Source organism: Streptopelia decaocto (genome assembly GCF_964273445.1).
Source record: "Streptopelia decaocto genome assembly, chromosome: 4".
NCBI classification, from domain to species: domain Eukaryota; kingdom Metazoa; phylum Chordata; class Aves; order Columbiformes; family Columbidae; genus Streptopelia; species Streptopelia decaocto.
Genome location: NC_138658.1, coordinates 14786637 through 15058349, shown reverse-complemented (window position 1 = coordinate 15058349; position 271713 = coordinate 14786637). Strand labels below are relative to the sequence as shown.

The window sequence follows — 271713 nt, the reverse complement described above, 5'->3', positions numbered from 1 at the left end:
CAGCCCTCTTTCAGGTTTTGCAGAGTTACTAGTTCTATTTAGATGTCTCTCTATGGTACTGGGTCTCTGACCTGCCCTCAGTTTTGTTTCTAAAGGCTGACACCACAGACAGCCATACCAGCTTTTTGACTTTCAGTTGCAAACATCCTTTCTCAGTCCCACACACATACCTCCAAAGCCAGCAGGGCGAGACACACACACTCCCACAGAGCTGCCTAGGAAGCTACAGCGCCACATGGAAAGACAGTTGGATTTACTGGCATTGTTTCTCATTTTCAATATTTTGTCAACTTTCGATTTTGGGTTTAAATTTGCTTATGCAACTAAAGGAAAACTGATAGCTTTGAAAGATACTGCTTGCTCATGTTATCCTAATATGGATCGGTGTTGCAACCGGAGTATCAGCATGTGTGGTGTCACTGGCACCTCCTGAAGAGGCGAGTTTTCAAAGTTCACCTCTGGCCTGCTGGATAAGGCTGGGATCCCCAGACTAATGCTTCTTGCTGATGGTAAATGTCACCATGCTATCGCATTACCCCAACTAGTTTAAAAAAGTCTGACATTTGAAAGATACCAACTTAGAAATCACCTCCAACTATACCACTGATGAACTACTGACTAGCAAGGAAAAATCACTATCTAGCAATTCAGACAACCTTCTGTAAGCACTTTCATTTTTTCCAAGGGAATTTCACATGCAAATAGTTACTCTGCCCAAATTCTGTTGCCTTAGAAGCATTAACAAGATCACAGCCCCAGGGAGCATGGCTGATGGCCAATACTGAATCAGGTGCATCAGGATGGACACAATACACTATAGCAGCACCTGCCACAGCAAACCTGAGAATGGAAGATAAGACTGGTCTCCACCCTTAAATAATGTACGTCAGTATAAATGGTATCCCAACATCTGTGCACTTGCTTCATTAAGAATGGCCATGAAGTGTAACAGAGGTTTTTAATAAAAACTGGCATAGTTTTCACAAGTTGTAACAGATCCCTTTATGAGTATTTGACTACAGAAACAGGGTGATGCACTTTGCAAACAAAATAATTTGAAGATTACGTGGCTAAAAGGACTAAGGGCAAGCACCTTACCTTCTAGGTTATTTCACATCACCAAGGAACTCAGATCAAAGCGATTGCTTCAGTAAGATCTATGAAGCTGGTGCTGAAACTCCTCATATCTCCATCATATTTGGTTTAGGAAGGTTCCTTTGGATCAGAGCCTGGCCTACGGCCAAATCACCTTCACAAAACTATTCAAAACTTTCTGAAGCAAAATACTCCTCCAGGGCTTCAAGCCTAAGCTACAGGTCTCTCCAAGAAGCACTGCACAGTCTTCTCATTTCTTACAAGTATTTCAGCACAACATTAACATCACTTACAAATGCAGTGAGACACAAAGAGCGGATCATCTGCAGCATATGGGTGCCCATTTACACCGTGGGCCATGGTGCAGACCCACTGTGACACTGGACTCTTGCATTGGGTCTGTCTGGGATGGAGTTAACTTTCTTCATAGCAGCACATATGGTGCTGTGTTTCAGATTTGTGACAAAAAGAGTGTTGCTAACACAGCAATGTTTTAGCTGTGGCTGTATAGTGCTTCCAGAGTTTCAGGGCTGCCTTTCTTTCCTTACTCTGCACTCCTGGCCCCATTCTCTAGGAAATCAGGCTGGGGGTGGGCAAGAAATTGGGAGGGGCCACAGCCAGGACAGGTGACCCAAATAGGCTAGAAGCCTAGGAGAGCTGTGCTTTCGCACTGGGGCTGAGCTAGGCACTCACACAGAGTTGGGACTGGATAGGTGATATCTGAGATAGTTGTTCCATTGAGGAATTTTTCCACAGCTGATGGCTCTGGAGGAAGTTTGAAGGGTATAATGGGTGTAGTCAGACCAGGAGCGTGCAGTTTCACTGTGGCTCTGAGCCCGATGCTGTAAGTCTACCAGAAAGCTCAGCACTGACTCCCCCTGCCCCAAAGCGACGCACAGAAAAAGCAGCACACTTGGTGGGGCTGGAATCCAGAGCACTGGCACAAGGGGCTGCTGATGCCAGGGCTGGCTGGACACACAGACAGAGGTATTTCTTGGCCTGCTCCTGATGCCAGGGCTGGCGGGACACACAGACAGAGGTATTTCTTGGCCTTCTCCTGCAGGAACGTTCTGCATGGAACATGGATCCTGGAGCAAATGGTAGAAGAGGTGCTCTCCTCTGGATTCTCCTATGTGGTCTTTCTGTATGGGGGGTACTGGAGTCCAGACATGACACCAGCTTGCTGGCATGCCCCCAAAGAAAGATGTTTTCAAACTCCTCAGAAAGAGTGAACATCTGCTGTGGTAGATGTTCTCAAGCATGGATATTATTCCTAACCTTCAAGGACTCTACCTTCAATTTTTTTATCTGGTAGAATTCCTCATTGCTCAACAGTCTCCTCTATCAGCAGCTGTCATGAGATTAATGACTTCCAGGTAAGCAGCAGGATTATTTGATGGCACTAAAATTCCAGCTCTTGCAGAACATGCTCAAAGACTATCAGTTCCTCGGGGCCCTGAGTTGCAGGACTCTGAATTTTCTGAGTTACAACAGGTAACTATAAACATAGCAGGAGGTGATGAACAAAGTATTATAGAAAAGGCATTATAGCAAATGGAAACAAAAATAAATAGGAACTCAGCAAGGGAAGATGGCACGAGAAAGATGGGCAGTTACAGGAAGAAAATTATTTCAAATCTTAATAGATGTGGATGAATGAGGAAGGAGCACCAGAACTGCAAGAAGGACCAGAGGACTGGCAGTTGGCAGCAAACAGGAAACTGTTCATGCCATTTACCTCCTTTTATAGGGCCAGAACTAATTCAGGGTGCTGTGAGAGCTGTCAGCATTTGCAATCCTTTCCCTGACCCTTGTGTGTTAGGTCCCACATGACCTGATGGTGGCATAACCCAAACTGGAGAACAGAGCCCAACAAACTCCAGCAAACACTGAAGTATACTTGGACTCAAGCTTCCAGTTTTGTTTTCTCCTGGAGGAATCTAGTTGATCCTAGACCACTTTGAGAACTGAATCAATATGCAGTAAATTGCGACAATCAAGGGATTCACTTCAAAAGCATACTCTTATTTAAAATCCAGTTGCCAATATAGACACAGCCTTAGTCTTCCCATTATTGCTCTAAACCTTAGCCAGGTATTTTTTATCTTTTTTTTTTTTAGGTACAAACTGGTAATTATTTTCTTGTACTTATATCTGGAGAACTTGGTATTTGACATTTACAAACATTCTTGTACGCCACTCTAAATGAGATGCACCCATTGCCTAGCTAACAAACATCCCTCTTCCTCATTAACACAGGTCTCCAAGCATCAGTTTAACCTCATAGTTTAAGGATTAAATAGCTACAGGATCTGATGTCAAATTATGGTTTCTGTTGACAAGCACCTAAAAACTAAAAACAGTGATTAAACTACTGGTCACTGGATAAATATGGTACCCAGTCCGTCAAGTTGCCATGCTTTCAGAATTAAAAAAAGCCTGCAAAAATTGCAGGGGTTTGGATCATGGCACTTGAATTGTTTGAGAGAGTTGGGTGGAGTATGTTAGTTTTTCACCTTCTCACTCTTAGGGTCAAGGTTGAAGGATACATATTAGGTGGTGTAAGAAAGCTTGTAGAATCCACATATTTTAGACACAAACTGAGACTAGTCCACCTTTTGGGAAAAAAAAAAAAAGCGTATTCAAGTTTCATTACAAGAAATAAAAATCTGTCACTGTAAATTCCTAAGGACTGTGAAGTCTAACCTACATCCTCAGTTTTGTGGTGTTAAACTAGGAAGGGTCATGTGCAATGTCTGACCACCACAGTCACACCACACATGCATTTACATAAGTGCTCCAAAGCTCTTCAAGGGCACAGGGTTCTAGAAAAAGAGCAAAGAGGGAGTATGCCCAAAGAATTTCCCTCCCAAGTACAAATACTCCCAAAACCACGTTATTGGCCACAGCTCTCGTGCATGGCTGAGCTAAGAAAGCCTCAAGTTGCAAAGCATTACTCATCTTATGGATTTAGGAGCTTCTGGAAAACAAAATCAGGAATCTGCAGTTTAGCAGCTAATAAGACTACACAAGGATCCTTTCTCTGAATAGAGCCGAAAAACCCACATACATTTCAGCCTCCTTGGGATACGGTAACTGCCCTTGAGGTCATTTCCAACTGATGTTGGTCCCACAGGGAATTTCTTTAACTACTCTTCACTAGGCTGTAGTCATTCCTATTTTTTAGCTCAATAAATCATGGTATTCATGCAGTCAACCAGAATTAGCTGTGTCCTGGTAGCCCAGTCTCATCATCATACTGGGATCTAAATACATTTTAGGTAACCAACAGAGATTAGACCAAAACATGCCAAGTGAGTCTTGCCTAAATATTTTGTCCAGGATTTAGGCACATGTTCACTGAAATCCAGTAAGTTCATTTATGATAGAATCTACTTTAGCTACAATTATATTCAAACCAGTATTTTCAAAGTTTTGTTGAAAGACAAGGAGACATTGACCGTAGTTCTAATAACTTTTCTCAATAGCTCTCTCTAAATACATCTTCTCCATTGATCTAAACAAGTTGCAGGAATCTTGAAGGAAGATTAAAGAACTGATGAAATTAACCTCCTGGATCTCCATCTGCTTACCCACTCCTACTTCCAACTTAGGATCTATACACATCTTTGCAAATACGTTGCTTCCAGCACTGCTTGGGACACTGCTATTACTATTGTACTTGCTCATTCATCTGCATCATGCTCCTAATCTGTTTGCCTTTCTTATTGAATAACTCCTGTAACGGGAAAGTTCAGATTTGCTGTTGATACTTATGAAGACTCTATCTAGTCTGCAGAATGCAGTTTGTATCTTAAGATACTGCACTTCTGTTAAGCTCCCTCTGTAAAAATGTTTAGCTCACCACATAGGAAAAGATATGATATTTTAAGAGATACCACATAAATACACACTAAGACAAGCCCGTATCATTTACAAACATCAGAATTGGGAGGTTTTTTTCCTGCAAAGAGTTTATCACAGGAGCACGACTTAAATACAAAGTCCGGCTTATTTTGCTGCCTTCCAGACTTCTCGTGTGAGGTGCCACATGTTTTGCAATTCTTTCTTTTGCTTCAGCAATGGGCTTTGTCAGTTAACCTCGAAATAAAATAAAAATTAAAATTAAAAAAAAGGAGGAAGAAGAAAACCCCTACACAGCACTTCCAGCTTCTGAAACACTCTTATCTATTTAATATTAGAGTGACTTAAATTCTGTGAGCCATCTGGAGCATTATGGCTCTGCCTTGTCTGCCAGAAATGGGTTTCTTTTGTTTATTCACTAGTAGACACAGTTTCTAGTCTACGGGGAGTCTTTAGTCTTATTACAAAACAAACCAGATAGTTAGCCATGAGCAAATGAGTACAGTGACCCCTGTCCTTAAACACCCCCCAGAAACAGCCCACTTTTCTTGGGATTGCACAGCAGGTAGTTCATCTACCACAGGTAGGCAAAGCCAGAAATCACATTATTGCTGGTGTTGCAATTGGGTTTTCCTTTATTATATTTTTCTACAAAGGCAAAGCCCAGCACTTGAGAACTTGTAATTTCTAATGAATTTTCTGGAAAAAAATATAGATCCTATATAGAAGGAAAAGGATAATCTAATGCATACATGCTTCAGCATAAAAACATGTGATGCAACCAAGGGCTTTTGTCTTAGCTCTCAAGAAGCAGGCATCTAAAACTATATGCTAATATAAAACATGATGCAAATATCTTTTTGTATGTGGTATGGGTGCACCATCTTCAATACTCAACTTTAAAGCAAACAGAAGAGCCTCAAACCCCAGAACTTGTAATTTTGTCACTCCTTTTATTATTAGAAAGCAAGCATAGAAGAAAACGCTCTCTAAAAAGAAAGAAAAAAACCCAACCAGCAAAATAAAACCAAACCAAACCCAAAAAAACCACCATACACACAACAAGAAATACACCAACCAAAACCAACCACCACAAAAACCAAATCAACAAATCTCCTGCTCTCAGTGTAACCCAGGCCAGCAACATCCTCAAGGCCAGACCTGAGAACTGCCGGAGCCCAAAGCAACTCTTGCTCAGTACTGGAAATCAGGCCATTTGAAAATAGATATATGTTCTTATCATTGTTTGCTTGTAAAGCAATAAAGTATCTTACTCTTGCCTAATCAATCTCAACTGTTAAAAGGAAATACATTTGCTTTAGACATGGGCTTTACTGTCAAACTACTTTAGTGACTCTCTCTCTCCTTTCCTTTTTAACGATATAACAACAATGCTTTATTTTCACACTGTGGGAAAGCTTCTGCTGGGAAAGGTGGGAGAAAGACTAAACAAAGCCAAAAATCAAAACAACTCCTTTTTCCCTTTTCCTTCACTCCTGTCCAGTAACAGCCATACAGTAGGCTTTGGAAATTTATCTCCTTTTCTCTTTAATCTTTGAAAATTTATACATATAAATTTAATAAATTACTACATCTAAAAAAACTTGTGCTCCCACCTTCAACAAACGAGTTCTAGTTTATTGACTTTGAAGGCATACTAAAAGGCCCATTTGTTTTCCCTAGCTGCAGGAAGGCTAGGAGGACCCTGGTGAGAGGTCATAAAATTGGCTCCATTCTTACAACAGTAGTGATTTGTATGTTAATAATGGGAAAACTGAAGGAGAGGAGTCTCTGGAGAACTCTGTGTGTAAAATTATTCCTGTGTCAGAAACAAAGCCAGACAATTTCTAAACATTTAGTTATGAAGAAAGATATCCATGTTGGTGCCTAAATAAAAAAGTTCTTTTCAGAGGTGCATAGCACATAGAGAATCATGTTAGCCCTGCAATCATTAGTATGGAACACACATTTTGCTCTGTTTTTTGGATTTTACCAGGCAGGAAGATAAAACGATACCAATCATCACACTAATTTAGTAGGGGTGTCTGATTTAAGAGTACCATAGGTCTGCATTTGCCTACACAAAGTTTTCCAGTGCCCCAGCCTTTCTCCCACCTGGTACACTCCTTCAGCCACATGAGGTTTTAAATGTGGCAACGTGACTTAGTTTCATTATTTCAGTCAAATTAGAGATCTTTTCTCCACTATGAGCTTGACTTGGATTAAATTAACTCTAATGCGGGAGGGAGACAATGAGGCAAAGCATCGTATTTCTCTGCATATCTACCTGAACATGAGAAATTTTGACTGCTGTATCCAGTCAATGAAAACTCTTGCTAATGTTTCAGCCATAAGTGGGAGAACCTTAACAATTTTGGTGAGAAACAAAAGTGGAATGCAAAGAATCAGTAACCATATCATTACTGATGGAGTACACGAAAATCAGGTAGTGACCAACAGAGTACAATGAGTTCAGCAAGAGGTATTATGACAGTCAATCTACCATGTAACTTGGAATCATGGGCAAATTAACACACAAGATTGCTACACCTTCATGAAGTTAAAAAGATAAACATAAAATAATTTTTTTAAAGCAACCACATTGAGGAAGGAACTTGCAGGGAAAGAAAGTGCAATGAAAAACAGGAATATGATTAAGAGCGAAATAAATTTGGGGTTTGAAAATAAAGATTTTCAGAAGCTAAACTGTATACATTATTTTCTTCTTTTCTACAGTCCTTGGGACTCATTATTCTCAATATGCTTATTAGCTGGTGTGTAGTTGAAAAAAACTCATGCTCTAGAGAAAGAAGAGAATGAGTTGTAATTGCTGAAAACTTTCATCATGGATGAAGGTACAATAAAGACTTTCCCTCAAGGAGCCACATCAATAAGAGCCTGGGATAAAAGGTGTGGTAGTAAGATAGCAAAGACAGACATTTGTGCTGCCTGAAGAAACAGCTGGGAAAATTTGCAAAGCTCTCATACAGCCTTATTTTGTACATTTAAATTAAAAATTGCAGTAGAAAGTCCTTTTTCAGTGAAATCAGAATATGAAAATATTTCATTTTACAATAGTGTTCCTCTAGTGGTTTTCTGTTTAGATATGAATGCAGATTATCTCTCCTGGGTCATTACCAAACAGAAAGCAACTGTATCATTGGAGAGGAACATGATATACTGAATAATTACAAATGCTCAGTTGACAGCACTAAACTGCAAGTATGGAGTTTTTTTAATTATTAAAGTAGACCAGCAAAATAGATTTGCATTATAAAGTAAACCTTTCCAGAGAGTCAAACCCATGACCGCATGATCATAAGAGGCCAACGTGGAATAACTCAACTACAATGACAATATCCAAATTTATCTTCAGGAGATGATGGCTGAACTTATTAAGTAACGACAAGCAGAGTTCCTTACTGAGGGTAGATAAGTTCTACCTCTCCAAACTGCATATTTTATAATCTGCTTATACAGCAGCTCATCGGTACAGCTGCCCCTTCATTTTAAATCCACCTGCTGTTTTAGCTGTGTCTAGTGTGATAGCCAATGTGCAATAAAGTGCTGAACTGGGTCTTCAGGATAAAGAAGGGTGAAAAATACACAAGCCCCCACTATGCTGAAATTAAAGGTTAAACAAGCTGCTTGCTTTTCTTTAAACTAAACACTCTTACTTCCTACCCTATTTCAGAAACCTTGGGGCAGAAAAAGAAAGGCAAATTATTTGTAGTAGATCCGTGATGCAACACGCTGCATGATTTAACTTAAGCTGTATTATATGAATGATATTGCTACACTCATCTCAGTCTGGCAAACGTCTCCATGTTAGCAGGCCCCACCAGTATCCAGCTGGGCACAAAGGTCAGGCTGAGAACATCCCATTGTAGGATCCATTGTTTTCCTATGAACTGTGCCTTGTCTGTCAAATTAGGCACTTAAAGAAATGAAACAGTTACTCAGTTAAATGACTGTTTCCCCTGGCTATTAGACAAAATGGATTACATCTCCAGGCATGTGATCAAATGATTGAGAGTTTGACCTAAATTTACTTACTGCGCTAAACAACAAAAGGAACAAAAGGAATTACGCCTCACTGCCTACTGTCAGCTACAAAGCATATCTATCACTCTGGGACTGCAGATGAAATGCAGTTTTGTAGTCTTCTGTGCCCACTTCTTGGAGCAATTGCAGTTCGGGTGACAAAAGACATTTCAGGGAGTTTAGGACTTTTTTTGTTGTTTGGTTGTGGTTTTGCTTTTTTCCCTTGAAGCTTTATGTGAACGGGTTTTTGTACTTTTGGGACCCTAAAATTATATGCCTTAGTGGTGCCTTGACATCAACATCGCTAAGCTTGTGTGGAATTGCCATTTAAGACAGATACACTTGGAATCCTTACAAAAATACCAATCTCAAAACAGCAGAAATACAAACAGATCATAGTCTCACACATTCGATAAACCAGACCATAAACACATGCACTTTTTAGAAACAAGCTTTCTTTAGGAGGAGGGGGCATTCTGAAATTTCATAGACTGCCTTGATTTCTGGAGCACCTGCTAGAAACTATTAACGTGCAGCCATTTGAAAACAGGTTGAGTTCTTTTATCATGATGTCATTTAAAAGCAAGCTGGCAAAATAATACGTTCTGTTAACAAGGCTGGATATTTCCAGTTGAGCTTCAAATGTTTTGGGCACCCGACTCCCCTTAATTCTTTTATAAATAGATTTTAACATTCTGGTAACAATAGTTTTTCAGTCCATAATGCCCCTGAATGTGCGGCTCGTGGCCATTTTGAGAAGCAGCAGGGAATGAGAAATAGGGCTACGGGAGTGATCGACACCAACAAAACAGCACTTATGTGCAAAGCGGAAAATGTACGTGTGTGTATATTCAGTCTCCCTCAACACAAAGAAACCTGCAGTCTTACAAGAAAGGATAAGGAGAATTATGGAAGAAACACTAGTGAGTAACAAACTTAGATGCCACAGTTCAGAAAAGCCCAAGGATTAATATGAGTAGGGACCGACTCTACCAAAAGCATCAGGAGCTGGTTCTAGTCTATGAGATGGAAGGGTCTGGCCCCTTTTACGAGAAGCATTGGTACCAGGCTGCAGGCAAAGCCTGTCAGAAGGGATCACTGCAGGGCGAGGGGCTTTATCAGGTGACACTACCAACAGAACACAGGAAAAAAGAGCATGAAAAGGGACTTAAATGCTTCCTTAAGAACATGCAGCCCATACTGACACACTTGGATAACTGTGTATGAAAGTCTAAAACTTGGGAGCTAAAGTGACTGTGCTTGCAAAGGTCATTTTGTATACTTGTTCCCAAGTGTAGCTTTGATGTTTGGTCTGTTACAACATTTAAATTTATGAGTTGTATTCAGTATTAAGGGTGTTTTAACTTGACAGAAACATAAAATGAGTTTTATACACATTCCTCCCTTCACCTGCTCAACATCAAGCACCTCTCAGCTCCAGCTTCCTGTTGACTCTGCTCACCATGCTCAACAAAAAGAGTTTATTCATTATTATTCCTTTAACCACTTTTCTTACACAACATCTTTTCTTATACAATGTTGCTACCCAAAGCTTAGCATCAGTTTTTAGAGGTTTGCAGCAATTTTTTTAGGTTTTCTTCTTTGTTTTTCTGTAGACATGTCTTTTCCCCAAGATGTAAAAGGAAAGGGTTGAGGAAGGAACAAGTTTATTCTCATTCCTAGGGGCAGTCCAGCTTTATTTCACAAGATCAAGCAACAGGACATTCAACAAAAGGCAGGGTGAGGGGAAGAGGCACACATCCTGACACACTGACTGTACATTGACAAACTTCTTTCAGCATCAAAAGGCTTCCTCCTTTTGCAATAAATTTAAAGCTCTCACTCTAGGTTTTTGAACAAATGTGCCACTGGCAGTCCCTCAGGGATTAATTTTCAAAAATTATAGCTCACAAAAAAGCACTGTTTACAGATAAACATTTATTTCTGTGAGTCGAACCAGCACCCTCACCCACGCCTCCCTCCACACACATTCTGGAGAAGATGAGCATTGCAGTCAACATTTTAAAAGCACTTTGAATATATCTCTGGTGGCTTAAAAATGTCTTAAATCTTTTTTCTTTCTAGAGAGCAACATGATGCAGCGAACATTTATCTGCTGTTTCAGATTATTAAGCCTAGATGATAATTCCTTGCTGCTGGCACAGTGAGTTCTCTCCACCTGCCCCAAACCCCACATTCCCCCCTTCCCTGCTCCATAATGCAAATCTATGCTCTTCATATACCAAATAAAGAACTGCAATCACTTACAAGGGAGTTGCCTGCAGCTGAGCTGACAGTGACAAACTTCAGGTTATACAAAGGATCTCCTTACAAGCTATGCCAAGCAGCATTACAAGCAAAGCCAGCAATCTGAACCAGCAGCCCTTTAGTTCTCACTGCCGGCGCTACATTCCTACCTTCAGCAAAAAATCCTTCAGGGTAGAAAAAACAGCAGTAAACCTGTCATTAATAGCCACAGTACTGTCACATCAGCGACTCTCCCATGCCAGCTACAATCTTTAGCTCAGCTGTTTGCCTCTTTGGGGAGAACTTTCCTTGCCTGTCAGGAAATAGAACATGTACATTGGTCCTTCATAAGCATATACAAGCGCTTCAGGGCACAAATAAACAAAACAGTCCTATTCTTTGGGAAATCATGTTGGTTTTTAAAAAGAAACCAAAAGATGCCTCTGTGAATAGTTCTATATATGAAATAGTATGGTAGAACTTACGTGTAAATCTGTTACGTAGAATAAGCCACTGTCAACCATTTCCCAATACCAGCACTGGAGAAAAGAGTGTTTTTATCACATTCTTGCTACAGAACTGTGTTTCCAAAACACATAGCTGAAGTCCTTGAATCACAGCCAAACAATTGGCTAAAACCCTAGAAACCTACAGATCACAGGACCTTGGGCATTGCCATCTAGAAGCACAAAAAAAGATCTTTCTTCATGTCGCATCAGCCTTTGTGTCCCTGTCCACATCAACTGAAAACAGCTACCACAAACAGGGCAGCATATCTGTTCAACAAACAACCCAAGGTGCTATGCATTAGATGACAGCATGTGAAGAGAGAGACGTTTCATAAAGATAACTTTTTGGTACAGCCAAAGCATTTATGCCACAGCTGACTTGTTGCAGTGGCAAACGAGTAGTATTCTCATAAAGTAACATAAGCTTCAGAGAAACCTGGAGCATTAAGTTTGAGGTCACCAAAGCTGCTGGAGCTTACTATATCTCTGGCCATGTAAAATACAGCTGCTAAGATGGAGCACATGGGAGTGAGCAGAGAAGTACCAGCAGTATCAGAATGTACTTGCTAGCACAGTTAAGCAGCAGCAGAAACATAAACGTGTTCAAGTTACAATCCTCTGCAGTACTGAAGTCTGTAGGAAGTTGTTTCAGAGCATATGTTGGAAGGCTTGATTACCTAAGTACACCCAGAAATCCAAATTAATCTAACAGAATACTTAAGCCATTAAATCCTTGTGTGGGTACTCTAATTCAGAATTATGGTGGATTTTATGTTGTTCATCTTGAACTCATTTTCAAGATTAACTACTTGGAAGACTAGACTTCTCATCCACTATATACCCCATTCTTACAATTATTTACCTAGTAAACCCAGGAGGAACCAAGGTGTGACTGAGATTACAACAGCACTGTGTAACTGAATGCAAAGCTCTTAAGAAACAATAGATACAAACAAATGCTGCTGTTCATCTTCGAAACACCAGAGGTGAATGTGTGTCCCCCCCCCATGCGTGCTGGCTTTCCATAGTATTGCAAACCAAATTCAAAGTCTCAGTCCTCAGAGCAATCAATGATTTAAACCCAGTGCATACAAATGAGTGACGCACTGAAGACTATGAAGCAAAAGAACTTCGTTCCCCAAAGCAGTTCATGTGTGCAGAAGACAGAAATACGCAAGAGCCAAGTCTGTGGAAATAGCTTTTCCTGGGTATCAGAGCCTATGGCAAGTCCCGAGACCTAAAAGCCACGAACTGCAATAGGGCTTAAATGCAACTACGTGCCAAACAAGGCACCCCTGCCTGGGGGAAGGACAGTGAAAGATCATAATAGCTGTATATTTACACACTATATTAAGATATTCAAGTGATTAATGCAGAAAGGGCTTATGTAGTAAAAGAGACCAGCAGTAAACCAGAAAAGGATAGAATTGTTCAGGGCCTTATAAAATAAATACTAATTTGATACAATAGGAGTCAGGATATGAAGCTGAAGATGATGAAATTCAGACAGAGATGAACTAAGCGATATAAAAGGTGAGTTTCCACAATTAAAACAAACAAACAAACAAACAAACAAAAAACCACAACACCTTTACATATCCAGTGCTGATGAAACACATACTTTGACTATGGAATAAGCATCATGACCTCTACAACAAAGCAATGCTATCAGCCACACATTGAACCTATGTGTGCAATGACGTACATCTTCACTAGGGTGACAGATTCACAAAAAAATATAATCTGCTATATGGACAAACTAAAAACTGTAATCCACAAGCAAGTGTATACTCAATGTGGTGTGTCAAGCATTCCATGTTTTTAAAAGGGTCCGAATTTTGTCTGTTCCTTAAATTAGAAGTACTTTAAAATAATTTCTTTAGCAAAGCTTTAGCGGTGACGAGTTGCAAAGAAAGTAAAGAATACCTTAGATTGTTCTAGAGCTTTCTATGATTGCTCTCCCACTAAGATAATTCTGAGGAATCCTACAAAAATTCAACAAGTCTTGTGAAAAGTTCTCCTCATTAGATTTGTTCAGCTTTACTTCATTTTGGTTAGACAGCTGAAAAGCAAACTTCTCCCTTTATGTTCCCTGTTCTTCCCGACGCTCTTTGCAGCAACCTTCTCTCTAGTAATAACAGAATTGTGACTTTATGTATAAATATACCTTAAGATTCCCATATATGTCAGCAAGTGCGAGATTCAACTAAAAAACATCTGAAAGGAAGTTTAAAAAACACACAGAATTTTTAGACAAGGATTTCAACTCCATTTTCTTCCTATTTTGTATTGCAAACTGCTCCAAACACACTGCATAGCGCTTAGCCATCTAACCACCTTATTTCTGAGTCATCTCACCCACAGCTGGATTTTTTTTTGCCAAGACAGCCTAAGCTGCCAGGATCCTGCTAAAAACATGCTTGCTAAAGACTGCCTCTGCCACAACATACCACATTTTACTCATGAATGAACTCGATGGTGCCAGCAGCAGGTGTTCTGGGAAAAAAAGCAGTGTATCAGAAGATCCCCCATTGTCCTTTGTATTCTTAAGGTCTCACTCAAGCCCACATCTATAACAGCTTCAACTAATACAAGCTGAACAATATACCATGTTATCTCTTTGCTTTACAATATTTCAAGACTGAGAACAAACACTTGTCACAACAAGGCAACTTCAGAGGAGTTTGCCAAGTTTTCTTGCTTTGTCCCATGATTATACCTGAGACAATGAGTTTTGCTTATATGAAAATCTCTATTTTGAATACCCTGTGGAGAAATTCTCCACTTTTCCTCCCTCAAGAAAAAAAATCTGAGATTCTTCTATGAAGAAACTGATGTGACATGATTACTGCAGGAATAATTAAATGCAAAAGAATGCAGAAGCCTATAGAGTGGAGTGGAAATGGTGTCACTCCTTTTTGTAGCATCTGAGCGTTGCAGATCCACTAAGCTGCCCTGTCTGGTTGCATCATCAGACAGAAATGGGCATCTCTACAGGACCATCCAAGTCCACATGGAGTCATTAGAAAAGCTGTAAAAACACCTTTATTTTCTTCCACAGGGTGACTTGGAGTGACGGGAGGTGGGAAGAGTCAAAATTAATACGTTGGTTTCGTTTGTCAGAATTGAGTCCCTTTAAGGAAAAAAATAAAAATAATAATAAAAAAAATCTTCTAGATGAAACAGTGGGGTTTTTAACATTTTTTTCAAGTGTTTCTCTCCACTCTGAAACATCTCAATGTGCCAGATACGAATTTATGAAACAGTTCTATTGACCTGAAATTAGGCATTTTGATTCAAAGTAATTCCAATGCAGAATTCACTCAGCTCTACTCAGTTGTAGAAAGTAGTTGATGCATGCCTGAAAAACAATTATATGAGAATCTGCAAGGAAGTCTTGCCTGCTTTATTTAGATGGAAGAAAGAACCAAACCCTGAACTTACAGAAATTCCTTCTTTAAAGACATACACCATATCAAAGCTCTGCATCTGGAGTTCTTCAACAACGAAATGAAAATCAGCATTTTAAATGCAAAGAGTACAGTAAGGATACTATAAGCCAACTACTCGGTTACCTACTGCCAGAAACAGTCAGCTGCTTTCATACTATTTTAAAAGGTTTTGAAAGCTATCAAAACTGAGTATTCTACTAAATTACATTAGAAACATGACTAGTATCCAAGACAAAATTATCTGAGGATGAAAGTAGGTTATTTTAATTGTGAGGCATGAGTGTGTCACCTTTTAGAGTAGGCCATTTCTTCAGTGAGAAAAAAAAATAATGGGATAATACGTTGTATCTCATTGCACGCCAAGTTTTGGCCTCTTATGGTACAAACTGGATCAACGATAAATGCTTTCTTTTATTTGTCTGTCAACAATTCCCCAGTGCTTTTATTTTCAGCCTCCTGATTTTCATTTGGCATGGATAGTTTGACTGCACAAAATACAGTTTATATTGATCCAAGATGTTCACATCTGTAATGTGATATTAATAGGATTATGACAACATGGACAATATACATAAATACGGCGACCTAAAAATTACTTTCTGATACCAAGTAAACATATGAAACCTGACACCTTAGGTTTTGTGATGTAAAAATATTTTACGCTATCATAATGGCGGTATATGTAATTAGAGTTCTAATTCTCATGTACCTTTATTGATTTTGTATCCTGTCAGGAAGTGAGCAAGACTGCCTACTTATCTATTTCAATGTTGTGAAAACATGTTATATCTTGTATAATTATATTAATGTACACCAAACAGCATGTGGCTTAGGTCTACATAAAATATTGATCCATTGCATGCCATCTTCAAAATTTCCTTGCTAAGATTTGAAACTGAAAAACACAGTTAGACTGTTATTCCTCCCAAATCCTTCCAATCAAAGAATGGGTAAAGGGTTAACAAGGCTTAACTACAAATTATCACTAGAATCCTCACCTAAAGAAACTTTCTTTTGAAGGCACTCAGCACTTCAGAGAAGCTGCAAAAAAAATGGGTTTTAGAGATGAAAGGAATGAAGAGCTGACAGTCAAGAAGTGGAACTGGCTGGAAAAAGAAGTTCATGCTACTCTGCAGCAATTGTAAGGAGAATTTCACAGGGGTGCTCCCCCTATGTCACATGCTATCAAGAAGCCAGAAGAGATATAATCCTATGAATCATGTAGAGATAAAAATACTGGAGCTATGGATAAAAATACGGGAGCCTGTTGCCTATTAGTCTGTTCATTTGTAGCTCCATATCACTGAAAGACACGCTTGAGAAAGGTGAAGGCTGATAATATCGAATCCTGGTAATGTTAGCTGTTGAAGAAAAACCATACCCTTAGGGAGATATTAATCTTTTCACTAAAGCAGAGCAACGTCCAATACTGACTACCACAGTTGTTGCCCACAAGGACAGAAGTCACTAGAACCACAATTAAAAAAAAAAAAGAGTCTGAAGGCTCAGAAAAAGGCTTTGACAGTGAGACGTCCTCAACAAATATGTGGAGGAACACTGGCTTTACCTGAATCCTGATAAGGTATCTTCAAAGGGTAAGTAGGATTTTTGACTGGATATGTGGCCCATACTTAAAATGTATATTTGTATGACCTGTGTGTGCATATGTATAAGGGTATTTTAAGCAGATAAAGAATCTCTGCATCTGGATTAATCCTTTGGATATTCTGTTCTTTTTTCCAACAGGTTACATCAATGAGTGCCATATATATGAATCACACACAGCATAATCCGCAAGATACTTAACTCATCTAGAGTCTTGATTAGATTCTATGTTTGCTCAGTCTCAGAAGCGGGAAAAACATACACACAGGAATAGGTAAGAAGGTTTGAAAAAGGGTTATTGCAAGTCAGACCAAGGAGTTTCTGTTTACTGAAATGGAGATTATGGTCCAAGCTATCCTGACCACACAAGCCTTACAAACCTTTGTAGCATTAAGTAGCCAAGAAACCAAAAAGAGAGCTGTCCTGTTGTTATTTAAATAAGCAGACCTTCCTTGGATTATTGGTTCATGAACACTTTTATATCTGAAGAGTCATCTACATTCCTTATCTTCATGGAAACAAAATACAAAAGTAACTTCACCACTCTTTCTCCTCCAAACAAAACTTTAAGAAAAGGAGAATTTTCTTAACAAAAAAAACCCAACCCAAGTGAATTCTCCAATTCTCCATTCCAATACTGTAATGAGGTTAAGACTTGTACTCAAAAAGCCAGAGTCTTAATTAGTACAAACCTCAAAGTTCCAAACTCATCTAACATGAATCACTGGTTCCAACTGTTGAAGTAAAGTTAGTATACGTCAGCAGCACAGCATCCCTTGCTAGAAATAAAGGGAGAACAAAGGGAAACTAGATTTTGAATAAGGTTCATTTTTTGCTCATAGTTAGTCTTCAGAAGCAGAAACATTAGCATTGACTGGCATAATCAACATTTAGTCAGGTTTTTCTACTGCAAGATAAATTAGGCTGTTTTGATATACTCTTCCCACACAAATCTGCGTATTTTCTTTTTGCTTGATGGAGAAATCGGAATTGGCTAACATTAGGCTCTTAAATGACAATTAACTTTAGCAGTGTTAAGAATGCCTTCATTCAGTTATTTATATTATTGAGATTGAAGGGGGTTTTGTGGCATAATTGTTTCTGTTCCAGATACATTTTAACTAAAAAAAGAAATGTTTTCTATTCTCTCTTCTTAAAGGCCTCACTAAAGAAAAAATTCAGTCAAAGATTAAAGCAACTGTGGAGGAGATAAGTTTCTAACAAACAGGAAAATGTGAGTGTTAATTATCAGCATGAATGGAAATGAAGTTCCTCCTTAGGTGGTTTCTATTCTGAGTTTCTAGTGTAAAAAGGAAGAACGTGCCTTCCTTTCTTATCTTATATATTATGCTAATTAATTTAGTTTCAACGAAGTGGGAGATAGTGTTTCTCCAGCCTTTCCTCTCCTTGGACATTTCCTTGCACAGATTTTAATTCAAAGCTGCATGCTCTGGGAAACATTTGGAAGGGAAGGTATGATTTGGCTTAGTGGTAGAGATTTAGGAGGTTTTTGTTGTGATTTGGGACTGATTCAGTATCACACTTCAATTATGATTCTTTGAATAATTACTAAAAAAGTGGAAAATGCCCATGAGGGATAAGGAAAAAGCTCTCCAAAGCAACAGGCAAGGAGAATTGCACACGTTGCATTCAAAAAAAAAGGAAAGCTATTTTAGGTTTCATAGTTCCTCAGCCCACAAAGGTGAAACAGTCTTTTAATTGTGCTTTTTGGCAAACTTTTTTTTAAACATAATGGAGGGAATGCTACACTGCAAACACAGAATAGCATGGATGCCTTAACATGGAACTTCTTCTGTGATCTGAATACCACAATTATTTGGTGTACCTCCTGTCTTTTCTCTACCCTTCAGAGATTGCTATATGGCTATAACTTTTTTCCTTCATTTTAGGAGCTCATTTTTTTGTCTAGTTTTGCTTCCTTCCTCTTCTATGTATTAATTTTCTGTTTATATGTAGATGTACATCTCCATCCTGTATTCTCTGTCTCTCAGAACAATGTGTGCTCATTGAAACAACCAGCAGAGGCTGTGCAGGCCTGAGCCTCACCTGTACAGCTGAACCTTATGAAAAGAAACTAAGGACACAAGTTTCACACTATAACCACATCCCAATGTATCTTCTGCTTCCAGTGTATGCAAAGCAATGTATTTTAAAGGCAATTTACAAAGAAAAAGACGAGAACAGAAACCTAGTACAAAAAAAGTAAGCCCAAAACAGCCTTAATTATTTTGGACTTCGTTACATTATAAAGGAATGAATTAAAACAGAATTCTCATGCAAGACTGCACTAAAAATAATTAACTTGAGACTGATTTTCACTGCCTTAGAAGCTTTTATGGCAAGATTTCTCAAAGAAATAATCTTTCCATGCTCTCTCTCATCCCAGTAATTTCTGAATCAATAGCCTACCTTCCTCAAAGATAGGGATTTTCATCAAATGTTATAACATGAGGTAGTTAAGCTGAGGATGGAGAGTATCAACACCTCAACACAGAGAAAGGCTGTAACTTGTGTTCCAGCCTTACTAGACAGCATAAAATGCAGGTATAGCAGAGGCATTGAAATCATCCCATCTGCAAAAAAGCTTTAGCTGAATCTTCTGTCTTCCCAGACAGCAAAAACTCATGCAAACCTGTAAGAAACCAGGGCTTATTTGTTCTGCTGCTCATGGAGTGACTTGATTGAGAACTGCTTCCAGTTTTTATACAGGCAGTTCAATTAACTTACGAACCTGATTAGCTGCTCTAATCATCTGATTTAGTTAATCTAAATTCCTTTTATTCCTCATCTTTCCCTACTGCAGCATTTATCTGTGCTTTGAAGACATAGGCAGCATTCATCACATCTGCAAGACAACTGGGACAGGAACAACTTATGAAACATTTCTCAAAACCATCCAAGCATCATAACATAAACATTTATGGAAAAAAAAAAGCCATGTAATTTAAGCACGTGCAATTATGATAGAGTGCATAAGGTGACACAGATGTCTCCCTTCAGGTTATCTTCTGCCAGATGTCTCAGCTAGCAGATTTGAGTGGTAAAAGCACTCAAAATGCAAAATTCTTATAAGTACATTCAGTAGTCAGAGTCCTTTATTTTCCTCGCTCTGTTATTTTGTTACTTATCTTGGTAAGAACTAAACAAATGTGAAACACTTTAGAGTGGAAAGAAAAATTTACAATAGCCAAAGTATCTGCTTGTCAACCACGCAGTTCTAGTTATGGCAATCAGAGAATAAGCTGTCTAAGAAATTATTTATTGTCCTGTTTGAGAACAAAGTTTAACAGTAGAGCTGGGCAAAAAAAACCCACAAGCCCCTGCACAAGACTGTGTGATTCCACACAGTGGAAGCCTGAAGTGGCTAAGGTGACATACCTTACCCAGCACAGGGAATTTTGTCCATGTGCGCAGTGTAGAACCAGAGTTATTCTTCCAGTAAATAATTCGCACTGCATACTGCTTTAATGGAATTGTGTGCAGACCATTTTCCCCCATAACTGAGAGAACAGTTTAGCAAATGAATTAAAGCTTTCAATCCTGATGTGTAGTTGTGCGAGAGAACAATGAATTTGTAATTAGGGGAATAATTTTTTTTCTTACACCACCTCCACAATATGAGCAAGAGTAAGCCATTTGTTGAGCTTGGTTTGGCTTTAGAACAGCTTTGATGATTCAGGTAATATTCAGCTCAAATTAGCATCACAAAGTCTCTCAGCCAGCTTTGCTGAACTAAAAATTGAACATTGTATTAGCAAACAGCAATACAGTAAAATAATCAGTCTGCTAAGTGTCACCTCTTGTATCAAACACCCAAAAAGGTTTTCCTGTGATTTACTACTTAATTACGGCTACAATCATGCTGCAGAATTAGCCCACTCTTGGTGGTTATTCCTTAGATTTATGTTTATTTTTGAGAAAGTTTACCTTAAAATTAGGGTAGGTATTAAAGCTGCCCTACCAGATTTGAAAGGGAGGAAACTTTAGCCTATTGTATACCTGAAGTGTACAATACCTGTAGGCAAAGTTCAGATGTACAATTTATCAAAATTTGTAAAAAGAACACAAACAGTGATTACATTTTAAGGTCAGCTGGTCACTTTTTAACTTTCAAGCACTTAATACTGCAACCCTATCTGTGCTAGCAGACATACTAAACAATGAAAGTGTTTTTACTGAGACTTTGGGAAACACTATTGCCTCAATAAGCAACCTGAAAGCCATGTCTTATGAATTTCTCATGTGTTTCTTTTTTAAAAATAACATTCTTAAGAATGTTTGTCCTCTAATCATGGACGTGCACCTGCAACTCTGAGTTCCCTTTGAGAGGTCATTTGGGATAGGAAAATTAACAATGTATAGTTATGAGACATTCCCCCTTGAAATAATGATTTTAAGTGTCATGCTTACTAGAAAGACATTAATTGACAAATTCCAGTATAAATTTTGATATTTCCAAAGGGAAAAACTGAAAAGACAGACAAGACTCTACACTGGCTAAGAAGTTGGCATTTAATGGCTCTCATAGTTTCAACTAATAGAAGACTGCATTTACCTTGTAAATTTATTAAAGTTTTTCTTCTCTTTTTCTGCCTCCTACTATAGCACTTCCATTGTGCCAGACTAAGCAATTGCAGATAGCAATCACCTCAGAATTAATCTGACTGCAATGTGGAGGAAAATGAAATACACATTAATTGAATTGCAGGAAACACCTGCTATCTAGAAGTCACTCTAAAGTGCTGGGAAAACATAGGGAAGGCAGAAGCCTAAGTGTACCAGCCACAAGCTCCACTTCCATCCCTGCCTCAAATCCTGTTAAAATGAAGACACACCCACAGCAGGTTACACCTTACTCCTCTGATGTGGTATAATGACACATACTTCACAGAGGATCTCTCTCATTGCTCCTGCACTTTTACCTGCTGCAACTCTCTTCCCCCCCTCCTCAACCAACACCCTCTCATGTGTACTGCGGTTTATACTCCAGTCTTCAGATCTACAGTGGTCACCCTCAGAACACACATGGATCTACCCACAAATTGTCCTATGCAACAAATCCACATACTCTTGTTTCTTGGAATCCTTCATGTTCTTCCTCTTTTGCTTTGACATTTAAAAGGCAGACAAAAAAATAAACGACATATGTTCCTCTTCAGTGTCTATCTGAATTTCCCATGGCTGCTAATGGCATGGGCATTAACATAATAGATTTGAACATTTAACACTGCAGATGTTTCACAAACCCTGGGTCTGCATGGATTCATTCTCCGTATTTTTCCTTACTTTATAGCAACCAACCACAATGCAAGTGTTCCTTGATTTGTTTAAACACATACACAAAAAAATATAGGAGATACCTGCTTTGAATTCTTCAGCTATCTTGCATAGGGAGGAATCCACACCAGACTGGAGCCAAAACACCAACCTGGATTATCATGATACCATGATCTCACAGTGCACTGAACCGCACTCTATCACGGAACAGAACGTCCTGTTCTAAAACACAACTGAAACACCTATTTTTCCTCTGCTGAAACCAAGCCTCCTCACGGTAGGTGTGGAACTACACACCTTCTGAAGCTCCATTTGTCTCTGTCATTGCCTTCAGCCAAGGCATCCTATGCAGTTCCAGAAGGTGAAACAAATCTGCAGACATTTATCCAGCATGGACGCGTCCATGCGCCACCATTCTGACTGCCTAGAGCTCCAGATTTTGTTCCATGTGCCTTTCATATTATCTCTCCCCTCCCTCTGGCCTGAAGGGTTTTTTTTATATTCAGATAACTTAAGATTATTGCACCTAATAGGAAATTACTTAGGATGTTTTCTTCCTCTCGTCCCATTAAGAACAACAAGAAACACTTCTATTACACACATTTCCAACTCTGTGCATTACATTCTCATGTTAGCAGAACTATGGTGCAGAATTGCAATCAGCTACAACAGTGTATTTTCTAGTTACACAGTAGTAAGATTTTCATCAAATAAGTCCCATTACCCTATAGCTTCTTAGTAGTTAGGATTTTTACTTTAATTTTTAAGGAAATAAGAATTTTGTAATATTCCTGTAGAAGTCCATGTATATAGTAGGAGTCCAAATAACTTCTGTAGCCATTGGGCAATTTTGGTGAAACTGAACTTGCCCATTATAGGACACGAGGGAAGCCACAGAGGAGAGGCACATTATGAATAGTGCCATCCCAAAAGAAGCTTCAGACAGAGTTCAGACCTTGTCAGATTGGCAGAGGACCTAACCACTGCATGCTATTGCCATGAGTAAGTCCTCCTGCTGCTCACAGAATTAATTTTCTGTGCCAACCCTGCAGTGAGAAGGGGGAAAAACACAAAGGGTAAAAAACATACTCAGTGGCCCTATTTTGTGCTCAAAACTTACGGATGTAAAGCCGAAGAGCAGGATTTTTAAAAGAAAAAGAGGTTGTTGAACTTTCTAAGGAGCCCAGGACCCTCACAGCAACTACGTCTGCTGTTTTCTTGAGCAACAAAAATCAGCTGTGAGAGAGACACTAGAACAAAAATGCTACAGCTTTTCCTGCAACTACTCTACAGTTACATTTCACGGCAATACAGCTTGCCACTGTTAAAACTAAATGTGAATTAGGCAAAATACATATCCAGTGTTTTGAAGCAACACTTGAAGTTTGATAATAGCTTGTTTGAATTTCTGCCAGCATCTTAACATTTGGATACATATTTGAAACTTATTTAGACATCAAATCTGACGTGTACCATGCAGATTTTCATGCACAAACTTCTTTTCAGCAATGATATTTTGTCTGAATAGCCTTATATTTTAGCTTAAAAGCAGGAAAGCTACAAGAAAAAGAGGCAAAACCACTTCATTATTGAACTGAATTCAAATAGCATCCGAAGTATTTACACACTTTAAGAGATTCCAAAAGTAAATCTATACTGTTCCAAAGTGATGATACCATATTGCATTTACTGCATGTGACGTGCTGGTTCCATATGAATGGCCAGACTTCTGCAACAATAGCCAGTGGTAGATACGTGGAGAAAGAGCACAAAAGCAGGACAAGTATGAAGTGATACTACACCAGCATATTCCTCTGTTTTTCAGGAACTTTCTGAGCCACAGAGGACATCTTTGTATTCAGAAGGCCCTCATGGGTTTTCATTTGCCTCGTCATTTAAGAACTCAAGTAAATCATACCCAAAGGCATTTGTAAGGCACATGGCAAAGAGTACCCACAACTGTCTCCTTTCTGTCTCTAGCTTGTCACCTCACCAGTATCATTTGAGGCTCCCCCAATCCTAATGTTATGACAAAGTGTGGTTAGTTGTTCCTTAGCCACCTTTTCCATGCCAGCCAGCATTTTAGTGTTTTCTGCCATGTTCTCTTCAGAATCATGTTCTTCCTGGCCTCAGGAAGGCCAGGTGAATCAGACAGATGTTGCGGGGAAGTCATTCCACATCTCTGAGCATCCTTGCTGCTTTTCACTGTACCTGTTGTCATGTGAAATGAGGAAGTGAAAATTGGAAGTGCAGAGTTTTGGATGGGGCAGCACAGAGGGTTTTAAATGGGTTTGAGCCTATTAACTCTGGTTCTCGGTCAAGACTTGGCAATTCTAAATGAACTAGCCCAAAGACAGGAAGCAATTCAGCATATTAGGGCAGCATTTTGCAAGTGCTAATTAACCTAGTTTAAAATTTTTAAGCAGCAGTCTGAGCTAAGTAAAACAAACATGTTTCATGCACATTCTTCTGGCCATCTTTTCTCCTAGTTTCCCCTCTCCCAGAAGGCTGTCATGAAAGGCTCCCTCCCTGGAGCTGTGCCCTGTTTTAGCTCCACTCGTCTTTCCTCCCCCAGACTGCAACACACAGAGAAACAACTTCTGCAGTTCCTCTTATCTAGCTCTCATGCACCTGGCTTCTGCCCAATAATTTTATAGCAAGGAAAACCCTCGCTTAACTCTTTTTTGAGCTTCCAGCATCCAGATTTTTTCCTCTTGGAATGCTTTTCCATCTGTCCTAAAGTTGTCTTTGAATCCCCAAAATTAGGAATAACATGGGAGAAGAAAAACAAAATTAAAAACAACCAGTTTTATTACCCCACTTATCAAAACTAACTGAAAAAAAATTCAAAATCTATATCATATGGAGACATTTTGAAGAACACAAATCACTCCCAAGTAGCATGGAAAAATGGGAATTGTGCTTGAAGTAAGTTAATGAGGGTCAATACTATAATTTCCTAGGTTCAGAATTCAGGACTAGAAAACTTATCTGCTGGGAGTCAAGAACTTCTAAACCAAGTACTAGAGGCTATAGAATTGCTTCTCAGATTGCACTCCTAACATGTAACTTGCTTTATATTAAAAGAAGAATAAATTTCATAGTCAAATTTTCCAGTCAATGTTCAGTGGCACAAAGTGGGAAGACAACAGTGCAAAGTTCACAAATTTTCATCAGACATATGCTGAAGGTAATGATTCTACCAGAACAGTAGCTATAAAATGCTGGCAAAAGGATGTACTTGTTTTATAACTTTGCAACCTTAAAACAGACTTACAAAACGGTCATCTTATTTCATTAGTAAGGAAACTATTTCATTTTATATTTACCTTCTACAGTTTTTATATTTACCTTGCACTGCCCAACATGAAGAGATTTGCATACACAGTTGAAATAGAAAAGTTAAGCATGTTTCCAAGCTCTGCTACAGCAACTAACTTAACAAAATGAAAACCTAACTCTGTTCATATATGGGAATTCTCTGAAAAAAATACCCAAATTCAATTTGTAAAAGTCTGTAAAAACACACAGTAAGGTACACATGATTTGGTCATACGCAGAAAGAAAACAGCATGCTACAAAGCTAAAGAGGAGATTGCTAAGTAAGAAACATTCAAGTGCTTTCAGACATAGAGGAATTTAATCTATAAAATGTCATACCAAATTTTGGGCTTTTATGGAGACATTATCCATATCATTTTGAGCTGAACGAGTCAGCCTAAAAAGTCCTCAGTTTTTCTTAAATGCTGATGTTCTGGTTGTAGTGAAAATGCATCCAACTCCTCCCAGTGAGTGTTACCTAGATCTGTGTTCCTTCACCCCAATCAAGATTCTAAGGAATGATTTCTTGCACAGCACAGTGAAGTGAGCAGAGACTGCTGCCTTTGCACCACTCTACAGCACACAGTTTACTAACACAGACACACATCTTCACTGGGCACTACACAAGCTTGTGACCAATGAAAGTCTTCTTGTTTAGCAAAATACAGTTCAGGCCTAAATAAGAGCCCTGGCCTTGCTGACCTGAGGTAGGTTTACATCGGTGTTAAAGGCCCCAAAGATCCATTGTCAGTTCTCTCACTCACTATTGAACTGCACATCATTTAAACAGGTTTCTCCTCCTTAGATATGCAGTTACAAGAAGTGAGTATATTCCATTTTGCACTTGCTGGAAGCTATACACACTGGGCACTGAATATCATGACCAGAAATCTTGCAGGATTTAATTTACGATCTTGCATGTTGTCAGTCCCCCAGGAGAGGAAACTCTCATGTTTTATACATCTATAAAACAACATGCATACCTATGACACTGTATAAATACAGAGGATCGGATTAAAAACATCTGTAGACACTTTGGCTGATCTATTGTCTTGCTGCCTGCTCTCTCTTCATAATTTTTGAAGGCAGGCAAGTCATTTCACACAACAGGATTGCTATCAGTGCTGATAAAACTACATATAAATCTGTAGCAACACGTTAACGAGAGACCTGATAAAGAGACAAATTAAAAAGTAATAATAATGTGTCCTTCAGGCATGACCTCCTGACAGGTTTCTGTTTGACTTTTGTTTACTTTTTGCCAAGAAAATATAGGAAACAACAACATTTGAGGATGACTCAAAACAGTTTTGGAAATGTGGTAGGAGGCAGTAAGGACAACATTTCTTTAACTCAGAACCAAGTCTGTTGTGATACAACTTTTATCTGCCCAGAACTGTCAACATCTATTCATCTACTGCAAACTGCTTCTGTGAAAGCAAAATAAAAATCATGTATGTCCAGAACATGGTGATAGTCACAGAAGATATAAAGAGATTCACACACTGTACAAGTATTGAGTACAGAAATACTGCTAAAAGGGAGGTAGACTGTATCTGATACCAAGCAGAGAAGGGAACAACTACATTTCCAAGAGACAGGCAAAGAGGAATCCTAAATTTAGAACAAAATTTAGAATTGAAGCCAAGATACTGTCACCACCAGAGCTGCGTGAACATCTCACAGAAAATCCTTCAACAGTGCTAAACTCAGCTCCTTTAGGTTTAGAAGGGGGAAGTAAAATCAATTCCCTTCACATAAATCTTCTCTATGTCCTTCAAATAACTATCTAAAACTTAAAATTGAACCGGTGCTCTCTCTGCCCAGATATATACTTTTCTAAATGGATTGTAAGCCTTTCACTTGGACTCCAAACTTTTTGCAGCTAATCACACTGTAGGTTTGCTGAATCAAATGAGCCTGGTACATTCTTGCAATACACCTCAGGCTGCTTTCACAAAGATAAGCATTAATTAAAAGTCACTCCATCTAATAAGAAACTTCACTTTTGCATGAGGAATTAAGAACAGTTTGAGAGACAGAGGAAAATGCCAGAAGTGTGAAACTGTATGAAAAATGTTTTCTTCAAAGTGAGATGATCCAAAGATACCCAGTCGGATCATTTCACATGTGAGTGCTTCTCTCTACCTTTCCACATTATTCTCTCAGACATATCCATACTTAAGTCTCATCCATTTTCCTCTCTCTTTCCAGCAAGTGAGTGATCTAGTGATGATAAGTTCTACAGTTCTACTCAAAACCATGGTGTTTTCCACTCAAAATCATGGTGTTTTCTACTCAACTTTTACAACCCTTTTTCAATTAAACACTTTGAAACCTAACAAGGAAAAAAGTTATATAGCAGAACACATCTCCCTTTGCTCTTGAGGGAAGAAAGGATTGGGCACATACAACATATATGAAGTTGTACATATAGAATCCACATAGCTTCCAAAGATAGAGTATGTGAAGCATTTACACTGGTAAGATTTTTGTCTTCCATGTCACAAGCCTGGATACCAGAGACTTTTGTTCTGCGAAGAAGACAGGACATTTAGTTTGATCAGGACATTCACTTACTAAATATCTCCCAGAAAACATAAGATTGTCTAAAAACAAAGTTAGAATGTGATCAAACTGTACTCCTGCCTGCTTTGCAAGCAGAGGGTGCCAGGCCAGCTTGCTAGCTGGGGTTTAGCAGGTGTAAGACACATCTGTTGCAGCTGGCAGCATTTTACATCCTGCTGCATGACTGCAGGTGCACTTAAACCCATCTTCCTCAACCTCCTCTCTGTGCCCAGGAAGGGACTAACAAGAAAAGTCAGAATCTTAGATAGTATATTGGCTACTGTAAGAAATTCTAATGAAGGCAACTGAGTAGCTTTGAGAACATCAAAATACAAGGGAATCCTAAATTCTAATCCCACAGCATAACACAGGCTTTCCAGGTACAGATGGTGATTCAGCATTTACTAAAAATCAGACTGTGTTTTCAAAATGTAGTTCAGATTGGGAGTACTACATATTTGGAAGAATTGCGGGCCATTAACTCTAGCCCTACTACTCTTCATGCATTTATCCTAGGTCTGCTGCTGGTTTGCTTATATACGATTTGTTTTATTTTTCAAACCCTAGAGAAAAGAAAGCTCACAATTTAGAATAAAATTCTCAAGAATGCTAGAAACAGTTCAGAAGGACAGTTTGGCTGTTCTGTAACAAACCCTTATTTCTAAAACATGTAAGAGCTTCTCTTTGGAAATCAGGAATTTCAACAAATTTTGTTTTAGGGCTCAGATTTATTTCAATGAGAAGCACAAGCACATGTTCTGATACTGTCAGTCTGAATGAACCTTCTCTTTTACCTTTCCCTAGAGTTCAGAGGCTCTTCCTTCATCGTGTGAAGATAAAACCCTTCACAAATTACTTTGAACACACTAGGAAGAAGAGCAGCAGCTGTGAAGTTCTTGGCCAAAATCAGAAACAGCTCCTACTCAACTTGGATTGTGGTATGAGGGAAAAAAAAAATGGAGCACCATTACCCCACATACACACACCCCCAAAAAGCCATTTTCTGTCAAAAGATAAAGAAAAATAAAACTATTACACAAAATTGAGTCAGTTTTTCTAGAAGACTACTTAAGAAAGAAGAGTGAAAGCATAATTGGGATACAGGGCACTTACAGATACTTACAGAAGAGTTGAGCATTCACTTCAACCTTCTGTTACCCCGAAGAAGAGCAATTTTTGTTTTGACTAATATAGTAATGTAAGTGAAGGTTTAAAAAAAAAATTAATCCATCACCAGTCTTTCCCCCTGCTTTAAGAGCAGTTAGCAGTTTTATGTTTTGCTTCCTACTCTGAAGGGAATCAACTCTTAAAATCCTCTCTTAAATCAAGCTTAAACCAAGCTCGCACTTCTTACCAGTCGCCTTAAATTCTTGCCCAAATAAGGGGAGGAGGAAGAAAAAAAAATCAGAATTTTGTATACTCTTTCAAAAATATCTTCCCTATCCTTCTCCTACTACACATTTAGAAAAAGCTTCTCAACCAGAGCTTCAAATAACTCAGACTAGTTAACCACATGCATTAATTTTTTCATGCATCCGACCACTAATGGAGCTACAGTCACTTAAAACAGCTGAAAAATCTGACTCCCCATGCCTGTTACCTCTGAAATTCTTGATAAGGGAATCCTTTTAATCCACAGAGAACTTGAGGCACAGAATTATTGCTAAATCAGTTCCCTTTTGTCTTGGTGCTTCAGCAAACCCAGTTCTACCCTGCACTGTGTCAGTATTTTCTGTCATCTTGTCATCCTTCATGTGACTTGACATGGATCATCTGTTTGCATTATTAATCCAGGAACACAAGGCAAAAAGTTTAGCTGGGGAAAGGTTTCTGCCTTTTTCAAAAGCAGCAAAAGGCCATTGTATAAGCAGAGAAAACAACCAAAAAGTATCCCAAGGATGAGTTTCATTTCCCTCAGACAAAATACATAATCATTCCCATTTTACAACTGTAGAGCTTAAACATATAAAATGCCACAAAAATGCATAGAAAACCTTAACACATACTCACTATTAGCAGTAAATGATGAAAAACATCTGTATATGAGGATACAAGATATGAAACACAAGGAGTCATGTAAACAATGCTCTATGATTTATCCTAATAGTGGCAATTGCAGGATGAAGGCTTTTCATCAGATGGCCTCTAGCAACAGCCTTGTTGCCTGGGAAGTAAACACATTCATAAACGTCTTTGATAAAGGCATGATACAGTCTGTATCATAAAAGAGTGTTCTTTTTGCATCTCAATACCATTGCATTCATCACTGCAATATGCATGTGAAGTTACAAAGGCTTCAACAGTTTATGTCGTACTTGTGCTGGTAATTTCTAAATTTACCTACCAACTTCCAGAACACAGAGAGAGAGAGATAGACAGCAAAACTTCAGTGAGACTAGAAGGATTTCCCAATGAATTCTGTCTACAAAACGAGCATCAGCAGCTCTTTAAGCTTTCATGTGATACGTAGCATGAAGCTACCAACAATATATCTTAAGAGAGGAAAATAGGAAAAACATAGCAGTTGATTCAATCACAGTTTTACTTGCTATACTTTTACCAAAGGAAGAGAGAATACTTGGATACCAAGTGGCAATATTTAAAGGAGATAAAACAGTACTACAAAATATTGATAGAACAAATAAAAGCAAAAACTTTATGCCACCCAGTTCCTTCACGCTTCACAGTTAAGGAGACTGCAACTGCTCAACTGCAGTTCGGCCATAGAGCAGAGACTTGTACAGAGTGATAATTGCTGGGACCTTTAATGACAAGCTGCCACATAAAACACAGGACAACACAAACTAAAGTATCACCTACCCTAACAAGGAAGTACTGAAGATGAGTAGCCAACCCACTAGTGAGAAAAATAATTGGCAAGAAATTCATACCTACTGTAAGCATATGGGAAGGAGAGGTGAGTACAACTGCCTGGCTTTATGGCTTCCTCTTGGAAATACAACATCCTGATAAGCAGTATTGTATCACTGTGTATCATGTGTCACATGTTGTTTAATGCTAAGCCTAGTCCAAATTTTGCACCTTCTAGATCCTGAAACACTTTTAAGCCATCACCTTTAAACATAAGGAAGATGCACCAACTTCTGAAAATTCTTTTCCACTGACGTTTGGATCACAGACTCTCAGGATTCCCAAGCATACTTGCTTTCTTGAATATGGTACCACAAAAAATCCAGATGCATTTTGAAGAATTTTCTTCTGTAAATGTTCACACAACCATAACCCCTAAACAAGACCCTATTCAGCAGTCTAGGCACCCTAATGTATTCTGCACATTACCAGACCAAATTCACAGAGCTGGTGATTCTACTAAATGAGAACAGGACGAGCCTTGCACTGATCAAGCTATTTTTCCTAAAAAAAAGAACTGCTATGTTTTATAATGGTGTCCCAAATCCCTCTGTGACAAACTACTATCCCCCAATGTCAATCATAGTTTTATAAGGACAGGAAGAAATTGCAAAACTTGCTATTGCAAAACCTTTTTCCATTGTATTTAAGAATATTATGTTCCTGAGGTTAATTTTGGAAATTATGCATAACAAAATAGCAAAACACCAACTAGGATGTACTTGTTTGATTAAAGGATGTACAGAGGAGGAGAGGAGGAGAGGAGGAGAGGAGGAGAGGAGGAGAGGAGGAGAGGAGGAGAGGAGGAGAGGAGGAGAGGAGGAGAGGAGGAGAGGAGCAAGTCCAAACGAACACAGTAGAAACCATGGGAAGTAGAAAATTAAATTTCATGGGGAAGTAAACAAGGATGCAGCTACTGTGGCAGTCTGGTATTCTGCTTTGCTTTAGTACTCAGGATAGGGTGAAGAGAAACTTAAGGCAGAGAGGAGGGAGCCAGGATGATTGCTGAGAGTGAGTACTTGTCAGTTTGGCAGAAACACCTGGAGTTACTTTAGTATGGGAGTGCAGAGACACAAGGACAAGAGAACAGACCACCTGATATTTAAACAATATAGAAAGCCAAATTACACCCCAGAACCAGCACACCTTCATCTGTTGGAATTCAGGCTGCTCATATCATGCACTCTGCACAGTCATGAATTAAGAAGTGAACACCATACCATCTCTTCTACTAAAGCAAGTGTCCGTACCTCAGGTGACAAACTAGGATTACATGCTGCACCAACACTCAGTTTCTTTGCATAAACGCTTAGGAATTTCAGCTAAAACAACTAACATATACCAATTAATTTGCACAACAATAAAGCTGTCTTTTTGGCAATTGGGTGCAGATTGAAGAATAAACTCAATATACTATTTTAAATAACAGAAAACTGATTCATCAACCACTGCCAAAGCTACTTAGAACAAAATATTCAGGTAGGTCAAGATTTGCTATTTCTTACCTTTTTTTCTAAGTAAAAGGGCAAAGAATGGTAATTTTCCATGGTTCCTTTACCAGACAGCTAGTGGTTGCAGCTAGTGTAACAACCTCTGTTCATTTTCTTAGAAAGCACCACTTCTAGATGCTCATCTTTCTGGATATAGTTATTGGAAGGGTGACAATGAGTAGTCTGGAAGATCTAAAAATGTCGTATTTCTTTCACCCTCTATCAGGAGCTGAAATGGTGATCTTAAAAACCACTCTTCACTATGTTGGGTAGATCACCAATTCCTACTACAGCAGCACTTCTTCCTAAAGCAAAGGCAGATGAGCTTTGCTATTGAGTTTTGGGGTGGACGTGAGTCTCTCCCCAAAGAGTTTAACCTGGAAGGAAAGAGCTGGGAAGCCACATTGAGAAGAAAACTGTGCCTGAATTACTGACCCATTTTGGTCAAGAACAAGTGGATTGTTAAAATGGGTTATTTATTGAAAGAGTTTTAAAGCTCCAAATTGTGAAACTGTCTCTGTTTATGTGCTGTATGGAAGAAAGTCAGACTTGGCACATGTTTCTCATTAACTGTACTAAAGCAGCTCAGTTTGCCTAGAAATCCCCAATTTATCCTTTGCAACAGGGTAATCTAGAAGGCCCCTAATTTCAGCTCTTCAGTCTGAAAGGGTAGCACAGACATAAGTAGTGCTGAGTGAATGTTGCTGAAATATCTATGATTATTTGAAACGCTAAAGCAAATTGGCTTTCTTGGCATATACAACATCATTAAATCTTTACAATAATGTCTAAAAGCGAGGAAGTCTCATAGATATTTGTATAATGCATTTCACACATGAAACATTCATATTGCCATCTTAAACATCTGTCAGTACAGTCAAGTGACACTGTGTGTTCTAAGATCCCCGTCACATAACTTGTTTCAAACTGGTCGTAGTAAAAAGCTCCACCCCACTGCCCCCGCAACACAATATATGATCTATGCGCAAAATAGAGGCCAAAGTTTGCACATTTGCAGAACAATCCTAGAATCTGGACATAAACAATTTTTTAGGTTTGTTATTACTTCCGAACAGGAAGAAGTAGAATGGGCCAAATACATTACACAGTTTATCTAGCACTATTTATAACAAAAGTCATATTTAGAAAAGTACTGCTATGTGCTTTCCTCCGATTTTCTCATTTTCAGGCAAATTAGAGAACTTTTGAACTGTTTGACTGTTTGTTGAGAACAGCTTTCTAGATGAGGTAATTGAAGGAAACCCATCAATTTAGCATATATTTTCAAGTTAATAACGTTGACATACTGTTCAAATAAACCTCCAGTTTACTACAATCTGTTTTCAGACAAGCCCTCCATTTTAACCTCCAAATGGAAGGAAAACTAAGTGTCTTTCCTCATCTGACTTAATGGAGAACATATGTTCAAGGATAATACTGTAGGCTTGTTCTGAGAAGTTGTTCTTCCTCTGACAGAGATGCAGTGAGTTTGCATAGTAACACTGATACATAATGAAAGTACACGTTGCCAGAAATCTCATGCACTGCAGAGGTCACTTCCGAAAAATTATTCTTTGGAATAATTTAAGATAGAAAAGCTACAGTAATATGAACAATAAATGCATTTTATAAATATTTATGTAGATCATAGTATTTTTATGACTTGCACAAAGGATGTCATTGACACTTGCTTCTTCGGGTCTCAACTTTTTAACCTACAAAAGAAGGTTAATTCACCTGCCGAGGCCACTGGACTTGCTGCTGTAAAAGCCAGTAATAAAACTCCCATCGCTTGAAGTCCTGTCAATTCTTTGATTTGTTAGACCATGCCTGTAAACAAGCCAGTATTTTAAATTGTATCTAGAAATAAATTAAAGCCACTGCATTCTATTCTTCTCTATGCCATGTCATCACACCACTAAGATGGAAGCCAAGTATGATCACTCACATCCAGTAATAAAAGAAAAACAAAGGTCCGTCCCCAGGCATTATTTAGTGACAGATTTATCTGATGCTACAAAGCCATTCACATCAAACCTTCCAAGTTCGAACCCACCGAATCAAACAATGACAAGAATCACTGAACAATTCTTCAGTATGCTTTGGCACACCCCATGTTATAGCCACTTGCCTAAGAACCAGAAACTATATGTTGTCTTCGCAACAAAAAGCAACAAAACTGCATGATTAGAAATGGGCCATGTTAGAAACCTGAAAGCTACGTCTTCGGCTTGTTCTGTGCAAATCAATCATTCAGCTCACAAGAACACATTCAAAAGTTATGTTTCAGAGCAGAGAAATCCGAGCCTGAAGGATATAGCTCACACAGCCTAGACCTTTCCCTCAAAGTCACCACCTGGAGCCAAAGCCTTATTGGTTCAGAATCGGTCCTTGTGTCTTCAGCTGGCAGCCAGCATCAACTGCACAGATATCCCAAAGCCTGAACACCTGGAACAAATCACGGTAAGCAGATCATGACAGAGTCACAGGCTGAACAATGTAACATTCACCCAGCCATTCAGAGGGAAAACAAAACCAATGAAAAAACAAGAACCCCCCCACAAACAAGAGTCTGTACACAAAGATTTTGCAAATAAGCTTTTAATGGTGAATAGTGAAGTTATCCTTAAATCTTGGGATTCTTGGGCATAAATCTACATCAACAGAGCGCCGGGGCCATGCTTTTACCTCAAGACCAAAACACTAGCAGAAGCAGTGATTAGCCATTCTTTGGTAAGCCCTTGATACCATTTGACTTATCGGGGATGAGGCATTAGTACTATAGCGGGCACTGTAGTTCTTTCTCTGCTTCAAGACTTCTGTCAAGACATCATTCAGTCTGTGACAGAGTTGTGGTGAAGAAGTACCTACTTTTTTTACTTTATTTTACAAAGATCATCATCAATTTCCTTACTCACACACATAAACAAGATTCTGAGTTTGGGTGGGTTTGGTTTGGTTTTTAATGTAGAAAGTATCCCAGGCAGTGTTGCATATATTGTTGACATAAGCATCAACTTGAAATGCTGGTTGCACTGTAACTATTTTTAGGAGTGACTGTCATTCAGATTTCAAAAGTAGTGCCTAAGCCTGCACTTAGACATCAAAATATGGACATAAATGTCTAACTAAATAGTTTGATTTACAAGAGATCCAAAGTCGTTGCTGACCAAGGAACTCCCTAATATGTGCACCCCCAGCTAGAAACTTTGGTAAAACTTATAAATGTATGAGTAGTTACATTTCTACAGTTCTAAAATGACATTCGGCCCTTTGAAGGCAACCACAAGGCTGATGTGGCCCCCAGTGGAAATGAGTTTGACACCTCTGCTTTAAATGGTTCAATTTTCAGAAGTGCTTGTGCAAACCAAGAGGGTAGTGGTCAACAGCTCAATGTCCAAAGGGAGATCAGTGATGAGTTGTGTCCCTCAGGGGTCCTTACTGGGACCAGACTGGGATCGAGTGCTAGACTGGGATCGAGTGCACCCTTAGCAAGTTTGCAGGCAACACCAAGCTGAGTGGTGTGGTTGACACACCTGAGGGACAGGATGCCATCCAAAGGGACCTGGACAAGCTCAAGCCTCTGCTATGAGGACAGGCTGAGAAAGTTGGGGTTGTTTAGCTTGGAGAAGAGAAGGCTCCAGCAAGAGCTTACTGTGGCCTTTCAGTACTTAAAAGGGGCCTATAAGAAAGATGGAGGCAGATACTTTAGTAAGGCCTGTTGTGATATGACAAGGGGTAATGATTTTAAACTAAAGGAGGAGAGATTCAGGCTATACATAATAAAGAATTTTCCTACTAGGGGGGTGGTGAAACACTGGCACAGGTTGCTCAGAGAGGTGGTAGAAGTCCCATCCCTAGAGACATTTATGGTCAGGCTGGACGGGGCTCTGAGCAACCTGATCTAGTTGAAGATGTTCCTGATCATTGCAGGAGCTTGGACTAGATGACCTTTGAAGGTCCCTTCCAATCCAAACTATTCTATGATTCTAGGAAACCACTTCCATTTAATGCAGTGATGGCTGCTGCAAATCACCAACTACTAAGCCTAAACAGTTACCAAGGCTCTGCTTTTAAATCATGGTGCATTCAGTGGAAGAAATGGTTTTCCGCACAGCCTACCAGCCTCTGAAAATAACAGAAAAAGAGTGTGATTTAATTCAACCATGAGAAGTGTTTTTGGTCTTTATTAAGATTGGGATGAAAAATTAATAGTACTATAGAGCAAAACACAGCTTTCCTTGCAAGAAAGAATTAAGTTAAAAGAACAGTAACAGGAGAATAGCATTTTGCTCAACAGTTCAGTAATTTAGACATTCATACATACTCAAAACCTTTCTTTGCCCAAGATCTGAACCTTCGGACTCTGGTCTTCTGTCCTTGCTGTTGCCACACATCCTAACTATTTATCAAGACACAAAGAACAACAACAGATTCACGATTAGGGAACCCTCAAGCGTGGACACCACAAGAAAGGGGACACTTAAAATGCATTTAAATTGTGTTTTAAACAGAGGCCTGAGCCAGAGCACAAGATTTCTACAGTATTTCTACACAACCTCTTGCTCCAGTACAGACTTGGTGCTCATTGCAAATCACATCAAAGGAGAAAGCTTAATCTTCTGCCAACCCCTTGTGCAGGGATAACCAAAGCTGCAGTCTGTGTGAATTGTGGCTACTCACACCAGTTCCTCAGCCACAAAAAATTTTGGTGCTCCAAGTAACAGCATATGATGGACAAGCAATCTTGAGCTCCCTGAGTAAGCTGCTATGAAAACAGAGGTTCAGAAACAAAGCAAGTTGAATGCTTCATTCCACATTCCTAGGAAAACATCTTGTACAGCTTGCTGAAAGGTTACAAACTAAAATGCAGAAATTGGACAACAGAAATTAAAGCTTCATGAATAGCAGCTCACCAAGAAAAGCCCATCTGTGTATTCCAAAAGGCACATGCAGTTTTTGAAGTGTCTTCCAGTACTTTTATATCATGTCATTTTTTTTTATGTGCAGGTATATTACAAAATAATTTGAAATATAAGGTGCTTTAGTCTGCCTCAGTGCATGGAAATCCTCACAGATCAGTGTACAATGAGTTGCATGGGCTCAAAAACAAAACCTGGAATATCAGGGTGTGGAGGAATTTAACTGTAGCATCAGAACATATGCAGACATTTCACCAATCAGGATGACTTACTGACGACTGAATCTGTGAACCTCAGCTCATTTGTTACAGACATTTACTCAAAAAAAACCAAAATTATGTACCATTAAGCCACAGTCCAAAGAGTTCAAGAAACATGATACTTCGATAAATGCGTAAGTTAGAATAATTTCTAAATTTTGTATAAATGATACCAAAAAATTGCAGGTCAGCTTGAAATAAAAGTGCCATAAGGCATCTTAGGTTTTTATAACTCGAAAGACAAAGTTTTTTTTCTCATCAATTAGGGTAAGATTTTTGTTTTAGCAGAAGCGTTTGCAGTCTGTCCCTATAAAATGAATCAGTCAGCAGATTTTACACAGCTCAAGGTGAACAAGGTTAGGAGTAAGAGAGAAACTTAGCCAGCTTCGGCTGATACTGTATGTAAGTTGAAAAGCTATTTATTCTGTTTTTCTAGTTCTGAAGTAATACTTTAAGGTTTGTAGAGAATAAAATCCCAGGCAGTCAGCAATTTAGCTGTATATGTTTTATGTATGAGTTCTTGTCTATATTCTACCCCGACATAAAGTGAGCAACAGAAAACACCAAGTGAGCTGTAAGCAAACAGTATCTGTCTGCAAAAGTCACTTGCAGATAAGCACCTTCTCTATTGCCAACAGGGCTAAACAGGTATTTTTGAGTCCTTTGTATTTAGAGAGAGGTCCCAGGTCACTCTCATTATTATTAGGAATTATCCATATAGTTCTTTCCAACATTTGCCAAAAAATGTTACAACATTTTTATTTTAAAAACTAACAAAATCAGGAATAAATTATAAGCTTTAGCTCAGGTGATCTTATCTTTCATTGTTGCAGAACAGCAAACCAGACCAGATCCTCCTCTTCCCTTCTGCACTGTCTGTGCAAGCGAAGCTGCTGGACCAGCCAGCTGCAGACTCCTCTGGCTTAGGGATCTGCCAAAAACTCACTTCCTTTTGAAATAAGTCCCTCTTGCCTTTCTCACTTTAACAGTCCCAATGTAACTGCAAGGTTATTCTCTACTCTCAAATAAAAAACAATTTTGGCCCTTTGACATTTTGAGTCATGCTATGCCGTCAATTTGTCTTTAACAAGATTACCCCTTGATTATCTCTTTGGAAGGCAATCAATCAATACTAATGAATTCATTTAGACAAAGAATCTAGTATCCAAATGTATGTATTCAAAATTGAATTTCACATTTATTTCTAAGTTCTTAAATATTTTTAGTAAGGAGACTGTAGAAATGAACAGCTTATTAGGTGCTAGTAGCTTCATTACAAAATATTAATCACCTTTATGGTTTCTTCATATCAGTGCCTCAAGTAAAACTGATTTGAAATATGGACTGCAGAATTAGAAAAGACTGATTAGCTATAGCTTTAGTACTCACGACTGGATTCTCCCACATCTACAAAAGCACTGGTCTGTCAGAAATAATCAGGGCATTCATGCCACTGCTGCCACCTACAGATTATCTGATAACTAATGAGGGTTGAACCGACACTACCACCTTTTCTTAATGAGATCACTGACAGATAAGTGCGTAGGAGAGATGGATTGTGTTTTCATGAAGCTCATAGAAATTGAGTACTTTAAAGACTGACCTCCTTTGGCAGCTTTGGTTGAAATTAATCAATGGGTCCAAAAGCTATTAGGAGTTGTGTGAAAGTGCTGCTATAACGAAAGCAGCATACGCTCAGTTAACTGCAGTCAAATGAATAAGACTCTCACCTACAGCTGGGTGCTGCTGCAGAAGGAATGGTAAAAGGTAGCTAGTGGTGACACATGACTTAAACATACCTCGCTCAGGTGCTGAACATAATTCTCCTTAAAGAAAGGAAATATCCTTTCCTGAAGTTTCTGCTCTCAGTCTCCTCTCTTCAGAATCTAAATGCATCAGTAAGCATTTCCTTCTATCCTAAGCCCAGATTCTTCCGGCATATTGCATCGGGAACCATTACATTCCTGTATCAGTAGTATTATTATCATATTTCTGAAGTCTGTTCACATCCACTTAGTGCTGTTTTAAATTAATAAACACAAGAATCGAGTACTGAATCTGAAACAGAACTTTTTTCATTTCATTTAGGACTCTTTAGTTATACCAGTCCCTTACACCTTTCTTCTCATTTTCCTCCTTTTAAACACAGCCATGGTATTTCTCCAAGCCATAGAAGGCTGCCATCTCTGCAAAGTGCAAGGCGGCCTTCAGTTCTATGGAAAGCTATAAAGCTGGCTGCAGTGTCCAGTGTCCTCAAGCATCAGCTGGAACTAGATCATCCCGTACCCTGAAGCACAAGGCAGATGAGTCTCAGACTTTTCACCGAGTCTCCCCTCCACCATTTTAAAGTGTGTGACCAGACTCATTTTAGCACATTTCTGAAGGCTGCTTGGGAAATCCAACATTTACTAGGTTACTGGTGCGCTGAGATCTCAGTTAGTTTATTTCCCTTTCTTCAAATGACAGGACCTGATCTTCTGGCTAAGCAGCTTCAGAATCTCAGGTAAACCTCACCCAACCCTGTCCTGAAGAAGCTAGTTCATGTCTTTGCCGTGCAAGCAAGCTTCAGCAGACGAGTATTCAAATTTCATCCTGCTACTGATTGTACTGTAGCCATTTGTACTGATATACTTAAAGAGGTCAGCATAACTCAGCATAACGTACTCCTGAATGTCTTTAATATTGATTTCCTCCACTTCACTAGTAAAGTAATGTTGGACAGACTGCCAAAATATTAATTTGTTTCCCAGGCATTTTTCTCTTCCTAAGGTTGGTTCCAACTGAAAGATTACAAAAATTCAATCTATCATCTCTAAAAACGTATTCTGCATTCAGGTGTTCTACTGTTTCTGCCTCCTGGTATCTTCTGTTACTTTCTTCACACTATAAAACCTGGCTCTGAGCTCCTTACAGCAATTTGCTTCAGCATTAAACTCTCTCTTCAGCATTTGCCTTTCCTTTCAGGTGTTGCCAGTGAAGAATTGACTTCTCCTTGGTGGCAGGCCAAATCCATCCTCATCCAGTTGACCATGAGGACATTTTAAGCTCAGAACTGCTTTCCTCAAATACTTACAGAAGCGTTTTTCCCAGGAAACCTTATCATTAATTTCCTAGTTTCTGGCTCAAACATGTCAGCTAGCATCTGCTCACAAGTCTGCACAAAACACTCCCTAATTTATACAGATGGCATTATACCCTTTTAATCAGCCTTTGTATAAGATTACACATTTTCTTCAAGTTTCAACAAAATGTTGAAGTAGGTAAACTGACCGATGTATTTCAGCATCTCCCAGACACAACGACAGCATAACTGTGAAGAATCTTCTCTACAAAACCTCTTCACCCACGTGTCCCTTACAAGCCAGTTTAAGGTATGCTAAGTTTTCCATAAGGCTACATTAAACAGTACAAAAACCGAAAAAAAAAAAACCAAACACCAAACCCAACAAACCAGCCCACAAGCACATCTTATTTCTTTCATCCCACCGGGGAACTCAAAATGGAAACGGATCATCTGGAAACAGTAATACCAGCATGCAGAGTTTTCTTTAAACATAATCACAAACATTACTTATTTGTGAGTACCAAAGACAACATTCCAAGAATTCAGGAAACCCAGACGATACGAAACCAACAGCAATTTCGATTTTAACGCTCTTCATGCATGTAATGTTTTCTGTACCATTTGGTGTGTTAAAACATGCGTTAGAAATACACAGTCAGTGCAAACAAATCAGCTTTATGAAACATTTCCTTTTACTTTCTCAAGTATACATCACTAATTACATGTTAAATTACTTAATTTTACTATGAACTAGGAGTTCTCTCTCCTTGTTTACTAATTCCAGTATATTTAATTATATGCATTGATAGAGGTGTTTGCCTGCATAGGAAATGTGGCTTGAGATGTGTTCTTAATGAGAATGGAATATGCTTCCAAAGCTCTGTGATAAATTGTTCTGAAAGCGCACTCTGCTTTTCCCCAAATATCTATCCTTTACCTCTTCCCAGCCTCTTTTAACTGCCCTCCCCTTCCATCTTATAGCTTACTCTTAAATATTTCTAAAATGATCTCCTAGTAAAAAAGCACAGTCTAATATTTCACAGGTGCACTTGCGCTCTCCAGGGTAAATGTATCACCCTGTCATCACCATGGTCAACACATTCCTCACAATCACATTATCAGCTGCTTGTGTTGTTTCTGTCCTTATGGGGTGGTTGGGAATGCAGAGAACTGCCGTGTGAAAGATTTCCAGGTGCAAGGTTATAGCTTTGCATCTGGTTTTCTTCTCATGAGTGTTGTTATTTTTTTTCCCCAATCTTTATAGGATTTCCATGTGCTCTCATTATGTTATCAGTAACATATGAAATACACACAGCCTTTTTTAAAAGTGGACTATGCAGAGTGAAAGCAATACTGGATTACAATATTAAGGTGATTTTACCAGGATTTTGTTAGTATAAACACTATAAATAAATTAGTCCAGTCCTATACTTCACTATGGTTATACTATCTAGCATTATCAGCTATCCTTCACTGTCTTTTAACTTTCAGTTACTTATCTCCAAACCTCCTTTTACCTAAAACCTCAGAGCTATCTTTCTTACAGAACATCAGTGTAAAAGGCAATCATCACTTAGATGAATTGCCAAATAATTTCTAGCATCACTGCCAATTTCTAAGTTTCATTTTAAAAAAATGCTCATCCCTCCAAAACTTTCGGGGCAGTTGTGTCCACATCCGGACTTTGCACCTTTATACAATTTTGGAAACAAAAGATGTGTTCATTATTGAACTTTAGGGAAGGCACATCTGCATTCAAACGTGCATTGCCTCACAAATGTCAGACTTCAAATAAAGTCTGGAAAACTGGAAACACACTAGAAACACTGTAATGCTCTCATGGAAGGGATGACCTTGCAGGCAGTGATTCTTATTTTCCATAGCTCCACACCTGGATACCTTAGGGTTTTTGCTTTGGCTACCAAATTGGTAAAGATTTTCACATGATTTTTTCTGACAATATATAAACTTTATCTTCTCAGGAGACGCGATAGCCGAAGCCATCCTTTGTTCCACTGGCTCAGTATCCCTGTCTATGCAGATACACAGCCCTTCTACAACTGACTCCCAAGACTGCGTGTTCCCTGGAAGCTGAGGAGAATCTGAACCACCCCACAGCAAATTACCAGCAGTAGGTTCATACTATTCAAGATAATGACTGAAGAAAGGAGATTGACACTGCAAGTACAGATGCAATCTTAGGTTAAATCTGTTCAGTCATCATAGCACATTAAGACTGAAATCTTGAAGTTTTCAGAAAAGGAAAAACTGGTTTTAAATTAACAGCAATATATATTTATGTACCGCTTTCATTTTCAAACCTTATGTATTTCACTTGTTGCAAATGAAAGGGATTTTTGTTTCATTTGGACCTACTTTTAGAGGGTGCCATTCCATCTATTTCATTAGAGTTTCAATGGCACTAACTGCAGGTTTCCATGGCTAAACAGATAAATTGAAATTTCACAACAAATTATTGGGCTTTGTCACTGAGTTTTTACAGAACATCACAATCTGTCCCTTTACTCATCCCACCTGTAACATAGTTTGTTTAAGGCAATTTTTTTCATCTATCACCGAATGAGGTAGGTGAGTTTGGCACATTAGCCTTCTCTAACATCTCTGAGTACTTTGATTTTCCAGAATTCATTCACGTACTGAAATTGAAAGGTGAAAAGTCTGAAATCATCTCATAAGCAGACCAGAATTTCTACTGCATATCAGAAAAAAATGATCAAATTATTTAGAAAATTCAGTGTATACTTTAAACTCTCCACTGACTATAGTAGACATGCTTAAGATTTATTTGTAGGTAGCAATCCTTGCATCTCTTGTCACTCAACTAAACAGCACAAGCATTTTTAGTAGCTGTTATGTTACAAAACAAGACTCAACTAGAATTAGATCATGCCAAAATTGGAGTCCAGAAGATTTACACTCTGCCAGATTGCATACAATTCTCTTGTTAGAGCTAACAGACAAGCCAAGTTCCAATGAATACATTCTTTTATAAAATGTTTTGAAATTCTGTAACATTAACCCTGCTTTGGATTTCAGATTGTGCTAGTGCTTCCTGACAAATAGCATGCTGTTATAGTATCAATTTTGCTGCTTTTAGAGTACACTGTACATTCGACAGCAGTTGAACATTTACATGCAAAAATGAAATTAACATCAACAAGGGGCTTTTGAATAGCTTTCTGAAGTACATGTAAGTAATATTAAAATCCAGTTTCTATCATCTGTGGATACAAGCCATCATAGAACGATGTCTTGTAATATACTTATAAACTAAATCTCTTGGAGAGTAATTTTGTTCATTTTGCCTACATTTCACCGTCAGAGCAATAATACTGAGATCTAACAAGAAGCACAGTAACAGCCAGGTGATACTAGTTCAGTTTTTCTCCTTGGTAAATGTTTCACTAGTCTATCACATAACACATTGCTTTCCTACCAAGAAAAATTTTATTTTCAGACACAAAATAATTTACCATCTTCTAAAGAAAAAAAATAGACCTCGCGTGGCACTGTTTTGTATCAAATTAACCTACCTTGATTTTTAAGTTGTTCAGGAGAGACTTCTTTCTGTAATCCATCCTTTGGAGATCCCACTGAGTATTCTGAAAAAGCAATCAAAAGACCAAACCTATCCTCTAGAAAATATTAAACTAAGCCAGGCAGTACCCTGCTCATGCAGAAAAGAAAGGAAAGCTGAGTAGCCCATGAAGCCAGTCAGTAACCTAAGGACACAGCAGCTGGCCCATTAGAGTTCAGATCTTTCTCACCTGTGTTGAGCTGCAAGCTCTCCCTGAGAAAGGCTGTACATTGAGGGAAAAGTCTAGGGTAGGTTAGAGGTAGCTTCTAGATGAGGTATCATAAAATAAGGTTGTTATGTTCAGCTGAGAGCAGGTGGTTGTTTAGTGAACAGGCTCCTTGGATTAATTAGACTGGAAGAGGACAAGTTCTCTGTAGGAATAGGGTCTCAGCAGGCAAACACACTCCCTGACAGAAGGTTTGGGCTGGGTTGGGAGCTTGCTCGAGGAGTATGAGCTTCCAGGACCCTGCTCTCTGTGGGCCCAAAGCTCAGTGGCAGTCTTGCTGGGTTATGGGAAAGAACATGGTAAGGGGTATTTCAAAGTGGGATATCACATCACTTCACCAGATCTGAAGGTTCATGGGCTTTAAAAGCGATGACTACAAAGCTGTTTCTGCTAGGGAGCAGTGCATTCCTCTGGTAGGTTGGAGAGGCTATTTTGGAGGTAAAGGACTAGGTGGCAGGGAAGATATTTCATAGGGCAAATCAAAACATTCACCGCAACCTTTGTTCCAGTCTTCATGGGGAGCATGGTCTGGTGGTAGTCAAGCTCTTTCTGAGTTGAAATTAAGGAGTTTGGGGACACAAACTGATTCTGTGCCTCTGTATCTCTACTTGCAGTATTATGTTTTTATGGAAGCTCTTCTGTTATCAGGGTCTCCTGTTGTCCTAGATAATGGAAAACTGGTCATATGGTTGATGATCAGTAACCATGTACAAAAAATACAGTCCCAGTCACAGTGAAGTTGACTACTCTCAAGTACAAGTTCCTGAATTAGATACTTATAGTTAGGTCATGAAAACACCCTGTTTTTTCCCCTTCCCATTTCCCCTCCCTGCTCCAGCTACTGTTTCCAGTGTAGCACCATCAAACTGCTCATCATCAAGTAAGGAGCTTTCTACCACCAAGGGGTACTTAAATGTCTGTTTCTGTAAAAATGCATAAAAATGTATATGGCTGTAATATTGTCATTGCCAGCATATCAGCAGCTGTTTGTAGTTTAATGTATGAAAAATAGTAGTTCCATAAACTGTTACTACAAAGTTGTCTCAAGTTAGCACTGCTGTCGCTTTCATTCTGGAGAAGTATTTTGCAGTGCAGACAAACGAGCAACAGCAACCAAGGCTAGTCAGTTCAACATGAAGCTGAAAAGATGAGGTTGCTAATATGCCTAGGTAATTATGTGAGGGCTTGTAGCTCATTTCTCATCCCAGTGAGTTTAATAAAACCTTTTCAATGAACTATGTACAAAGGGTAGTTGAGAAAAAGTAATATTTAAATTTAATTCAATCCAGTCTGACCAAATTTTTTTAAGGTTAATCGCTATAAAGTTTACCTGCTGTGGACAAAGTTAACTATTTGCTCAGTTATACACGTCAGAATTTCTTAGCAACAGATATCACTGTATGTACTTGCTAGGACAAATTGTATCTTATCATATATCATCATATACAGCAAGGACAGAAGTGGGTTAGGGACTGGAAAATTCTCAGATGGTTTTCCACTAGCTCCCTAGAGAGGTACTTCAGTAGACAATGGGAAAATTCTGTAGCGGCTGATAATGAGGTAACTGCGCTGTGACAAACAAAAATAAATTATGTTGAGGATTGCTAGCTTATCATCTGTAAGCATTTTTTTTTCACTGAAGTTCTTATAATTTTGGAAGAAATAAAAGCAAGATGTCATTTCTATGGATCGGGTCACATATGACCATTGCTAAGTGTCCTGGTTTTGTTAAAAACAAGTTTCTCTTTCAGTGAATTTTGCCTGTCAGCTAAAGCCTTCATATTAACTGCATTTTTCTGGAGAACCAGACACATGTTTTGGTAAACCTAGCAATGGAATGCAAACTTATTGATAAGCACGGATGGACATCTCGCGAGAGGGGTAACGAGAAACAAGTGACTAAGAAACTGACCAACTGTGTATAACATTCCATTCACGTGAATACTTCATATAAAAGTGGGAGATCACGAGGATCTCGTCCCTTTTTCCTTATGGCCGACCTTAGGAGAGGATCTGGCTGGTCGTCCCTGAGAACTGAGGCCTAGTGAGAGACTGAATCCAGCTCCGGTTGGCTGCAGAGTCTAATCCAGGACTTTGGTGGCCGGCTCTGCAGTTGCTGAGACTTTCAAGATTGGTTTTGTATATTTTGTATTATTTTCTCTATTCTTATTAGTAGCATTAGTAAAACATCTTTAATTTTTCCAGCTCTCTTCTCTCTGTTCTTCTTTCCCTTCCGATCGCCTGTCCTGAGTGGGAAGGGGGGAGAGGGAGGGGCAAAAAGGGGGAAGTGGGGGGGGAGAGGGGGTTAACAATACATCTGCCAGGGTTTTATTGTCACCCCGCAATCTTAACCCTCGACACTAAGGTTCTTGCCTTTCAAGTGAAAGCCAGAAATCCTTGGTAGCTCTACAAATATCAGTTGATGTTAGCAGAATTATTTTATGTTATGTTTGTCTTTGTATCTTTGTATCGCTACCAATAATTGAAAGTCATCATAAATTGGCACAAATTCATAATCTCATGGATATGTAGACTGTTTACAGTTGTAATTTCCACATGCTTCTAAAACTAATTTCTCTTAGTCTAGATAGGAAAGCTGTACAAATCATACTAGGATTCCTATGACAATAAAAAAAGCAAAGCCAAACCTCATCCAAGAGCTTGTGGGGTACTACAACAGCAAAACAAACAAGCAGCAAAACAAACTAAACCAAAACAAAACAAAAAACCCGTCACCAAACAGTAACACTTCAGCCCTCTGAGTGTACAATGTCCCTTACATGGCACACAACAGCAACAACCAATCTCTGATGCTATGGCCCTTTAGTTAAAGGTAAGACCTTGAAAAACCCACAGAGCTTCTTCATCCATGACACAGTGCAAAGGGCAAAATAACAGTATATTTTCTGGGCTTTTTTTTTTTTTTCAGCATAGAGGAAAATTAACATTTTAAGGAAAAACAAAAGGGAAAATATTTCCTAGGGAAACAGGCATTCCTCTTTGTCTTTTGGCTAAATGTTCTAGTTGTAAGAAAATAAAATCTTACTCCCATAAGAGTTTATCTCCTTTTGGTACTTGCTAAATATTTAAATTATAATGATCTATTTGTTATTTCAAACTCATTCCCATTACATGAGATATTAAGAAATATTGTCATGGCTTTAAATTGGAAATTCACGTACTCATAGAGCACACACTTCTCTGTGTTACACTGAGTAGTATTTAGTATCAGGATTTCATATGCAAATCCAAAATATTAAATTGCAATGGAAAACTGTGAAAGCTTAGATTTTTACTACCAGTCCAAGGACAACTAGAGTAAAAGTTTGATACATAAACAACAGCAAGAGTATGGATAGATGATGGATAGAAGGATATTCGGATGGATAGACAGAAAGCAATATTTTGTTTTTCTGTTGAAGATTGTCAGGGGTTCTGCACTGTACAAAACAAAAAGAATAGAAAGAAATGTTCTAGATCACAGGATGGTTTGAGGATTTTTTTAAGTCATGGTAAACTGGATGTACCAGCAACAATAAGCTTGGCAGAAATTCTGGTTTAGGGAATAATTTAAATTAAGGTAGATTCGTAATTTGCTTATAAAAGGTGAGAGGCGCCTTTGGAAAGATGATACACATGGTCTTTAACAGCACTCACTGATGCTGATTAATGTTTGACAGTGATCAACACAGGTCAACGTAACTAGCGTCAAGAGGTCAACACAACCAGGCTTCCAACAATGTCTCTGAGAAAACAAATGACACAGATGGTTAGCAGATGGATGCTACAAAGACACAGTACTCTAAATATGAAACATCAAAAGTTTCTTGCATATCCTCATCAAGTCACAAGGACACGCAGCAGCTGTCAGTCACCGGGTTGTAAATTTTTCATCATTGTGCTAGCAGCCCCAGGAAAATATTCACTGGAGTCTAGTCAAGGCAATTCAATGTCCCTAATACAAACACCTGTCACTAAGCACATGAGCAGTCCTGTTTAAATCGATGAGTTTACCTTTACAGTAAAAGATAGGCACACACTACTTGTCTTGTTGAATCAGGGTTCTCTTGATGTGAATAAATGAAACCTGAGCTTACATACATATTTTGAAAATCAAAATCTGTGAACTCTCATCATCACTTAATTTACATGCAAAAGAATGCTGTCCTCATTATTCCATGTTAAGTGACTAGCAATTTTCTAGAGAGTTAAACATTTATTTGACTGAGAATATCACGTGTAAGGTGGCAGAAATGAAGACTACCAAGGCCTGTATTTCTAGGGAGAGGATGATTTCTAGATGAAATCAAAGGGAACGTTTTCGTTACATCTTACAGAGAAACGATCAACAGCCCAATGAAATATATTAATATACCGTTCTTGGGTAAACTGTTTTTCACCTGGAATTCATACTTACAACTACAGTAGGTATGCTAGGAGGTTATTGCACTTCATTCCAAAACCTGATGCATGATTATCTCAACCACGCATCTTGTCTAGTAAGGCAGTTTTATGAACCGGCATAGTCCCAATTAATACTTAAACATTTTGATTAAATTTGAAAGAGGAAATAAAAATTGTTTCTTCATCATCTTTTCACTGTTAAGCAAGCAAACACCCACTTGTTGCAAAACAATTTTATAGTGAATTGCTTTCACAAAACAAAATAGTACTGTATGCTACCTGTAAATCTAAGTTAGGAATCTAAGCCTATCTTGTGCTTAAGCACTTCAGCCAAAAAAAAGTATTGCCTTTGGCATATTTGTGCATTTCAGAATCTGTCTGTATTCTACAGCTGCAAATGCATGGCTCCATCTATCTCCCAAGTTCCATATGCTCAGTTGTACTATGCTGGGCTAATGTAAGAAAATAGGTTAGTCACCAAGAAAAGAATCCCAGTGTAGAACATCCAATTCTAAAAGTTATGACTGACACAAGACTCTCTCAACCAAAAGAAACAGAAAATTAGCTGCTACACCTTTTAAAAAAATCTATTTCTACTACAATTTTGTATTTTACTGAATAGATCGCTGGGAAGGATTCATTGTTGATCTTTCAGAAGCAGAGAACTTTTTTTTCTTCAGCTTCTATTTTTCTTTAGTTATAGAATTTCCTATCTACCAATCACAGGAGAGAATTGTTCCATGAGCTCAGTATATTTAGCTGAGATTGTGGGTAACTTAACTGCAATCTTAAGTAGCTACCTGAGAGGCAAAGCTCTCACAGAAATAATGGACTATGGCTTCACCACTTGCAGAAGTGCCCAGTGCACCGGCCATTGCTGCTATGAATTAAAACCTCTTCACATGGAGGACCTCGTGATGTCTATAGGCAAGAACCATAGAAGCCATGAGTCTGTACAGGACAAGGTGTCTGCTAGCTCAGTGCCCACTCTCATTGCTGTTTCAACTTGTAATTCCCTTCCCGCGGGGTAAAATGCTATTAAAACTTCATTTGGAAGGCACAACTTTATTCTAAGAAGTTAGTATTTTCCTGACTACTTAGTGTACAAAAAAGATGGGGATCCTACTCATTTGTCCACAGGTTATCTTCTTAATCATAAGTGGTTTTTATATGGGTTACAAAATAAGTAGCAAATTACTCCTTCTTGCCATAATTCAAGCAATTTTGGTTCATACAAGATTTAATTTAATGCTGAAAATCAGCAACATGTCTAAAATGGTGCTTGTTTCATGCAGTCCATTAAAGATGTTGACAGCTATCATCTGACAGTGAAAATAACAGACTTACAATTAACCAAGCATCTCATAGTTCAGACTGTTAAGGAAGAATTGATGACATTTTAATAGAGGAAGCTTCTCCTGAACCTTCAAAAAATCCTACCTAATTTAGCAAACAGTAAGATGTCTGAAACACTCACTGGACAGATCTTTACTTTTGGATGCCCCACACTAAAAAGTAGACTGTACATGCTAATTCTATTTAAGTCTGTGCAGATATATGAGAGGGAGACTACTGTTTTATGAGCCAATGTAACTCCAGCAATGCAGAGTTCCCAGTCTCTGACCAGAAAATTTTGACACTGGACTCAGTTAGCCATGGACACGGTAATGCTCCAGGGTAGAAGGGGGAAAACTGGGAGAAAACATTCACAAAAACCATCCATGACTCTTCCACAAACTGTCAGAGGCAGCAAGTTTTCCACTCACCAAAGGAACTGTAAATCCATTGCTCCTTCCTGGGTGCTTCTGCAGATTGTGGAAGAGCAACTAGAGAACAGGGCCCTCAGTACTGGGCTCTGTACCTCCACTCAGTTATTGAGATGTGAGGTTTGTGGGCACAGTAGGAAAAATGTTTCTGTTTGAAGCTGTTTCGTCAAATTGCTGTTCACATCTATCTCCAGCCACTGCAGAATACTCATCTTTCTTCTTTCAGGCTTTCTGCTTCATCCCTCCAACACCTACCATCCTTTTGAGAAACTTCTGCTGTACTATGCTAAGGCTGTAGAAACATGGTTTATTGACATAAAGGGCCTTGGACCAACAGAAATTCCTGATGGACACAGGCAGGAGGTGCTAGTATTGAAATAGCAGAAAAGGCTGTTTTTTACAAAGGGAATAAGACTTGAAAAGTGGTATTGGCTTGTAGAACTATATTGAGATGATCGCACATAACTAATAAACTGGGGATGCACAAGAAATCTACCTTTTCACAATGTAGAAGGGCTTGTGACAGTCATGATCTCTGCACTCTGGCAGTGCAGAGACTTGGCCACAAATTGCAAGTCACCAAAAAAAGGAAGCAGAAGGCATGACCATAATTCAGTCAGTCTCTGATTTCCAAGCGAGGCTGAAGAATGAGCAGGAGAAATCTACTACATCCTTTGTATATGATGGAGTATGCCTCAGAGAAGGGCAGACACTTCTACAGACATATTAGGCACAATCTCTTCAGTACAGAGATTTCCTTTTCAAAGAAGTGCAGCTCTTTGCTGCCTCCACTGAAATATTATTATAACAAATGACCAGGATAGACCCTAAAAATTCTCATAAAACAGAAATCATAATGTGAAAGCACATAGCCTCCTCAGTTGTCAAGTTTTCACTGTTAACAGAGACAACACCAAGCACTGTGTGGTAAAATTTGCTATAATGAAGGAGTATTTGAAACTGTATCCCTTAGAAATTGATATCTGACATTTTTATTGAAATGAGATGTGTCATCTCTAAATTTGCAGTTACTTATACTAGTGGAAAATCATGTCAGACCTGTAAGAGTGGTTAAGTCTTAATGTTTGGAATAAGCCCTGTTTTATTCTCATTATTTACAAGTCACACATACAGGTGAGCAGACAGATTCTGAGATTGTACCTGAGAATATATCTGTAGCTTTTTTTCACGAAAAAAGTCAGGATGAACTTTAATAGTGAGATTTCCATGGGAATACACAATGCCAATGCCCTGAAGTACATCAAATATGAGTTTGCACAGTGGAATGAATTTATGCATGTGCTTACATCTAGGTGTGTACTTTAGGGCTTTGTTTAATATAGGTCTAGATATTTTAGCTTATTGAAGATGCTTTTTATTTCTGCAGATCACTAGTGAGAATTTCATCTGAACACGTAGTTTAAATTCTTCCGTATGTGGGATATTCTTGTACATATATCTAGATAAATAAATGTTTTCCCCTGTCTTAAGTATGACAGGAATACGAAATATTGTCCTGTCAAGGTATATTTTAAATTAATTTCTTCTGACTACTATAAAAATATCCATTTAAGATCTTTCAAGCGCAACACGTGTTAAAATTCCAGATAGAAAAAAATGAGGAAATTATCTTATTTTAATTAAAAATAATGTGATATTTTTCTCTTGAGGAGAATCTCAACATTTAGTGACTCAAAGAGTATGTATTAATGAAAGGGAAACTACGTAATGTAAATTGCTGACCAATCACACATAACAATGATCTACATAAACCATCTGGTAATTATTGCAGGGAGCGCCATTAAAATGGAAATTTCTAAAAACAGCGTGTCTGAAGCATTTCACTGAATCTGCATATTTACTGTCTCTTAATGATCTTTGAATGACATGTTTCATTTGCACCTAAAAATGATATCCATATATCTACAAATGCAATTTAATTACTACCTTTGCACTTCCCATATTACCTATGTATGAAACCAGAAAATCACCACAGAAAATATATATGCATGGATTATTTCATTGTTCTTGCTGTTAACACCTGTAGGCTGGTTTTTCCACTGACACAAATTGGTGTAGTTCCACTAATTTCCACAAAAGTACAGTTTTTGCCAGCTGAGCAGCTAGCCTTGTTCTTTTTGGTTTGTTTTGTTTCAGTAAGCAGATGGAGGCAATTTAAAAATACAGATATGATATGAGACTTCTTAGAGAAATTATTAACAATGCATTATAACATATTTGTGGGTTTAAATGAAACTTTAAAATCTGGCATTAAAGTAATTGGACTTCATACTTAGAGTGAACTCACTAGTTTTGGACACTGTAACAGATACCCCTTCAACATGAATTCCCCCTTCACCTCAGCCCTTCAGAAATCTCTTTCATATACCTGTTTCCTACAGTGTTTGTTGCCCCAGATTAGGTTCCGTTCCTCTCCAGCTGAAGTCACAGTCAATGTCTGGATTGTACTGTGGCTGCATTTTCCTCACAACATACAAATTCTTGGGTAAAGCAGGAAAAACTCAAAACTATTCTCAATAGTGAGGGAGGAACTAATAACTCAGGGAGCATGACATTTTTATTAAGCACCACAGTCCCGGTTTCTTCAGGAACCAGCTTTAATAATTTGGTTGTACATTGCTCTGAAGGGATTAATATTATTTACTTATAAGCATGGCTTGGAGCAGGACTGCTAACACATCCTGTACTCTTTCATCAGCTCTGCATCAGATTTTGGCTACACATAATTCAGAAGAATCATCACAGAGTGATTTCCCAACTATCTATGTGCCTCCAAGCACACGCAAGGGAAAACTACCAAGCATAAAAAATGGCCTTTAATATCACAGTACACCTTTTGGGATGCTTCCCTAAACGAATTCAGAAAAGCAGAGAAGCATTTCTGTCTGTTTATTCAGAAAAATATAGCAAATTCTACACTTTCATATATAAGATCAAACTGGGACCATCTTCAGTATTAATAACTGCTGTCCATATAATCATATGTTGTCCATAATCACTGCTGTCCATAACCACTTCTTATTCTCCATGTTTTGTTAAATAGTTGATAATATTCCTGACTGCTGATAGTCAGAGGATGGCAGACTTTTCAGAAAGTTGTTACACTTCTAAATAGTGCATTAAGATAGAATATATTAAAATGTAAGTGTTCTTAATGTGTTGTTGATAAGCCTAATCTTATTTAAGTTATAATTTCAAAATGCCTTATAGAAATAACTAATTTTAAAGACACATCAGCTTCAAACTCTTGCAGAATCTTCTAACATACTCTTGTGAATTAACATCCACAGTTATGAAAACTGAGTAGAACAAGTATTTCTCCCTATTTTTAATTTGTTTACCTTTTTGTTTGATGATCAGAAGGATTCGTGCCTACTAGACTTCGGTAACAAGTTTAAGAATACACACTTTTAGCCTCTTTAGGACTTACAATAAGTGACCAATCTCCCATTGTCCCAGAGGGAATTCAAGCAGGAAATTTATGTTTAAATTACATCATAAAAATATTTCTCATCCAGTTGGATGTGTTTGGCACTTCGTGTAACTTCACAAGCACAAAATCTGAACATGCATATGCTGTAACAGCACCAAAAAACCCCCATTTGTACCAGTGCAGGACTTCAGCATCCCCTTTTACAATAAAACAACAAGTCTTCATTCAAGATTTTCTCTTGAACGACAAGGTAACTATACAAAAGGAAGAAAGGGTGTGCCGACAGGACTAAAGCTGGCAGGAAAAGTGTATAAGCAGAAGACGATAGGGAGAGATCAAAATGTTCCCTCATACAAAAGCGAAGAGGAGAAAGTTATCCTTGAGTGAGTAACTGTCTCAGGCACTAGAAGTAGCAGGTCTCAGCCAAGAATGAGAATATCGGCTGTGGCTGATTAGGAAACAATTGCCTCATTTACATGAACTCAATGTACTGCGGAGAGTCACTCTGGTGATTAACTACTTTGGGTCTGCTGCTGATCAGAAAAAGTTTTCCTTGACACCTGATAAACTAGGTAAATATGGTGTAGAGATTATAATCTTGTGCAATTTTCCATATGAGATAGCCAGAAATGGAAGCAATATTGTCAGGTCAAAAACAATGGCTAACGGCAACTGCTGCTTCTTTGTATTTCCACACAGATACAGCCAGAGCAGCCTCCTTTGGGGCTGCAGCCTGACACTGAAATAGGAACTTTATAAATAAAGGGCATGGCTGCTTCCTGAGCAAATCAGTAACTGAGTGCAGAATGATCCATGACATTACAAATAACTAAATCAATATATAGTTATCATAACACTGAAACACGGTGTTAATGCACAACATGTGGAAAATAGGAAAAAATACAGAAAAATATCATTATAGGCCTCCAGAATTAGTACAGCTATTAATGTAGCTAGTTCCATTTCATCAACAAAGTATTTTGGGATGGACAAGAAGGTGAAAATGGTTGGTTTGGCTTGAACCAATATGAGAGCTTAACAACACCAAAAGGGAAAGATCCTGCTTTTCTTCCCTCCCTTTCATTCCCAGCCACAGGTCCTTCACCACTGACACTTCAGATCCCCATGTGTGTGTGTACACACACACACACAAACACAAAGAGCTGATTCAACTCATGGATCTGACAGAAGACTGTTTGCATATTTTTTCTGGATCAGTAGGGAGAAATTTCTGTCTTTCAGTAGTGATATACAACTAAATTACTAATTTGTTTTGAGCCATATCATTCAATTTCATCCCAAAGGTGTACTTACGTGAGATAGTGGCTTCACTGAAATGATTTGGGATAAAAATAACCCTCCCTAAAGTGAATTTTTAAGCCAGATCATTTCAGCGATCCAGTCTACAATTTTTCCTAAAAAATATTATATTGGCAGAACTGAGGAGGCAGACAATTTGAACATACGACTGGAAACAAGCCATCAAGGGAAGGAGACAGACTTTTAAACTGGCTTTATCGGCAAATCAGCATCGGGCAAACCTGCACGTTTAACATCCACGTACTTTCAGACAGTACAGAGTTCAGTTACTTCACTGGCGGTTTACCTCAGTGTCCATTCATTACTCACTTCTACAAACTAAACTACACTAGTGACCCTTCTTTTTCCGACATTGCTTACATTGGGAGTTTTCACTGAATGGCTGAGCCAATGTAACATCACTTTGCTACTGGAAGTGACAGTCTTGTTTCCTTCATTCACTTCTTCCTTGTACCAGTGACAGCACTCATGTGAGCCCTGTCAGAGGTGCTTCAGCTCCCACCAAATCAGAGAACCATTCCCCTTTTCGCTGGATTAGTTTTCTCTGGTTTAGTGAGTGGAACTGTCTTACAGTAGCATCGGACAAACACAATAGCCATCATCAGAGAAGCAACAGGAATGTGTGGCCAGGAGAAGGAACTGGAATGGACCTTTCAGGAGTAGCAAGCCACTAAACCAGTTCAACCTCAGAACAAGAAAAACAATGCTTAACCCTGACTGAGAATAATAACCAATGGTTGAGTTATTGTTTGCTGTAATATTTGGCCCAACAGCTGAATTTAGCAGTTTTTCAACTTCCTTGTTTTCTAGATATAAAGGGTATAATAAAAAATAACTGCAGCAAGAGAAGCCCACCTTTTTTGTAATGAAAGCAATACACCTGCGCTGTGACAGGCAGTAGTATTGCGGAATATAATTTGTGTCTTTCATAACACTGTTGGTAACAAGTACAGTGATATAGCTAAGAATGTGCTTTTGACTAAAATCAATACAGAAGGCTTTATCAGATGGAGATTTCTCTCCCTGTCTCCTCACTGAACTCCTTGTGATCTCTAACTGCCTTCTAGGACACATAAACCTCCACTCACACCAAATGTGTGGTGGCTCTGGTCCTCTACTAGGAAAAAGGAACAACACTCCTGGCCATGAGGAAGGGAGGGCAAACATTTCCCTAAAAGCAAGACAATCACAGTGCTAATACAGATCCAGCCCTGAGAGGAGGCCAAAGGAAGAGGGAACAGAGAAAAGGCAAAAGAGCACAGGCAGGGGCATGGTTACGCTTGGCGCCAGACCGCACAGACTGTGATAGAGCACAGCCAAATCCACTGCCGCAGATACAATCCTGACATGGCACGAACAGTTACTTATATTGTGTACATTTGGAATTGCAGTAGCACCATATATCACTATATGCTATAACCACCCACTGCAAGGATCCTTCAGATGTTTTTTTTCAAGCATGACAAATGCATTCATCGTTGGCTGGATTCTGTCTGAAGGATACGGGAGGATAATGGTCACACAAAATAAAACACAGCTATTGCCATCTTAACAGCTGCAGTTTTACTTTCATTACAGCATGACTCCTCTAGGCATAAAGAATCAACCTGTTTGAATTGTACCCTGCAGATTTTTCTCTAAATACAACATGATTTTACATGAGCTCTATCTGGATTTTTTTTAAGTAGAAGGATCAAGCAAGTCTTAATCTTGTGAAATTTTGATGTGGATCCAGGTTAGTACCAATTATGCCACAAGCATAACCATCTAACTTTTGTGGTACAGCAGCATGTTGTGTGTGACTACAGCAAGAGATAGATCCAGCAGCCCAGAATGCAGGAGTGTTGGTAAGAAAAAGGCACATTGTTCAAATCAGTATTTTTCAGACCTATTAAATATTTTATTTATTAGTCTTATGCACTTCTAGGAAAGCCAAATGTAGCCATAGGGCTTTATTTTCTTTTAAGGACATCCTTTCCTTGAGTATATTTGAAGAAAAGTGGATGTTAAGCACTGGGGAATGAGTACCGGATGGCTCCGAGGGCTGCAGGCACTCGGCAGTGCAGGGGGTGCTGCCACCTTTCGGTCATTTTCTGCGAAAAAAAACAGTTTCCGTATTTTTAAAACCTCACTAGGGCAACGTTGTTTCTTTTTCCACAAACTCCTTCTGTCTTGGAAATTCTCTTTCCCTTCTTTTAACTGAGAGGTATGGAGGGATATTTGGAAGGATATTCAATATCCTTTGTTGTACTTTATTATCACATCTTTTTCTTGGTTTGCAAGTAGTCTTTTCTTACAGTGCTGAGCCTTGGTGTTTGATTAACATGAAAAAAAGCCATATTATTACAGTTTTATTCAGACACACAACAACACTGCTGTACATGACTGCGATCTTTAGATACTGCTATCCTGGACAGATATTAAATATGTCCTTCTTAAAATAGGTGCCACAAATAATAACAACCAATAACCCTGCTCTAAATCACAGGACTGGAAACCAATATCCTAAGAAACTGACAACTTTCAGTATGATACAAAAAGCTGCCAACATCCATTCAGTTCAGCAGATATTTAATGCAGGGGATTGTTTTTCTGTTGTGATAAAGAGACAGATCTTGGATTCCTCTGAGGTCAACGGGAATTCTGAATAGAAAGACTGAGGTCTGAACCTTTGAGATTGTACTTGCTGCTTCCCTGAGTGAATTACTGAATTTCACTTGACTTCATATCTACATGTAAGATTTAAATACAATTATTTTTCTAAGGAGAAAAGAAAAATGCCAATTCTGAACATTTCTGAACATCCTGCTCCTTCAGCTGAATGAAATAGGAACGGAAGGAGAACAACACCTTAGCTGTCAGGCAACAGGAGAGTAGACTAGTATATTTATTTCCATCAGTCTAAATTATATAGTACTCAAAGTGACAACTTCTCTTCATCTCAGGGGTTACACCACTTCAGGGTATAGAGATATGTAAGAAGCAGATTTGGGTTCTTTCAATATGTTTTTTCTCCTACATTTAGTTATGAACTTACATCCCTGCAGCCAGAAAGACACTGTTCATGTGAGGATTCCCCGGGGTACAGGACTTTTTTTTAGTTTAGTGTCAAACATTTTTGTGAAATTGTTCTCTTTTCTCAGAGGGTAAAAGGTCAGGGATTACTTTGACTGCTGCATTAGACCCTTATGGTTAGATTTTCAAAGCTGTGCTTGTGTTGGAAACAAAAATCCTGTTATTGTTACAGGATTAGTGCACATAACTTTCCAAATGCTGCTTTGAAAACAGAGCCAAGAAATATTATTTGTGTGTACTTTCTGGAATTAATGTAGGCTGTGGTTATTGGCCAGCTTTCCAACAGCACTGTTACATACACAGCTTTTGATGTACTGTCTATAGACTCTCATTCAGACCTGTCCGTTGGACATTAAAAAAAAGGAATGACATCAGTTTCAACCTGCATCTTCCTTGGTCACAGATTAATACAATTTGTCTTGATTCTGCTAACACTTTTCTTGCCTTTTTTCAATTGATTCTAAGGCATTAAAAAAAACCCTTAAAATTAATAAGATAATCTTTGTTTTGCTTAGTTTCAGTAGAAACTTCAAACCTGCGCTGCAGTGATGGAATCAACCTGATGCTTGCATTGCCAATTCCCCAGTTCCTCCAGCCCAATTAAACTTTTTCTCTTGTTCTGAATTACAACAGGTTTAGAATCTTATTACATTGTACAAATGCCCCAGGTGAGAACTGGTTTTCTTCTGCTACTATACAGCATCTACTGCAGAGTGTTAATTTCTAATTATAAATGCTTAAAATTGTCCTCTGCTTGTATATCGACTTCTAAATGAGAATGAGCCTTCTAACCATTGTTTTAACCACTAAAATCATTAATAATGGTCTTAACAAGGAAAGAGAGGAAAAGAAAAATTGTGTCTCGTAATGGAGAGAACATCTAGTTTCTGTACCTGATTGCGCTGATGCATGACATACAGCCTATCCAGCACCACCAAACTTTAGGCAGTTCCAGACATGCCCAGTGACACATCACTGCATACCTGGCACAGTCTGAGAATCTACAAAGCCTAGAATTCGGGTAGCACATAAGCAGGCATTTTCAGGATTATAATTTTGGCCCTAAGTGCCTAATTTTGCATTTGGCATACTACAGACTTACATACCTTGGCTGCTTTGATTTTTATTCCTGACATTGTGATTCTCCTTTTTTCCATTTAAACAACAAAGTCGGAAGCTAGCTGCCGTTGGTTTCCTGTGTACCAGCAGGATGAGAGGGCCTTAGCTGGAGAGTAATTCAGTCACCTGTGCTGAATCCTTGATCTCAATTGCCCCCTGGGTGGTAGATACCTTTTCCTCCCAACAATCATGGAAGATCCTAGGAAGGCTAACCACCTAACACCGGCACTTGCCTTGGAGTGCCTTGAATTAGGCAGTGTGAAAAGCACCCGAAGTTACAAAATAATGCCTCCCTTGCATGGGTAACCCAGCAACATTCCGTTTTTATAAAAGCATCTTCTCTGATACTGTCATGCTCACATCATACAGAGAGCTGACATGCAGTTGATATAAAACACCACTTATCCCACAAGCCACACTGCAACTATTTCAAGACTAAATGTATCACTGACCTTAGCTTTCATCTTCCTCTTTTGTCAAAATTTTCTAGGATTTAAATATAATCCAACTAGAAAGAGCAGAGATTATTTCTTCAGTAAGTAATGATAATTTCTCTTGTGTTGGTGTGGTATGAATACAGACAGCGTCCAAAAGTCTTACAGCTGCTGATGTAATAAAGTTATTTTTTGGTGTGATTAAACATCAAATAGTTTTAAAGAACCCATTTATAAAATTTGAATTTCAAATGCTTATTTCACTGCTGAAAATCTTGCATTATGTTCAGACAGCTGATCTATAAATCCTCCCAATCCTTAAACTGTACTGGCCAAAGTGCTATCATTCATTAGATGAGGATAGTGACTACCTCATTTAAAATGAAGCCTGGTAGATGACAGGCGGTGGAGGGGATATTTTCTAGTGTGACATGAGCCAGAAATACAGTTACCTAAAGGAAATAACATTGAGGGGAAGTAGATATTAGACAGGGAAAATGCCTGCATGATGACGACTGTGCAGGAGGCCATTCAGAGCCTCTACACAAGCAATATTTCATACATAGTCTTGGCTACAATCCAAGACTATACACTCACACACACATATATATGTATTAAAAATATACAGTCCATCCTGGTATATAATTTAAAACATAAATTACAAATCCTTACATATATTAATCCAACAGTTATGGGCTGCTTACTATGAAAGTCCACTGTTACATGTTACAAGAAACAGTATTATTTTACTGTATTGTTTAAACACATTTAATCTTGTGATGTATAGAGAACTCACGGTGTAAATCTGGTTCTTATGTCTCTTTTGGCAAGCAGTAGACATTGCTAAGGGCTTAAATCCTCTGAGGACAAAGTAATGATAAAGTTCCAGTTCTTGCAGGTTGTACACATGCTTAAGTTCTTGCATACAATATAAAGTCAATGGGAATGTTCACATTACTAGATTTAGGCAAATCCATTAAGTTGGAAGAACTAGGCATAGAAATAGTTTTATGACAAAGTGGAGAAGAAGGGTCTGTTAAAACTAGACATGTTCATCATAGAAACTGGAATAAAATCAAGGACCTTAAATTGAACAGATGCTCCAAAGCGATACTGAAATATAAACAATAGTAGCCCTCAGGATTGCTTCAGTCTGGTATTTGTTTAAACTTTTACTTCCTCTATCTTTGCTGTTGATTTTCACCTAAAAAAAAAGGAGAACTAAAAGAGTGAACTCAGTATATATTTTTAACTAAAATCTTTTCAAGATGAAGTAGGTGTTTTTGAATTACTGCTTCTCTTTTAGTGCTAGTGCATAACAGAACACATTTGCAGCACAACTTATGGATATACATAAACACATTATGGCTGCCTACCTGTATAAATGCCATGATAACACATGGCTGTGTTGGTATGGAATGTTAGTGTGTTTTGCTGCCAAGACATCCATCAGTACAGCCTGGCCTAACCAAGGGCTCTTTCAAGTGTGCGACAGCAATCACAGATAAGGTTTCTAGAAGGGAATGGGCCAGATATATTGGAACAGCTTTCCTCTCAGCAAGGTGGAATCACCCTCTCCTGGCAGTTACTATGGAGTACACCAGTGCTAAATAAAGGAGAGCATGTGCAGCATACGCAAAGGCCTAGTTGCACGTTATCGATCATGCCTTTGAAAGTCACTTATTTTATAACAGCAAGCTGAAGGGAGTGAAGAAGGACAGAGGACAATGTAATTCTGTAGAGCAAAACGTGAAGTCTTCAGACTTTCTTAAGTAAAAGCTTGAAGGTGTTTGGTTTTCTTTGATTTAAAGCAGTTCCTTTTCCCCATTTGAATTTCCTAACCTTTTCTTATTTTTAAAAAGAAACAAACAAATAAAAAAGTTAAACCAGACTTCAATAATACAAAGCAAAAAAGCAAAACCATAGGAGTGAACACAGAAAAATGAGAAAATGAGAGCTACTGCTATGACACCAAAATGACATGAGTGGTGTGACATGTTCTTCCAGTCTCCAAGGATAAGGCAGGAAAGAAAATCTTAGCTCTAACTCAGTCTGGAAATAAGAGGAAAATGCTTTCAGTTACCTTTTGATCTTGTACACATGGGGATTAGTGGTACACTGCCTCCAAACAGGCTTTGACCATGAAATATCCTTCACAAGGATGATTAAAATGTATATGAATGGTTACATTTTCTTTATCCCTTCTTTGATCATTGTTAGGCTCGAAGCTTTATCATCGCTATCTTTACCACCCATTATCAAAGTGAATTTGGGATAAGCTTAGACAAAGTTGTAACCAAGACAAATAAAAACCTTTGTTTAGCACCACCAGGCCCAAGCTTCTCACTGTTATTGGAAATGATGCAAAAAGCATCAATGTTCAGCAATGACAGCAGAGGGAACCTGTAGCTTCATTATGGAGCTTTGAAAAAGGTACCAGAACTGTTTCTAATACCCAGAACTCATACGAATTAATACTTTACTATGCAAATAGTCCTATTGGTTGAAAAGTCAAATGAAGAAGTATCAGGCATATTTCCTGTTGACAAAAATATAAACCTATTTATTTCTCTTAAAGAGGTTGCTAGGTAAAATGATAGTCAGATTCAATCTAATATTTATCATTGAAATCATATTGTTTAGTACATTCAATTTGAGACCAACCCAGGTGTTAGGTTGAAACAATCACATCACATAACCCATTAGGGGTCTGTTAATGCAACGAGACTTCCATGAGAAACCCTCTATCCTGGTGGAGATATCAATGCTCAAATATTGCTTTACTCACTGTTAAAATGCATCCCTCTCACACAACAGGTATAGCAGTGGTTTGAGAGAGTGCAACAGACTGTGAAGAAGAATAGGTCATCCATTTAAAAGCAAAAATAGTATTTTGAGACTAATTTAGTTAGAATTAGGTCAGGATGGGGGGGAATCAGGCATGATGTAATATGCACTCAAAATTCTTAACTGTGCTAGTGACCACCAGCACCCATCCAGGTGAGACTGAGCACGTTTCCACTGTTTGTTCCTGGTTTTAACAGCCCCAAAAGTGCATAGATCTGCAAAAGCAAAGCGTGAGGCGAAAAGCTATGCTGACTAGGAATAAACATCCGTTTTTTTTGTTTGTAAAATTTCAACAATATACACCAATTGTTCAGTTGTTTAGCAAATGGAACAAGTAATTTCCAAGCTGGGGAGTATTCTTTCTCTCTTCAGATATTTCAGCCATCAGAAAGAAAGAACTGAAGCATTTTTTGTATCGTAACATCCATATGTCTCCTTTACATTGTCTAGAACAGTTCTGTTGGCATTCAGGAGGCATCCACAATTAAGATATGGGGTGCCTCCTGTCAATTATTCGGATGCATTTCTGCCCAGAGTGCAGCAATAAGGTCAAGAGAAGTTTAGAATTTATTACAGAGAAAAGATTGCTGCTGTGGGACCTCTCTGGCATTGGGCCCTGAAGCGCAGCAAGCAGCCCCTGTAACTGCTGGTCCACAGAATATCCATTGTTCTCTCAGGTTTCACAGCTGCAAAGGTTGCTTCCTCTTCCAGAAAGCAAGAGCTCTCCCCCCTGCAAAGCTGCACAGCAGCTCCACGACAGGAAGGATTTTTTCTGTTTGTATCTCATTTCAGGGGAGGTGCTGGCCTTGTATGCTCTTCACTGCTTACATTGCCCTGCCCAGAACCAGTTCACTTGGCCTGAATAGCCCAGTGGGTCTCAGGTGGCTGGGGTTTGATACAGCATTTCCTCTCTCCATACTAGTCTCGATAAAAATTATTTGAAGAACACACCTCCTAAATTATTTAATCCTTATTGTTATTATTATTTAATTAAAAAATAACTTTTGCCTTATATATAACAGTTTGAAGATAGGCCAGGAATATATGAATTAAATATTTTAACCATCTTCCTTGGAGACACTTGCTAGCTCTTGTCTAAGAGGATCCTTCATCTCACAGTTTCCTTTAATGGAGAGAGTTTAGGTTAAATAATGTTTCCCAAACTTTTTAGTAACTCGATACGTTTCCACACTCGAATTCCCCCATGATTCCTAACAGGAATCTCCTGCAATTCCCAGCTGATGACAGTTGGAAAGGCAGGATGTTTGTGGCATTAGGAAAGTACAGTTTGAACAAATCTCTGGAGTTTAAAAAGGGATCCATCCATGCTAGGAAAGGGGAGCTGTGGAGCTGGTCTCCTCAGCCGCTGCTATGGTGCAGTGCCATCTCGTGGGCCCGAGCGGTTTCCAGCAGAAAACAAAGGAGGAAGGAAGGTGGAGATGAAGGTGCAGAGAGAACAGGTTGTTCCAGCAAAGAAACTAAACCCTGTTTCATCTGCTGTGTTCCTGATGCAGTAGAGCATTCAAAGCAACTTGGAGACAACTGATTGCACATGTTTATTCTTGAGTGCCTTCATGGTCTTTTAAGGCAATAAATGTGAAATCTGGGTGTCACTACTCCAGAAAACTGAAATATAAAACGTGAAGATTTGGCCCAAAATGTGAAGGTCAGTAACTCTAATAACAAAGGCAGTAAAAAAATAAACACTAAAATAAAAGATATCTAAGAGGTTAATATAGTCCTTCCATATAATTACTACTGTGTATTAATATTTCCTCATAATTTTTCATAGAATCACAGAATCATATAGTATCTCCAGTCAGAAGGGACCCATAAGCATCACTGAATTCAACTCCCTGTCTTTCACTGGACTACCTAGAACTAAACCATATGCCTAAGAGCATCATCCAGACGCCCCTGGAACTCTGACAGGCTTGGTGCTGTGACCACTTCCCTGGGGAGCCGGTTCCAGGGACCGACCACCCTGAAGATCCTTCTCACAGTGTCCAGTCTGAACTTCCCCTGACACAGCTTCATTCCATTTAATTCACACAATTTAATGCAGTTTAAAATAACTAATTTATCCACAAAACATGCCTGTGAGCTAGGTACCAGAAAAACCTAGAAAAAAATTATTTGTTTTGCTTCACAAATTGTGTGGTCTGAGAAAGAAAATATGCCATTGTGTTTTTTCTGATGAAGTGATTTCATATTATTTCCAAATGACCCTACTCCACTCCAAGGGGAAGTGAAACAACTTTGATTTATAATGATTTAAAATCACAGACTTGCATTGGAATGCTAACCTGTCATGCTTCTGAACTCCCACTTCGGCTGTGCACAGGCACTATTTTGTCAGTCCAGCAAGCTTTTAGTTACTATACTTCCCAAAATAAATGCATCACTAATTGGCAATTACTAAAACAGCATCCAGTCTGAATCTAACCTTTTGCAATAAAGTAATTTTTTTACTAATATTATCCAGATTAATAACTACTTTGTTTTCCTAGGCAGATCACAATCTCCTTCACTGCTCTGGTTATTTTTTTTTTCTGACATGACTGGAAACTCTTTTGCTAAAGGAAATGTATCTGCCTTTATTAGATTAGGATTTGGCAGCAAACTCTGAAAGATTACAGTCTATCGTATCAGATGACACCTTAAAACTTAAAACACCTTAAAGCTTAAAACTTTTCACATTCCTTTAGTTACACATTCTAGAAGGGTTCTGCACAAAGACTCACATCTGAATTTTAAAAATCCTCATTTTTGCTTTGTGTCTGACGCTGAATGAGTACAAAGAACTCTGGCGTTTTATTTTGTTAGAAAAACTCAGCTGTTCTTAGAGTAGAAAAAAATCACAAAAAAACGTTTAGTTCCATCAAGGATTTATATGTTGCAATAAAATTCACCTTCTTGAGAGAAGGTACACACACTCCCCATAAAATGCAGGAAATTCAAGCATTCAAACCAGCAAATTTAATGAACTGCCACCTATGTTCCCAGTAAAAGATGCCAAGGAAACAAGAGGATCTAATCTTTGTCACCTCTAAGCAGTTAGGGGTCTATCCTTATTCAGGATTCTCAGCTACTGGTTCTCTTCTAGAGCTGGTGTCTATGTCATATCAGCCCCTCTCATTAAAAACAACAGAGAGAATTCACAGCATTTCCCAATTTGCAATACTTGGTAACTTAAAGGTTAAAGTGCTTGCTTTTGTAGGGGAAGGTGCATGTTTGAATTCCTCCTCTGATTAAACTGAAGACTTGATTTTTGTTCTTCCATGACTGATGTGAGACACCTGTTCTTCAGGATTCATGATCAATACCATTTTCTCCTCTTTCTCTGGCTCCAAACTAGAGAACAAGAAATTCAAGCCCTGTGCTCCAGGGAAGAGCTATGACTATTGTGTTTTGGGGGGGTGCACACGGAAAAACTTTAGATGTCTTCTTCCTACCTGTCTTTTGCGCAGATAGATCTAAACCCCATGCCATTAAAACAAACACACAAAACCACAGCCTTCATGTAACATTTCCAAAATTCCTTAACCTGCCAATATAGTTTCATTGCAAGCTGGTTTTGTGGACATTCCTTACATTAGGTTCCTTAATTTCTGACAAAAAATACAGAGTTGAGAAGGTTTTTCTCTCTGTTTTTCAATGGAAAGACTTGGTTGTCAGACACAGTAAGATTTTAAAATGCTACTCCAATCTTAGAATATATAGCTGGCATTGACAGAATGTTTTATGATGTGATCTCTCTATCCTACTTCCAGTTAAGATTAATAAAGTCCTCACCTCCCCTTTGGCCTCCAGATCTTATTCCAGCCAGAAATCACACCTTAAAGTAAGTGATCCTGCCAGATACTTCATAGATTCTCATGACCCATGAAAGTGGCAGGTCTGCTCCATCACAGACCTTCCCAAATGCATTGAAGTGAAACAGGAAAAATAATAGGTGTGTTCATCTACACATGTGAGTATCATCTGGTGTTATAATTAGCATCCTTTATTTCTGGACAACACACATGTAAGAATGTGGTCTATCCTGAAGTTTCTAGAAGTTTCTTTTTGTATGCTTATTCCTGCACTACTGCAGCCAAATGACATAATTATTTCAATAAGAACTATATTTTAAAATATCATTCTAATATATATGATGAAATATTTTAAACAAATTTCTGAGCATTCTTACGCTATACAGCACAATGTGCAGTGCCTTTCTCTGAAATGCATGTAATTCCAGAAATATTCACATAATTAACACAATGTTTTTTAAAAGCAATCTAGTGGGGAAAACAAAAAACAAACAAAAAAACACAAACCACACAAAAAAACAAAAACCCCAACCAACAAGCAAACAAACAAAAACCAAAACACCAAAACGAACACAAACTCAAATGGAGTAAACCAGGAAAAAATTACCAGAGATGAGCCAAAGTGTTTGAGGGACTCTGGCAAGCAGTTCTCTTCCATTCAGGCTGGGCCAGTGATGGGACTGTATTCAATGCCATGTATGACTGGCAATTTTAAGCACAGTATGACAACGCAGCCATGTGTTCAAACAACTTTTTACGTTACTCTGCAAAGTGATTTCAAATCTGTATTTTGTAGGCTTTTTTCCTTTTTCAAACAGTAACATTTCCAGGATATAACCGACTTAGTGTTCTACACTGTGAGTTAATATTCTACATTTCCAAGGGGAAAAGACTGGTATTTTCGCCTTCACGATTGCTCTAAGAAAACACCTGCATTTAGGATAAGAAATTTTATAGAGCTATGAGATATTGTCCAGGGTACAAAATGGAAATATTAAGAGTTATATGCCATCTGAGGCTGAAATGAATGTATTTTAAATTTATTGTTCACTCTTACACACATGGTATATGTTTAATATAATTCTCAATGCCTGTAGACTTCTTTAAAGCATAACTGAGATAAATTTACTGTCAGAAGAAGGAACTGTGTATTCACACAGGAGTAATCACTTTTAGCCTTATTCCACATTTTAGCCTGAAACCTAGTGAGCCTTTGCATTGCTGCCACAGAGAAGCTGACATGAAGAAAACACCTCTAATTGGAATCCCATAACCTCTAACTTACTTTTAACTTAACTCTAGCCATTATTATGATTACACTGTAAAAAGAACTGCTGGAAGATCAATTATATCTCATACACTATCAACCAAAACTGTGTAGCATGTTTTCTCATGCCAAATTTAGCACTATGCAGCAGCGTCCAACGTAACAGCCCAGTCCTGCTCCCATCACAGGGCTTTTGTCAGGCAAACGCGTTTGAGGTCCCAGAGCCTGACTGGAGTCATTTGGGTTCCAACACAACAGAGCCACGTTTCTAGTCCTACACTTCCATGCACACCTGGAAACCACAGCTGAGGCACAGTGCACCTAATTTTTGCCAGAGCAACATATTTTAGTAACAATATGACAAAATATTCTGTGGTTTTAAAGAGCTTTACAAAGGATAGGGAAGGATGGTGGCGCAAAACAGTCCTGTTGTCCTAACAGTACTTGTCCTTATCTAATTTCTCACATTTGAGATGAGAATTTGTTATAGGATTTTGACAGATTTTGGGGTTATTTAAAATAAACTTTCACAGATAAGATGCACCTTGTATTTTAGCAATGTTATCAAAGTAATTCTGCCTGGAGGTCTTCACTGTTTCATAGATTCCACCCACACTTAGATGTTGTTCTGAACAGCTCTCAGTTCAGACAAATACTGCCTTTCTGGTCTAGACCTTTCACCTCTGAAACAAATTATGCTGTTTACATGCTAAAAGCTCCTTCAAACTAACTACAGTAAATATCCTTTAACATGATCAGAAATGATTTCTTATGATTACTCTGCTGCACAGTGTGAAAAATAGACATTTCTATAGAAAAAAGGTTATTATTTGCTGTGATTGAGTTTAAGCCTGATAGCCTTGGCTAACACACAGGACATGCTGTTATTTTATCTTTTTCATTCAGACCAGAACTCTTCCTCTCCTGGGCCAGGAGCATATACAGTTGGGCATTATTACTCTGATTCTGCCTACAGGGTTCAGAGTAATCTGCAGTGCATTTTGCAAAATATAACATTTTTTATTACTGAAGCCTATGGATTATTTTTCAGGAACAATTTAGTTCAGTTTCTTTTTCCTGAATGTCATTGACTGAGGTTATTCTTCCTTTGTTACTACTGATTGTCATTGTATGGAAATCTTAGATTCTTAGTCTTAAAAATTTATTTCCTGTTGCATTGCTGTGAAAATAACAATCCTGTTATTCCTTAGCGCATAATAAATATTTCATTATCTTCCTAATTTGCCTGCTTAAATCTGTACTGTAGTAACATGTTTGCTGATTTTATACTTTAATTCATGTACCTACAGTATTTGAAAGCCCACGATTGTTCTACATAATATCCAATTACAAAAGCGTCATGGCCAGGAAATGAAGTAAATTACATTGAATAAGTTCAGAACTCCTGTTTGAACTACATTGGTGAAATACAAGTGTATGCATCTGTCTCTGGCAACAACAGAATAAGTAATCTTGTAAATGTTTACAGTTACCATTTTAGTGACTAAGTTTAATTTCTCTATTAAATACCACCGGCTTTCTCTTGCCATTTTAAAGGAGCCCTGCTTCACAGAGAACAGAAAACCAGGAAAAACTAAGCAGGACACTGAAGTCATCTCAGGGTTCTGCTAACATTAGAAATCACTCGAGCTTTGCTTGAGAGACTCTTCATGTATTTATAACCCTCTAGTTTACAGTTTCCTTCCATCCACTCTATACATGGCCAACCTCCCAAATGAATGCAGGACAGATACTTTGGATCCCTTATTTGCTGACAGTGAGCTGTCTGATGCAAGGACCTACACTCCAATCAGGTTTGAAAATGACCTTGACAAAAACATTTATCATGTAGAAAAAACTATAGAAGCAGCCTGCTTAATACTATCCATAAAACTAAAACTACTGGAAAATAAGGCTAACAAGATAAAAGTAACTTAGAGCCACTTCAGAGATGAGAGGAACATTTGGTTTTTGCACAAAAAAGTGCTGGTTTCATTTATTAATAGAGTTCTACTGAGTTCCAAGGCAGAACTTTTTGGGCCATGTACTCAGCCTTTCCTTAAAGCCAGGTGAAGGCATCATTTAATCAGAGATGCTGCACAGGTGCTACCTGCTCAGGTGATCTTAAGCAATGTTATGACAGTGATAACAGTAGCTGCCTTCTCCTCCCAGCAACTCCATGCATGTCCTTTCTACACTTTTTTCACCATTCTGTGTGGTTTCTGCCTTTTTTGAAAGTCATTGTGAGCAAGAACAAGTTTAAGTAATGGGACTAGTAATGGTCAATGCATTGGTCCTAACAGCTTTTTAGTAGCAGACAGAATATAAGGCAAGACCCAGTATTGTGTGACTACAGTGAAAGCCATATATTGGGTTCTTTGGCTAAGAAAAGTGATCTGATTTGCCAGGGATGCTTCTGGCGTGTATGTTTGTATGAGCATGCTCCATCAGCATTGTATCTCAAATGGTAAAAATCTTCCCTCACTTACATACAAGTAGAGTAATTTTCTCATCTTATTCATAAAATAGTGCAATATTATTCATGCTGAGTAAAAGCTTGTTCTTAAATGGGCTTGACAGAAGAGTTTCTGTTAACACCTCCTCAAAGGTAAGTTAGGGCTTACAGCAGGAATAAATCAAATGCCACTGGACCATTTTGTACTTTGTTAGGAATAAGATTTTTCTAGTTTATTCATCATATCAAAACACTGCTTAGTTAAAATAATCCCACTCCCTTCTAATTGCAATGAGCCCTCCTCTTAAAAACTGGCTTAGTCAGTTGAATTTTCTAGTTGTATCTAGGTGTCCCTTTGAAAAGCACAAAGTTCCTCACAATAAAAAGAAGACTAAACCATTATGGTATAGAGCAGATGGCACCTGGGTGCCAAAATTCCAAAATTCAGGTTCTGAAAATCCTGTCCCAACAACTGAGTTACCAGGGCTATTTTTTTTCTTTTTTGTAAGTTATGTTTTTCATGCTGTGAAGAATGCAGCAGTGTTCACTGTCAGCACGAGCTGGAATGACTGAGCCTCCACCACTCTTGACATGTGCCCTGAAGGGAGTCACTGCTCTCTCTGCCACACTTCCTTCAACTGCAAAATGAGCATACTGTAGCACCTTCCTCAGTGCAGGGATGGAAAAATAACCAGTAAACATGTAGAATTTCTTGTGACCCTTAACTATACACTTCTAAATTAGAAGAGTGACAGGACTGGCAGCCTTTTTTTTTTTTTACTACAGTAAAATTTAAAGCTGTCAGAGAAATTACTAGAATATTTAAATTATTTATTGTTTCATTTTTCACTAAACATTTGTCAATTACCAATTTCTGGAGGCAGGTTTATGGGAGAGCGAACATCTCTTAAGACTGGGCACCCAAAAGGCCTCCAGCTTTGTGAAGAGATTAACTCAAGGGAAGACCAAGAGCCTACACCACCAGCTGCAGGACTGTGTGCAGGTCAACAGAAGCAAGCACACCACTTGGTACTGCTCCGAGCTCAAATATTTCAGAACCAGTTTATGAGTCACCTATGATATGCTGTCTCCTCAGTCTGTGCTTCATTCATAAACAGATGGGCTCTAAATATTCATGAAACAAATTTTTCAAAACCGACTTGTAACTTCATAACCAAACACTAACTGGATAGACCTCTGCGAAAATATAACTGAAACCGATTTATGGATGCAAGTGTAAGAAATATTGAACATAACATCATAAACCCTGATTAGACATTTTTAGAATTATGTTCGAATTTGAAAGACACTATTAAATGACATCATGGCACTAAATTAACCCAGTTTTGCAACAACATTTGACAAACCTTACTAAATTGTGCTTTATTGTGCAAAGGAGAAGATTTAAAAGATCAGTAGTGCTTGGCAGGGTCAAAAAGCAGGCTCTACTACAGCCTAGTGAAGAGACCTACCACATTTTAGTTCTTTTCCCATCTCCAGTAAGGAACTCAGAGCAAACCAGAAACACATCCTATTTATTCCTTGTCTTCTAGCTTATAGAGAATAATAAATCATGAGGGCAAATAGTTTCCTATATATTTAACAGAACAAATGGAACAATATACTGGACACCTCTAGAAAGATTCATAGTTATTTAATACACCAAGAAGCTGAGTATTTCTGGTTCTGCTAAATGATGCAGTCATAAGTGATACATGAATAATAAAATCCTAACATTGGCCAAAACAGATAAAAGAAAATAACCAAGTGATCTTCTGGTTGTGCTCAGAAGGAAGGATAAGACAAAGGCAATGTTATAATCCGCAACCTTTTGAGAGCTGATCAAGCACATAATGTTAAAATAAACACCTTGCTCTAAGGAAACGTACATTATGCGTCAACTCAAAATATGCTGAGAGTCAGAGCTCACAGGGAAAGAAGAGTTAGGAACTGATTCAGTAGTTCTATATCACTCAGCTCCTTATCCTTACAGAGGAAAGTGATTCTGTAAGATATCAGTCAACTCTGTGAAGCAGGAACCATGCAAAATGCTGCTAGAGTGGGGTCCAGGGATGAGTTGAATGCTTTCTGCTTTTTTGGTTGGTTGTTTGGTTGGTTGGGTTTAAATTCATAATGTTCTTAAAAGTATATTTTCATCGTGGTCCTTTGCAGCCATCTTATTTTCATTTAAAGTCCCATGGAGCCCAAATGAAGGGCTCTGTTTTCACGACTGAAGGGTACTTAGGTTACCAAATAAGGTAACTGGAACCAGATATAAATTAATTGTTGCCCTAGTTAAAAAGAAAAAACAATAACAAAAACCTGAAAGCAGAGTCTATATAGCAGAACAGAAAATCTGAGCTGCATCATATCCATAAAACACTGGCATTCTCATTTTACAGTCATCACTGCAGCAAGAAAGAAATGTAACATTCTAACTTTAGATGTTGTTTCTAACAAAAGATATCTTGTTGGAGAGAAACTGCACAAGTTTACATCCACAGCAACCTCAGTAGTGGCAATTCTAGGCTGAAAACAAAGAAAGATCTGAAATGTAAAAAAACCTCAAAAGGAATATAAAGGCAACTGTTACACCACAGCATGCAATTGCTCCTATATGGTTATTTCGACACATACAAAGTGCCCACCATGACAGTATCTTAGATACGCTTCTGAAACTTTCTAGGGTAAAATTTATTTACGTATATCGAAAAATAAAGCACTTAACATTTTAAAAAAGCTAGATTTAGGCTGGTGTTATAAATGTTATTCTCTCTTTATGCCTTCCCAACTTATGCACTAACAGAAGCAGGGCACCCCATGGCAAATAATAGGCTATCATGTAATTGTACACTGTATCATAATGTATTCACTCTAGAAGGCAAAATTAAAGATACATTTACTTTCATGGGAAGAAAAAAGCAAGTAATAATGGTGGATTTTAGAAGCTGGTATTTGTCAAGAACAGAGAATTAAAAGGCTTTTAGCAAATGGACTTTTTCTAACTGGTAAAAGTGCCGCATTGATAATTTTCCACAGTCACAACTCCAGCACTGGTATCAATAATGGAAGTGATGTTAGAAGTAGAGCTCAAGGCACTGAGGCTCAAATTGCTGTCATCACCAAGGGGAAATGCTACATCTAATTGTAGGTTCTCAAACAACCAGCTAGGCTGATTTAGTCTGATGACCCATCAAGATTCAATACTGAACTTAGGCAGGATTTTCTGGAAATAGTCTGCGTATAAATCCTTAAAGTGACTTCTGGAACACACTGTTCAGATCTTGTCCTCTTTACATTCAGTTTTTTAGTTAATTTTTGTAGTGTCTTATGGAATTTAACAAAGAACATATTGAACAATCAGAAGATGTAATTTCATATAGGTTCATTTTAGTAGAAACACAAGCATACTGAGATGCAAGAGGACAACTCTAATAAGAGCTTGTCTTCACAATTACCTGAGTTGTCTAAGTTTCAGAATGAAAATAAGCTAAAGCTTTTCACTCAGCAGGTTTCTATTCCTCGTTCTAGCAGGTGATTAATTTAAATACTAATAATCAACTTTTATCTTAGTCCTGTTGCTGCAATAACAAATTGATTTTAAGTATTATTCAAAGGGTACTTTACAGATACTGACCTACTATCACCCCAGGCTGGGAGTATTCCAATTGTATATTTTGGTTCATGTTTATTTCCAGTAATAATACTAATTACACTACTCAATAAACTAAATTGCAGGAGATTGGAATTTACCTTCTAAAATATGCAATTCCCATATGCAGCCACTGGATGGACTTACAGACCCAGTGAATATTTTTTGATTGTAGACCAGATGTATAATTAGGTGAGCAACTGGGAAGAACTTTCCCTTCTGGGCAGTAGGAGACATTTTCTGTAGAAAAGGCTTGAGCCTAAAAAGCAAGGTACAAGAAGGGATTTTAGTCACTCCACTTCAATCAGTCCTTATTTTTCAACACAATTAGTTTAAGAAAAACTAGGCTGTAGAAATGAAACAAACAGAGTGATAAGAAAATTAGTTTGTAGGAGAACATATAGGTCAGTTCCAAATGTGATTATTCAACATTAAAGTTTTAGATTAAAAGCACTAAAAATTGTACTGAAAATAAGGGGGGGGTTTTGATAGCCCTGTTTGCAAACAGAAGTAGATCATATATATTTAAAGTTCTGATTGATTTTTAAAACATATGCTGATTTAAAATGCTCATATTCTTTAAGAATAAATTAGGAAAGTATTTGTTTTACCTATCTCACCTTTTTCCGGAATAGGAACCTATGAAAGCTTGAATCACTCTGCATAAGTGTAAAACAAGCTCTGTATTGAGTATGATCATCCATTAATATAAAAATTTTATTTCCTTTCTTATTACAACTGGCTGTTGCAACTACCTCTAAGAATTTTGAAAGCATTATACTTAACTACAACAAAACCTATTCAATGCACTTTTTTAGACCAGTTACCATTTCAGCGTATACAGCAGTGACAAAATATCTATGTGATTCCATATCCTTTGTTCTGTTGTTGTGTAGCTAAGTAGTAGTTATCAGTTGCAGCAGGAAAACTCAGTAAATCCACATCAAAAGAAGTCCAAGTAAACAGGGTTGCTGTGGGGAGAACTAAAAGTATACATGTATGAGCCTAGGAAAAAGAAGAGCTGTTGCATAATCTCCCTGTACCTGTTGTTCTAAATCCGTGGGCAGTGACAGTGACTAACATGGCCCCTCCATGCCCTCTCTATAGATACACTCAGTTACAGGATCTAAATGTGGATTGCATGGTTTTATCATTTTATCTGACTGCCATCACCCTATTCTGTCCCAAAGAATTTAGAATAGCACTAAACCTAACTATAGCTGAGGTTACTCTGCATGCCTGAATTTCTTTTGTCATTGTACTGTGAAGGTCATATAGAGAGTCTGCGTGGTGAGTGAGTATCCTCTGACTCTATTTGATTGCATGGGATAGTCTTACCAGGTATCTATTATAGTCAGGATGAATGAGATACAGTTCAAAACAGCATGTGAGCAGGGAAGGGAGGCTGGGTCAGCTTCAGTGCTACTCAGTATTGCTTTCAGTCCCCTTCTGGAACAAAACATGAAAGGACACTATAGGCACATCTCAGCTAACATCCCCATCCTAATTCACTTCTTAGCCACCTACAACAGCAACTCTGTGGATAAAACAACACTTACAGAAAAACCACTCTGGATTTCACCAATATTTTGCTGCTTTCTATCCTATTCTGTAAATTCCTGTTATTTTCTACAACAGTAACCAAGCCTGATACAGGGCTCAAAACAAACTAACTTAGCAGCCACATTTAAAGCTATGCATGTATTTTAACATCATTCTAAATCAGAAGCTGATATACATTAATTAAGTGTCTATGATGACCACACAGGCCATGGAATAGGATGAAATGACAACTCTTAGGATTACAACAATCGTGGTGCCCATCACTGGACACTGGCTGGAAATGCATGGAATGTGTCTCTGGCATGCCAAGGCTCCTGAATGCCATGTGCTGTCCTGGCCTCATATGGGGAAATACCATCTGGCATACAACCCCTGCAGCTGGCACTGTAGGCTCCTCTCTCTCCCTCCCCACTTCCCCCCACCTCTCTGACAGCTACAAATACAGTGATCTTGCAGGAATGAAGTCAGGCTACAAGAATATTGAATGACTGAATCAGAGACTAGGAATGGGGCTGGTAACTCTAGAGACTGCCTATTATACATAATTGCCTAAAAGAAAAATTGTGACAAATCAGGTTCTCCTGAATCTCTCACTAGGCAATGAGATCCCCTCCCTGTTCTCCCCACTACATACAGTGTCATGTCACAGGTGTGTGCCTCCCTGCTAAAAACCCCCTGGAAAAGATCACAACTCAGCCAAGAATGCTTTCCCCTGCGAAGCCCCTGTGCACAACCTGCTATTCTTAGCTTGTTCTGACCTCCTTTAGTTTCTTGACCTTGTTGTGGAATTAGGTGCTGGTCTGCTTTTAATCACGCCAGACCAACCAAACAGCAATCTTCTCATACCAGGGCTGATTTAGGAAGCCTTTGCTAAGCTGCTGCATTGGGAATCTTCTACCATTCAGAGATTAGGTCACAGACTTCCTTCCAGGGTAGGTGGCACCAAGAGCTGCCAGCTCCAAGCTGGAACAATAAACTGGGTGGGGCAGCATCCTCATAGTACAGAAGGCAATGTAGACAGAGCCTATGGAATTACTAGTACCACTGATCTAACCACCTACGTAAGTAAATCAAGTGAATCATCTACCTTACTGGTCTACCAAGCCTCAGACATACATGTGATACTGGATATATAATGGTGGACTGACTACCATTAATTAGATTTTGAAAGTGCTTCTAAATTACATGTTATGATGCAAGCTACTTAAAGATACATGCTCGGTTTTGGAGTGGTCCTCTTTCAGACAGAAAATCTAAGTAATTTATTTTTCTAGATGAACTACTGAATATGAAATTGTTTATTCCTACAAATAGAATATTTGTTTAAAATTCTAAAACGAAAGAGTTGCAGGATAATCTCATTATTCTGTCACTACGTCAAACTTTTCTATCAACTCTAGTTCGGAAATATAAAATAAATATCTATACATATAATATTGCTTTTAATTAAAGCTCTGTCAGGCAATTAGTTGCTATATCCACAAATGACAAAGCTGATGCAAAGCTCTGAATCTTTTCTCTCACATATTGTTTGCTAAATTGCTTTATTTGCATTGGATGCACTACTAAAATAATTCAAATTAGTAACCAATCTGTTCCTGTTACTGTACACCTGAAACTGTAAGAGCAAATCTGTCCTATTACAGCCAAATGACAAATATCACAAAAAACGTTGCCAAGGCTGCCTGGTTTGTCTGTGTTGGGGCCTGTAGATTCCCACCTGTTCTGTGCAATACCACTGCGTATATTATGTCGCAGCACAGGCTAAGCACAGCTTGGAACACTGCAAGTGTGGCTGACATATGACATTCAAGATGAATTCCCTCACTTCATTAACATCATGTACTTTCTCTGACACATAATTTTGGTAGCATATTCTTAAAATTTAGAAAATCAGCTTTGATTTCTTTTGGGGGATTCATGTGTGCCATTCTGAAGAAGTAACAAGATCACACTACTCATATTGCTCAACCCCGACATTTGAAATGTCTAAACCTTGTGCCAAATTACTTTCTGCATATCCAAAGTGCTTGCACATACTCATGCTGATAGGTATTTCTCATCTCCTGGCATTTCGGTATTGATTTCAGATTAGGTTTTTAAAGGCATTAAGACTATCAGTACATGTTTCCATGTGTTCTGTAACCTATTTCTACTCAATTCAGTGTTTAATTTCTGAGACCACACACACAGCCTTAGGTCATTGAAAACAAATATCCACGCAAATATAAAGGGAAAAGGAATTTGACATGAAAAATAATAATTTGCAATTCCTGAACAACAGATGAAGAAATTTATAAACCTTCTGTCCTGAAGAACACCTGCTATTATTTATGTATACTCAAATTCCAAAGCCAGAAGTTGGTTAACACCAGATTTTTCTTCCCACTAGCAAATGAGTATGCAAAGCTGACCAATTAGCTTCATAACCACACTCAACGAAGCAAGTCCTGACCCAGAGATAACCCTCCCCCTATTCTGCTAGTCTTCAGTGCTTAAAGACTCCTTGTACTATGTCCCAGCTACCCGTGTCTGACCTTGATCCTCACTGCTTTATAATGAGGTATGTCTTTGAAATGTGACATGTGAAAATGTGTTATACAATGTACTTTTCACTCAGAAATGTGAGTCTTGCACTGCCTGCTAATGTGCAGGCTGCATGCCACAAATCCACCCTCATTAGACATCCAGTCTAACCCTGATGAGGGAAGGGATTCCTTCAAAAGGACTTGGGAGAACAATGCAGAGTAAGTATTCATTTCATGGACCAATACGCACACGAATTTCATGTACCAATATTCATTTTCCTTATCCATGATCCAGAGCCTCTGGATAAGCTCAGAGCTAATAGTGACTGAAAAGCAGGGGAATAGTCTTTATATACGCATACTTGAGACAAAGATTGATGGAAACGAATGCCACAGTTACATAGGGAAGAGGTACATTTGTGTGTGTGGTAATTAAAAAGGAATATAGTGGTCTAGCATAAATTACAAGACTCATAGTACTAATAAAACAGAGAAGGGTACTGTGATCTTTTTCAAAATACATTCTTCCATAAAGGAGTTCAGTGATTTCTAAATATAACGGTATTGTGTAGGAGCACTACTTAGATAAACTGGAGTGGCAATGCCATTTAATCTAAAAATAGAAAAATGCTTCTCCCTAGAAATACTTAAAGACTCTAACTGTGGTTTCACGAGCAGCTTAAGGCAGTTTAAGCTTGCACAGTCATGGAAAGCAACTGTCCTGTCCTCTCCTCCACCTCTTTTCTGAAAGTTCTGCTCTTCCCTCGCCAAGGCACTGTACTGTAAAACACCACCATGGCATGACATAGCCATTCTCTTTCCTGAACAAGATCACGTTACAACCAGCCAGCTCAGAGAACACAGCAGCAACTCCATGACAATTTGTGCAGAGGTCTTAGGTAGTAGTTAGGTTAAGTATTAATGAGGTGAGAGTGAGTCTGGAATCCAGAGATCCATTTTCACGCTTAAGCTCCTGACACAGTGGACGCTTGCATGCCTCTGAATGAAATCCAAAGCGACTAGTGAGCTGATCAGGATGCTTCTTGAAGCCACTGTCCTAGGAAGTACTTGCCTATAGTGGGAAACCTCAGTGCAGGGCTGCAGGTGGTCTGTTCCATCTACTTGGGTGTCACCATGCAGAATTTCCAGAAAGAAGTCAGGATGGATCAGTGTCCTCTGCTAACATGATCTAGCAGGGGAGAACACCATGGTGATAACATCTCAGTTTACAAAACAGTATTAGTCCTTTATCAGAGGTGGGAAATCCAGCCTAATTCCTGCTTTGGCCAAATGTGGTTAAACACAGATCTCTCTGAGGTGTGTGCTGGTCATCAGGCTAACATTTTGCTGTTGGATGAGAGCTAGAATAAAGTAAATGGTCAGGCACTTGTGCTACTTGAAGTTGTGCCACTTAAAGAGAATATCAGGCTCATTGGGCAGGATAGGAAACAGGACACAATCCTCCCATGTACAAAGAAACAAAGAAAGAACACATTTTAATGACATGATGACTAATCGTAGGTATAGGAAATGCAGCTCTGCATCTGAATGTAGGGAGGGAAAAAGGATTTAGTTTCCTTACATGTGAGCTGCTAATTACTGTCAATTAAAAACAGAACAACAACAAAAACAACCCAAACCACAGATTTATCTTATAAAACTTGAAGAGTGTGGTCTTTTTTCATGCCTTCAGATGGAAGATGCATGTGTCACAAAAATTTACTTTATCAAGCCTTCATTTTCTACTGCAAGGTAGTACTCACACAGAACCCCCTACTTCCATCTATGCAAAGTTATGTGAATAATGATGAACAATGACAGGTATTTCTAAAATGTAGATTATATGGCTGTATTTTCACTGCCTCAACCAGAATTTTTCTAGGTCAAGTAGCAGAGGTGCATGCCATAGCACTAACTGACAGACTTTTAGAAAATGTAGACATATCGCCATTCCTATTTTTGGGTTCTTCTTTCCTGAATTGTATGAAAGAGTGATGAGGTTACAGAGCAATTTCTACTTCTTTCCCCTCCTTTAAGCTGCAACGATTGCCTTTCATTTTTAAGATGTTTCCAATTGCTAATAGCAAGGACCACAAAATATGTAATGCTGTTATAAAGACTGAAAACAAAGAGACTTCTTGAAATCCTGTGTCTTGGGCCTTCTGCCATCTTTCCACATACATCATGCACAGAACTTCCACCCTCAGTCTTAAAACCAGTTAAAGCCACCTGAAGACTATTTCAGATTGGACTGTCCTGCTAAACCAGTATCACTGCTGCTCTTTGCCTCAGAATCTCTTTATGAGTTGCCAGTCAGGTCACTCAGATTCTCAGTTCAAGGAGCAGGACAATCAGCTACCATGTCCTCACATTTCCATGGGGGCTCTCACATCAATACAGAACGTTTCACCTACATGAATTCTCAAGTGCATATCAATAGAGAAGATAGAGAAGAGCAAGAATTAGCCACAACCTCTGCTGATCACCAGATTTGTATCAAAAAGACAATCATAAACTGACTGTTCTAGATAAAGGCTGCATTAAATAACAGTGCTTTGTTTCCTTTTGTTTTGGAGAATGATGAACAGTTGCAATATGTTATTTCTAATCCACTTTCACAACATGGGGTAAGAAGATATTTAAACAGGGAGATTAGGCTTTATCAGCTGCTCTTTGAAGCAGTCTATAAAAAAGGAATTGCAGCTGCCATGGTGAGGTAACACCTGTATTCCTGGCTGTAAAATGTCTGGAGTTCAATCAGATTTGAACTTTGCAGTGTTTGCACACGTGTCAGCTCACAGTTCTCAGTTCTCTGCTCTCCGGACAGACTAAGATAGCATGGTTTGTCCCTTTTTGCAGGTAGAAAAGGAAGTGGCTTTCTTTCTAAATAATTACAGCTTTTCTACCTGTCTTCTTAGCAAAATTAGCATTAATGGATAGCTTGGGACTCTGCATTTGGTCACTGATTACAGCCATAAACAGCTACCAAGCCTGATGGAGTTCTGCTGTATGTAATGAGATAATTTGTGTATTCCAGAGCACTACATCTTAAATGTAGACTTTCAGTCAGTCCACCTGGATAGAGGAGAAAGAGAGACTCCACCAAAATTAGCAGCTATGGTTAAAGGACAAGGCAGCAGACCAGAAGTTGCTTGCTGTGTCTCAGAGACACTTTAGGAGTCAAAGTCTGAGGCACAGAGACCACTGGTGGCTATGGCACCCAAAGAAGAGCTGAGAGGGCATTAGTGATACTGCAGCATCTTAGAACACAAGGAAGCGTTTTCTCATTTTCTAAAATAATCTGTTTTAGCGGCACAGGAAGAAGTAAAGGGAGCTGTTTTCTTCTGAATCTGCTGCTCTTGTGAGGGCCTCATTCTGGTTGTTCTAACTGTAATCTACTTCAGATGAAAGAGGTAGATATAATCAGCTGTCTATGGGATTCCTGCAGCTAAGAAATCTGCTATTTCGTGAAGCACAGCTAGAGGCACAGAAGATTCAGCTGAGCTGTGAGATTTTATGATTGTATTAGCAAATATCTAAATACCACCTAAGACAGGCATTACATACATGGGATGGAATGGTACTGCTCACAATTGATTGTAGGAGCAGCAGAAGGCAGGAGCACAAGTACAAATTATGACAAACACATGTAGGAAACAATTACAGCTATACTGATGCATGGAGAACTGCAGTCCTGTCAAACCAGCAGAAGATTATTCTCCCTGCCTATCTCATTTTGTAAAGAGGGAGAAACAGAGCTTAGGTACCCATGATATCTCCAACTGGTCTTAAAATTAAAAATATCTCTGATAGCAGAAACAGAACTCCTGATTTTATATAGGCAAGAATAATTTTTAAATGCTCTTGCACTGAACAACTTTTTTGTAAAAAATATAAAATGGCTTTTTGAAATCAAAAGCAGAATATGAAGGCTCCCACAGTGAAAGTATTTAATTTAAAAACTCTAGTTGTGCTCCATTTTCCAAGTTTAATTAGCAAAAACTGCTAGGATTCTACTAGAAGGAATAGAACTTTATATATACTAGATCAAATTTTCTCTTCTAATAATTCATTTCTTTAAAAGAAGAGGGTTTTTTTCTTCTCATGTATGCAGCCTTTAATTAGTCTGTTCAGACACAGGTAGTATTAGCTAGACTCTGTCACAATTACCCACATTTGGTAGCTAATTACTCCTTGAATAGTCTTAAGGCTACCAGCAATTTTAGTACAATTGGCAGCCTGGGGCCCCTAGGAGCTGTTCCAGCAACCAAGAATAGCTGGAACAGAGAGGCGAGCCAGCGGTGACCCTTTCTCCTCAGCCACAACCTAACATATCTAGTATGCCAAAGGCAAGAGCAACATAAAAATGAAAATATTCCCAAATGACTAAATGTGCTCTCTTTATGGCCTTTTTAAACTAATGGAGTAGCATTAAGGGACTATGGGGAAACAGAAAATAGGACCTTTTAAATGCTAAAGCATTGGCACGACTACTAATGATTTTTCAGTTTTGCAATGTTCCATTAAAACAACAGTACAAAACACTTATATGGGATCAGATTCTGACACAAGAGTTTTATTCTAGTGTAATTTTATTCACTGATGCCTCATATTGTAGTAATTTAAACCGCTGCAATATGAGTGTCAGTGGGTATTAAGTGCTGACGTGATTTAGTAACATTTTGTATGTATTTTAGATAGGTGCATTTAACTTTTCAAGGGACACAGCAGTGCCTGTGATTTCAGCAAAATTATTCCTGCTCTACATTTGTGTGACATCAGTGGCAGATTAAAATTAACACAAAAATTTAAGTAAGAACTTCAGTTTCAAATACACTGTTAATTCAGATCATGTTTCATAACCCCGAAGAGTGTTGCAAACTCAGCAGTATTGGGTTTGCAAAGGGCAAGGAGTCCTTTTTAAAAAATTCTGCAAGCTTATGAGGGATCCCTTTTTGAGTGTTTCTATAGATATATCCTCACTGAAGGATTAGCTCATTAACCTCTGCTTTTCCTAATCCCTTCAATTTATTTTCCATCTGATTCTCAAAGGAAAATAACTCTTCTTGCATTGCATGGCTGTTTGATCTGGTGCAAGAGAAGTGCCATCACTTGACGTATTTAAGTTTGAGGGAAGAGTAGAATTGACTGAAATCAGCTCTTTCCACTGGCTGCCCATTGTTACTCTGGATTAAGCGTATGGTAAACCTGCATCATTCAATGCCACTCCAGAAACTATTTTCCACTGAACTGAGACCATGAGAATTGACAGAAGATGTTGCAAGATTATTAGTCCTGAAGTTAGCAGGTATCCATAGTGCAGAGTTGGCAACTACCTTCTTTTAATTTAACCTTTAGCTTATCACTGCTGATGAGCAAACTGCTAGGAGTATACCTATGGACATGTCAGCATTGCTAAGGTTGACGATAAGCTGGACACTGGACTCTGAGCAATAGCAGTAGTTTAGCTCAGCTGTCAGTAGCCACACCACAAAGCTTTAACTTTGAAGCTACATTGCCTTTGGTAGCAATATTGACTTAAGGTACTTCAAACAATTTTTCCCTCTTTTCCTGCCTGTCGTGTTCTCTTGACAGCCATATTAATTTTATCAACACGACCATCTGTAAGGCCATACTGGGAATCAGGCCCAGGGAATTAAACAGGTATTAAAGAAAAATTCTGCAAAAAAAGCGTTGTTAGGCCATTTAACCTGAATTAATTTCCTGATTCAGTTCACTAACATCCACATAAACAGCTGTGTTGGCACAGCTGAAAAGGTGTCAGGAACAAGCAGCTGGCAGTTGAGGTGGGTACTGGGAATGCCTTAAAACAGGCTGCTGCTGGGAAAAGTGTGCATGGAACAATACCTTTACTGTAGCTGTCTTGGCACTGCATACCTGCGTGTGCATTGGCCAGCTCCAGGGCTCTGATCCATGACTTTATGTACTGCAGTTAGTTGAGGCTCCAGCAATCCTTTCCCAGTGTTCATGAAAGAATTTGCCTGCCCTTCAGGGAGCAGGGCAAGGATTGGAGAAACAGCAGTGTTCAGGCACCTGATGGTAAATCACCAGCCTAAGGGAAAACAGAAGTAAAACACACCAAATTTGTGTTCCACTGAAGTAAACATGCAGACCTTGACCCTCCTGACTGCCTACAGGAAAAGATACTCCTCAGCTCAGTTCCTCAGTGGGAGCTATGCTAAGATCATGTCCAAAGTTTCTTTGGACTGCACTGCACAAAATCCTCTCTGGCTGTAAGAACCAGAAGACCAGAAGGTTTCCCAAACTAAGTCTATGGTGTTCCAACTCACAATTTCCTGCCTTTTGTGCTCTGCTAACATCAGAATACAAGACTGGAAAAAAAGAGACCAGAGCAGCAGATTTAGAAGAGAAAAAATTACTTTCTCCTTTCTTCAAGAATGTAATAAGTTCATTAAAAATTTACTTAAAAAAAAAAAAATTTAGTTCCCCACTGAAATTTGCCACGAAAGCGCTAGATAATACAAGTGGTTTTGAGGATCTCAGAGCCTAGAAGCAAAACCAAAAAGGTGAAGGGTTACTGTTCAATTTTCAGTTTTTATACTAGCAAAGGAGAAGGTGTTGATTTTAGTTTTTGAGTGTCTTTCCAGATTGTGGAGATCTTATGTCTTTTCCCACCTCTCATTTCATATGCTTTAGAAATTTAGGAAATGTCTGTAGCTCTGATACTGTTAGTAGTTGCATCAGGGCAGTGAAGGAAATGGGGGCTTGTTTGTAGAACACGGCATATTCTCATTCTCTGTTCTCTAAATATTGCTTATACCAGTACAAAGCCCATGTGAAGCCTTGACATAGGGAAAACAAGGCCATAACTAAGTGCAATTCAGGAATCATCTATTTACAAGAACACTTGTACTAATTTTCTGTCACAGTGGAAGGCCTTAGAGACCTACTCAGGAAATCAGAAAGTGGGTTTGCCTTGCATTAGATCATTTCCAAGCTTTTTTGTTTTGGGGAATTTCTTTTTCGTTCATTTGTGAGCAAATCCTAAGTTAGTTGTGCCAATACCATTGCTGTGTAATGAGATGTAAGCACACTGGGAGTTAACAGCATAACAGTTATAATAATTGTATATGATTATAAATTGCATTGTGTAAAATGTTTCTGCACATTTGCACATTACTAGTGCAATGTAAGGGTTTGTTGTGTTGCTTTTTAATCTCTAAAAAAAAAGGTTAATTAGGTTTTTACTGATAAAAAATGCATTGGTAAAGTTTTATAGACATTACTGTATAACGATGAATTATTTCTTGTGTGATCAAAATGTTCTTACTCATACATGTTTTGATGACAGGGCACGTTCTGGAGGCTGATACGATTGGCATGGGAGCATAAAGAACTGTGTCTAGTCCACTGCAGAAACTACCAGTGAATGATCTGGCTCTTATAGGTCACCATTTGAAGCCACTGTCATTTTAAGTGTGTGTTAAGAATGCGTAGTTTCCTAGAGGGCTGAAGAGGGAACTTGGAATGAAAGAGAAAAAAAGTTGCGGCTTCCTGTCTTACTACTCGGAAAGACACTGTCATTTGGAGCTGGTAAGCATGACAGCAACTTAAAGAGAGGTAAGCAGCATTCAAAAAAGCTAATCCACATCACAAAACCTAATCCACATGACTTACAATGGACATGGCTCTTACGAGATTCTTCTACAGTGCAGCTTACAGCCAGAGTATTTCTTTGAGAGAAGACCAGCCAGCCATAGGGACATTGGGAGGAAGGTAAGCAGCAAGGAAGAGGAATAAAGGACTATGTCTATATCTGAGGGATCAAGTTTTGGTGTACCAAAGATCCCTTGGGGACATAGTTATACAAGCATTCCTCAGTCACACCACACTTGCTACCCTCCTCCACATTGTCCATGTTCAAAATGGAAGAGTAAGTTGTCAATACACTTTAAAACTATCCTATTTAGTTTGAATTCTGATAAAGGCCCAGAATCTATCAGTTCTTGTTGGACATCTTTGTGCCTTTTGCTCCAATGTGATGTTGCATGAAGCCTGCCTGTGACCCAGATCAATTCACAAGTTCCCTCAAAAAGTCAGAATTCCAGTTTTTCCTGTACTTTTGCCTCTTTTTAGGACCTCAGCAGAGCACTTCTGGGAAGCACAAATGAGAGCTAGGGCAAAATGCTGACTCCTAGGGTATGCACACATACAGATAGTAAACCTGGCTGCAAACTGGCATTTTAACATTTAATCCAACCACTGTGACTTCAGAGTGGCAAACAAAAGCAAGTTGTTTAGACAAGTGTGGAAACTATATGCACGGCTGTTGTGGGAATATAAAAATTTCCTCTGTAGGTACAGTTCCATGAGTATTACAATGAAGTCACAGTAGCATATTACGAAATTAATTATGATTTTAATAGTTAAAGGTATTATATAAATTTGCCATTCCCATCAGGTTTATCACAAATTAACAGGCCCTGTTCAAGGAGATATCAGACCTTCCTTGTAGTATCTGGGGCAACCACACTCAGTAGTCTTCAGTAGTTTCTTTGCTTTAGAATTGGTGGTTGCTCCTGAGTCTCTGAACATAGAAACCAGCCTATCTAAGAGAATGCTTCTGTAATGTCTGCTGCTCAATAGCTGGACCCATTCAGTCCCAAGTGCATTGTAATCACAGAATCACAGAATGGTTGGGGTTGGAAGGGACCTCTGGAGATCATCTAGCCCAACCCACCTGCTAAAGCAGGTTCACCTAGAGCACACTGGCACATTGCACATAAGATAGCTCTTGTTTCTCTCGCAGGTGGAATTCAAACGCACAAATCACATTTTGGATTAAATATTTACATATATAGCAAACTGCTAGGTATCATTAGAATTGAAATTAGTATATTTAATCAACTTTCTCTTGCAAGTGTTTTCTATTTATGAGCTTTTATGAAGCATCACTTTTTTGCAAAATTCAACTCCAGTGCCTGTTTTAAGTTACCTTCTCTTCTTGTATACATTTCATACTTGCACAGAACGTGATGTGATTGCAGTCAAAATAGCACTGCTAGTACAGATCACATCTGAATGGCCATGAGCCCAAACCTGCATCTAGAGCAAATAATGCGAGTGCTTTGTATGAACTAAATAGTCGTCCGCTGCCAAGAGTCTAGGTTATTCCTCCACAGGAAACTCTATTGAAAATACCAATCTTTCAGTACAATCTGGTCCCATCCTGAGAACAAACATAAGCTTTTAAGAGGTGGTAGTGGTCAAAGAAATAGTAGTAGAAGAACACTAAAAGATGCTTCAGCTGTCCTAGGAACAATTTTGGGAAGTTCACCAAAATGTATCAAGAGAAATGGAACAGCTCTTCAACTTCTAAAAAGGAACTTCTGAGTTCACACAAAGTGTCACCTTAGCAGAATTACAGCTCTACAAACTCTTAAATAAGATCTACATAATAGGAATTATTGCTGAATTTGAGGTGTGTGAGGTTTACATTAGACGGCTATGTTAGTTACTAGTGATTCCAACTTTTAGGGTTCTTGTACTGTAAAAGCTTTATTAGCACAACTGTCAGTTGTAAGAACATTTTTATTAACACCCTTACACCAGCACAACTGGCATAGATGTGGTTATACCAGAACAAAGCTGACTTACAGCCCCCAGTACATGCTGTACTTTTCAAAAGTATTTCTGTACTCATATGACTGCATCTACTTCAGGATACATTTTTCTATTTTAACTTATTCCCTGGAATGGCAGTACAGGTGTGCTCTTACCTTGAGTTTGTCAGGAACAATCCTTCTTTCAGTTTATCTCACACCACCATACTCTTTTGCGAAGTCTGCTCCAAGTTCCCAGCTCCATTTGTTTTCATACACTACGTAGTTTGGAGGGAAAAAAAATAACAGTGTCAGTGCCAGTTTTCATAATCCCTGCTATTCTTCAGTTAAATCAGTTCCATGAGCTAGTCTACTATGCACCCAAAAAAAAAATTGCTGTGCTAGCCTAGTTAAAGACTGCAGGTGCAGAAATGAGTAGCCAAGGCTGCCTAAACAATGTTAAGCAGTGCTGTCATTGAATGCCGAATTGCAGCCAGTTACAGTCTCCAGTCAAAGACAGGCAATACTGCAGTGACAAGAGTAAATTCATAAATTCTAATGGAATTTAAATGACAACTGACAAAATTCCAGCAAAATCTTAAATAACCTCTGCCAATTCTATATCAAAGTCAGTAAACCCCATACACATGCACTGACAGATTCGGCCCTTAGACTTGGGAAATCTCAAAAATCATCTGGTTCACACTGTAATGTTCTTGTTTACTATCTTCGCCTCCAGTAACTAGTGTCATGACAATTCATCTTCAGAATGAAATGCCAAAGATCCATAATATGACACAGTAGCTGCATATTTAAAAGAAAAAACAGTGGGAATCTCAAAATCAAATCTTTTCTCTTTCATAATATGGGCCTGAACTTAACCCCCTAATTTCAAGAATTATGTTCCTAATTATCATTACGACTCATTTTTTCCCATCTCATTATTTACATTTATACACAAGTACACTTGAGATTTCTATACAAATGATATTCTGAAACATTTGTGTATTTGCCTAAGGTGTAAAATACAATTTGAATTTGTGACTCTCCCCTTCTTTCCCTCTGAGGAAAAAACTGTCAGACTACTTCAGCTAATCAGATATAGACATGCTCTGATGAGAAAAAGATTTGTCTTAGGATGATGCAGGGTTTACAGCATATAAGAATGGTAGGCTATCATTCTGTGAGACAGTAAATAGCTCCAAGAAATAATTTCGTCCCAGGAGAGTTCCTATCAGACAAGATATTGTCTGATTGTACCACTCTAACTTTACGCTGGATCAGGCATAATTTATCCTCCTCTACTGACAGAAAGCTGGCATAAAATCCGAATAAACACTGTAACATATGCTCCGGCTGATTTGATAAAAATGCAGCCGTGTGCTCACACCAATACAGATCAAATTTTTACTGCCAGGAAATCCAGCATGCACAGATTTTATAGTACTCAATGCAGAACCACCACCTTATATCGGTCCATTTTTTCTGCACATTAATTGATTTTTAATTACTTTATTATGGGTACAAATAAAGAGCACAGGTTTGTTTGAAATCTCCCTGACAAATACTTGTGGTGAGTGAGCCTACTGTAATACAATGGTTCTCCAAACATGATCTCCAGACGGAACAAATGTCTCTTTCATAACACCAGCATGCTTGATTTTGTACTTTTACCGTCTAAACAAAAATCAGTTTACTCAAGGCAAAAGAGGCTGTAACAGCCCTTTTTTTTAGAAAAAAAAAAAAGTTGGACCGGCAGCATATTTGCACCACTGGAGGTGCACTAATGTGAAAAGTAGATACTTTTGTGTTATTTTTCACCTCTTTGCAGCCACTTGCAGCACTGGAACAAAGAAAACAGGCTATGCTGTTTTCAACAGGAGGTAGTCTTGCAAAAGCTTTATGCCATGGCTGAACTCTCATGCACACCTTGCACTGTCTGCATAGCTGAATCCGTATTCAGCACAAATTACTGGAACATACAGCTGGTGCTACCATTGGAGGAAAAGTTTAGTCTCTAAAGACTGCTTCTGCAAGACTGCATTGAACATAGATGTTAATAGGAAAGTTCCCAAATCCTTACTTGTGTTAAAGATAACCTGTCTCTTTTTCCTGACTCTCTTCAGGCTGTTTCTGCCTAATGCCCCTCCAGCTTCCAATTCTAACAAACTGATTTTTAAATTATAATATTATATAGCTTCTTTGGAACATGGGTTTCCCTGTCAGTTTCAGCCTAGCCTTGGTCATTATTCAAAACGAAGGGATGCAAAGAGATAAAATACAGACACATACACACTAAGCCTGCTTTTCCAGAGTCTTGTGTTTTATTAAGTCATACACACCCCTGCTAGATGAGTGCAAAACACAGGTCAAGGGCTCTTATTTTGATTCGTTAGTATTATACACTTACTTTCCAAAGGGTTTAATAATGAAAGATTTGCAAGATATTCACTTGTTGCTATAGGATCTAAAAAATTCCCATGAATGTTATTGAGGAAAGTACATATTTAACAGGAGGGTGAGCTTTAAAAGACTCCAGTCCCTTCCCACTCAACCTCCCTCTCCTTGGTAGCACAGGCTGGCTTGGCAGGCATGATCCTGCTCATGTCATACAGTAGCAACCATGGGACTGAGCAGCTCTGTCGTGTACATGTAGCTGCACCTGACTCCTGACTGAGTAATGTCACCACCATCTGCCATATGGCTGGTGGTCTTACAATCTGTCTCTTCCAAGGGGAGAGATGTAAAACACATGCACTGGAGTGTTTTGCTTACACAGCAATTTGTTTTGCTTGGTGCTTTCTCTTTTTCTAGCAGTAGAGAATAAAGGTTTGCATCCTTATAATATAGAAATAAAAGATGAATTTGAATGAGAGAACTAGTTAATATTACCCTTCACGAAAATGTTCCCTGTAAAATATAAAGGATCGGGATCACCTGCTCTAAAGTACTTTAGTAATAATTAAACCTGCCTGCTTAACAGGTTTAAAGCTGCTTTTTTTACATGAAGTAGAAACTCTGACTCTAGCTTCAGATACTTTCAGGCTGATGTCTGTGGTCAAGAAAACATAACCATAACAGAAAAATGACATTCTTCTTCTTTCCAGTTGTCCTTCAAATAATTAAGTATTTAACATCTTTATTATATGCAAAACAATTATATTGCTCTCTTCACAGGATGTTGATTACTCTTCAAAGGATATGACTACCTGTTCTCGGGTAACGCTTGCCTTCATAACCTAGCACAAGGAGTACTTTCCCCAAAAAAACTTGGCCGCCTAATTTGTCTTCCCAGAAGATTTAACGTCTGCATAAACTAGAAGAAATATAGCTCTAATTCTGAATGTCTTGAGGAATTTGGTCACACCAATGTCAAAAACACTACTCAACAGTGGCAGGCACTGACAAGACACTAGACAAACCAGAACCTTCTTCAGAAACTGTGGCTTGTGATGGGTTAGAAGTTGTTGACATACTTGGGTAAACCTCATTTACCTTTTCCTGACATTATTTTAGAAGCAAGTCCCAGATGATGTGTGGCCTGCACAGAAAAATCAGCTATGTTCTTAGGAACTGCTGAAGTAGAACATGCATTTGGAAGACAAGGTAATAGTTCCTTTTATACTACAAACAATTTAAGCAAGTTTGTGATGTACTCATTTTGCACCATTACTCGAGAAACTGAAAGTGAGGATTCTGGCAAGGTTTGGATCCTGTAAACTTTTGCTACTGGTTGTTTTGAGCTGACTCACACTTCCGGGAAGCATCATACCTTTCACAAATCAAGAAATCAAGAAGACTAAATTTAGAAAGACTACACATGTTCAGATGAGCCCATATTAGGGAGCAATTTATTGCTAATATATAGGGTCTTTGGGGGGCTAAATAAATGCTATGGAACATGCCATTTATATGTGTTATGAGGCTTTACAGACACCTGTGGTGCTTATTATTCAGCAAGCTTTATGTTAGGTGACCATAGGTTTATACAGTTGCATAGTGTCAGATTAATTATATGGATTGCATGGGATAAGGGTTGATTGCTTTTTTTAAAATTACATGCCAAATTAAACATAAATCTTGGTGTGTACTTTTCCGTGACCACAGGATGCTGTTGTATTTGATCTTACAGATTGGTTGCTTTACTCTTCTTTAAAACATTCTGTAATAACTGCCATTTCTTTATGATGAAGTGGACAACCACTGTCTAAATAAACAACTTCATTAATACTAGAAACACATAAAACAAAAAGTTTAAGAACAATGCTATCAAACCTTCTGAAAGTTAACAAATATACGTTTTTTCAAGTACCCAATACAGTTTGGCATACCAAGCGCAAACTAAAGCTAAAGTGAAATCTGTGAAAATAAAGCCTATAGAGGCACAGTCATGACTTTTGTGTGTTCTGTATTACACTGTACAGTTTATTGCTCAGGGACCTTGACATTATTCTTCCTAGAATCCGCATATAAACTTTAGATGTTGGAAACTATCTATTACCCTTCTAACAAGAGCCTTCTTTCCCAGTTTTTTCTCATGCCAGCAAGTTGTCTGTGTTTCTCACCCCTTGTTCCTGTTGTATCTGCAGCTAGTCTCAGAATCTGGTGATCCTTTTTTGCATGTCCACAGTGATGTCACTGGCAATGTGATGCACTTGTTTGCTATACATAGCAACTTTGCTCAGTCTCCTAACTGGCCCTTCCATACTCGGAGTATCTGCAAAACCAGAGAAAGTGAATTCATTCATCGTGCAAACTTTCAGAAATTCAAAACAAAAAAGTTGCCTAGCTGCTTTGTGATAAAGGCCCCAGTTTACAAGTTTTAACACGATGGCTATGTTGTCTTTCTAAGCAAGGAGAGGGCATTCTGTTCCAGCGGAGGGATTTCTTCAGCCAATGAAAAGGAGATTTTGTAGATCCTAGTGACAATACCATGTATTAATATCAGTGAGTGTGCCTGTTAATAACAGAAGTGGCCTGGCAAAATTTGCCTTATTAACTAAACAAACCGACCAAAATTCTGGTTGCATAATAAATTTTTAAGTACTGGTTTTTAGAAAGTGGCAAAGGCTACTGATGGGCTGCTGATGTAATTGCTGCTACCTAAGTATAATCTGGCTGTGTTCTGCAACTTCCTCCCCTTGTGACATGAAAAACTGGAAAACTGGAAAAACGAAGTGCAAAAAAACGGAAAACGTGGACTTTGTCACAGCAATTTACTCACTATGAATGCTTGCCAAAGAACAGGAGCTGCATGTGTGCACAGTTTTCATACACACACCCTCCCTGCCCTCTCTCCCCCCGGCCCAAAAAGAAAACCAACCACAAAACAAACAACAAAAACCAAGGACAGACAGACATTTGGTGACTTTTAACCCTGAGACATTTTGCCCAATGATGAGGTCTATTATCAGTAGCCTAAGTTATGATTATGATTTAAACCTATCTCAGTTTCCTATTATGTGTGAATGATATAGTTCTACAGATTATTACAACACACTAAAGAAAATGCATCTAATGGTACGAATGGTCCTATATGCCTATTTAACATCATTAAGTCACTACCATGACACATTTACACTTGGTTGTGTATTTACAATTTTCCCCCGTCAATAATGGACTTTGGGATGGAAGAGAGGCAATAAACTCGCTGCATAAGCTGCTTAAATGGCTTTTGCCCTTAACAGAAACCGATCTGTATAGGGAAACCAACAATGCTACAGATATGGCTTTGATCCAGCAGGGGGACCTGTGAATTAATTGCTGAAATCTCCCACAATAGCTAGCGACCATTCCTGAAATGAACCCAAAACCAGGTGTGTAGTCTATTTCCCACCATTCCTTATCAAACACAGGCATGCTCCTCTGGTCAGCTACTATATATCTACAATGAATCATTAGCTTGACAAAACAGGAGTTTGTTAGCTGTCTCTCTGAACAGCAGCCTGGAATAGTCCATTAAAAAAATTGTGTTTGAAGACTGAACAGAATATAAAATGCCACAAAGAATTAATGGAACTGAGATGGAAAGGCAGGTAAGCAGGATGAGATAAAAGAATGCAGAACAGGAGGCATGACAGCAGTGGCCTACTTCTGTTTGCAATCTTTAACTCCCAGCTAGCAGCTTTGTATATCAACACTAACGTTGACAGCAGCTGAAGTAGACACCTGTGGACAACCTAGCAAATGATGACTGGGGTGAACCAAGGAAATTACCATAGAAATTTTTAATGTGACACCATGCTACAGAACAAAATACACATGTAAACACAGGAGTATCTTATAAAAACAATCCTAAGACAGAATTAAAATGCAAAAAATCATCAACTTAAATTGGGCTAAACTAAAACTAAATGAAAAGTGTTCATTGTGTTTTCTATAGGGGAAACAAACTAACAAAGTCAGCTCTTTTTAAAACCAAGACAACATTACTAATATTATCAAATTTGCGAAATTAAAACCACTGGAAAAGCTCTCATTCGCTTCATAGGATTTAACTATATTACTGCATGGATAAACATAATCTGTTTGCTTAAGTACTTGATTTGCCAGTGTTCTGGTAAAATACACACAGGAGAAATCTGTCCAGTATGCAAAAGGTCATACCTGCATGGTCAAGAACAGAGTTGGAAAAAGGGAAATACTAAAATTATTTGCAGTTTCATTAAGGAGTTCAAATGATTTTCTGACTTTAATTCTAGATTTTACATAGAGTACTTCATTATCTGTAGTGCCACACACTACCAGTGCTACGGCAAGAATACTCGTATCTGAGCTCATGAACTGCAACATATCAGCAAAGACTCTGCTTCCCAACCCTCCAGACAGGTCTTATGCCCAGTCTCCTTGCCACACTCTTATGTCCGTGTTACTTGTTATTTTTGTATTGTGTTCCTTTATGGAGACCTGCTAAAGGATATTGTTCTGCAGCTTTTATGTAGTGTCCACACTTTGTGCAGATATATCCCACAATACAATGAGTCCTGGGCATTTAGTATTTGTCCTATAAACATCTACAGTCAAATATGAAAGCACAGTTAGTGCAGAAGCATGCCCTCTTTATATCAAAAACCTGTCTTCTTGCTTACAGGTTGCTATGCCCAAAGGCCTGCCTGGGTGCTTTCTCTGTTGTTTCACTACAGTCTAATTATTGCAGTTCTGAAATTAACATTTGAAAACATAGCCGCATACATACTTTGCAAATATCCCAAACTACCCATACTGTCAAAATCCTGCCTTTGCAAATGCATTGGCGCATATATATTTTTTTAAAAGTATCCCTAGTATACAGGTCAGTAATTTACCTGACCAGATTTGGAGTAATATATGCCAAGAGCCACTGTGAGGCCAAGAGCTGAGAGCCAGAGTAACCTGAGCTTTCCATTTTTGAAGGAAAGCTGTTCTCAGCTTGTACACCAAGCTGAGCTCCAGTTTCAGCAAACCCACCTCTGGCTCTGTAGCAAGGCACCAACAGTTATTCAGCTGGCCAGTGCCCGACTGGTGCTCACAGGTTTCTGCTAGTCCTAGTCTGGACTATAGAGACTTCTCTGTGAAGCACACCATTAGACAGAAGAACTTTATAATAGATGAACAAAATCAAACCATTTTGTTAGAGATAAATGTTATCTATTTCTGTGATATTATGACCAGGCACTTCAAATACCACACCATTTACAAAGACTAAGAAATAATAGTAACTTTTTACCAATGAAAAATTGAGCCCCATTCTAGCAACTGTGAAGAATATTAACTCTGTCCCAGCCAAAACCAGCATAATGTGTTGATATGAATCTCCCTATAAGGCTATTCATACTATATTTTCAAATTTTTGAAAGAAATTCCTGAATAACTTGAATGCATTCAGTATCCCTTTATTAAAAGGCCCTGTGGCATGATATTAAAATAGGTCTACGTGTAGCACTTAAAATAAATATGAAATAAAAACGTAAGCAGATACTATTTTGAAATAAGTCATCAAGCATTGCATTGATCTCAATGGTAAGCATTTACAAGCTGTATCAGCTAAAACCAGAATTATTAGTGCATTCTATACATTAAGCTGGGTTTAAAAATACCCAAAATCGATTGAGCCGATTGATTGTTCTATTATTCCAAGCTTACTGAGACATCTCTACGTTCCTTCACACACAGTTCACCTCCTAATCTATCCTGAACATAGCCTGCCTTTGCATTTTATGTTTGATCAGCTTCAAAATCAGTGGAAAATAAACTTCAGCCATGATAGTGTATTGTATCACAGTGCAATTTCTTTTGGTAAAATTGTGCTCTTATTGTGCTTTTCACCAAGTTCAGTTTTCTTTCCAGAGACTGTAATAAGCAGTATTTGAAAAGAAAAAGTGAAGAATATAACTGAGTTGAGGCATTCACCTCCTAATTGAAAAGTCATCCAAAAGCATCCTACCTGCTTCTCTCTAAAAAAAATGTTAGGGAATTATTTCAGATACAGAGCAAAGTGGCAACTGATCTATTTGTGAAATTCTTAGGACAAAGGTGCAATAGTCAGTCATAGTATATCTGGCACATTATAACACAGAAGGCTCTATTCTGAAGAAGAAAATGCATACTGATGTAGGAAAACTCTGAACATCTAACACCAGTGATCAAATAACTGTAAAAGATACTACTGTTTTTTCCCTGTTGCTAGAATAAATCATGCCAGATGTGGCAGAGGCACTCCTATGAAAGCCAATGGCTATTAACCTCCAAGAACTAGAGGATAAACAAGTATCAATAGATGAGATTGCATATGAATATAGCCACTAATTATTCCTTTTCTATGTATTCTTCAAATTGTTAGGCAAAAAAAAAAAAAAACCACTATAAAATTAAAAAACAACTAAAGCTATAACATATGTAACTAGAAACCTGGTAATATTCTTTCATACATGTTTTTTCAGGGCTCACTAGGCTCTTTCTGGAAAACTGTGATATGTAGGTACTATTTAGTTTGCTCTTCAGACCAAATCTGTATGAATTAACCAGCTGTGCATTAATTTCAATATTTTGAAAAGTAATGGAGTTTTTTTTCACAGGTAACCCAGAACACCCTATTTTCCTTTCACTCCTCTAATCATACTGCTGTGATTACCCCACTGACACTCTCAATTATACACATCAGCAATACCTGAGTTCTCAATCATGGCTCAGGATCTATGACAGCTGGCTGTCACTGAGATCAAGATAAGATTTGGTCATGCCAAAAGAACCACAAACAAGTGCACATAGAAAACAGCAGAGGCAATGCAGTAATGCAAAGGGACTTTCTGGGCACCCTGTACCAGTTGTAGGTTTATAGAACAAAACTTTTGTACTCTAGGGGGACAGATCTTTTGTCTTGGCAAACTAAAAACAGGTGAGGAATAAACACTGGAAACAATCATAGTGGAGAAACTGTTTTTTTTGTGGTATTTCTCTGGCAGGTAAAGCTAACAGCACATTAGGAAAATTTGACTGCAGTCTGCCCCACGACAGGAAGACATTTGCTTGCCATATTTGCCTTAGCAGATCAGGAGTGCCTCTGTTGTCTAATGAAGTGTTCTGGCATTGAAGGTGCCTGCAGCTGCACCGGGATCTTTGCTTCCTTGGCACTCAGTACGTGGACTTGCCCAAGGTGCACTCCTAACAAGGGGGCAACCAGCTGCTCTTTCTCCGGTTCAGAACCTATGCATATTCATTGGCTTCTTTCTGCTAGGTTTGGAAATGTTCTAATCCAAGTATACTTAGTGTATTTAGTAGTCAAATTATATTATTTCTAATATATTTGTGTATTTTCTAGTGTTTAAATTGTTTCAAGTTAAATTCTTCTCAACTCAGTCTTTCAAACTATTCCATTTCCTGCGGGCACATTCCAGGAACTTCTCTTGGTTTCCAGCTCTTATCTGGGGATCAAAAAATAGCCACCATTTTGCTGCACTAGATCCAAGGGTCACACAAGTAAATTGAGGTATTCTAGCTGAGCCCAGGTGGCAATATAATCTCTGAAGAGGGCAGCCAGAAGAGACAAATGAAGGCTGGAATACTTAAAGTAGCCATGCTAATTTCTGAAATAATTCCTTCCAGAATATAGCAGAACACCACATTCATGCAGTGGGAAACCACATGCTTTCAAAGGAATTTCTAGAATAATCTAGCCAGTCTGTATGAATTTGGAGGCAAGACTATGGTAGGAAGATGGGCAAACATACTTTACCTGTCTTACTACTTTTGTTTTCTGAACCCATCTTTAAAATACAAAGGAAGAGAACATAGTAAGATGTTGTGGAAAATCTGAATTAAACCCATGAGAGAAGGAAATCCAGAAGTCAGAGTGCAAAAGAGTGCCTTTTTCTGACCTGCACCGTAGCTGTACCCAGACAAGCCAGACATATTACAATTCTGTGATAAAACCTGTTGCTAACTACAACCAAGCTGTGACTTGTCAAAATAAAAGGACTTTGTTAATGGAGTTTACTCACACATATATTAAACAGACCCTACTTGGTTAAGGGGAATTGTAGTAGCATTTGAATTGCAGGTGTTTAAATGGCAAGAATTTTATCCTGTTTCCTCATCGAGGCAGTCATTACTGAACTGGCTCAGAGGGCAGAAGATTACATACCTAATCATCCCACAGGGTGCTGAGAACTCAGAGCTTTATGTAAATGCTAGGCATCATTGATGTTATTCCCTGCTGGCCTGAGTCTGTTGCACTACCGGTCTTCATGAAAACATTTGAGTTTTCCAACTTTTGTGGCCCAGTTACGTAATTGTGACCCATTCTTTATGGTGACAGTACTAAGCAGGGATGCTTCAGCCCACACAGTTGCATTGGATAACAATGTTTCCAAGTCCAAAGTTCTCCTTGCATCACATTCTGAGGGCAGGGAGAGTGGCTGAGCCTCGCTTATGCTCCTTAGGCCCAGTTACACATCTTCAGTATCATCTGATCAGATGGCTTTGCTTGGGAGCAAATTCACAGGAGAGGAACAAAAGCACTAAATTCTGTCCAGGTCTTTGTCTCATCTGCAGATGTGTGGTCCTCGTGAGATGACCTACATGCACTCTCTTTGAAAACAATCAAATCTTTCAGTCTTTCTTCTCATATAACTGAGCAAACTCACTCCTAGGCACAAGTTGTATTTCAAGATACAGTAAAGCCATCTATGTGCTGCCACTGCTTTATTTCGCAGTAGAAGCTTAGTTCTGGTGAACTAGCCTACTGTTAGCAATCATCCCGTTTTCTGACAAGAAAAAGCAGCAAGGTATGTTTACCCTAAACACCAAAGCGCACCAAGCAGCCCCCGGAGCCACCTCCCAAGGTTTCCCGCCAAGACTGGCAGCTGCGTCACCTCAGGGACACGCCTGAGTTCGCTCCAGCAGGAAGCAAAAACCCCTCTGCACCAGAGCTCTGGGCCGACGCGCCGCTTACTCAGCAAGCGCCGAAAGGTCGTTACTCCACGGCGGCAAACACCGCCGGCCTTCGACCCCTTCCCCCGCCGGGGAAGCGTCCTGCAACCCACCCCAGGGACACAACGCGCGGCCCCGCGGCGCTCACATGTCGCCGCCCTCAGTCCCCCCAGCAGCGAGCGCGGCGCCGCCTCCTCCCCGCGTCCTGCCGTCGCTGCGGCGGGGGCGGAGGGAACGGCGGGACAGCGGCTGAGGGGAGGCACGGGCGGGCAGCCGCTGAGCGCCCGATACGGCGGTTACACCGCGCGAGACGACACGCGCCGCCCTACCCTCCCCTCGCGCTCCCGCCAACGCCACCTGGCCGCGCGCGGGGGGCTGGGAGCACGCGCAGGCGCGCTGGCGGCGGCGGCGCCGCCTCTCGCGAGCAGCGGCCGTTGGGCTGGCGGGGCGTGTCCGCTCCCAATTCGCCCGCGGGGCGCGAGCCTGCCGGGGGCGGTGCCGTCTGTCCCGAGCACCAATGGGAAGCGGGGAGCGGCGGGCGTGGGCGGGGCGGCGGCTGCCGCTCGTCTCCCCTGGGCGGGAGCGGGGCGGGGCCGTGGGGCGGGCGGGCGCTGGCCTGGCAGTGATGGCGGACGATCGGGATGGGAGGTTAAGGACTGAGGGGAGCAGCGACGGCAGCGGCCCAGCGGGGGGGGGCGCGGGGGACCCGCCGGCCGGTGCGGCGGCGATGGGCGGCGAGATGCTGCTGAACGTGGGGCTGCTGGCGCTGGCGCTGCTGGCGGCCTACCGGCTGTACCTGCGCTGGGGGACGCGGAGCGGGCCGGGGGGCGCGGCCCGGCAGAACCAGGCCGCGGCTCTGCCGCGCATGAAGCGGCGGGATTTCTCCCTGGAGCAGCTGCGCGAGTTCGACGGTACCCGCAACCCCCGCATCCTGCTGGCTGTCAACGGCAAAGTCTTCGACGTGACCAAAGGCAGCAAGTTCTACGGGCCCGGTGAGACACCAGCGCGCCGGGGCCTGGGGGCTCCCTCAGCGGCCGCCTCCCTCCCACCCACTCTCCCGCCGTGCCGGGCGGGGGCTCCGCGCCTCCTCCGGGCTGCCCGCCGCGTTTCTGGCGGGGAGGGGGAGGCGGCGCTGGTAAGGACAGCGGGGATGTGCCGCGGCGGGCGCGCCCTGCCTCGCCGCCCCGGGCTGTGTGCTGGCGGCGCCCGGGCCGCACCCCCGCCTCGGGGGCGGTGGGTTTCAGAGAGGCCTCGCGGCGTCCCGCCGCTGGTGGCCCCACTCGGGCTCTGGGTTTGTCTCGGGCGGGCAACCCCGCGCTTTCCGGCCGCACGCGTCATGGGGCCGCCAGCTGCCCGCGGGGTGTCAGGGGAACCCGCCGTGCGAACCGCGACCTGTCGCTGCGGCCCGCAGCCCCGCGGGACGCCTGCCTGGGGCCGTACTGCAGTTTTATACAGGTGATGCAAAACGGGTCTCGGGTCTGTTCAGGCTTCCATCACACATGCAGTTTTCTGACTGCCTAGATTTAGATGTACAACGTTTAATTGTTTTTTTTCCCTATCTTTTCTAGTAGGTTTCCCAAGTGCAACTGAGCAATGGGTCCTTCATTCTAACTCTTATGGTTCAGGAAAGAAAACAAAAAAACAAACCCAAACAAAAAAAAAACAACAGAACAACAACTGATTACCTATTTAAAGGTGCAAATGACATATTGGGTATGAATTTTAGTCAGGATAGAGGCAAGCAGGGAGAGCCTGAGGACTGATCTGTTGCTACCATTGAGAACAGTGCAGAAATAAACACAAATACAGAAAATAGAGTTCTTTGGAGCAGAAATGTATACTTCAGAGGTTCTGAAAAGTATGCTTCAAAGGCAGTGTTATGTTTCTGTTTTCTTATTGTGCATTGTGAAGCTGCAGCATATTTTCTTCTAATAAACAGTGTTCTTAATAATGAGCTGGATAAACTTACTAGTGAGCACTGTGTTCAAATCTGATGCCAAAGGAAATGAAGGTTATGACTGCTGATAATTTTCTTCCTTAAATGATGGTGGTTTGGAAAACTTGATCTAATCAAATTATGCAGGAAAGAGAGGATACTTCCCTCTACCCCCAAAACAGTGTAAGTTAAGTAATTATTAGTTTATAATCCTGGGTTACAAAAATAAAAATATGAAATGGACATGTTACAAGTCTTTGGTTCTTACCAGGGAAGTGACAAGCAGTTGTATAGTTCAGTTGGGCTAACATTTTGTAATTCTTGTTATCTTCAAACTTTGTGGTACCAACTCTGCTACCAGTCACAGAAACTGAGACTGAAATTTTCTGACTGGACACTGTAAAAGTTAACATGAAATCTGAACTGCCTTGCCATGCCTTATTTTGCTTATTGACCAGTACAGCTGAAGAAGTGCAGTCTGGTGTGCTGCAGCTTTCATGACATTGAATTTGGCTCGTTTTTTGGCTTTCTCACTTTGAAGGTTTTTAAACCGAGACCTATCTGCTGATATAAAATGCATGTAATACATATGCTACATGAAACTTAAAACATAAGTAAATTTACAGATTGCTTCATAAATTATTCCATGAAATAATACTGAACCATAAACATTCACATTAATGTGTATCAAACATAAATTAAGTTTTAGACTCTTCACTCTAGATATAATCACTAGTTCATGTCTTCAGCCTCTCTCTGGAGGTCTATTACTGTGAGGAAGCTAAAGGTTTATGTAATAGGACGTCTGCTTTTTTGATAACTGGCAGCCACTGGTTTTCCTAAAGCAGTGCTTCCAGTTTTTCATGGAGAGGGACAAAGGCTTTTTTTTGGCTTTGTTTTGTTTTCCCCACCCCCTCATAGTGAAATATTGCCTTTTTATAACAGAACTGGCATAATTTTTGGCTGTCAGATCTCTGTTACTTGGGACCGTGCACATTAGGATAGTGATGCTCAACCTGTGTGTTACTGGCTGTGTGTTCTACCAAATGTCTTTATTTTTGAATAGTGCTGACATGGTTTCCCTGTATGGATGCATGTTGGGGAATATTTTCTTGGAACTGTTTTGTGGCTGAAAAGAAGAAAAGCTAGTAGGTGGTTTGCAGGCCTTGAAAGATCTGAGAAGAGTTAAGTGGAAAAGTCTTCTACAGGTGGTTGAGAAAGTCTTTTCAGAAAGACTTCAGTCAGAGCAGCCAGATATCCACAGCAGTTCTCTAGGTAATTTTATGGCTCATAGCTGGAGTATAGCATGAGGAGTGCAAAGTGCACCAACAAAGCCATGGCCACATTTTGTTTAACAGAAGAAACAGTTGAGGGCACTGGCTTTGCTGACATTGCAGGCTTGGACTGTGAGCCTTTTGTACTTTGTTGAGGTACTGATGTGAAATAGTGCTTCAGCATTGAGGGCGGCAAAGAGCATTGGCTGAGGGCTCACTATCAAATCTTAAGTGTATCTGTTTGGGTTAATGTTGAATAATGTGGCTGTCTCAGAAGACTTATGATGTCTTGAAATGAAGGTATAGGGTTTTTTCTTCACTGTAGTTTGGATGCAAAGGCGTTCCTTATTTTTCTGCTTATAGCAGAAGCCTAAAAATGCATGGAAATGTCATCTAGCCTGGATTTTTGTCCAGCAGTTGATATTGCATTAAAACATCACCAAGCTTCTGTTTTTATTAGAAGCTCTCCTGTTTTTAAGTTTCCATGTACTGAATCCTGTTATACTTTGGTCTGTTCCAATGGAGAGCCGTTTACAGTTAAGATTTTTTTAAATTGATAAATCATTCAAGTTATCCTTTCCAACAGCCATAATTGAAAACCTCAGTTTCTTGAACATTTAATCAAAATGTTTTCCTAATGTTTTGGTCTTCCTCATGTTGTCATCTTTAAGCCCTCCACAATTTACCTCATTCTTATCCTATTAATCTTTGGTATGTTTATAAGGCATTTTAGCTAAGAGCAAGAAATGATTATATCACACATTTAACTGTCTGTGCCACCAAAAATCACTTTGCTTACATTGAACTCTAAACTAAAAACTTTACTTGCTGTGTTCTGTTCCAAAATGCTGCTTCCTGGGATAGTCCTCTGTCCTGCAAGGATGCCATTTGTTTCAACACTTTGTTTGTAGTTGTATTAAATACCACCTCCATTTGTGCTCAAATGAGTCAGTGTCCTAGAATGCTTTGCATGGTTATTAATTTTAATTAATTACTTTTCCATTTATCACCCTCAAACTCTAAAAGAGATAAAGTAAACAATTAGTGGCTCACTATTTAAAAAATCATGGAACCAGAATTTCAAAGAAGCTGTTTTAGTGCACAGTGTGTGCTGTGTTGGGTTTATATTCTCATAATGAGAGATAGTTGTTACCATTTCATTTATTGCAACATTTAATTTCATGTTTGTTTGCATCAAGATTCCTGGTAGCATGTTGGTCTATAGAAGGGCATAGTATAACTTAATGTTTACAAATCTTAATAGTTAGCATTTAAATTGGCATGCCAAGATAATGCTGTAAACAGGTTTTGATTAATTTATCAAATACTTTGCGCAGTTATGAAAAATATACAGCTTTGAGCACGACAAGATTATGTGCAGTCTAGTGTATACAGCTGTTCCACATCACTTCTTGCTTCTTAATGTTTTGTGATTTAAAAAAAAATCAATTTCCTGACTTTGCTGCAATACGTTGTCACTGTCAACCCATTTCTCATCCCACTCTTGTCTTTCAAAGTGTCATGAAGATTTCTGCTTCCAGATTGTCAAGGGGAATAGATTAGGTAGTAGTAGTTCCTTCAATAAAAACTTCCGACATAGTTCATTTTTCACTAGGGGAAAATTAGCTTTATTTCATGTTGGCAATTCAGTTAAGAACTGAATACATCCTTTACAAGAGCATGGTCAGAGCAAAGCGTTGCAGAGGGATATCATATATGTTCTGTCTGGAGAATTCTGTTAAGAACACAGCAGGTTGAGGGTTTGCAGGTAAGTACAGAGAGTAAGACTGGGGGATAAGAAGTGCTTCCTGGAAGGTGTGTACCTTCTCAGAGATGTTGATGTTTGTCAGCTCTCTGATGTCTCGAAGGTGTTTCTTGCCCTGGGAGTCAGCTTTTCAAAGAAACTGTTTCTGGATAAAGAAGCTAAGTTCCTACCAGAAGTAGTAAAACTAAGGAAGTATATTCATGCCTACTGGCAAGAGGTGGCTTCCGTGCTCCATGCCAAGGGAGTAGTGCCCTTGCCACCAGGATGAGTGGGTTGTTCTAAGCCCCCAGTGAACGTTCATGGAGAGCAGGAGCCAGTAAAGTGGTGTTGTGCATCACTCGTGTCTCCTCCTCTGCTTCTGCTTTCTGTGTCTGTCAGCTCACTCCCTCCCTCTTTTTTTTTTAATAACCCAAATATATTCCTTTAAACCTGGACAACTGTGCATTGATAAAAGGTCTGCGTGGGTAAATCCCTAGTTCCTATTTAAATCATTCAGGTTCCAGTAGCTTGTGTTTTGAGGGGCCTGATGAAGCGGGTAGCTCAAAGCAAGATATAGTATGATGTGGTAGTGTCATCATTGTTAATAACACATAGATGTTAAATCCAGTATGTAGCAGTGTAGCTCTCTTTCAGTTAGAAGAACCTGGCCGGCATTGTTTGCCTTATTATGGAATAAACTAGTAGTCAGAGCACTTTGCACTAAAGCCAGATACAGGATCTAGATCCTGTATGGATTGTCAAGTATGGAGCTGTCTTCCAGGAATCTCCTGACTGCTCTGCTCGTTGTCTGCCCTTTTAGTTGAAATTAGGTGACTGATTCTTGCACTTTATTCTCTGAGTTAAAAAGGAAGGAAGAAAGAGTGAGGCCCTCTGGTCTTGTGCCTAAGAAGTTAGGTTTAGACCCCTCTTTCTAACCAGTACTCAGCATGTAGTCTTTGTGGATCGCTCTCTTAAGAACACTTACTTTTGATGCAAGCTGTAACTTAAAATTGACCCAAATATTTCCTTTCATGTAAATCTGGAGCAGTAAAGTTAAAATTATGTCACCCTGAATTCCCAGTGATAAATGTTATTAGAAAGCTGCTGCTTTCAAGCTGCATCTCAAAATGGCTTTTTGTCTAATTTGTAGCTTTGTCATTCCCTCATAAAATATGAAACACAAACCAACTTGTCAGGATTCAGATGGAAAATTTTAAATAGTGGAGATTTTGCTTTGATTTGGAGTGGAAAAGCTAAACAAAGTGGTAGAATGGAGCAGCTGTCAGTAACTTGGTCTGTTTCCCTTTGTTGCTTTAGCTTATATTAAAGGAGAGATTAGTCTACTTGTCTGCAGTTTAAGAAACGTCTGTGAATTTCTAAGCTTCGGACAAACTGGTCTGTATTTCCAGTGGGTGCGTGGAACCCACAGATGCAAAGAACATCTGGTACGCTTTGCGTATTTGGTGGTGGCTCGGAAGTGCCCTTTAACTGTTAGAAGAAACTAAAGCTGTTGTAAAGTTGAACTGTTAACCTGTGTGGCTTTTTAAAGAACTTGTATGAGTCTTGTGAGAATTAGTACAATTCTTAGATTACAATATCACAGTCCACATGCAGTGATGTGTGATGCAGTCCCTGTGCTCACAGTCAGTGCACTCCAAAGGTCAGTGTACAATGTCCACCTTCATTACTGGTCTTGGAGCAATAGTCCAGGGTGTTCTGTAAAACTGGTATAGAACTGAAATGGTCAGGTAGTTTCTTTGGTACACCAAGAATATCTACTAAAAATCTGAACACCCGCATAGGTTTTGGGGAAATTGTTGGCCAAACCAATTGAAAATTGATGCACTTGGTGTACCAAGGTCCAGTTTAGCCAGTTTTGGACCAAGTGACTAGAAGCAGTGCTTCCAGATAAAAACTTCAGCTTAGACAGCTTTATATCTCACATTTTTAAATACAGTGCTTTAATGTTTTTCTTTACCTGCTGTTGTTTTAGGATGTCTGCAAAGAGAAATTACATCTTTCTTTGAGAACTGTAACAGGGCTAGGAGATAAACAAATCCTGAGTGCAGGAATTGGAAAGGTATTTTTACTGGCTGAAGAGCTTGATTTTGCCAGTTCTCAAGCTGCTGAGTTCATTTGTGAATAAAGACGTATGTCAGCCTGGAACAAGATGTGGAATTCATCCAGGTGGCCAGATTTTTAACTGGATTCTGAAAGAAAGTGAGGATCTGTGCTTCCTGTGAGTGGTAGCAGGTGGTGGGCAGCGGTGTTTTGCATGTGTTGTACCTTGGAGAGGGGTTTTATACAGGGAAGAGGTGTAAGGTAAATTAGGTCTTGATACAGGGAGAAGAGGCGGGGGATACATGTGGAGATACACAGACAAATGTGTAGTCTTGATAACTGTTTGGTTTCAGTGCAAAAATAAAGAAAGGCTCTGGAAAAAAGTGTTTTAATATGTGGAAGCAATGATGGGAAGAAAAGCATTCTTCAAGGAAAAAATGGCCTTCATGTAAGGCTTATAGCTGTGTGTAGCCAAGTAACATGTAGCAGACATGTTTTAAAAGGGTTTTGGTACTTCCCTGACTTTTGTTGCTGCAAGATGCCAAATACGAGTGGGAGGAGAATTTTTTTAAAGAAATATTTTACTATGAAATAGCTAATTTGGGGGCATAGCAAAAGAACACCACTGAAATTTTGTGACAGGCTCTTAAAAAATCAGTTTGGTCTGCATGCCGATGTTAATAGCATCTCTTTTTACAATCTCTTCAGTATGTATATCATGTCGTGGTGCGATCAATTATTTAGAACAGGAGCCGGTCTAAATAGGTAGTCAGACAAAAGGAAAGAAAAGAAGGACTATGGGTAGGGTTTACAGAGTAAATTGCATCTGGTCATGAAAGAACTCTGTAGGAGCACTTCTAGGGTTGCACTGCTGTCTCTACCTTGGAATCACGTACTTGAAGCATGTTTTCTCCTGGGGTTCTCTGTGCTGGCACCTTCCTGGATGACAAAATCTGATATGCGAAATACCTTTTCAAGATTGTTGAACCAGTATTTATATAAAAGTGAATAGCAGACTAGGGCTTATAGCAAAACCCCAGATGCGTATATTCTATATTAATATAAAATATTGTACTTAATCTCTGTGTAAAAGTATCTGAATGGAAACTTTAGAAATAATTGCTCATACTGAGATCTCTGAACTTCTGCTTTAGCAGCCCTGCAACTAAGGTGAATCCAGACTTGCACTTCGTTTTTTTTTAATAATCAAAATTCAATATTTGCATTTTAGTAAAGAATTAAAGAATGGCACACGTTTCTAAGTTACATTTGCAGAGCTGGAATTTGAGATGCTGTCTACTAAGTCCAAAGGCCGTTTTTACTAGAAGCATTCTGTCAAATGCTTGGACCTGGCATGATGATTTCTCTGTGAGTCCTGAACACTTCCATGCTAAACATGATAGAATGTTAACATTTAAAATGTATTTTTTAAAAGGAAAAAAAAAATGGTTTAATAGCGTCTGACATTACAATATATTTGCAGAAATTTTGCATTTATTAATCTTGATGCAAACTGATACATTCTAAAAGCATTGATGCTTTTAAGTATACTGTTGAGATGTAAGGGTGTTCAGGGCTTGATACTAATAAATGTAATTCTCTTTTTAATGGAAATAATTGGAAGCAAGGTGGTGGACCAAGAGGTGACATCTCAGTAGGTGGTGTCAGGGAAGGGGAAGAGCATGCTCCTCTAACTCTGGTTAGCCAGAATTTTGAAAATGTGTTACACAAATAACTAGTAGGGTTTATGGAAAGATGTGTTTTAAACTCTCCAGGGAAAGGAAAAACGGGACAAAATACTGTTGGTGGGGACATTAAGTAGCAATTTACAATGGCTCTGAAGGATGTGCTGATTGGGTGTGGTCTTTCTAAAATCTGTTTATAGCTCCTGTGCTCATTACAGACATCAAAAACTAGATCACTTCAGTGATGGCTATTTTGAACTGAAGCAAGACTTTTTGTTTGAAGCTCTCTGTTATGCTGCAAATGATGGCGGTCACTACCTCTTACCTTGGTTTATAGACAGTGACTAAGCATGCAAAATGTGTAGATTAAATATCTCAGTACAGGATTGATTTCAGTCCCTGAATCTTGTTTTTCAAATAAACATCTAATTCGGGCTACAAATAGGAAAAGAGAGTTCACGAACACTCTTCACTTTGTTTCTCTTGAGTATTGTAAGTTTAGTCCCTGTTTCCAGGGCTAGTTATTGGGGATGCTGTTCCTGGAGTTAAATGTCTAAAAAGACGAGCACGGAGATGCTGTTAATCATTATGGTCCCCCCTTATGCCCAGATTCATTTCTACAGTGCAAGCTTCCAGTTGATAGTTCTTTGTCTTCTGAAATTTTGCTTTTAAATCAGTTGATTTATTTCCAGAGAGATGGGGGAACTGTCTTTGGCGCACAAGACACTTTTCTGTTCTCAGGTGTGACTGTAAGCAGCTTACAATGCCAAGCACTCTGGAGTGGAGAACCACCACCAGTTCTGGGGAGGCTGTAGTTTCTTCTAATCCATATGGTACTCGGGTTCCCTGCCTCGGGAGCTCTTCCTGCTGCCTTCAGCCTCTCTCAACCCTGAAGTCAATGCCTGGCAAGAGCAGATAGGTGTGGTGGCTGGAGCAAGCGGCCTGGAGGAACCCGGCCTCTCTGAATGCATGTCCTATGGCTTGCCCCACCATAGAAGAGGTCTGAGGTGCTACAGCAGGCAATAGAGGGGGTGAAGGACAGTGTGTTGCTGCTTCCTTGTGTTCATTCTTGTCCATGGGTGCTGCCTTCAGGCTGATGGCCATTGTCGTCTTCTGAGAGGTAAGCCAGAGGAGGCTTCTGGCCTATTGATCTTCAAGTAGTGACCACTCTTCATAATGGCTTGGGCATTTTCCTGGTCCTGAGCTGCTGCAGTTAGTACAGAAAATTTTCAAGTGTTATTTTTGTTTTGTTTTTGGTATATCTTTTTTTTTTTTTAATTGAGCTGAATTAAGATATTTGGGTTTAGGTCAAGAAAATCTAAGATAACAATACGCTCCAAGTTCTTTAATTAAAATTTAGGAAAGCCAGTTGCCAACCTTGTCCTGAAAGTTGTTGGTTTGCAAATCATCCAGTTGTCTTTGTCATAGTATTTATTTGATAGTCACAGCTCAAAATCTTATGAGCATGTTTGTGCTGCTTTGCATCAGTCAAAAAGCACAAAGGAAGTAGCCACTTTCTATTCATAACATGAAGATTTGTGCAGTTTTCAGGAACAACACAGGACATGAATATGGGTGATTCTGCTGCCCAGAATAAATTAGGTTGTGTCCATGGAAGGACAAAAAGTGTCAAAAGATGTGCTGTCTGTCAAGTGTGTAGAAAGTTGTGATGGTTCTATAAGTGAAGTGAAATTATTAATTAGCACTCTTAAGTTCTATTTATTGATAAAATTCAATGGATTTCTGAAAGATGTTTATACAGATTGGTTCTGTTAATGCCTGACTTCTAAATATTCTATGTTTTGCTTAATAGAAGTACGTTTCTTTTGAATTCCAGCCTCCAGTCTCTTTGGAATTTATATCAACTGACTTGCATCAAATGGAAGGGGTTTTCCCAGATATCCCTTCAAAGCCTTTTTCCTGGTACTGCTTCCCTCGGCAGACTTTATCTCCTAATGACTCTAAAGATTTAATTGCAGTGCTGTTGAACGTCCAACAGCCATCGTGTTCCAACTATCCCTGCTCCCATCACTGCAGAAGTTTAATGTATGGCTTTGGCACACTGTATAAAAAACTGAGATCAGTTACCATATACAAAGACTTGAAGGTATCGATTTTGTCTTTCTGTTTTCAGAGGGTCCATATGGAATATTTGCTGGCAGAGATGCCTCCAGGGGACTAGCAACTTTCTGTCTAGATAAAGATGCACTCAGAGATGAATATGATGACCTATCGGACTTAAATGCTGTACAGATGGAAAGTGTCAGAGAGTGGGAAATGCAATTTAAAGGTAAATTATCAAATTAGCAGCACATTTTTAAATTAAGGAAATGCTCGTAATAAAAATGACTGATTTGGGCTTGGGGCAGCTTTTGAAGAGATGTTGACAGCAACATTAATAATGCAATGTAACTTTCTTAGAAAAGACCAGGGATTTCAGGCCAGCCTTTCATAAAGAGGATTCCACTATATCCCACTAGAGCTTTTTCAGTCTTCTAGTTTTATACAAGAAAGCTGTTCTCTGCTCTTCAGCGCAGAATTTCACTCTTGAACCTCAGTGTAGCTCAGCCAGTGGAATTCCTGCTCATAGGCTGTTGGCTTTGGATGCCATGGAATTATGATTAGGACTAAGAGTTGTTTTGGCATGAAGAACTGAACAAGTTTGTCTTGAAATAATTTCTAAAAAATAAAGAAGCATGCCTCTGGAGGGAGGGGGAGCGATTCTTCACATTAATTGAAATCAAAACAGGCTGAGGGCATTTGCACCGGTTTTAATAGCAGCGTTTCCAGCCACTGTTTGATAAAGCTCGCCTGGTTAGCTGTGGAACAATTGAAACAAAGTTCTTGGAGTAGAAAAATAAGTTAGCAGCAATGGCATCAAGAATGCTTTAGGAGGCTGAGCTTACTGATGAATTGCCATCTATTTTGGTGATTCAGGTTCAGAACCATAGTTGTAGAAGAAAAAGTGAATTTGCAGCAGTGCAGGCTTACTAGCAAATGCAGTTGTATTTGATTGTAATGGAATCATAAATCTTTTTCAGAAAAATACGACTACGTAGGTAGACTCCTAAAACCAGGGGAAGAACCATCAGAATACACAGATGAGGAAGATACCAAGGATCACACTAAACAGGAATGAACTTTGTAAACAACCAAAGTCAGGGGCCTTCGGAACTGCAACCTCTTATTCCCCATCACAGAATGTCCTGCATCTTTGGGTACAGTTCATCTGCTGCGAAAAACATTCAACAGGTTTTGTACAAGGAAAATAATATACTCACAAATGAAGATTTGAATACTAGACATTATTTGTGCTGCCAAACTTTCTGTTGAAGTTTATTCGAAATGTCTGGTTAAGCTTCGTTAGTGAAGAGGGGCCAGGGATTTAAAGGTAAAAAACGCTATTCCTTTTTATCAGTAAGCTGAAGCCTTCAAATAGTATGTGTTACAAGCTCTCTAAAAGACGTGAGTCTTCAAGCTCAGTGGAAGGTTTGAATCTTGTTTCGTGTGTGTCTTCTCCTTCAGCATTACAGACAGACGTACTCATGTACATCAGTATCAGTAGGTTAGACTACTGAAGCTGGTGTTAAAATGTGAATTTCCAATTTTGTTTTGTATGTGGGCGTTAGTAGCCCGGGCAGAATACTTCAGTTCTCTAAGAGAAGTCCATGTAGATTAGGATGGGGGTAAAATTCATCCTTTTCTCAAAAGGATTGGGTAAAACTTTTCCTCTGCAACAACTGTTATCTGAAGCTTGCCTCTCCCCCCTTTTCCCATACTCTAAATCAAATCAAATCTTAATTGTGCCTTATTTCGCTTACATAGACTTGAATCGTTTTAAGAGACAGCCCCAAAATTGTGGTTTCATAGTCACTACAAGCAGCATTGAGACTGAAGTTAGAATGTTCTGTTGACTGGAAAACCTTGATGTCATTCTGTGTATAGAATGTAAAAGAGGAATACTCAGTGTTACTGCCATATGTTAATACTACATATACTTAAATTAGCATTGTGATGGCCAAATGCATACTCCCATGCTTCTTTTTAAGTAATTACAAACACACACAAAAAATCACCCTTCCTCCTCTTCCAGAAGCTGCCTAACTTTTGGGAGCACAGCCTTCACACCCCGGAGAGGGAAGGGGCCTGCGCGCGTGTGTCTGTGTGCGTGTCTGAATGCAAGACTTGGGAGGGATTGTTTCTGCAGATATTGTAAATACGAGTTCCATTTTAATAAAGCATGTACAATACCAAACGTGCTGTCAGCCTTTATGTAGAAGCTGCTACGCAGAAGTGGAGTTTGATGGAACACAAAGCAAGGCAAAGAAGTGTTCGATATGAAACATCCACTGCTGTTAATACTGTTCCTCACTCTTGTGGGTTGTTTTTCCTTTCAAGACCCAGCTTTTGAAGAGTCTTAAGGACTTACTCAGGTAAGCTGTAGAGAATAAACCTATGCGGATGCATTTATGGTGGAGGAAAAAGAAATCAGTGATTGTAAATAAAGGAGAAGCATTCTAGAAAATCATGTAATGTACAGTAAATATATCTTGTGGCACTGATACAACAAGAACGCTGGAGATCTATAGACAGCTATCACTCAACATATTGTAGAAATTTCACTGACTCTGCTAAATTCAGAACTGTGACACTATTAAGCTTTATACCTTACACCTGTACCCGTGTTTGCATATTTCACCTGTGGTAAGTCTATAGTAACAGATTTCTGTATGTACAAAAATCTGCCATCAAATCACATGTAGTTCATGTGTCCTAAAAGGCAGGTTAAAGTCTCTCCTTTGCATAATCCAGGCTTGGCATAGAATAGTTTGATCACAGCAGTAGCTGGGGCCAGGTTACACTCGCAAGTTCTTGCACAGGCTGAACAACCTGTTAGGCCTGTGGCTGGTCAGCTACTGCCCGTAACTGATGGAAGCGCTGGTTCCTGCTTCAGCCGTGTCCTTATAAGCTGAGCGTTAGTGCAGCATCCAGCCTTCAGTTTGTACAGCAGAACTGTAAGTGTCTGCTCATCCTAACACTGCTGAAATGCTGGGTATGCTGGTGTAACTAACCGCAAAAATATGCGTTCTAGGTGGAATGATGGAAGTTACCAAGGGATAAAGGAAAGCTTGCTTGCATTGGACAGGAGCTAGGAGTTCTTTACCTGGCTGCTTCACTAGGTGGTGATTTGTTGTTTGTTTTTTCTTTGTTGTTTTTTTTTTACACTAAATCTCTCAATGAAAGGTTTTACACTACATTTCATGTAGTGCCTTTCACTTTCATGTTTTCCTCCAGCTCTTGCACCTGGTCACAGCACAACGATGTGTGGAGCAGGAAAGGACACCAGATAAACTTTTGTTCTTTTTCCCCAGGCTTCCACATAAAAATACATACATGTACTACGTGTTACAGCTTCTCCCATACAAAGTCATGACTGGTGGTTTGTAACACTTGCCATGAATTACTCTGCTCCTCCCTCGTTACAGCTGTTTGTATTGAAAGAACAGTAGTTTTACATATGCTGTGACTTCTGACCCAAGTGCAGCCTTTTCCTTTCCCTTGCTACAAAAACTGGCACTGAGGCTTAGTCACATTGAATTTATGTGAAGTTGGTTATTCTTTGGTGTTTTTTTATTATTTTAAAAGAACAATGCTCAAATTTTTATGACAGGATTGAACAGCAGGCCAGGAAAAAAATGACTTTTGCTTTGAAGCAAGTTACCGGTAACTGCAAAGAATATGAAACTGTCATCTCTGGCAGCAAGTATGTTGCATAGACTTAATCCTGTATTTCAGTGTCTAGTGGATCTAAATTAGCCTCATTCATCCTGTGTACAAAGTCACTGGTGATTAAAAGCTGACAACCTAACTAAAAGTGCTTTAAAGCATACACTGTAGCTTTCATTTTTATAAAAAGTTGACACCTACAAAGAATAATTTAAAATAATCTCAGATCCATCAAAATTTCAGTGCAATTAATATAATAATTTTATGGAGGCATTCATCTGTGTAACATTTGTGTCAATCACTCTGTCAAAATTTGCTATTAACTAAAATGACAGGCAGCTTGGTACTGACAATGTGTTAAATTTTGTTTAAGCAACATAAGGGACTTGAAGGGAGTATTTATCATCATCTTTAGAAACAAAATACATTTCCAGTTTAATAAAGGACTTGTTTTCCTAGGCCAGACCTAGTGTTAAACTAGTTCGACTAGTCATTTGTTTTGACATTTCTGCCTCATTTGTACATTGCTTCCCAAAAAATCCTTTATGACAGGAAATCTATTTTTAAACCTGATTAAAGAAAAAAAAGTACCATGTTGGTACTTAATTTGAACATGAATTTCCACTAAGGGCTACAGAATTACCCTCTCACCTGCTCGTACTCGCTTCTATCTTTTTATCGAGTTAAATCTACTTTTCCTTGGCTGATGTTTCAATTTTCCATCCTTCAGAGTCAGCCCCAGCATACAAAATTAAAAAGCAGTTTGGCACTCTCCTTCTGATCTTGTTTCACTTTAAGTATCTTAGTTCTAAGCTGTTTTCTAACTTTTTTTAATTCCCACAAAATCAGTTTGATTTCATCATCTTCATTCTAAAGGTCAAGGCATAGTTACTTAAACCTCACTTATGTTTTGTTTGAGTCTCCTTTACAATTGTTTTTTTCTACACTTAAAGCTTGTGGGATCTCATTTCCTCCAGGAAATACAGGCATTGTTGTGCAGAATGGTACAAAATATTGATCAGATCTAGTTCTTTGAAAATAATGGTCTCCCTGGCTGTGCTTTGGGGTTGGTTTGGGTTATTTTTGGACCAAGCTGTGTCGTTTTTCATGAAGCATAACTCACTAAATACAGCAGCTACCTACTGAAGTATGGCTGAAATTCATTTATTAAGCTGAGAGCACGTTTGTGGTGCTGTGGCCTTACAACCCTTCTTGCTGTCCTAGTTCTGTCGTTTCACGTTGCAGACTCCAGTGGGGGCTGTGGGGAAGAACCTGCCCTGGCTGTCTGACTGATGCTCAGGCATGAATGGAATGATCCAGTTGCAGCTGGAGATTTGGCTCTTTACTCCTTTTCCTACTTAACTTTAGTAATAATGTTAACTTTGGCCTCAAAGGCTTACTTGAATACAGAAACCAAATAAATACGAAAGCTACTGACAAATCCTTCCACTAGCTTCTGATTTATGGTTAAAGGTAAATGTTTACAGGTTGGGTTCTTTTGATAGAACATGGGTGCCAAAGTTAGTTCGAATGCAGGTTAAGGGTTGTTCACCTGTAAATTAAAACAACCACAAAAAAAAAAAAACTAAACATGTTCTTCACCCCTTCTGTTTGGGGGTTCTTGTGGTTTTGTGTATTTTTTTCTTGTACCAGAAGGCAGCAATTTATAATGTGTTTCATAGAGATCTAGTCTGGCACTGCAACCTTCCTGCAAAAAGTTCATTAATAAATCAAATTGCCCTCATATTCTGGTTACAAAGTTTATTTCTTTTTTTAAGATATTATAATATTTTACTGACCTGTCAAGTGTTTTAGATAGCTGGGCAAAGCCTACAAGTGTATACACCATGTAAGCATCTAAGAATACACCTTGTGAATGTGTAAAGTTCTGGGTTTGTCACTTAACCACAATCATTCAATTACTGTTTGAACAAAAGCTCCCTTTCTCTTCACTGACTTTGGCACCCACTTCACAGCACTGAAATCACTGTCTTTTGGTTTTAGGTATTTGAAGGCATGATTTTTAAAAATTATTTATCTATTTATTTTACTAGAAAGAACATTCAAAGGTGATTAGTTGAGGTTACTAACCAAGGCACTACCTTAGAACGGATTCCTTCAAAATAATGTTGCCGTTCAAGCTGTGCTCTGAAGTTTCACACTGCTTAGCTCATAACCTTAGAAAAGTTAACAGCTGTTAAGTCCACTATGGGGTCAGGTTTTGCCTCCCACAGAGACCCTGATCCCTGTTAAACTCCAGGAGCACCAGTCACACAGTCTACTACTGCTAAGGATAGGAAATCATTACCTGGTCTCCATCACGAACAAGAGCCAGCTTGAGTCTTCCCCTCATTCCCTTTTAAAAAGCCTTTACAATCCAGTACTTCGAGCTTGACTAAGGAAAAATGTTAATGAGTTTAGGCAGGGTGGCATTTTGAAATATTTGTACGGTCATTCCTCACCAGAAGAAATGAAGACAAACCTAATAAACCTTTAATAAGCACAGGGGAGAATTTTTAGACAAGGAAAGGTCGAAAACTTACTTAGTGTTCAGTACCAGACTGCTGTTAGGAGACAGCCATTCATCAGAAAGACAAACTGAAGGCTGGCTTAAATGGACCTAAAAAGCATTGCAACGCATGTTGGACACATGCGTGTGCATGTGTTCCAAGGCAAATGTACGGTTCTGCAACTATGCCAGTTACTGGAAGGTGATTAAGCACCTGAAGCCACATATAGAAAGCTAAACCAAGCTTAACCAGCAAAGTCTTTGAGGTTCATTCTAAAATTCGACAGTTTTGTTGTCAGCTCGGTGTGCAATGTAAGTATTGTTCTTCGCACCTGTGTGCAAGGGGAGAGGAGGGAGATTCAAGCCCCTGGGAGGTAAGAGGGGACATTGCTGAGAGGCAGCCAGTGCTGTCAAGGGACCTGTGTGGCTTTTTATCTGCAGAAATAAAGGGACACTGTCTAAGCAACTGGCCCTGTAGAGGCCAACAGGACAGGCAGCAGGTAAAGTATTCACTCGCTTTGCTTTAGCCATATTTATCATTCACCTGACACATTTTTCTTTGACAAAAAATGAGTGATATGAAAATAAATCAATACTGAACGTGACAAAAGCTGGCTCACATTCTAAGAACCACTTCAGACCTTCACAGGTTGGGTTTCCCCAGTACCTTAGTGCCGCAGAGGCAACAGAAATTCACGTGCAATTTTACAGCCTTACGCTCTTTCAAGTTGTTTTTCTTCACGCTTTGGTGGGACAAAAAAAAGTTAATATACAACATTATTAGGGTTTTTTTGGTTGTTTTTATAAAATTTGTCAAGATATCACAAAATTACACACACGAAAAGCTTAATCTGCACATTTTCCAATGAAAAAATGGAAGGAAATATCTTAAATCTATTACTTGTATATACAATTTCAATCCAAATTTACATTTGCATCATTTTCTTGAATAGCAAGAGGCATGGATCAAACACAGGATTGAGATGTGTCACTTCAGCACATTTATAGGATGTCATTTAAAATATCGGTGTGTGTTCATTTAAATTCATTTACAACAGGCCACTTACAAAAGGCTCAATTTTGTATTGAAATTGCATTAACTGTCGGGAAGGCCACTGCTAACAGATTCTCATTTACAATGCAAACATTCCTAATTCGTTTCATTGAGATTCACCAGACAACGGCTAAAGAATTAATGGACTTGTTAGAGCCTCTGAGATCTGATACAGGTTTAAACCCCCTCCGTGGATGTGCGGTCAGTTAGGACACCCTCAGGGGTTAAGGCATTTGTGCTAGACAGAACTTTTTACAGGTAGCTGAAGTGCTGCTGTTAACTAACTAAGAGCTGAAATTCTGCTCACCTACTCTTAGAAGAGGTAAATTACCCAATCAGTTCTTCTTGAGTCTTGAAAAAGTAATGAATTTAATAAGAAATTACAGGATATAAACATCCCCCTCTTTCAGCTACACAAATTAATTTGTATTTGACTAACTTACATTCAGTGAAATTGTATCTAGACCTGTTTGAAATTATTTAGGCTTAGCTAGCACAATTTAAGCAGAACTTCACTCAGATATTGCAGAAAAAAAAAAAAAGCAAAAAAATAATTTGACAAGGAATACTTTGTTTCCCTCCAAACTAATTTTCATTAGTTGAAATACGGAGGAAAAAAGATTTTAAAAAATTCTGCTTCTCCTGTTAAGAGTACTTCATCATTAGAGAATTCAAATGAAGACACCTCTCAGGCCGAGAATAATTTCAATAAGTCTGCTGTTTTAACAACCTGCACAAGCTGTAGATACTGTCTGTTAATTTAAGACACTATGAAATCAACAGATCCATTTCCCCCCTTTTTTTCCTGTTGCTCAAGTTACTAAGAACCAGTACTGAAGGAAATATCTGCAAAACTATCCCAGTTATGTCCACTCAAACTCCATACTTAATAAAATACTAACTATGGAGACCCTGAAAAAAAATAGAAACTATGTCTTTAAATAGAATCCAGAAATGCAGTTTCCTATATAGCTGCACATTCTCGAGTGTGCTTTTGCACAAAAACATACTTTTTCATAGTTACAGATTCAGGAGCAAACCAATCACATAGATCCTTTCTTTTACATTTAAAATTATACATATAACATCATCTTTTTTGCTTTGGTAAAATACAAATAATGAGAAAATCTGGGTAAAGAAAGCACAGTAAATACCACAGATATGTCATACCTTTTTTAAGAAATGTGAGCTGAAATGTAAGGCATCCCCCTTTGCATATGCAAGGAATGCAGTTCTTTGTAAACAAAAGCTTGAGGAAAGCAATACTGGAGCCAAAGAATCTTCCCTAGGATCCTTCTGATGATGCCAAAACCAAGAGCTACTCTCCTAGGGTAGGTGTTTTGGAACTAAATCCTGTGAAAAACAGAATCCAATCCTTTGTCTTCCCATACATTTTTAATCATGTGTTAGATTGGCTCACCTTCAAGATCTCCAAATTAAAACAGTGATGATGTAAAAGTCGATTCTCAGGGACGCAGGTTTGTCTTTAAGTCTATTTTTCTGGTACATCACTTTCTATAGATTTGGCGGCAGCATTGCTATGGCCTATGGATGCTTGTGCAGTATGACCAGCGGTGACACTTCCCGGTGCCCGGGACTGACAGGCAGCTGTGGGTTTAGCCGCAAGAAGCGTTTTAGAAGAATTAGACTGATGTCTGCGATGAGCTGAATCCTCAGATGTTGCAGCAACCGGTCTCTTTCTGCCAGATTCTTCACTCATAGGAGGCTGAAAATAAACATCGTCAACCTATTAAAGATTTTTCTGTAAGGACTGGTGGTATTTGCCTTTGCATATACTTAAAGAATCCCAAAAGACAGAGCATTCCATAATTAGGACCTCAGTCAGATCTATTAATCTTAGTTATTCAGTCAGGCCTAGTAATCTCAGTTATTCACAACTCATGGATGATATTCCAAAGCCTTCCCAGCTGTTTAGCTGGAAGTGCAAGTGCATGACATAACTAAGGACTTTGAACAGTCTTGCAGCATTATTTAATCATCGCTGCCCAAATATTTGCTAGAGCTCTTAGGAAATTAGGATCCCAGAGGCCGATGGTGAGGTAGTACTCCACAACCTGGCCATGAAAAGCAGGGCAGCACCGTACTCTGGGATGACACAGTTCAAGAATTCAGCATTCTACAGAAAGGACATGTCGAATTTGGCATATGAAGTCTCAGCAACAACGTCTGTCACAGTTCATTAAGAAAAGCCAGTTGGGCATTAATTCATTTGCCAAATTCCTCAACAGTGTCGAAGTCGTCAGTCTTTCCAGATGACAAACTATTTTTTGCTATTTATTTCATTACACAATAAAAAGCCATCAATGGAACCATATTTTGGGTCAAAAAAGAACCTCAGTTTACCTTGAAGGAAAAATATTTGTACACCCAATATTTATCTAAAATAGGCATTGAAACTTACATCCACTCTGAAGTCCTCCAGTCTCTTATATTTACTAAGGTATTCTTGCAGTTTGGGGTCAATAGCTGGAGTCTTGTGTTGAGAATATTTTAGATAAGCCCAAAATTTTTCCAGTCCATATAGCTGACCTAATAACAGGAAAAGATAATTTTACCAATTTATAAAGGTCAGACTTAATTAAAAACTTAGTTATTCACTGGTAACTATATGCTTAAGAGAACGGTAAAATAAAAAGAACATGAACAAAAGCTGCTCTTGGGTTATTTAACAAGTCAGTGCCAAGGAACTGGATTATCTCCCAACTGAAGTTACCCCAGTGTGAGCAGTGACTGGCTTATGATAATTACCAGCTTCATAGTCTCTCTTGGTTTCTTCTTGGAAATCCTTGAATATTTCTTGCCTGAACTTCTTTTCTAGGCCATAGCTGTAAAATCTAAACAAACATTCCAATCCGTACCTGTAAGAGAACAAAGAGGTGCGAAAATCTTACACATACACTCCCCAGAGGATCCAAGTTTTCAGTGTGTCCTTGCATTTAAGTGAATGGCATAGCCTATTTTACCCTTCTCCTAAAAACAAAACAAAATAAAAAACTTGCTTTTCACAGCTATTTTTCATTGACTTATTCTTCTGTAACACCTCCACAAATAATCCAAACTGACTCAGGAAAGGCAGGTTTGTCCCACGGTTTTAACTTAAGAACTACAGACACTATACACACGTATGAAAGACCAAAAAAACCCAAACACCACAAAAACGAAAAACACAGCACATGAAAAACCCCAACAACCAAACACCCACAAAAACCCCAGCCGCGTAGGGCAGGCCTGTGTTCTCTCAGCAGCAGGGCTTCTGGCTCGGTAGGCAGCAACGCTGTGGCTTTGGCTGCCACACGGTCACCAGAGCTGCCTCAGACAGCTGGGACCTCCTGTTCTGCATTCACTGGCTGTCACCTTAGACCCTTTAAGAGCCTTCGGAAGTTTCTCCTGGTAAGTGTATCCCTGGATAATCGCAGAGGATCAAGACAGCTCAGAGCAGAGACAAGGTATTAGTAAAGCCACCCCTGCAGCTCAGGGTCTGTCGCTGCAGTCTCAGACAAGGTGTCTGCACTTTGCGATCTCCACGGCCAGTCCGGCCTCACTTGGCACTCAGAACGTTGGGCGACCTTCTCTCTTTGGTGAGGGAAATGGGCAGGGGGTGAAAGGAAGGGAATAACATCAAAAAGCTCCAGGGGCAGTGGTAATATCCTTTGGGGTCATTTTTCTGGTATTTTTGGAAGGCAAGAAACAGTCTGAACAAGCTGAATGAGGTTAAGAATGTCTTCACCTACGGAAAGACCAATCTCATGAGCATTTAGTAAGTACGGAGCTGACTTGTCACAGTCAAGTTACAGGATTTTGTAGAATTCGGGACCAGTTACAAGTCCGGAAATGCTGTATGTTTAGCTATTTATCTGCAGATCGAGAGAGGTCCTCCTTCCCCTCTACTCTACCCTGGTGAGACCCCATCTAGAATATTGTGTCCAGTTCTGGGCCCCTCAGTTCAAGAAGGACAGGGAACTGCTGGAGAGAGTCCAGCGCAGGGCAGCAAAGATGATTAAGGGAGTGGAGCATCTCCCTTATGAAGAAAGGCTGAGGGAGCTGGGTCTCTTTAGTTTGGAGAAGAGGAGACTGAGGGGGGACCTTATTAATGTTTATAAATATATAAAGGGTGAGTGCCACGAGGATGGAGCCAGGCTCTTCTCGGTGACAACCAATGATAGGACAAGGGGTAATGGGATCAAGTTGGAACACAAGAGGTTCCACTTAAATCTGAGAAGAAACTTCTTCTCAGTGAGGGTGACAGAACACTGGAACAGGTTGCCCAGGGGGGTTGTGGAGTCTCCTTCTCTGGAGACATTCAAAACCCACCTGGACATGTTCCTGTGCGACCTCACCTAGGCGTTCCTGCGCCAGCAGGGGGATTGGACTAGATGATCTTTTGAGGTCCCTTCCAATCCCAAACATACTGTGATATGCGAACAGTTTTTTGGTATTAAAATAACACGCGGACTGCTATTTTAAAATTTTACAAAGAGTCAAAGCTAATACTAAAAAAGTTCACCTCAGATATACATAAACTTCACAGTCATGAAGATGAATGGTAAGACCTCAACAGTTTTTAACTTCCAGAAAGAGCTGAATACCTGTAGTGTTCTTTTGCATCGTCTAGAGCAAGTTGTCTGAATTCTTCATACATTTTCCTGTTAAAGTGATCTCTCAGGAAAAAGGACCAGAAACGAAAAAGTGTGTTCATTTCTTGGGACTGGCCAATTCCCAACCGTTTCCTCTCTAGTGGGGAGGGAAAAAAAGAGCTATTTTTAATTTTTCAGCAGAATATTTTCAGGTGCTTTCCCATTAGTAATACACACACAAGATCTTCAAGTAGCTTAAGTTAAAATTTGAGGGTATTTTTTTTTGTCAGGGAATTTAAAGTTAAATGCAAAGCAGAGTTCTTTTCCTTCCCAAGAAAAAATTAAGAATAACAAACAATGTGGAGAAAGCTGGTAGCAGATGATACCTCGTAACTTCTACCTAAAATTTTAGGATGCGCCTTTTAGCAGCTTACCCGCTAGACACCTTCGACGATATTTGTGGTACACGTGTTGAGTGAAGCCATTTTCCTTTAACAGTTCATGAGAAGGATGCTGAAACTTTGGGAGAGAATTTGGGGTACACCCGTAACTTCCTGCTAGTGGAGCTCCTTCTGAAGGCGAAGCATTGGAACTGCTGAAGTACAACAAAAACACCACAATACATTTTTGCCCAAGCAGTGCTTTTCTACACTATCAGTTTTCAACCATTCTCATCAACACAAGAGCTGTTAGAATAGTGCGGTCACCTGATGACCACTACAATGTGTGCCTGGGGTCCCACGTGCACCTCAAGAAAATCACATTCTGTGCCAACATGTCAAAAAACAGGGCATTTTGGACAACAAGAGTGAAACATTCCTGTAAGGCTTGATTTTTAAATGATCATTTAAAGGCAAGCAAAATGACTGAAGTGAACATCAGTACATCAAGCAATATTACTGCTGCTATAGCATGGATCCAAGAACACTGCGAGAACAGTCTAGTTAGCTTACTTCCAAACAGCCTTGTATTGTTTTTTCTTTCTTGATGGCTCTTTTCTTGCTTCCATTATATTGACCACAGCCTGTTTCTTCATTAGCAGTGAGAACTAATGACATTGCAACAAATTTTCTATGACAAAGAAAATTTACCTCACAGAGGAAGTCCTGGGCCTGTGGTCTCTGGAATCCATCACCCAGCCAACGTGACACTCTAAAGGAGGATTTGTACTGTGTCGTGTTTTTCTTTTTCTTGGAGCCTAAGAAAGTAAAAGAAGTATTTATTTCCCTAATTTGATTTCACTCATTTTCTCCCTCTTAAAACAGAGTTCTAAAAATGCTATATTCTATCTAACACATTATAAAGTCACAACATTCCAGTCTCATCATCTAAATATTCATCTTTCAAGTTTCATGATCTAAAGATACATCTTCTGTAACAAATTGAAAATCTTCAGACTTTACAGTTTTTCATCAAGGACTTTTAAGAAATGTTACAAAGAAAACTCAGAAACCACTTTGTAGAAATAAAAAAAGAATTCATATGGTAAATATTTTTAAGATAAACAATAAAAAAGTACAAGTGTTTCATTTTTTGCCTTTCATGATTGTTAAATTGTATGCACAGACATAAATTTTACAAGCTTTTTCTGGTTTAAAAAAAAAATATCACGTCTTTCCATTTACCTTTGCATCAACAGATTGTGCTTCTTTAACAACAGGATAGAACCTGGGCGTTTTGTTGGGATCCTGCAGCCTTGGGGTGCGAGGTGTTCGTGGGGTGACGCCAGGGTGAACGCAGGGAGAATCTGGAACTGCTGTTGGCAACGATCGAGCCATTGCTGCTCCTGGCGGTACTTCGATACTTGACAGATCAGAAGCCATCTCCCCTGCTAAATCTGTAGGCAGGAAGGAAAAACCTCCATTTTCAAGACAAACTTAGGATTTCAAAGCCTAAACTCCCCTAGTATCTAGTACCTTAAAGGCCTGTTGAATTTCAAGGGAACTACACCGTTCACAAAAGGACAGTTGAAAGAACAAAAAGCACTTGGTGCAGAAGCAGTACAAACTGACTGCTCAAAACTATGAAATCAGTATTTCAGGCAGGCATTTGCTAGAAAATTCAAATCTATTTCTTTCTTACTTGTTTGTTCTTTTCTATTCACATTAGCAAGGTAATGGAAAGTAAACATTTGTGAAAGTGTAACCACCTTCTTGCCTTTTGGTGAGGTGGTTTTCTTCAACTACTTTAAAGATGCTATTAGCATGTGTCCTAGTAGATGTTAATAATAATACCATATCAGAAATACCTTGAAAGATAAGGTTTGAACATTGTGACTGCTCAGTAATGTTATGATACAACTAGAAGATTCTTCTAACCTCCCTTCCTTCTACTCCGTTTCCCATAAAAATCCAAGTTTCTAGATGTTTCACAATGTTCCTACCTATTACTTTACACATTGTAAATGCCAAGTTACCCAGCAAGGACCTGGTGTTGGTATATGGTGACAAGAAGACAGAACATTGCCTGTTGATGCTCATATATATCCTGAAAAGTCCTAGTAGCAGCTTCTTCTAATGCAACGGAAACCATGGTACTGATAAACAGCTGATTATGTAAAAAATTAGAAAAAAATAAAAAAGCCCCTCAGACTGAACCAAAATTAAAATATTACCCAGGCAGAAAGAGTTAACACACCTACAAAATGATTCTCCAGTACAGGGATTCTAAAAAACAAAATTTCTATTACTTACCTTTCTGTAACCCTGGAGGTCCTGGAGGGACTTCTTGGGTTGGATCAGCAATCGGTTCTGGTGCAAGATTATAACATTCTTCTTTGCTAATGAGATTTAGCTTCTTAAAGTTCTCGATCTCTTGCTGAATTTAGAGAAAGCAAATTGTAAACACAAATCACGGCAACAGATATCATCTTGAGCAATGGGTGAACTTCATAGAAGAGAAAACAAACAAGCCAGAATTGACAGGCAGCTACCTGCACACAGCCAGCACAGATTTTGTGTAAGGAAGATGGAAGCAGTCTCCAGCACACACTGTCAAAACGTTGCCATGAACACTGTATGTAACCTTCAAAAAGAGCTCATGCTGCTCTAGCTACAAGAAACAGTTGTACCAACAAATGGGTGAATGGAGCCAGGTAAGGCCGACTACATGGGATTGTTCACAGACAAACAGGAACAAGATATAACTGAGATCCTGTCCCTTGCCAAGCCCAAAACCATCCTTCTGCAGTAAGTGTGCCAAAGAAGGTCCCAGCAATTCAGGGGAGAGGCCCTGCTCCCCTTCTCAGGCTACATCTAAAGAAAAGCCAGTATTTGTAAATAAAGTGTTCAGCCTTTTTTTGTTTTTTTAGGACTGGCAGCTTAAAATGCAAAAGGACAGGATTTTCCAAGACGCACAGCAGCATCTCCAATCACTCATGCCCCTACTCAACTGAAGATGAGGTGGCACATGTGTGTGCACAAAAAATCTTGTTTAAATCACTGCCAAGTACATAACAACAATTAAAATTTCTTCTCACTCTCCTCCTCCAGTTTGCTGGCTTTCTTGGTCCATTTCCTTTCTAATAAAAACTCTGTATTCTGAATTCTACCTTCATTTCTGGCTCTTATTCTCAACATTCACTTCTACCTTTGCCAGCTCTTTTTCATACCCACCTGCTCCATTTCTCCTTTAAGCTGCTTTCCCCCCGCCCATCCCAGCTTTGCCCTGATGCACAGATACAGCTGCTCCCCTCACTGCTTAGTGTTTAGGTAATTTTATACTTCTGTGCACATAATATCTGCTAGTGGTACCATAGGATTGCCTACAGATACACCACTGGCTGCGCTTCACTCGCACAAAATAAGGGGGTTCTTAATAATCCAAGAGCAGTGAGCGACAGCACTGCACTGTGCCATGTTGACCTCTGCCTATGAAGTGCTGGAGTTCAACTCATCTGTAATTTTACAGTTGCTTAGTATACCAAAAAAAAAAAAAAAAAAATAAAATAAAAAAAGAAATCACAAAGCTGACAATCATGCAAAGTTTTGAAAACCTCCAAGACCTGGGCCTACACACAGGTTAGAAACTAAAAGAGTTTCCATGAAAAATAAGGTGCGCAATCCAAAGTTTCAGTTGCTCACAGAGCAATCATTCTAACAAGTTACAAGGGAAACAGAACCTTAGTAAAAAAACTACTTTAAAATGACTGCTTTACCTTCCTGTCTCTTTTCATCTCATCTCAGACATGTGCCCACTGCCCCTATGGAAGGGGTTTGCAAATGTTATGAAACAAATTATTCATAGAACAAGACGACACTGGAAAAGTTGAACCATCTCCAAAATGTTAAAACTAGTTCTAAAAAATATTCAATGTTTCTGGTCAAATCTGTAACAAGAAAAACTTGCTGGTTTTGCTTTCAACTGTTTACAATATTATCAAAATAAAGATAATTCAATGAAGCTGTAAATTCAACTACTGACACTTTTCCTTTTTGAAAGCTTAGCATTTTGTAATTACATAGCAGATGGCTGAAATTAATTTTGGAACTGTCTAGACAGGTATGGTGGTTTTCAGGTCAAAAATGAAGAGAGTTACCTTCATGATAGTGTCATTTTCACTCTGCTCCGTCCACAAATCCTGTTCATAATAGTACAAGCCATCATTAATAACTTTAGCAAGTTCTGATGTAATCTTTGCATGGCATACATGGTTGCCAGTATGGTCTCCAACAAGGTGCTTTCTCATATATGGTGGTGTCTGTGTTACAATCAAAATCTTGTTTACGTCCTGATCATCTATTTCATATTCCGAATCGCTGTCTGACCAATCAGCAAATTTATTCTTCCGACCTTGAATTTGTTCCATCTCTTCATCAAACATAAAATCAAGTTCTTCCTGTTCTTGTTCCTCTGGAGGTGGGGGTGGCTGTTGGTGATCTGATGTTTGATCAGGTATAGGAACACTTTCCTAAGTTAGAAAAGGTGACGTATTTTATATTTGAATTGGATAGTGAGTATCCAAAATGGGAGACAAATAGAACACGATAGAACGTTTGCAATAAATGAATGTATGGGAATTAGAAACCATACAGCCACTTTCAGATGTTTATTACGTAAATTACTGTTCTAAATAATTCTGCCATAAGCTTTTAGAACAATCCTCAATGTGCATTACAATACATTTTTCAATAATCAACAGCAACAACTGTCCCCTCAGTGGAGAAAGAAAAAACAAAAACCAAAAAACAAACCAAAAAACCACGCACGCAGTATTTCCTTTTCATTTTGGTGAGGTTTGGATCAGGATTTTAAACACATTTAGTTATTCCGGGTATGGCAGAGTGAGAAGTACGCACACTAACAGTACTGCGCTATCAAGTATTACATATGTTAAGACATGAAAAATCTTGTTTTATAGTATAATCTGAAAGCTGGCAGGTTTTGCATTTGTTTATTTAACCATAAGTTAAAGGGTTTTGATTTTACCTTTAGTTTGACCGTGGGTGCATGATGCCTCTTCTTCACTTCTATCCAAGGCTCAGAGTCCAAGTCAGGCAAACTTGTAGACAATCCTTTAGACATTGTCTGAAAATTACTCGTTTCAGTGTTTTCCTTTGGAGAACTTGGTGCAGACTCTAGCATTGGAAAACAGTAGTTCAGTTCCCGTCAGGGCTTGTTCTGTTTGGTTTTTAACGGTTTCAGTAGCCTTTCTTCTAACCATAGTACTATTTTTCTAGCTCTATGATTAAATATAAGACTTATCAGCAGAATTTCTTTTCATTTTTAGGAGATAGCTTTTCACGGTTCACTCAACATCTTCAGAAAAGATCAATTTTAGCAACTGTCCTGGTTTTGTTAAAAACAAGTTTCTCTTTCAGTGAATTTTCCTGTCAGCTAAAGTCTTCTTACTAACTGCACTTTTCTGAAAGGTAGATACATGTTTTGGTAGACATAGAAATGGAATGCACAGTCGTTGATAAGTATGGATGCATGTCCCACGAGAGCAGTGAACTGAAACAGGTGACCAAAAACTGACCAACTAAGTATTCCATCCCATTCATATAAAAGTGGGAGATCATGAGGATCTCATCCCTTTTCCCTATGGCCGACATTAGGAGAGGACCTTGCGAGTCGTCCCTGCGAACTGAGGCCTAGTGACAGACTGAATCCAGTTCCAGTTGGCTGCAGAGTCCAGTCCAGGACTTCAGGCGCCGGCCCTACATCTGCTGGAGCAGTTGCTGGCACTTTCAAGATTGGTTTTGTATATTTTGTATTATTTTCTCAATTTTATTCGTAGCATTAGTAAAACATTTTAAAATTTTTCCAACTCTCTTCTCTCAGTCCTTCTTTCCCTCCCAATCGCCTGTCCTTAGTGGGAGGAGGGGAGGGGGGGTCTAAATGGGAAATGGAGGGGAGAGTGGGTTAACAATATATCTGCCACTGTTTATTGTCACCCTGCAATCAAACCTTGACAGCAACTTTTTTACAAAAGAAAGTAGCTAACAGTTTGAGGAAAAAATATGTGTTATTCAGAAAAGAAGAACAGCACATTAGGGAGCTGTTTTCACCATTCTCTAGCTCTATGGATGAGTGCCTACCTCAGTCTTCAGTTTTCCCTTTTACCTCCAGCCAACATTTTAGTAAAAAGATTTCCTTGCCAAGGGCTGTCAGCAAACAAAGCCATCTCCTATTAATAATGTCAATGAGATCCCCATCCAAAACCAGGGTGCACCAAATAACAAGTTAACTTTCAGCTGTTACCAAAATGAAGAAGATTTTATGACTAACTTAAGATTACTATTACTACTTCTGCTACCACTGCTAATAAAGGACCGTAGTCCATTATACTCTATTCTGTATACTATATTCTGGAGAATGTTTGCAGCCATAACGCATAAGACACATTTTTAATGGACTTCACATCAGCCACGTGACTTGGCAACTGCAATGCTGACAGGCTATCAGCTGAATAAGTGGTTACCAAATGTACAACTTCTATTATGAAATCAGTAGCAAGAAGCAAATACCCTAACCTAGAGAGTCCTAAACTTATGTTTCTATAAAATAAATCCTTTACCAGTATGTGAGTCAAAAATTTGGCCTGGTATGAATTCTGGACAATTGATGAGCTGAGAGAAGTCAGTCGGCGGCAGGCTGCACGGAGGGGGACCTGGAATTGGCCACTTTTCTGGATCGACCCTTCTTCTTATCCTCTGATCCACAGTTTCAACTTCTGTACTGTCCTTTAGGGCCTGTGTGCGAAGAACATTATACCTTTTAAAACTTCACATATCCAGCACCACCCCCCCAAAAACCACAAACAAACAAACAAACAAAACAATAACAAAACAAACAAACCAACCCACAAAACTTTGCAATTTAATAGCAAAAATTGTTTATAAAATAATTTATAAAATCCTTGTCATAGCAAACAAATTTTTCTTAACTTCATAGCACTGACTTTAAATGGCTCTACAAGATTAACGAAGCAACTTTGTACATACATACTTCAGAATTCTCTTACCTCCAAAATGAGTGCAGCATTTGTAGTCAGAGCCTGCATCCGATGGAAGCTAGCAATCAATGAAACAGGCAGAAATCCTTGTTGGTCCATCTTTCTCCTCAGAAAGAAATCTCTTTCCAAATTTTCTGTGCTGAAATAATACTCGCTGCAGAAAGAAACATGTGAAGATGAGCCTATTATAAGTTAAAGAAAATCCTAAAAAAGCAACTTAGAGATTCGCTGTTAAAGTCTTCCATTAAATCAGAGCATACTTTGTCATCAACAAAATCCTTCTTTCAACAGGTGTATCATTACAAGTATGACTTACAGAACAGCATGCATGCTCAACACGTTAAGAGACTTACAGTCCAGTACATACGGGTACAAATCAAAGACTCATTACAACATTTGCATGTATGAACTGCATAAGGAAAAACTATGCTCAATGTCTTCATTCACCCATCCTCTCCCTTATTACTTACATGAACGGAAGGAAACAACATTCTCTTAGCCTCCATATAGATGAAGGACACCTACTGCTTACAGTCAGGGCATAAGTTATTTCCCACACAGCAGTATCAGCACACCTTCATCCTCAACTGTTAGTTTTTTCCCAGTTCCAGTATGTTTCAAGGTTTAAATATCCTATCTGAGTGTTGAGGCACGTCTATGTGCTCTGAATCACTACTTCAAGCATGCTTGTGGGAAGATGAGAAAACAAAAATAGTAATTCTGTATTTGTCATGAAACTGTACCAAAAGGCACAACGATCCATGGAGAAAGGTAAAGTCTAACAGAAGAGATGATTTTTAGTGGATAAAGAAGGACAAGGACCATTGCAGGAATCTGACAATACCACAGAACAAGAGAGACAAAGGACAAAGACACAGCAGAAACACTAATCTTCTTAAACAATGAAGTTGCTCTATGAAAAGATCAGGGTGTCGAGATGTTCTACACTTAGTGCAGAGAAAAAGTAAGGAATTCAAATCATGATCTGTCATACAATGCAAGGGAAGGAGAAGAAATCCTATGAAAAAGAATGGAAAGAAGATTATCATGGTGACTAAAATCTAGGCCTTTCACAGAGTTTACACATCATACCATGATTTTGCATATTACGTCCATATTACTACTCCCTCGTTAGGTTCATGACAATGTAGGTAGGGAAATATTTAATGGAGAACAATTCAAAATTCTACAACACAAAACCAGAGGCAGTGCAAAATAAAACAAGAGAGCATTAAAACGCTGAGGAAAAAGAACCCCACATGCAAACATAAATAGTTAATTCTAATTTAAACAAAATACAAAATGCTAAGTGTCTCCACTGAAGTTGGGCTCAAGGCCAGAGTTATCAAAAGGAGAGGACTGTGATGCCATCATTGAGAAGGAGAAGCTTGATAGAATTTTATTCTATAATTTTTGGTAAAGAAATCGGAAGCAAAAGCTCTCTATATGAAACACTCAACTCCAAGACAGAACGAATACAAAGTCTCAAAGTTAGACACTAAGACATAGGACAAATGAAAACACTGCCATTACATCAGAGTGAAAAGAGAAGAGAATAAGGCTTTTGGAGAATTAAGCTCTTGCTCAGAGCTACGTAAACTGATCAGCAAAGCACCTGCACACAAAGAGAAGGTTTCCTTCAAGAGTATTCTGTTTAGTGTCTGAACCGCTATACTTCTTTTCCCCTCCCCATCTTGAAGATAAGCAAGCACAAAAGCCATGTACCAACATTCTACTAATGTTACCTTTACAGTCATACAGTAAAGGTAAAATCTTGTAAGGATTCACATAGTTAAAAACTCCACAAGCAGAAAGGGACAATGACTGAACTGCCTCACTTGATGTCCATCACTCTAGAAAAAGGAATGTGAAAGACCATTAATGATAAATGAAGACAATGCACAAGCTTGCTCCAAGTAGAAGGGCAAACCTAAACACACACACACCCTCCAGCTTTTCTTTTTCATTTTCCTTGGAGTCCCTTCGCTTATTCTTGAATTGATGCAGACTTGGATGTATGTCTGAACTTCAGTTTATTTCTTTATTTTTTAAAGAAGAGAACTTGAATAAAGATCTACCGTATGTTGCAGACTGAGGAGTTGCTAAGCACTGAAACTTTTAAGACTGACAACTTCAGCCTGTAATTAAAAACATTAAAGATATTTTTGTATGTAATACAAATACTACTCTCTCCTGTACATCAAGCTGGTTTGTGGGACAAGTATAAACTGCTTGATAGCAATATATTTCTTACTGTAACTGCACATGGACTCAGTTGCACACAGTCTCTAAGATTTTTCCTATTAAGCAGGTAAACTGTTTTCAAATTCAAACCCATCTCACTTCTCTGGTATATGCTGATTTATCTGGGACTCCATAAGGAACTCTGAGACCTAAAATTTCTGTGTAGCTTTATTCTGTATAAAGTTCCTTCTTTGGCATAGTCACTTTAATATTTTATAACTAAATTATGAAAGGCAGACAACACCATCCCCATTTAGAAGCTAATAACAGGTAACTGATGAATAAAGTCTCTTTCCCATAATCTTTTAATGTGATAAAAGAAGTGATAACAAAACCACTTTTTTGTTTTTTTTAAGGAGTATAAAAATAGTGAAGTTATGCTCTAAACCTGCTCAAGAATCTCCCTTTTTCTCATGGAAAGCAAACTTTACAATCAAACTGCCTTAGGAGTTTATACGAGACAAGCAACCAAAGGCTCTGCTCAGCCAGCCATGCCAAGTCTTCTATTGACAACTGCCAACCTCTTGTTGCTAAAATAAAATACAAATATAACCAGGAGTCAGATGTGACCAATGCCGTAACTGACATTTTTCTCAGCAAAGGGGGACATCATCATGTCCTACCTTAGAAGGTCTGGATTCTACACTGCATGCCCAGAAATCTGGCCAACAGTGGAGTGTCTGTGCTCCTCCCTCACTTGTCTGAGGACAGTGCAGGCCGATTATCCTGACATGGGGGTACATGTCCACTGTCAGGTGTCATAGGGGCCTGGCAGCAAGAGTAACAAAAAAGACTGCAATAGAAGTTTTGAAGTTGATAGCCACATGCCAGATACTTTCTGCCCTTAAAGAGGCTTTTTTCTTCCTTTTTGCGTCAACTGTAACAAAAGAAGCAAGAATACAATAAGCAAGTTGCTTTATGGAATACGAGGGCAATCAAAAACCACCACGAAGGCAGCGCAGAGAAATGCCATTGCAAGTACAGAAGATGAAATATCTGCCAGTGGTGGAAACTGTCTCTTTAAAATGAACTAGCGGTTTCCAGGCCCTTTTTGACATGCCTCCTGGTGATAATCAGTCTTCCAGATGGTTTGTCCTTGCCTAATGGTGCACACGAGAAAGTAAACATTTCAGATTATTGAAAAATCAAGTACCATTGCAAAACCACTCTCTTTCCATTAAATGTTTCAGGTGAAACACTCTGAAAATATAAAACTAACAAGACTTCTCAAAGTGAAATTGAGAGCAAGCAGGGGAGACCTCTAGCTACATCACCCAAGAAAAGCTTTGTAGGCAAACACCAACAGTACTCAAAAGCACAAGCTCAGAGACATCCATATCTCAATTACATGACAACATGAAAAGAGGGCTATGTACCATAAATAAAGCGGGTATACGAGTTAGAGCCAGACTACAGCACACGATGCAGAACAGCTTCCTTATAATTCCTCCCCATCGCTTGAGTTTTTCCACCCCACTGTCAATAAATTCAAAATGACACTGGTGATGGTCAAATCAAAAAGTTAAATTGAAATGCATTAATATCCTTCTTTATATAGATAGTAGGGATTCAACACTCCTTGAAATTAGTTATTTTAACTTAACTAGTTCTCTAAAAATATTTGTCCATTAAACAATCTACTTACATTTGATGTTTTATATATTCTTTGAGAAGTGCTTCATCCACAGAATACATCTGCACTCCTGTTCCGCCACCATAGTAATACATCATACTAGCACTAAGCTCAGGTTGAAACACTGGGTCAGCTCCTTCACCATACAGTTCCTGATAACCAACTGAATATTCAAAGTTCACTTCAAAATAAAGGAGAACATAAAAGAAAGATGATGAAAAATATTAAGTTGAGCACACAAATACTTTAAGGCAAGATACACATTGCCATTTTACTGTTGGTTTTCAGTACCTGATTTTAAAAAGACTCAAGTTACTTAGTTATATTACGTTACAGGATATGTTTTTTGAGACAACTCTTACTTGATGTGCAAACAATAACATTATAAAAACAGTTTTAAAGCATATACTTCTCTGCATACTTCTGGGGTTTCCCCTGCCTCGTCCTCTTCCTCTGCCTCTACCTCTTCCTCTGCCTCTGGAGAATCCTCGAACACTGCCACCCTCACTTCTCACGCTGCACACTTCGTCATGATCATCTCTCTTTTCTCTATCACGACGCCAATCTTCAAGAGAAAAAAGCACAATACTTGCAATCATAATTAAATATCATAGGATAATTAAGCAGTCTCTGATTTATTCCTAGGTATTAACAAGAAAACATTGCAGTGAAAAATGTGTGTCACCGCTTTCTGGATGCTCAGAAAGTCCGAAGGAAATGGCACTGCAGAATATCTGATCAGTGACAAAAAGGCCGTTGTAACACAGAGTTCTCAGCTTGGGCCCAGGCAATCCACTGACTCAGCCATGCTGGCTAGAGCAGAAGGGCAGATCTGAAGTTGCAGGGGTGAAAGGGTGAGGCCCCACCAGCCATGCCTAAGGGCGAGTCAGGCAGAAGCTCTTAGCAATAAAGAAGGGTAAACTGGCTTGACTAGCAGTCAGTCTCAAATGCTTCTGAAGCAACCGGACACTCTGGCGCCAGCTCAGGGATCGCAGTACCTACAATGGGCATGGGACAGGAAAGAACGATCATGCAGTTCTCCTTCTAGGCAAGGTAATACAGTCTCCTCCACTGAACAGCTCCCGGCACCTAGAGAGAACTGGGAAGAGCTGTCAGCTCTTGATCCTGCTCCGGGTGTGATTTCCACAGCAATGGCTCTCTGGAGAGTCCCTTCTGATTCCCCTCCCTGACCCTGCCCATTTAACAGCAATCATTTATTCTCCACTGGTCATGCCCTAAACTGAGCTTTTAAGTTAAGAACCAGTTCTTGGCAACACACACAAATTTAAGATGATTCTGTGACAATCTCCGGAAGATTTCCACATAAGTATGTGGCGGGCACATGACGAAAGACCTAAAACAGACCCCAGGGACCTCAGCTCCACTCATCACAAGACTTTGAGACAGGTGTAATTCTCATTTTACCCATGAGAGAAAACAAAGCCCTCTCTCACACACACTCTCCCTCTCTTTTCCTAACATCTGAGACTTCCATCTTCAGTCAGTCACCCTTGTTTAAAGTTTCTCCAAGTTGTAATTGGATTGCCTTCCAGATCCCAGGGGCCTTTTTGTCAGTGGAGTGCCTGGGGATGCAGCCCCTACCTGAGCAAATTAAGAGCTGCTAGATTTAACACAAGATTGAAGAAAGATATGATTCTCTGTTCATACTAGAAATCCTGTTTCACTAGAAACTATTTTAATGAACCCTACAACAAAGTATGTACACTCATACATTCAGGTTGCTGCATGTCATATTCTGTCAAATAAGACTCCGAATTTATGAATATCATAATCTGTATGTGTGCATCTCACTGGGAGTTCGGACCTTAGCCTTCGCACTTGCAGCCTTAGAGACCCCAAATACACAGGCATCATTTGAACTGTTCCCCAAATCAGTTTCATCTTTGCACTCTGAGAGTACATGTGGCTTAGACACATGCAAAAGTCCTACATATAACATCATCATGAGCTAGTATTGTATTTAAGCCTGAAACAAGTTTTTTATTTAAACAGCCAGTGTTCCTGAAAAGCGTTCCTGAAAAGCGGATGGTTTATGTTCTCTCATACTGAAACTGGTCTTGAATCACTACAGCCTTGAGGTAGAGTTCATGCTACAAGTTTCTGGTCATTTGACCACCAGATTCCTGAGGAATAATTGCTGAAGTGATACACTAGCAAAAATCCTTCCCCCGCCTCGTCCATCCCTCAGATATCCATATCAAACCCTTATATCAATGTTCCTAAAATGACCTCATAAACCAATCCCATCTCAGTAGCATCCAGCACTTACTATAATGAGCAAATATTTAAATTGTTAATGTACATTACAATCTTAAAACTTAAATGCAAATGCATAAACCAAAGAGTTACCCTCAGCCTAAGACTTCTGCCACCTGACAAGCTGTATTCAGAACACCTGAGGACCAGAAGCAGAACCAGCCATGGTGCATTTCTCCTTCTGTTGTGCTAGTACAACCTTTTGCACAGCCCTGCTGTGAAACAGGTCAGGGAGCTGAGGGAACTGGTCCAGCTTAAAGGGAAAAACATCAGTAGAACTGCCAAAGCAGAGTTCAAAGTGTAGGTCCATGAGCAATTGCTCTGGTAGCAACAAGCTGCAGGAATAAGAACAGGACAGAGCAGCCACCTTATAAGACTATTTCCAAGCTTTCTACATTGTAAAGCTGTGGCCCAAGACTCTGTAGGTGGCTATAAAGAGAAAAATACACACTGCTGATTCAGAGCACCAGCACATGCTGTAAAGACAAGCTATTTCCAAAGACAGGCAGTGACTGAGACATCACAACTCTGATGAGCTTGTGAAGATGTTAAAAAAAAATCAAATCTGACAGCTTTTAAACAAAACTTCCCAATTTAAAATTTGTAAAAATACAGTATAATTTATTTATTTATTGGCAAACGTTAACACTAGCTTTTACCCAGTACAGGTAAAATCAAGTTTCACCAAAACCTGCCATTCTAATACCTACTCATGCAGTATTATACTTTATTTGCCACAAATAGAAAGACTCGGAGAGTGAAAACTACTTACTTCTTGTCTCATTCCGTCTGTTGTTGTGAGATATTAACTTGTTTGTTTCCAGCAGAGATCTTGAGCTAGTTCGAGAGCCTGGTCTTTCTTGACTGTCTGACCTTACATCATCCAAGTGAAGCGGCACCCATTTCTGTTTGTTACCTTGAAAAGTTAATATATTACTCTTAATTATGGTACTTACTTTATTTTTCAGCTCCTGAGAAGTTTCTATACAATTCTTTTTGTAGAACTAGTAACAGTTTATTTCAAAGTTTAAAAACTGGGAGAAGCTTAACATAGAAATTTTAAGACGTTATGAATGACTAAACAATAATAAATGCAGTAAACAGGAATCTCTCAAGCTGAAAGGTAACCTTACCTAAGCTTTAAACATATGAAATGAAGGTGAGCTTCTTTATTTAATGAATTTTTAGATGTAAGCTCCATCACTGAGGATTTATAGCCACATAAGTGTTAAATATATAAATTCATTATCATAAAATTACACATGAAACTTAAAGGTAAATAATATCAGGTTAACCACTCAAATAAAGACTTCAATCACACACCATAAAAATGTCCTGTGAATTTAGCTGTAGTACTGTAGTTTTACCTCGAGATATTCAGATTAAGTTCATTCATGTGCATCAAAAATTATTAGCAAAGCTGTATTTTGTTGTAGGCTGGCCTAAAATGGCCATTAACCATCTATTTAACTATAATATTTTCTGTTCTATACTTGATTGAGATAGTGGGCTTCACACCATTGCAGCCAAGAAATATAAGCAAATACATAAAATGTGTTATCCACACCGGGGGAAAAAAAATAATAGCTTATGAATGTGGAAAGCTTTGCTTTAAATTTCCACTTAGACTGAAAAAAATAAAGGCAAAACAGGATTTGTTTTTAAAGAAATCCACAAAAAGATCAACAAATATAAACAACAAAGGTCTTTAGGATCTGAAGAAATATCAGCAGAGAAGCAAGAAAAAAAAGCAGCTGATGGCAGCAATATCTTAAACAATCTCAGCTGTTTCTCCAGCCTTCTCCAGTCTAATTGACCAGATGAGATACAGGTTTGCTTCTTATTTTTAATGCAACAGGTTGGATCAAAAGGAAATGAATAACCTGGTTTAGTTTTCAAGTGATCACTTCAAGGTGTAAGCTAATAGTAAAACATGAAAATTAAAGTGTTAGTATATATAGTAACAGACACATATACATATGTAGTTAAATTAACATAATGCTATTTACTGAAATAAAGATATGAGAGACAGTAATGTTTTAAACAGCCATGCTAAAATTTTCCAGAAATTGTCAGAACACCAGTAGGACACAAGCTGCTTTTTCCTCAGAATTCCTATTTGACTAAAGAGAACACTCCAAAACCTGAGAAAGGAAACCTGCTTTAAGCTTCATAGCAGAAGGCAATATATCCTGTTATCACCTAGAAAATGCAAAACATAAAATGTTTCATTGAGTCTTTCAACTGGAATTAATGTAACTGTAACAATGATGACTTACTGCATTATACATAGTGCCCAAACTGACCTTTTTTCCTTTGGTTATTAGTTGGAGCTTCATCTTCACTAATATTATCTCCCGGACCATCTGGCTTTGCCTCCAGTTTGTCCTTGATTCCATTATTGCTTTTTTGATCAGATTTCTCCTCCTTTTCTTTTTTATTTGTTGGCTTCTTACTGTGACTTACAGTCTTACACTGCAAGAGATACCAGTAATTACTTCTGACAGTACAGCTTCTGGCAGCAAAAGGTATAAATCTCCTTTACCTATTAAAATTCCTTTATTATTACCTGTTCTCAGCATCTTCAGCAGGGTGAGTTTTAAGAACTGAGTTGCTCTGTAAAGTCTCATTTTAAATAGCTCTATTTTTGGCTAGTTTGGCAAGACTATAAAAATAATTTTTAGATTAAGAAAGTTTTGTTTGCCTTTTTTTTTTTTTTTAAATGGCAGAGCACATAACAATCATGTTCCAATACCTCAAAATTAAAATTTATTTTATAGGAAAGAAAGATAGATTACTTACTGGTACCTACTATTCAGATGGATTATCTCTAAAAATCTGTGCTTACAGAATGCTAAATGGTAAATGAGAAATTCCCATGATGCTGTACAATCTCAAGAGCATGCCAGAAGCTCATGTAAACTATAGGGAGCCCAAGGTTTTAACTCCGACAGTTCTGTTCCACTAAATCAGAACATGAACCAAAGACCAGAGGATGTGGAGGTGTATGATTACAGATTTATTTTTCCCCACATTAGGATATGGCATTTACTGAGAACTGTGTGCCTTTGAATAGTGCCAGCATCCTGCAGATCATCACTTCTTGGAAATCCCACAGAACAACAAGTTTCAAAGTAGGCAAAATGAACAGCATTTTAGCAATCAGTGGAAAGATTCCTTTGGATTGCATATAATATCTACCTGCAAAATTAAGCTTTGCAGATGTTTCTGCCAAACGGAAAGAATTCTCCTATGTTGTGGAGATGATTTTGAACCTGCTGGAGTACATATGGTAGATACCGCAGTACTATGCTGTAACGAATTTGAATGCAAAGACTTCCCCCAGACAAATCAATTGCAATTAAAGACCAGCTAAATGTTATTTGGTTTAACCGTCACAACATGAATTTGTGTACTGAAATTCTCATGTACTTAAGTCTGCAAAAAGTTAGTTAACATCTATGCAATACAATCTAGATCATCTGGTAAAACAAAGAAAATACTCTTAATGCAGACTATTTCAGACAGAAACATCAAAGAAGTATATTCTTATGAAACACTACATATGTATCTAGTATCAAGTACATGCTACAATACAGTAAAGGAGTACTTCTGACAAAGCTTATAAATACTTTTTTCAAAAAAAGTTAAATCAAGGATCTTGTCTAAATCCTCAACCTTGATGGGATGTATGCACACACCAAAATATTCTAACTGGTATCTGGGCAAACGATTGAGCATCAATTTAAATTTTTGGCATATAATCTATTCAGGTTTTAAAGATTCTTCTAGCAATCTCAAGGATTTTCTCTGAGATCCTGTAGAACAAGCTATCAGAGGAGGCAAATTCTACCTAGTAGTAAACATAATGTTGTGTCACATCTACAGACACCTATAATTTTGACCTTTGATGCTAAAAGTCTGGTTAGAAACCTGAAAATGTTTTGTTGCTGATATAAACAATGAAGTTCTGACAATCAATTGGGGGAGAAGTGAGGGTGTTGGAAACTGAGCCCGCAGGACAAATGATTCATGCCAAACTACCTTAGTATTCTTTTTCGGTTTTTGTTTGGACACTTTCAATTATACAGTGCACATGGTTGAACCCAAATCTACTAGTTTTCCTCACCAAGAAAACAGTAAAAGCATCACAGGGGTGCTCCAGAACTAAAGCAAAGAGTGAAATGGCACTGTCCTGGTTTTGTTAAAAACAAGACCAGTTTCTCTTTCAGTTAAGTTCTTCTAAGTAACTGCACTTTTCTGAATTTGGCTGCATGTTTTTCAGACACTCTTTGCTCTGGAGGTGTTAACCGTAGCAATGGTATGCAGAAGAGCCCCAGGTTTAAACTTATTGCTATGGCAGCCAAGGTTACTGATACATTTCACACATTCAGTAAGTGAGAGGGGCTTATTTGCAAGGAGCGGTGCACAGAACAGGTGACTAAAATTGACCAGTTAAGTATTCCATCCCATCCACGTCATACACCCTATAAAGTGTGAGATCATGAGGGTCTCACTCTCTTCAACCATGGGTGGTATCTGAAGAGGACCCTGCCTGTCGTGCCTGCGATCCCAGGCCTGGTTCCAGACGCTGCATCCCTCAATCCAGTTCCAGTTTGCTGTGGAGCCCAGCCCAGGACTTCCAGGTGCCTGCCCTGCAGCCACTGAAGCAGGGCTGGCTCTGCCCCCGGGGAAGTTAAAGATTGGTTTTGTATATTTTGTATTGTTTTCTCTAATTATTAGTAGCATTAGTAAAGCATTTTTAAACTTCTTTCAACTTGCAAGTCTCTCTCCCTTTTCCTCCTATTCCCCTTCTTTAGGGGGGAGGGCGGGGGTTAAGGGAGAGCATATGCCTCAGTTCATTGTCACCCTGCAGTGAAAGATGACAGGCACCTAATAGCTTGCAGTGATCTGTGCTCTGTCCTCATTTTAAATAACATGGCATAAAAGAGGTGTAAGGTATATATGTACTTATCACTTAAGATGCAGGAAAAGGAAGATAATGTAATGGAACAGTGTTAACTAAACATCCAGCAAGGCGAAACTAGATCAAAGGAATAGGGATGGAGCAAGGACAAATAAGCTGTCCTAAGACAACCTGCACAAAGCAATCTGAGTGACAAGGGAGGGCAGCACACTCACAAACCCAAAGGTTGTGGGTCCTCTTGTCTGCACATAAACTTCCCAAAGAGTGGAAAATAGAAGTTTTAAAATGGTACAGTAAATATGGCACAATTTTGCCTACGTGTCCATGACACACCACTAATGATAAATGGAATATAGATGTGTGGGCTTGTGAAGGGTTCAGAACTCTTGTACCACTGCAGACAGTTAAGCATGGATCAGTATTCCGAATTACTGACATTTCTGCTGAAACCCGACAACACCCAAAGCACATCTGGTGTGTGTGTGGGGGGGAAGGGAATCATATTTAGTCAATATAGTTTTTAAAAAATAATACCGAAGGTAACCAAGGATACTTACTTCATTGTTTGCTATCTCACTTGGCGTTGGCCAGTTTGTGATATCACCAAAATCACCAGCCTGCAAAGACGACAAACAGTTTGTACTACTTCCTAAATTTAGTCCTTTTTAACACATGAAAGATGTCAGTCATGACTCAGACGGCCTAACTATCCCTTTGAGCAGAATTGTTAGAAGTAGCAAATTTTAGAAACTGAGAAATACAACAGAAAATAAGCACAAAACTCTTAAAAAAATAATACGATCAGCTGTAGAAAGAGCTAGTAATTGCAGTTACATCCAAATCATGGTCCAACACAACTTACCTAGCCTGCGATTAGTACAACTGTCTGAAGAACACCTTCATGAGGAATACATTATGTAAGCATGGCCAAAAAGACAGCAAGCAAGCAAAATTTTCTACATTCTGTTATTGAAAAAACTAAGACGGCTTATGACGTCTGAGCACACACAAAACAACTGTCAGACTAAATATTGTTTTACATGTAGCCTCCTATGTGATTTAAAGGTATCTATGCTTTAAAAGTCTTTTAGCTTTTGGAAGACCTTTGAGCAGAGGTATTAATTCAACCTGAAAAGGGATGGTAATACAAAATTTTAGAAACTTAAATTTTCGGTAAAAGGATTCAGCGTCTCCTGTTGTCATAATAATAATTTTATAACAGCGCATAAATCATATGACTAACACGATACGCAAAAAGGATTTCCAAACCCAATCTATCATCACTCGTGCTCAAATGAAGTTGTTTCTTTGCAGACTCCACGTTTTATATACTTCCATTGCTCTGTTAAATAACAGTGCCTTTCTTTATCTCTTATACACATAGCACTTTAGCTTCCCTTCTAATTTTAATTTCCTTTCCTTTTTTACCTTTTTTGTCTTCAAAATTTACCGTTACCAAGACAGAACATAATGTTTCAGTTGTAACTTCAAAATACCTTGCTATCTTTTTATTTTAGTAATATTAGCTATTTACCATAGTGAATATTTACAGCCAAAAATATTCCTTTGAAATTATTTTATTTTCCTACCATATTATCAGCTGAGCTACATGCCAGTTTAGATTAACAGGTTAGATTAACTTGGATTTCTAACATAATCAGTTCAACATAACTAAACATCCTTCTGGCAAATACAAACCTTGCTGCACTTCCTTGTCCTGGGTTTTGCTGCTTTTATAACTTTAGTGGAATTTTGCAGTTCTGAAAAAGACAAAAAATATTTTCAGGTGAAGAATTAGACTGCATTTTAGAAGAGTATGGAAGGTATACTGTAACAGCTCTATTTAACTATCTGTCACATTACACCAAAGGTTTTTTGATGCCTTGGTATCAAAGTAAAGGAACATTTCCCCAAAGTAACTAATAGTACATAAGATTGAAAAACTCACATTCATAATGAGTGCAAATAATTTGAAAACTGGATGTGCAGAATACTGCATAGCACACTATTTAATCATTTGCTCAGCTAGAAGATCAAGACTATCTCAAAATGTTGGTATTTTAACCCAAGAATTAGCAAAGAAAATGAACATATTTTTACAGTTTTCCTATTAGAAGCTATATTTGGAAAACAGAACTAATTTACAAAACTGATCATCATGCAAGCATGAAAAAGCATAGAAGAAATTACATATTCACAAATTCCTATAAATTTCCTTTTATAAGCATTTACTCAAATGCCAAATAAAATGTAGCCATATTGCTCATAATCAAGCCAAAAATTAAAAGGAAAGGTGATACGAGAAAATTACTATAAAAAATTACATTAAGACTAATACATTTTAATGTCCAAATTCCAGAATGGATACATGATAAATATGAGCATGTGCAATGAAGCTGACACTCATACAATTTCATAACCATCCTGAGTCAAGACCTAAACTTTATAATAATGATCTTGTCTGACCTCCTGAGCAAGAGTCTGTTATATACCCTGTTTCCTCAAAAATAAGACCTACCCAGAAAATAAACCCTAGCATGGTTTTTCGGGATTTTTGAGGATGCTCAAAATATAAGCCCTACACCAAAAATAAGCCCTAGTTCATTAAAAACGTCAATAGAAATAGCGCCCAGGCAGATATACATGTAAAAAAGTAAGCAACTCTTGGAGCAAAAGTTAATATAAGATCCTGTCTTATTTGGGGGGAAACAAGTTATACAGCAATATTATTTGGTCTAATGATCAGGGATCAAAAACTTACATTAAAAAACAGTCTATTTAAATTTACTAAGTTTTTTAATACATGGGCAATTACCCTTCTGTATATTAAATCAATTTGCTTGTTCTGTACGGTTGTGTTTTACATTTTGTGTTGGGCATTCAGGGGAAAGAAACCACTAGTGTGAGGTAATTTTTCTTGGAGATTAGAATTGAGGCAGAGGAAATCACCTCTTAATTTTGCCTCGTAAATCCTGGTTCTGTTCTCCCAATGCGTATTTTCCCAGAGAAAAGTGGCCACAACCTTTCTTTGAAACTTCTTATTCAGTATTTTACTGCAAGACAAGCTTGAAACATTGAACATGACTGAAATCACTAGTGGATTATTATTTCACACAGGGATAACATCACCTCCTCAGCCCTTATCTCTTTGACATCCACTGACTTTGCTAATCTTCCTTATCGCAGCTTCACACTGGGAACCCCACCCTCGTGCCCAGTGACTCTGAAAACCCTCTGTCTGCTTCCTGGAATATACTGTGAACATTAGAAGCATAAACTTATGTACACTCAATATTCCACTGTAATTTATATTAATATTGCTATATGCAACTTCCACATCACACGAGACGTGAATCCTGATCAACCTGGGACCTTTGCCGCACCATTTACCAGCAGGTTATTTTCCTCTCCTAAAGATCTGCTTTTTAAAACAAAGCACCTCCTCCCTCCAAACTGCCTCTTTCTTGTCATTCAGCCTCAATTAGCTGTAGACTGAGAGCTTTCAGTTTTAGAAATACACAGTGACTGTGTAGTTCTCATTTTTACTTGTCATTCAATAGTAAACTAATGGCCCTTTACAAAACAAGACAAACAGCTACAGAGGTGGAATAGCACACAAATTTGCAATTTTCTCCAATAGCAAAACTGCTCATTATCTGTCAAGGTAAACTGACTGGCCATAGCATTTGTTCTCCATAGTCTGTAAATGCACATCTCTCTTTAGCTGTTCAATTAGCTTACTGAAACCGTTTTCCCATCTCACAGCACTTTAACTTAAATTGCTGCTGTAGGACTGCTCTGCCAGAACTTCTACTCCGTGTGTCACCAGGGCGTAACAAGGGATCAAAAAGAGAAAAGACTCAGCGTCGCCGCACTATCTTAGTCATGAGATATTATTCCAGATGGCAGGAGAGGCCATCTGAATCAAGTAGAATGAGATCCAACTCGTTTTAAGGAGTCTGTCTTATCTGTGTGTAGCAATCCAGGATTCGGAAGATGTATTTGCACACTAAATTAAAATTAATATTAAGCAACGTGCCGCCTAGTTGATGGTGCCCTTTCCAAACTCAAAGGCCCGAGATCTCACCGCACTCTACTTCCCTACCCACAACAACTCCACAGAGTTCTTGGTCCTCCCAAAAGAGCCGTGCTCAAAACCGAAGGTAACTGATCTTTCCTGACCAGCTTTCTGAGGCTTATTGAGTGGGAGTCGGATTTTAGTGCGAAGGATGAAAGGGGAGATAAAGGAGAAGGAAAAAAAAAAAAAGGGATGAAAGAGAAGAAGGACAAAACCTCAGATCACTTAAAGGTTTTAGCCAGATCATGTCTGTTGTGCTGTCATCAATAGGCCTAAAGCCATTGTTCAGGCAAAACTCACTTCGGAGTGCATTTAGATAAACGTTCTACACTTAATATTACCCCAGCATTTGAGTTTAACATCCCATAACAGCGCTGAACACCCAGAAATGGTATCTTTAGTACATTGCTGCAGCAGAACCCAACAAGCCCTTGCAAATAAACTATTTTATTTATTGTTACTTACAACCTAACTGTACTAAAATGGTTTATTCAGTCACATGCTACAAGCTAACCTGTTCAGTAATGGCATGCTATGTAGATAAAATAATTCAGTTATCTTCAATTACTTTACTTGCTGAGTTTCAGCTGAATTTTCAGAAGGTAGGACATCATAAAACCAATCAAGGATGAGAAAGTTTAATTGCCAATGATCATATTTCAATCACCGAACTCTATCCAGTGAAGATGCCATCCACTTGAAAACAGAAATCAGCCTTCAAAGCTACTTGTATTACGGTTCTTCCAACTCTCTTAATACACCACATCTTAAGAGGAGATATTTTCTGCAGAAAGACATGGATGTGCAGATACGCCAAGTGCAGTATGCCAAGATATATGGAATGAGAGTTCTGAAAAATTTAAGATGAATTTTGGAACCATGAAAACAGCAGCAATCCTCTGGGACAATGCCAACAGAAAAGGAAAAGCAGACTGGATGCTGTGCAGAAATAAGAGAAGTTTGTACCAAAAAAAATGTATCACGAAAGTACAACCAACTACAAGACAAATCACATTTTCAGTAGTAGTACTTTGGATGGTTTGAAGCTCTGCAAACAACCAGTCAGCACGTAATTATTTTTCTGATATAAGGGGAAGGACGATATTGCCAGTATCTTCTGAAAGCAAAGTCTATTAATGAAAGGTGGAACACATTCTAACTTTGATACAAATGTAGTTTATGCTGTAAGGATTTCTAGGCAATGTTCAAGTTTTATTTTTACTTGGAGTGCACATATATTTCCTTTAGTAAAGGAATAACATCATATAAACACCAGAAGTGCTTCTGGAGGCATCTGAAATCACTTAGCAGAACAATTCTTCAAAACTTCAGAGGAACACATTTGTTGAACTTGTACAACATTTTGCTTTCAATGTTCAGTTTGAAGCTTCACAATTTAATCAATTTTTAAACAAGATAAGCTATACTTTTATCTATTGTTTTAACGGATAAATGTGAAAGTGTTGCAAATGTGACAAAACAATCCATGGGGTTATATAACAATTTAAATCTAGAGCATGGATTTAGATCCAAGATTCTGAGAAATAAAAGAAAAATCCCAGTAATTATGCTAACATCCTTTCCTGCAATACTTCAGCACTTTGTAGCAAAACTACATTAGACTGACCTTCTTCACACTGAATAACTAACCAAGGCAGTGAGTTATGACACTTGCATCCTTCTACCTAGTTACATTCAGAAAAGGTCCGTTTCTCAATACAACAAGCAATAGGGAAAAAAATCCTTGATACATGATTGAATAATCATTATACTAGTTATTTTCCTTGCATTTCATTTCTCACCTTGATTTTTTTATTTGGTTCTTCACAGAAAGCTTCTGCAACCTGTGACTCTACTTCTACAAAAGCTTTTGTGGTCTAAAGGGAACTTATGCTAGAACACAGCAAGCCAGTGCTGTATCTTAGGGACTGGGCAGCAGGAGGGGTTTCTCTCTCATAACAGGTCTCTGGTTTGGAAAGACACCTCCCCCCCGCCATTACATATGCTATCATGTACAACTAAAATACAGACAGCAGCTTATAATGTTTGTAATCCCTTCAGGGTTGGGGTAATTGTCAATGTTGTACCTTCTCATAATCGTTAAAATAATTTTTAAAAGCTGCTATTCAAATACTCAGTGAATTCATGAAAACTAATGATGATACCTGCCTCAGATACACCAAAAAAAACAATAAACAGTTAACAATTTACTAATCAAAAGCTTGGTATTCCTAGTGATACGGTGTATCTTCACTAAACTGTACTTTTACAACCTGTTTGCTAACAAACTAAAGCAAATTAATTTATACAAGAGCACTACAATGAACTAGTTCTGCTTCCAAAATATAAATCAGATAAAAGGTGTTCTTTGATGCCCAGAAATAAATGCAATGAAGAAAGACAAAATGAGCACAACACAAAAGGCTGAAACGTGCAGTTATTTTAATTAACTACATCATTCAAGCACACTAGGAAGCAAACCCACTTCAACCACTTACACAGCACAGGTATTTTGCTTGAGTACTTTAATAAATTTAATGAAAAATTTTAGATAATTATCTAAAGAATCATTAGAGATCCACATCAGCCATAACAAATCACACAAAGACTAGAGAACTTGTCCTTCAGATTCCCTTTGCAAGCTTACATACAGGGGAGCACTTCAGGGTTCATCAAAGAGGTGGGAGAACTTTTGTAATAAAACAATTTCAACAATTCTATACTGGACAAATGATTTATATGGAGGAAGGGTAACCAGCCCCTTCCACGAGAGCCCAGCTCTGAGGTATAGCTGAGGAAAAACCTGACTCAAAGGAAAGACAGGGAATGCACGGGTAATGCAGGGCTGTTCCACAGCTTCCATATGGACACATCTTGTTGGCTCAATTTAAAAAAAGCTTATCTTGTAACCTTGTAAAAAATTATCTACAAGATTATAGAGGACTTCCTCCTCACAACTGCTCCTCTCCTCTTACTCATAGAGCTTCAACTCAAAGAACTGAAGACTTAGTGTGATACATCACCTGAGTGCTACAAGGGGAGGAAGACACAGCCCAGCAGTACCGGTCGCCATCTGACAGCCTATGCTAAAGCTGACTCCCTGCATTCAGGATCGCTGCGAGTAGACAGGAGCCTAATTTCACTCGCAATTCCATACTGCTACAAGTCCTTCTCCTTGAATTAAATGCAGATTAGGAAGCAAAAGTAGTTGTATAATTCTGAAATTATTATGCTTAAAAGAGAAGTTTAATAACAGGCTTAGTCGGGAACACTGAATTGCGGTAACATAGCATGAAAAATTCAAATATGATTACATTAGGTGTTCAGTTTACTAGAACATGATTAAAACCTACTAACATATCTGAGACAAAAAAAAATAATAGGTCACATTAACAATGCTTTGACCAAATTCTTTTGCCAAGAATTTTCTTTTAGATTACTTTTTTCCTTCTACTGTCAGGTCACGTTAACAGTTTCAGTAGCAACAGTCAAGCTTGCCTGTGTCACAAATGAATACCGCACTAAATTGAAAGTCAAAAGATGACTGGGGTCAATCTTCTCCAGTGTGTTAACTATCGCTGAACATACCATACGTACACGTCTCAGGAAACTTTCAACAAATTAAGCCAGGATCAACAAGTCAAACAGGATTCAGTCACTACTTTGATGTGAGATTCTTTTACATTTTACTATCCCCTTTATGGATATTTTTACATTCCAACTCAGTAGTATTTCTGCTCATCTACTTATTATTTTGCATGACTAATTTCCATACTACTACCTTCATAGGGGCCTAGTGTGACTGATGTTGCTTGGCCAACATGCAATTAGTTACTCCAAAATTCAGCTCTCATTGCAGATGGAGGCACATGGCAATTCCTTCCTGCAAACAGCCAGGAAAGATCAGCTGCTTCATCTTTTACAAGGGAAAGAGCGGTGGCTCCTTCAAGGTGCTTTCGGTGGTGGCCAAACCAAAACAAGCACCTTGGCGTATGTTCTTCACCAACGCCATTACCAGCAACAGTGACTCCCATATTTGCTAAATTATACACTCACCACTAAAATAGATATTCTAGTGCAACTACTCAATTTAGTATTAATTTGATAAATGGTGAGCATAACTTTTATATAGAAAAAAATAAAGTTCTCTGAAATAATCAAATTAAGCACAAAATGTGCATAGTATATGAACTTACTGCCTCCTTTGTCTCTTCTTCCTTCAACAGCTATTTGTGTGTTTTACCTAAGTGGAAGAGTAAACTTCACAGAAGGTTAGGCATTTTCAGATGAGGCCTGACTGGGACCATGAGGTGCTAATGCAACAAAAGAAGTTTTCCCAGTGCTTCTGACGTACCATTATTATTACTGCCACATCAAGCAACGAGTGACAAGTTCTCTTTCATGTATGGGCAAGACCACAAACTGCTGCCCAGCAAGCCAGACTGTAGAAGCCAGGCATAAGTAGGTATTTACGAGTGCGTCAGTACACACAAACAAAACAGTCGAGATGATAAAGATTAGTATATATGTTGCCAAAAGGTTTCATCTTCAGGTAAGCAGCAATGCTGTGGTCTGGAAAACTCTTTGTTTGCATGACCTGCATACATGAAACTATAAATTACGCACTTCTCTTTGTGAAGGAAGTACATGTTTAATTCAAGGATGAAAGTGACTGTCGGATCACAAAAAGGTTTGTCAAGTGCCTTCAGGAGCAAGTGCTGAGATTGACGTTCTCAGGAAACGTGGGCTGAAATATGTATTTTGAGGTCAGCAGTTTGCTTCCAGCCAAGAAAAGTACTCCAAGAAGCTGCTAACTTCTAGGAACTCTGCTAGCCTAAGCACAAAGCCTGACAATTTCAACTCAGGTCTTCAGTGACCAATTCTGTAAAGCCATGTGCCTACTTAGTCAGTAAGGAGCCTATAAAGTAGCTTTATCTTATGTGCAGGGATTAAAGACCAGAAAATTATACTGTGGCTACTCTCGCTTCATCTTTTTCCACATAAACAGTTTGAATCCTGAAAGCAAGTAAACCAGCTACTTCTGTTAATGTTTAAAGCCTCCACAACCCAAATCTTCTGGAAAGCAAAACCGAGTAACGGATCATATGGAGGGCCTTACTATATAATTAGGTGGAAAAAAAAGACCTGTGGTAAAACACACGGGATTTAGCAATATTTCTCAAGAAAAGTGAAACAAGCAGCTTACCAGTCCTGTTCTTCCCGTACCCGAGCCCAGAGCAATGCGGGGCTCGCCGGAGGTCGCCCTCCCCGCCCCGGGCCGGAGTAACCATTTGCAAGCCCCCGGAGCCTGCAGCCAGCAGCTCTCTCACCCTCCACCGTGTCCCCGGGTGCTCCCCTCGCCGAGCCGCCCCGTCCGTTGCCTCCCGCCCCCCAGCCGGGCGAAGGCGGCGGCCGGACCCCACCTCCCCTCGCTCGCCTCCCTCCTCTGCCCATGTATGTCAAAAGCGAGAGCGCCCGGCTGGGCTCCCGCGGAGCGGCACCGCCGGCCGCCCCGCACGGGCCCTGCTCCGCAGCGCACTGCCTGCCCGGGAGCGACGACAACACACGCGCGTTCCGTTTCTAAAAAAACCGAAACAAACCAACCAACCAACCCACCCGAACACAAACCCAATCAACCCCGAACAAACCAACCCAACCCCCCACCACACGGCAGCCAGCACCCGGCCCGCCGCTCCCCGCAGGGTCCCGGCCCGGCCGCCGCACCTGGGTCCTGCGGCACGAGCTGCCCGTCCGCCGCGGGCGGGGAGGGGCTGTCCCACGCGGGTCTGCGCCTCGTCCACGGGTTCTCCTTGGGCGGCGGGGCTTCCACCGCTTTCCACCGCCGGCCGCCCTCCTCCGCGGCCTCCTCCCCGCGGGGTGAGCCGAGCTCCGGCCGCCGGGGCTCCTCCGGCTCCCGGGGCCGGCTGACCGCCGGGCCGCCGCTGCCGCTCTCAGCGCCCCAGCCCCGCCGCTCGGCGGGCGCCGCCGACACCTGCGCCGCGGACATGCCCCTGCCGCCCGCCGCGAGGGGCCGCCAGCCGGGACGGCCGCGGGGAAGCCAAGGCGGGGGGGGGCCGCCTCCTCCCCTCGCCGCCGCCCCGCCCCGCCAGCCGGGGCTCCGGGGGATCCCCTGTCAGCTCCCCCGGCCGGGCCGCAGCGCCGCTCGCTTCCTCCTTCACCTCAACCGCTCATTCAGCGAGCGCCTCCCGCAGCGCAACCCCTTCCCCAAGCTGCGGCGCGGGAGGAGAACGAGCCGCGCGGCGCCACCCGCCGCCTCCGGAGGGCCGAGAGGACGGAGGCGCTGCCGGCCCCGCTGCGCCTCGCCCGCCCCGGCGCGGCGCGGCCCTGCCCGCCTGGAGGGGGGTGCGCGGGTGGCGGCCGCCGTAGCAGCGAGGCGAAGGGGAGGGGCGGGGCCTCGGGACACTCCTGTGCGTTATGACCTCACGGCGGCGGCGCCAGCCCCCCCCGCACCGGCTCCGCGTCCCCCCGCGGAAAGCACCTGCTTAAGTAACGTACCGAGCGCGCCCCCGGGCAGCAGGGGGACCCTGCGAAAAAACCTTGTAATTTGTTTGTTGTTTAGGCACCTTTGTTAGTAACATACCCCGTTCTGACTTTGCATTAATGAGCTTGCACTAATTAAAAGACAAAAGTCCACTTAGGTACCCAAGCGGGAGCCGGTGCCAAGCGGCCAGTCAGCTCCAGGCGCCCCGCACCAAGCTCGCGGCACACCCACCACCGCAAACACAAACACACCGACTCTGCAACTCAGCGCTCCTCTCTTCTGCGAGAAATAACAATAAATCAGCCAACAGTTGCTTTTATTTAAACCGAGGGCATGGCTCCGTTTCAAAAACTACAGTAAAATAAGTGATTTTTTAATATCAAGCCTACTTTTAAACTGGCCAAAAGAAAACAGGTGAAGACAGCAGGCAGTGTAGAACATGAAAGCACAAAATACAGCAGCTGGTGTGTTCCTACTTTGCCTTACTGACACACCCAATTAAAGATGGTTTAAGCTCTCAAGTAATGCTCAGTGGACATTTCATTTTTATAGGTCTTTCCCGTATTTGCACAATATGATGAAGGTCTCAAAATACAGTAGGCGGATGACCAGGTGTTGTTGAAGCAGAGTAGACATCTCTGGTTCATCACTTCCAACAGCACAGCCTCCAGAACCTGTTCAGCCAGCACCTAAGAACACACTTGGGCCCAACTAGCAAGGGAATCACATACCATTTAAGCACATCAATAGCTGTCTTTGCTTTCATGCCACATCTCATCTACCTTTCTACTTTCTGTCAGAAATCTCCCAGAAATAATGTTGCAACAGCACATGAGCACTCATACCACACCTGCTGGATTCATTAGGAGGTTATACCCACATTTTTGCCACTGCATTATCCCACAAACACCATGGTCACAGAACCAGGAAAGCCACTATAGCACAAAATTAATCAGGCCTTTCCCTCTTCGCAGACTCCTAGTGCTCCTATAATTCTCCTTAACTACACCTTAAGACACCCTTTCCTCTCCCATTTCTTATGTTCAGTTTCTTGGCCCTGTTTTACTCCCTCTAAGAGGTTTACCACAAAAAATGCCAACATCTTGTGACAGACCAAACAAATTCTTTAATGGACTTTCGTAAAGCTAGTCAAATATTTTTAAAGTAGTGCTACAATTAGCTGAATTTCCAGTGTTTTGCAGCAGCAAAATATATTTTGTTTGGGGTAACATTATTCTCTGCTTTAATGAGATTTGTGTGGAGTTTTTACCCCTTCACCAGGAAAAAAACCCCACAATCCCCCAAGAAACCCAACAAACCTCTACCATAGCCCACACTTCTTTAGGCACCACAGCATTTCTATGATTATTCTAGAACTGTAGATGCACAGGCCATCTATAACACCAAGGACTTGGGCTCTCCCAACCAGCAGAAGCAGCTCATGGATGTGTCCCTCCCGAGCAAACTGCCACTGCATCAGGTGGGATGGGATGGGATGGGATGGGATGAGATGGGATGGGATGGGATGGGATGGGATGGGATGAGATGGGATGAGATGATGAGATGAGATGGGATGAGATGATGAGATGAGATGGGATGAGATGATGAGATGAGATGGGATGAGATAAGATGATGATGAGATCACCTGGGGGAGGCCCAGGTCCGCCTCAAGGAAGAAACCCCTTTGGTGCTTTCTGCTTTGTTCAAGATTTGGAAATTAATGACCTTTTGTGGTAAAGGCTTGAAATTAAAGCATCTACCACAATTGTTATGCTATTATAAGCACACCACATAGATACTTTAATGTACATCTGTGTAACTGCAGATTTAAGCTCCAAACGTTGGTAATAAAGGAGCTTCTCATAAACAGAAAAAAAACCTGACAGCTATTTCTTCTAATCACTTTTTGTACAAGAAGTTACACATATATTATTTCATCTTAAATTTATACCAAGAAAGAGAAAAAAAGGTAGTATTATTACAATTAAAGCAAATCTTCAAACTCTTAGATGTATTTTCTTTGCAACTAAGAACTCATTTTTTTCAGATGCAATAAATTTACAAGTAAAGGACATGCCAGTTGCACACTGCAGTGACAAATTCATTTGAAACAGAGGAAAGCATTCCTAGTGAATAATTTTGAATGGCGAAAAAAACCACAATATCTGTGTAAGTTTACATCTACATTCTTGAAGAAGTATCAGTCATGCTTCCTGCTCAAAACCATTTTCACATCTTTTATTTGGTTCCTTAAACTCAGAAGTCAAGCAGAGGTCAGAGTGATACGAAAGTACAGAGGCCCTACCTAAGTCACTGGTAAGAAGGGGATTAACCTCCTGTTTCCTCTTTTTCTCATACAAGCGCTAGAAGATAAGGAAGCAGATGTGTAGGCCAGCTGGGACTTCAGGAACACCACAATACTGCAGTGCTGGAACCTGAACAGACCAGGAAAAACACCGGAAACTGATTAAGAGTTAATTATGCAGGGGAAAAAACAAACCAAAACAAAACCAGTAAAGGTGACCAGTAACATGGCAGCTTGAGAAGCTTTTATAGATACTTGTTTGGCTAACTTTGTGGTAATAGACGGTTTAGTGTATACTTTATTGGGCTTGAGTAGCGTATAAAAAACTTTTACAGTTGCATTGAGACTCATTTTAAATTCTTTTTCCACTTTGTATCATGCCTCTTGTTACTTTCTAGCAGGGCAAGTCAGACTTCCTTGGCAAAACTCACAATACTTTTTCCCTTAGGAGCACAGTATTTAAAATACATTTGAAAGAGGCTGCTTTACACTACATGAAACCAAGAGAAGAACAATCCTTACAAGCTAATTTACATTTTAAAGCTTTTGTACTATCTTGTGTAGAAGCATCCAAGCATGTCAAGAAACACTGCAAATTACAGGATTGCATAATATAGCAGCATTTTACTCATGTAATAGTTTTGCATGAGGAATTACATGCCTACAGACTATATGAACCTCCCTTCAATACTCTATAACTTATCATTGGAGCCAAGCTGACAGAGAACCTGACACTTTGAGATAAAGAAATTTCCCTGCCCAAACAACCGTAATTAAGATCAACATTAAAAAAAGTGACACAAGACAGAAACAATTTGAAAGATAAATTTAAAAATATTAACTGCCTCAAAATGTTAGTGCCTACCAAGCAAAACCAGCATTTGAGAATGTGAGGACTTTCTAATTTATTTTTTGAAGAGTATCTACACATATGCATATGATATTCCTGTAAGAAAAAACAATAAGACTCCTTTAATACAATGGTACCTTTTTTCAGTTTGAAAGTGTAATTCATTTTTTAGATTAATGCAACAGAAATTATCTACCCTTGCTAAAAAAAAAAACCACAACTGAGCAGCCACTTTTGAGAGGGGTGTTTTTCAGACTTGGGGAAAATAATTAGAAAAAGCTCCAAGTGACAATCATTAGATGCATTTTTTTGCCGTGACCAGCACAGAGGTACCAGGAGCAAAACTTGTAAATAAAACACTAAAAAAATATATATATATATTACTTGAGTTACTCACAGATAACACACCAGAACCAGCCTCTCATTCTGTCCTGGGCCTTTCCTTTCAAATGGAGACAAGACTCACTACCCACTCCAGTAGTATTACCCATATTTTGTCAGATTTACTACTACTGTGCAGAGGTGCTACACCAGTCTTCACTTTTCAGACGGCATTATTGAGCACCAAAATAAAATTGATTGCATCTCAGTTGCTGGGTATAACTGGCAGGCTTCAGTCAGACTGACTGCTCCAGTTCCACCGAGTAAGCCACAACAATTTTCCAAGGCTTTTTTTCTTGTTTTGAATACAAACACCACCATGACTCAAAGACGGACGCATCAGAAACATTTACAGCTACCTGTTCAAAGCAGCCTTTCAGCTAGCGTGTGATATTCCCATTCACAGGACAGACTGCTTCAGACAATTAAATACCCTCCTCTTCTCCCAGGAGCAACACCCAAACCCCTAGACCTCCTTCCCACCTTGCAAGAGCAACCATCAACAGCAAGGATGACTTTTTCAATTACTGATGGACAGTCCTACAATGTGTTCTGAGTTTATTATGGTACAACACATTCTTGTTAGGAACACAGCAGCAAGCAGGAAGAAGTTGTACACATTTTGGACCCTTTTAAAAGTAGAAGGGATTTTAAGTAAGTCTGGGAAATTCTAGCACAATGAAGCCACTGAAAAGAATAGTCTAAAATTGGAATCACAACAGTATCTTAATTAGATGCTACAAGCTTATTGTCTTTAATACGTACCATATATAGAAAAACATGAAAGCAGTATCATTTTTTGTTAGGTGAAGCTTTTATCTTGTACCATAGATTACCTACTCATCTCGTGCTACAGTACTAGTAGGAATACAAAGGATTACAGGATAAGAGCGAGATGCATTCTGAATTCCTGTTAATAAGAAAGAAAAAACCTCACGCCTAACTGTTGTTTTTTTACTTTTATTGAAAAACATTAAAACAAAAAATGATCAAGGCCAGTTTTACAATAAATTTAAGACATACAGCATGGCTTACCTGCTATTTAGATTTAGTGCAGGAACCTTATTCCAATATTTTTCTCATGCAATTGCTGGATTTAAAAAAGTCACATTCTCATTTAACATTAAAATGGATTATTAATAATACTTCCTAAGGTTTTAACCTTAAAATCTGGGTTAAAAAGTCAATTTTCAAAGGTTAAAAACATTTACACAGCAAGATTCTCTCTCTTCACAGACCACCTAATAGCTTCCTGGGTCTGATAGCTGGTAGAAATAGACTACATAGCTCACTTTTCCTTTTCGTTATTCTAACCTGAGAAATTTCTTAAATGCTTCTTACTGGGATTTCATATTTGGCAACATCACTTCAGTTACATAGCAAAGTATGATTTCTCATTCTTGTCTTTCACTATTTATACCAAAGACACTCTCACAAACAGGAATTACAGTAGCATAAATCTGCTTCTGTGAACAGTATGCCCGTTTGGCAAGTTAAACCTTGTTAGTAATATCACCAGAACACTAACCTCAGGATGCCAAGTTCCCATCGGTTGTGTAATTCCTAATATTGTGCGTTTTGAAAATATTTACTTTGGCATGTTATACTTTGCAGAGTAGAGAAGTTGATATTTTTTTTTGTGCTTACTTCCCTCCTCATAAAATCTATCTTTTTCCTCTTCCATTTATTCAAGCCCTTTCCCTTGCCATCAGTTATCTCCCTTTCTCATGGCTGCAACAGAAATAGGGACGTAAAGCACAGAAACACATTTAAAATGCGAGATCAAAAAAAGTTAGTGAACAGCAGACAATGTTCTTGTAAAACACCCTTAGGTGATGAATGAGCTTGTAAAAGGTAAGCCCCATAAATCTTTTAGTATAGTATTCAAGCCATTAATTTTAAAATTATAAGCTTACTTATATTGGATTTCCAATCTTCCAACATTCAATGCTTTTATTATATTTAAATGTGCTAGTCACCTCACACGTGCTCCCTATATATATAAAACCAACACTGTCTGAAGAAATTATTAAAACCTGCTTGAAACAAGCAGTTTAACTTCCAACAGAATAGAACTCCTTTTGCATTTTCAGTAAATCTGTGTGTTAAATAATTTTGGTTATTACAAACTGTTGCACTTCAGTTTCACCTGAACTTATCTGATTTTCAAGTGAACCATGATTTCTTCCTAGTTACTAGTCCTGTCCGCCAGACTAAAATTCAAGAGAATATATGAACTGAGATTTGTTTGCTTCATATTCTGCCTATTAAAAACCATGGTGCTGGCCTCAGAGATCAATGAAGTGTTTGATTTGAAAGGTACAGAAGTCACATATCTTAAGAAATGGCTGGATTTTTCTGTTTGTTTCTGTGTAACTCTGGTCATTACCGTACTAAAATTAATACAGAAATGTTTCAGATTCAATTACTACAAAATAAGATGTGGACAGACAACATACACAGCTGACACATGATGACCTTTTCATTCTACTGTAATATGTTTGCATTTTTGACCCCAAAAGATCAAATAGACTTTGGATTTTCTTAGAAGACACTCATAATACTATTTTTTAAAAAATTTTCCCATCCAATTAAAAAAATAGTGTTGAAAAACAAGGAGCTAATTTAACTGTTTTGATAATTCTCAGTCTCATACACATTTTTATTACTATACAAAGAAACTGTATTTTGCATATCAGCACTGAGTGCACTTTAAAAAGGAACCTCATTGAAATATTTCCAACAGGTCTTCATAGCACCATATAATCTGTTGTTGATTTAACTTTTAAGAATCGGACTCTTTGTGTGACTGCTTCTAAATAAAAATTATTACATTTTTATTTCCTCTAGCATTCTAAAAAAAAAAAAAACCTAGGCGTATATGTTATCCAGTTGCATGCATGTAAAAAATTAATTACTAGATACTCCCATTTTCACTTATTCTAGTCTCTGAAACCGAACCATGAATGGCTACATGATTCTGGAATGGCATGGTTTAGTTCAGTGGCAGAAAAATATTGAATGAAAATGTCTCTCACCCTTCATTGAATTTTGAAAGTCTCTTTTTGCAAGATTGGATGCTGCCCCTTCTATTAGAGCTCATTTTCAATTCATAATAGAGAAAATCAGTGACAAACACAAGAGGTTGAGTGCTGGCAAAACCACAGTACAACACAATAAGAATAGCAAGGGGACAAGGAAGCAAGAGGAAACCAAGGTACCCGGAACAAACTGGACATACACTAAATGCAGGACAGCATCTTAGGCCTACAGCAAATTTTACATTCTTTCAATACTTAGATTGCTCTGTTTTCAACTTATACACAATTCAGAATTTATTCAGAATTAAAGGAATACACAATGTGATTAAACATGAAGTACATGAACCATTCATACATTAACAAATGTATTGCTGCCATTGCTTTTTTCCACAGGTAAAGCTGAAGTGTGTCAGAATAGCATTTGATTGAAATAAAAGTAACACTGGTACTTTACCATTTTTGATAATTGTTACCTACAATAGTAAAATCAGTGACCATCTACTCAACATTGCAAGAGGCTTGTTTTCCAAATAGGAGTTCCAGTAAGCGGAAGTACAAATGAGATCAGTTTGAATACATGATGAAGGTTTTTAAACTGCATATTTCTGAAGAAAGCGGTCAAATGCATCATAAATTGCTTGTCTAAAACAAGAAAAAAAAAGAAGATTATTTGTATAATTTAGGAAAGGCAGATATAAGTCGTGTATGTCCAAATTTACAAAGCTATCATCACTATTTCAAAACAGTATTCATTAAAAATGGAATATTAGGTATTCTTTTCTCCCTCACTTACTTCTGGGATCTCTCACTTCAATCCAGTAAATTCTTTATGCTTCAGGAATGAGTGGGACCATTTACCAACTTTATTATTAGTGCAGATGTTAATGGATTAGGAGCTTTCTACTCAAACATGTCAGGAGATGGGTCAAAGACACATGCATAAGTTATAATTTTTGAGTAAGTGTCATAACATAAGGCTGTAGTTTTAAATAGCAATATGTTAGTGGCTAGAATATCTTAACCAGGTAACTTGCTATTCTTTCTCATTGTTGCTTAGTCTTCCTAAATGGGATGCACACTCTTAATAATTCCTTTTATTTTGAAATAACAGCACAATTATTTAACTTTTTAAAACCAAGGAGCTGCATTTATAGAACTGTCTTCAGAAAGTCAATACCAAGTATTGCTAAGACAAAAAATCATGCAAGTACTACTGATACACAGTCAAGCTTTTAATTCTTATATTCAATTGTGTGGGGTTTTTTAAAGACAATGATTACAAAAGGAGAGCAGCTGCACAGTACAACATAAGTGGTCACCACCTATAAAAATATTTTCTAATGTCCAGTGAACAAACTAATGAAAAGCTCTTATAGGAAAACAAGAATGAGAAGGGTTATTCTCTTGCTATCAGGTCACTGAACAATCTGAGCCACATTTCACCTCATCTTTGCCCATAAAATGGAAACGCTGACATTCTTTTAAAATTATTTGAGATCCAATACCTTGTTCTTTAAAGCAGTATTTGGTATTTATTGTTTTGAAGTAATTATAGACTTGATTTTAAAAGAAGAAATATATGTCTCAAAATTATGGTTTTAAGCTCTCTATTATTTTTAAACTTACCTAAAGAGTCCCTGTTTGAAGAGGTAGGCACTGACATGACCTCCATCCAGATATCTGATTTCACATCCGGGCCAGATTTCCTGAAGACTGCGCACCCCAGTTCGAGGAATATACGCATCCTCCTTCGCTTGTACAACTATGATTAAACTTGGGTCAACTGGAACTAAAGAAAAACAAATCAAAATGTAATTTAAGCTAAGAAATAGAAACAATCCAGCTGAGATTTCTGCTGTAACGATGCCCTCTATTGCTAAAAAAAAAAAATTAAATCTAAGCTTTAATAAAAATATATTGGATGAAGAGTCCAGCAGAATGTATCAGTTTTTTAATACCACAGTAGTGATGCCAGCAGTAGAAAAACAAACTAATCAATCTCCTTCCCTCCCTTAAAACAGAAAATTTCACAAGTTTTGGGGAAATGGCAGGAGAATTGTCTTTCCTCTTATCAACAGAAGTTTACAGGGTTTTTTCTGTCTACAGACAAAAAACTTGTATAGCTTTAAGGAAAGCACTTAACTGGTATCTGTCACAAAACATCCCTGACTAGCAGTGATCAGGGGCATTTTCCAAGTCAATAAATCTATGCTAGTGTAGAAATCTTGGGATTTTTTAACATTTATCAGTGAGTACTGAATGCCAGAATTCAAAAATGAGGTGGCACAGGATCTCAGTATCCAGAATGTTTTCAGATTCATAGACAACTCTGTCAGAAACCTCTCTGAAGTCAAAGCACTTTCTAAAACATGTTGAGACTGCACAGTTGACCCATTCTGTCGGAACGGACTGCCACAAAAGCAATTCCAAGCCCTCACTTCAGCAAAACACCTTCAATCAGCTCTAGGGATAAACTACATGTTTGCTCTGCCTGTAAGTGGGCCATTGAAAGGGATTTTTCTGGGACACCAAGAAACCCAGGTTCATCAGATCTAAGGCTCACTGAGCTACAGCTCCCTCTCTATGCTATGTCAGTCTTGGGAAACATTCTATTCACCAGACTGCATCATCCCAGAAGGACCTCTGTGCATTTTATTGGTCACACTTGTCTAAAAGGATCATTCAAGCTTGCTTCTCAGCTACATGGGCTATTTTCTATCTGAAGTCGATATCAGATCTCTGCTTTAGGGAATTTACTTGAAGCTGCTTGAAAAACCTTATTAGCAGCTTAATTAGATCTAGATATTAAATTACACCGAAGTTTTGTTTTTTTAAATAACACAAATTTGCACCGGCTTGTATCTGAAAGTAGCCACAGCAAGGGAGAGAAAAAATAAGCAAAGATACCAAAGGGCAAATTTTTAATTCACTTTATCACAGGTTGGTCACTAAGAAAAAACAGAAAAACAATTGGGCAATGGGGTGGTAAATATATATTACTGAATAAACCTCAAGATATTTTCATATTTCAGCTAGGATGCCAGTAGGTCTACAAAATGGAGAACGAAGACACTTTCCTCCCCTAGTATTTATTCAGTTTTCCAAACCACACATTAAAACAAATACATACATACCTGAGAAGTTAGCTACATGGGTACATTCATCCATTACTCCTTTCATGAACCTTAAGGATTCTCTCTGTAAAGTGTCACTCTTTCTTATTTTATTTATCTTGTGTCCCTGTTGGCTTGATAAGTTTTTATTGCTATTACTACTGGTTGAAAATGTCTGATTTATGAACTGCATTTTAGGACCATCTTGTACTAAGAGTCTTTCTGATGAGGCACTTAGAGTACTTTTATTTGTGGCAAAGCTGTGAACGACTTCTTTAGATACAATCCTGTTTGAGGAATCAAGGTCGAACATTCTGGAAGTCACATCCACATCCTCCACACTGTCCACACCATCAGGGAAGTTTTTAACAAAATCTTGTCCCATCTTGAAAGAATCTGTCTAAACAACGACAACAGGTCATTAATTAAGGGTTTCTCCTTTAAACCAGTTGGTTAAACTTATTTTTAAGATCAACTCAATATTATTACCAAAAAAACCTCAAAAAAAACCCCAAACCAACAGCACTGCTCATAGTACTTGTTATTTTCAGCCTGCATATCACTCAATTAATTAAATCCTGATCATCATAACCTCTTGATAATTTAATTCCACATAATTATACATGGTAGCTTATGAGACAAGAGTTTGTCTGGTTTAAACTCCATATTAAACTCTGAATTTATAATTGCAATCATTTAAGCTTAAATTTCTGGGCAAATAACTCATAAAAGCTATGCACTTCTCAGATATTTTTTTCCACTCTCAGAAGAGAAGTAATGTCTTTCTGGCAAAGTATTAAAAAATTAACACAGCAATTTTTAATAGACATGAAGAAACACAGGCAATATCAATAAAAATACGTGACTAAGTCTAATGTTAGGTTTAGGACTGAAAAATCTACCGCCTCTAAATGTTATACTAGGAAGACACAAGCTGAACATTTTGAAATGTTTCTTCTTTTCATTTTGTCTGCTCCATCCGTCTTCATGGTGTGTATTTTACCTAAGAACGGCAAGTGTCTAAGTCACTATCTCTGTCCCAGCCCGTCTTCTCCTGTCATAAGATATTTGAAAAAGGACTGTCACAAAGTAAAGATTCTTAGGAAAAAAGTTGTTTATCAGAATTGGGAGAAGGCAGTCTTGCAACACACAAAAAACTCTCAAACAGTTATCACTCCAATGTAGAGTAGAGCTGAGGCAACAAAACTCTCCTTGGGAAGAGTCTTTCAACCCTACTCAAACAAATCCAAGAAGAAAGAAAAAGAAATGTAGACAATAAATTATTTTTTGTAAGGAGCAAGAAGCTAATTCCAAAAGCTCTACCTCACATCATCTGCCTGTGCAATAAAAGCCTAAAGCTGAGGGAGGGCTACCATCACACATAGAAAAAGAAACAGAGAGACTTAGTACTCTAAACAACCTAGAAAAGTAATTTAATTTTGCTACATATGAAAAATATTCTACAGTATCGAATATTTGAAAAAAATGCTTCAAAGGGCAAGAAATCAGGGTTTTATATTTACAGGTCAGGCTACTGGCTTTCCAGACTACAAAGCTGGTTACAGGAAAATATTATCTAGAGTCTCAATGTTTTGATTGAATTTATTTTATGCTGCAGATTACATTAAGCATGGTCATGACAAAAACTTGTAGCAAGGGCTATACTTAACACACATTATATAACCAAAGTACTAGTTTCCGGTTTTCAGGTTTTCCTTCAAAGTTTAATTTTATCAAAAGTGTAAGGGGAAAAAAACCCAGCTAACATATTCTGGCTAACAATTGGTTAGTTTTACTAGAAGGAAAAAGAATTTACATGATTTGTTAGATTTGCATATGTAAATATTTGCAAATAGGGAAAATAAACTCTACTTACTCCACAGTATTCAAGCATTTGAATGATTTCTTCTTCGTAAACAGTTTGTGTATAATACTGTTTTTCCAACTCCCTCCAGTTCACTGCCTTGCTCAACACACCCTAAGATTATAAACACAAGCATCCAGTACACAAGTAAAACCGAGACATCATTCTAAAATAACAACATACAGAGAAAATCAATGTGTTTCTCTCTGTGACTTGATTTTTCCAGTGGACTTCTGCCCAAGTTTCCAGATAACCCTTAGAATTATTGGAATCAAAGCATAAGCATTCATGGTGTCCAAGCCAGTCTACTCATTCACCCACCCCAGCAGCAGCACTGAAAACAGGTCCCCCTCACGGTAGTAGCAGCATTATCACGCAACTATTAAAGCCAGGCTTTGAGCAGAAAAAGACCCATGTTTACACAGCTCGCATCCTCACCTTCCCACATTCAGACCAGGACCCCGATTGTTGTCCTACAAACCAGTGCGAGCCTCTCATTTAGTACATAACCCACTGCAGTAGCTCAACGCTACCTACCTTATCATGTGTCGGACATCCTGAGGCAGGAAGGGTGGGGTTTGCCACTAGTCGCTAACAGAAGCCAAAGGGTGATGAAATGCCCTAACTGAACAGGTGAACGTGGCCAAGCCAAACCTTTCAACTTACATATCTAATCACACTCAAGTATATTAACAAAAATATACATTAATTACCGTAGTAAAGACCGCAGAAGCTGTTGACCAGGAAAGACACGGAATCAATGGCAATGGTTTAGGCCAGTTTGTCACTGCCAGTGAAGCCATCTGGAATCAAATGCACTTATTACATATTTTAATATTGAATTCACAATATGGTAATAAAAAACATTCTCACCTTCAATTTATTTGTTTATACAGTATCAATCAAATACGCAGTGCCAAAACAGTTAAGGACGGTGGCAATTGGATATACTTTCACCTATTAAGAAGACAGAGGCTATTCTTCAGTGATTTGTCTATCAATATATATTACTCTGGACTAATTTCAAGGCTGAATGGGGTTTTGTTATAACTATAAAAATTCATGATGGAATATTTATTCTGACCTTTTAGTTGTTTAAAACCATGAAAAACATACATTAAGCCTTTTAATTAAACTCTTGCAAACTTATTTCAAAGCAAAGTGAAGGCAATCTATGAGAAGGACTATTTCAAATTCTATACTTTTTTAATTTGTACATTAGAAACAAAGTATGGAGAAGTAATTCAGTATGTTAAGTGGACTGATTTTCTGTCCTTAAAGTTTACATTAAAAAAAATTTTAAAAGAGCACAGAAATTCAACATTCAGAACTTCCCTACATGGTATGTTCTTGCCAACTTTTATTTTATTGCTCAAAACTGAACAAGCGTAAACCCCCCAAAACAAAATATCCTATGTCTGTGTCAGTTGTTCTAATAAATGGATTTATACAACTGAACTATAATTCTATTTATTTTTTAATAAAAAGTGATATGAACACCAGATATCCATGTTCTGATAGAAGAAAAAAAAAACAGATTTTCTGGCTTAGTTCCACCTCTCCCCATCAGTAGAATTGAATTAATGCTACTACATCCTGTTGTAAAACACAATCTAAAGATGATCAACATCAAATGTTATTTGTTTCCCTTGTTTTAAATTGTACGGGAACTCCTACAAGTCAGGACTAGCCAAAAATGTATTTTCCTGGACAAAAAAAAAAAAAAAAATTTCAAAAGATTTTCCAAACTCACTCTCTCAGATCTTGCCTCCTTCTATACCCATGTTATATGTGACAATTGGTATGGGTACAGTAGTCTGTTATTCCTATAGCATTTGCAGAGCATTTGAATTGTCCTGCATGGTTAGTGGTGCATATACCAATTTGGTAATTCCAATCCAACTCACAAATAAGACAAGGAGGACACTTTTAACAAAAAAGTTGTTGTTTCAATATTTATGTGAATCAAAGGTGCTTTGTACATTTACAATGTTTAGAGTTATAAAATTGTGCTTTGGGGCAAAATAATTTTCCTTTCCAACATTATTTACTTAGCTCCTAACAACAAACAAATAAGGATAAGCAAAATGAAGCTATCTTGTTTTAATAAGCTTTGTAGTAATGTCTGTTAATATGTCTCACAGACCAATGATTATCTGTAGAGACACAGGTAGTAATACTTTAAATGTCTATTAGTCTTTCAAGCATCTTACTAATACACTACTGTTTTAGTTTGAATATGCACAGTGTCATACACGAAATGTTATCCACGTCACCACAGAAATCTTCTCTAATCAATACCAATGATCAACGAAAAAAGATGAGTTGAGAACAGAACTGACACCAAAAATCATCTCAATTACAATACACCTACAAAGAGGAAGCATTTCGTACAATGCATTCAAACACAAAGTTTAAGCAAGAACAAAGGAGTAAAAGAAGGAGAACCAGCAATTGACAGTACAGACCTTCTTTCAGAAAACAATGCTCTCCCCCTTTCTTGTGGAAAAACCCCATAATTATGTGAGCTGCTTATATTAGTATTAAGCCTGTCAGATGGCTGACAAAGGTCTCTGATTTGTCAGTACTTATTGAGGATTATACCAACTCAGCACCACAGAACACAAAAATTGCCAACAATGTGTTTCTCATGACTCTAAATGTTTATTTTAAAGTATTTCTGAGAGGATCACTATAAAACAAATTATTTCCATATGCTAAATGATCAAATGAGAAGTTACAACAAAAATTACTGAACAGGAAATATAAAAAGCTTACATGTCCTCCCATGGATATTCCAGTCATCCCTAGCGGTCCATAGCCTTCTCTCTCTAGCCAGTGCAAAAGAGCTGCCGATTCTAGAACAAGAGCTCCTCCCATCACAAACAGGTCCGAGACATTTTTTAAACATGACCGTCTTTTCTCCCCAGAAAAGGAAAATATAGGATTTATTTTCTAAGATTAGATTTTGACAGTGCTCATCATTCTATGCATACTTTTATACAAAGCCTGATCACACTTCCACAGTATTTAGAAGCTGAACTCCTGTTGATTCAACAGGTGAAAAAACTAGTCTAGATTCTTTACCACTTGTACCTTTTCATCTAAATGAGGACTAGAAATAGACACCTTGCTAAGCTTCTAATATCTTCTTGAACATCACTGACAGCCTAGTCTTCTAGAAACAGATATTACCAACATTAGAATCTCATTAATAGTAATCTGCTGTCTTGTAAAGTTATAACAGATCTCTTAGAAATAGAATCAAAGTGATACAGTCCTAGACATACACTGTCCCATTGGCAGAAACAATTTTTTTTTTTTTTTTTTTTTTTTTTTTAGTGTTTACTTGTTTTACACATTGAAAAATTGCACACAACCTTTGAAGAGCAATCAGTATGTCAGCTTTGGAAGCACTCAGTGTCACTGTAAGACTGAAATTGTAAAGTCCGAAGTGTATCACTGTACTGAGAAATTCATGTAGTGAACTGCAAAGCTTTAAAACACAAGAAATAAAAAAGTAGAAATCTCTTCAGCTGAACCATCAGCAGGACTCTCAAAAAGTGTGGGGAAAAAAGAAAAAATAAGTATTTTACAGAGCAATTAATACACCTCTAATTTTGGGAGGAGGGCTGTGTATTTTCAGTATCACACAGTGAGGTTACAAGAGGCTACTGGCCGCTTCTGCCAGCATTTGATGACATTTGAGACACTCTGAAGCCCAAGGACAAAGCTCACTGTGCAAGTCACAGGAGAAATGCACATCCCTGCTGCAGACCAGTATTTACAGGCTGCTGTCATTCTTTCCTACAGCCTTGTTATGAGAGATTCCTCAGCCCTCTCCAGCTGCTTTAAACACTGTTACTAGCATATTAACTAAAACCACTGCTGCTGCTTTGCAACCTTGTATCGAAGACTGGCAATTACTAGTTGGAAGACTAGAAGCCCTCTCTATATTATGCATACACTAAGCTGTCAAGCTAGACAACTGAGAGTCAGAAATATCCTCACCAAATTATTTATTCTTCTGCATCAGTTCCTTAATAACTAGAAAAAACACAATGCATGTACTCCAGCACACACTCCCTCCTGTCACTTCCCTATAATCTCCCACTTCTAAATGCAGTAATAAACATATTTTTAAGCAGCTTTCCTATTAAAAAAACCCCAATTTTACACTCATTTTAGTTGGCAAATGTAATTAAATATTGTAAAAAGTGGTTCTTATGTCAAAATAAATAAAATTCAGCATCTGGTTTGAAAAAAAAAAAAACCAAAACTAGAAACTATTTTCAAATAAAAATTTCCTCCTTAAAGGCAATTTTTTTAAGCTTTTGGATTTAAGAAATCTAAATAAAACCTAGGAAATCTAAAATGGTGCAGTGTGAGATTGTACTCCTAGAGAAGTCCTCATAAAATGGACAGGTTTAAGAATTTCAGCTTCAAAATAAATCACCTTCTATGAGTCTTCTACTCATGTTAAATGTTCAAGTTCGGATTAAAAAGGATTAAAACACCAAATCATACTCGGACTTTAATAAATATTGGTACATTAAAAAACAACTTTGCCTCAGACACATATCCTATTGAATTCTGTTTATACTCCAGCAGTTCAGAAAACGTGAAAAGCAAAAAACAGGACTTCCTAATTAGGTTCCTAAATTCATGTTTAAAAACTGACTGAGGGAGCCAAGTCCTGAAAAATACTGAATTTCCACTGACTAATAAGCAAGAAACACCAGATTTAGTTACTTTTCTGATTGTAAATCCTTAAAATACCTTGGAAAAACAAAATCTTAGGAATTATAACAGGAAAATATACTATCTGAACAAAGTTAATCCACAGCTGACTGAAATATAATTGCAGCATTTGTACATGCACAGTTGTGAATCAGGAAAATAAACTGACACCTGCTTGCATTCACATAACTTGTTTGCATCTCACGCCATACTGCAATTCATCTTGTGCAGACTTCCCCGGTCATTGTGATCTCTTAACACAAAAAGATGACAAAGCAGCTTAGCAAAGGGTACACAATTTCACATCAGCAAGTTACACATGGTCCATTGGTCCATGCTTGGGATTTTTTTTTCTTAATAAGCTAGCAAAGTTTACACTACTTTGAGTTTCTTGAGAAAAAACCAAAAGTGGTATTTTGAAAAGACAGTATCTATGAATGTAATGGGAATACTTACAATTGATCCTTAGGTTTTCTACAGCCATGTAGAAGACTAAGTTAAAGAAAGTAAAACACACCAATATAATAACTGGCAATCAACATAAAAAATAAAGTAAAATAAAATAAATAATACACATAAATAGTACACTGAATAATTAAAATGCGGAACTTAAATTTCAAATGTTTCACTGGAATGAAATCAAGTTAAATGTAGTTTGATGATATAATTTGCAACAGAAGATTTTCGTTTTGTTAGGTATATGGGTAGGAAAAAAAGTGTAACCAGAGATCCTATTTAATAAAAGAGGGCAACAGTATTACAAAAGTTACTGATGACTTGATCACAGGACCAAACTTAACTTAAAAAAAAAAAAAAATCTTAAATGGTAGCCGTAAGTTTCTCAAAAGTATCTGAGGTACCAAAGGGTTGCATTTGAGAAGGCAGGAAAGGCAACTTTTTCTTCTGCCTTTAATGCATTCAGAAGTCACACAGTATGATGCAGAATGAATGCATTAGTTTTCACTCTGTCATGGCTAAAGGAATCATATCAGTACTTTGATCAGTACACAGATTCATATCAGAACTTTTACTCTAATGACTACAATAAGAAGCTGCAGAAGACATTAAAAAAAAATCAGAAAATAAATACTGGGTGTAAAAGTAGCGCATTACATTAACTGTGTTCCACATTGTGTTTCATGCAATGGTCATACTTTGTTTCTATCCACTGAAAAGTCCACTGGAAATTGATCCACAAAGCATTATAGATATTATGCCAGTGCGACAAGTCTTCTGCCTTCTGGAGAGAACATTGAGAATAAGTGTCTTGCTTTCCACAAAAGGATATAATAAGGGTTTTCTAGCAGTAGGGAAGCCATACAGGCTTCTTTAATCATCGGGCGTGCCATTAACGTGCGTCTCCTCCAGAAGTGCTAAAGAAAAGACGTACAAACATATATTAAGATAAAATCATAGAATCACAGAATGGTTTGTGTTGGAAGGGACCTCTAAGATCATTTAGTTCCAAACCCCCTGCTATGGGCAGGGACACCTTCCACTAGACCAGGTTGGTCAGAGCCCACCCAACCTGGCCTTGAACACTCCCAGGGTTGGGGCATCCACAGCTTCTCTGGGCAGCTTCATCACCCTCATGGTGAAGAAATTTGATTATTAATTTCTTGATAACAATCAATTTTACATCTTACATACTCACATGATCTCCCGTGCCTGCTAAATGAATGCACACAGGTCTGTGCTTGCTATTCCATCTTCTGGGTATGATGAACTGAAATCTATGAGAAACAAACACCTATTTTAGCAAAGTGAACATACATATTTACAAGCTGCGTCAGGGAAATTAATTAAAAAAAAGCCAGGATAAAGTATTCTCTTAAACCATACAGGCAAACTGCCAGCAATTCAGTAATATCATTTTTCATAAACACGTCCAGCAAAGAAAGGAATCTGAAAGTAGGACAGAACAAATGCCAAACAAGAAAAGAAGCCAAGCTGAAAGATCATGTTCCTAAAAAAGACCACTACCTCATCATCACAATGTAAATTTTGCAGAGTGGAGAAATGGAACTTCAGATGAAGAACAGCCTAAACACGTATGACTAGCTCTCCTAGGCAGCATTGCTATTTTTCTCCTGAGGGTACAACAGCTGAAATTGAATATTAAGATGAGCAATATACTTAAGTTTTAAAAAAATCAAAAACCCAACAAACAAATTACAAAACTATTTCATACACCAACATCAACCACTTAGTGTCTTCTGCTGCTACTGAAGTTATTTACAGTCTGACTACTGAGAAAAAAAAACCAAAACACTTCTGAGCCACTAGGCCACTAGTATTTTCCCCACAAGATGGAGCACTGTTACCTACAACAGTGATACACTTCAGAAAAAAATATTCACACATGGCACAAAGATCTTAAGGGAAATCTGTAAAGCATTTGAAAACTGTAACAATGCTGTCCAATGTAACAACTAGCATAACTTGATTACACACTGTAAGAAAACACTGATAAGGAAATAATCAGTATACTCTATTTTCCAGTATGGTACTAATTAGTCCAAAGTTAAGAGACAGTTTCTTTCTTTAACCAATGGAGAGGTGGAAGAGAACTGATATTTTGACTATCAGACTTGTTCTGACATTTCTTAGTGTTACATGTTTAAGTACACATAAAAACACCAATCAGCGATATTGATAAAATTGACAATGCTAGTATCAACTTAAAAATTAAACAGAAAAGTGTGTCATTTTAAGTTATTAAACAAAGCTTGACCAAAAAAAAAAAATCCATCAGGGAAGTTTAGCTGAAAACTAAAAGCAAACAGAAATTACATTGCCTTTCCAAACCCACTTCTCAACTGCAAAGCAGTGTTAGTGTGAAACCAACAAAAATGCCCCTAGTTATCTTCTGACTATCAGGGACCATCCTGCTTTCTGTGAGGATGCTTTTTTAAAAATTATTTTTGGCTTGCCAAGTCAGAAGAACACCAGATTATCTTCCCATAATTAAATGAATTTACTACTTCAGTACCTACACACTATTTTTGTATTCAATGCAAATGAAAGGCTGAAATAGTTCCTTCAAATACAATATAACATGCTTCTGTCATATAAACAGCTTCCTATGCTTACGCAGCTTTCCTGCTACGTGTAACACAAACTGCTGCCCTGGCTATACATAGTATCCTTCATTTCTGGCACCCTGCTCATTTGGGAAAAAACAAACCAACCAACCACCACGCACATCTCCCTGTCCCGAAAAATAAATTAAAAAAACACCCCAGGGTATTCCATAGCTTTGTGCAATATGATTTCTACACTCAAAAAAAAAAAAAAAACCCTCACAAAGTATATACTTTTCCAGAGAACTTTTTTTAAAATTTACACACAGATTAAACTATCACATGAATAAGATTTTCACTTTTGAGATCAAAATACATTTCAACATGTTAGTAAAGAAACCAGTTTGAAATATCTCACAGACAATTTTTATTACAATACATCAGTTTCACAATGAAACTACTTACAGACCATTCTTATTTCACTGCAGTACTAGTTTCAGAAAGGAAATACCACTTGTTTTTTCTTACCTTGCTACAAGAGATTCAACTGGCAAGATACCTGGGACATAATGAGCCAACGGGGAAATGAAATGCCCCTCAAGGATTTTACAGTCAGATTGCTCCTCAACCTATAGAGAACAGGACAACAGCAGTATATTTCATATCAGTGTTTAACTTGCTCTGAAAGCCAAATACCAAACACCAAACATCTCTTAAAGTAGAAGAATTTGTTACAAGATGAAAATGTACTTAAAAAAACAAAGCTAAGGTCTACTTCAAATAGAGGATGTTCCTATACACATATCAACACAATCAAAATATCTGTTTCAAACTTTTATTTCATTAAATGACCTTAAAGGAATGTAATGCTGTCCCATTTAAAATAACTTCAACAACACATACTAAATTTTGAGCTTTAAGATCTGACATCCCACCACCATCTAGTATATTAACGGGAAAAACAAACAAACAGACAAAACCACAAACCAAACAGTATCTGTACAGCCACTGCTTTATTCTTTCAGTTTTCCTTCCATCCTCTGCTAGCAACCAACATAACTGTTCATTTTCCCATCCCTTCCAACCCCATTTCACATTTTTGCCATTGCCTCCTAGTTCTATCCACATCAGGTTAATTAAAAAAAAAAAAAAACAAACAACAAAAAAACCCCAGAACACTGTTAAAGCATTTAGTTTGCCATAGCACTGCCCACCAGTACATTTATTTGACCTTAGAATTATTCTTCATTTCTGACTCTCTATTCACACTCCTAGACTGAAAAGTCTTCAGGGCAATATCTCACCTGTGAGCACAAGGTGTCCTTTCCCCAACCAAGAGTATTTAAGAACTCACACTATATTGATTTTTTTTTGCCTCTACAGCCTCACCACTTCCTCCCTCTCAGAAAACTTCTAATATTCTTTTCTTGATACAGGGCTAATAACACCTGTGAACACCTGTAATGTCACCTGTTAGAAAACCGGTGATCGGCAAAAGCTAACTGAATATTGTTAGAGGTACATTCACCACCCTACCTCTATGTACTCCCTAACCCAAGTCCCCGGTTGTCAATTCCAGCAGCAAGTCATGCTGTGATAACATCAAACGTCACGAAAATGTAGATTCACATAACATCAAGATTCAACTCTATCCTATAAAAGAAGCCTAGTAAGTACTACTTTGATTGTACCTTTATATACCATCAGGAAAATAAATCTAGTTAAACTGCATTGTCTCTTGCTTTTAAGTACCTTGTCAATGAACACTGGGTAATCTTTCGAAACCAGTGTCTGGCATTTTTCCCTGTTTCCAATAATCTTTCTGAATTCAAATATTCTGTTGAAATGAAACAAGTAGAGAAGTTAAACTTTTAATACATATATATAAAATATACATATACATAATTTCAGGAGCTAAAGTAAGCCACAAAGAAAATAAAAGTTATGAAGCCAGCTTTGCATTTACAGATTAATTAGCCTACCATAAACCAGGTATATAAAAACATTTTTAAGTTTAAAAAAAGGCTTAGGTACATTGCTTGCAGTTGCACAGCTTTTAAATAGTATTTACACCTGATATTTTGAAAACATTTTTCAGGGCCAAATTAAGACATAGAATCCTCCTACAGTTATACATTCTTGTAGGTACATTGAGGCAACAGAGAAGGAACAGGTGAAAAACAGGCCTGGATTGCCAGCATCTAAGTGTAGCTATCAATGACCTGAAGTCTAGCTGGAAACAAGTTTACTAGCAGCATTTAGTGAAGCTCATAAATGACACAAACTGGAGGGTGAGGTTAATAGCCAGTAAGTAGGGCTACAGTTCAGAGCAAGCTGGATAAGCTGGAGGAACAGGTCAACAAACATCTTAAAGCTCAACAACAGAAATGCAAAATCTTGCACCTAGGACAGAATAACTCCATGCAACAATATAGGCTTGAAACTTCCCACGCAGCTAGCACCTCTGTGGGAAAAGCCATGGGGTTTCTGGTTGACAGGAAACTCAACAAGGGTTAGCAGCACATCCTTGGAGCTAAGAAAAATCAACGGCACACCCTCTGCATTTAGCAAGAGGGCAGCCAGCAGGTCAAGGGAATGGGATTTGCATTGGCTGGGAAACAGAAGGCTAAGGGGGAAACGTAGTTGCTTTCTTCTGCTACTTAAATAGGCTGCAGAGCTGTACAGAGAAGATGTGACAAGACTCTTCTCAGAGGTATACATTGAGAGGACAAGAGGCAACAGTTCCGTGTTGCAACGTAAGTTACTACTGGAATACAGTGAAAGATTTTTTTTTTTTTTTTTCCACAATGGTAGTGGTTAAGCACTGGAAAAGTCTGCCCAGGGACTCTACGAATGATCTACATGCTCAAGGTACTTTCAAAACTCAAATGGATGAGGTGCCAAGTGACTTGAATCAGCTACAAAGTTAGCTTTGTTTCAAGCAGGGGTTTGGACTGGATGTCCTCAAGATGATCCTCTCAATCTTAAATGCTCTATGCTAAGACTAACTTGCTCATTCTTATGGTTGTAAATACACCCAAAGATGCTACCTGACCAACTAAACCAGCAGATTTGGGTGTAAAGTACAAAACAATAGTATAACAGGAGTGATCTGTCCACCTTCAGAACAACAAAGAAAACCAAGCCAAAGAGAAGAAAAGAAAATTCAGTTTATTACCACATTAAAAAAAAAAAAAAAAAAAAAGAAACCACACCACACCCTACTCTATAGCCTTTGCTTTTCTTACAAAGAACAGCAAGCACATTAAGTATTTCTGAGAAAACAAGGGTAAATGTACGAGACATGGGTATGGAGGTAGGCTAAATAGAGAGATGTTTTACTTGACACTAAATCCTCTAAAAGTAGTATATCTATGTATGTCCTCTGTAGTTGGGATACTGAAGGCTAAATCTTGTATGTGTTGAGGAATTTCAACACTTGCTAATGAGTTGAGGATAAAGCATTAGGATATCAAGCCATCACATCAAGGGTGTGCACATTACACATTACATCTATACAGCATAGTCTGCAATATGAATCAAACTCAATGCTTGAAGAGATTTAACCACTTCTTCTATTGGATCTTGACCGATCAGTTTAAAGAAAACAAAACAAAACAGCACTGTCACTGCTTCTGGTATGACAGGGCATATGCATACTAGGGAGTGGTACTCCCTCCTCCCAACAGCCAGTGCGAGGAGCCAGGAGGAGGTGGAACTCTTCCCTCTTCATCCTGGTGAACCCAGGCTGCTGGGGAACAGCTCATCTTCTTCCCATTCATGGGCAATATATAGACCAAGTTCTTCTTCCACTTTTCAGATCAGTAGGCCAGCAAACCTGCCTTGTTTCCGCAAAAGCTTTTGATCTCATGTGAGACTTTTGCCCACCCCCTTTTAAAAAGAAAGAGCTGGAGCCAATACCATTCTTACTATCAGCAATGTTTCTTTATTGCTGTTTGACATTAGCAAGAGAAAAGCCTAGTATTGCAACAGCTAATAGTAGAACTATAAAGCATTTGTGCTGAGGATGGGGGAGTGAAACTTCATCATATCTCACCAATAACTTACAAGTTATGACAGGGTTTTGATAATATTAAAATGTCTAATTTCAGATACATAATAGAATACAGAAATGCTGCAATCAAAACAAAAACCACATCTTTCGCTTAAACCAACAGAAGTAAACTAAACATTTTCAAAATCCAACACTCATTTTGCAGGGAAGTTTGCTACTTGCAGAAGAAAAATCAACTGAAGACAGACATATAAAGCAATCCAATTGCTATTTCAAGATGACATGCTGTGAATCTAACAAATGCTTCACTTGGACTTTAAAATATCACATTACTCCACTGCTATCCACAGTGAACAAAATTTTCGTTCAGTATTGTTTTGTTTGAAATTTTCTTTACTGATTTTCAAATACATAAGAATTAGGTTATTAAATGCAGAACATATTAAGTCACTTCATTTTCAAACTTAAGAAGTGCAAGTGCTCAGCTTCCGGGTGTTACTCTTAATAATAACTAATAAAAAAAATCAGCAAATTAAAAATGCAAGAGATAGTCTGAAAACAAGAAAGAAAATAGGTTTACTACTTAGAGCTATGAGAGAAATTTCTGATTATATCTTACACGTTTAAAGCTCATTATCATAAATAAGTTACAGAAAGGTAGCAAGATCCTCTTCAGTGTTACATAGAACAATTCCTCTGCAAAAATTCAGCAAGTTTTGTTCTTTGACACCACTCTTCAGACATAGTGCCTGAAATATGTTATTAGATATACTTAAGCAAAAAATGTAATTGGACACATATACATTCTCTCAAGAAGAGCCTCTTTAGACACAGAAGATTTAGCAAATCCCTTTAAAGACTTGTTTTAAATCCAGTTCGTCTCTTGGTATGGTGGCAAATGATTTCAAATGATTTCCTGAACAGAACAACCTTTAGCTTTTTTTGCCTTTTTCTTTTTTTTTCTTTTTTTTTTTTTTTAAATACAGGATAGTAACAATTGTTGGTACTTTAAGGTATTTTTTTAATATCAAGTACTGTTCATACTGTTATTTTTTAATAAGTCACCTTTTCAGATCCTCTGGCTTTCCCCATCCTCTGATGAAAAGTTTAGTAAGGAGAAGCCTTCTGTACAAGACATCTAATTTACTTACACCCATTAGCAGCAAACTGACATCTAGAAAAAAGAACAGATAAGAACAGGACAGTTAAAGGGGTTAACCTGAGTAGCAAGTTCATTGATTGCAACACAAAGTAGGTTCTTATTCTGGTATCTGTATTCATGAAAAGCCATATCATTTTAGTCCAAGAAGTTAACCTTGACATTCAGGTAAATTCATTTTAAGCAAAATGTGAATGAAGCTAATACAAACTCAAGCTTTTTTAGGAAAATGGAATTTAAGAATAGGAATTTAACATGCCTAATATAAACTGAAATTTATTACATAAATCGATGACAAGCCTACTAAAGAGGCACACAAGGTCAAAGTAGTACATCTTCAACCAGTCCTAACTCTATTTTACTTGAACAGACAAAAAAAAAAAAAAGACTGGCATTGACCTCTGTCCTGTCTACACAGCTATGATGGCAAAAACTTTTCAGTCAAAACGGGCTTTCGTAAACACATCTCTGAATGGAAGCTTGAGACAATATTTGGTTTTAAACTACTAGAAGACTATATCTCTAGCTATGTAATTATTCGTTTATATTAAAAAAAAGAAAAGTCTCTCTAGTCATTGATAAAGAGAAAGCTGATTTTTGTAAGCTTGTCTTCATTGGTATCTTAAGCACACATCCTAACCCTTATTTTATCCCTTTCTTTCCAATTTTTACCGACCCATCTCTTACAGTTTGGAAAACACAGCTCCCACTCCCTTCACAGAAGAAAAATCCTTAACAGTACCATTTATCTTTTAGCAAATACACTAGCTCAAATGCAGCTAAAGCCAACAAGATTTTAGGCAAGCTCAGTATTATTTTCAAAGTAGTACTTACTGAAGTGAACAGGGAGCCACTACTGTGCTCTTCCAATAAGGAAGGGAAAGAGAACTGTAATCTTGTTTCTTGTTAAAAAAAAGTAAAGGAAACTGAAGTCCAGGATCTGTGTATACCTACGAAAACAAGAGATTTAATAATCAGACTTGGTTAGTAAGTTACTTCAACTTTTTTCTTGTATTTCCAGATCACTCCATACTAAGTGGTTTAAATAAATTATACTATTTTTGAGTGTTTTGAAGTGGTTTTTTTCCCATTTTAATCCAAAGTTCATTTCTTTTGCCTCACTTTAATATAGTTATTCTTAAAATAAACTTATCAGAATACAACATGACAGAATTGTGTCAGATTAATAAATACACTCCTTTGCACTTCTAAAAATCCAATACTTAAGAATTGATACACAGAAAAAAACCCAAACCCTACAGTAAGTTACAATCAAAACAGAAATTATAGACAACTTAAGGTACTTGAATACTAGAACAAGCATCCTAAAAACCACAACAGTTCTGTGTTCAGTCATTACAGGACAGAAATAAATACCTGAAATCACCAGAGAGCCAAAGTGGGAACCTTCTATTTTAACACTGTAGTTTTTACTCTACCAGTCCCAAACAGCTGATTGCATAATCTTACTATTCTGATGCATATCTGCTTGGTCGAATAGAATCACAATCTCAATACAATCTCTTTCCTTGTCCACTCTGGAGATATTCACTGACCTCACATGCTGTTGGGCTGTCAGATGGGAAATGTTTGCCAGGCTCTGCAAGGTCTCTCCTCTGCTTTTTGGAGCAGGGAGACAGCTTGGTATTTTCCTGGTGCTAGAAGAGAACCAGGTGGTAGAGGGAGGGACAGCAATACAGAGTGCACTCTATGGGCTGGAAAGACACTTCAGAGTGAATGCACAGAGAACAATCTATACGGTCAAAAATGTACTAAAATTAGATTTGCAGTTCTATTGGTATACTGAATACCAGTCACTGTGAAAGGAAATTTTAACAAATATTTTGATGCCTAGAGAAGCAGCCTTGCACGTTTTGGTTTGCTTGGGGGTTTTGCTGGTTTTGTTGGTTTTTGTTTGGTTTTGTTGGTTTGTAGGGTTTTTTGGTGTTTGTTTTTAAATCCTCTCCAAAATAAAAGCCAAATAAGAGAAAAAACAATAAGATATTGATTTTGCTATGAGTTCTAAGGCTGGCATGATGAGCTGTTGCACCAAGGGAATGCCAAAACAAGTTCCTAGAAAAGTAAATTATATTTAAATGCAATATTGATTGAGGTGAAAGGGCTCGCTTATGCTGTATTTTATTGCATTGATTGAATAAAGACTTCAAAGCAATTCAGGATATTTCAATTAATCAGGTTCAAGATTAAAGCACTACTGGAAAGAGTACAGGAAACACTGAAAAAAAAATATTCCAAGTATGTGTCCCGGTTTTGTTAAAAACAAGACCAGTTCTCTTTCAGCTAAGTTCTTCTATGTAACTTCTATTTAGCTGCATGTTTTTAGAGACATTCACTCCGGAGCTGATAAGGTGAGCAATGGTATGCAGAAGAGGCCCAGGTTTAGATTTCTTACTATAGCAGCCAAAGTTACTGGAAATATTTGCACGTCCTATAAGTGGGAGGGGCATATTTGCATGGAGGGGCAAACAGAACAGGTGAGTAAAATTGACCAACGGAGTATTCCATCCCATCCACATCATACACCCTATAAAAGTGGGAGATCACGAGGGTCTTGCTCTCTTTGACCATGGCCAGCATCTGAAGAGGACCCTGCCTGTCAGCCCTGCAATGCCAGGCCTGGTTCCAGATGCTGCATCCCTCAATCCAGTTCCAATTTGCTGTGGAGTCCAGCCAAGGACCTCCGGGTGCCCACCCTGCAGCCACTGAAGCAGTGCTGGCAAGATTGGTTTTGTACATTTCGTATTATTTTCTCTATTTATTACTAGCACTAGTAAAGCATTTAAAAGTTTTTCAGCCTGCAAGTCTCTTTCCATTTTCCTCCTATTCCCTTTCCTTAGCGGGGAGAGTGGGGGGGTTAACGGAGAGCATCTGCCTCGGTTTATTGTAGCCCTGCAGTAAATGGTGACAGTATGTGATGTCTGTTGTATAGAACTTCTCAGAAATATTACTGAGACAAATTAAGGGTCATTCTCCCATTTTGTTTATCATCTTAGTAACAAAAAGGTTGGAAATGCTTCAGTCACTGCCCATCAGTGTCTACAAGGAATGACAATTACAAGTACTTTTATTGTCAGAAAAAAAATCCAGCTGCTGGAGGCTGAATATGTGTAACTTCACAGTAGAAGTAAAATGTTTATTTTAGCAGTGACAGTTTGAACTTGAGAAAATAATCAGCAAAGCTTGTTTCAGAACTAGACTGGATTTCCACCACCTGGTACCACATGTCACATCATGATCCCTTTGTAAGACAGGTCAGTTGGAAGCAATGACCTGACAAAGATGCTGCATAGTTGTGTGGGCCAAGAAACACTAGCTGTGTAACAAATATTCAATGAGTACATTGCTAACATGGTAAGCTTTACATGTTCTAAGTTGTGAAAAAAAGTTGTGACAGATACAAAGGCACATTGAGAAGTGATCCACTAAAAAACCCTCTACATTTGAAAACAGTATTTTCCACAGAAGACAAGGAAACCTAGAGATAAATTATAAACCAGGTTCTTGCTCTAGGAAGAGTGTTCTTCTTTGCTTCCAGAACCCTCATACTTAATACTAATTATATATTTTTTGTATTTTTATCCAGTGCACCCCTGGAAAGTACATAAAGACTTTATTATATACACAGACTACTGCTTCTACACACTAATAAGAAACAGCTCCAGTCAAGACATGAACCTGATAGAGCCAGGAATACATATTTATTTTAAGAGGCTGAGAGTCTTAACTTTTCCCTGTTCCATTACTAAAAACACTAAAACAACAAGAACAAAGACTCTCTTCCAATTAATATCGGGTCACACTTTTTATCTCTCCCTCTAGCAGAAGAGAGAAGAATCACTGAGCAGTCACACCAACAAGTCAAAAACAAGCCCCACAACAATTTCACTCGCTGGGATACAGAGGAGCCCGCGGATAAACAAAGGGGCCTAAGCCGGCAGCACTACGCCAAGCCGTTCCCTGCACTCGCTTTATCGGGCTACCAGCGGCTGGGGAGCCCAACCCCAACAGCTACGGGTCCAAAGTGCCGGGCTCCACAGGCGCTGCCCTGCAGGCAGCCCCCGCAAACTCACCGGGACTCGCGGACAGCCCGTCAGGCCACCTCGAGCGGGTCCCCGGCGCTCCCGCAGCCGCGGCGGGAAGCGGGGGGCGAGGCGCGAGCCACCCAGCGGCCCGTTAACGCCCCAAGCCCGGCGGGGACACGGCCGCCCGCGCCCCCACAGCCTCCGAGGGCTCACCGGGCACCGAGTCCGTCCCCCGAGGCAGGACAGCGCTCAGCAGACCACCCTGGGGCTGGCAGCACGGACGCGCCCGCACCGCCCCCGGACCGGACGCAGCCGTGGCGGTAAAGCCCCAGTGGGGTGCAGCTGCTCGTCAGCAGAGAGCCGCGCTGAGACCAACTGCCTCTACCTGGGTGGGCAGAAAGCGTCTTGTCCCTTCTCCTCCCGGCCACCCCACGAAGGTCACTCACCCGGCGATCCAGCGCTACGCCCGCCCGTGCTCGGGCACCACATGAGCTGGCGCGAAGGGGAGGAGGAGGAGGCGGAGGGAGAAGAGCGGGCCGGGCTCACGGCGCGCGGGCACACCTGCGCATGCGCTGGGCAGTCACGCGGGAGGCCGCTCGCCCCGCGCTCACGCCCCTCACCCGCCCCTCACCCGCCCTCTGGCGGTGCCAGCGGCGGCGGGCGGGACGGCCTGGGGGCGGATCCCGGCACTACGGGGCTCGGGAGCGGCCGCAGGTCGCTATGGCGGCTGCCGTTTTCAGTCCGGAGATGGCTGCTGAAGGGCAGGAGCCTTTGCTGGGTCCCGGAGGGGCGGAAGAGGAGGAGGCGAGCAGGTGGGTTCCTTCCTTCCCACGGCTCTCCGCGCTGAGGCGACTCGCTGCGCCAACAGGCGCCTGCTGTCCGTCCCGCTCCGGGGTGACGGCGCCGCGGCTCCGCGAGTGACGGCGGCCGTGCCTCCCTCCCCGTGCGGGGCTTGGGGAGACACCCCCGCGGGTCTTGAGGGGAACCGCCCGTGGGTGACGAGCCTCTCTGGCCCCTGCGTGGGCGCTTCACCCCGCAGGGAAAGCCCGAGCCTGGGGAAGCTGCCGGCCGGGCTGGTTCTGTCTGTGGAAAAAAACGCACTCGCTTGGGAAGTTTCTGAAAAAAACCACAAAAATGGATTATTGTGGTGCTGTAATCTATATATTTAATGGCACTCTTCTTGTGGAGGCAGCAGTCGATCGCTTGGGTTTTTTTTTTTTCCTTCTGTCAAGAAAACAACAGCATCTTGAATGTGCTGGGATAGCAGCTGCTGTGGTCTTTGCTGAAGTGTTCTCATACTTGAAGTGTGCTGCTTGATTTAACTAAAATATTGAAAATAACCTAATGTAACATGCACATAGCATATACAAGAGTTTGACAGACTTCTTCCTATGCATGACAGGCAATAAGATTACATTTAGAAACATGTTTATGTGGTTAGAGTTTCATTGAACCAGGGCACTTCAATGGTCTAAACATTTCTGAAGAAACAAATGTACAAATCATGCTGTGGAATAGCTATATTAGCTTTAAAATTGTGTATATGCCTAAGGCCTAGGTAAACAGTGTTTATAAACTGTGTTCAGGCATATATAACCTAGGTCTGCATCTTTTGAACAGAGATTATTTTGTTTACAATACTTCAAAATGAAAACAAGTGAGGAACCCTGAAATGTTGTTGCGTCTGAAAAAGTACGTGGGTCTCAGAAGGTGCTTATGAATTTCAGAAAAATGTATTAGTGCTCATCAAGTTTGTAACTTCTATTGTAAAATTTTTTGCAGCCTTTACAATCTTTAGCCATATTTTTTACAGACGTTTTTACATTTTTTTAGTTATTTCCTCATGGTAAGAATAGACTGGCCATACCTTTTTAGTCTTATCAGTAGGTGTTCAGATTTTGATTTTTTTGCTTTACAGTCACAGTTCTGAGAAGATATCTAGGGGTTTATGGTTTAATACACACTTCCTAAAGCCTTTACCTGAGATTTGTGGTGCTTCAAAGTGTCTGTGAAGAGTTTGCAGGATTGAAGATCTCTAGATAAAGAGCTGTTTGTGTAACACTTGAATGCAATGGTATGTGATAGCATTTGTATTAGTTTTTTGATTTGTCAATCTAGTATTTTTCAGTGAAAAATAAGTTTGCTTCTAAAATAATTTCTTGGTATTCTTTACTGTGTAGAAGTCCATTCCTGCAAAACAATTTACACAATTGTGCTGAGAGACTTGTGAAAAATGTTTTCAGTGTTCTGTGGGAACAACTAGAAGAGAGTCTGATAATGATTTGTTTCTCTCTTGGCTTTTGGTTGAAACCAGGGATGTTGTGGAAACACAAGAGCACTATAAGAGCAGGTGGCGGTCCATCTGGATTATGTATCTTACTATGTTCCTCAGTAGTGTGGGTGAGTAAACACAGGTGGATTTCAATGTTATTTGCTTACTGAATACATTTGGTATGAAAATTATATGGTTTTCTGGATTGCAACTACATAGCTCCTGTAATGCCACTGTTCTTTTATAACCTTAAAAAGCTGCATTTTCTGATTCTTTAAAAGATATCATGAGCAAATCAAGCAGAAAGTGACGTTTAATAAGATAAATAATACTCTGTTTTGAGACTAAATGACTATTACCTAAATCTTTGTTGTATGGCTTTGTAATAGTCTGGGGTAAAAGATAATGTCAGAATAAGGTTATTGCTCAGAACCAAGCAAAACAAGTGTCACACTTTTATCACCCAGAGTGAAACTACTAGGGGATGAAAATAGAAATAATGCTGAGTTCTTAAGAGGTATGATCTTTGTAGAAATGTATGTTATCTATTTCAAATGTGTGTGAGAGCTTGTTTTCTCCTATGGGATTTTACATCTCCAATGCAAAACAAACTAGTGTTTCTTTCCTAAATAATTGCTCCTGGAAATGAGAATTCTGTTGATTTTTGACTTCTGATGATTTTCTGTGGGCCTAGAAATGATCTTGAAAATCATAGGAACTTCAGTGATTTTTTTTTTTTTTTAAACTTGCTGAATTAAAATATCTTTGCTAAATTAATACAAGTATGTCAGTATATCAAGAAATTCTTTTTGCTCTGGAAACCTTGTCTTTCCATTGAGAAGAAAAATCCCATGTAGTTTGCTTGGCACATCAGTATTGTTTTTTGTTTAGTGTGTACAGACCTATAAAATGTCCTTTTAAAAATAGTTCCTGCTGTTAGGAGGAATTACCACTGCTTAAGCAAGCACATAATACCTAGTTTTTTGAGGTGATAGACTGATGTGCAGTTTTAGACTGTAATATGCTTAACAGCAGAAGAATGAACCTGTAGCAACTGTTTCAGTAAAGCAAATTACTCATAAACATGGCAAGTAAAGTAACTTCAGTTGTGTTTTTACTGCATTACAGGCTTCTCAATTGTAATTATGTCTGTGTGGCCATATCTCCAAAAGGTTTGTAAATATGTGTTGTTTTATTTAAAAATTAATAAGAACACAAAACTCCTGCTCAGAAAGTATGTAGTACAAAACTTGCCATTTTATTTAGGAAAGAGAAACAGTAAAGGAAAGTGTGTGGTTATATGAGAGTTTTATTTTTGCCATTCGCTTAGCTTTCATTATTTGATGTAAACTCAGTCAGTTGATCTACTGAATTGATCAAGGTACATCATAATCCAAACATGTTTGGTTTTCCGATATTATTTCACTGTTTTCTTGGGCAATGGATCAATAAAAAACAATGCATTTGTAGTGTTCAAACATAATATACAAGACTTGTCTGCATTTTGGAACAAAAAAAAATGGAGCTGATGGTAGAAGTTGCTCTGGAAATGTCAGATTGTTGCATGTAGACCTTCTTGATATTCTTAGTAAGAAATGGCCTGTGTTCCTGGACAGTGCTTTTAATTTGTTGTTGTTTTGTTTTGTTTTTTTCTTTATTACATTATTGTTAAAAGTGGCATAAATGGTCTCTAAAACTTTAATCTGCTGTAGGATTTTACTACTCCTGGAATTGAAGAAGTAGTTCCAGATGCAAATGTGAAAGAACTTATCCTGGGCAGGGTCCTAGAGATACTGTTAAAATTGAGGCTGGTGCTGAATTCTTGGAGAAGAGAAAATGCATCATCAACCTTGTAAATCTGGACAGACTCAGATGTGTGCAGAGATGATTTAAGTGATTCCTTGTTCCTGGCCTGTAACTGTCTACCGTGCTGCTTATATTATGTCTATAGTCTAGAACATCAGCGGTGCGGTATGAGAACTGTTTGAATTTGCTGTGAGCCATTTCCAGTCTCAGAAGCAAAGCATTTTTTATGGGTTTGGTGCATTGCTGGAGACAATTAGCCAAGTTGTGTTGTCCCAGTCAGAGTGCTATATGAAAACAACAGCTTCAGAGAGCACAAGTGGAGTGTTTCTGTAACACCATGCAATGCCATGCAGACGCACTAACATGTAGCGATAGCTTAGGTTTGACACTGCGTTGCATAGTGCCATCTACCCTCAGAATTGATTACATTGCAGAGACTTAGATATTTCAGGTACTGATTCTAAAATGGTTTTAATGATATTATAAAATATTAAAATTCTTTACCCATATAGTTGATTAATTTGTTTCTGCAGATTGATCCAACAGCAGATGCGAGTTTCTTGGGCTGGATTATAGCTTCATATAGCATTGGCCAAATGGTCGCCTCTCCCCTCTTTGGCTTCTGGTCCAATTACAGGCCAAGGAGAGAACCTCTTGTTGTTTCAACTGCCATTTCTGTAGCTGCTAATTGTCTTTATGCCTACGTCCATGTACCTCATTCGCACAACAAATACTACATGCTGACTGCGCGTGCTCTTGTGGGATTTGGAGCAGGTAACCCCAGCAGAACGTATGTTTCTGAAAATTAATTATTTCCGCATCTTCTATAAGATAGTTAACATGATATTTTAGTACAAGATTTACCATTATGTGACTGACAAGGTATTACTTAACGAAGCATAGACTCGGCCAATTCTAGATTTTAATAAAATTGATATTAATAAAATTTTGTAATCGTGCAGTTGTGTATGAATACTAGAGGGAGTGCTGGCTTTTATTTTCTTGTAAAGTATAAAAAAAAAAAAACTAAAATATATGTACCTGGATAATTTAAGGACATAATTTAGTATTTGTGTGAACACTTCCTTGGTTTTGTTTTTTTTAAGGAAATGTGGCTGTAGTTCGGTCGTATATTGCGGGTGCCACTTCTCTTACAGAAAGAACAAGTGCCATGGCCAATACCAGTGCCTGCCAAGCAGTTGGCTTCATATTAGGACCAGGTAAAGCATATCTTCTTTCCTCACTTATCTAATACTTTTTAGGATGAAATTAGGCATTGGAAGTAGGAAACCTCAGCAGCTGTATGTTGGGGATTTTAAGGCATTTGTTTGTTAATAGTATCAAAACCAAATAAATGGGAGCCACTCATATGTACTTGTGTATGCCCACATAAATGGAATATTCCAGTCTAAAGAAATTCCAACTGTTTGTAGTTAAAAACTAGCTGGTTTGGACTGCTGGCTGTAGGAACAAGAAGTTCCTAGATACTTTCTTGTAACTGATAAGCACTAAAGAGTCTATGACCAATTGCTCTTTATTCACAAAGAAAGGAATTTAACATTACTGTACTCGCACAAACATTTCCACCTTTCCGAAATGACTGAAAATTTCACTGTGTCTCACATTTTGTAGAAAATAACATCCAACAGGTCTCTCTGATCTTGTAGTATCAGTCACATAATCTTCATATTGGCAAAAAAGTTAAGACATAGCACAGATATTACAGAAAGCTAAGGGAACAAAGAGCTCATGGGGTCTTGTTTACATTAGGGGTACCTGTGTCTTCTGAGATGCTCTATCTGGTTCAAGGGAGAAATGTGTTAGATTTGTCTTGTGTTATAGAAAGGGAACAGCAGTGTTGTCCTAAACAGCCTCTACAGATTACTTGTCTCCTATAGCTGGAGGTTAAGATTATCCAATTAGTACAGCAGAAATGCTCTGTGTATAATAATATGATGAGGTGAATGTTTAGGGCTGAAAGATTTTTCTCTATCTGATTATTACTAGTGCTGTTAATAGAGCATTGAAGTGTCTACAGCAACAAACAGTCTATACTTTTTGTGTGATTTACATAGAGTATAAAGTCAACTAATTCACTTTCCTATTTTGATATGGGATGTCAGTCTGTTTCCTAACTAGTAGTAAGCAGATGACCTGATCTTATCCTCTTTTGCTCTGCACTGATGTAAACATTGATTAAAAAAACAAACAAACACCAAACAACAACAACAACAACAACAAAAAACCCACAAAACCAACCAACCAAACAAAAACAACCCAAACTTCTTTTCTCTCTAGCTTGCCCTTAGCAGGAGGGATAGTCCAGTCCCACGACAAAGGTTTTCCATGTAGGGGGAAGAATAAAAAGAGTGAATCAACCATCTGCACATGGTCCAGAAATTTAACCGTTCGTACACTCAGAATTCAGTTCCTGTTCTTTCAGTGTTGTGCTGTTGCTTATGCAGTGTATTTATATCTAACCAAATAGTGTTCTGGGTAGTTGAGATCCCACTGGTATCTGTCAGTTTATTTAGAGTAAGATTCTCAACATGTAAAATGTTTGACAAGTATAACGTTTAAATTTCACTTAGCAATTAGAACAACTTTGCTTATCCAGTTTTATGTGTTTATTTGATGTGTTCTTATATTAATGATTCTCAAGGTGTTCTTAATACAATTATGTTTCTAAGTTTTCCAGACATGTTTTACACTTATTGGAGAAGAAGGAATAACATGGAAATTAGTTCGTCTTCAGCTGAACATGTATACGGCACCAGTTTTATTTGGAGCTCTCTTAGGAGTAATTAATATTATTCTCATCTTTGCCATATTCAGGTAATCAAGTCAAAAAAGAGAAATATTCTACCTGTTTTAGTGGCTGACTTGTAATGAATAATATGCTGCTCAGAAGGAGGAGCACTTAAACTATAAGCTGTTATTTACTTTTTAGGGTTTCTACCTGCTCTAATACAAGTCTTTTTCATTATGCTGATAAATTAAGTGATGTAACAGCTAGAATATAAACTGATGAAAAAAGTTTGAGCTTTTAGATTATTAGCTTAGCCTTGGTTTATTTTTAATGTTGATGGTATCTGCCCATGTTTTTATCTGAAGAGAAATAAGGTTAGCTTGTCTGTAGGGTTCTCACTGTCTGCGTCTTTCTCTTAAGAATCCCAAGGAGGAATTTTTATGCGTTATGTCATTGGTGGCAGTGAGGAGAAGAGACAGATTCACACAGATATGTGATATTCACCTGCTAGAATATTTTCTTTCTTGAATATGATGGTGTTCACTGCAGTCAGATGTAGACTACACAGATGATGTTTAAAGGAGCTGGGAATAAGTAGAATCTAAGATTATGCCATTTAGAAATATTTTAGTAGACACTTCAGTCAATAGTAAATCAAATAAATATGTGTATTAATTAAACAGTTCTGCATTTCTAGAGAGCATCGTGTGGATGACATGGGACGTCAATGCAAAAGTATCAATTCTGAAGAAGGTATCTGTTTTCTTGAAAACTTATCCTGTGATGATAGTTTTGAAGTATTCTCTTATTACATGCAAGCATTTAGAAGTATTCTAAAGTCTGATGGACTGGGAACTCCAACTGGAAAATAGACTATATCTCTTTCTAACTGGTCCAGAAATTGCTTTATGTCCATATGTGTCCCTAGTCCTGTCTGGCAGCAAAGTAGTAAAACCTGTATGGATCCTTCTAGATTTTCACCCTGGAACTGTCTCTTCCAAGAGACAGGATTAAGTGAATATGGACATCAAAAAAATATCCCTTAATTTCTACTGTCTAGCCATACTTCTGCCCTGTATCATGCTGAGTAATTTTGTTACTGCATGTCAGCTTTCCCCTACAGCATCTTATTAAAAGGCGTATGTTGTATAAGTAAATTTGGTTGCTGACACTAAAGTATAGTAGTGGCCACATACAGTGAAACAGCTTAACTTCAATATATACCCTTTTTGTGCCCTTTTATATACCAATATGTACCCTTTTTGTACACAGTTCAAACTTTTTAAATGTTGTGAGTACTCCTTTTGAAGACTAAAAAGTATATGAAAGATTATCTTAAACCTCTTTTAAAATCTATGGAAGTCTCCAGTTTCAGTATTGTATTTGTTTTCTGTTTAAAAAGGGAGCTGTATGTGCATACCACACACAGGTGTTCCATGTATGGAAATGCTATGCTGGGGGTAGAGGAATGAAGTTGTACACTTTTGACCTTGAGAGAGGAACAGAAAGCGTTTCTGTTTCCGTTGTAGAGACATTTAAAGAAGTTTGCTTATTTTGCTGTCACTCAGGATTTGTCAGTCCCAGCATTACAGCAGGACAAAGGGTGGTATAACCAACTTGGAAATACTTTTCCCTTGTTGTCAGAGAAATTGAAGTTTCAACAATTCCATTTTGATGGAAGAATGTTATACACAGATTGTCAAAACATAGCTGCTTAGCTGCCCGCCAAACTACATGTTTAATATTTAACAGAGTAAGGAAAGCATTAGAGTTTGTAATTGGTGGTGGTATAAAAAAAGCTCAGTTTACAGTTTAGATGACTATTTTGTTTTATTGCAGGAAGTGGTGGTGTGGATCAGGACGCAGAAGGAAATGTTGACCATGTTGCTGTGGTAGCAATCAATTTTCTTTTCTTTGTCATCTTGTTTGTGTTTGCTGTCTTTGAAACGTAAGTTTGTCTATTTTCTCTCAAAATACTTAGACATATAATGTAGTTAGACTGGACGTGCATGTAAAAGCTTTTCTGTTGCACTCATTTTCTTAACTGTACTCTTCATTAATAGAAGTGCAAACCAGAAGTAGCTTAACTTGGGCTACCTAAAATCTTTGGAGAAACTGTCTTGAATTGAGTACCTTGTTCTATACTTTTTATTCTAATTTTGGGTAATTTCTTAGTATGATTCTAATTAGCCCCAAAAGCTCCAGTGAAGCTCTTATTTCAGCAATTATTTGATATAGTTAATGTAATTGTATCTTTAAATACACTATTTTACATGACTTTTTTTTTACCTAAAGAGATGTGTTATTCACTCCCAAATTTTCTGTAAGAAAATAAGTAAAATATAACAACATTACCTCAGACTGAAGTATTTTTTTTTATTTATAAAGTATTTTGAGGATATAAGATTTATTTTGTAAGTTTTTCTAACTGTAATGTTGCTAAAATTTATTTTAACAGTATGTGTCTGTCTTAATTGCATTGTGTTTAGAAAACTGAGTTTCTAGAGACTGTTGCCAAAACTGACACAGTCTAAATATTTATTAATTTTATACTAACTGGATCTGATTTTCCTTTATCTTTCTATTACTCTTGCTTTGCTTTAACTCCATCATCTTTTTGTAAACTATCGGAAGTAGATTAAGCATGCTTCAGTGTATGGCTGATGTAATGCAGTTGCAGATTTTGTCTAGTGGATTTATTTTTAATAAATGATGCATGACAGAATTAGTTTATAACTATCTTGTGCTTTCTGATATGTCCATCAAAAGGAAAGACTTCTGTAGCCCCGTGCTTGCTGTTTGGGACAATATGTGTATGGAAATGGCTGTATAGAAGAAGCTTTTTTGTTAATTAATGTCATTTTTTTCCATGAATTTAGTATAGCAACTCCATTGACAATGGATATGTATTCGTGGACCAGGAAACAAGCTGTTTTTTATAATGGAATAATCCTTAGTGTGGTTGGCATTGAGTCAGTTATTGTTTTCATGGCGGTTAAAGCACTATCTAAAAAGTAAGTTTTGGAGTTTATTGGTATTTTTTTCCTTATGTTATTAGCTAAGTCTGAAAAGCTATATGGCAGGGCCAAATCTGCATTACTGAAATCCTTTACTTGCTAATGAATTTGGGCTTACTGTGACAAAGAAGTAGATCCGATTTTGACACATCCATGATGCTTGCTGTTCTTTATTCTGTTAATGTAACCACCTTGCTTATCTGTCTTTAACCCTTGAATCACAAGAAAAACAGGTTTTAAGGTACTGTGATTTTGCAATTTTTGTTGCAGGTGTTTTGGTCAGGCACCTTTTCAACAAACTAATGGGCTGTGTCATTAGCACCTTCATAAATTTTACTTTAATTAAATTATATAGTTAATTGTGATTTCGTTGTTTGATAGGACTGGTGAACGTGCCATACTCCATGGAGGCTTACTGATTGTCTTGGTTGGATTCTTTATCTTACTGCCTTGGGGGAAAAAACTGCCAAATATTCAGTGGCAAGGTATAATTCAAGTCATGCTAAACTATTGTCATAATGTTTTGTTGAAAGCTTTCTACTGTATTTTTTTCTTAATGCTATGCGTAACTTATTTTTACAGAAATAAAGAATAACTCAATTCCCAGAACTTCCATTGACACATTAATGCCTTTCTGGACTTTGGAAGCGATGGAGCCTCCATCCAACCACACAGTGGAACCCGTAGGCTGCCCCGTCACACAGTCCTGGTGCCTGAATACTCCTATGATCTATCTGGCCCAGTATATCAGCTCTGACATCCTAATAGGATTGGGCTATCCAGTTTGTAATGTCATGTCCTACACTTTATACTCAAAAATTCTAGGACCAAAGCCTCAGGTAAGCGTGATATCTGAACAGTTTATTTCATTTGCTCTCCAAGACTTGCACCCTCTTTATTAGAATAAGGCATCTGGCTAAAATTCCTTTAGTCATTACCAAAATAATAGTACATTTCAATCGGGGCAGAAGCTTCCAGGAACTCTAATATTATTTAAAATCCAAGGCAAGTTCCCTAGAGGAATGAGAAAGCAAAGATTGTACTACAATTTATGGCAAAGCTTAACCATGTGAAAGTTTCAGAACAACTAAGGCCAAAGCTTACGGCTTTCACAACTGCGCTGGAAGAGTCCTTTTTGTAACAACCAATTATATATTTAGAATATCAGTATGGAAGAAAGTTCCACTTACTAAGTATATTGTAAAAAGACTACAAATGCTGTGATACCTCTAAGTTATTGACATTTTACAGTGGTGAAACACATAGCAAGCTCATGTTACTGCTTAAAAAAAAGTCTTTTTTTTTCACCACTTACCTTATTTTTTCCACATTATATTTTGCTATAAGAGACTAAAAGCTTTGAGCCATAATGCCTTTTCATTAGAAAGCTGTGGAGTATATAGCTCAGTGAAGCCTTTGAATTAATGCTTGGAGAAGCTGAGCAGTGCTCTTAGAAACTAAGTATCTGAATGCTTTACAAAAGATCACTTAAAACACTTCTAAATTTTCTAATGAGGATAATTGGTGGGAATTATTGGCTAGCTAAATAATTCCTGTGTCACTAACACAAGCTTTTGATCTTCTGTAGGGTGTCTACATGGGATGGTTAACTGCCTCTGGAAGTGGAGCACGAATACTTGGGCCTGTCTTTGTGAGCCAAATATACACTCACCTGGGACCACGCTGGGCATTTAGCTTAATCTGTGGAGTGGTTGTAGTCTCCCTCTTACTTTTGGAGGTAGTATACAAGAGACTTATTGCATTTTCTGTCAGATACGGAAGGATGCAAGAAGAGAATTGTTAAATAAGTATTTTAAAAAGCAACAACAAAAGTAAACTCAAACAGAAATAATACTTAGTTTATTACCGCTTTTTAACAAGGAGTACCTAACCAATGACCTTGTTGGCTGTATGCTAAGAACCGTGGACCTGTACTTACACACTGACAGAACATGTAACTTGGTCATATCTTAACCGATGTTTACACCTGCTGCAGTAGAGCTTTTCTGTTCTGCTTTCCTAGCAGCAGCAGAAGGGATGTGAACAAGTTAGGTCAATACAATGGCACATTTGACGTGTGTATAGTTCAAATGATGTGTCTGTGTACTGAATGCAGCTGTGAAGGTCACAGGTTAAGTGCGTTCTTTTCAGAAAGAATGAAAATAAATATTCTCTTGATTCTGTGAATCAGGATTAGTAACTCTTCTGTAACTACAAGATTAGTTGAGCTGCATGCACTTTGTATGAAAACATCATTTCTTAAGTGAACCTCCTGATGTTGTTTGCTAGCTTGTAAGCACTGGTTAGTACAAAATGTCTCATTTTGGAAACTTACATATCAATAACAAATCTCCTTCAGTATTTAAAACAAAATGTGACAGAATGGTAGAGGAAGGTGGGTGACTACTTCACAAGCAGTTTATTTGGAATTTGGGTATTTAAGTTGGTTAAGAGCCATTGAAAATCAGTCTCAGTGGTTGTTACTTGAACTACAGGAAATCATATATGCAGTTTTTCTTCTACTGTTTTGCCGAGTGCCTTTTTGTAACAAGAAAGAGAACCTGCACAGAGTTGAATTACATACAGTTCCCAGAAGGAAATACTAAGCAAGATAGTTTACACTTTTGTTTGTCATTTGTGAGAAGGAACCGACTGTGCTGAGTGACCAGGGTTGGTGAAGTTAAAAAGGAGGAAACTGGCTCCTGGTGTTGACTGTTACGTGTAGACTTATTTTTCCTGATAATACGGTACAAGAAACAGGAATTTACAATGTTTGAATAATTCAGTGTTTATTTTAAAAAGTGAAAGAATAAATTTCCTTCATAATGGGGGCTAAAATCATCTGTATGGATTGATCTGTTTCAATACTACTGAGGAAAAAAAAATCTGGAATAACTCCAGTGTGGGAGTTGTAGCTGCTGTTTAATGTGTCTAATGTTTGATGCTTACTGAATTTATTAAATGTAATTAAATATTCCTATGTGATTGTTCAAACACTAAAAGACTATTGAGTTAAAAGATTATTTTTTCGATACTGGCTGAAGGGAATACAGAAGTTGTATTCTCTCTTGTATTTCTGCTGCAGGATTGCAAGATGTTATGAGAAAGAACTTTGCTTTTATAAGCATTTATTTTATATGCTAATTTGTAATAAATAGTATTTAATACTGTGTTTTGGTGGTGAAAACAGACTGCAAAATGAAGTGCCCAGAGCTACAGCAATGGAAAGTTACTTCAGTTATGAGAAACTGGTGTTACTTTGAAAATGAGAAATGGAAGTCTTCAAAATGGTTACAACATGATTACAACCCAGTTTGTGTTGAATGTCTGGACAAAGTATGGATGTTTTGGGGGGTTTATTACTGTTCTTGTTTAAGCTAACTAACTTCTAACTTAGGAGTGAGAAAATGTTTGGGTACATGGAGGGATTATTGTAGTGGTAACTTATTTAAAGGGTTAAGGATAAAACTAGATTCAAAACTCTTCTTCAGTTAATACCTATGGAATACAGAATACCCATGGAAAGGAGGGGTAGCCTGTGCACGTTAATAGTATACATAATGATTAAAATAAGAAAGCAAGGTTTGAAATTCTTTGGTCATGAGAGTTGTTTTTATTTTCCAAGGTCTGCTGTGTTTTAAGCTATGGCTTGCTTGTTATGCATAATCATCTTCTCATTCTTACAAAACATGTTCTTGTTATTCTAAGGTAGGGCTTCTGGGGTTTTTTCTTTTTTTCTTCTGCTTCACAATGTAGTGAAACAGCACTTAAATCGCACTGTTCTTTACAAACTAGCTGATTCTTTCTAAGCATTTATGCCTTTCCAGCCTCTGCTATCTTAGGCTTTCTTCAACTCTTTGTACATTGAGCTTTCACATCCAACTAGATTATATTATGTCTGCAGTGAAGATACTCAGTGTGGCTCATAATGCAAGTTTTTAACACCTTACCAAGCTTGATGTGCTACTTGAAAAGTCAGTTGATTTAAAAGTAGTAAACCAAAATGTTTCTTTTTAAGAAAACTGTATTTGTGTGTATGTACAAATGCTTATATCTACAGCTGTATTCAAAAAAAGCCCTAGAGTCTGCATAAGAACTATAAATACTAGTTGGTTTATCAAAGATTTGTAATAGCCAAGCCATTTTACCATGTCATTCCACCTGTGAGTAGTAAGATCACACACAAGAAGATTTACTTGTTTTTAACTGTTCTTTGAGTTGACAACCAAAAAAAAAAATTTGGGGGAATTATTTAAAGCTTTTTTTTTTTTTTAATATGAAAATGCTACTTGCACATCTTTCTTGACGTTCCTAGTGCCAAAAATCTTTATTTGCAAACTATGTCCTTGATTTGGACATGACAAAAATAATCAAAATTGTCTCTGTGGGAGACTAGATGAGTGAGGAGGATTGACTAAGTCAAGGCTAATTCAGCTCTAAGTTGAGCCTGCGGATCTGAAAAAGCTGTATTGAAACACCTCTTTTCTCAAGGTTTTACACCTCCATTAACTGTGCCTGTACTGCCTGTGCAAGCCAGTGTATCAACTTCTGACACTCTCAAGCCCCATTCCCTTACTTGATACCGTTTTGGCTCCCGCTGTTCCACTTAATTACTCAGACTTCCTTATAAGGTATGAAAAAGGCCTAAGTTGAGTTGGAGTTGTTAGCACACTTGAAGCAAAATGCTTAAAAAAGCAGTACTGTTAATGCTACTTCAGTTTAAGTGTGATTGATTATGTGTAAGACAAGGTCAAAAGACCTCAAGTTAATAAAATTCCTACAAGGTAACAAATTGAGTCAGTTACCACAGTTACATGTAGTTTGCTTTCCTCTCTACTGTGCTCCTAGTTTTAGTCAGCTGTAGCCCAGAGATAAAATATTAAATACTGAAAACACAGTGATTTTTTTCATCAAGTTAGAAGTAACTTTACGCAACAATTCTATACTGTTTCTCCTGAACTCTTCCTTTTATAAATTGAGCTTAAGACTTAGAGGAAAGGGCTCTTCATAAACCATCACTTGAACATGAAACAAATAAATAGGTCTGGACAATTACCACTGCATTTATTTTTTTTTTTTTTATAAAATGCTTGTGCAGGGAAGTTAAAAGCTGCTGCTACAAAAAAAATAAAAAAAGTTTAAAACATATACATATTTACATATATTACTCATAAGATGTAAAAATAGAAGTTATTTACAATACAAACACTTTGACAGCACAGATGCATTTTCCTTGATTGTTGGCACTGAGTAAGCACTGGAGGAAGACAAAAATACAACAAACTCAGATGATTTCAAAAAACTTCATGTTATATAGTACTATGGTGCTCAAAGTTTTGCTTGAGCAAGTTTCTCCATCATTTTGAGGAAAAACATGTTTTGTGAGACAGTTAACAAGCATATTGCTACATGTAAACAGAGCAGCCCTTCCCTTCCTCATTTTTTACCAGCTTTTGAAAGAGTTTCTGCATAAGCTGAGTAACATGAGTCACTTTACTTGAAAGTCATTGAGTGAGTTTATTAAGCTCTTGTGTCCTGACACCTGCTTTGCTTTAATCAGTGGGGAGCCGGTGGATTGGTAAACATCACAAGAATAGACGACAGACAGTGCAGCTTCTCCTTGATGTATTCTGGCAACTTATCATTTTCTCCATACCTAGAAAGGCAAATGAGCACACAAAATTCAGATGCTTAAAATAATTTATTTCCAGATAGTATAATAATTTTAAAACCTGTCTGTAGATAGGCAAACCACTAAATCAAATAGATGTTAAGTATAACTAGACACATTATTAATTGGAGCTTGATGGCTTAATGCCAGGCCCCTCTTTCCTATACATATTTAACCAAAAAATGTGTTCCAGATTAGGAAAATATCAGAGCACTTGAGGTCTATGCATCAATATTGATATGCTATCTCTCTAATCCAGCATTATCAAAAAAAAAAAAGTATTAAAGCCTTACTTTTCTCCCCCTCCCTCTTTTAAATATTATAAATGAACAGTGGCTGTACTCTGGAGAACAAAAAGTATATATGCATTCCCAGCTCTTTTTTCTTTTTAATTCATTTGTTATCCAGAGTTCAATCAAAGCTACAGGTGTTTCTCTGTGTTTATTAATTAGGCTAATCAACTGAGAAGTTACTGGAAAGCTAAGTTTTATTATTTACAAAACAAAATGGATAGCAGCTATGAAGTTTACCTTATATATAACAGTCTTACACTTGACAGGAAACAACTATTTTGATAGCAGTAATAGCTCACCTAGTTGTCTGGCCATCTGGAGATGTGTAAGTGATAGAAGAAACACCTGCTTGGGCTACCAGTTGGGATCCATCATTAAACTGAACCCATACTGCTCCACTGGTCAGCTAATGAGAGAAGTTGTGTTATGGTTGTGGTTTAAGCACAAAAATACAAGATTACATACCTAGAATATTTTCTAATAATTGAAGCTGATAGTGTTCCAGAATTGCTGAAGTGACTTTGGGATCTAGGTCAGTCTTTCAAAGATAAAGGTTGCAAGTATACTACTTTGGAAAAGTAGTCTCATGCAGTCTCAACAATCAGACTTCCTAAGGCTTCAGATACTCACCTTTAGTAATTTTTTTCCATAAGACAAAGTACCTTTGACTTAACCCTTCCTAGAGAAATTTTAAATAGGACCAAACATGAAATAGAAGGCCCATTTGTGAGAGTTCATAGCTATATACATTTTAAAGCTTTTACGTACAAAGCACACTTTTTCTGTTGGGACAGGAAGCTTACTTTATCTGGATTGCAGAGAACCACTTTTGAAATCTAAAGCTGATCCCACAGAAAAGCAGAGGAAAAATTTCACTGTAAGAAAACAGCTTTTCCTCTTGTACAGGCAGATTAATTTGTCCTGTACAGATCTGATACATTTATGTTAAAAACACTTTGTCATGATGCTTTTACATTAGTGAAAATACGCAAGCTTAACAGCTTCATTTTTTTACTAGAGTCAAATTTAAATGACAGAAAACATTCAGAGGCAATAAGAACCACAGGAAAATTGTGATAAGTGGAACCAAAATACTGAACTGTTATTTTGGTTTCTTCTATTCATATAATTCACTATGGTATTTATCAAAGATACTTATTTGGAAGGATCCTTCCACATACTGATTTTCAGATTCAAATTAGCAAAGCACAACTGAATGTATTCCTCACAAATCAAGTTAAAGGTAATGACTTAAAAATATAGATCTTGAATTTAATATGAAAAAGAACAGACTTTCCTCTGTTATTAGTATTCATTTCTCACCTGAGAAGCCCAACCAACATTTTTCACAAAGACAGACTTTATAAGTTGGGCTGAATTTGGGCTGCATTCTGTTTGATGAACAGAGGAGCACGTAGTTTCCGCAGCATTAGTCATAAATGTAGACTTTTCGTATGATACCACCTAAAACACAGAAATGCACAGTATTAGCAGCCTTACTATTAATCCAACTGACTATGTACCACCTATAGTGGTCAGTTACCACCTTTTTAAGATCTTTTCACATATACAGAGAGATTTAGCCAGTATGCTTTGTTTAACAGCATTATGTTATAAAAACCCCACAGGATTTTATGACTTTCTCAGTATTATGACAGTTTTTCTACTGCTTCCCAGTACTCACAAAGGAATTCCCTTCCCTAGGCAGACTTTTAATATTTTAAACCCCATTTGTCCTTATTTGACCATCAGAAAGCCCTGTCCATTTTCAGGAAAAACATTCAGCACATGTTAGATTATAAAATAGCCCCCTTTTAGATGACCACCTGGCCAATATTTTACAGAAATACGAACACTGCTATTAATTGGAAACTAGAATATTAAACTGTAATAGTTCTATAGCACATACAGATTCTGTTATAGCTATAAGGAGACAAAAAGTGAAAAGTGAAGAACAAAGAATAACAGAGGATCAAACACTGAAGGCCTTTAGGACAATGCCACAACTACTGTCTAGGAGGAAGTGTCTGCTTCTACTCAGATACCTCCTCCCATAGTCACAGAGATGACAGAACTGAGGTGGTGTACTTAGCAGTATTTAAGATTCAGGGTTCAGTGAAAAGATGCAAGTCAGGGGGTGTCTGACATAGGAGAGCTTGGTCAGGAAAGAGATCAGGATCCAGATAATTACAGGAACCTGAAAGGAGAAACAAGCTGCACCTCAGGATACACAGATCTAGTTCAAGTATGAAGAAACTGACAAAACCAGACAAGAGTAACACGGAAAGGCAACCAGCTATTGTGTTATTTTGCTTAGAAATAAGTACTTCAGAAGAGAAAGCGAACAGTGAAAGTCTTACAAAGACCAAAGTGTTTGCTATATGGTAAACAAAAGAATGAGATTGAACCATGAACCCTCAAGTTAGAACCTGGTGACCCATAACCTTAAGTCAGTGTAGAAATCAATGCCAGTACTGAAGCCTGAAGGAATTCTTGTTGCCAGGTTCATTTCAGTCTAGCAAAAACTGGCACGTTCTGCACTAAGGACACGTACTATGCAATGAAAGACCAGAGGTGCAGACCCACATAAATTCATCAAAATTAAGATGACACAAGCTCAGTATGCAAGACCTCGATATAGTTCAGTCAGCTGGGGATGTTGTACCAGGGTTGTGATGCAGCAATGGAATCTTGGTGGATCTCTAACACCTGGTTATTTCAGAACAGTAGCCTCAAGTGCTAATGCTCTTTGTGACTATCATTCAATACACAGGCCTGAGGGCACATCAAAGCTCTCCAAAACAAACTTAAGACTGTGCTGTTTAACATGAGTGAGATTTTCAAACTATGTTCCCAGGAGCCATTTCTGGGAAAGTTTTGGAGGATTTTAACTTTTCAGATGATCTTAAATCCAGGTACAAAAGTTAGTTGAAATGAAAGTTAACATTTCTAGTCAGTATGCTCATAAAAGTTAATAAAAGTTAATAAAAGCCTACATCCATACAAATGTAGTTCCATCGGTTGAAATAAAACAGCAATATTTGAATTCCTACTGGAGCGCAGTTTCCACTCTGTGTTCTTGTGTACTTACAGGAGGAATACAGTTTGGAGACTGGACTGGAGTAGAACTGGCAGCTATCATATTACTATCCAGTGCCATAACTTTTGAAGAGTTTGCGTTGTCCAGCGGTGGAGGTGCTAGAGCCTGTGGCGATTCAGTATTGCCAGGTTTTCTGGAAAAATAAGGAGAAAAAATGGAAAAAGATCTTTCCAAAAGGGACTAAAGAAAGAACAGAGAAAAAGCTGCTTTTCCTTCAGTTTACCATGGACTGTACAAAGCACTTGATGGCACTAGTCTTATGCAGATTTGTTTTTACACATGCTAATTGCTTACCTGGTTTAGTCTAAATCCACATGTGTATTTTGTCTTCGTATCAAAGGAGGCTTTGCAGGTCCAAAATAAGGTGTTCACACATGCTATCAAGTTTATCTTGCTAATGACAATGAGCTTCTGTTAAGCAACCCTGGCTTCTGCAAACATTTCTGCATAAGTCTGCTTAGTGGGAGTATTCTAATGCATAAGTATTCGAGTGAAATATTACCTTCCAACAATTATTGGAAAAAATGGAATGTTTTCATTCCTTTTTTCTTCTTCCAAAACAGCAGATTCCAGTGCAAGGCATATACGATGTCCCTGAAATGAGAAAGAGCTTTTAATAGAAGAAAAGTATAGAAGTTTTTAATAGAGAACAGTATAACTATTTCATACAAGTTTAGTGTGGCAGGTGAGCCTACACAAGGAAATGCTTTTTCAGTAGCACTGAATACCAATAACTGCACTCAGGTGCCATGGAGGCGATTCAAAAAGCTACATATTACATCATAACTTCTTAATCGCATCTCCTACCCTTTCTTCAGACTAGATAGTGACTAGAAGATCCCTGAATTCTATTAACAGAAAACAACAGAACAGAAGGAAGACTGAATAGGAAATTTGTACTATATATTTACTGTTTCCTGAGTTCATAGACAAAAAATTACTCATGACTGCTAACTGGTCGACATGAAGCAAGAGAAGGAAAGCACAGCAGGCAGGTAAATTAAACACCTGTCAGGTGGGTTTTGTTGTTTTTTTTTCGTTTGGGGTTGTGGTGTATGTGTGGTTTGGTTTGTTTGTTGGGGTGGGCATGTTCCATTGTGTGTCTGTGGGGTGTTTTATTATTGTTACTTTTATTTTTTATTTTTGGTTTTCTTAACTTGCATAAAGCAGCTTCATCTGTGCCATTTAATCCCTTCACCAGACAGGCAAACCTGCTTTACACACTAGTAAGAATTTCTTCTGACAGTCTTCATTGTGAGGAATTGTTACTGTTACCTCAGCATCAATATTTGCTCTTTCAAAAAAGCCTTTATCATCCCTTTTTATTAGTATAATGAAAAATATGAAAAGGAACATCAGAATCACATCTGTGAAAGAGAAACTGAAATTTCAGCAGGTTGCTTTGCACTGGAAAAGGTATATATAATACAGCTTACTTCATTTGCATGATCCATATATACTTGTATTTCCTTCTTCAAACCTGCTTCGCTTTCTTCTTTCAAAGTGAACGACTTCCCTGATTTTTCAATCACCCGAGTTATACCAGCTGTCTTGTGTATCTTTGCTCCTGCAAAAATGTAAAAATGTCTGGTCAGATTTATATAAAACACCAGGATCTATGAAATACAGATTTCTGCCACTACATTCTACTCTAAAGTGTATCTCACAGACTTAAGGATTACTGCAAGAACAAAACGACTCCTATATCAGCTCTATGTCTGGCAGAAATAGAAAGCCACTTAAATTGGGACTGTAATGTTAACTGAATGCCTCTGTGGCCAAAGATCACTACTTAAATGGGTTGAATAATGCATTTCTTACATATTTTAAGAACTACCTTTCTAAACCTTAATCTGAGACAATAAACATCTCTAACAGTACTACAAAAAAGTTGGTTAAGTATGTTCTATAAGAACTTGAATATGGTTTTTAAAAAGATGCCCATTCTTTCAATAGCAGTTCCATGCTGAATCACAGAGCTGTTAGTCAAGTCTTTTTTCTGCCATAAATTCTATTGGGTGTATCTATGCATGTGGCAGATAAAACTATTTGACAGTAGTCTACAGTAAGAGAACAATTGTCAGTGCAGTTTAGTTTTTGAAGGGCAAGAAGCCAGCCAATTCCCTCCTCCAGTGAGCAGTCTTGGTAATACTATTATTCCACTTAACAATGGAAAGCTTGCAAGACTGACACTCTTCTCACTAAATAGATTAACTATCAAACACAAAGAAAAGCTCACAAATTAAAACAAAGTGTAGTTTAATAACACTTTTGTAACATGTACTCCCTCAGTAAATAACTAATGAATAAAACTGATCTGCAAGTGCTAGAATAAAGACAGAGTGGGGTAGAATAAAGACAGAATGCTAATATTTGCTTCAACCTGAAGTGTTCATTGTTTAGTGTGCGGCAGTATTTTAGTGCAGCTTTAATAACATGATACAATTACTCGCATAATCACACAAATGAATACATACCATCATAAAAACAAATTTCAACATCTGCAGTGGGTGAATTTTCCATCAACATGCACTTGGCATATCTTGTGTAGAACGTAACTTTGGGGGTTTTTGTTCTTACCAACTGCACAAACTTGGCTGCATACTGGTATTTTTTCCAGTACTTCTCTAAAAAAAATAAGTAAAAAAAATTCAATAACTTTGATCAAGAAGTCATCAGATTAAATACTGCATGCCACCTTGGAGAGAAGTAATTTAAAATACGTGCTTGATAGCTGAAGGTTGCGAGTAATATATTTAAGTGCTTTAAAGAAATATGTTCAAAGAAGCTGACTTGTCTTTCCGCCAACTTTTATAAAAGTGCACATCTTCAATAGGTTCAATTAACATAATTAAGAACCTCAACAACATAGTAAAGTGCTGCATATACCATTTAACTAGATATCACAGTCTCGCTGGCTTCCTGGCATTATGTAAAACCTGTCTTAATTCTCTAGTAGATCAGTCTGCTGGTCTCCTAAGAACTTACAGTTACCTTGTATCTCATCTTCAGCTGTCTACATTAAATACTGTGTCAATGTTTTCAAATACGTATTTTGTGCCTTCTCCCTCAAGTTATGAGTATTAAGGACCACAAAGTAAAGCTGCGGTTTTAAAAATTACTTGCTAACGTTTCTTCCATTCATATTTAAACATATGGATGAGAAGAATATGAAAGCTTTAATTTTAGCACACTACACTGAAAAGGGATGACTCCTTATAATAATTAAAACCTGTGGATTTACACTTTCATGTGAAGTTTCAAAATCCAGTTTCCAGTTAAACTGTAGCTTGAATCTTTTTCTCAAATGAGTTTTGTCTTCACAATTACCCAAAAAGTAGTGGCTAAAAGCTAAAAAGTCTCAAACAAGATTCACTTAAAAAATCACATTAATAGTCATAATTTTAAATTGAATTTCAGATTACCTGGCAAGTTGTCAAAGTTATACATACAGATGTCTTCAGGAGGAGCAGGAGGTCTGTCATCAAGAAGGAAACCTCTTCCTTCATTTGGATGATAAACTGCAATCTACAAAAAGGGGGGGTGGAAATAAAAAGCATCTAAGGTTGCAACTTACTACAGCACTCCCTACATTTAACACGTATGGAAATAAATCACAGCTTAACTGTTTACCATAATTTACCATGAACGCTCTATTCCTAAGTAGTTATTTAACAGCAGTAGTTTTTCAACAATTCCTCACCTATTCCAATAGCCAAGTCCAATTTTGCTCCGAAATAACTGCTTTCTACCTCTCTTTGTGTAGCTGTACTACAGGGAGGGGGAAGGAGTCTACACCTGTGCATATGTAAATATTGCAAACAACCAAATAATCACTTCAATGAAAATTTTAAAAACCCCACTCTGAAAGAACAAAATACACTTAAGCCCTCTATACAACAATAAAGAAACTGAAAACATACCACATTTCCATCAGAAGATATTCTGAGAACTTCTTTCACAAGCTCTTGTGAATGGTGTTCTTTTAGAAACTCCATACACACTTCTCCAGTATCTAGAATGCTCACCTAAAATATATTAAATACAGGTTAGACAAAAAGACCTTTGCTTTCTGGCAAAATAAGATAGCAGTTTTTTCACAAATGCTTAAAAAAAAAGTTTTCTTCTTTCTCAAATGTGCTGCAAACTTATAAAGTGCTTCTTGCAGTAACTTTTGCTGTTAGTGCTATGAAAACAAAACACTTCAATATAACCTAAGGCTATAAGCCTGGTCAGCAAGGGTGTGGCTTCCTAACTGACAAATCAAATGAAGACAGGTCAGCTCTATTATAACATTTTCTTTTTCAAAAATCAGACTGGGGGGTGGGAGGAAACACGACAGGATGAGCAAGACTAAGAAATAGAACAAAAGGCAAAAGGGTGATACCAGGAACAAAACAACCAAAAAATTTGTATTATCAGTAAGGATTAATGGAATTTGTTTTGCTTTCCCACTGCAAGACAGGGAAAAAGCAGCATTATAGAAACAATATTCAAGTTTTTACATGAGAGTAAGACTATTTTCATTTCTAATCCAGTTATTTATCTAATCTGTAAAAGCATTTCACATGTTTGACACAGTTAAAATCCTAATGTTGAAAGCTTAAATGCAACTTGTACAGCTAAGCAGTACAGATGTTTAGAACTGCAGGAAGTATATATGCATTTACCATTTGTTAGGTCTACCTACAGTTTCTTCGCTTGTAAACTAAATGCGATACCATGTCACTATGTGCAGGAAGTGACCACGAGGTTGCAGTATTCCATATACAGAAACTAAGGTGCATCTTACTAATATAACTTTAAATCAAATTATTATAGATTAAGTTTTATAAAAACAAATGGTTCTGGTTTACCAAGTGACTTTTAAGAGATATTCACACTACATTTAATACTTTAATTGTTTCCGTTTTAAGAACTGATACATACCACCGCATTCTTTGTTTTTTGCCTAAGCGGTTTTAGCCTTTGAGCGTTGAGAGGCGATACTGTACTTCGCAGTGTAGGTTTCTGTTGTGCTGGTGGTTCTTTGCCCCATGTTTGGTTTTGTTCTGAAGGTGACCAAAGGCCACATGTTGAAGAAGATGGTTGAATTTTCTCAGATTTGCAGAGAACTCCAGGGACATATTTCTTTGGGTTTCTCTGGTTTAAAGAATGTGGACAGTCAACAGATGCATCATGATTCCTTATATCTTTTAAGGTGTTCCATGCATTTCTTGATGCATCTTGCTGCACATCCAGATGATACCGAAAACCTCCATGTGCATTACTGTTGCCAGTTAGGTCTGCAGGTGGTCTCAGCTGAACTGAAAGCATCATAAAGGTACATCGTAGATTCAAAGATTGTTCAAACAAATACTTAGACAAGAATTAGTTGAAAAACAGTTTACTTGACATTCAGATAACCACCAGTACCTATTATAGGTTCACTGAAGTTTCAGTTTAGCTAACTAGTGTTTTAACATCAGCCAGAGGTTTTAGTACTCAAAGTGTCAAACGCACACTCCAAAACCCTTGTTTGATTTCCAGTGACTTGTTAAAAGATGAAAAAAAATCCTTATTTTTATATTAAAACTTCCTATAACTGCTTCCCTAGTTTTGATATTTAAGCCCTTGATCAACTTTCACCTCACCCAGACAAGTAATACACTCCTCCTGCCATGTTGTAGAACAGTTGAGAAGGGACCAAAAATTAAATAGGATTATTCAGACCATATGTCATATGATTCCAATTCCCTGTAGACAGGAAGGAGTTCAGTAATATCAAAAAGGCCAGAATGGATTTGTGATTTAGTTTTATGACTGAATTACATTATTCGTAAATGATGTAATATGATGCATGACAAAGAACACCTCCTTCCATTCTGTGTCTTTTGTCCTTTCCTCCACCCCTCCTTCTGCAGCCTTATTATCTTTCCCATTCACTGAGGTCTCATTTTCTCTTAAGGTGTATTTGCACAACTAAATTAACAGTTAGTTAATGAGTTTGAGTCAGCTGCCAATCTTCTCTCATATATTTATACTTACACGTTTCAGGTCACAACTGAATAACTAATGCCAGGTTCTAGAATTGTTTTCCTCCCTTTTTTAAAAAAATACTAAAAGAAGAGAATTACCTCATTTTAAGTATTCAGTTTCTTCACTCTTATGAAGGCAGGTATATACAGCTCATTATACCAACCCAACAACTCAAGAGTAACACTAACTACAAAACCTTCTGAAATTAATTCCTGCCTCAGGAAACAAAAAATGTTACAGCTTAGTCCAAAAAGAGAACAAAATGTTTTCAATGGGATATTTCTTGCATAAGAATGATTCTACAGGTTATTGATGCTGGAAATCATTCTGCCTCTTTCAGTATCCATGTCAATTTTTTGCAGCAACAAGTCAGTTTAGGGTCTACCATGCTTTTCATTCAGAAAGAGAGTCTGTCTGCAGTAGCCTGTTAACATCCAGTTGGTGTTATTTAGGATGCCAGCACTATATTCTGGTATCACAGTTACTTGGCCATCCAGATATCCCTTCTGTCACAAGTTTAAATAAATAAAATACAGAACAAACACAGAAACAGTTAAAAGCCACTACTCCAACTTGAGTGCAAAAATATCCACAGCTGATTAGTAACACACCATTTGTTTGCATACTTCCAAGCCACTGCTGCATTGTTTCAGCCTGGGACTTCTGCTCAAACAAACCAACCTGAGGCTTCACTGGGCAAAGATAATTTGAGCTGCAAAACAGAAGTTACACATTCAGTCAAGATGACATCAAAGACACTTGCACAACAAAAGTTATAACATTGCAACTGCAGACACCATAATACTTTTAGAACATTTAAGAAATTCAGGTGGCATTTGCAGCTTGAGACAGCATAGAATATGCTGCTACTTTCATGGGGAACATTCACTGGGTGAAGCATAAAAAAATAAAACACTGTTTCCAAATGGAATTAAAAGTTATTAGTAATTTTTAGTACAAATTTAAGCCTGTTCACACGCACTAGTAGACTCTTGAAACTAACATAAAGGAACAAAAAGCCGCTGATAATGCTGCTGGCAGTGGCTGTTCTTACATCTAGTTCTTAATTCACAGAGAAGACACAGAGACAACACCTGTGACCTCAGTGGATCTCATTCAGCATAACAAATATGCAGCTGAAATATTTAGGCAATCTTATCACCTAAAATAATTTGAGCTTATATAAAATATAGTAAATCCCCAAAACCAGGTTTCACCAGCTGCTTTGACAATGACACACATGTAGTCACAAGTGAACTCAAGCTGTTATATAATCCCCATATTCAGGACTAAAGAATACGTACAACAGTTACTGCAGAATGACCGCTCTGTTGTAAATTCACACTGAGCTCCTGCGAAGTTATCCATCGCTGGAGCCTGCACCTGTCTGTACTTGCTTTTTATGATGATCACTACTACTTCGGCATTGGCAAGGATTCAGTTATAACAAAAAGAACAAAAAACCAAAAACAAACAAACAAAACCACCACAGAATATAAGCATCTAATTTAGGTCTTAGAACCTTGCATTTAAGATTGCTGTGCAGGTTAACTATAGCTGTAAGAGGCTCTCCTATAATCAAGCATTTTTAAAAAGTATTTTAAGAGATAGAGAGTGACTTACTACAGCTTAGTTACAGGAAAAGGCATGCATTCAACATACAAGGCAGCTCTAAATTTTATCTTAACAAAAACTGATTCTTACTGTGGTTGATCTTTTACAGGTGGAGATATTTGCCCTTCAAACGAACCAGAGCTACTTGAAGTCTTCTCCTTAAATATTTCTCCTATATCAGTATAGCTGTTTGCAGGTGAAAAGCATTCTGTGTTTTCCCTTGTTCCTACTCTAGGCTTAGAAAGCAGTTCCATAGAGTGACATCTCTCAACAACATTCGATATGCCTTGAGCCTGACTATGGGATGTGCCAGACCTATCTGAAGAGTGGGCTCTTCGGAGGTAGCGTGAATGTGGTCTCTCTTCAGCAAGTTGCACGGTTCTTCCTCTGCCAATTTCTTTTCCTTGAATTCCCCACTGATGAAAAGAACCACTTTCATCTACAGATGAAGTATTACTGGAACTTTTGTTTTTAGGAAAAAAAGTTATTTTATTTGGGAGTGGTTGTCCAACTAACAGCTTCTTCTTTTCTTTCAAACAACCACTGGTACTGATGTTGGAAGACCCCATGAAGGTTGTCGAGATGGTAGCATTTCCGCTATCCATAGAATCTTCTGAAGTTCCCAAATCTTTGCTCCGTGCAGAGCTGCATCTGGACATATAAGGATGATCTAACACTGATGAAAGACTCAAACGATCTGCTGGATTTTTGCGAAGTAACCTATGTATAAGGTCTTGCGCCTCTCTTGATAAAAAGGTTGGCATTTCATAATCTGCTAACACGACTTTATTCAACGTATTCTTGACCGTGTCAGTGTCAAAAGGTGGCTTCCCAATAAGAAGAGTGTAAAACATACAGCCCAAAGACCACACATCAGATTCAAGTCCATGTGGACTCCTTGTGGCTATCTCTGGAGAAATGTAATTTGGAGTTCCACACATGGTGTAATGTTTTTCATGAGGCATTTTCAGCTGAGTTGCTAGTCCAAAATCTGCAATCTTGACATTCATATCACTGGTGAGTAAGATATTAGAAAGGGTGAGGTCCCGGTGCAGTATTCCATGAGAATGAAGATACAGCATACCCGTGATAATTTGATGCAGGAAGTGTCGGGCTGTCAAAACACAAAACCAGATTTTTTAGTCATATAATTGAAATCATAGCTGTCAAAATAACAGGTTTTTGAAGTCTCTTATGGGTCTTTGCTTTTTATTTTTTTTTAAATAATGAGGATGTTATAAGCATGTTTAAGTATCATACTACCGAGACTGAAACCAACTTTCTGCTCTTTGCTTTAAGCCAGGGGTGTCAAACTTATTTTCGCCAGGGCCACATCAGGAGTAGTAACTACTCCTACATTCAGACAGTCCTGAAATTACATTTAGCCCTTTGAAGGCAACCACGAGGCTGATGTGGCACCCAGTGGAAATGAGTTTGACACCCCTGCTTTAGGCAATATGGTGTGACTTGTCTAAGATAGCTGATAAAAAATGTAACACAGTAATCAGATTTGTTTCTTTACTACCAAAATAATGTAAACAGGACTAGAGATATTTTCAATGGGCCTAAAATTTTTTAAATAAGGTTCTTAAGAATTTTAAAAGTTAAGTTGCCCCACACTTTCAGAAACAGCAAATACACAAAATCAACCAGCTTCACCACTATATGCAGACTATAGAATACAGGAAACAATTTGGATTAGATTTGTTTTATCATTAGCAAACTGGGAAGGCTAGTAGTATTTCAATTTCTCAAACTTCTAAATTCATGATATTGGGATAGTCTATTACATTAGATATTCGGGGAATATTCAAGAGTTCTAGCTTATAGCAGGAATGACAAAGCCTCATCCAGGCTAAAAAAGTACCATTTATTACGATGTTGCAATTACAGAAATTTTAAGAATTATTATTTCTAGAGCAAACATTTTACAGTGTTCCTTTTTCTTTTAGCAGATGGCAAAGACTGATGAGTAACAAACATTAGTAGAAACCACTCCTCAAAGGAAGAGACTTCTTTATCCAGGTCAGTGATTTATCAGCTTTTAGAACTAAGGTACCATCAGACAAACTGTTTTTGCTGGAGCAGAGCTGAATTAAAGAGATGATGCCTGTAAAGCAGTACCCCTTCAGTCTAGTCCTGTGATCTGGGCCCCCCCAAAAAAATCCATGTATATAGTAGTTTCACAGATTGGAAACTGATAGAGAAGCAGTTCAACTGGAAGAACTGTGCAAGAGATGACCAGCATGGTAATTCTGGAAGCAGTAGAGGCAATAACCACTGAATCCAGATCAGCTGAAACCAGAACAGCTTGTTTGGCTGTGCCCTCAAACATCGTACATGGCAGCTTGCTCTGCTGTCTTTTAATTGCACTGTTCTGGATAGGCTTTCAGTGTTCTAACTGAAATCCCCTCACTCTCAACTGTAAGAAAAAGAAACATGAATAAATTCAGAAGTGATTTTTTTTTCAAAATTATTTTCTCAAAATACTATTCAAAAGAGTAATATAGCAAAGTTTATGTTTTAGAATTACTCTTACAATGAACTTTCAAGGAAAGACAGGTTTTTCAGTGTTTTCCATAAGAAATGGAGCAAAGAACATAGCAGAACTTCTCCTCAGTTGCCAGTCCTTCAAAAATGCTTGCTGGATTGTCAAATTGGACATTTCCTTGCTATATCAGCCCCTAAGTAACACAGTTACCTGCATCATTTTCATTTCTACACACAGCTTGGTACAGAGTAAATATGTCCAATGGTACCACATAAGGCCAACTGTAACCTGGAAGATTTTCTAACTGGTGACATGTAATACAGGAGCACTGAGGTGAAGAGGTACAACACAAAGAAGGCAAATCCGTGAATGTGAAGTTGCCAGTTTTCCTCTGCGAAACTTCTCAGTCTTGACCTATACTTCAACATAATTTTATGTACAAAGGTAAGCCTTTACCTTCTAGATACCTCTGCCTTCTAAGAACACTTTTTTTCTTTAAACCCCAAACAGCACAAATTGCTGTAAAATGGCATGAATAGAAACAAAAGTATACAGGAATTCACGTGAATGTGTGTAACAGAGGGAGGTTCTCCTCCCCCTCTACTCTGCCTTGGTGAGGCTGCATCTGGAGTACTGTGTCCAGCTCTGGGCTCCCCAGTTTAAGAAGGACAGGGAATTACTGGAGGGAGTCCAGTGGTGGCTATGAAGAGGATTAGGGGTCTGGAGCATCTTTCTCATGAAGAAAGACTGAGAGAGCTGGGTCTGTTCAGCTTGGAGAAGAGAAGGCTGAGAGGGGATCTCATCAATGTCTATAAATATCTCAAGGGTGGATGTCAGGAGGATGGGACCAGACCCTTCAGTGGTACCCAGTGATAGGATGAGGGGCAATGGGCACAGACTAAAGCACAGGAGGTTCTATCCGAATACGAGGAGGAACATCTTTACTTTGAGGGTGCCAGAGCCCTGGAACAGGCTGCACAGAAAAGTTGTGGCATCTCCTTCTCTGGAGACATTCAAGACCCACCTGGACACATTCCTGTGTGATCTGCTCTGGTGGACCTGGCTTAGTGGGTGGGTTGGACTGGATGATCTCCAGAGATCCCTTCCAACCCCAATCACTCTGATAATAATTAATTTCTAGTTTATCCCTTATAAGAAGATTTTAAGCTACAAAGGTTCAGAGTAATAGCAGTTTTAAATATCCTTTCACTAGAATTAAATATGTATTGAATAATCCAGAACATTAATGCAAAGAGAGCTATACAGAAAAAAAAAATCTCACCTTCTTCTTCTGAAAAGGGTTTCTTTCTGTTCTTTATGTATCTGCTCATTTCACCATTGTGACACATCTCAAGTATCAAGTACACATAGTTGCTATCCTCAAAATAGTTATAGAGCTAGAACATAAAACAAGCGAAAAAATTAAAATACATTTTGTAGATTACACAGCAAGTCACATATACAGTTCTGTCTACTAAAACACTATTCTTACCTCAATTATAGATGGATGCTTTAGCTGACAATGTATTTTCACCTCATTTTGAACCCTCTGTACCATCCCAACTTTGTGCATGGCTTTTTTGTCTATCTGAAAATAGATCACAGAATATTTTTAAAGCACTGCAACACTGATTACACACGTTAGTTTCAAGTGAACCAGAAGCGTTAGATTTTTTTCAATGCATGTTTGCCTGAAAACTTCTAAACATAAGCAACCTTTCATATAGTTTAGCCTACTATATGCTTTGAATGAACAAGTATTTTAGATACCTTCATAAGTAAACAGAGGAAAACACCACGGTTTGAAAGTAGACAAGTGTTAACATTTTCAATACTTACACTAATTACAAAGTTTTCTGAAATACACAGAGAAACCTAATTCTGATTTTACTAGGCAGATATGTTAAATATGGTTAATATTAAAAAGCTGGCTAAATAAAAGTATTCTAGATTGTAAGTACATCTGGCAAACACTTGTGAGGTGTGAGTTTCCTTCAGAGTTTGTCCTGGCAGTGAGGGAAATTTTTCAAGGCACATTTTCCAGGACCTCTCCAGCCACATGGAATCTGTAGTGCTTCTGGTCACAAATTCCTGAATTAGAATTATACAGCTGATTGTCCACCCTATAGTGACAATTTGAGCTTAAGTTTTTTAAACAGCAATGTAAGCATTTCAATTATCAACACAGTCTTTTTGGTTGTACTGGATGATTCAGGATCAAATCCTAACCTAAATATCTGTTACATATGATCAATAAATCCAGGCATAAATGCCCAATGTCATAACCACAACCTGTTGCAACTTGCCCTTGTTCAGTCTCTTGGAAGACATAGACTTCCTTGGCTGGCTGCCTTACCATTTTGATAGCCACTTCCAGACCGGTTTTCAGGGATACTGCTCTGTAGACCCCTGCGAAGGAGCCTTTCCCCAGGAGGTTCCCCACCTTGAAATCCTGCAATACAAACAAATAACCACTGTCAGCCCCAGCCCAAGCTTTAGAGCCTCCCTTCCTATGCAGAGCACCCCTCAAGAGATGGGTGCCCCACAACCCCGATATACCAGAGCAAACCATCAAGGGTGCCCGGGCGGTACCTGGACAGCGGTCTCCGCGGCACCGCGCCGGTCCGCGGCAGCGCCGCGCAGCACCCCCTGCGGCATCCTCCTCCCCGCACGGCGGCCAGCTCCTACTGGCACTGGCGCGGCCCGGGTCGCCAAGCGCGGCCGCCTTCCCGCCGCCGCTCCCGCGGGACGAGGACACCCGCCCCTGGCTCCCGCTGCTATGGCAGCGGCTGGGGAGCGACCGCCGCCCGCCCCGCAAACACGCAGCGCCTGGGGCTTTGCACAGCCCGGCTCCGCGGCAGCTCCCGCGGCCTCCCACGGACCAGCTGCCGCTCGCACGGGAGCGCAGGAACACAGGGGCCGCGGGGCGGAGCGCTCCGCGCAAGGTGCGCACCGGCGGAGCTGCCGGTCTGCCGCCCGGGTGGGGAAACGCGGCTTCACCGCTCGGCCCGGGGGCAGGTGGCGGGGGAGGCTGCCGGGCCGACATTTACAACCGAGCCCCTACGCTCGCTCCGCAAGCGACCCCGTCGGGGAGGAGCACGGGGCGCGGCGGGGCAGACCCGCCCTGCCACAGCCCGCCGGGCGGCGATCGGGGGCAGCCCCGGTACGGGGAGGGGGTGGAGGTGCGGGCGGGCCTGGGAGGAGCCGCGCTCGGCGCCACGCCGGCCGACTCCCACAAACAAGCCGCCCAGGAGAGGAACGAATTCTCCCCCGGCCTCTCCTCGCTCCCCGCCCCCAGCAAACAGCGGCGCGACCCTGGCCGGGCCTGCGGGTAGCAGTAAAGGGCTGGGCTCCGCACCTCTATTTTCTCGCCGATGCAGGTCGCCATGGCGCCGGCCGCTCTCCCCGGGTCCCGCTATGGGCTCTCCTCAGGATCTCGGCCGCGGGTCCCCATCACGGCGCCCTCCGCCGCCCGCCCCGGCCCAGGCCTGCTCGTTCCTGGGCCCGGCGGCCGCTCCCCTCCCCCGCCGCCTCCATTTTGAAAAATCGCGCCGTTACACCTCCCGCCCCGCCCCCAGGTCGAGGCTGCGTCTGACGCAATCGCGTCACGCAGCGGCGCCCACGGGGCCGCAGTCGGGCGGCAGGTAGTGCGCATGCGCGGGGCGTCGCGTGCGTCCCGGCAGCCGTTATGGCGCGTGCGCTCTGGGGGTTGTGGCACTGGCAGGCGGGGGTGTCTCACCGGCCGTTGTGTCACCTCGGCGTGGGAGCGACAAATAACCGCGACCGGCAGCCCTGCGCCGCTCCAGGGATCTCTCCACAGAGGAGGGACGGCCTTCTCGCTGGCTGTGGCCTGCGGCGCCGGGCTCCCTGATGTAGGTGTGCGGCTTGGTGGAAGTCCCCAGGCTTGGAACATCGGCCCACCCGGGCTGGCAGCTCCTGGTTGATTCTTGAGTGAACGTGAGCTCTCCTAATAAAAGGAACAGTGCTTGACCTCACATGGGTATCTCCCTCACACTCAACGGAGGTGTTTTGCTATTGGTTATTAATTTTAAATAGATGGGATAAATTTTGGAATGAACATGCAAAGTTTAAGGGCTTCCCTTCAGCCTACTGCCTTGTATGTTATGCACAAAGTACAGTTCTTCCAGCTTACTTTCTCTGGAGATACAGTGTGTTTGTCTCAGGTGTGTGGGCTATAAATAGCAAAGGGCTTAGGTGCAAGACTGCCAGTGTGGCTTGGGCTGGGCGCTCAGCCTTCTTCTATAGGCAACCCATGGGCAGCAGCAGCTGCCTCCACCTGTCCCCTGAGGAACCTGTGGCTGTGCAGGACACATGCCCCGAGTATATTGCTATATTTTCTCTCCAAATAGCTGAAAAAGCTGAGGCCAGTGAGGTTTTATCAGCTGTCATGATGGCACTGTGTGTAGTAGACTATTGGAGCATTAGCTGAGCAACTGCACAGCTTGGATTGATTTCATTTTTCTGCCTGAGGAACCTGTTGGAGGGTCCTCTGTTTTGGGGGCTGTAGTGTTGAACAATGTACAGTACTGGGATAGTAGCATAGCTTCCACATAAACACTGTGAGCTGGTAACCAATTTTATCACCACATGCACTGTGGAGTGCTGAGCTCAAAGTGGTGATTCTTTGTGTCTCCTTCTTGGATTCTTTCTATGCTGTTTCATGTGAAATATAGAAGATTTTGAATGCAAACTTAAATGTGAATATTAATTAGGACAAAGAGGAAGTGAGTGTCATGAGGATGGAGCCAGGCTCTTCTCTGTGACAGCTGATTATAAGACATGGGGCAATGGATATAAACTGGAACACAGGAGGTTGCATTTAGATTTGAGAAGAAACTTCTTCACAGTGAGGGTGACAGAACATGGGAACAGGCTGCCCAGGGAGGTTGTGGAGTCTCCTTCTCTGGAGACATTCAAAACCCACCTGGATACCTTCCTGTGCAACCTCATCTGGGTGTTCCTGCTCCGGCAGGGGGATTGGACTAGAAGATCTTTCAAGGTCCCTTCCAATCCCTAATATTCTGTGATTCTGTGAAGTATTTTTTTAATTGAAACACTACTAAAGTGCTGTAGTTGAAAGTGCTTTCAATGAAAGAAATAATGCTTCTGGGAATGGATTATGGTTTGTCATGTTCATCATCAGGTTGTATTTCTCTTATAAAATTTGGGCATGGTATTTTGACTTGCATATATTAAGGGGCATGGGACATAATTGTTCTTTCTTAGCAGACATACTAGTTTCTTACTAATGGAAATGATGGTTACTGGAACAGAAGGGGGTGCTGTCAACACACCAGGCAAATAAGGGGCTCTGGACAGCCGTGTAAATTTTTCAAGGAGAAGAGAACTCCTTTTTGCTCTTAACAAGAGTTAACGGAGTGTTCTTTTCTCACAATCTAGGAGTGGAAAAAGGGTACTTGGTGCTGTAATGATCTTGCACAGTGAAACATTTAGCCGTTAAAACTTTCTGAGACAATCTTTTCTATTAAGGGACCAGGTCAACTTTATCCTACTTGTATTGATCTTCATTGTCATTAATAAGTGACAGCTTCCCTTAAAGCCGCAGGTTTTGTCAGCTTTTTGTGATGTCCTTTAAGAGCCATATCCCTTTCCTTTAATTGTCTGTAATACCATCCCTCCAAAGACCTTATTGTTCTTCTGGCCTTTGCTTTTATGACAAAAATGGGAGCAAGAGGGGGATTGGGACAGCAGCAGCTCTCTCTTGGATGGGCTGATGGTGGAGTGGAATTCCACCCTTAGGTAGAAAATAGTGAGGCAAAGCTAAGTGAGGCAAGAGCATTCTTTATTACTTCCTTTTTTCCTTGTACAGTTGGCTGGTAAGTCTGCTCTTTCTGCATGTGGCCTCAAAACTATAGAGTGACCTTTTTGTATTGAGTTTTGTGTAGAATATATGACCAAATAAAATCCTCTAGCTATGTAGAGAGACATATTCCCACCTTGCCTGTGTCCTTCAGCTGCTTCATGTAGCTTTTGTTTGTTATGTCAAAGTAGCAATTAGACCTGGTCAACAGCACTTCAGTCTAATGTGAAACACAACAACATTGTCGTAAAACAATTGTTTTTATGGGCTAGCTGCCTTCACATGATGCCAGGTGAATGTTCTTTCTATAGTTAAGGTGAATGTAAAGTGTGAGGGAACATCTTCAAGTGCTGTTACCTGAGCAGCTGGTTTACATTCTCATGTGCTTTTCTAGCTACTCTATGAAAACTGAAATTCATCTTTGGGCAAGTATGCTCTCAAACAATATTTAGACTCAACCAGTATTGCAGGTCCCTTCCACAGAATAGGTTTTCCACAATTCTGGAGAAGATACTTGCTTTCCCATGTATTATTTCTCAGCTGGTAGTTCAGTTGTTTATGGTCAGATGCAGTATGGTTACAGCTGGCTGAAGCAGGTATGAATATTTGTTTCCAGCCTCTGTCTCTTCTGTTGTGTGGCAGGACTGTTCATGTGGCTACACAATGAACCAGATCAGGGGATTGTTTTTGTAGATTAGTCTGCCCTCTAATCACTCCACCTCATTAACAACTTGCAAGCTACTTCTCTACCAGGGAGTTACTCTGGCCATGGCAGACTAGCATCCTGGGTGCAAGGGGACGTACCAATATAAATATAAACTTAAATAGTTCCCCCACTGCCTGACATCTTTCATTGTTGGAATAAAATATGGAGGTGGCTTGTAATCAAGCTGCATTTTCTACATCAGAGAAGTGTGCAAGTTGCATGCAGTCATCCCTTCCTTAATGGCTGTAAAATAGATCCCTGTTAATTATGCATGTGTATGTGTCAACTGTTGAGAATCTTTACATGTGAAACAGAAGCTGTGTGACTGACTAAATAGATGTGGTTTGTGGAGTTGTCCAACATTAATAGCCATGACTGGTTGGAATAGTTAGAGTGGAAGTGAATACTTAGCACAGAAGATTAGCAAAAACAAGACTTTCATTTTCAAGGCTAGATTTTTAACCTGAATGAGTGATGAGAAAAGTTGTGTGAGTAAATTCATGTGTCGGAAGTATGACTGATACATACTGATGTTGGGAGCAAACTACATAGCTAACAGCATACAATATATGCTGCATGACTATATAAAAGACAAAATTTGTACGTAAAGGTTAGCTACTGCAGTTGGAAAGTATACGTGCTTTAGGGCACAAGCACTGTTTTTTCTGAAATTCTGTTGCACAGTGTGTGGCATATTTGGGGCTGTGTAGTAGTTAGTAGGTTATAAATAGGAAGTCTTCTGAAGATGATTATGTTTCTTTCCTAAGACTGGGAGGTAGGTGTCATTATTTAGTTTGACTTCTTTCTCTTCTGTGTCACATAGACTCCATTGAAAGGGGAGCCAGAGAGTCTTGGGACTTTAAGCAACTGTGTAACTGCTCTGCCATTAATTGTGAAGCCAGCAACATGCCAGTGAACTGATACTTTCCCTGTCTAATTAAACAACAAAACAAAACTTGAGTCACTATTCTGTTGCTGGGTTGAATTTATGACTACAAGGGTCAGCATCTGCTGTAAGCAGAGCTTGCAAGGCTAACTAGCGATGTAATAAGCCCCTTCCTAACTCTTTTTATTAGAGAGTGAATACTTATCTAATCTTGTTCTCCACGCTTAAGTGTTGAAAGAAATACTAGCTTAAAGTCTTCTTAAGATAGTTTTAACACAGTAAGTGGACTCCCTTTAAACAGAGCATGCAGGCCTTCTTTCAACTTTATTGCACAAACAAAATGTGAAGATTTAGAGGGCCCTTCAGTGGAGAATTCTGATTAGTAACAAGAGTAAAAAGGAACGGAGTAAGAAGGATGATGAAAAGCAAAGCTAGAGTACTCAGAACACAAAAAGTGGGAGAAAGAGGAGGAGTCATCCTCCTTTCCTGCCATTCAGCTTCATTCAGGTGTCACTGTAACCTACCAAAGCTGGTGGAGCTCTTCCAGCCTTCCCCTGGAGAGTGAGGGAGTGACAGCAAATTCTTGAGTAGAAAGTGAATCAGAAGTGACAAGAGTGGTGCAGCGTTGCAGCAGCGGTGATGGTTTAGCCCATGTTCAGAGCACTGCAAAAACAGGGGGTGCATTGTATCTTAGATAAAGCATTAGGTGGTAAAAATTATTATTGTAACTCCAAGTTCTCCTGCCTGCACTGGCTAATTTTATGGATAATTGTCTTTGCAATTGAAATTAATCTATATGTATCACAAATTATGCAAATCAACTTTGTCCTTGAATAAAATGGCAGAGGTGCAGTGTCAGTAGGCTGCAGAAATGTCTATGCAGGTAGAACTCAGGTCTTTCATTATCTTGCTTGTTCAGAACATCTCCTGGTATCTCATTTATTCTCATTAAAAAAGGGAGAATTTACCTCAATTTACATTCTCACAGAGTCAGGAAAGCTAGTATAGAGCCTGGGTGACAGAAGCCACTTGGCATGCCTTGCCTTAATTAATATTCCTTATTAATTCCATGCATGTATTGTTAGGGGAGGCTGCAATGCATTTGGGCTGTGTGTAGTTGCTGTCAGTTTTTCTGTAGATGAAGTTCAATAAGGCCAAGTGCCGGGTGCTGCACTTTGGTCACAACAACCCCCTGCAGCGCTACAGGCTGGGCGCAGAGTGGCTGGAGAGCAGTCAGACAGAAAGGGACCTGGGGGTACTAATTGACAGGAAGCTCAACATGAGCCATCAGTGTGCCCAGGTGGCCAAGAAGGCCAATGGTATTCTGTCCTGTATCAAAAATAGCATGGTCAGCAGGACAAGGGCAGTGATCCTACCCCTATACTCTGCATTGGTGAGGCCACACCTGGAGTATTGTGTTCAGTTCTGGGCCCCTCAGTTCAGGAAAGACATTGAAGTGCTGGAGTGGGTCCAGAGAAGAGCAACACGACTCATGAAGGGACTTGAACATAAGACCTATGGGGAGAGGCTGAGGGAGCTGGGGTTATTTAGTCTAGAGAAGAGGAGGCTTAGAGATGACCTCATCACTCTCTATAACTACCTGAAGGGAAGTTACAGCCAGGTGGGGATTGGTCTCTTCTCCCAGGCAGTTAGCAATAGGACAAGGGGGCATGGGCTTAAACTCTGCCAGGGGAAATTTAGGCTGGATATTAGAAAGAAATTCTTTACAGAGAGAGTGGTCAGGCATTGGAATGGCCTGCCCAGGGAGGTGGTGGACTCACCGTCCCTGGAGGTTTTTAAACTCAGATTGGACATGGCACTTAGTGCCATGATCTAATAAACGGACTAGAGTTGGACCAAGGGTTGGACTCGATGATCTCTGAGGTCTTTTCCAACCCAGTCGATTCTGTTTGATTCTGTGATTCTGTGACTCTGATTGACCTTCATTTTGCTTTGATCTGATGAATCATTTTCTCATGCTGACTCTATGCTCTGTAATATTTCTCCTAATTGTACAAGAACACTTCAGCCACATCTAAATCTGATTCTCTCTTGTGAATGCTTACTCTACCCCACTGGAGTATCTGAGTCTCAGTTTGGAATCTCCTAATAGATTTGACCCTATTTAATCTCTAGTATTTCTTATTTATTTGGTCTCTCACACCACCAACATGTTGTACAGACTCAACAACAAAATTAATTGGGTTAGGATTTCTGCATTAATTATTAAATGATATTTGTCTTTTGGAAACCAAAGTTTATAACCAGCCTTTTGCCAGACATACGTTGCTGTAAAGTGCTCAAACCAAGAGAGAAAGAAAGAAAGAAAGAAAGAAAGAAAGAAAGAAAGAAAGAAAGAAAGAAAGAAAGAAAGAAAGAAAGAAAGAAAGAAAGAAAGAAAGAAAGAAAGAAAGAAAGAAAGAAAGAAAGAAAGAAAGAAAGAAAGAAAGAAAGAAAGAAAGAAAGAAAGAAAGAAAGAAAGAAAGAAAGAAAGAAAGAAAGAAAGAAAGAAAGAAATCTCTCCATATTACTCTGCTGCAGCTGCCATGAGTAGACAAACTACATTGTTCCTACACAGAAGAGAAGGAAGACCACTACTAGTGTGTTTGCCTGAGAGGCCCACAGTTCTGCAGTTCCACCTCCAGGGATCTCATTTCCATGTTAAATGACAATGAATCTGTCTTGCCTTTAGCCAGGTTGTCTCAGTGGTTAACTACCCCCACTTCAAATGTGTGCATTTATTTTAGACTTACTATACCTAAAATCGCTTCAAGCCATTTAGTTTTGTGTTTCTTTTCTGCTAAAATAAAAATCACAACTGGCATCCTGTTTTAACAAAAATGTCAAGTCCAATGCCTTTCGAAAGTCTAAGGATATGATATATTTCATTTGTAATAGGACTTCTGACTGAACCAAGTACACCTGCTGTGTTTGGTGCCATTTCTGTGACATTGTGTGACTGGTATTTGTTGTGCTAATACTTTTTATGTCTTTTACATCTCCTGCTTTGGTCTGCACTGATATCAGGTTAATCCATCCATATCTCAGGTCATTCCATTAGCCTTTAAAAATATTATTACAATATCAATTTTTAGTAGTTATCTGAAGCTTCCCCAAGTTTAAGCAGCTTGGATAACTCCTTCAATAATCTCTGTATTTGAAAGAATGGAGAGGTGGAGTTATTTAGATAATAACCTCTGATTCCACACACCCCCCTCCCCATTTTATTGTTTCAGAAAAGTGCCAGTCTTTTTTCTTTATTTTGCCCCACTTTAAGTCTAGAATCAAAACAGATGCTCAGTTTCATTTTAATAGTAAACTAAAACCATTAAGTCCTCTGGACAGATACTTCCCAGCTAGACAAATACAATGCTCACAATTTGTAGTTAGCACATTTTTAAAAATCTGGATTATGATTTGAGTTAACCTAAAAACTGTCCAGTTTTACATGGGTATATGCAGGTTGATTTTGTTTCATGATATCTTAACTTCCCAGACTAAGAAGAGCATATCAGTAGAATGATAGAAACTGTAGATCTTTTTTTTTTCAGAGAATGCACTCTACAATAGTGAGTGGCACTCTGTTGAAACTCTTCCTGTTGCTGTATATATGTATTTATTTAGTGCCAGGTGTTGTAGAATGATTACTTTAGAAGTCTGTAGTTTTTCTGGTGTAATACAGAGGCAGTCAAATGGATGCCTTGCATTCACTGAATGTTTGCTGGCTTTTAACAGTATGCTACCAAGTATTATTCTGTTGCCCAAGAAGACACAAATGATTTGGAGAATGACTTAGTTGATATCCTCCTTCCTCCCCTGCAGACCTGGGAGGATGGCTGTGCTTTTGAAGAAAGCCCATTGAGATGACATGGCAAAGTTTGAGGAGTTCTTCATTACTTCAGTTTTATTTTTTTTACATTTGCATAACTTACCTCACTTATGACTGCTTGAATATGCAAGAATGCTAGAAGGAACATGCTCAGCTCAGGTGAAGGGAGAAGGCAAAGGAAATAAAGCACATAATGCATCATTCACTTTCTTAAGACAATTAAGGTGTGGCACAGGAAGGTGTTGAAAGGATCCCCATCCAGTTCTGTTTTGATGTGTTAGCTTTATATTCTAAATGTTAAAATAAATTATGCCTTAGCATCACAGGCATATGCGCAAGAGATTGCTGTGGCCTGCCAGGGAGTGAGCTCATCAGCAACGAGCTTGTGCAGGGAACATATTTCAGCAGCATTGCAAGCTGTTGAAGTGAAGAAGGGCCAGCAAAGCAATCCACACACCAGGGCTTGTCCTGCAAGTCTGCTTGTGTGCATCAGCAACACGAGAAAGTAAATGCAATTCTGCTAGACTTCTTCACTGGAAACCAAGTCCAACAGCTGTTAAGAAGGAGAACTTCTTTTTAAAAAATGATGTTTGTAATTACACAGTTGCAAAACTTTAGCGGGGTGTTTCCTGGCCTAATACAGCTGAAATGCGTATTTTCATATTTATTATGACTGTCCTGTAGAGGAAGAGCCACTTCCAGTTACTTTCTAAACGACACCATGCAGGCAGTTTTTTCTTCTATTCTTCATTCTGTATGGCACTGCTAGAATAATTGGACAGGGGAGGACTCATTATGTTTGCAATGTTTTTTGTAGTGCACAATTTATTCATTTATTTTATTCAAGGGAAAGTACGTGATCATGGAGGCTTGGATACCTCTCTTTCTTTCTTTCTTTCTTTCCACAAAGAATATAAAACTTCATCAAATGAAAATTTTCTTCTGTTTTGTTGCCCACCCACACAAATGTTTTCAGAGTTAACCTTTCAATAAGAGAACTGAGCTTTGCTTTCAGAGATGAGAAACCTTGCTCTTGGTATTTAGAATCATCTGTCTGATGAAAATTTGAGTGGGGAAAGGCAATGTTTCTGTCAGTAACAATTCATTACTGGTTGCTTGTTTCACTCTGGCATTTCAACAGTTTGATCATTTATTTTGGAACATGCTTGCTGGATGTTTGCTGTTTACAGTGGTCTGCAGTCTTCACATTGTGCTTCTTATTTGCAATAAATGCATCTTACAGATGAGCATTAAAATGTCTTGCTACTTACATGCTTTATCTTAAAAGACACCATGCCAAAACTTGTGAGAACAAAACCTCTGTGTCTTGATTATGCTGATGTTTGGAGCAAATCTCATTAGAAACTTTGGCTCTGACTGTGCTGGATTAGGAGCATATGGTCTATTCCTTATGGTTGTTATCCACACCTTCAGTGTTTGTAAATTTATTTTGTTTTGTAAGTTACAAACTCTCCAAAAAATTTAGTGTTCTCCTATGACTCAGAAGATCATTTGGAAAAAAAAACCCAAACCAAATCAAACCAAAAATCTCTTAATTTTTGGCTTACAAAAGGGGCATTCCACCTCAGACTTTATCTATGCTTAATTCAGCCTGCCAAAATGTGTTGAGAGTAATCCTGCAAAATCAATTTATTGCAAATGCATTGTATTCATATAAGGGCCTCAGTCTACAATTTCTTTCTATCTTGAGCCTCCCAGTATCCAAGGGTGACACTTGTGTCCAGTTCATACACATGTGGAATTTTAGCTGTTTGTCCTCAGCTCTGTAAACCTTTTCATCTTGTGTTTCTTTCCCTGTTCTCTGTCAGCTGAGTGACTCGGTACACTGGAGATTCAACTCCACAGATACATGTTAGTTGAAGCATACGCTCGCTGTGGTTTGGTATCTGGGGATTCACTAGTCTGGTTTTATCTTTGCCCAATGCAATACCATTTCTCCCCCCTCCAGATACACTACCTAACACATTCATTTATTTAGACATTCTCTAGAGGTTTCTTTGGTCTTCCTTGTTGAATATTCCATTGCCAGCAGGGGGTGTAACTGCCAGAGTTGACAGCTAGTTTTATTTGCAAAGGTAGACTGCTCCCTTAGGTACAATTCCGTTGATAATGATGTTTCCAAGCCATATGGAATTATGGAGCAGTCAAGAGAGCAACTACTGTCTTATATCATAGTTTAATACTTTTTCTAATTAGCATTTTTACTTATATGTTTTCAGAACTCAGATCTTTGCACTTACCTGTACACTGAGCTTCCTGTAAGCAGATGAAGTTTGCACCTGTTCCATAGAATGCGAAAAGATCACTGAATAGAAAACAATGGATTTTGAACTGCACTTTAATGCCTTCAAACAGGAAGACAGGATCATAGTAAGCAATGCTTTTGATAAAAAATTGAGTGTTTATAGCTGAGCAGTCTTTTAAAAAAACCCTTATGAGTATAGATATCATGGGTAAAAAAGTTAATCTGCCTTTGTACGATGTACTGTTTATTTTTCTCATTTGTCAAAAGAGAACAAATGGGTTTACCAGTCTTTATGCTTCACGCTGGCAGTAAAGTTAATGAAATTGTAGGAGGAAACATATGTGCATGTCAGATGCAGCATAGCATTATTAGGTGTATTTATTTGTACTATGAACTTCCATGATCATCCACTGAGGCATCAAGTATTACCTTCTTGCACATGAAGCACAGAAGTTCTTTGAGTGAATAAATGATCTGAAGTGACCATCACTGTATTTTAAACAACCTGTGACATTCATGTAACTGCAGAGGCTTGCCCAGCTGTAACATCCTCAGCTTTCTCTAAAATAAGAGGGCCTTAGCAAAAAAAAAGAGAATAAGATTACTGTCAGTTCTAGCAATACAACTGATCACTAACTAAATGAATGTGGTTATTTTCCACCATCTTGACTGAAAATATATTGGAAGTGCCTGTGTAGACCATGCAACTCCTCTGAAGCAAACACAGGACAGTGCTTTCTGAGGGCAGAAACTGTAGTCAACTATATTCAACTCTGAACATAAGCAGCTATAGTTCTACTGCAATTAGAGAAGCTGGATAGCTTTGTACAAAGGTTCCATTTGATTCCCAGGTTGCAGTTTAAAATTTTCAGAAACTGTGAAGTTGCATTTCTTCTGTGACATTTCCAGCTCAATAGTAAACAGCCTTACTCATAATGAATAGAAGAGAAAATAGGAATAATATTTTTTTCTCAGTAAAATTCACATACTGTCAAGGTTGTTTTTTTTCCTGTGTGTTCCTGTCTCAAGAATAGTTCGACCAAATGGCTTTGCCCGCGTGCCACTTCTCTGACAACAGCAGGTGCCTAGTTTTTAGTAAAGCCTGATGTTGGGCCTGTGTTTCAGGACTAATAAGCCTGTGTTGAGCTTTGTGCTCACGTGGCTAGAGTAGTACTTGAACAAGGCAGTTTAAAACTGACAGGGATATCCTTACAATGTGACTGAAGTTGGAAGGTACAAGAAGCAGTATGTAGACTTACCTTTGAAACTCCTTTCTTAAGCAAAAACCTATTCTCAGCTTTAATTATTGAGCTCTTAGTTCTCCTCCCTGATATTCTTTCCTACCATTAAGATACCAGACTGGTTTTCCTTGAGAACTTTCCATGGCATGTTTATACCCATGATACTTTATTGCTTAAGGCTGACAAAACAATAGTGTTGCTGCAGTGCAGTACAATCTGTTTTTCCTGTCAATAGCCCAAGCATTTTTTTAAAAACAAACAAACAAACAAAACCCACCCAAAAAACACAAACAAAACAAAACAACAAAAAACCAAATCCACAAAACCAACAACTATAACAAAAAAAAACCCCAAAACAATAAAAACTTTTTCCACTTGAGATCCTGCAGCTGCTCAGGAGAGTGACATTGCTCTCTAAAGTGTTCATGCTCAAAGGAAATACGTGAATTTAGATGTCAGAATGTATGAGTTGTGAGAGACTGGGAGTTGAACAAATATCTTGAGACCCATGTAATTTTGACACTTTACCTTTCACAGGAAGAGGCTGTGATTCTCATTTGTCTGTCTGATGATGAGTTCTGCAGAGGGAATGGCTGTTTCAGACAGAAGAAAAGCTTGAAACTTCATCCTGTAACTACCCTGCCACTGCCATGTTGATCAAGAAAAAAATACAATTAAAAGGTTATTCTCTCACCTACCATACCTTTATGCTGATGAAAATCCATTCATTTCAGAGAAGGATTTTTAAAATTTAAATCCATATCATTAAGAAACAAGTCCAACTTGTCAGCCATGTGATTCAGTTTGCTCGTCTGTAAAACTGACAGCATGTTTCATCCTTAACTGAGGAGTGTGGGTGGAGTTATTTGTAATGTAAGTGAAAGAAAAAATAGTTTGCACAAAGAATGATTGTTTCTGAAATACTAGCTATTAAATATATTCTGATTTGAGTAAAATCCTTGGTATGTCATAAGGCTTTGTGTCAATGACTAATACATTTTTTATGGATATTCCAACTTTGAACCCTCCTATTGAGGGTGGCCCTGCCACAATGTCCTTAAGTCTGTGTTACAGGAATACTATATTGCTTATATAAATGCTGTCAAAGCCAGGTGGATATTCTGGTTTTTCTAATTGTGTTGGACTACAATGCCAGCATCTGGTAGTCCAGTGAGATTACTCTCTGGAATTTCACTGTTGATGCCAGCATAAGCTTTTTTCCTCTCATATCTTTTGTACATCTTAATGGTGTTTCCGTATTTGTGACTGTGTGATACAGTTGAGTCCTGTCTCTGTAGATACCAAGCATGTGATTAATCACGGATTTGCCACTAGAGCCAGGCTGACATCATGCCTATATTGTTATGGAAACAATTAGGTCATTGGGATGTTTTGCTAATTTAACCACTGCCCTGGTTGTGTCTGCTGTATTTGTTGCTGTTTGGAACACAGCACCAGATTGTGCTGTGTTCTTAAGCAGGACATGAATCACTGTGAAAAGAGGTTTTTTTATTGTCTTCTCTGCAAGTTCAGTGTGTGTTCCTCAGTCAGCCTCTCTATGTGTTAGTCTTTTGCATTTGGGAGTTGTATGTGGGACTTCCCCACTCTTGACTATATTTGTTTATAACTTCTTTCTAACTCTGTACATCAGTGGATATCAGTAGGTTGTAGATGGAATGGCTATGGAAGGATCTTTGTGTCATTGCTAGAGAGCAAACACAATTGCAAAAGCAATTAATTATTAGTTGTGATTTACAGTATAGTTGTGCTTCCCTGTTCTTTCCTAACATTGAACTTCTCAATGGCAATTAGGTGCCTTGTATGCATATCTTTTGAAAATGAAACATTTCTGTTCTTTAACTGTACGACAGTAAAGAACAGAGCAAGATCCAACAGAACTCAGTGTTTTGCATATACATACTGAGTATTTTTCCCTGCAGAACTTGGTCTACATAGGCTTGCCAAAAAGAACACTTGTTCATAGACTGGAAATCATAGCAGAGCTGGGGGCTGTGTAGCTCCTTCTCACTGTTGACAGCAATAGCTAATGCTCCATCCCTTACAATAGCTATAAAATCCATTTAGCAAGAAAACATCTTTAAAAGCTTTTTTTTTTTTTTTTTGGTGTATTCTCTGTGAACCAGCAAATATATTCTCACTGTAACAAAGTGTATCTTGAGATTATGAAGTCTGTCATTTTTGAGAAAAGCAGAACACATGTTTGTTAGGACAAGTACACCATTTTTATTTGTTTTGATGCACTTATGTGCACTAAATAACCTCTAAAATTTACTTCCAGATGCACTTTCTGTCATTCTTTTGATCGTACAGCACTTGTGATCGGTAAGTGATAGTTCCTAATAGAGGAAACTTGCAAGTTAACTTAAATTCTGTGAGAAAGGGTGGTCTCAGTATTTGACCTGTTTCTGAAGAAGACTTTAGAATTGTCATTAAATTAATAACAGAATCTTCACAAACCTTGCTTACATCAATGAAAACAATTCCTCACACCAAAGTGAAAATGACATCCCCACAGAGATGAAGGAGTTTCAAATCAGTGCAGATACTTGCGGGTTAGCACTTGCATTGTGTCCCCTTACGGGTGATGTTTCACCTTGTAAAGTGATACAAACTTAAAACCAAAGGAGAGATTTTTCTGCCTAGAGCCAATAACCAGTTTAAATGAAAATCTATTAATTATTTCCCTAGGGTATTATGTCAGAAATTTTGATTGACTCCCTTTGAAGGTATTTTTGTAAATTTGTGTTTGTAACTAGTGCTTAGTTAGCAGGCAAGCAGCTCAATTAGCAAAGCAGCTGGATCCCTTGGGTAGTGATATCTGCTAAGGTCATTTAAGTGGATCAGAAGAGTATAATCAAGGATGCAGTATATTTGAAAGCTTCTTCAATGACGTATCAGCCCAATAGTACCAGCAGGAGCAATGGAGGATTGGGAAAGGTAATGTTGGGGTATGTGGTGGGGAAGTCAGGGTTCCCAACCTGTGCTGTTCATGTCTCAGCTGAGAATATTTTTCTACTGAAAAGTTAGCCAAGTTCAGTGCTGCAGCACAAAATATGTATGAGACAAAAAACAGCATTTTCAGAACTCTTGCATCTGTTTTGTGATGTTTTGGGGAGCTTTTAATTGTGTCTAACAAGTAATGGATTATTTTCTTTCTCTGCTGATTTACCTTCCGCTAGCCGTCTCCTTCTTGAATCTATAAGGATGAGAGTATTTTCTGGGCAAATTTGAAAGTAAAATACTCTTGACTAGTAGTTTAAAAATGTTGTGCTTGCTATAGAAAACGCCGTTTTCTTGTTTGTGACTCAAAGTGCTTCAGCACTACTGAAGATGCAATTAATTTCTTATCAAAGGAAGGGCACACTGATATTTCTAGGGAGAATAAAGAAGGCAAGACAGAGTTAATCTGAGGAAGTAAAGGTTAATATTTACTTGGAGTCGCGGTAATGATCACTGGGACCTTGTTTCAGAAGCTCTGTGACAAACGTGCATCTCTGGGAATAAATTGGTTTTATTCTGTAGGCAGCTCTTTTCTCCCTGAAGCTCCATCAAGTCAGCTCCTTGAGGTAGCATTAGAATATTACAGCACCAGAGAAGCTATTTTTCAGATGAAATTTGAAATCTACTTCTTCACAATGTATTTCAATATTTTGATGCAAGTATCATTAGTGTGATATCATGGCTGTTCCTTGGAATTCCTTCAGAATTTCAGCTGATTACCTCAAACTTCTTTTTATGTTTAACTAATTTTGCTAGAATAGTTTATTTTCCTCTTTTGCAGTATAACAGTGGAACACTTCTCTTGATTGTGAGCATCCTTGCACAGCTGATGCATACTGGAGGGTAAACCAGCTAACTGACTGGTCTGAGATGCTCAGATGGCAAAGTAGGTTAAGGATGGTTATTTTCCCCAATACTGACTTGTTAAGCACATGGAGAGGAATTCAGATAATATATTTTTACATATATGCATACATATGCATAAGCACACATGCATGTATATATGTTGGGTTTTTTTTAAGGAAGGACCTTTCCCTTCCCCTAAGTCCCAAACCTCATCTATGAAACAAATATCACTGAAATATTTTGTTAGACGTTATTGAGATCCACATATGCAAAGTCTGGAAAAAATGCAGGCTTCATGAAGCCTTTAAATGTATTGAGGAAGATGGATATAAACATGTTGAGTCATGTTGTGTTTTGATCCATTTATATAGGTTATGCAGATACTCTACAGTCCTTGCAGACTGGTGAGGCATGGAGGAATTCCCACTGCACTGCTGGGACATGGAAGAACTCCTGGAGTAAGCCCATGGACTGGTGCTTCACTGCTGCGCTTCAAGATCTTCTCAGAGAACCAACGATGCCTGAAGCCATCACTTTTCCCAAGCAGTTCAAGATGCAGGAAGACTATGCTTTGAACTTGCACTAGATCATTCATGGGAGATTAATTACTTGAAATTTGGCAATTCATGCTTATCCAACGGCACAAATGTGACTGCTGCTGTGAAAATGAGCACAGTTTCCCAGGGGCAAAGCAGTGGTATGCTGGAGTGGAGTCACGGTATTTCTAGGTAACTTATCTGGTGGGGTTTGGTAGGACAAGAGTCTGCAGCCGACTGGGACAGAGAGAAGCCTGAGAGAAACCACACCTAAGCCAGCAGAGTAGGGTGAGCCACCAGAAATGTCTGTTTCTTACCTGTGGTCTTTTGGGCAAACCATACATTGTCTCAAGCCATGACTGCAGACAAAGCTGCTTTTAAGAAAAAATGAGGTCTTGCCTGGTCACTTATGGTTCAAGTAGCAGCTTATATATTTATTATAATTATACACAACCTTGACAATCCATATTGCCATTCAAAAATAAATTGAAGTATTGTCAATATGCACATGGTCTGTCACTAATAAGAATCCCATTTACATACATAGTAAACATTTTGCATACTTAAAACACTGCTTTGAATTCTAACACTCCCATCTCTTCCCTCCCCCCATCCTGTGGAGATATGTTTAGACTATGTAAACAAACTCTTCCAACTATGCAACATTCAGGGAATACCACCTTTTCTATTAATTTAATTTAACCATTTCAGCACTTTGTTGAGATGGCTGGTAGGTATAGCTCTTAATTGCTTTTTGTTTAAAATGACTCATCGTAGATCACATTGCAGTGATTCCTGCTTTTCATTGCTTGATATATTTACTTCTGACCAGGAAGATGGAAAACAGGGTTTAATAACTGTATCAGTTAAGTCACATGAACACATTCCTGTTTTAGTATCCCACAGGGCTGGTAGTCACATGAAGTTGTTTGCACTGGCTATTTACATGTGTATGTAATAGGTGACTGAAATCTAAGACTTGAGCTAAGAGTTAGCTACCACAAACTTTCTCTATCCTACTAACAGTTTGTATTTATACCCCAAGTGTTATCTTGGGAGTTGAAATGAAAATTTACAAGGTAATAACTGCCTTTTGTTAAGCAACATGTGTTTTACTACCTCTTTTGACAGAGCATTTCTGTCTCCTGGTGCCTGAAAGGCGAGAAAACAGCATAACAAAAAAATTCTAAGAGACAACATAATATTCCTCCATCCAGTTAAAGAAAATGCTGATGTAAGCACCGTTAGAGCATGTAGCCACTATACTGAGCCACAACCAAGTGTGGGCATCTGGGCCTCAGTTTAGAAGGGCTCACAGAAGTCAGCATATTGAAGTATTACAGTGTGACACACAAATGAGAACCCTGTTTTGAGGAATGAGGTTCATGCTGAAACTTATCTGTGGGAAATGAATTGAACTTGTTTTCTTATGGCAGCTGGCTAGGTGCTTTGAGCCAGCAAATGCAGCATATTTGTAAAATGGTTTCAAGTTTTTGGAAGCTAGTGTTGGTTAACTGAAAGGCATGGACAACCAGAGCCTTGATAACTGCAAAGATTCCAATGTTTGTTACAACTGTAAAGGTCTCACAATAATGTCAATACTTAGGAAGAAGTTTCCTGCCAGTTCCTTGCCTGTTTCCTGAAATTATACCTAATCCTTACAGTGAAAAATCCCACTGAATTACAGAGTATTTGAGAACAGTAACAGGAAGAATCTATAGCAGAGACTGGAGTTCAGCACACTGAGATGACTTAGAAACATACGAAATACTTTCCAATGCTGGAGATACAAAGGAATCTTACCAACAGAGAGACTGGGTGCTTTAGATTAACAGCTTTCACTTTTAAGCAGAAGAATAAAACACTTCATAGTGCCCACTGCAGCAGCGGTACCCTCTGAGTGCCCACAAGCCTACACAACTCCACAGCTGCAGGCCTGTCTGCTTCAGCAGCAACTCAGCAGCTCCCTGAGCGGGCAGCCATACCCAGCACACAAGGGCACCTTCTCCCTCATTCTGCCAAGCTGTCCTGTGAAGCCGGTATGGTAACACTAGTCAGGTGCTTCACTTAAACAGCTTGGAGGACTCAGGATCTCAGGATCCAACTGCCTACTCTAAGTTTTGCAAGCATGCCCCAAAGGCAATATTTAAACAGGGAAAGAGGGACACTGCCAGAAGCAAAGGAGGGAGAGGATTCTTCATTCAAATTCAGACCAAACAAGGCAGGCAGCTGTTATTTTATCATCTAGCTCCCTTGTCAGTTGAAAGAAAGAGGAGTATAGAAGTTTAACTTCAAGGGATTGTTAAAAAATCGGAATGAAGTTCAAAGAAAATCCTGAATCTTAACCAGTGTAATAAATGATGTGGAAAGGAAGCCACGAATCTGTTGTAAAGCAGCTAGCACCAACTTGGTTTAGTAAAGCAAACTGATTTGAAAGCCATTTCTTGAGCAAGTTCATTAATGTTCAAAACAGGAGGGAATCTGTGCTTTTTAAAGGAAAGAAGAAAGGTGTTACTGGTAAAATACAAGTATTTATGCGGTTTTGTAACTGAACTTTTTATGTAGAAGTTGTAGACTGTGATTAACAAGACTTTAAAATAACCCACAACCACAAACCACCACCCCACAACTCTACTGCCTTTACAAAAATAGCATGGCTTCCTGTTTTCTTTTTTTCTTTTTTTGTGAGATGGAGGAAACATTTTCAAACATGAGAAATGTATCTTGCCCTCAATAGAAAGTCTCAAAGATGATGTTAGCAATGAACACCTGCTTTTAAAAATATACCAGATGCATAGTAGCATACTACTGTTGGTACCTTAGCAACACTTATGTTGCAAGATGCTCATTCTGGTGCTGTCAGGGATAACTCGCTTGAGTCCAATACACAAAACCTCATCTTCAAGTTTTGCATAGTTTATGTAAGTACTTGAGAACCTTTAATCTGTGTCCTGGTAAAATGTCCTCTTTGTAACAGAAAACAGATTACATCTTAAGTCATACACTCACACATTCAGGTGAAGCTCACTACAGAAAGATCAGTGTTGCCCTCCAAATGGGATTCTTAACAAGCAGTGTGCTATCAGCAACCAGCTGCTGTCTGCAGTCTTTGGACAGCATTCCTTTTCACCAGGGATCTAGAGACAGAGCAGATGCACAGCAAAAAAACCCCACCCTATTCTAGTAAGAAAACCTTACTACAATTGCTTGTCTTAACCATATGTGCCTTTACAATTGCTATATTAAGCTGCTGTAGAATTATTCCAGCCTTTATGCATAATAGCCTGAAACATTTGTAATGTAATATTCAACATTTGATGACAATAAGCAGAAGATTTTCTGTTCTTACACATGACCTTTTAGCTATTGACGAGCTTACACTGGAGTGTAAGTGTTTGAGCTCTTCTGCCAGGTATCAGAAGTCTAACACACAAAGTAACACGTAGATGGGTTTTAGGAAGCCAATACTTAAAGATGCTACTCATTACATTGCCGTGGTAAAGCCATTTAAGATATTAATGATGTTAAAGTCTATGGGACCAAAGCTAGTTCAGTCCTGTCCCAACTTTGACTCAGGACAGCTGACACCGGAAGTGCAGTCACCCCCTCCATACCAAAGATGCGTGGCTACAGGAGCAGAATTCAAGACTGAGGTTGCTGAGTAGCTGCAGCTCTCTTCAAGGTCACTCAGTTTTTGTTCAAGGGCTTTGAATATGTAAACTCAAGATGCGAACCATCCACAATTGATTGTATAAAGGAGGAGCAGCAGGGCAAAATGAAGTACGTGCATCTCCATGACTTGATGTCAGTCATGAAGATGCAGTTCTAGCACTCGAGCTAGTTTGTATGCAGCTGTAAATGCTGCTTCCTTTTCATGTGAAGATGTGCAAGTACATTTCACCTCTATCAACTACAGCTTGGGTCACAGAATCTCTCTGTAGCATGAACAGCAGTAGAACATGGAGGGCATGGCTGGAGATAAAATGGCTGTCAGAGACAAACAAGAGCATGACCCTTCACTTGTTTACAACAGCACCAAGCTGCTACAGGAGAACTGCTGCAGGAGTGCCCAATTAACACCTGAACACCTAGACGCATTTCTACAATGAAGCTCAAGTCACTGAAGAGGTACACTGCAACTAATCTCAGTCTCTTATGCTAACTATGAAAAGTGGTTTCTTAGGTCAAGAGTAGCCTACTCTGGTAGTAGAAGAGTTGTTTCAAGTCAAAAGAAGAGTGACTTGCTCTGGCAAGTGCTACAGTATCTCCATGACTGACAGAAGCATTCAGAAAATATGAACATACACTGGACTGTGACAATGTCTAAGATGCATCAAAGAAGATAGTGACTCAACTGTGTAATACGTTATAGACACTTTCATTAGATCAAGTAAATGACCAAAGATTAATTAGTAAGCTATGCAAGTTCATCAAGTAGATTCCGTCTTTGGGATAATAATATCCAGTTTGTTTTGTAAGCTCTTTTGTTTAGATCCTTGACCAAAAGGTTTACATGCAGGGTACCAAGGCTTAAGTAAGCTTTCAGTATTTCTTTCAAGTTTGTAAGAAACAACATTTAAGCAACCTGAAAAATCAGGGTGCCAATATCCAGCTCGCACAGCAGTTTGTTGTTTTTCCTCTGCAGCATGTGACAAAGCTGTAGATTTCATTCAAAACTAAAGTGGAAATAGTAATATGTGCACCAAGACATTTTCAAGGGAAAGTTATGCAACAGTCCTTGTACATCCTACCGCTCCATACTATGATCATTAGCATCATCCTATAAGCACAGTACGTTATGTACAGCAGTGTGCACTGAGACTGTTCACTTAATCTCAGCACTTGGCAGAGCCATTACGCTAGCATTCTGTAACTACGATTGTTAGTGGTATGGGAATCTAAAAATTGTTTAAGCTTGTATTATTCAGTTTATATGAAAAAGACAGTACAATTCTCATGGTACATCAACAAGATGGACTAGTATGCCAACTAACCTATTTCAATATTTAAATTATAACAATACAATAACTAGAAAAGGTCAGTGCTTCAAGTGACAAGTTTTGCCACTTCAATTCCAATATTTTTCCAAAATAAAGATGCAATTAGATCTACACTTGAGCATCAGTAGTGCAATACAGTATCCTTTCCTGAATAAAGGAGCTGAGGTTTATCCACAATAAAAGCTTTAAATAAGGTAGATTGTTGCCATTTATATATCAATTCTGTAGGTTTGATATAAAATATATTGGGAAAGCTTAAACTGACGTATACAATCTACATTTGGCTAAAGCTCCACGTAAGCAGCATCAGTGGAAATGAACATCAGAGGTGTACTTGATATAAAACACTTTCAAAACTACTCAGCAACAAATGACAGAAGGTTGGCTAAGAATAACTGAACATCTGAGACAAAAAGAATGGACCCTGTGGTTACTTGCACTATTTTAATTAAGTATAACAAATGCAAGATTTAGTCCACTTCCATTTCTCCAGGTGGTTTGGTCTGCTGAGAATTGTCCTTCGCTGGTTCAGGTTTTGTTTCAGTACCACTCTGTCCATTCACTGGTCCATTGTGTTCCCCGCTAGCTTTTGCCTGCCCATCATTGGGAGGTTCTATCTTCGGTTTGGGCTTGTATATAATAGGATTACAGTAGCTATCCAATTCCTAGTTGTAACAGAAGTGAGAGAACAAGTTCATTTGGTTGCACAGTAATCACATTAAAGTAGAATGTCTCAAATTTGTTTCAGGTTCATAATGACCTAGAATTTAATCTTCAAGGCCTCGACTTTTCAATTCTGTCAAGTCTAGAAATGTAAAATATAACCTTGTACTAGCTAAAGAGCTTTCCAATCTGTTAAAAGCCTACACGGTAATCCATTTTCTAGCAAGCCTGGTGCTGTAACTCAGGGTATTTTAAAAAGGGTTATTCAGGGGCTCTGCTGTAAATCAAGAGCCAGACCTGAACACTGATAAAACTGCTGATCCCTCTGTATGGATCTTTACATAGAACATATTAGACCTGCAGAGTGTTCAAGCTATCTCAATACAGAGCTCAAAAACTTGTTAAAGAAAACCCCAAAATTCTGTTAAAGAAAAACTAAATAGAATGGAACATGTACTTTTTTCTTTACCTTAGATTTTGTCAATATTTCTGCCACTTTGACAACTGGATCCTGAGTTAGACTTAGTTTATTCTGAGCATTCATTTTGCTGTTCAACCAATTCATAGCCTCAGTAACATATTTTTCAACTTTTTCCATCTCAGCAGGATCTAGGTGATCGTATTTTTCATCCTACAGAGAGAGATATTTGTATCATCAATTAATATTTGCTTCTCACCCAATTAGGAATCTCATGGACACATAATAAATAGGATAACATTGCTACAACCCACTAGAAATATTTTAACAAGCATTTAGTATGAAGAATGTAGAACAAGACAGGACATTGTTTTTCGACATGTGAAATTTTGATCTTAAGCACCCAGTGCTGAAGCATAGGTTAGGAATGAAGTTGCAAGAAAAAAAACACCCGAGATTCACTGTAGTTTGAGTAAGTAACCCCAACAGATAGTAAGTTACAGGAACAATGGTAACAGCCGTAACTTGAGATAGCCATTTCAAGTGGTATAGGTCATCATAAAAAAGTAACCATGATTAATTAATCTTCTCATGAAAAAAACATTTTTGCTTGCAATCCAGAACAGTTTTAGAAGTTCTCAGGAGTAGAAGCAAAACAGGCATTTGAAAACAGCTTAACAAAGAATCCCATAGGATTTATTTTTAAACACAAAAAACCCTCAAAACCAAAATTAAAACACCCTTAATAGTTCATTCCCTAAATAATTTCCTTCTACCTTATTTTTGTATGCTTCTACTGCTTTCATAAGGAGCTGGATCTTCTTTCCCAGTTCATTTAAAACTTTTGGTCTCTCTTCATGTTCCATGTATCTTTCCTGAATAGGCTGTCCAAATTTCTGGAAACATAAGCACAAAGATCCTGACAAAATACCAGTTTACTTTAGTCTGATCTAAGAATAAAATGTGGCATTGGAAGGGAATCTGCCTATCACTCCTTTACCCGCTCATTCAAGAGCTTAATCTCTGCATTTTGCTTTAGTACAACAACAACAAAAAAAACAAACCTCTGAAGTTTAAACACAGGAATAGCGCTCTGCCTGTATTAGGCTTAGCATTTTGCCATTATTTTCAGCAAAAAGAGCATTTGGAACAATGCACTCGGAAGAGAAACAAGACAGGATTTACATGGATGGTTTAATTTTAAAGTAGGTCACCTGAAAACTTTCCTTCTATCTATTGTCCATTTTCTCCTTGTTTTGACTACTGGTATCTAGGCAAGGCAGCAGTTGCCAGAATCGACACTGCTGTCTCCATCAGTTGACACCCACCCAAGAAAATCTGACTTGAGAGAAAAACAGCTGGAGCCCGAGAACTAGAGATGTACTCAAAACGTATGACAAACCAAGTAGCTAGTCATTCGTCAGAATCCACATCTTCCCATGAGATTACCTAAGTATTTTAGGGTTTCTCATTCCTAATCATGATACAGTGGAATGTGCTGTTAAAGCACTCTTCAGCCTTTATCATTAGACCAAAAATTCAGTTTTATGATACAGCTAATAGAACACCACTGAAAACGGGAAAACCAGAGCACCTATTCTGGAGTGTAATTCTGAATACCTGGGAAAGCAGTCACAAACTCCTCAACAGCCTCTTTCAGATTGTAACAAGACTGTCAGAAAATTCCCACAGCAATTAATTTTACTGTCACTAGTGACAGTCTAGTCTAATTTTGACTGTTTTCAAATTAGGAGCACAACTGACATTAAAACAAACTGTATTTCTAGTTCTAAATATTATGTTCATTTCATAACTAAACCACATCAAGATACAATCTGGATGCCCATACTTAAAAGTTAATTGATTAAAAAACCCTCACACCTGGGTATGCACATATACAGCCCTCATTAAAACAGCCTTGCCTACTTTAGCCATGTACACTTATATAAACATCCCCACCTCCAAACACATGTATGATTTTTCTAGAAAGTAACTGAAAGCCTTACTCTTAATTCCTGAAGCTTATCCATGTATACTTGTTTTGGCTGGTCCTCTCCATCTTCATAAAGCCAGTTTTCTGTGTCCTCCAACATCAAGGTCAGCTTGTTTGAATCCTGTGAAGTAAGTCAGGGATACACTCTACTTGCGAACAGAACATGACAAATGAGACTTCTCCCCCAACGCAGGAAGAAACCCCCCTACTCAAAAACGACTGTTTATAGTCAGTTTAAAACATTCCAAGTGATAGTGAAGGAAGACAGTAATTAACAGACTTAAAAGCCAAGATTTTACAGAACGAGGCAGGAGAGCCCTACTCATCTGGTTTGCAGGTGAATTTTATGGGAGTTACATAGCTTCAGAATTCATTTTATAAGAAAGCATATGAATCTCTTAATAACATTCTTGTATATTATCTTTACGTGGAAAGTTTTGCTTCTCAGGTTCTCTGATAGCAGGATGGAAGAAGAGACAAATTTGGATAACAATAGATATAGTTGAAGTGAGAATTGTTTTAATTTGACTCTATTTGCTATAAACAAAGATTTTACCTTTAGTTATTCAGAAATAAAGATATTATCTATCTCCTAAACTCATGTAAGAGATTACTTTGAAATTGGTATGCAAAAGGCAGCCTCATACCCTTGAGTTTATATTGGAAAGGCATCTGTAGTGAGTTACTGGGTTGATGACCTGGTAATCCAGAGACCAGACCTTAAAACACTGCTGCTGGACATCTGTTGTTTCAACTACTCAATGACTGTAAACCAGCCACTTCAGATGGCTGCTACAGAGAAATTATGATAGGACAAGTGTTCTTCCAGTACTGCTTTTGCAAAAGCACAGTGTGCAGCTTTATTCATCACCTTTTACTTGGACTTCAACAGCATGCTGAGATCAAAATACTTTTAAGGAGGAAACAAATCATGTTTCTAAGTTAATGAAATCAGACAGTAAGACACAGCACTACCAGTACTCCATTTCTGCTAATTTTCGTTTTGTTCTCGCCTGTTCATGCCATTTAGAAGCTCTTGGTGATCTGTCCCACCTTCCTACTCCCACCACAGGATTTTTCTTTTATACCCGCATCTGGAATCTTTCCTTGCCACTGAGAAGCTTCTTAGACAACACAGAACTCTGCATTCTTGCATGTCACATGCCAGGTGTAAGTGTAGTTTGAACTTCACTTCTGTGAAGTTAATATATTTCATATTCCTAAACAAGCCCAAGAGACCCCTGCCACCTCCACATAACCCACACTCAATACTTATAAATACAAAGGAATTTATCCCAACAGCTAAAACACATAGCCCAGTCTTACTTCTTCAGTGATGAATTTCTCGAAAACTCCACACAGTTTGTCTCTGAAGTCATACACATATTCTTCAACAGCATTCTTAGCATCGTTTCTTTCTTTCTCAAGCTTGTCTTGCATCATCATCTTCCCCTGGGGTGGAGAAAAGCTTTTTTAAAACTAAAAGCATTTCAAGTGTCGAACTTAGGCATTACTACCTTGAAACTGTACCACAGAACTCTGCAGAAGCCTGATAATTCACAATTACTGATTAAAATTATCTTCACTGCAGGCAGAACTGGAATGGGAGGAAAAATGAGTTCATGTTTGGAAGCTGTTTGGCAAGTGCTTCAATGTAAATCAATCAGGTATCGATTACAATCTGATCAGGTCAGACAGGACTAGAAGACAAGTCTTGACTCTGGTTTGGAAGTCACTCTGAATCATTCTGCCCTACGAATATTATTTCCTATTTTATTTTTCAGACTGACCATCTTTCACAGAGAAGCTTATGCTGGTAGGATCTTCACAGACATAATACATAGAAAGTTCAGAAAGGAACCTGCCTTTCAGCAGGTTTTCCACATGTTATAGTACTTCCCTGCTGATGTAGGGCTTGAAGGGCAAAAATGTGATGTAACTAAGGACATAACTTTTGTAAAGCACCAAAAGATGTGCAAACTGCTACTCCAGACCAGGCTCAGGTCAGTCAGTAACAACTGGCATTCCTGTAACACACTGTGCAGCCTTGACTGGCAGTCCTGGGCACTTCCTGACTAAGAAAGGAACTGATACTTCAGCTAAAACAGGCTGATAGGTCAAAGTCATGAGATGTAGGTAGTTAAGTCTAGTGAAATAAGATTCACCTCACCAAAAAAACCCCAACTAAAACAAACCCCCTTACAATTAAGGACAAACCCCCCAGAAATTCTAAATTAGATGGTAAGTTAATGGTTGCAAATACTTTCTAGATAATTATTTACAGTGACATTAATTTGAGTGGTCATCTATTTATGCTGCTTACCTCATTTTCTATATAGCAATTGATAAGATCTTGTCCCAGTTGTCTATAGAGGCTTGCCTGTATAGGTAGGTCAATACTCTTAACTTTTGTTTTAGCCTTTGGTTGGGCTGGATGATCCTGCTTGTCTCCAAAAGCAGCCTATAAAGAGATGTACACTATCAAGAAACTTTCAAGAATATTACTACAAAAAAGAGAGACAAATGAAACTAGCAAGGCAGCTACATATTAACCATATGTAAATGAAGAAACAAATTATTCCTCTACTATTCAGAATCACCACTACCTTAGTTATGAACCAAACAGGTGAAATTTAATTTCTTTAAACATAATGTGAAGAGCTGTTGAGAAAACTTGTTCAAAAGACAAAGACACTACATATTCTTCTTCATAATGTTTTCAAGTTTCCCTAGATTCCATCTTCACTATAAAACTGTGTTAAATAACAGAAACTTACTTCAAAGTCTTAATCATAGTGTAATATGTTGGTAATGAAAGTGCTAAGGTAGAATTCCTAACTTAACCATTGCAATAGGGCTGTACTCCTCCAAATACAGTCTCATGTATTGCAACTAGGAAGATAAATAGCTTTGAGAGTACTGGGCCAAGTCTAAGGGAAGCAGCGTTACATTTCTGTACCAATACTGAATACAAACTTTTGTTTCGGTTCCTGCATTTTCAGTTTCCTCCTCGGCTTGGTTCTGTTGTTCAGCTTGACTTTTCTGAATACCTTCATCTTGATCAACCTGCATTTTATCCTAGAAAAAGAGTTACATAACTGAATACATAGATTTGCCATGAGATTTAAGACTGACATTCATTACAGTACCTCACAGATAATATATGGAATTAAGAATCAATCTTAAGGATTTTTGATTCACCATGTTTAAACAGTTATTTTGATATACTACATCTATTCATAGCTTTCTCAAATTAAATGGAAATTCTATTCTGCCTGTCCCCCTTGAAGTAATTATGATGTTGCAGTCTGTCCCCTGTACAGAATTACACTAAGCCCTGCAAATACTCCCTTCATTTTCCATTAGAAATAAATACATCCAAAATGTATGCAAAGAGCATTCTAGAAACAGACCACCAACAACACAGGCAACAACAATACTTTCTCTATGGAACAGCCAGAACTTTGACCTCATACACCTAAACTTCAAAGTTCATAATCCAAAGCAGAAGTAATTTAGTCATTGTTAATTGTTACCTACACCTGTCTCGTAAGACCATGAAAATCAGTTTCTGCAGTAGCCTCTTGGAGCACATTACCAACTGTCTTCCCTCCCTGCCCCCTGAAATTAAGGAGGTTTCACTTTTATTTATCTGTAGTTCACCTGTGCCTTATTCTAAATTTAAGGATCTCAAAGACATCACTAATTACTAGTGCTGATTGCTTGATTTAGCTTAAGAAACACAATTCCCTGTTGTCATTGCAAAAAGCTTTTAATAACATAGTAACGGGTACATCTAGAGTTTTCAGAATGATTCTAATATTTTGTTGTCCAGAGCACCAATAAACAATGAGCTATAGCTGAGGTCTGAAAGGTCTAAGATTACTTCTATTTCAAGGAATTAAGATTCCCAGATTCAAAAACTACATATTCATGTAAAATAATTTATTGCTAGTTCTGCAAAGTACAAGAAAAAATATTTAAGGATTTCAAACTCCAGCACAGGTACATATGCAGTTTATCTATATTAATTGATTTTGCAAGTTTTTAACAATAAAAGTTGAAAACAAGAAGGCTACTTTTACTAAATTTAAGTTTTGTCTCTTCAGAGTAGAAAAAAACAAACATCCCCATTTACTGTTCTTACTGTTCACACAGAAAAGGCAACAACTGGAAGCAACTGTTTTGCCTACACAAAAAAGCTAGAGGGGGAAATACTACATATATACACCACAAACCTCCTCCTCCGAGTAGACAGTATCATCCTCAATAATGAAAGGTGATTGCTGACAAGCACCATTGCAAAACAGAAGACGTGTTAGATGAATGGAAATGTGATAAATGGAAAGCCTGAGCATGGAAGTGGTTACTTTTGTACCAAACACTGTGTACTAGTCTTAGTAACCTCCACATGCAGTACACTTATTACACTAGCTGCCAACTATGTCACTTTTAACCACTTTTCACTTGTGTACCACTACCAGATGCAGAGCAGTAGTCCACAAGGAACTGCATCATGACTGGCATTTCAAACACACTCAAATTCCTGGAAAGCAGCTAATATTTATGGAGTTGTTTATATCAATTATGTAATGCTGTGTATTTGCTCTAGTTCCTGTGGCATATTCAACTGAAGTGGGGAAAGCTGAAGACAAATTTTAAGAGATAATGACAAGAAATGCATTCACCTCTTCGTCTAAATAAAGCTGCTGAGTGTTTGCTGTCTGTCCAGCCTTACTCCCTAAGGAAACCCTGCCTCAGTATGTCCAACTGCCTGTGGGACTGGTCAGCCTGCTGAGCAGTTTGCAGTCTCAGAAAGACATACCACAGTATCAAATGGAGCTGCTGCACCTCACTACTCTCAGCAAATCTACGTCTGGTACACAGGGCACTATCAAGAAAGTTGATCCTCCTCACACTAGAATGAGAGAATTGATGGGTAGAATACTGTGAGCCAGCACTAAGGATCTGTAGTACTTTAATACACTGGCCAACAATGACATAAGGAAGTAAAAAATGTTCTTTTCTCAGTATTAATGACAAGGCTGCTGCACATTTATTTCCAGTAATTCTCCCCTATGGACTTACAAGCCAGTTTGTAATGATTACCAGCACTGAAGCAGATCAAGAAATGTCTTAGTGAAAGAATGTTTATGAAACAAAGAAATACCATGGATTTTTTGCTCCACGAAAATATAGTACTTGAGGAAAAACAAACCTTTAGAACTAATTTGTTGACAGTTCTCATTAAATATTGTTGCAATTTGATATTAATAGCAACACTAGATAATGCTAATACTAGTAGAGATGCTAAAAAACAATGAAAATTATTCTTTTTCCTTAGAATCTGTTTTTATAATTTTTTTCCTCAGTGCCACATGTCACCAGTACTTTAATAATAAACAGACATGAAGAAATGTGTTACATAACTAGAAATAATTTAAGGGTGGAGAAACAGTAAGTGTAAAAAGCTATACACCATGATTTAATCTCCAATTATTGGCTCTCTTGTCAGAGTTACAAGGGGTGTAGATATTTACAAGTTCACATACCAGCTCATCATCTCTGCCTTGGTTCTTGCTTGATGATTCAGTGTCCATAGGTGCGTCACTGTGATCTCCTTCTATGTGCTGCTTCTCTATTATAGAGGCATTAGCCACACTGAAAAGGCCGTGAATATTGACACGCACTTTAACCTTCACTTTGGAATTGTCACCATCGTGTTGGGGACCAACATTTTGAATAGTGAAACGCCCTTGAAAAAACAGGGTGTTAATAGTTGTTCCAAGAAAAAAGTGAAAGAAGAAAACAACAAATAAAATACATTCCTTGAAGGGTGTTAATTTCAATAGTAACTTTATACAATTTAAGTCAAATCTCTGGAAACTTCCTACTTAGCTGTCATTTCTACAGAGAAAGCTGCAGCTAGATAACCTAAAATCTGGTTCCCCAATTATCATCAGTGAACTGGTAATTAACAAGATGGTTTTGCTTTATCTGTATTTCATAAAAAAAAAAAATCCCCAAACAAGATAACACTTAATTAGGTGTTCTCTGTTGCCTTCTCTAATCATCACACTAGAGAAATTGCTCTGCGATTCATCTCAAATGGTTCCCTTTATCCCTAAAGATGACAGACTCCTTCCATAGACAACTAAATAGGTAGCACCAAGTTTATATCCAATTCCTAAATCAATAAACAAAACTGTAAATTAGTAGACTTCTCAGAGTCTCTAGTAACTGCAAGTAAGGTAATATTAGCTACCAGGAAACTTATTCATGCCATCTAATACGTTAGACTCCTACAGACGCTTACATTCAGGATATGCCTATTCTGTATGTTGTTAGATTAACAGAAAAATACAGATGAATACCAGGAAACTGTCTAGTGCTAACAGCTCCTTTGATCAAATCTCTTTGAAAAATCCAGGCTAGCACCTTTTAGAGAGGTTGAAAGAACCAGACAATATAGCACTAAAAATCTTTGTACCGCCTTTTTTAAAGTGAAGACTGATACAAAGAAGAAACAAAATTTCTAGTAAGTGCCAAAAGACATTCATGCTGTTTGATTACCCCACCTAAACCAAGATCATGTGGAACCTTTCTAAAGAACCTTGGCTTTCCTATAACCTTGGAAATATAGAAGTAACATCTTCAAAAAAAAAAAAAAAAAAAGAGAACCACTTTTGCCATAGTCAAGAGGAGTAGGGTATAGGGCTTTTATTCACATGTTCTTACCTATTCTGGAATCAGGATAAGGCACTTCATGTGGCTGGGTATAGTAAGCTTCTAGGTCAAAAGGCTCTTTCTTGTGAAAAGTAATTACTTTTGAGAATGGAGCAGCATGGTTCTTACTGAAGACTTCACATTCCCTAAAGCAATAAAATATTAACAAAGATTAAACCACTGAACATAACAGATAATCAAAATCAAGGTATGCTAATGATCAGCAGCTGTGCTAACCAAGCAGCTAAGTAAACTAGTTGAAGTCTGTTTATGACAAGAGTTCCAGGTTGAAGGCCTACAAGTCTCAAAGCTGGACTACAGATTCCATGTCACACTTACAAAAAAAGGAAGCAACTTCACACAAACATTTTTTAATTAAACATATTTCTAATTAAGCAGTAATCGGAAATCAAGAGGTATAATGCAAAAAAATTATAACTGTTGGAGTGGGTGACAGCTTCAAAGTCTGAAGCCTAGTCTTTCCCATAGCTTAACATTTTTCTTTACATACACATACAAACAGACACTTTTTATTAGGCACCATACAACTTACCCTGTTCCTTCTTCGTAAGATGATTTCCATCTTAATGTTACAGAATAAGGAACAACATCTGTGATGGAAAATTCACGCACTTTAAAAGCCGGAGAAAGAATTGCACACTAGAAAGCAAAAAATGAAATTTCATTATATCCATGTAGTCAAATAAATAACAAGGTACAATACTAAATACTTCAGTGCAAAAAGGCTGTGATTCCTATAGGTCACACAGAGGTCCTGCTTACTGCAGAACTTTAAGAGAAACTTCCCGTGCTTCGCAGAAGGTTAATTAAACTGAAAGACTTAATTAAGGTAATAACAGATGCTACTTCCCTAGTGACTGTCAGTAAAGGCAGCCACCAAAGCTTTCAAATGATTCCACAGAAGTGGAACAGTGCTATGTGGTTTATCAAATTTAACAGGCCTCTCACAAGACCATCCTTCTAAGATCACTCAGTGGCAAATTACCAGATAAAATACAATAGTTTCTGACATCGTCACTGTCACCAAATGGTAAAAGAGCAAGTAAGACTCTACATCTTGTTTCAACTATAGTACCTTTTGTTTTTGGTTAGTTGTATTTCATTAGTACATGAAGTTAAATAAGCAATACTGAAGTTTAATTTCAATAACCATACCTGCAAGGCACAGCCTCTTGCAACAGCTTCATCAGCATTTAGTGTGGTGCTTATTTCTTTACAGAAAAAGTTAGAGATCTGTTCCTTCACTGCTGGAATTCTAGTAGCCCCACCTACTATTTCTATACTGTAGATATCTTCACGCTGAAGTTCTAGAAGAGAGAGTGCATGGCCTTAAGTTACCATCAAGATAGCAAAGCTGTCTTTGGACAACAACAACAGAGGTCCCTTATTATCTAGACAGAGACAAGCACTGAATATATTCAATGGCTGACATGATCTTTAAAATCAGCTTTGTCACGATGTGCCTTACTCAAAATCTCTGTCCCTCCTGTAGGCTACCAAGTTTTCTAGTTACATAGTCCTGAAAAATGCAGAAGCCAAGCATAAATGAGGACAGCTGTTCTCTGAAATGCACTGTCCATGTGCATCCCCTCTCTGACACGTGTAAACTCAAGGGTGTGCAACTGGGTTTTCTTTGGCAGCGCTGCACTACTGGACAATGCCTCACTCCTCATAAACAAGAACAAAATGAATCCCAAATATACTTCATCTTTGGTTTAATTTTGTTTTCCAATAAAGAAAAGCAAACCCCTTAACTAAAAATACATAATATTAGACTGTGCTCGCAGGGTAACTTTTTAATTCTGGATTCAAGATACAACTGTCAGTCCTTGAACAGTTCTGCCCAGCACTTATTCAGGTTCTTACTTCCTGGTTTAGTTATCTAGCCAAGACACAAGGTAAGCAGAAATTTTTTCTTTCTTTTAGTTGAAGATGCTGTAGTTAAGGCTAAAACCTTTTCCTGGCAAAGTCTAATTCTCTCCTTTATACTACATTAGGCAAAAAAAAAAAAAAGAAAAAAAGGTTATTTGCACATGCTTCAGATAATTTAAGGATATACTGCCAAATTCTCAGGTCAGTGAGGACATGTATGTATCACATATGGAACAGGTTGGCCAGACAGTTGGAGTAAAGAATAATAGTTTTTCCCATTATGGTTTTGGTTTGGTTGGTTTACATTTATTTTTTAAAATAATCTTTCATAGGGCCAACCTTTTCCATTATGCAGGGTGAATGAGGGTCAATAAATCAGGGTTGCAAAGTGACAGGTGCGCTAAATGAGGCAGGAATGGAATCATGCATATATGACAAGCATATGAATGGAACTTACATTTAACTTTTCAGTACTTAGCTTTGCAATTCTAATAAATACAAAAATATATTAAAAAGATAATCATTAAAGAGATCTAGGATAACTGAATTACTAGTTACTTTCTTGAACCAAAAATAATACCTAAATTAACTCCTACTTACTAGCTTGTTCCATGGCTGCTCTCAGAGGAGGCTCCACTCTGGCCAGCAGGGCAGCACACAACTGCTCAAACTGAGCTCTGCGAACAGGGAAAGCGTTTCATGTCACAGGACAGCACAGAGACCCCACCTCACTGCACTGCAGTGACAATGACGCACAGTACCTGTTCATCTTACTGGAGACATCAAGGTCATTCATGAAGCACTCAATGTTGAGTGGCAGGTCAGAAGCATTTGCACTCATAAGCTTCTTTAGTTTTTCACATTCCTGATACAATCGTAGCAGTGCTCGGGGATTCTCTTTTACATTCAGTTTGTATTTCGTCCTAAATTCTTCAGAGAAGTAGTCTACCAAAGCCTCATCAAAATTCCTGCCACCTAAGAAAGGGTCAAAAGTAGTAGCTAAGACCTGCACAGAAGAGCAGAGATTAAAAAGTTTTTAGATAATGTTTGCTTAGATACAGAGATAGCTTTATACAGACACTGGCTTCAAAAGTTAACAACTTTAAACACAGGTTTGATATAGGAAAATTAGTTTTCTCACAGTTTTCTATGTAGTTGCCCAATAGAACTTAAAAAAAAAAAAAAAAAAATCACTCCTCAATTATTCAGTTTTTGCCCTCCCCAAATAAAATACTATTGCATCAACCATGCTATTTCCTACCATACTGCAGCCCCTACCCAGTTTACTAACTTAAAGACACACTAGGATAGCTATTTTGTCATCCTATTCCTAGTTCTGTGTCATTTACTTAAAACAGAAAAACCTTCTATCATCTTCAGATGACCACATTCTGCTACCAAACAAATACACAAAATCACTCAGCCATCAGCAGCTCAAGGACAAAAATATCCAAACTGGAAGAGAAGACTGTTCTGTTTTACTTCACATCTTATTGAATTTAGATTTTGAACCGTCACAGGCGGAAGAAGAAAAAAATCATAGAGCAATTCAGGACAGTTCAATAACTTCTCACATGCAAGTCAGATACACAACTAAAATGCTTATGAGACTACCAGAAAATGCATATATTTAAGCGATATAACATGGCGTAAAAAACGTGCAATATGCTTAATTGCCAAGTACTTTTCAAAAAACTCTCTGGGATACTTCATTTCTGCATTTTATAAAAATAGATCTGCAAAATAGCTGAAAAATAATAAACATTTTGTATTCTGCATTTAAAAAATATTTGCTATAGACATTTATTTATTCACAAAAAAAAACCCAAATTCCCACAGAACAGTATTTTGAGTATTGTATAATTAAATACTTCAGGTATATGGGATTATACTGTATAACTTCAAATATTACCTTCAGTTTTCCCTTGTTAAAAGCACAGATTGAAACCTGATACGCAGAATGCCCCATATCTACAAAGACGACATTTCTTGGCTTCTCTTCCAAGGCCGGCAGATCTTGCTTATATATCCCATAGGCCAGTGCAACTGAAAAACACCAACCCATGAAGTTAAGGGAAAGCTGTATGCAACTGTAAACACATGGTAAAAGCACTGCAGAAAAAGCCAACAGAAAGACACTACTTGTGGTTCCTCTTTCTAAACATCTCCATTACTCTGCCCAAATAGAACATAAAAGAGTCACAAGTTTCAGACCATAATGAGTTGCTGCGTTCTTTATTGTCATTTTTTACTGTTTCATTTATAGTTTTACTAGTAAGTTACCTCATGTTCATTCATATAATTGACATTTAACTATTCTGTATAACTTAACATCTCTTTCCAACAAGAACTGCATGCTGTGCACCTCCAAAGCACTGAAGTCAGTCATGTATGCGCCATCATAAATTTAAATTTTTAAATCCAGGATTTATAAGACTGATTATTTTTGCGTCTGTTTAAGAATTATTGTTCAAATATAAAGCAGCTCACCACAAACAAAGTTAACAAGTTAAAATCACATTTTTCACTGTCAGTGGAGTAAAGAGATGTCAAGTGAGGGTTTAATGCTCCTAAAGCTTCACCTTGTATTTCAGTTCTGCTTGCAGACAAATTAACATTGTAATTTGTGACATTTCACAGATTAAGCCTCATGCCTATAACTCTCCTTTGAAATGCCTTAATTTCAATATTTTTACCTCAGTTTTGCAAAACTCAAGCATGCTCAAGAGAGAACAAAAATGTTTTAAAGACTATTTTATAAGAAACTAAGATTTCAATGCCAGCACTCATTTGGAAAACTGCTCGAGAGTATAATCAAACAATTTAAATAAAGGAAAAAAATAAGTTACTGGTTTAAACAGCTCCAACTTAATTCCCATGAAGTGTAACATATTTTTATAAACTACCAAGAGTCCACCAAAACCAGAGGAGGGCAGTAAACAAACTACTTCATAGAAAAAACAGTTGTGCCAATGCTACAACTGACATGATTTTCACAAATGTCAACGGTCATTTTCCCACAGACTTACGTTTGACTTGATTTAGATATTTTGAAAAGTCATACAGTTTGTTTCCAAGTATGATCAGCAAGTCTGCTTCCAGAAAAAGTTCCATAAAAATGCAATTTGTGTAGAAGCAGCTTTTAATGCATACATATTATGTAGTTGAAAATGAGAAATCTTTGGATTACACATTTTAAAATTTCCCTTAAATGTATTTAATTTCAAATAAATATTAGCTTATGATAAAAAAGTATTTCACTAATACTTCCATGAGACTTATTTTTAGTCCAGCACACCCATCTTCCATTGAGCTGGAAAGAAAATTCAGTTACATCACTGTTTTATCAAACTGGGGAAAGAAGAGCTATATTAAGAGCTAACTGTAAATAAACTGAAAGAGATACAAATAAGGTCATTTGGAAGTGCAATGGAGAGCAGAAGTATGGGAAATATCACACTTCTAAAAGACCCCACTACACACCTATAAATAACATACTTACTGTAATCGTTCAGATAGCTGCAGGTGACGTCTGATAATGCTGTACTATACTATTTTTTAAAAACACAACTGAGAATTTAGGTCAGGTGCACATCCCAGCTGGATTATGAAGAGATTCCAAAGCTAGCTCAGGCCTTTCTGATACAGCTGCTATAGCCACACAGTACAGCAGAGACATAAGAAGCGATGCCAGCTTCACTTTGGCAGCAGGGCAGCTGTTTTCAGGTGGCACTCTATTCAAGTTAGCAAACCCAACCTCTCATCATGTCTCCTAAGTGCTGAACACCACCCTGCTGACACAGTTGTTGTGTTTCCAGTTCCCAAGCTGGATTGGGCAGTGCTAGCCTGGGTAGCTTTTTCCCAAGCTCCTCATTGTGTAACAGGAGTACATCATCACTCTCGCACGTTCAATAGCCTGAATGAATAAAAAAAAAAAAGAGCGTTGCTATCCTTTACCTGCTGTAGTTTCATTCATCAGTTTCAGACAATTTAATCCTGCGATCTGTGCAGCTGCCATTACAGACCTTCTCTCAGCATCAGTGAAGAAACTGGGTACCTGTTTAAAAAAAATTGCACAGGATATTATGAAATATAGACATTTTATTTGAAGAAACAATGCTATAGATTTCAATACCACAAGAAACTGCTATATGCTAACCTCATATTAATAAGGCAGCCTGAATCAAACAGCTAGGTAATTAATTTTAGTGCATATTTTAATTAAAACTTCAAAACATGATAAAAATGAAGTGACAGCCAAGAGCTGCATTTTAAACAAGCAACATTTTAGCATGAAACAACTGAACATGTTTTCTCAGATTCTTCTGATGAGTCTCTGATTTTAAAATCATTACCTGTTTCTGAAAATGTTTGTATAGCATAACGTCAACACAATAAATATTCATACATAGCCCTAAAAATAAGTTACTGCACTACAGCAGTACTGGAACTAAACTTAATGCTGAACTGTGTGTTACAACTGAACTTGCATCCAAATTTTAGTTACCACCTCCAGCACCGTGCCAGCTTACAGTGCGCTACAATATTCAGTTCCACCAAAAATAGCTAAAGCACAATCAGAGCCCATTTAGAAACCAGCTGCAATCAGTTGCTACATCTGCTACTTCTGTGAAGTTTCAGACATAGAACTGCATTCTAGCATCTATTTCATTAGCTACCACTGTGGTGTATTACCAAGGAACCTTGTTTGTGTGGGAGGATTCTCTGCAAGTGTCTTTGTATACCATAAGGAAGCAAGGAAAAAGATCAAAGCAGATTTCTAACAGCCAAGTATAAAGCTTTCCGGTTCCCATGTCTGTCTGACAGAGAAGGGATAACCCCAATACTTCATGCCCAGACTTCTCACCAGAAGTTAAGCAGTAAACAAAGACAATGTGAACAGCAGACATTTAGGACTCTGTATCAGGAACAAAACCTCATGTTTTCAAGCTCTCTGCTTCCACTCCCTTCCTCCCACCCATGGGTGTGAAAACTAGCTTAAAAAAAAAAAAACCAAACCATAACACAAGTAAATGAGACAAATAAAAATACCTTTTCAAACAAACACAGGTAGTTTGGGCTTCTCAAATTGCAAGTGTGACCCTCAGAGCCATAAAGTTCAGGCAACTCAACTACACTGCAACCCACTGTTCAGCTATGTAGCAATGAAGAAATTTAACATGAATTTGGGAAGGTTCTGAGGAACCAAGGAAGATAAACTTACACATGGGACAGGTCCCATTTATTACTGGAACTATAGTAACCAGGATTACTATATGTAGCACTTCGAGTTAGCCAGTTTCAATCAGTTTAAGAAGTATGTTCTCTCTGAAAGCACATTCTTAACAAAATTTCAATCTCCTCATACATGATTACAAAAGTATCCTTATTTGGAAAAACCTATAATAAAGGCCCATTCTTGGGGGGGGTGATTTCTATCCATTACTTGTATCTCTTACCATTGCACCATGGCATAAATGGTACTAGCTTACACTAAGTTATCTATAGAAAGAATTGCAATAAATACGTTACAACTTACTGAAATCACGCAGTCTGCCACTGGCTTCTTCAAAGCACTTTCTGAAGTCTCCTTAAGTTTGGCCAATAACATTCCTGTAATCTGTTCAATTGCAAACAGTCTCTCTTCATCCAGGTATCTTACCTGAAAGAGAATTACACTTCTGTAATAAATCATCTCAACTTTTCTCTAAGATGTGCGTCTTGGATATTTTTTGGGGAATTTTGAGTAATGAGACCCAAATTTAACACCAGACTCTCCATATCAATTGATGCAAGTAGCACAAATCCATAGCACCAAATCGTATCAGTTCAGTTTAGTTGAAAATTGTTTTGTGGGAAACCTCAGCATCTGAGTTATCTTGAGGGGCTACTCACAATGCTAAAATATTTCTGTTCTTTGTATTAAAAAAATTAAGTAAACCCAAACACAAAATGCATGATACATATAGAATCACATGCATCCTAACAAGAGCTAAAAAGAAAAAGTTTTGGAGCAAACCCAAGGAACATTTGCTTCCTGCAAGGGTCACTCAAGCACATGAGGCAAGGAAGGGGCACATGAGGCAATTTTAACAGTCCTGCCCTGCTCAGGAAACACATCTGAATCTTCAGTGTTCATGCAGGGTTCTATGTTCTGAATTCCTGACGGGTTACCATCTTTCTAGCAATCCAAAACACTTCCAGGGAAACCCAGAAAGATGCGCAGCAGCTATATTTACACTGAAAATCAGCATGACACAAGCAAGTAATACAGAAGAAACTCACGTTGTGTGGTACAAAGCCCCACCACAAAGCAACCCGAAGTGCACTAAGATGACTGGGACATTTGCCTCAGAAGTGTACTCCTGATCCAAATTAAAATGCTAAAAGACAAGACACATTCAGAGATTGAAGCCAGAAGGCCTGAACTTTGAGCAGTTTCCAGCCATTTAGTTTGGAAGCAAAATAAAAATAACTTGCTCGTGTTACATCTTCAGAGTGTTACCTTGTTTTCCTGAAACTTGGTCTCTGCCATGTCTTTAAGACCTAAACTCAGATGAGACTAATACACACTATAATTATATCATCTGGAGGTACATCTAGTAAGGTAAGGTGAGAAGCTACTAATGTGACTACAGAAAGATGATACAATTGATGAGAAACCTCAACAGACATCTCAGAGAAAGTACAATATTTGAGCACACATTACTGCAAAGTTCCAAAGTGCTCATCTCTACCACTAAAGAGGTTCTGCACAAAGCTCTAACTCACCTTTACTCCTACAGAACCATTTGGCATCTTCTGAAGTTCATAGGGAAGTCTGGCCCTTTCAGCTTGTATGTAAGGATCTTCAAACGCTCTTCCATGCAATTTTTTGAAGCCATGCAATGTATTTTTTACATTTGTGACAATCTGTGGAAAAGATATTTTATTTTTAATTATCCACGACGTGCAGACAATAGACGACCATCCAGAAAGGAACTATGGTTATGCTGTGCTTAATGCACATATTGGCACATACTGTGTCAAGCCCCACAAATTTACTGGAAAACAAATGGTGGGGAGAGATAAAAAAGCATCAGATTTTTAATCTGTGGTCTCCATTAAAAAACTACAGTCATGTTTACTTCACTCTTTAACATCCACTAGCTTGCTCCCATCAGTTTTCACTTTACCTTTTATTTTAGAGGAGCTGTCGACACAGTGTGCCATATTTTAGATTATACTATATATTGTTTCAATGGCTGTCAATAGGAATGAGTGAAGTTATTAACTACATCAACCTTAAACGAAGCTTCAACAAATTAATGCATTTCACTTCAAAATTCCCCTGTAATTCAGATGCCATCTGGACATAAACCTTCCCACACCTACTCTCTCACCAGTGTTTCAACCTAATTGCTTTAAGGACAGACTTCAAGCAAAGTTAAGGACCAGAACAAACACATCATAGCTTAAATATTGTGTTTGTTATCAAAAGAAATTACTTTAGGGCAATTTCTCCAAAATAAACTAGTCTACTTTGCTAGTCTAAATAGGAAACTTTGTAGCTGGTAAAAATACTGACAGGACATCTCTTTGCCAGCAAAGTTTGGGTGCTGAGCTCAGATAAATAGTGTAAAGTTTCTCAGAATGAAAGTGATCCAGCCTCTGCATACAGTTGCTGCTCACGGCATTACCAGTGAGCTCTATTAGCTTTATACCCGCCAAGCAAAGCAGCTTTACATTTCCAGTCACCTACACTCCACACTAAGGGGAAGGAAGTCCTCTTCTTGGCATGCTAACACGATACATGAATGCAAAGAAGGAAATACCCAACCTATTCTGAATTTGTAAATTCATACTGGCTATTATGAATTTTTACATATTTTCCTTCCAAATGAAGGTTTTCCTAGGTTGCAAGTGAATTTACAGAGAATTAGAGAAATATTACTTCTGTTCAGAGTTCCAAATTAAGACAGTGAACTTATAATGTAAAATCAATGCATCTTAGTAACAACCAATATCTATACCAAACTTTTATTGTTCAACTTCAGTTTCAACATTTCTAAAACATAAGCACAGTATTCCTCCTCACTCTCAATGGAGATTTAATTATGAACTCTATTCTTGCTGTCATAAGTAAGCAAGTAAAAAAAATATCTTTTACTGAGAAAGAAACAAGGTGTTCTGTTTCTTCCTATTTCTCTACTCTGAATGTCAAAACAAAGCAGAAATACTGTTGCCATTTTAATACAAGGAATGTACTGCTGAAGCAGGACATGTTACTGTGAAATGTATACGTATAGTAGAAAACTTACTCTAAGACAGCAAAATATCAAGTTTATTCATTACTTTTCTTTCCCCAATTCAATAGGAGACAAGTCAGGTAAGTAACATAGTGGATTCTGATCTGTTTACCTGGCTTTTTGCTGCATTCCCAATTGCCCGGGTCTTGGATCCTAAAGATATACATGCTCTAAATAAAAACAGAAAAAAAAAAACAGCTTTAAAAGAAAATATTATCAAGTATCTGCGTGGAACTCTAAAACAGTCACAAAAACTAAAGTAGCAGAACATAGATGTGGTATTTAACAGCATTCCTGTGTGATACACCAGAACTTGCAGGGGAATTCTAGTTATTTTGTGCTTTGCAGATTAGTTTAGAAACTGCAAGCAACCACAATTGTTTTCATTATAATTGTATTTAAGGAATTCTTTAAAAGCTAATGTGTTCTACAGATCTTATCGTGAAGGTAAGGAATTAATGGTTATTTTTGGGTCACAGCCTGTAACCAAAGAACCCTGTGACATTTGATTCAAAAACCTGAACTTTACCAGTCAGGTTTCCTTAACTGAAAGCCCTGAAGTCTGTTAGTACTGCACAAGCCATTAGCAACAATAATCATCAGACAACAATTAGAAAAACCATCTAAGCCCAGGGTAGCTAACAGCCCAGTTCTACAAACTGTTAAGCACTCCTGTGACGGAGAACTACCAGGTATGCACTGCAAACAGGCACCAAGGGAGATGTCTGGAAACAGCTTCCAAGGGATTGGGAACTTCTCCAGTCCCCGGTCCCTTCCAGCACGCTGCTTGTCAGGTTATCACTGAACACCCCTTCAGACCTCCCCTCCAGCTCCAGGGAAGGCTGCCCCAGGTCCCCAGCCACCAGCCAGCCACTTCACTATTGCTTTCGGACACTTTTCTAAGTTACTATGGTCACACCTCTGCTTTACAGATTTGAAACAGAACTTTTTCTGCAAAAAGTAACTGATCTGGCTAAAACCATTCAGTAGTAAATAACAGCTACAACCCAGATTTCATAAGGTTCAAATTTAATGGTTTAATGAATGCATAAAGGTAGATTGCTTCCTGCTTCTCGCCATCTACACTACCATGAGGGCACTGTATGTCATCTTCTGCTATACCACCATACTAAACACACAAAACCTTCTCTATATTTAACTGCTGCAAAAAGACAACGCAGTGGCCTAAATTTGCAAAAGCTGAGCTACATACTTGAAAACGGCTTTTACAATTTTTAAGTCTGCTTAACACTACAGTTCTCCATTACACTTTCTAATAATGAAGAAAAGTCAGATAAAAGAGTGATTTCGAAAGCGTGCAAATGGTTTACAATACATTTACTTTGTGGATAACAATTATAACATGTTAATGCTATTATAACACACCTTTTCAGTGTAGGAATTTGACTATTCATAGTGTTGCTTGCAAATACCCCTTTGCAAAGCATGAAGCATCAAGCCAGAAGCTACTTAGCCCACTAAAGTTCTTGCCATGGTTTACTTCAATTGCTCAGTTCCTTCCAGCATAAGGGGATGGACTGTTTCTCCCTCCCTTGGCTGGGAAGCTGAGATGTCAAAAAATAAAACATGCTCCTTGGCTCCAAACACTTCAGTCCTACCCAATAGAGCCCTTTAGGAAGCACATCCACCACAAGGATCCAAGTGTGACAACTCAACTGTCTCCCTCACCACTGCCCTCAGCCTGCTTTGAAAAGGAATTTTGAACAGCACACAGACTTTTCCAAAGGTAGTAACTCCCTTCACCAGGACATTTCAATCCTCTCCATGCATTGTTTTAAAGAAGATGCTACTTGTGATAACATTAATTACGCATGGTCTGGAAAAAGCTACTAAAAAATTAAGAGCTGTCAACAATCAACTGTTCTTGCACAAAACCACAGTGGTGAGGCACAGCAGTTGAAAGGACCACTTGCCATGAGTTTAGCGCTCCAGGCTCACTAGAAACGCATCCAAGACTTGCTGGAGTTCCCAGTTCAGAAAAAAATGAGTGTCAATTAATATCCAAAGAGATACTAATAAGAGATACTAATGCCAAAAGCCTCAATAAGTACAAGTTCTACCGAAATTGATGGCTTAATGGCAGAATCTTTTTCCTTTCTTTCTAAAATACTTGCGCTAAAGCATACGATAAGACACATTACAAATGCTAACAGTTCCATGCCTTAGATTATAGCATAACACAAACAAGAAAGGATCACCTGAATATTTTAACAACCCAGACACTGGATTTATGACTTAAGAGCATTGTATTAAATTCAGATAGCATATATATTCTGCAAGTCTACACCACTGTTGTCTGAAGCACAGACACTTTCACCAACATTGTACTGTTCACAGCTGTATTGCACAGATATCTGAACCAGCTCTAAAACTAGAAGCTGGCTGCACTAATTAGCCTTGCCCAGAAAGAGCAATTAGCCCTGTAGAGCACCGCCAGGACTGTCCTATCTTTAGGACCTAACCCAGTATCTTTACATGGCTTAATAACAGCACATGAAAAGTGTACTAGCTTGTCCAGAGCTAGTTCAGATATTTTTATACCACACTACACAGACACAACAAACATTAACACACTAATTCTGGGAGTAAGTCCCAAGTATTTGGGACATACCCAATCAATGTTAACTATTAGATAACTTCAAGTATCTAAATGACGTAAGCATCTCCATAGGAACATATAAATAGTTAATTCACTGTGTTGCTATGTGTAATAAGCAGCACAGCAGCAAAGTTTTGATTAATCATTAGATCTGCTTAAATCACTCAAATCTTGTTTCAAGTAAGGTTTAGTTACTACGATAAGCTTCCAGTAATAAGCCCATTATATTTCTATTTACTTTTTTTGTTTGCCTCAAGACAACAGCATTAGAAATGATGTTCCTAGTGTTCTGTATTACATTATAGAGAAAGAAAAAAAAACCCAGGGAAAATGTCACTTTACATAACTACTGCCTGTGCTTTTAAACCCCTCTCATAATTGCTTTGCCAATGTCTTGAAAGTACACTTACTCAGACATTATTGTGAAAAATTATTAAAACCAGGGAAACCTCCATGAAGTCTACCTGGAAAGAAGGCACTTGGAGAATAGCTAAGAATTAGAAGCACTCTTCTTCATAAGGAGGAAGGAGACTGTGGCTGCCTGAGGATTTGGGCAACAATTTCAGGGGGTTCCTTCCACAGAATCTGAAAGGTCCCAGAACTTCTGTTCTCATAAAATGTGCACAAGGATAATGCCTTCTGGAAAGTTAATGTGAAAAGTATGTTTCTTTAAATAGTTAAAAGAATTTTGAACAGTATTCTGGTTAATGCAGACAGCATGCATTTTAGCACCCAAACTTCTTTGTACTTCCAAAACAACTTTCTAGAAAGTAGAACAAAACCTACATTTGTCTGACATCAAAAAGACAGCAATGGTAAAGTTACTATGGCCTCAGATCGTAGAAACAGCTTTCTGCCGTTGGCTACAAATTCCTTATATAAAAGAAAGCACCATCCAAGACTCGATTTTTATGAGTATTTACACGAATTCCTGATTCCTCCTTGAAAATCACACACAGATGGAGCTCTAAAAATCCCAGACGTATCCCATAGAAACAGAAGAGAAAAATCTCCACCTCCTCCTGCGTATCCCATCATCACGGCCGCTGCCCGCTGCCCCCCCACCTCCGCGCCAGACCCGGGTACGGCAGGGCCGGCAGCCGCAGGTTCAGCACAGGGAACTCATCGCGCCGCTTCTGCTCCGCCGGTGACCCAACATCCTCCTCTCCAGCCTCCCCACCGCTCCATCGTTAAATTGTTAATGAAAACGATTCAAGCCCTAGCAACCGCTCTAGAGTTGGGAAACACATGCACTTCACCGAGATCTTTGCTACACGAAACTAAAGTGTTACCAAAAAAGAAATAATTAGATGCATTGTGCTTCAGGAGCCGTGTGGCACATCCAGCACCGCGCGGTATTTCAAGGACACGGAAGAGTCAAAAGCTGGGGGGTGGGGGTGTTTCTCGGATAACCTCCTGCACCAAGTTCAGCATTTCTGCGCCTACTTGTAACACCTCCGGCGTTACCGGGAAAGTGGCGCTCGCCCGGCAGGCGCGGCGGCGCACGGCGCCGGAACGCTCGCGAGGCTTCGGCGCCGGCCGGCAGAGCCCCGCTCCGCTCCCGCGGCGCTGGGGCGGGAGCGCCGTGCGGGGAGCGCCCGTGGGCCGCGGAGAGGACAAGGCCCCGCAGGGACACGCGCGACTCCACCCGCCCCACGGCGCCGGAGCCCGCGCCCGGCCGCCCCGGGGAGCGCCGCACACCGCGGGGCCGGGAAGGCCGGTACTCACGGGGTGCAGCGGTCGCTGTACTCGTTGGCGATAGTCTCGATGCCGCCGCTCCGCGCCACAGCGATGTAGCAGTTGAGGAAGCCGAGGTCAATGCCAACCACGGACATGGCTGCGCCTGGTGCTTCCCGCGCCCCACCGGCCTGTGAGTACAGCGGCAGCAGAGACCGTGTGCGCGCCCGGGACCCGGCTCCTCACCCGGCTCTCCCCCACTGCGGAGCACCGGCCACCAACCGGCAGTTACTCTCCTGTGCGCAGGCGCGCTGTGCCGGCCGGCGGGGAATCCGCCAGGCGCCGGCTGCGGCTTCGGCACTTTCCGGAAGGGCTCGGGCCGCGCCGGCTGCGGGCGGTGCGCGTTCGAGAAAGATCTGGAAAGGGAGGGAGCAGACGTTATCTAGAGCGACACCCCGCGCCACACGTCAGAACTGCGGCGGGACACGCCCCCGCGCCCCTTAAAGGAGCCGCCCGGCCCAAGAGGCGCCCTTCACCCGGCGGGCTGGGCCGGTGGTGGGTGCTGCTGTGGAGTGCCGTGCAAAACGCTGCTACCCGCCCTCGCCTATCATTTTAATTAATGTCGGTTGCAAAACAATATAATTTAATGTGATTATAACAATCCAGTGCAATTACTGCCAGTGATGATGAGGCTGATTGACAATCATGGTGGGTAATCCTGAGTCACCCACAGGAGCACCCGAGGGTGCCTGGCCTGTAGGCCCAGGGCGCTGTCCCTCTACTGGGGCAGGAGAGCCGAGCCACGCTGCGGGGGGCCAGGGGAGAAGGACAGCCAGGGGAGCCTGGAAAACCCCGCAAATCCCAAGGTGTGGGGTTAGCCTGGTGTCAGGAAACCAAGTCAGGCATCAAAATGACACCCAAGCGTTTGCGTCCAAAGCAGAGGTGGGAAATGCTTCAGTGCTTCCAGCACCAGTGACAGGCAGAGACTTGGCACCTTAAGGCCCTTCTCCCTCCATTCTCCTGCCAAAGCATACAGAAAAACTCTTCCTAATTTTTGCCTACATATTCCCAGAAGTGCCCTCATCTTCATTATTTTTATTTCCAAGAAAAAACATGTCTGGAAATCTAGGTGTCTCTTCTGCAGTTACCCCATTTTTTATGGGTGTCATTTTAACTACGGAGGACTGAAACTCTACAAAACATACCTACAGGATGGAAAAGCTCTGTAAGTATTTGCTTGCTTCTAAAATGACATCTCAATTTCACATAGCAATGACAGCTTTCTGACACAGCATATGATGTGATGCTGCACAATTAGTCCTAAAACTAAGTGCTAAACCGCTAAAATAGATTTGCATCCCTGTCAATAGGTGTGATTATCTCTCCATTTGTTACTGTTTCAATGGTCTACTTCACAGCTAGAATTTTCCTAGCAAAAATGACAGATTCCATTTCCCTCTAAAACTTCCAGAGGGAAGAGAAGCCACTGTTAAACAGGGTTATTTGTAAAACTACTACTGTTTGTTAGTACAAGCCATTAACCACCTAATTTTCTTTGCTAGTATTAGGATCAGAAAGGCAAACCAGGTCCAGACCCATCTGCAGCAGACAGGGAGACAAATCCCAGCTCGGGTTTCTGCTGTGCTGTTTCAATCCCTGTTACAAAACCAGTTCTCGGTGATTCAAGGTATTGCAGCACTTCTGCGGTAGCACCTGAGGCTAACTCCTAACTGAGAGGAAACCTTGGGCCAAGAGATTACATGCAAATGCTCTTGTGTAGCTATGCAGTAGTACTAAGCCAGGCCCAGAAGAAATTGTGCAACCTTTCAGCAGGGGGACTAGCCACAGCTGGAGAAGTGCTGGCAGGATAAATCAGCCTGTAGGCAGCTGGTTTCAACCTGGCTCAGGTATCCGTATACTGCAGTCAGGAACACAGACGTGTAGATATTCATGATAGCAACAGGAAAGTGCCAGTGGACTTTTTATGTGCTTTGTCAAGACTGTTACCAGTTGGAGCTGAGATCATAAGCAGGATAAGCCAAACTCTTGAAGTATTTCATGAAAGACTTGTTTGCATGCTTCAGCGTCATACTGATTGCCCAGTCTGTGAGTATAAACAAAATTCATTCAAATCAGATTAGCCACAAACTTGCCTGAGCATATCTCCCCCCAACCATCTACTGTCACTGTAGCAGTCTTGGAATTGGTGATGTCCGAGTCCTTCCAATCCTTGGCCTGTGGACCACATCTGATTTTTCGGCAGCTACAACCATATTTGTACTAACTCAAGCACCTGAGGGCTTTGTGTGAAACTTAATGGTTGTGAAGAAATGTTAGGAAGCTTGCTAGACTTAATTCCTTTGAAACCAAACATTTAAATATAGGCCTTCTAAATGCTTTCTTGAGTCCCTCAATTACCAATATTCCACAAGAAGTCTGGTTTCTTTCTCCTTGCTCTGTTGAAAATTATTAACTCAGAAATAAAAAGTCTCTCCTCATTTATGTACAATGTAAGATTAATCCTCATTACTGAGAAGAATCCTCAACCATTTTAAATTTCATTGAGAAATCATGTATCAAGTGTTCTAAGTCTCTGAGCGTTTGGGTGTCCACATTTTTGCATTATGTTTTGACTTAAAATGCTTCCAGCCAGACTATAGTCTTCTCAATGTTGTTTCAGGGACGGGACAGAGAGAAAAGTGAGTTGTTGTATTTTTTTAATGCCAACTAAAAAAAAAACCCAAACAACTCCTTTGCTGTCTGGACTTGTGCTTTAAAATACCATGAACACACATGAACAGGCTAGAAACAGATTTTCCTTTTACTGTGGTTATTGTAGAAGCTGTAGCAGGCTGGTATGTACAAACATTTACAATGGCCTCTGCTGACAGGCTATGGAAACTGCTGTTAACAAAATGTATGGAAGCACATGCCAGAATTTAAAATTCAAGATGTGTAACATTTAGTATCAATAAAATGTAAACACTGAGAATTTAAGGAAGAGGTGTTTTCTTGGATTAATTTCTTGAATGAAATGGGAACAGTGCTCTTTAGTTCTCTGAAAACAAATTATTTCATTTAGTACCTAGTCACAAAAACATCAAAATAATTTCTTAAAAGTATTATTTGTGTAACATTTAAACTAAAAATATGCAAACAACGAGAATTCTATCATGAACACTGTACAAACAAAATAGATGTTCACTCCTTATTTTAATCAGATCCTAAACCTCCGAAACATCAAGATTTAAAATTTCCTTAATTTTGTCATAAAGAACTAGCAGTAAGACTCCTCCTGTTCCATGAAGGATGGTGGAGAATGCTCTGTGAAAGAAAGGATTGAGACCCTCTTGCTTGTGTATTTTCATAAAGCAGTCCACAGTTCCTTTAAACTGACGTTCAGTTCAGTTATTGCACTGCACCAAGTAAGTTAGATGCCTAGCAAACTTTGCCTGTCTTTAGTAAAGAACGCTAAAGCACATTTTCCTCATGTTTCCCTTACTGCAAAGGAGAGATCTTTTAACTAATAAATATTTATCTGATGTAATGCTCTGTTAGCTGGTTCCAATAGCTAAATTTAGAAAGGCTGTGATCCTTCTTCTGATGCTTCTTTTAAGCTTTACTGGGCAAGTAGAAGGCTTAGGAATTAAATGAGGTCACTGTAGTCCTGAGGGTGCTCTGAATTGTTTCAAGACTGTTAAAACTTCCACAGTTCATTTTTTTCCTTCTTTAGTACCACTGAAATATTTTTATACCAAGTAGATTTCAGTTCATTAGTGATCAACAGAGTCCATCCAGAAGCTGTTTTCCAAAAAGCGTGTAAAAATGTTAAGGTCTTGACTAGCATGATAATGTAAAAACATGGGAAGGCTAAGAAGCAGCACAGTCCAGTTTTCATCTAGCCCACCCTGTATTTGCTTGACAAATGGAAAAAAAAAGCAAAAGGGAGGATGTGTGTGTGTGTGTGTGTGTGTGTGTGTGTGTGTGTGTGTGTGTGTGTGTGTGTGTGTGTGTGTGTTAGAGACCTCAGCACCATGTTCACTAAAACTTGCTTCAAGTGCTTGCAGGTGAAGGAAATGAAGGATGACAAGCAGTGAATGTTCACATACGTGTGTCTGACTGTTTCTGTACAAGTCAGTGCCAAAGCACTGAACTCTCCCTTCAGCTTTCTCAAGTGCAGTATGACTGAAAATCATGTCAGCTCTTCTAGGTTGTAAAAACTGCAACGGCAGAGTAAAGACAGCCCAGAGGAACAATTGTGTAGCCACTCTCTGTACAGCGCAGCACTTGGGAAACACGCTTGCCCACTGTGGAACTTGTTATAATGATGACAGCAGATGTCTCAGATACTCTGAGTAACAACACAGCTCTGACAAAGGTTTTTTTTTTGTAGATGTCCTTGGTGAACTGTCAAACTATTCCTGTTCTGGAACTGCAGTCTCCTCAGGATTTGAGGACTGTATTAGGAACTGACTCTAGTTTTTGTCTTCACTAACAAAAAAACAAGTGCACCTTTCTGGAGAAACTAATCTAAAATCCTTACATTTATGTGAAATTCTACTGGAAAAGCACTAGTTTTTATACTTGATGTTGAAGATATGACCTAAATTAGCTAATTCTTAAGTCAAATCTACCTGCAATATCAAGGTAAAGTTCTAGGCTTTCTGTCATGGCAGAAAGATAATCTTGCCTTTTTTAATGTCTTTGTGATATAATTACTCTGCAGCTAATAAAGTGAAGTTTGAATTTTCTGATGAAGATAATGTTACGTGTTGTTACATCTTCTGTTAAGAATCAAAGCACGAGATCACGATAGATTTCCTGAACATACTAAATGCAGGAAATACATCAATGATAAACATTCACATTAATCAATATAAATAAGCATAGTAATATAGCTAAAAAACATTTAAAATATTTTGGTTTTAATCTACATGAATATATGCAAATTAAAGGATATTTTGTAATGGTTATTACTGCTTAGCTGACAGAAATGAACTTTACTGAAAGCAGTAACTGTACTGTGCTTATTATTTCCAAAAATTATCCCATCTGGCAAATATACTTTTAACTAAAGACATAAAAAGGGGCTGTATTTAATTCAGACCTTCCTCTTGGACCAGAATGGCATGATAAGAAATTGATAGAAATCATACCAGTAAGCTGTATTTGTACCTGAAGTTTTGTAAGTACATGAATGAAACAAGGACACCACCTGAAATATATTTCTACATCCACAACATATATAAATCCTCTCATTCTTATCCTCTTTTGTGGTAGCAAACCCATTATCTCATTTTGTATTATTAAAATTTATGTTTTTAATCATCTCGATACTATTCTTTCTCCTAGTGCTAAGTTCATTACCAGAAATAGAGGCAACTCTCTAGTAAGGCTTCAAGCAGCAGAGTACTTCTGAACACAGACAGCATTAACTGTAGGCCTCCTGCTGATAAAGCAGTATCTGAAGACGGTGAAATCATATTTAGTCTGAAAGGAAGAAGTCGGTAGTGCTAATGGTGTTTGCCCACTGTAAGCTTCAAGGATTTCTGTTATTTAGGACAGATTACCAAAGGTATGCAGGCATTACGTAAGAACCTAGGTACCTCCTGGGATTTTTTGAAAGCACCCAAGCAACTTCTATGCCAACATTTATTCTGTTTTTCTTTTGACTTTCTGGAATACTGAGAGAAAAGAAGATACTCCTGAAACAAAACATGGAGACAATTCTTTGGAACTAACAACTCCTATTATAAGATGGCAAAACTTCCTTAGGGATGAAGTAAACAGTGTCCTGATTTTTCAAGAGCATTTTTGTGTTTTTAATTTCATGTTTGAGGATAATTTTCATAGCAAGAATTTATATGACTTCATGTACTTGAAATGCTACTGAGGTACCTAGTAAAATTACCTAAATAGCTAGCAACACGATCCAACATTAATTGCCAATAATACACTACCATTTTCAACAAATGCTGAAAAATAATTCTCAGCTTCTACTGAGCTTTGAAGATGGCTGATTCTGCTTCACACCTGAAGCACAGCGGTGTGCCACAAAGACCATTTTTCCAACTACATTAACTGGGATAATAAAGGATATTATTCTACCCAGAAACCTGTCTTTAAATACTTGGCTTCTGAGTAGGAAAAAGAAAATAGATCGTTTTTCTACTAAAAGCTCCCACCAAGCCGTGAACTGAACATACTTTTACCAGCCTCCCACAAGACTATTATTTATTTTTTCTTCTTGTCTTTCTGTAGATGTTTTCACTTTTTTTCTGAATAGAGTCTTGCCTGCTGTAAGGCTACACAGCACTTCAATTAGCATATCGAACTTCAATAATCTAGTATGTTATTTTCAGAAAAGATTGCAACCTAGACTCTACCTGCATCATCATTCGTCTCCTGACAGTGTCAAAAGGAGAAGACAGCATTCCTGGGCAAGTAGTCACAACCTGAGCAATAAAAATAAAATAAAAAAGAATGGAGTTTGTTTTGATTTGGCAAGAATCCTTGCAAAATAAAACAAAAATTGAAGCCTGTACAAATTCTCTAAGATGTGTGTCAAATCCAGCACTTACCAAGGATAATTTCAATCATTTCTGTCGCTAATCCCTCTGTAAAATGAGTTGGCTCTTCAGTAATATACTCTGATAAGCACAGAGTACTGTAAAGACAAAAGCTGTAACTAGCACCCTCATTAGTTCATAATAAATATTTAAAATATAATTAAAAAGATGTAAAATGTCGGCATTTTTGTTTGTAAAAGCTACCTTAATGGTGGTGTAGCATCCAAAATAGGAGGCTTGGTGCACAATGATTCCCAGTACTGAAACACCAAAACCCTGGTACAGGCCAGGAAGTCCATCTGCTGTTGCAATTTTAATAATACAGTCACCAAGCCCCTGGTACTGTTGCTCAGCAGCACCTAATATAAAATAATTCTATGCCCATTTGTTAGGCTTTACAGACGCCCTTCTTTTTAGTACAAACTACTTTGCATGGCTGAAACAGTTAATGTTACCAAAATTGTATGAAAACACTTACGAACAAAGCATAGAAAAAAATCAAGAAAAAGAAATGGAGACACATGGATGGATGAAGGCAGCTTATTCAGACAGACAGTGGTAGCTGGTTGCTGAAACACTTTCAGGTTAAATAACTATCATTCCAATTTTGTCCTCATCCAGCAGAACACTGAGATGTGAATTCTCTTGCCCTCTCTCTGAAAAGAGGGTTTCTTTATGTAAAACCATGCTTTCATCTCCTCCCCACACATGCTTACTCAAATTTATTAGAAGTATTACTCATTTCAGCTTTTTCATGTAGTGGAACACTAGCCACAAGCTGTGATGAAGTTTAAAAATCCACTTTTATATCTATACATTTTTAATCTGTTTCCACATTCCATAGGTAACTACACCGAAGTTCTTAATATATTCTACAGGTGAAAACATGGCAAGCAAGAAACCAATCTTTGAAGTAAGAACTTCAAACTGGACACCTTGTTATACTGAAGGTATCATGAAAATATTAATTTGGCCCAAGTGCAGGGCACAGAAAGCAATCAGTAAAGTCAAGCAGCCAGTTCCTGGGACAACCTGGCACAGCACTGACATTAACCAGAGTTAACAGGCAAAGCAGGAAAGCCAGCAACAATAGAGAAAGCAGAGATTTTTTTCTCTCTGCTGCAAAGCCTTCTGGACACTGTTTTCAGGAAACTCATTTTATCTCTTTGAATGAATGAAACATAAATCTAGAGACACAGGCCACCCAAAATCTTGGTTGAAAGTCTTCAGTTGCTACTCTTGCTACAGAAAAAGGATGACCTTATACGTGACACCCTATAAAACCATAGATTAGCATTAATAAACTCCTCTACTTTCTGGCGTCCAAAGTTGGCAAAATTCAGTTAAACTTTTCCATACAGAATCTAAAAGTGATGCAAAAACTTTGAGAGCTATGCCACCGGTTCCAAAGAACCCTCTTTCATTCACTCCCATCTTCTCCTTTTCAGTAAGGAGCTTACATTTTTTAATATACTTTTAAAGTTTGTAATTATGCAGTGGTAATTTTTTAAGTAACAAAAAGAGTTGTCATACTGTTCAACATCGTCTGCCTCTAAAATGAAGCAAATATAAACACCCTGAGGCACACGTCAGACAAATGAGAACTGCCATTTAAGAGATTTCACTACCTTTCCCAACATCAGCAGCTAAATGAGTTTGTGCAAAGTCTAACGTGTACACTACACACAGGGATGTTGCTGCTGCTGCTCCGCTGGAAGCTGGGTTTGCCAAAAACCATTTCCAGAACTGTAACACACAAATTGCTGTATACAGTTATGAAAATACAGGATTACAGTACTATAAGACTGACATTTGCTGTAGATACTAAATGAAACTTTAAAGCATGAAGAGTAATACCTGAAACATTATATTATTTACAAAACAACAAAGAAATGTGCCAGTCCCTGAGTAAGACCTATACTAGGGTATTTCAAAATTTCCACTTGTAAAGATTCCCTGTCTATTCTTACATTCATTAAAAAAATATTTACAAGCTATTTTCTTTTTCAACTTCTGAATTATCTGGTCCTCTTGTGACCCAGATAGCAGATAACATCTTTGTCATCCATAATCATCCAGTCCTCCATAACATTCGACCTGTGGATCTCCCTGATAACAAAAATTGTGCATCGACAGTACATGATGAACAGGGAAACAGAAAAATCAATGTACTTGCTCTCACTGTGGCTCACACTGTTTACCAAACAAGAAAAAGCTAATCGCAGTAGAAAAAATATTTTGCATAACATTTTTCGGTGGTGATATTCAGCGTAGTTCTGTTGACTTAAATGGCATCACAGGTACATCTTGTGTAGTAAATGCAGACCACATAGATGTACCCCAAATCACTTTTTATTTGCTGGTTTAGTAACAGCAACACTGTAGCTGTAATAGCATGGAGTCCGGCATACCTTAACTGCCCTAATATTTTATTAGTTTTACAGAAGGCTCTGCTACCTGCCCCAGCTCCTGCTGCTGCATAAACTCGCTAGTTGTAGTCACAGGCAGGAGAGGGGGCAGCTGCCATCTGAAGACACTTGACTGTGCCAGTGTTACCTTCAGTACCAAGCATCTGGCACACAGATCCAGCCCATCTTCTTTAACAGAAGTTCCTTTGCACTTTACTTCACACAGCCTCATCTGGGTGTTCCTGCTCCAGCAGGGGGATTGGACTAGATGATCTTTCGAGGTCCCTTCCAATCCCTAGCATTCTATGATTCTATTCTATAATCTGTCTAAGCAAAAACTAATGCATGTAACCATATTGTCTTCCCCTTTTCCTATACCGCACATAACATGTAAGAAAGCTTCCAAAGACCCTGAGCTTCAACAACAGATATGCTACTTCGTTAAATACTACCAAGAAATTAACCTTGAGTGCTGTCCATGGAATGTTTCTGAAATTTGAATCACAAGCTCATACGCATGTAAGCCATCTGGAAACACTTCCAGGAGAAGGAGATTTGATGAACTATAAACACTGTGTTATTTACATCATGCATGTTTTACTTTCTTCCACTGTAACAGAAGAAAGGAAACAGCATCCTTAAATTCTTTATGTACAAAGTGACTGTAATTGAATAAGGACAGCTTAAGAATTTGTATGCAATACAAGGAGATTAATCAAACTTTAATGACTGACAGCATTCTTCCTGGTCAGCAACACCAGAAAAGCCTGTGGCAAGAAAAGTTTCTGGCACTGCAGTAAAAAACTGTCTACAAGAGAAAGCACAGAACATTGGATTTTTGTTTAAATTATCAAAATCTAACCAAAGAAATCCTAAAACAGATAACCTAGGACAAACACAAATAAAGCAGATTTTCCAGCTATTTGCATATGAAACAAATTAGATATAAAAAAAACTTATTTTTCATTCTGCTCATATGAATGAACTGTATGTAATTTGTCAAATGCCAATATCAACATTTCACATTCCAAGACCAAGATTTTTTCTAATTAATTCCATGGGTATAGAACTCTGTGTCTTTCAAGAAGCCATCCAAGTTAAGGGACTTTACCCAAGTACACAGAATTGCAAAGTAAGGCAGCAGAGCCCAAAAGTTTCATTGCCTTTTTGAGCTACAACCTAAAACTCTTCCTTTTCTGATGCACTGTACTAAACAAAGTTCTTAAAATGCTTTAACTATTCATAGATATGTTTCTAGCTTTATAGGTAGGAATAAATCAGCTTTCAGTGTGAAGCATTACTTATCTACAGCAGTAATATGCACTTCAATACCTGTAAGTTTTTTCTGACACATACTAATGATTATCAAGAAAGGAATATGAAAAAAAAATGTAAAATGAAAGACAGACTCCTGCTTCAGGGACACAACCCAAAACCTCCCACATTAGAATAAAAGCAGCTGTAATTTCATGTGAGTTAAATTATGAACAGGAAGACTAGTCTTAAAAGTTAATGCAAACATAACTGGGGTTTTTGACAAAGCCCATGTACACAGGAGCCCCAGTCTAAGATTTTTAGTATCCAGCTTAAAACGTGCATCAGGTAACTCCAAAATAATTATGTCCTGAACAAAACTTTGAAAATCGACTGCAATTGTCAGCAGTTACTTATATTTACCTCACAAAGTTATCCATCATTAAAGATTAAAATAAAACAGATTGAATTACCCTCAGCAATAAGCCATACTCACTGTTCCTCTTATTATAAAATATGCTCATTGCAAAATCTTAACAATACACCACCACTAATTACCAACCATGTTTAGAGAAAGAATTGCACAGCTCTTGGCCAGATGTAGTTTGTTTATTACACAGAACTATTATACATGAGATTATTTACCTGTTTATCCAGACATGATAATGTTTATATTTATATTTATCCTTAAAAGCAAAGTTTAGAGCCTGTGTTGGGAAATACCAAATTCCATTTGCCATGCCAAAAGCTGGAAAATCCTACAGAAAAAAAAAGGATCTTTAAAATACCATTTTTGAAGTTTATACTACCCCAAGTGTATTATACAATATTCTTTCTGTTGTTTCTACTTCAATATGAGCTGTAAAAAAAGGCCAAAAAAATGCTTATTTTTGGGTCCTTTTTTTTTTCCAGGTATTTGGTATTGGATCTGGATTTATTCTGAGGCTTACCAACAGAGGTATGCATTTGGTGTTAGCACAAGAAAATCTAATGCTGCAAGTGAAACATCAATAATGCTGAGAAACGGGTAAGATTTTCAACTTGCTTACTTTATCCATTTCTAGGACTAAGGATGCCTATGTAAACTGCACTCCAGAAACAATATTTCCCAGAACTGGGTAGAAATGGTTTTCCTGAAGTAGCCTGCCTATGCGGTTTTGCTTCCATAGGGGGTGCTCAGACTCCACATTAATGACAAACCGTTTCTACAGATATCATAAACTTGATAGGGCTTTTGTAATTGTATTCTTCTAAATTAAAAAAGATCCCTAAGATAAATGCATAAGAAGCCAAATGGAGCTGAGGAGGTAATGCAGGAGCAAATCTTATGTGGATTATGAGAAAAAAATGTACGTGAAGGTATTCACAGACATTGGTCTGGCTGACTACGTTAGGTTTTGCTAAGCAGTGACAACAAGGTGATGTCTGTTCATGTGTAACCATCCAAACATCTTAATTTTCTCGTGTTATTGTGGATGAAAGTAAAGCCTCCTTAAGGATAAAGCAAACTCAAGTCTGAGTTTTCATTTCTTATTTTGATTGTGCTTTCCTATGTATTCACATGAGATTGCCAAATAAATACTGCTTCTGTAAAGCCATCAAAAGGAAAGTGTTGGAGGTATTTTACATTGTGCACAAATGCCATGGAGTGTGAAGTACCGCCCTTCTCGCCACCTCCTCATTGAGCACCCGTACCCCTTGGAATGCCAGTGGCCTGCAATGGATGCTCCATCACTGCCACTTCCACGGCGTTTCCAAAAGCTGCTGTTTTTACAAGGTTTGGGAGGGAGAGGACAAGGTGCGGAGGATATAAGTAATAATTAAAGGCAAAATAAATAAATTTTTTTTAGCCATAATACTAGTGTTTTAACTCAGTAGCTTTTCCCTATCCACTTAAACATTAATTCCATATACTGATTCACAGCTATAATCTTCCTGAAAGTTACAAAGCTACAAGATTTGTATCAAAGATATCTGATTAAAAAATAATGTGTTCTGTAGGATATTAAATCCTGTAATCCTTTGGGACTCTTTCTAAGCATCTTCTTAAAAACCTGCAAAATACAGTCTCTGCTCATGTGAGTAACAAAGTAACCAATAAACATCTCCTGAAGTGTAGTAGCAACACAACTAATTCAAGTTTTGCAGTGTTTTGCTGCTGAGGTACACGGCTTTGAGTAAAAAATTGCACCGTACCTGGATGCCCTTTATTCAGTTTAAGGTGTGGTTTCTGCAGAAGGAGTAAGCCAATCGCTACTGAAGGAGTCCCACCTTCCTTCAGTTTCTTTTTTCCCCACACACATCTACCTATTCGCACTACTTTTTCTACGTTGACTCTGTTGTGCATTTACCCCAGCTGAATCAACTGAGTTTATAAAAAAGTAGTTGTCTATGAGTTACCAGAATTAACTAAGTCTCTGTGTCTTGTTTGCCATTTACTAGTGAGTTTTGAAGGTGTGAAGTCAACCAACAATCTGACTAAAGGCAGGAGTCTAGATACAAGTTAGCTGTCTGAACACCCTCTTTTTTGTAAACGTTCAAACCATACAGCCCAGCCTTTGAAAGACTGAAACAGGAGACAAAGAGCAGCAAAAGTACCATTTCCATATAGATGCACACCTAATGAGCACAAACACGCTGCAGCAAAGACTGCTTCCGTTTCTATATTCCTTCTTCTGTCTACAAACAAATCCAATATTCAAACCCCACATAATTTAGACTTTTTAAAGGTGCTGTTCAGGTATCATCCATACTAGTACATATTTTTATTTTTCAAACAGCAAATCTCACATCACTTTATTTACAGGTCAGAACAAATCTAAAGCATTATTGACGTAACTCAGTTCTGGAGGTCTCAAACTACAATACTGTATATTTCTCATGTTATAGGAACCATAAATTCTAGAGAACACTGATTAACAAAATCTTCAATCATATGTTTAAACTTCAGGCCTAAGACTTCCACTGCTTGGAATTAACTCAACTGTTGAGTGATTCAAGCCAAGCTGTGAATCGCTCTGTGAAAGTGGGCAGTTATAAGCATTTGACTATTTTAGAACTACTCTAAACACCACAATCTGCTAATGGAAACAAGATCTAAAGATATGATAATGAGAGCCTATGGAACTGAATTTACTTTCCTGAATACCTAAACTTTTTGATTTCATTGTTTAAATCACAACTTTAGTCATGCATTTTATGAAAAGCACTCATGAAAAGCAACTAGAAACAGAAGAACAACAAAAAATGCACTGTTGACATGGAGCATAATGAAATGCTGTGCAGATGACCAGATCTAAATGTACTGGCTAGGGGTAAAAAGACTCCAAAAAAAAAAAATTTTACTTTTTAAACTAAACCTTTAGTAAAAAAAGCTTTAGGAGCAGCTCATCTGTAGATTACAAACCTTTCAACAAATTGTAGGAAAGCTGAATTTTGTAGCATTCTCTCACTGTTTACTGCAGGGTGACAATAAACCAAGGCAGATGCTCTCTGTTAACCCCCTGCCCTCCCCGCTAAGGGAAGGGAATAGGAGGAAAATGGAGAGGGACTTGCAGGTTGGAAAAAGTTTAAAAATGCCTTAATAATGCTACTAATTAATAAAGAAAATAATACAAAATATACAAAACCAGTCTTGAATTGCCTGTTGTCCTCGGTGGAGTTGGCGTCACTCCAGCGGCTGCAGGGCAGGCACCCGGAATTCCTGGGCTGGACTCAGCAGTAAACCAGAACTGGGCTCAGGGATGCAGGGTCTGGAACCAGGCTTGGGATCTCAGGCATGACAGGCAGGGTCCTCTTCAGATACCGGCCATGGTTGAAGAGAGCGAGACCCTCGTGATCTCACACTTTTATAGGGTGTATGATGTGGATGGGATGGAATACTCAGTTGGTCAATTTTAGTCACCTGTTCTGTTTGCCCCTCCTTGCAAATACGCCCCTCTCACTTATGGGACGTGCAAAATTTATCAGTAACATTGGCCACCATAGCAATAAGTCTAAACCTGGGGCTCTTCTGCATACCATTGCTCACCTTATCGGCTCTGGAGCAAAGAGTGTCTGAAAAAACAGGCAGCCAAATTCAGAAAAGTGCAGTTAGTTAGAAGAACTTAACTGAAAGGAAAATTCACTGAAAGAGAAACTGGTCTTGTTTTTAACAAAACCAGGACAAATTCTGATTTTGAAAACATCTTGCTTTATACAGGTGTAACCTAATTACTTTTTTAAATATTCAGCCATAAATTGTAGAAGTCCTAGCTAAATAGATATTTGTTTAACAAAGAAAAGAAATGTTAAGTTAAAAAAAAAAAAAAAAAAAGAGAGTAGCACTTTACTGGTCTTTGAGAAATACACTTTTTTTTATTATGAAATTATGAATAGGATATAAAATTAGCTGAGTCCATGCATATGTCTTAAAACTATCATCTTGCTATCCGCCATCTTCTTTTGGGCCTTCAAAATTTTGTTTTAACAAATGTAAGTATTATTTAACAAATATAAGTATTATTTACAATTAGAACTCATGAAGCCAAGTAAAACATCAGCCACACTATAGTACTCGAGTGTGCAGGATACCATACTGACAGAAATGATAAGCCATTAGTTTTGTGTGGCTAAGTGCCATGAATTGGCTAAAAGATTTAT

At 38.7% G+C, this 271713-nt stretch overlaps 7 protein-coding genes across 15 annotated transcripts; 2 read left to right on the top strand and 5 right to left on the bottom strand.

Moving 5' to 3' along the window:
• Positions 1–99736: 99736 nt before the first annotated feature.
• Positions 99737–112913, top strand: PGRMC2 (progesterone receptor membrane component 2). The gene is made up of 3 exons (XM_082051826.1): positions 99737–100115; positions 109958–110113; positions 110865–112913. The coding sequence occupies exons 1-3, from the start codon at positions 99749–99751 to the stop codon at positions 110960–110962; spliced, it is 621 nt and encodes a 206-aa protein (XP_081907952.1). The 5' UTR covers positions 99737–99748; the 3' UTR covers positions 110963–112913.
• A 135-nt stretch (positions 112914–113048) lies between these two features.
• Positions 113049–150711, bottom strand: LARP1B (La ribonucleoprotein 1B). 7 transcript variants are annotated; one of them, XM_082051819.1, is made up of 19 exons: positions 150048–150711; positions 141944–142005; positions 140803–140862; positions 137625–137793; positions 136091–136234; positions 133451–133606; positions 133054–133222; positions 129174–129318; positions 128727–128901; positions 127136–127284; positions 126246–126617; positions 124402–124525; positions 123334–123545; positions 122800–122906; positions 122143–122300; positions 121721–121865; positions 119883–119992; positions 119536–119663; positions 113049–118839 (listed from the first exon to the last, which is right to left on the bottom strand). In XM_082051819.1, exons 1-19 carry the CDS (start codon positions 150328–150330, stop codon positions 118606–118608), a joined length of 3102 nt encoding a protein of 1033 aa, XP_081907945.1. In that variant the 5' UTR covers positions 150331–150711; the 3' UTR covers positions 113049–118605. The 7 variants fall into 7 exon arrangements, with proteins under 7 accessions (XP_081907945.1, XP_081907944.1, XP_081907946.1 ...); XM_082051818.1 differs by having other exon boundaries at positions 122143–122303; positions 150048–150710; XM_082051820.1 differs by having other exon boundaries at positions 122143–122303; positions 133463–133606; positions 150048–150709.
• A 2426-nt stretch (positions 150712–153137) lies between these two features.
• ABHD18 (abhydrolase domain containing 18) lies at positions 153138–179920 on the bottom strand. Its single transcript, XM_082051847.1, has 15 exons — positions 179806–179920; positions 176151–176266; positions 175223–175331; positions 171895–171979; positions 170671–170771; positions 168774–168852; positions 168398–168492; positions 167576–167593; positions 165158–165296; positions 163093–163182; positions 162392–162493; positions 160537–160915; positions 159029–159191; positions 155127–158044; positions 153138–153260 (listed from the first exon to the last, which is right to left on the bottom strand). The coding sequence occupies exons 3-14, from the start codon at positions 175312–175314 to the stop codon at positions 157993–157995; spliced, it is 1395 nt and encodes a 464-aa protein (XP_081907973.1). The 5' UTR covers positions 175315–175331; positions 176151–176266; positions 179806–179920; the 3' UTR covers positions 153138–153260; positions 155127–157992.
• Positions 179921–180028: 108 nt separating this feature from the next.
• MFSD8 (major facilitator superfamily domain containing 8) lies at positions 180029–194099 on the top strand. Of its 3 annotated transcripts, none has more exons than XM_082051753.1 (12): positions 180029–180171; positions 181674–181759; positions 182760–182803; positions 183971–184211; positions 184595–184657; positions 186128–186272; positions 186884–186939; positions 188026–188134; positions 189066–189200; positions 189585–189688; positions 189786–190042; positions 190792–194099. In XM_082051753.1, exons 1-12 carry the CDS (start codon positions 180080–180082, stop codon positions 191005–191007), a joined length of 1548 nt encoding a protein of 515 aa, XP_081907879.1. In that variant the 5' UTR covers positions 180029–180079; the 3' UTR covers positions 191008–194099. The 3 variants fall into 3 exon arrangements, with proteins under 3 accessions (XP_081907879.1, XP_081907878.1, XP_081907880.1); XM_082051752.1 differs by having other exon boundaries at positions 184544–184657; XM_082051754.1 differs by lacking the exon at positions 180029–180171 and adding an exon at positions 181298–181433 and having other exon boundaries at positions 184544–184657.
• A 143-nt stretch (positions 194100–194242) lies between these two features.
• Positions 194243–211927, bottom strand: PLK4 (polo like kinase 4). Its single transcript, XM_082051751.1, has 16 exons — positions 211749–211927; positions 210747–210842; positions 209883–209978; positions 209673–209787; positions 205990–207013; positions 204897–204997; positions 203197–203573; positions 202191–202295; positions 201693–201795; positions 200745–200894; positions 199704–199834; positions 198770–198861; positions 198259–198400; positions 196491–196631; positions 195467–195573; positions 194243–194859 (listed from the first exon to the last, which is right to left on the bottom strand). Exons 1-16 carry the CDS (start codon positions 211776–211778, stop codon positions 194760–194762), a joined length of 2910 nt encoding a protein of 969 aa, XP_081907877.1. The 5' UTR covers positions 211779–211927; the 3' UTR covers positions 194243–194759.
• Positions 211928–227970: 16043 nt separating this feature from the next.
• HSPA4L (heat shock protein family A (Hsp70) member 4 like) lies at positions 227971–257161 on the bottom strand. The gene is made up of 19 exons (XM_082050898.1): positions 256893–257161; positions 252657–252714; positions 251028–251168; positions 249796–249918; positions 248214–248313; positions 246169–246302; positions 245018–245262; positions 244857–244933; positions 243540–243691; positions 242917–243023; positions 242376–242509; positions 241190–241392; positions 238614–238715; positions 237961–238098; positions 236964–237089; positions 235651–235758; positions 234421–234540; positions 233696–233857; positions 227971–233228 (listed from the first exon to the last, which is right to left on the bottom strand). Exons 1-19 carry the CDS (start codon positions 256997–256999, stop codon positions 233034–233036), a joined length of 2532 nt encoding a protein of 843 aa, XP_081907024.1. The 5' UTR covers positions 257000–257161; the 3' UTR covers positions 227971–233033.
• On the bottom strand, positions 257084–269419 carry SLC25A31 (solute carrier family 25 member 31; the record flags this gene model as incomplete). Its single annotated transcript, XM_082051206.1, has 8 exons — positions 257084–257257; positions 263228–263305; positions 263615–263769; positions 265039–265156; positions 265853–265982; positions 267718–267830; positions 268273–268340; positions 269269–269419. 8 exons carry the CDS (start codon positions 269417–269419, stop codon positions 257084–257086), a joined length of 987 nt encoding a protein of 328 aa, XP_081907332.1.
• Positions 269420–271713: the final 2294 nt, after the last annotated feature.

Excerpts from the sequence above, each read along its gene's own strand:
- PGRMC2 (XM_082051826.1), top strand. The coding sequence starts at position 99,749 with ATGGCGGACGATCGGGATGGGAGGTTAAGGACTGAGGGGAGCAGCGAC. Across the intron at positions 100,116-109,957 it reads CAGCAAGTTCTACGGGCCCG|AGGGTCCATATGGAATATTT; the intron begins GTGAGACACCAG and ends TTCTGTTTTCAG. Across the intron at positions 110,114-110,864 it reads GTGGGAAATGCAATTTAAAG|AAAAATACGACTACGTAGGT; the intron begins GTAAATTATCAA and ends AATCTTTTTCAG.
- LARP1B (XM_082051818.1), bottom strand. The coding sequence starts at position 150,330 with ATGTCCGCGGCGCAGGTGTCGGCGGCGCCCGCCGAGCGGCGGGGCTGG. Across the intron at positions 124,526-126,245 it reads AAAATGACACTATCATGAAG|CAAGAGATCGAGAACTTTAA; the intron begins GTAACTCTCTTC and ends CTCTAAATTCAG. Across the intron at positions 122,907-123,333 it reads CACAATCTGTTGATGCAAAG|GCTCCAAGAAAAAGAAAAAC; the intron begins GTAAATGGAAAG and ends TTACTTTCTTAG.
- ABHD18 (XM_082051847.1), bottom strand. The coding sequence starts at position 175,314 with ATGGGTGTAAGTAAATTAGATGTCTTGTACAGAAGGCTTCTCCTTACT. Across the intron at positions 168,853-170,670 it reads GTTGAATCTCTTGTAGCAAG|ATTTCAGTTCATCATACCCA; the intron begins GTAAGAAAAAAC and ends TGTTTCTCATAG. Across the intron at positions 159,192-160,536 it reads CCATGTAGCTAACTTCTCAG|TTCCAGTTGACCCAAGTTTA; the intron begins GTATGTATGTAT and ends GTTTTTCTTTAG.
- MFSD8 (XM_082051752.1), top strand. The coding sequence starts at position 180,080 with ATGGCGGCTGCCGTTTTCAGTCCGGAGATGGCTGCTGAAGGGCAGGAG. Across the intron at positions 181,760-182,759 it reads TATGTTCCTCAGTAGTGTGG|GCTTCTCAATTGTAATTATG; the intron begins GTGAGTAAACAC and ends ACTGCATTACAG. Across the intron at positions 189,689-189,785 it reads GCCAAATATTCAGTGGCAAG|AAATAAAGAATAACTCAATT; the intron begins GTATAATTCAAG and ends TTATTTTTACAG.
- PLK4 (XM_082051751.1), bottom strand. The coding sequence starts at position 211,778 with ATGGCGACCTGCATCGGCGAGAAAATAGAG. Across the intron at positions 201,796-202,190 it reads TATCTTCTGATGGAAATGTG|ATTGCAGTTTATCATCCAAA; the intron begins GTATGTTTTCAG and ends CCCTTTTTGTAG. Across the intron at positions 199,835-200,744 it reads TGAAATTTGTTTTTATGATG|GAGCAAAGATACACAAGACA; the intron begins GTATGTATTCAT and ends ACATTTTTGCAG.
- HSPA4L (XM_082050898.1), bottom strand. The coding sequence starts at position 256,999 with ATGTCCGTGGTTGGCATTGACCTCGGCTTCCTCAACTGCTACATCGCT. Across the intron at positions 243,692-244,856 it reads AGCAGCCATGGAACAAGCTA|AACTTCAGCGTGAAGATATC; the intron begins GTAAGTAGGAGT and ends TCTCTCTTCTAG. Across the intron at positions 235,759-236,963 it reads AGAAATTCATCACTGAAGAA|GATTCAAACAAGCTGACCTT; the intron begins GTAAGACTGGGC and ends CTTACTTCACAG.